General features: G+C 42.8%; 3 protein-coding genes across 4 annotated transcripts; 2 read left to right on the top strand and 1 right to left on the bottom strand.

Moving 5' to 3' along the window:
* Window positions 1-18682: 18682 nt before the first annotated feature.
* Window positions 18683-50517, top strand: HIKESHI (heat shock protein nuclear import factor hikeshi). 2 transcript variants are annotated; one of them, XM_082628858.1, is made up of 5 exons: window positions 18683-18912; window positions 21086-21323; window positions 43015-43166; window positions 49383-49501; window positions 50438-50517. In XM_082628858.1, the coding sequence occupies exons 1-5, from the start codon at window positions 18883-18885 to the stop codon at window positions 50490-50492; spliced, it is 594 nt and encodes a 197-aa protein (XP_082484984.1). In that variant the 5' UTR covers window positions 18683-18882; the 3' UTR covers window positions 50493-50517. The 2 variants fall into 2 exon arrangements, with proteins under 2 accessions (XP_082484984.1, XP_082484985.1); XM_082628859.1 differs by lacking the exon at window positions 21086-21323.
* A 29921-nt stretch (window positions 50518-80438) lies between these two features.
* Window positions 80439-116002, top strand: CCDC81 (coiled-coil domain containing 81). The gene is made up of 15 exons (XM_082627853.1): window positions 80439-80552; window positions 85232-85293; window positions 86693-86849; window positions 90644-90900; window positions 93126-93205; window positions 95493-95608; window positions 97548-97671; window positions 100623-100716; window positions 101137-101283; window positions 102101-102205; window positions 104650-104822; window positions 106024-106102; window positions 106329-106549; window positions 113022-113147; window positions 115488-116002. Exons 1-15 carry the CDS (start codon window positions 80474-80476, stop codon window positions 115627-115629), a joined length of 1962 nt encoding a protein of 653 aa, XP_082483979.1. The 5' UTR covers window positions 80439-80473; the 3' UTR covers window positions 115630-116002.
* A 4218-nt stretch (window positions 116003-120220) lies between these two features.
* On the bottom strand, window positions 120221-224826 carry ME3 (malic enzyme 3). The gene is made up of 13 exons (XM_082626456.1): window positions 224772-224826; window positions 221657-221806; window positions 184574-184649; window positions 174317-174478; window positions 164684-164787; window positions 140312-140421; window positions 129531-129628; window positions 128917-129030; window positions 127177-127282; window positions 126451-126593; window positions 125719-125892; window positions 121960-122058; window positions 120221-120564 (listed from the first exon to the last, which is right to left on the bottom strand). The coding sequence occupies exons 1-13, from the start codon at window positions 224807-224809 to the stop codon at window positions 120403-120405; spliced, it is 1536 nt and encodes a 511-aa protein (XP_082482582.1). The 5' UTR covers window positions 224810-224826; the 3' UTR covers window positions 120221-120402.
* Window positions 224827-262700: the final 37874 nt, after the last annotated feature.

The raw sequence follows: 262700 nt of genomic DNA, 5'->3' as shown, positions 1-262700 counted from the left end.
GTTGAGGATATCATAGGGATGAAAGTAGTTGGTGGGTTTTCCTGGTGGCACAGTGGTTAAGAATCCGCCTGCTGGTGCAGGGGACACGGGTTTGAGCCCCGACTGGGAAGATCCCACGTGCCGTGGATCAATTAAGCCCGTGCGCCACAACTACTGAGCCTGCACTCTAGAGCCTCTGAGCCACAACTACCAAGCCTGCGTGTCATAACTACTGAAGCCCATGCGCCTGGAGCCCGTGCTCCGCAAGAAGAGAAGCCACCACAATGAGAAGCCCACGCACAACAACGAAGAGTAGCCCCTGCTCACCACAACTAGAGGAAGCCCACGTGCAGCAACAAAGACCCAATGCAGCCATCAATCAATCAATCAATAAAAATTTATTTAAAAAAAAGTAGTTGGTGATTTTTGTCCCAAACATAGGGTGCTTTGTGCACAGTGGCAAGAACAGAATTAAAGGGACTTCCCTGGTGGCACAGTGGTTAACCTGTTGTGATTTGTAGAAAACGACTATCATTTTGGAATTGAACTGGTGGATTTCTAAAGAGATTCTTGGTGTTTTGTGGTTATTTTCTGATGCAGAGCAAGACTTCAGATGAATAAAAGCAGACTCATTTCACCTTCCTTGCTTCAGTTACCCCAGGCTGATGTGAAATGTAAAACGTTGGGTGATTTCTGTTATGTTTTGTGTAATGAGTGTGTAGTTGTGTTTAATTCTAAAACCATTTAATCATGGGTTGTCAGAAAATCATTGTGAGTAATGTATAGCACTCTATTGGCCATTATTTGATTTTTTTGATGCAAAATTACTTTTTAAACCACTAAAATTTTGTATAAAAAATGTTTGATTTATCATTCTGAAAGACTGATTGCAAATCAAGGTTTTAATAATCCCAGTTCTGAGTAACTACCTATGTTGCTGTATTTGTTTCCCTCAAATCCCTGAAAATAGCTGGCTGCAACAGGGTTTGTAACTCTTGGAAGTCAAAACCTTTTGTGAGGGGCCTTCTAAAATAATTTATTACCTTTGCCTTAAAAAGTGAGCTCCTAGTAGACAGGAGAGAATCACTTATTTATAAACTTAATTGGCCAGGTGTGCAAAGCACTGCATTAATTAGGTCCCTGTATAAACCTGTGCCATGCAATGGTTCCCAGATGCTGGTCGGTGGAAAGAGTGAGTGCACCAGAATCATTAGCATATGACTGATCTCTGGGCCCCAACCAGAGATTTGAATTCAGTATTTTTTTAAAAACTCACCCAGATGATTCTGCTGCACAGATTATGTTTATCTTAACCCAGCCCCATACAACTTTCCACAGTCATTTGAAACTTCCTCTCTGTGGCTAACTAGTACCTCTCAAACTCATGTTCAACGCTACTAGTGGGAGTGGTGGAAAATTGTTAATAGTTCTTCTGTCTGTTGGGTCACCTCTGTGTCTGGGATTTAGCATTGTTTCTGCCCCAGTTCTCAGATTGGGGCCTGATTCAGCTTCCTGCCAGGCCTCCCCTCTTTCTACGGCCTTTTTCTGTAGTCTTCTGGGCCACAACCAAGATCAGGACATCCAAGAGAGACAGCTGCGAACAGACTGGGACTTGACAGGGACTGTTCAAGACCCCACATAGACTGGAGTCTCTTCTTCCTGGCCAGGGCCCCTCACTTAGCCAATGCCCTTTCTCTTTTCTTCTGGTGGCCTTGCCAGGCTTTGGCAGAGGCTTTCCAGGTAGCTGAGCTGTTTTCTGTATTCACATTGTAGGGGCTCAGTTAAATGTCCTCTGGAAAGAGTTTCTACCTTTCCCAGTTACTGCCTTTCTTCCACTTCCCTTCATAATATCTCTGGTAGAAACTTATTTTAGCATCCCACTGAAATGCGTGCACTGTTGTGTTTTCCTATGTTATGGAATCAGTGCCAGAGTAAGAGCTATTGAAAAACAGAAGTGTTTCCTTATGTTTTTAATCTCAATCTCAACACACTGGCTCACAGTAGGCACTCAATGGGATGTTGAATGAATGAAAAATGAGCTAAGAAATCTTTGCTTAAATGAATTTCTGATGGGTTTTGGGCATATGGACTACAAAAGCACACACACATACACACACTATGAATAGAGATGAACACCACTAAGCCTTATGTAAAGCTGTCCTGGGAAAAGAGAAGAATTGTGCCTTATTGGCCTTGATATTCTTAACCTCTAGCACATACAGTTCCTGGCTTCTTATAATATTTTCTTTAGTAGTGTTTTCCAAATTCTAACATGCATCAGAATCATCTGGAAGGTTTGTTAAATCACGCATTGCTGTGCCCCATCTCAGAGTATCTGATTCAGTAGGTTTGGGGTGGGGCACAGAGAATCTGCATTTTTAACAAGTTCATGGGTCTGTTGATGCCACTGGCCCAAGGACCACACTGAAAACCACTGAATTTTCAATAGTAGTAGCTATACTATAAGTTGAGTACTGACCATTTTATTCCCTACCAAGGAACTATGCTAAGTTCCTTATACGAGTTATTTTATTTACCATTCGACAACCTCATGAAGTATAAATTATTGTCCCAATTTTACAGAGGAGGAATCTGAGGACTAAAGCTGTTAAATACCTTGCCCAGTGTCGTAAGTGGCAGGGCTGAGATTTGAACTAATTTCTAACTGCAGGGTCCCTGTTTATAGCCATGGTGCTAGACGAAATAGTTTGTGTCTTAAGTAAATACCTGACAATGTGCAGGCCAGTAACTTCTCAGATGGATGACCAGTCATATCTACCCCCAGACAGCCACTAAACATCAGCTCTGAGAGCAAGGGTCCTGATCCTTATTTCTTGTTTTATCTCTAGAGCCTAGAAACAAGCTCTCACATAGTAAGTGCATAATAAATGGATAATTGTTAAAAAAATTAGTACATATTTAAAGTATCTAGTTTTGGCAAAAAACCCTTTTGTGAATGAAGGAGGAACATGTTCACATGTACAGACTGAGTGTTCAGATTCTTGAGTTGGGCTGGTGGGTATTCTTTCCAGCTTAAGACCTCTGAACTAGCAGAGCTCCAGTATACAGGTCAGTGTTTCTCAAAGTGTGGTTCCTGGACCAGCAGCATCAGCATCTCTTGGGAACTTGCCTAAGGGCTGTCAGACTTAGAATAAAGTACAGGATACCAAATTAAATTTGAATTTCAGATGATAATGCAATACTTGGGACATACTAATAACAAAAAATTATTCACCATTTAACTGAAATTCACATTTAAGATATACGGGGCATCGTGTATTTTATTTGGCAACCCTAACTTCCTTAGAAATTAAAATTCTCAGCCCTACTCCAGACCTACTGAAAAACTCAGGTGAGGCCCAGCCATAAGTGTTTTAACGTACCCTACAGGTGATTCTGACAAACCTTAAAGTTTGAAAACCACTGCCTTAGGCAGTGCCTGTTTACCTAAAGCAGGGCTCAGCCAAATCTGGCCAGCTGTCTGTTGTTGTGGGTTTTTTTTTTTTTTTTGGCTGCGTTGGGTCTTAGTTGTGGCATGTGGGATCTTCATTACAGGATCTTTCGTTGCAGCACACGGGCTCTTCGTTGCAGTGTGCGGGCTTCTCTCTAGTTGTGGCGCATGGGCTCCAGAGCACGTGGGTTCAGTAGTTGCAGTGCATGGGCTCAGTAGTTGTGGTGCGTGGGCTCTCTAGCTGCAGCACACAGGCTCAGTAGTTGTGACACACAGGCTCTCTAGTTGTGGTGCATGGGCTCTAGAGTGCGTGGGCTCAGTAGTGGACTTAGTTGCCCAGCAGCATGTGGGATCTTAGTTTCCTGACCAGGGATTGAACCCATGTCCCCTGTATTGGAAGGTGGATTCTTAACCACTGGACTACCAGGGAAGTCCCCGTCTGTTCTTGTTAATAAAGTTTTTAGGACAGAGCCACAGCCATTCCTTTTACTTATTTTACTTATTCTTTTATGTATGTACTTATTAAGTTTCCTGCCCTCTTGGAATTTTTATTCTAGTTGTGGGTGGTTAATTATATCTTCAGCTATAATTAACAATGAAGCCAGCTAAAACTGGCTTAAACAATAAAGGAATATATTATCTTGCATAACCAGAAGTACAGAGGTAGGGCAGTCTCCCAGGCTGGTTGGTTCCACAATTCTTGGTGTTATAAAGGCATGTCAGCACAGAGACCTTATGGCTTAGGAAGCCCAAAACAGGTACTATCTGGCCTTTTACAGAAAACATTTGCTTGACCCTGACCTAAAGAGAACTTTCTCTGTTTATAGAACATGTTCTCAGCTTTCTCTGACAGGTGCTGGAAGCTGGGACAGGACAGACACGGAGGTTCTGAATATGGAAAAGTCCCTTCTCCTGGGCTTCCCGGTAGGCATTGCTGTGGTCTTTAGCTCCTTGTGGGGAAGGTGGAGGGCAAGGCGGTAGAGGAGAGGCTGTTGAGCAGATAAAGGAGAGTGCCTAGCGCCCAGAACACCTAGTTGTGTGCACCCCCTGCTGGAAAGTTGGCAGAATTCAGTATCATAGAACATTTATTCAACAAACGTGTAGAGAGGATCTACTGTATGCCAGGTACTGGGGAGCAAACATAGAGTCCCGTTCTTGAAGGGCTCACAATCAAGAAGAGTCAGGCTCCCTAATTAGATGTTTATACTCTCTAGTCAAGTGTCAACCGCAGATGTATTTAATGATCATTGATATACTTTCATTCATTCAGTAAATAACTATGAAATGCTTACTATGGGGTAGATGCTCGGCTTGGCACTGGAGATACAGTGGCAAACAAAACAGACATGGTCCCTGCCCTCTCAGAGCTTATATTCTAGTAAGAGTTGTGTTAATTATAACATCAGCCATAAGTAACAACCAAGTCAATTAAAATTGGCTTAAGCAATAGAAAAAAATATATTATTTTGCATCACCATAAGTACAGAGGTAGGACATTGGTTCCAGGGCTGGTTGGTTTAACAGCATAAGACATTAATAAAGACTCAAGTTATTTTCATCTCTTTGCTCTTCCTGAGTGTGCTTTTTTTCTTAGGTTGTTCTCATGTTGTTTCAAGATGATTGCTACAACTCTAGGTGTCACTTTTAGATATATCAATGTAGAGGGAGAAAGTGACCATATTTTCGTGTGACTTTCTTTTTTTTTTTTTTTTTTTTTTTGCATTACGCCGGCCTCTCACTGTTGTGGCCTCTCCCGCTGTGGAGCACAGGCTCCAGACGCACAGGCTCAGCGGCCATGGCTCACGGGCCCAGCCGCTCTGCGGCATGTGGGATCCTCCCGGACCTGGCCACGAACCCGCGTCCCCTGCATAGGCAGGTGGACTCTCAACCACTGCGCCACCAGGGAAGCCCCATGTGACTTTCTTAAGACCAAAAAACCTTTCTCAGAAGCCCCCAGCAGACTTCCTCCCAAGTGCCACTAACCAGAATTGGGTTATGGGACTGATCCTAAACCAATCACTGCCAAGGGAATGGAAATTTGTTGATTAGATTAAGCAGGGTCTTCTTCTGGGGCTCCTGAGTCTCATGGAGGAGGGGTGCCTTCCTGAACAAAATTGGGGTTAACAAGGAAGAAGGGGGGAAATGGATATTAAATAGATAACTACCGGTATTAGTTACAGGGAAGGAAAATTAATAAATAAAAAGTAATCACAGACAGTGAAAGAACTACACAGAAGTTAGCTTTTGCTGCATAACAAAACATCTCAAATCTATTTATCTCATGATTCTATTTGGGCTGAGCTCAGCTGAGTGGTTCTTCTGGTCTTGACTGGGTTCATTCATGTGTCTGGTCAGCTTGCAGTCAGGTAGCTCCACTCCTGGGGTTTGACTGGTTGTTGGCTGAGGCAATGGGGCCAGGTGTCTCTCATTATCCAGCAAGCTATCCTTGGCTTGTTCCTGTGGTAGACTGGCAAAGTTCCAAGGACTAGAGCAGCCACTTGCAAATATTTTTGAGGCCTGGGCATGGAAATGGCACATCACTTCTGTTGCATTCTTTTGGTCATATCAAGTAAGAAGGCCACAAGGGTAAAGAAACAGGGTCCGTCTGGAAAGTCACACTGCAAGGTCATGGACACAGGGAGAGGAAGAATTTGTGCTATTTCTGCAATCTACCACAGATGATAAGATGAGTAACAGGAGAAAGACATTCAGATCTTCCTTCAGGACAGAACTATCATTTGGAAAGTTTCAAATCACGAATATGTCTTTTTCTGAGCTGAAATTCTTGTACCGTATGATTGTTATTGATGATTTTCTGAGAGCATTCGTTAGAAGAGGATTTTAGCTATCCACACTTCCTCTTCCTTTTTTCCCATCTTCCTCTTTTTAAATTTATTTTATTGAAGTATAGTGATTTACAATGTTGTGTTAATTTCTGCTGTACAGCAAAGTGATTAAGTTATACATACATGCATACATATATATGTATATTCTTTTTCATATTCTTTTCCATTGTTCTTCCATCTTCTTAATGTAGTTAAATAATTTCTAGTTAACCCACATTTGGAGTTTTTATTAAGATAGTGTTGGGAGGCCAAATAATGCCCTCCCCAAATAGTCAGGGCCTGTGAATGTTACTTCATATGGCAAAAGAGATTTTGCCAATATGATTAAGCTAAGGATCTTGAGATATGGAGATTATTTTTAATTGTTTTGTTGGACTTTAAATGCAATCACAAATATCCTTATAAGAGGGAAGGAGAGTAATATCTGACAGAGAAGAAGGCAATGTGAGGACTGAAGCAAGATGCTACACTGCTGACTTTGAAGACGGAATAAGCCAAGAACTCAGCTCTAGAATCTGGAAGAGGCAAGAAAACAGATTCTCCCCTAGAGCATCTGGAAGAAGTGCAGCCCTCATGGCAACTTGTTTGCAGCCAGGTGAAACTGATTTCAGACTTCTGAATGTGTGCTGTTTTAAGCCACCAAATTTGTGGCATTTTGTTACAGCAGCCATACGGAACAAATACATTCATGTAAATATTGTTCTGTGCTAAGTCATTTTATTGGCACTGGCCTAAATAATGGCCTCTTTTTCAGCTTTAGTTTGAATATCTGACTTAGTCTAAGTCTTCATCCATCCACCACCTCCATGAAACACCTCTCTGTATAACTTTGCATGTTGTCAGACATGTCAAATAATCTATTCATTTTTTTGAGGATTCCTGAAATGGGTGCACTTTGCATTATTTCCTGGGACTTCTTTTTGCCATTACCTTTGAAATTCTATCACTCTCCTTAGTGGAATCTTTTGTGTTCTGAATATTGTCTCATGTCTTTCTTTTTATTGGTTTATTCCCTTGTTTGGGAGGAGCACATCCAGTAACTTACTGAGAAAGGACATATGGAAGGTAATTTTTTTTTTAGACTTTGCAGGTCCGAAAATATCTTTAGTTTGCCCTTTACTTGATTATAATTTTGGCTGGATATTGAATTTGATATAGGAAATAATTTACACTCAGAATTTTGAAGGCACCTTTCCTTTGTCTTTCAGTGTTCAGTGTTGCTACACAGAGGTCAATTCACTTTGGCCTGCAATCATTGTACATAATTTTTTCTTTTAGCTTCATGGAATCTCTATTTAGTTCCATATTATGAAATTGCATGAGGATGAGCCTTGGTATGGGTTTTTTATTCATATTGCTGGGCAGTCCATGAGCCTCTTCTTTCTGGAGACTCATGTTCTACAGTTCTGGGATTTTTTCTTTTAAAGAAAATAGTATTTATTTGATAATTTATTGTCCAGTGTTTTTTTTTTTTTTTTTTTTTTTTTTGCGGTATGTGGGCCTCTCATTGTTGTGGCCTCTCCCGTTGCGAAGCACAGGCTCTGGACGCGCAGGCTCAGCAGCCATGGCTCACGGGCCCAGCCGCTCCGCGGCATGTGGGGTCTTCCCAGACCGGGGCACGAACCCGTGTCCCCTGCATCGGCAGGTGGACTCTCAACCACTGCGCCACCAGGGAAGCCCTGTCCAGTGTTTTCTTTATTCTCTCAGGAATTCCCACTAGGTCAAATATTGAACCTCTTGTATTGATCTTCTAATTTTATCATTTTTCTCTTCATTTCCCTTTCTTTCTTTCCCTCACTTCTCTGGGAGAGTTCTTTGGCCTTATCTTACAACACTTCTAAACTCTAAAAACTGTCTTTTCAGCCCTCATATTTTCAAGTTCCATGGGTTCTTCTTTGTTCTCTGATTTTCCTTTTAGAGCATTCAATTTTTGTTTCAATGACACAGTCTATTTCTCTCTCTGGATAATACCTACAGCGTTTTATTTTTTTTGCTCCTTGTATTGTTTTGTTTCTACTGAATATATTCCCCTGCCCCTGCTGCCCCAATTATTTATTTACCTTGGTCTTTCTCTTTCATGATAGCGATTTTCCTCAAATGTGTGTTGATCCTTAGTGGCATGTTCCATTTACAAGCAACAAATGTGGGGAATTCCATGATGGTCCAGTGGTTAGGACTCTGCACCCCCATTGCAGGGGGCACGGGTTCAATCCCTGGGTGGGGAACTAAGATCCCATAAGCTGCACAGCACGGCCAAAAAAAAAGCAAAAAACTGTGAGGAGGCTGTTATTTGTGAATAGCATGTTTCACTATTATTAGGCAGCCTGTCAGTTTTGTGACTGGAGATTTCAAGATATCTGTAGCTCTGGGGTGTTCACTTTTTCCTGAGAAGGATGCTTTAGTCTCCTACCTGGCAAATATGAGCCTTGATGTCAATGTTGTGGAGGAGGGGGAAGACTTTCATGTAATCGCCCTGTCCCCACTCCAGCACTACCCACCTGCTCATAGGTACTTTTGCATGAGGTTTTTTTTTTTTTGATACTATTGTAAATGGTACTGATTTTAATTAATTAATTAATTAATTAATTTCTTTTAAAGTGAAAGAAGGTTTATTCAGGGAGATACATACTCCACAGACAGAGTGTGGGCCATCTCAGAAGGTGAGAGGCCAAATGGCACTGATTTAAAAAATAGTTTTCTTGAAATATAATTCACATACCATACAATTCATTCAAGATGTATAATTCAATGGTTTTTAGTATATTCACAGATATGTGCAAACATCACTAGTGTCAATTTCAGATCATTTTCATCACCTCAAAAAGTCTAGGGGAGGGGGAATAGGGCAATTTTTCAATAGGCATAGAGTTTCAATTTTACAAGATGAGAAAATCCTGGAGATCTGCTGCACAACAAGGTTATATAGTTAATACTACTGTACTGTACACTTAAAAAGTAGTTAAGATGGTTAAAAAAAACAACAACCCATGCTCTTTAGCTATCTATCACCCCCATCTCCACATCCTCACCTACCCCAGCCCTAAGCAATCACTAATCTACTTTCCGTCTCTATAGATTTCTCTATTCTAAATATTTCGTATGGGTGGAATCATATATAATAACATATGAATAATTTTCCATTGTACGATATAGCACATTTTGTTTATCCATTCATCCATTGATGGACATTTGTCTCCACCTTTTGGTTTTATGAATAATGTTGCTATAATCATTCATATACAAGTTTTTGTGTGAACATCTGTTTTCATTTCTCTTCAGTATATACCTAGGAGTAGAATCACAGGGTCATATGGTGGCTCTATGTTTATTTATTTTTTTATAATCTTTATTGGAGTATAATTGCTTCACAATGCTGTGGTAGTTTCTGTTGTACAACAAAGTGAATCAGCCATATGCATACGTATATCCCCATATCCTCTCCCTCTTGCATCTCCCTCCCACCCTCCTTATCCCACTCCTCTAGGTCTTCGCAAAGCACCGAGCTGATCTCCCTGTGCTATGCTACTGCTTCCCGCTAGCTATCTGTTTTACATCTGGTAGTATATCTATGTTTAATCATTTGAGGAACTGTCAGTCTGTCTTCCAAAGCAGCTGCACCATTTTACATTCCCACAAGCAGTGTATGAGTGTTCCAGTATTCTTGCTTCTGACTTTATGATTCTAGCCATTGGAGTGAATGTGAAGTGTACTCATTGTGGTTTTGATTTGCATTTCCCTGAGGCCTAGTGATGTCCAGCATCTTTTCATATGCTTATTGGCCATTTATATATCTTCCTTGGAGAATTGTCTATTCAGATGTTTACAGTGGGTTGAATAGTGTCCCCCCCCCCAAATTCATGTCAGTCTGGTACCAGTGAATGTGATCTTTTTAGAAATAGGGTCTTTGCAGACGTAATCAATTTAAGTTGAGGCATACTGGATTAGGGTGAATCCTAAATATAATGACTGAGGTCTGTAAAAGAAGAGACACATATACACAGAGGGAGGAACACAATATGAAATAGAGGCGGAGTTTGGAATGATGAGTCTTAAATCAAGGAATGCCAAGGACTAATGGCAACCCCTAGAAGTTAGAAGAGAGGCATGGAATAGATTCTTCCTCAGAGTTTCCACAGGGCACATGGCCCTCCCAACACCTATCTTGACTTTTAGCCTCCAGAATTGTAAGAGAATAAATTTCTGTTGTTTTAAGTTACCCAGTTTTTGGTAGTTTGTTATGACAGCTTTAGGAAATTAATACAAGATCCTTTGTCCATTTAAAAATTGGGTTGTGTTTTTTGTTTGTTTGTTTTGTGGTACACGGGCCTCTCACTGTTGTGGCCTCTCCTGTTGTGGAGTACAGGCTCCGGACGCGCAGGCTCAGCAGCCATGGCTCACGGGCCTAGCCGCTCCGTGGCATGTGGGATCTTCCCAGACCAGGGCATGAACCCGTGTCCCCTGCATCAGCAGGCAGACTCTCAACCACTGCGCCACCAGGGAAGCCCTGGGTTGTGTTTTTAAGCTGTAAAAGTTCTTTATCTATCCTGGATACAAGTCCCTTATCAGATCTATGATTTGCAAATATTTTCTCCCATTCTGTGCTTGTCTTTTCGCTTTTTTGATGGTTTCCTTGGAAGCACTAGAGTTTTTAATTTTTATGAAGTTCAGATGATCTATTTTTTTCTTATGTTTTTGGTGTCATATCTAAAAATCCTTTGCCAAATCCAAAGTCATGAAGATTTACCCCTATGTTTTCTTCAAAGAGTTTTATAGTTTTCGTTTTTTACATTTAGACCTTTGATCAATTTTGAGTTAATTTTTATAAATGGCATGAGGCTTTTCTTTTGCATGTGGCTATCCAGTTGTCTCAGAATCTTTGTTGAAAAGACTTTTCTTTCCCCCATTGAATGTTCTTGGCACCCTTGTTGAAAAATCAGTGGACCGTAGGCCATATAATTTATTTCTGGACTCTCAATTCTATTCCATTGATTTACATATTTATTTCTGTCTCAGTACTACACTGTCTTCATTATCATTGCTTTGCAATAACTTTTGAAATTGAGAAGTGTTAATCATCCTAGTTTGTTCTTTTCTTTTCTTTTTTTTTCCCCAAGATTGTTTTGGCTATTCTGGGTCTCCCTTCTTATACATTTTAGAATCAAGTTGTCAATTTCTACAAAAAAGTCAGCTGAGATTCTGATAGTGCACTGAATTGATAGACCAATTTAGGGAATACTGCCATCTTAACAATGTTAAGTCTGCAGACCCATGAACATGGGATGTTTTTCCATTTACTCAGATCTTTAATTTCTTATTTTTTATGCTTTCCTTCTTAAATTTATTCCTAAGTATTTTATTTTTTTGGTGCTATTATTAATGGAATTGTCTTCATATTTTTATTTTTGGATTGTTCATTCTAAGTGTTTAGAAATACAACTGAATTTTGTATGTTGATCTGGTATCTTACAACCTTGCTGAACTTGTTTATTACTTCTAATAGTTTTTAGTGGATTCCTTAGGATTTTCTATATGCAAGCTCATGTCACAAATAGAGATAGTTTTATTTCTTAATTTCCAGTCTGGATGCCTTTTCTTTTTCTTGCCTCGTTGCTTTGGCTGGAATCTCCAGTACAATGTTGAATAGAAGTGCCTGGAGAAGACATCTTTGTTTTGTTACTGATCTTAGGAGGAAAGCATACAACTTTCATCATTAAGTATGATGTTAGCTGTGGGATTTTTATAGATGCTCTTTATCAGGTTGAGGAAGTTCCCTTCTATTCTTGGTTAATTGAATTTTTTTTAATCATGAAAGGGTTTTGTATTATTACATGAGTTTTTAAAAAGTGACCCTCATCCCTTATGGATGACTTAATAAGAGATATCCCTCTCTGCATGGATGATATAGAAAAAGGCACCTCCATCCTCCAAGTGGATGTTTTAGAAAAGCCACCCCGACTTTGGGTGGCACACTACTACGTTAGTGTGTTTGAGTTGGTGAGCCAAGTGCTCCTCTCTCACCCGGGCACTCTTATTCAGGACCTAATCTGTACAAGGTGACCTTGCCCCAAAACCATTTTTTTTTTTCAGTATCTGGTTTCCAGATTTCATACCAATGGCTGAGGAGTAGATGAGAGTCAGACACAAAATCTTACATCAGTTTTAAGCAATCTACATGTTTCAGTCTACTGCCTTACCCCTGCCTTCTGTGGCCCCTGGTATCTCCAATTCCTGAACTTCTCTGGTACTTATTATCTTTCTCTATAGGTACTTGAGTTTGACCTTCCTCTGCTCTGCTAAGTCACTTGTCTTTCTTCTGTCCACTTTCCACTGATATCATTGTGATTTTGAGTTATAGATATCGCTTAGGTCAAAGAAGATAGAGTTTGTGCTCTTATTTCTTTCTTCTTTTTTTAATTGTATTTTTTAAATTTAATCTTATACAGCAGGTTCTTATTAGTTATCAATTTTATACACATCAGTGTATACATGTCAACCCCAATTGCCCAATTCATCACACCCCCCCCCACAACAGCTTTCCCCCTTGGTGTCCATATGTTTGTTCTCTACATCTGTGTTTCAATTTCTGCCCTGCAAACCAGTTCAGCTGTACCATTTTTCTAGGTTCCACATACATTTGTTAATATACGATATTTGTTTTTCTCTTTCTTACTTCACTCTGTATGACAGTCTCTAGATCCATCCACGTCTCAACAAATGACCCAGTTTCGTTCCTTTTATGGCTGAGTAATATTCCATTGTATATATGTACCACATCTTCTTTATCCATTTGTCTGTCAATGGGCATTTAGGTTGCTTTCCTGACCTGGCTATTGTAAATAGTGCTGCAATGAACATTGGGGTGCATGTGTCTTTTTGAATTATGGTTTTCTCCGGGTATATGCCCAGTAGTGGGATTGCTGGGTCACATGGTAATTCTATTTGTAGTTTTTAAAGGAACCTCCATACTGTTCTCCATAGTGGCTGTATCAATTTAAATTCCCACCAACAGTGCAAGAGGGTTCCCTTTTCTTCGCACCCTCTCCAGCATTTGTTGTTTGTAGATTTTCTGATGATGCCCATTCTAACTGGTGTGAAGTGATACCTCATTGTAGTTTTGATTTGCATTTCTCTAATAATTAGTGATGTTGAGCAGTTTTTCATGTACTTCTTGGCCATCTGTATGTCTTCTTTGGAGAAATGTCTATTTAGGTCTTCTGCCCATTTTTGGATTGGGTTGTTCGTTTTATTAATATTGAGCTACATGAGCTGTTTTTATATTTTGGAGATTAATCCTTTGTCTGTTGATTCGTTTGCAAATATCCTCTCCCATTCTGAGGGCTGTCTTTTCGTCTTGTTTATGGTTTCCTTTGCTGTGCAAAAGCTTTTAAGTTTCATTAGGTCCCATTTGTTTATTTTGTTTTTATTTCCATTACTCTAGGAGGTGGATCAAAAAAGATCTTGCTATGATTTATGTCAAAGAATGTTCTTCCTATGTTTTCCTCTAAAAGTTTTATAGTGTCTGGTCTTACATTTAAGTCCCTAATCCATTTTGAGTTTATTTTTGTGTATGATGTTAGGGAGTGTTCTAATTTCATTCTTTTACATGTAGCTGTCCATTTTTCCCAGCACCACTTACTGAAGAGACTGTCTTTTCTCCATTGTATATCCTTGCCTACTTTGTCATAGATTAGTTGATCATAGGTGCATGGGTTTATCTCTGGGCTTTCTATCTTGTTCCATTGATCTATGTTTCTGTTTTTGTGCCAATACCTTATTGTCTTGATTACTGTGGCTTTGTAGTATAGTCTGAAGTCAGGGAGTCTGATTCCTCCTGCTCCGTTTTTTTCCCTCAAGACTGCTTTTGCTATTCGGGGTCTTTTGTGTCTCCATACAAATTGTAAGATTTTTTGTTCTAATTCTGTACAAAATGCCATTGGTAATTTGACAGGGATTGCATTGAATCTGTAGATTGCTTTGGGTAGTATAGTCATTTTCACAATATTGATTCTTTCAATCCGAGAACATGGCATATCTCTCCATCTGTTGGTATCATCTTTTTTTTTTTTTTTTTTTTTTTTTTTTGCGATACATGGGCCTCTCACTGTTGTGGCCTCTCCCACAGGAGCACAGGCTCCGGACACACAGGCTCAGCAGCCATGGCTCATGGGCTGAGCTGCTCCGTGGCATGTGGGATCTTCCTGGACTGGGGCACGAACCCATGTCCCCTGCATCGGCAGGCGGACTCTCAACCACTGAGCCACCAGGGAAGCCCTGTTGGTATCATCTTTAACTTCTTTCATCAGTGTCTTATAGTTTTCTGCATACAGTTCTTTTGTCTCCTTAGGTAGATTTATTCCTAGGTATTTTATTCTTTTTGTTGCAATGGTAAATGGGAGTGTTTCCTTAATTTCTCTTTCAGATTTTTCATCGTTAGTGTATAGGAATGCAAGAGATTTCTGTGCATTAATTTTGTATCCTGCAACTTTACCAAATTCATTGATTAGCTCTAGTAGTTTTCTGGTGGCATCTTTAGGATTCTCTACGTATAGCATCATGTCATCTGCAAACAGTGACAGTTTTTCTTCTTCTTTTCCAATTTGTATTCCTTTTATTTCTTTTTCTTCTCTGATTGCCGTGACTAGGACTTCCAAAACTGTGTTGAATAATAGTGGTGAGAGTGGACATCCTTGTCTTGTTCCTGATCTTAGAGGAAATGGTTTCAGTTTTTCACCATTGAGAATGATGTTCGCTGTGGGTTTGTTGTACATGGCCTTTATTATGTTGAGGTAGGTTCCCTCTATACCCACTTTCTGGAGAGTTTTTATCATAAATGGTGTTGAATTTTGTCAAAAGCTTTTTCTGCATCTATTGAGGTGATCATATGGTTTTTCTCCTTCAATTTGTTAATATGGTGTATCACATTGATTGATTTGCATATATTGAAGAATCCTTGCATCCCTGGGATAAATCCCACTTGATCATAATGTATGATCCTTTTAATGTGTTGTTGGATTCTGTTTGCTAGTATTTTGTTGAGGATTTTTGCATGTGTATTCATGAGTGATATTGGTCTGTAATTTTTTTTGTAGTATTTTTGTCTGGTTTTGATATCTTTTTAATTGTATTTGTCTCATCTTTTTAAAAAAGTATTTATTTATTTATTTATTATTATTGTTTTGGCTGTGTTGGGTCTTCGTTGCTGTACGTGGGCTTTTCGCTAGTTGAGAGTGGGGGCTACTCTTTGTCATGGTGCGCGGGCTTCTCATTGCAGTGGTTTCTCTTGTTGCCGAGCATGGGCTCTGGGCACGCAGGCTTCAGTAGTTGTAGCGCACGGGCTCTAGAGCGCAGGCTCAGTTGTTGTGGCTCACAGGCTTAGTTGCTGTGAGGCGTGTGGGATCTTCCTGGACCAGGGATAGAACCTGTGTCCCCTGCATTGGCAGGTGGATTCTTAACCACTGCGCCACCAGGGAAGTCCCTGTGCTTTTTTTTTTCTTGTTCTCCTTGTTTTGGAGAGGAAACTTTCCTTAGATGAAGAGAAATAATATTTTTGCTCTTGAAATCAGAATTCAATGCCCTCATTCTAGAAGTGTGAAAACCTAATGCCTAAAAGGATAAAATAAATTACTTCATCCCTAGGCTAGTTAATGGAAGAGCTAAAACCAGAATTCAGCTTGTGATTCCCTGGCCAAAACTGAACTATAATTTGTTCTTTCTCCACAGAAGCAAATGTAGTCTGAGAGCTGGTAGGTACCAGTGAGGTCCGAGGTAAATTTTCCCAAGTTTTCCATGAATCTCCTTAACAATATAAGTGGATTTCAGCTTTGGTTAAAATATCAATGTGAATGGGAGAATTCATTATTCTATATCTACCTATTCTTATTTCAGAGAGCTCTGACTATTGGAGACATATTTTCCTCTGAAACGCCTTTCTTCACTTCCATACATTGTATCTATTTCTGCTCTCTTTAGTTACAAAGAACTTTTGTATTTAATAATAATATAGTTTGGTGAATAGAAGGCTGGCTTTCATAGTCTGGAGAAAGGATACTAAACTCACTGCCTCTAATTCTTTGTCCAACCTAAAGAAAATATTTGAGCCAGTTGGGAGGATGTAAGAAATTTCCAAGTGAATATTACAGGCAGATAAAACAAGTTGCATAAGCACAGAAAGGTTGAAAAATACAAGTTGCTCAGAGAATACAAATACATAGTTACAGTATGTAAAGGAAAAAACCCTGTCTTCTTCCCATGTTTCTCCTTTACTCTCACACTACTACCATACTCACAATACTTCTAAAACCAGATATGTGTGGGTTTTCCCTACACTGAGCAATTGTGTGACACCAGCTTGGTGTCCTACAATTTAACTCAATCCTGACACTGTCAACCTGGAGAGAGCACCTGGAGATAGCATCAGATCCCACAGGTTAAGGGCTCAATCCCACAAGACTGCCCCTACTTCAGATGCCAATTGCAAGTAGTTAAGTGCCCAGGTTACCTACAACTTCCAACACGGCTATAATTGGAGGTTCCCATGACCTCCCCACCTTGGATTTGATTATTGGCTAGAACAACTCACAGAACTCAGGGAAACATGTTTACCAATTTATTAAAGGATATGAAAAAGGATACAGATGAACAACCAGATGAACAGATACATAGGCAAGGTCTGGGAGTGCAGGAGCTTCTCTCCTGGTGGAGTTGGGGTGCATCATCCTTCTGGCAGGTGGATGTATTCATCAACCTGGAAGCTCTCCAGACCTCATACTCTTGGGATTTTATGGATGCTTCCTCATGTAGTTGTGATCAATTAACTCCATCTCCAGCCCCTCTCCCCTCTCTATAGAATGTGGGGAGGGGCTGAAAATTCCAAGCTTCTAATCAGGCTTCATCTTTCTGGTGACCAGCTCCCATCTAGGAGCCACCCAGAAGCCCACCAGAGTCCCCTCATTAGAACAAAAGATGCTCTTAGTGCTCTTATCACTTGGGAATTTACAGGGGTTTCAGGAGCCTGTGTCAGGTACATGAGGCAGAGACCAATATATTTATTTACTATTTCATAGTAAGGTGGGTATGAAGACATGAAAGTCAGGAAAAGTAATAATGCTAAATGCTAACAGTTTATTAAGCTATATTCTGGCTACTACTTAGTACTTTACATGTAATAACCTTCATTACAACCTTATTATTATCCTGTTTTACAGAGGGGGAAAGGGAGACATGGTAGTGTTAGGGTAACTGGCCTAATATTATACAGCTAATAAATGACGGAGATGGGCTCTGAATCCAGGCAGTTTGTCTGCCCCTCATGTCTGTCTCATAATGAGTGGCCTTTTTATTTTGAAGATTCTGGGACTTCTTAGGTAGAAAGTTGGAGACATTGGTAGGAAGATCCTCTTCTATCTATTCATCTTTGGCTTTCTCAAAGGAGTATCTGAGACAAGATAGGTGGTCCAAGTTTATGGAGCCAGAGTGGAGACCAGAGGACTGTTCCAACATTCTGATCTTCCACATATAACCTGCGGTTAGGAGGACAGACTTGCTGGTGGCTGGTGGACTAAGCTCAGATATTTCAAGCTGGGCAGAGACCTTCAGGGAGGAGATATCTTACCTTCCTATCCAAGAGGAAAGGGAACTGAAGCTGTGAAAGGGAGAATGAGTACTGTTGGCAGTCAGTACTTGATGCCAGTTCTTCTTTTCTGCAAATGCGTAGAGGAAAAAAAAGACATTTTACAATTAAACAGCCATTAGTTAAGTATTGCCAGGTTCTAAGTGGTTGTTTATAAATTCATCTGACCCTCACAGCAGCCCTAGGGGACAGGCACAATTATTATTCTTATTTTACAAATGGCGTCATTAAAGCACAAAGATATTATAACTTGCTTATTAGTGTTGTTTGTTTTCGGCAAATAAATGGAGGAGTGAGGCTGGAAAGAACTACAATAAAGTTGTCATTAAGTACAAAACAGCTGATTAAAAATCAGTACTTTTCAGCTACTGTGTAGCAGAAAGAACCCTGGATTTGAATCAGGATTTGGATTCAAGCCCCATCCCTGAGTGCTGTGTAAAGATTTGGGGCTGGTCACTCTGGGCAATTTTCTCGACTACAAAATGCAGATAATAATACCTACCTCCTAGGGTTTTTGTAAGGATCTAGCGAAATGACTGTAAAAGCGCACTGTAATCTCTAAAATGTTAGACAAACGTTAGAAACTTTCCCTCCCGGCTCTGGATTCGCAAATTTGGGATACGGACTACCAATCCCAATAGGCAAATCCTCCGCGCTCCCTTCCCGGAAACCGGCGCAGGCCCTTCTGGGACTTGTAGTTTTATACGGGATCTGGCCCACCTTTCCCGTTTAGTAAGGGCGGTGCGGTGTGAGCCCCGGAAGTACTCGTCGCCGGAGAGGCGTTCTGGTTAGGAAGGAGAGGTCACAGGTCGCGGGGGCAGCAGGCGTTCCTGCCGCTGGCCTAGTCGCTATGTAGCGGAGGGGTAGGCACCCCCCGCATCGTTCCGGAAGGTTCTTGGGTTCGACTAGGGCAGTAGCCCCAGGTCTTCTAGTACCTGGCTTCGGGTCCTTGCCGGCTGAGCGGAGCCGCCGCCGTCATGTTTGGCTGCTTGGTGGCGGGGAGGCTGGTGAGGATGGGGCCGGGTGGCCTCAGGGAGGGGGCAGGACGCCGAGGGCGAGGCCCCGGGAAGGGGAGGGTGCGTCGGTGCGCGGGACGCGGGGAAACCCCCTCACGTCTAGTTGACTGCTGAGAGTGTGAGGGTGAGCAGTGGGACGTTGGGATGTTCGCTCTCCTTCCCCCCAGCGCTTTTCAGAGTAGCAGTCACACCATTAGCTGCCATTTATCGAGTGTGCATTATCTTAGGCAATGCACGCCTTTTGTCTATTCTTAGTCATCTCAGCCATCTATGTAGCGTTTATTTGGCACTGCAAACTTAACCGTAACTCGTGAGATGGTGGTTCTCATTCTCATTTTGCAGTTGAGGAACTTAAGCGCAGTTGGCAGTATAAATACTCGCCTGAGCTCATAAAGTGAGTTCGAGGTAAATGTGGTGTTTGAATCTAGTCTGTAGCGTCCTGTTTGTCGAAGATGAAGGTACTCGGGCAAAGTATAACTGCTGGGTCCTTTTGGAAGGGCCTTAATAAAAATATGCTTAACGTAATTGGAAATGGGCTGATAGAAACGCCTGAAACTTAAAGCGTGAGCGATATCTGTGATGACCCCAGAAGGAGATGAGCAGCGAATTTCCTTATTGGTAAAAAGAGATTACCTTCCTTGATGAATTGTTAGGTAGAGTTAAGTACCTGGGATTGTTCCGGAAGAATCTGGAGGGTGAATCTTGCTTGCCTCCGTAGAAGCCACTCAGAAATCCATTTCAGACCTGATTCCTTTCGCCTAGAATTCTTTCTCTTTATTTTTTCTCCCTGCTTTATTAAATGTTGCAGCCCCTTTGTTGAATTTTTTCATCAAGTTTTGATAATGTAGTGTGTACACAGTTCTAAGGAACCACAGAGATAAATTGGAGATGGCTATCCTCAGAAGATTTATTGTCTGTCCCTTGAATGACTGGGAGGCCCCTTTTGGTGATGGTGGTAATTGATAATACTGGTGGGATAACTTTGTATTGCTTCTGCTCCGGATAGGAAGAATGAAAGGACCAGCCTGTGATTGAGTGTGGGACGAATTTCGTTAACGAATAACATTTAAAATGTGTGTGTTTTTCTAAAGAATAGAAAGACCCTGTGGAATCCGTGTTGTCAGCTAATTTGGAAGGAATTTAGTTATAGCGGTGCCTGTGTCTATTTACCTAACACCTAACCTACGTAATGGATATCCAGTAGGGGTTCCTTCATGACAAGATTTTCTTTGACGGTGTTTGACTTTTTAGTTCTGGAGTATTTGAACATGTTAATCAAAATGAAGGGCAAATAGACCTAGCGATGCCTCAACGTTTAACTACATTATTTTTTTACTAGAAAAATTCACCTAATCTAAAGTTATGGACTCAGTAAAAGATGTACCCTTTTTCCTAAGGTTGAGGATTAGAATGTCATAATACAGATTAACAGAATGTCTGGTGCCTTTGACAGAGTTGACAAATATTTAAGAAATATTTATTTTACCTAATGATTATTTCAAGACTTGTAGATACCATGATTTTATGTGCCTTTTAAGATTATGCATGCCAAAAGCTGGTAAAATTGAATTTAATACTAATATAGGCATTTTGGTTTATATTTATGTTCTTTCTTCCTTTGTTTTATTCTTTGTATTTAAACCGGAGGGTTTAATAATTTGGGGGTTACAAATATATTTCAGTGAGTAGGCAAAATGACAAATAATGAATCTGCAAATAATGAGGATTGACTGTAATAACTTCTGAATTGCTTACCCATTTTAATTGCCCGAGATTCTTTACCTTCAAACTAGAAGATAAAGCTTTGGTGGCATGGTGTTTTGAACAACCTTTCATTTTTATAACATTCTGAAGCTGTAGTGATTTATTTATGTAAGTAAAATCCTTTCAGGGCACTTCTGAAATAATTTAGTAATGTTTTTGAAATATTCCATTCATTAAGTCATTTTAAGGCTAAATGTGTATTTTTAGATTTTTCTATTAAAATAAGCACTCTTTTTGGTGTATTTGGTAATTCCATAATTAGAGTATCAGATTGACCCAATGTTATACTTGATATAATGACTATAATTGACTATATTTGGTAACAGAGCTTACAGCAATACTAAAAGGGCTATAGAAACTTATCAAACTATTGAACTAAGGCGAGTTTCTTATATTCTAGGTGCAAACAGCTGCACAGCAAGTGGCAGAGGATAAGTTTGTTTTTGACTTGCCTGATTATGAAAATATCAACCATGTTGTGGTTTTTATGCTGGGAACAGTCCCATTTCCTGAGGGAATGGGAGGATCTGTCTACTTTTCCTATCCTGATTCAAATGGAATGCCAGTATGGCAACTCCTAGGATTTGTCACAAATGGGAAACCAAGTGCCATCTTCAAAATTTCAGGTCTTAAATCTGGTAAGAATAATATATTAAAATAGTTTCATAATTAAACGTTTTTCTTAAATAGCATAACATAGAATGTGGCTTTTTTTTACTTTTCATTATATTTTTCTGATTGCTGAAGTAATATGTAACATTATTAAAAAAAAAAAAAATCAGGGACTTCCCTGGCAGTCCAGTAGTTAAGACTCCATGCTTCCACTGCAGAGGGCACAGGTTCCATCCCTGGTCAGGGAACTAAGATCCTGCATGCTGTGAGCATGGCACGGCCGGGAAAAAAAAAATCAGATGGTACTGACACATTTGAAAAATGGTAAGTGAAGAGACCTTACACTCATACTCCCCATCCATCCTCTGCCTCTGGAGAGAACCACTCACTGTGGTTTTCTTTGTATGCTATATACCTTTGTAAAGGGATTTTTTCTGAATAGTCGGTGTTTTAATAAAATGAGAGGAATCTTCTCATAATTTGTAATATGCACATCAGTGTTTAAATAAACAGATAAACCAAGTAGACTTGTATAGGAAATACAATGAGAGTCCTTTTTTTCTACGAAGATTTTTTGAGCTCTTAGATTTGATTACCCCTTCAGTGTTCTTCTGTTGGTTGTATTGACATTGCAGGTGTTAGATATTACAGGGACAGTCCTTGCTTTGATGCTTGAGGTATTTTGTTTAGAAATTGAGAATGATACTAGGTAGCATTTACTCCCATTGAATATCTGGTTCCTTTGAAAGTCTAGATAAAAACAGACATGAAGAGTTTTAGATTATAAATATTTGTTCTCCTGGAAATAGTCTGTAAAGTCCAAGGCAAAGTTATATTTAGGTAACATGTTTATATATTTAACAAACATTTTGCTATCTACTATAATGATTAAGTTCTTGCCTGAGATCACTCATATTACAAAGGAAGATAGTTCTATGGACCAATATTTAGAAGGGTGAAAAGTAATTGCGGATGTTTGTACAAAGTGCTGAGAGAGAATAGGTAAGGGACAATTAACTCTTAAGTAGGTTGGGGAAAATTTCTGGGAGGAGATGATATTGGACCTTTTGAGAAGATAAGTAGGAGTTTGTCAGGCCTGTGAGAGGCCTATTGGGCATTCTTTTCTAAGTAGAGGTAATATGGATATAATGATGAAAGTTTGAAATCGTGGTATGCTCAGAATGGCACAAGGTATGGTGTATAGGATAGGCAGGCATGGATCATGAAAAGCTGAAAAGCTTATGTATCACACTGACTCATTTGAATTTAATAGGCTAGCAATTATTAACATGCTTAGATCACAGACGTATTTGATAGTGTCATAAAAAGTATGTGTAATATAATATAACATAGTGTAAATACTAAAAAATTTGCATGTACTCTGAAGCCCATCCATGTGTCCCTCCCAATAAAGAACTGTCCCTATAGGTATAGAGGAGCCAGTGAACAATTTCAAGTAAGGGAATGATATCATCAAATTTAATTTTTATCCTGAGGACTGTGAAGAATGAACTGGAGCAGTTCTGGCCAGATGATGAACTGTTAGCTGCTGTTATTTATGTAGTTGGAATTCTACAAGAAGAAATGGGAAAGAGTAATATTTAAAGCTAAAAATTGTTGAGATTGATGATAAATACTAATCTCTAGATTTAAGAACCAGGACAGATTCTTACAGTCCTTCTCAGTGGGGGTTCCCTGAGATAATTATCCCTAATCCCTAAGGCAGTGGTTCTTAAAGCACAAGTCCCTGACCAGCAGCATCAGCATTACCTGGAAACTTGTTAGAAATGCAAATTTGTGGTAGGACCCCAGACCTACTGAATCAGAAAACTTGGATGGAGTCCAAGTATTTAAATAGGTTCCCTAGGTGTTTTTGTTGCCTTCTGAAGTTTGAGAATCATTGTCCTAGGGCATCCACCATATGTAATGAATTAATACTTCTTGTACATATAGCATGGTATTAGTTCTGAATAGTCTTCGGGAGAATTAAGAAAATAGTCATTATCAAATCACTTTTTCTCTCTTCTGTAGCTGCACCTAAAAATAAATAGAAAAAATAAGTAGAAAAAAATGTGGACAACTCAATACACTTTAGTGAAGTTAAATAGAAAGTAATAAAGACACCAGAGAGAAGACAAGTCATTAATAACTGAACAGCAATGAGTCAGTTTAGCAGATTTATCAACAGCATGAATAGAGGTCAAAAGTCAATAGATGAGTATCTTCAAAGTGCCAAGGAAAAATAAAATAACCCTCAAAGCTATCATTGTAAAGTGAAGGAGAAATAAATGTGTTTTCATGTGGAGATGTAGCGTTTACTACTAATAGACCATTACTGAAAGAACTACTGAAGGTAGTTGTACTTTAATAGGAAGGAACTGAATCCCTGAATGTAGAAGGGTATGCAAGACTCAAAGTTAGCAAAGAAATTGGTAAACATACAGACAAATTAGGACAACCTGATTACGTAAAACAATTCAACAAATAAATGCACAAGAATTAAATACTGTACTGGAAAACAGTGCATATGACAGGAGGGGTAGTGATCTGAGTAAGCTTTCTGAGGTCCTGTGGTTTAGAAAGAGTAATAAAATTGATTCTACTTTCAAGTAATCCTGTTAAAATTTTAAGGAAAACTTAAAAAAAAAGAAAGAGGGAAAAATACATGGTATGTGAAAAACAAAATGAGATGGTAGAAATAATTTCACATATATCAGTTATCAAAATAAATCTAAACAGACTAAACTTACCAGAGAAAGCATGGAGACTCCAGGATGGGATTTTTTTTTTTTTTAAAGGCAGCAAACTAATAATTATAGTGATGTTTATCAGTAACATGTCTAACACAAGGACCCCCCCAAAAAGCTATCATAGGTGTGTTTTAGAAAAATGGGACTAAGGCAAAAGCATTATCAAGGATTAAGAGGTTCATTCACTAGGAATGAAATAATTCACTAGGAAGATTTAAATATTTCTAGGAAAAAGTAAATGTCATGAATTTGTGTGTATATAAAACATAACTTCAAATATTAAAAAAAATTGACTTTACAATGATAAGTGGACAACCTTACAATCAATACTTTAATATACCTCTTGATAATTAATACATCAAGTAAATAAAATACTAGTAAAGAAGGAAAATTTGAATAAAGAATTAACAAGCTTGAGCTAATGGACACTACAGAACCCTGAAACTAATAATTAGATCATACACACTTTTTAAGTACACAGAACATTTATGAAATTTGACCACATGCCAAGTCATGAAGCAAGCTGTAGCAAATGGCAGACTATCAGTATGCAACCCACAATGCAGTGTAATTACAAATCAAAAGATAAAACATTGCCATGTTTAGAAATTCAAAAATATTTTAACTAATGGGTCATAGAAGAAATGACTGGAAATTAAACTTCCACAGAAACCAAAGCAAAATAAAACATCACATATCAAACCATTTGAATGCAGGTAAGGTAGTACTAAAGAGATTAACTCTTAGGCTTAAATGTGTGTATATGAAAAGAGATTGAAATGAGTGGGCTGAGTATTGAACATAGCAACGCAAAGAGAGTAGATGAAAAAATGGTAATGCTAAGAATAGAAATTAGTGACAGAAAGCAAAGAAATAATAGAGGGCCTTAATGAAATAAAAATCTGATTCTTTGAAAAGACTGATAAAATGATGAGCTACTGAAAAGATATATTTAGGAAAAAGAGAAGACACAATGTTATTGAAAATGTGAAAATGGAGATATAACTATAACTGTAGTAGAGACTAAGTAAAATTTATAAGAAATTTTATGCCAATACATTTGAGAACAACAAAGGAACTGATGAAATTGGCTATTTTCTAGAAAAATATACTAAAGAAAACTGACTCAAATAAATTTAAATCATGAATAGATACAATGTCAATAAAGAAATTAAAATGAGTAATTAAAAATATACCTCTCCTGATGTGAATGGACCTAGGGTCTGTCATATAGAGTGAGGTAAGCTGGAAAGAGAAAAACAAATATATATTAATGCATATATGTGGAATCTAGAAAAACAGTACAGATGAAACTATTTGTAGGGCAGGAATAGAGAAGTAGACGTAGAGAATAGACATGTGGACACAGTGGGGGAAGGGGAGAGTGGGACGAATTGGGAGATTAGGTTTGACATAAATATACTACCATGTGTAAAATAGCTAGTGGGAACCTGCTATATAGCACAGGGAGCTCAGCGTGGTGCTCTGTGACGACCTAGATGGGTGGGATTGGGGGGGTTGGGAGGGAGGTCCAAGAGGGAAGGGATATACATATACATATAGCTGATTCACTTCATTGTACAGCAGAAACAAACACAACATTGTAAAGCAGTTTTACTCCAATTAAAAAAAAAAAAAACCTCTCCCTTTCACATACATATTAGACCCAGATGGTTTACAAAGTTCCACTATACCTTTATGAAACAGATTGTTCATATCTCATATAAAGTGTCAGAGAATAGGAAAATAGGCAAAGTTACCCTAAGTTTAGATTTTGAAGCTAATATATCCTCATCAAAAAGGACAAGGACAATATGAAAGAGGAAATTTGGCCTAAGCCAGTTTTATTTATTTTGGATTTTTATATCTTTGTACGTGTACAAGTTACAAAGTGAATTTAATAAGATATCTTTATTTTTAAAAACTTCATTATAGAAAATTCAGGATGTACAAAAGCAGACCAAATGGAATATTGAACCCTTCTCTAGTCATCACGCAGCTTCAAAAATGACCAACTCATAACTGAATCACTTTGTTGTACACCTGAACACTTAAAAACAAATAATTTCTTAATATCGGATTGAACATTTAATCAGTGTTCAGATTTCCAATGGTCTCAGAAGTCTTATGTTTATATATTTTAAAGTTTTAAAATATTTTCAGTCAGCATCTGAATAGTAAAGTCCCTACATTGCAATTAATTGGTTGATAGGTCTCTCAAGTATCTTTTATAAAAATCAAAGATTTAATGTATTCTGTCTCTATTTCCAGTAAATTATCTGGATTTAGAGGTTTGATCAGATTTCATTCAAATGCATTTAAAAAATTTTTTGGCAAGTTTATTATAGGCAATGGTGTGTTCTTTGATCAGGAAGTGTATTTTATATATATGTAAACACACACATACATATATAGTTATCTCTTTGGGAAATTAGCAGCCACTTATATGCAATGCTTAGATTCACTAATTCAAAATGATAATATTCTAATTGTCATTTATTAGCTGTAAAGAGACACTTGCTATGGATAGCGTCATTATAAGGCAGGATAAGTGCTTGATTATTAATATATCATTGTTCAAAAAATGAGTTGATACCCTAACGTACTCTGGAAGTAATAAGCTTTTTTTAAAAGAATTATATCATTGATGTGTGTGTGTGTATTTATTTATATTTGATGTGTTCTAACCATTTGTGTATCATCAGGATCCATTGGACCTAATTTTAATTTTTCAGTTTCTCTTTTAGGCAGATATTGATATTTCATGACTTTTATTCTTTCTAAAGAAATCCCCCAAAGAACAGAGAAAATTAAGTTTTTTTGTGACTAACAATTTTAATAGCTTTATTGAGTTATAATTTACATACAGTAATCTGCATATATTTAAAGTACACAATTTGGTAATTTTTGGTATATGTATACATCTGTAAAACCATTACCGCAATCAAGATAATGAACATATCCATCATCCCTAAAAGTTTCCTACTGCTCCTTTGTAATCCCCTCTCCTATCTCCTTCTCCACCCCAGGAAACTACTGATCTGCTTTCTGTCACTATAAAATAGTCGGCATTTTCTAGGGTTTTCTTTCACTCAGCATGTTTACTTTTACAGTTATCCATGTTGTAGTATGGCTCACTACAATAGTAATTCATTCCTATTTATTGCTGGGTAGTTGTGTGGTATACCACCATTTGTGTATCCATTCACCTGTTGATGGACATTTGGACTGTTTCAGTTTTTGACTCATAAAAATAAAGCCGCTATGAACATTTGTGTATAAGTCTGTATGGACATATGGTTTCATTTCTCTTAGATAAATATTTGAGAGTGGAGTGGCTGGATCATAATGGTACTTCTGTGTTAAACTTTTTAAGAAACTGCTAAACTATTTTGCAACATGGTGGCTCCATTTTACATTTCAGTCTGCAGTATATGAAAGTTCCACTTCCTCCCTGTCCTTGTCAACGCATGGTCAGTTTTACGTGTTCTAATAGATGTATAGTGGTATCCCATTAGGTTTTAAATTTGCATTTCCCTAATGACTAACGATACTGAGCATTTTATTTTTTGAAATGCTTATTTGTTCTCTCTGTATCTTCCTTGGTGAAGTGTTTATTCAAATCTTCTGCCGTTTTTTAAAATTGCGTTTTCTTATTGAGTTTATTTTATTTTATTTTATATTTTTGGCTGCGCTGGGTCTTTGTTGCTGCTCGCGGGCTTTGTCTAGTTGCTGCAAGCTGGGGCTACTCTTTGTTGTGGTGCACGAGCTTCTCATTGCGGTGGCTTCTCATTGTGAAGCATGGGCTCTAGGCCTGCGGGCTCAGTAGTTGTGGCATGTGGGCCCTAGAGCATGCGGGCTTCAGTAGTTGCAGTGTGTGGGCCCAGTAGTTATGGCACACAGGCCCTAGAGCACATGGGCTTCAGTAGTTGCAGCACACGGGCTCCAGGGCACACGGGCTTTAGTAGTTGTGGCTCGCGGGTTCTAGAGCACAGGCTCGGTAGTTGTGGCGCATGGGCTCAGTTGCTCCACGGCTTGTGGGATCTTCCTGGACCAGGGATCGAACCCGTGTTTCCTGCATTGGCAGGCAGATTCTTAACCACTGTGCCACCAGGAAAGTCCGCTCTTACTGAGTTTTGAGAGTTCTCTATGTATTCTTGATACAAGTTATTTATAAGATATGTGATTTGACATGTTTTTCTAGTTTTTGGATTGTCTTTTCTCTTTATGGTGTGTTTTATAGAGCATATGTTTTTGTGTGTTTTTTTGTGTTTTTTTTTGCAGACATCTTGTTTATTGATTTGTTCCCTTGCATCTTTTTAAAACTTATTTTATTGAAATATAGTTGATTTACTTAGAGCATGTTTTTAATTTCAGTGAAGTTCAGTTTTTCAGTTTGTTCTTCTCTGGATTGTGCTTTTAGTGTTGCATCTAAGAAATCTTTGCCTAACCCAAGGTTACAAAAGTGTTCTCCTAGATGTTTTTAGTTTTAGATTTTACATTTGTATCTGGGATCCAATTTGAATGAATTTTCGTATTTAGTGCAAGGTATGGATTGAAGTTTGATTTTTTTTTTTTTGCAAGTGGATATCAAACTGTTCCAACACCATTTGTTGAAAAGAGAAAGTAATGACATATTTTTCTGCCTTTATCATCAAATATATTCACTTGATACTCACTTGGGAGCTCTCAAAGTACTCCATTTTAAAGTAAAACATAAAGTACATAAATGAATATTTATATAGATGTTTATATAAATATATATTGATCTAAAAAGGAAAGAGAAATGGAAATAGATACTGTTATACAGTTTTTTAATCAATTACTAGTTGGAAAGCATGCTAGAAAATTAAATGGATACTGATAGATATTAATAGTAATAAGCGATACAGGAGGAGGAGCAACTAACTTGGGACAAGAGAGAGAGATTTTTGGTTTGGGTGTGAGGAACCTTTGGAACATGATAGCAATGCCTTAAACATAAAGTGGTGGGTTTTGTTTGTATAGCAATAGGCTAGTAGCCAGCCAACTATTAACCTTTGCATAGTTGGAAAGTGCAGGACATAGTTGGAAATTGTCAACATTTTGAGTTGGGAAAGGGGTGCAACATCTCTTTTTCATTTATGATCATCTATATTCCGTGAAGGAGACGCCTTGGAAATAGTGAAAAGTGCTTTCTTCTGTCATTTTTGCACTGCCTTTGGCTGTCTTTTCCCTTTTCTCTTGTGACACCCAAAAGGTTGGGAGTAGTGGGCATAACATTCTGAGATCATAAAAACCCAGACATTTCCTTATTGTGTTATCTCATCCAATCTGGAGAAAATTCAGCAATCAAAAATGAGTTAATACAGTTGCTCTAACCAAAACTTTAACATATTTTCTGTGGAGTTAGCTAAAACAGTCCAAAATCCAGTCCCAGAGTAATAATCCATTATGGGAAAATGGATTTATTTCCATTATGATAAAAGTAATTCTTTTATTCTCCTGCCTTTTAAAAAATAAATTATTTCTTATCATTTCCATTGTAACATGGCTTTTGATAGCTTTATCTATGAAAACAAAATGAAATTTCAAGGCAGTATTTTTAATGAGTAAAGCACAATGCTTTATTAAAGGAAAAACAGCTTAAAATATTTAGAGACTTATTGATTATCAACATTAAACAAATGATAAAATGCTGTTAAAATGTTTTGGGTGGTTCTTTCTTAGTGTGTTTGGAAAATGTGCTTTTCGGATGTTTAAAGTATTAGAATTCTTAATTTATACAGAAAAGATTAGACTTTATTCATATTAGGGAATTCTGTATTATTGAAATATAAGAATAGGTGGACTTGTAATGGATTTATATTTTTGAACCTTTGAGATGCCCTTTATAAATTTTATTACATTGAGCAAACCTAGCTAACTACCACATCAGGTTGGAAGAGAGACTTGCTGAAGTAACTTTAGGCAGTTGTGATTGAACTGAGAATTTATTAAGTAAGAAATCTAGAAGAATTTTATGGGAGTAGGGAGGGTAGAAGGTTAGTTGAAGTGAAGCAGATTTCATGTTAAACTTTGGCAGTGTTTGGTTCTCTGCTGGTTGATGAACAGATTTCTTAATTTTGCACAGAAAGGTTTTGGTCAGAGAAGGTCAGGACTGCTCTGTTGAGAGAATTGCAGTTGGTAGGACATCTTAAAACAAGTTACTGTGAGTTTTATCTTGTTTGAGAGAAGATTCTTTGTAGCTCTTGGGTTCTGAAAAAGAGTTATACGATGAATATACTTTTCGGCTGATGATGGAACAATCCGGGGTGATGGTTGAGAATTAGGATAGGACTAAACTTGAAAATATAGATGGGAGAGTTTGATGTTAAGAAACGAAGAAACTTCCCTTCTTCCTTCCTCCCTCCATGGGATCTAGAAATCCTAAAAAAAAAGTAGATAAATAAAAGGCACAAGCTTAGATACAGTTTGGTGGTTAGAGACTTAGGGAAGTTTAAGTGAGTCTCTTGCTAGTTTTATCTTTAGATGCTGTGCTTGGTGTTTAGTGCGGAAGAGACATTTAATCAAAAACTTAGTAAAAATCATGAAATACTGGGAGTATTATATAAAGAGATTCTTTGCTTTACAGAAATTGTATGCAAACTCAAATTAGCACATAAAAGGGAATGTTAACAAAATTAAAATTTGTATGGAACTTATATTTTAAAAAGTGGGTATCTATATGTCTTTTGCTATATCGTGATTTTTAAGTTGTCTGTTTACATTGTGAATGCTTGGGAAATATACTAGAAATTACTGTAGACATTTCCATTAAACAAGTTACAGAAGAAAAGAGTACTTGCTGATATAAAGACTTTGTTGTATATCAACTTCATTCTTAGCACATACATTTCAAATTGATGACTGCTTCAATTTAGGGTCCCCATATCTGTGTGTGAATATTAAGATCACTCCAAGACAGTATTCAAAGGAAGCAGGTTACTGAGCTGAGGTAATTGAAAGTGGCTCTATAGAAGATTAGACTGGAGCATGAACCTGAAGTATGAATAGGTTTGGATGGGATGGAAGTGGGAGGATGGGAATTGCATTTGGAAATCATCAGTCATGAAAGTAGTAGTATACACTGCACCTTCAAGTGACTGTGAGAAGGAGACTTTTAAAGGTAGCTTGATAGACTTCTATTTGGGACGGGTGGGGCGAGGGGCAAGGTTTAAAGGTAAAGTGGAGCTGTTGTGTGCTGGTTATGCTATGGGGGGTTTACATTTTTTTCTGGTAGACAAGTGTTTGAGCAAAAGAATGATATTTTAAAAAATGATGTTTTAGTAAAATCATTGTCTAGGATGGGTTGGAGAATCTTGTTGAGATTAGAGCCAGAGCAGCCAATTAGAAAGATTTTATAATGTTTGAAGGATGAAGGAAAGGGTAACATTGAATATCTGCTCATACAATGCATTGTACTAGGCTTTCATGTGTATTATCTATTTAATCTTTATTATTAGCTTCTGGTTTTCAAGACACTGGATGTCAGAGAAATTAAATATTTTGCTAGCATTTGGTGTTGTCATACAATTGATTTTTGTATATTGACTTTGTATCCTGGAGGATGAAGGAAAGGGTAACACACTGAATATCTTGCTAAACTCCCTTATTAATAGTTCTAGTTGCATCCTAAAATTTTCTATATAGATGATTATAACATCTATGAAAAAGACTTTCATAGATTGGAAAGACTTTCTTTCCAATTTTTTGCCAAATTTTATGCCTTTTATTTCTTCTTATTGCCTTATTGCATTGCCCAGACCTTTGAGCATCATGTTGAATAGAAGTAGTAAGGGTGCAGTGAGGCAAGAAAAAGAAAAGAAACATAACAGTTGTTCTCTCTTCCTCTGTTTTATGAGTGTCTAAGATTGAAAATGAATTGCCCCTTTCATCAATATGAAATACACTTTATTATGGTAATGCTTCTGTCTTAAAGTCTACTTTGTCTAAAATTTATATAGCTTTTCCAGCGTTCTTTCTCTCCAGTGTTCACATGCTATATTTTTCCCATATTTTTCCTTTGAGATAAATCTATGTATCTCTTGTAAACAGTGTATAGTTAGGTGCTGCCCTTTTTTTTGACCGCTGTCTCTGCCTTTTAAATGAGGTGGTTAGACCATTAATATTTAATGTTACTGATATGGTTAGGTTTAAGTTTTTATCTTGGGTTTTTTTTTTCTGCCTTCTTTTGGATCGACTATTTTTTAAATCCATATTTCTTCTATTGGGTTTTTACTTTTACCTTTGCATTTTTTTTAGTGGTTCCTCTATGGATTATTATATGAATCGTTAACCTTGTACACTGTACCATGAATTAATATGAACAAAATAAACATCTGTATTTGACAACTATGAACCTGGATTTGGTCATTTTTATAGCATGTCATCTCCACTTTTCCTTGCTATGTCAGCCCACTTAGTGAACTTCTGAATATGACAAGGAAAACTTTAGGGCAAAAATCACATTTTGGTAATTTATTTTGAATTAAAAATATTTATCTCCATTCTCATCATCTTCATACTGAAGTTAAACATTGCATCTCTTAGTAGCGTGTGAGAGAATCAGATATGTATTATAGGAAGCCAAAAGATCTGTTATAAATACTCTACATTTTTTCCCCAAAGTTCAGAATTTTCACATCCTTCAGAGTTGAATAGCAGAGGCAAAAGGATTATTTGCTCACCTTTGCTTTGACTTAATCTCATCCAGAGAAACATTTCATGGTTTGTACTGGGAATTTTCTCAGTGGACTGCATCTTTAATTTTCTTAATGAAGTCTTTTGGGAGATAGGCTGCTTTTTTGATGTATGTCCATTTTTGATGTATGTCCATCTCATTAACACAAAAGATATCTGTAATTAGAATTAGAAACTCATTTTCCACATAATTTTAGTATTTCTTTCTAGTTCTATGATATTAAGTATTATCAGGTCTCACAGTACTTTCTGAATTTTTTTCACTGTAATTTTGGAAAGTTTTTCTTAAAATGTCTTACCTGAGTTCTGAAGTTGATATCTGAAGATATCTGAAGCTGATAGTTCTGAAGTTGATATCTAGCCTTAGTAGCATTATTAAACTGTAAGATGCACAAAAAAACTCAGCATTCATATAGTAGGTCAGCTGAGTGCTGGTGTTCACTTATAACAACTTAAACATGTGTTAAAACCTGTTATATATGAATAATGAGATGCCAGGTAATGTTAACATGAGCACAGTATCTTTTAAATTAAGGTTTAAATTTTTAATTCTGAACTTGGAAGGTGGAAGCAGTTTCTTTTACCAAAAACATGTAACTGGAAGAATTTATATTATTCATATTTATACATGTTTATGTGCATATGTCCGTCAAAGGTAATTATTTGTAGAGTTCATATCCTATTTGAAGAGTTTGTTTAAGCCACATCCACATATTCTTTCATACACATACTTAAGTTCAACTTAAAACCTTCCTTTTCTCTATAGGTTAACTATTTTAAAGTGTTTCAAGATACAATGAGGAACTGGCTCAATGCCTCAGTCAGGGAGAATTCCAGTATGTCACTACAGTGGAGAATTATGTGGAGAATGGGAAACGGAAGAGGCCAAGATTGGAAGAGCAGGTGGGGGAGTAGGACATTAGGTCAGATATAATAAAAACACTTATGTGGAACTTAAATACTTTTTATTGTGTCTTTAGCACTTTAATATGTCATTGTACTTAATAGAAGAATAAGAAATAGTTGATTAAATTACCTGTGGTATAAAGAGGGATTATATATTTATATGAATAAAATAGAGTAATGAATGCGGTAGAGCTTTGTAGAATACTCTTGTTACAAGAAAAGGATGATCTTTTGTGTTTTATCATACCCCCTTACTCCTGAACTATGCACCTTATGGTGGGGTTTTACCTTATTTATGTGTTTTGTTTTTTGTTTTTTTGGCCAGGGCCCTACTGTGAGGTAGTGTTAGTTTGGAATGATACCCCCTTACTCCTAAATACATCAGCATACATTTCCTAGAACAAGGATATTCTTTTATAATCACAGTATAATGATCAAATTCAACAAATTTAACATTAATACAATACCTTGTCTGATATACATTCTGCATTAAAGTTTTGCCAGTTTTCCCAATAATGCCTTTTATAGCAGTTTCCTGCTCCCTCCATCTAGGGTTCAGTCAGTACTGTACATTGCATTTAATTGTCACACTTCTTTAGTCTTTAATCAGACACATTGCTCAGCCTTTCTTTGTCTTTCATGGCAGTGACATTAAAAATATCTATGAAAAGAAGGCTTAGCACCAAAAAGGAATTTTTAAGAAATGTTAAAATTAGAGTTTGTTATAAATCATCACTTAACTTTCTTCTTTATAGTTCTGCTCTTTTCTTTTTGGGTTTGCTGCCATATTTTAATGTCATTGCTTTGGCTTCTACACATGACATATACAGTCTCTCATTTCATCTAGCTCAGTTGCCAAGAAGAAACTTTTAAACTGATTCTAGTTTTCATTTTAAGATTGGGTTGAGCTTGTCAAGGGGATTAGAAAGGACAAAACAACACCTCAAGATACTATTATTAGTCTGTTTGCATGCGGTGGAACTAGAGCCAGAATGGGAACCTTTTGCTTCCTGACGTTTCTTGATTTCCTTTCTTGAATGGCTTATTGTGAAGTAAGTAATGAGCAGTTAAGAGTTCATACTACAGAATTTGGTGTAAACAGGTAGGATAATGGACGGGAATGAGCATCAACCTTGGAGTTTGCTAGACTCGTTTGAATCCCAGTGATACTCATGACTAGCTAGGTAGTCTTGACCAAGTTCTTTAAGCCTTAGAGGAGAATCCAGGTAAAACGGGGATAATAATACCTACAGTGCATGTGTTTTGCGGAGCATTAGAGATAATGCAAAATGCATGATAGTGCCTGGCACGTAGTTGGTGCTCAAGGAATGGTTATTACGTTTTTATAAAATCATAGAAAGACAGCTCTAGGAGGGATCTTAAAAATCACCCAGATAATGAAACCTATTCAGAAAGGTTAAGTAATTGTTACTGGCTTATTAGAGTGTAAGCTCCTTGAGAGTAGGGACTGTTTGTATCTTTTACCTTGTGTTCTTTAGAGTGTATAGAGCACAGTGATGGACTTTAGATACTTGGTAAATATTGGTAGTTTAAATACATTTCAGACATCCAAATTCTAGACATATTACAATGTCAGGTAAGTTATTTTTGTCTGGTTTAAAATACTTATTATTGATAGACCTTTGAAGTCACATAGCTCTTAGAATATGCATGAGTAAAAAATGTAATTTCAGGCTTGCAGGCTATCAGTAGAAATAAAGCAGAGGTTTTAAGGATATATATATACACACATATATATGATTTCTAAGTATTTATATTCAATACTAAGAGGATTTTCAGCAGGCATAATTAAGTTGTTTTTCTGTAGCTTTTTAGCATATGTCATGTTCAAATGCCACTTCATAGTGAATTGCTTATTTTTGGCATAACAGTTTTTTTTAGTCTTCATCCCTGCTGCTGTGCACACCAAAAGTATCTTAACCAGTGGACTCACTTTTAGTTTTTTGGTTTCCTTTTGGGGGCACTTATAACTCTTAGAAAGATTGATATTTCATGAGTTTTATTCTTCTGTAGAGGTCTTCCAGAGAAAACATTTACTTATATATTTTTTAAACTCATTCTATCTTGCAGTTACCATATGGGTCCAGTGGACCATTTTATAAATTTAATGTGCATTTGAGGATATTAGTGATCTTATTTTGTCTATATCTTGAAACATTTTGCTGTTTCATCCAAGGAATTATTTCATCATTTCTCATTAATTCTCAACTATGGAAGAAAAGAAAGGCTGAAACAATAAGAAAGAGGAAAAATGATGGAATTACTTGAAGCAGAGGTTGGCAAACATTTTTGTAAAGCTTATGATAGTAAATATTCTAGGCTTTGTGTACTACATATGGTCTCTGTGACATATTCTTCTTTAAACAACCTTAAAAATGTAAAAACTATTTTATGACCTATCCTAGGTCATACAAAAATAGGTTATATGGGCTTCCCTGGTGGCGCAGTGGTTGGGAGTCCGCCTGCCGATGCAGGGGACACGGGTTCGTGCCCCAGTCCGGGAAGATCCCACATGCCGCAGAGCGGCTGGGCCTGTAGGCCATGGCCGCTGAGCCTGCACGTCCGGAGCCTGTGCTCCGCAACGGGAGAGGCCACAACAGTGAGAGGCCTGCGTACCGGAAAAAAAAAAAAAAAAAAGGTTATGGGCCAGATTTAAAGCATGTGCAGCTTAGTTTGCTATTGCCTTATCCTACGGTTTTCATATTGCATTGTCCAAAGGATTATGTCATGTTTCAGGAAGTATAAAAGGAGACTGGAGACACCATTTTCATTGTCTGCTTTTTGCTTTTATTGGACAGAATTAGGAATTAATAATTTTTCAGATTTTGTTCATGATGGCAAAGAGAAGAAAATTGACAGGCAAACAAGTTTCACAATTTTGTGTGAATCAGAAAATGAATACAGGGACTTCCCTGGTGGCGCAGTGGTTAAGAATCTGCCTGCCAATGCAGGGGACATGGGTTGGAGCCCTGGTCTGGGAAGATCCCACATGCTGTGGAGCAACTAAGCCCGTGAGCCACAACTACTGTGCCTGTGTTCTAGAGCCTGCGAGCCACAACTACTGAGCCCATGTGCCACAAGTACTGAAGCCTGCATGCCTAGAGCCTATGCTCTGCAAGAAGAGAAGCCACTGCAGTGAGAAACCTGCACACCACAACGAAGAGTAGTACCCACTCACCGCAACTAGAGAAAGCCCGTGCGCAGCAATGAAGACCCAACACAGCCAAAAATAAATAAATTTATTTTTTAAAAAAAGAAAATGAATACAATGAGGCAAATAGCAGCATTCTAGATTCATGATGGTGGTGAAGTTGATCATATAAGCAAAATCTCAAGATTGAATCTTCAGATGATGGTCTCTTAGGTGAATTTTCTCAAATAAAAAAAAGAATGATTGAACAGTATATTTCTAAGGACCAAAAGAAAATATGGTATTCTTATCCATTTAGTCATTCAGCAAGGAGGAATTAATCACGTAGTATTTCATGACAAAATCTTGGACATGTGGTAAAAGGATGTGTGCTGGTATTCTTTCATCTCTTATGTTTGGTCTCCAAATTTGACTGGATACAGTTTGTAAGTGGACATTGCTGAAAGTGGGTGTGTACACAAAGGTGATGAGAAGATAATGTAGAAATGAACGAAACTAATTGGATTGATTATTCTGTTTTGCAAATTACAGATCACAGAAGATGGCCATTCTTTCTTCAATAAATTATGAGCCATTAAAAGTTTCAAAATTTCAAGGTTTCAAGTATTGCACTTTTTGACAATGCAATTGCCAGAAGAAAGACCAGAAGTGATGATAAGCTCGAATCTATTAGAGATGTGTTTAAAATCAGGAGTCAGAGTTATAAAATGGATATGTTCCACATTTATTAGTGACACTTGAGGAACAGCTGTATTCAGAGAACGTGGCCCATTTTGGCTATTTATAACTTAAAAACCAGGCAAATGTGGGAAGTCTGGAATGGATGTTTGAGTTTGCTGTACTTTAGTACTTATTAAAATTTTAATAAAGTTTTTTAACACCTCTTCATTCTTTTGAACATTTTTTGTGAAATGAAGTGTATATAGTTTTAAAAAGAGTCACACCCAGATAGTAAATGATGATGACTGCTTTTCTTTGTATACTGACAGTGAAGCACTAGTTTCCTATAGGATTTTCTCCTCTGAGTTGTGCCTTGTGTTAGGCTAGTGAAGAGGGATACTTTGAGAAACAACCTTAAAACATCTGCTGCTTCTTTTACTATTGGAATGTTACTGAGAACTTTTTGTAATGTATGTTTTTTTTTAAAGACCAGGTCAGATGTTTTACTTTCCCTGCTGTTTTTGTTTTTTTAATTTTTTGGTTATAAGACACTCAGTGTAACTGATCATGTTTTTCTTTTTACTTTGGCTGTCAATAATTCATATCCAAAATTAAACACTCACTGTAAGTTTGTACATTATGTTCCAGTGTTTCTTTCTAATATTTTATGGTTTGCAAACAAGAACCTTTGTACTCGGAGGGTATCAATTACTGTGTTAAGCCCATTTTGAGAGAATAAGATTGACTAAAGGAATGGTTTAACTGCACAGTGGATTTCTTTGAAAATACAGATTAAAGATTACTGAAGACTGAGGGTTTTTTTGTTTTTCCCATCTTAAGTTGTCTTAGTCCCAGAGAGCTCTAAAATGAAAGAATCAGAATATTTCCTTAGCCCCAATTTTTTTTTTTTTTTTTTTTTTTTTTTTTTTTTTTGCTGTACGCGGGCCTCTCACTGTTGTGGCCTCTCCCGTTGTGGAGCACAGGCTCCGGACGTGCAGGCTCAGCGGCCATGGCTCACAGGCCCAGCCGCTCCGTGGCATGTGGGATCTTCCCGGACCGGGGCACGAACCCGTGTCCCCTGCATCGGCAGGCGGACTCCCAACCACTGCGCCACCAGCGAAGCCCTAGCCCCAATTTTTACAACAGATCTTAGAGAGTTTTCCTTAGGGCTTCACTTATTTGCCAAGAGCCTGTGTGTGATAAAGGATGGAGGTTAGAGATGACAGGGCTTTCTGCTTGGGCCAATCACTCTCTGGGTAGTTATAACTAAGGCAGTAGTAGGTTGTATTGAACTACTTTCCTTGATTGAGATCGTTGGAGCCTGTTATACAGGCAAATAGCAGTACATTTTCTGGACTTAGCATGATTCTAGGCTTAAAACAATTAAAATGATGGAGTAAGGAACTCCAAAAGTTCATCCCTCCATAAAAGCAGCAACAACAAAAACTGGCAAAAGCTCTCAGAATCAACATTTTCAGGACTCTGGAAACTAACCAAAGGCTTGTCACAACCAGAGGGACATTTAATCAAGAAAAAACACTGAATCTCTGTAAGAACAGTGAGCTTTGTGGCAGTTAATCTACCCTGATCCCAACCCTTGTTCCTCAGCTCAGTGGTGGCCTTGAAAATAACAGACCCTGTTCTTGGTACTGGTACTGATACCAGAGGGAGCAGAATGGACCTTATTCACAATTAATTGTAATTAACTTGTTTTGTTCTGTGGTTCCCTGGAAGACTGATTTAAAAGGCTCACCTTTATCTCTTTTAACTTGGAACTCTTCCACTGCTAAAATGACTTTCTGCATATGTTTGTCAAAAATGTTTACAGGTAAATGTGTTAATCACTGCTGCCTGAGGCAGTGACAACAGTTGGGGCAAATAACAGACTAACCAAAAAGCTTGGAAGGAAAGGCTGGGAATAAGATACTTTGGGGAACAAGGGTTTTGAAATTCTCCTGGGGATTCCTGGGAATCTAAAAGACCACATGGGTGTCCAGGGCTGTGCACATGCTTGGGAAAGACCTAAGAAGGTCCTAAGCTCTTCCTGCTGGCTGACCTTGAAGGCATGAGTATTTTTTAAAATAAATTTATTTATTTATTTATTTATCTATCTATCTATCTATCTATCTATCTATTTATTTATTTATTTATGGCTGCATTGGGTCTTTGTTGCTGCACAGGGGCTTTCTCTAGTTGTGGCGAGCAGGGGCTACTCCTTGTAGTGGTGCGCGGGCTTCTCATTGCAGTGGCTTCTCTTGTTGCAGAGCACAGGCTCTAGGCACACAGCCTGCAGTAGTTGTGGCATGCGGGCTTCAGTAGTTGTGGCACACAGGCTTAGTTGCTCCGTGGCATGCGGGATCTTCCCCGACCAGGGCTCGAACCCGTGTCCCCTGCACTGGCAGGCGGATTCTTAACCACTGCACCACAAGGGAAGCCCGAAGGCATGAGCATTGAAGGCATGTCTCAACACACAAAGCCCACCTGCAAACACTGGGAGAATTTTTTGGTTCCAGGCTTCTAAGGAAATCTCTTTCCATTCACTAGCTAACCACTAACCTAATAGAAACTTCAGTGGTCACAAATGACAAAAAATACAGACTTTATAGTATTAGTTCAGAAAAATAATTAAACAAGGAAACAGCCACAACAAACAGTAGCAGTAAACCCTAAGGAGAGGTGAAACATCTGATTGCTGTAGTTGCCACATTATTCAATATCCAGTTTTCAACAAAATGCTATGAAGCATGCAAGGAACAAGGCCCTTTCACAGAAGAAATGAATAGAAACTGTTCCTAGGAAGTATAGACATTGGACTTAATAGTCAAAGACTTTAAGGAAGCTGTCTCAAATATTCTTGAAGAGCTAAAGGAAATCAGGAGAATGATGTATCATCAAATAGAAGATACCAATAGAAAAAAATTTTTAAGGAAATAAGTTATGGAGTGGAAAAGTACAGTAACTGCAATGAAAATTTGACTAGAGGGTTTCAGAAGCAGATTTGAGTAGGTGCAAAAAAGAATCAGTGAATGTGAAGATAGGTAAAATATCTAATTTGAAGAGCAGAAAGAAAAAAGAATGAACAGAGCCTTAGAGACCTGTGAGACACCATCAGGCATGCCAACATATGCATAATGGGAGTCCCAGAAGAAGAGGAGAGAAGGGGTAGAAAGAATATTTGAAGAAATAATTGCCCTAAAACTCTAAATTTGATGAAAAACATTAATCTACACACTTAAGTAGCTCAACAAACTCAAGTAGGATAAACTTCACTCCAAGACATGATAAACTGCCAATGACAGAGCATCTTGAAAGTGGCAGGAGAAGCAGCTCATCACATACAAGGGTCCTTACTAGATTATGGCTGATTTCTTATCAGAAACATTTAGACCAGAGGCGGTGGGATGACATATTTAAAGTACTGAAAGAAAAAAGGTCAATCAAGAATTATCTAGCCATCAGAAATGGAGAAATGAAGACGTTCCCAGATAAACAGAAATTGGAATAGTGGCTAGAGGACTTACCCTATAGGAAATGCTAAAGGGAGTCCTTCAGGCTGAAATGAGAGGACCTGGGATAGTAATTCAAATTCATGTTAAGTAAAAAAGAACACAGCTAAAGGTAACTATACAGGTAATTATAAAAGCCTTAATACATACTTTGTAACTTTGCTTTTTTTCCTATCTGATATAAAAGACAATGGCATAAAACAAAAACTTTTAAAAGTCTGCTTATGGGCATACTAGGTATAAAGATGTGACAATAACAATATAAGGGAGAGAAGCAGTTACATAGGAGCAAAGTTTTTGTATACTATTGAAATTAAATTAGTATTAATCCAAACTAGAGTTGTTCTATGTTAAGATATTAGTTGTAATCCCCAGTGCAACCATTTAAAGACTATAATAAAAAAATATATATAGTAAAGGAAATGATAAGGGAATTAAAATGGTACACTGGCAAGTATCTATTTAACTTGAAATTCAGCCCTTCAGTTAAAAGGTAGAGATTTTCAGAATGGATTAAAAAAACATGATACAGCTATTGATTCAAAGATATAAATTGGTTGAAAGTAAAGGATGAAAAAAATTATGCAAACCGAAACCAAAGGGTCACTCTATCAAAAAGATGCAATTACAAACTTTTGTGTACCTATTAGAGCCTCATGAAGCAGAAATAGACAGAGTTGAAAGGAGAAATAATCAGTTCAACAATAATAGTTGGAAACATCAATACCTTACTTTCAATATGGATAGAACAACTAGACAGAGGATCATCAAGGAAACAGAAGACTTGAAAAACACTATAAACCAACTAGACCTAATAGACTTATATAGAACATTCTATGCAACAAAGCAGAATATACATTTTTCTCAAGTGCCTATGGAACATTTCCTTGAATATGTATGTTAGGCCACAAAACAAGTCTTAGTATATATTAAAAGATTGAAATCATGCAAAGTATGCTCTCTGACCACATTGATAGAAATTAGAAGTAACAAGTAAACCTGGAAAATTCACAAATATGTGGAAATTAAGTAAAACAAATAATTTCAAAATACCAAAAATATCTTAAACCAGTTATGTTTAGTGAAGTGTGTGTATTTTTAAAGCACAGAAAAATACAGTTATGTTTGTATTCATATGCTTGAAATTTTAATGAGTTTTGATACTTGCAGTAAGTGTTCTAGTTATTAGGAATGTGTGTTGTCCTAGAGTTTTGTTCTGTAGTATTTGTTTAGACATAGTCATATAAAAAGAGCAGATAAACCAAAAATCTATTCATTGTATGATTTTTTTTTCTTAGACTAACTTTTCTGATTATGTCTTATGTGGATTAATAAAACTGGTCTATTTTTTCATGTATAAGTTAGCTGACACTTAGAGGCTCAGATATATCAAATATACATTTGATATATTTTATATATTTATGATGTATTATATATTACTTGTAAATAAATATACTGTAAAGGCTAAAATTACTATTTCCCGAATAAGCTGCAAATTTCTTTATTGCCTATTTGATAACAGATCATCAGGTGTTGAGTGGGGTGATTTATGACATTTAGTGAAATATGCCATGTCGTTATCAGTATTAATGGCAATGAAATCTCTTTCTTTAGTGGAATAATCAGAAAATATTAAAACTAGTTCTAAAAATCTTTAAAAATATCCTTCCCTCAGAGTTAGCATTGAGAATCTTTTATCTAATTAATGCTCATTTATTTATTTTTCTCTTATTCTCTTAATTTCCATTTCTAGCTACAATAGTTTTGTAAGTTTTAGAAAAGTAACAGCTATTTTTCTGGTGAGGAAAATTTCAGTTTTCTTAATTATTTGTTAATACGGTAAAAGCTAGGCATCCTTTTACATTTATCTGAGAAGAGACAAACTTGCATGTAACAGAACTTTTTAGTGCATATAGATCAGAGGTTCTTCACATGTTTATAAAGGAATTTGTGTGTATACAAGTTAAATTTAAAATATATGGCACATGTTAATTTTTTTCAGGAGAAGGAAGCCAGCACCCTTTCGGAGCCATGAATATTGTCCGAACTCCATCTGTTGCTCAGATTGGAATTTCAGTGGAATTATTGGACAGTCTGGCTCAGCAGACTCCTGTAGGTAATGCTGCTGTGTCTTCAGTTGACTCATTTACTCAGGTAATGGAATGTACATTTCATTATTTTCTAAAATAATTTAAAAATCACATTCTGTACTCTAGAAATTAGCCTGGTGGTAGAATTCATGTAAAAATGAAGGTAAACACATATGACATAAGTTATTGGCTTCCGTGAATATTTTCAGTTTGTCTCCCCCTCTGTAGTTATTTTAAAGTTTATAAATGCTTTGATGAGACTTAAGTTTTTAAAGCGATAAAATAGCTCAAAGTGATTTTTTAAAATGGGTTTAAATATTAACTTTTCCTCTTTTCCTCCCACAATTAGTATGCTAGGCTGTGAGTATACAGTTGTAAACCTGATAAGCAAGATCCTTGTACTTGCGGAGCTTAAAGTGACACAATTCCATAAGGGTTGACTTTTAACCTGTCTGGCAGAGGCCTGAAGGGGAGAATGATCTAGGCAGAGTTATAGCTATTACAAAGGCCCTGTTACGTTTGAAGAATAAAGTGAAACTTTGTGTCTGGAGTAGAGTGAACAAGGGTGAGAGATGGGAGATGAGGTTGGAGATTATGGGGGAGGTGGCTGCAGGATAAATCATATGCGACCTCATTGGCTTTTGTAAAAACTTTGGCTTATATTCTGTTTGGAAGAGAAAACATAAGAGAGTTTTGAGCAGGAGAGTAAGATGATCTAACTTACATTTTTAAAGGATCACTTCTGCATCTTTGGAGAGAAACTGTAGTGAGACAAAGAGGGAAGGAGGAAGATCAGTTAGGAGGCTCTTGTGAAAATCTAGGGGAGAGATTTTTAATGACTTGAACCAGGAAGTATGGGGAAGTAGAAATGGAGGTGATGAAAAGTAGTTGATTTCTGGAGATAATTTGAAGATGGGGCCAATAGTGTTTCATGGTGTGGATCACATGTGAGGTCTGAGATAGAGACATCAACTGTGACTCCAAGGGTGTTGGATCCAGGAACAAGAACACAGGAATATCGTAAAAAGAACAAGTATGGGCTGAGAATGGAATCAGGAGTTGAATTTTGATTGTACTATGTTTGGGATGCCTGTTAGATACCCAGCTGGAGAAGACAAGTTTAGAGTTCAAGAGAAGTAAAAATTTGGGAGTCATCAGTGTAGAGGTGGTATTTAAAGTTGGGAAGGGGGTGTGATCACTGAGAAGCAACTGTAAATAGAAAAATTGGCCAGTGACAGAGCTTGGGGCCATTTCAAAGTTGAGAGGCTTAAGAGATAAGGAGAAATAAAAAGAAAGGAGCAGCCTGAAGTAGGAGGAGACCCCAAAAGTGCTGTTTTGGAAGCCAAGCCAAGACTGGATTTTAAGAAGGAAGAAGTGATCAATAGTATTCACTGCTGATCGGTCAAGTAAGATGAAGGCTAAGAATTAACCATTGGATTCAGCAAGGTTGAAGTCATTAAAGATTTTGACAAGAGTTCATAGAGGTGGAAAGGGAGTTTGCAGCAAGGTTGAGTGAATTGGAGAGGAGGAAATGGAAACAGTGAATATAGATGACTCTTGACGAGTGTTGTCATAAAGGACAGCAGATGAATTGTCTGGTTGCTTGAGGGGGCTATGGGGACAAGGAATTTTCTTCTTCTTTCTGTTTTTAATTGGTGATATTATATCACGTTTGACAGGAATGAAGCATTAGTGAGAGAAAAATTGATGATGCCGGAGAGTGGGGAGGCTTGTGAAAGTAGTGTCCTTGAGTAGGAAATAAGACCGTATTGGGAGGTTTTCGATAGGATAATGGACAGTGTTTATAGTAATGGATATATGGACACAGACAGACACAGGAGGTTGGTAAATGTGCTGATGAGAAGTTGTGCAAGTTCTCTCTCAATTCCTTCTCTTTGCTCAGTGAAATAGGAAGCAAGGTCATCAGCTAAGATTGAGGAGAAAAGAAGTATTGGAAATCTAAACCAAAAGGATTATTAAACAAGTCCTCTAGGAGAGGAGGAGGGTGAATGGACTAGGGAAACCTTCTGGGCTTGCTGGGCAGCACATTTTTGAGGATTGTGGCCATGAATTTAAGCGCCAACTTGTCATATGATCTCTTGAGAATGGGCCAAATTAAAGAATGGCAGAGTCTGAGTCTTAAAAATTTTGTCAGTAATTTAAAAAATAAACTATGCTGAAAAAAGCAAGTTGTAAAACAATACTTATAGATTGTATTTGAAAAATGTCTGGAAAATACATGACAAAGTGATGTTATCCCTGGGGAGGGGCAAGAAGACTTTTTATTCTATAATTATAAGTTATTTGAGCTTTTTAATGAAGCATATGTATTTTTTATTAAATGTTTTATTATGAAATATTTTAATATGTAGAAAAGTGCATTCCACAAATATTTGTTGTATACCTATTGTGTGCGAGGCATTTTTTAAGAACAAACAGATAAAAATAGGTAGACAAAGTAAAATAATACCCATCCTTACAGAGCTCTCTTTATAGTGGGGTATATTTGAAAACTTGCACGTGTCTTCCACCTAGATTTAACTGTTACATTTTGCTATATTTGCTACTAATTAAATAAAGTGTTACAGATACAGCCCACTGCTCTCTGCTTCTCTTCTTCCCTTTCCTCTCCCGGTAGCTACTCTTCTAACTTTATATATCTTTCCTATCTGTATTTCAGTACTTAAAAAACAATTTTTATATTTGTTCACAAAACGTGTATAGTACTATTTGTATGTGTGTTTAAACATGTTTCTAATTTATGCTATTAGTTATTCTTACTTCACTTTAGTTTTTATCGGTAGTACATGGTTTAGAAAGTCAAGTAGTTTTACGTGTAAAACAGCTGTCCTCTATTATACCTTTTATATTCTGCTTTATTCTGCCTCTCAGCAGCAGTCACTTTCAACCTCCCCCTCGTATTTTTCCCTCTTTCTTCTTGTATTTATTTCCATGTGTCAGAAGAAACTTGATTAATCTTTCTTTATTAATTTATTTGTTGTAGCTATTTTCCATTGACTTACCGATACATAACATGATTTAGCTCTCTTAATCCTCTGTTCTCCAAAATACACAGATATCTTTTCTCCCCACCTTTCCAATACAGATTTCCATTAAGTTAGTATTCAAAGTTTTTGGTATTATGACCTGGTAAATGTTTTTCAAAACTGAGCCATGTGTAGTGCTATGATTATATTTCTTGTTCTGTATAACTTTTCATTTATCCTGGTTAATAAATTTCTCATTTTTTTCCTTTGCATGGATTTCTGTATTTCCATTTCTAACAATTTATGCCCAAACTCTGCCAATTGTAAATTCCCATTCAATATATTTAAATATAGCAATTTAAAATTTGTCTTGGGCTCCCCTGGTGGCGCAGTGGTTGAGAGTCCGCCTGCCGATGCAGGGAACACGGGTTCGTGCCCTGGTCTGGGAAGATCCCACATGCTGCGGAGCAGCTGAGCCCGTGAGCCATGGCTGCTGAGCCTGCGTGTGTGGAGTCTGTGCTCCGCAACGGGAGAGGCCACAACAGTGAGAGGCCCGCGTACCGCAAAAAAAATAAAAAAAATAAAAAATAAAATTTGTCTTGGAAACATTCCTCTTGGAACTCTCTTTTTTGTTCCACTGTGGACTGATTATTCTCTGGGTCTGTTGCATTGCTGTTGTTAAGGTATTGTTTTCTTTCACCATTACTCCAGAAATTCCTTTTGTTTCTCTTCTGTGTTGAATCCCTTTTTTTCTGGTTCTTCTGTTTTTCCTTCTTGTTATTTACCCTTTCGTATGTTTTTAAAATGGATATAAATGTTTGTATCATACTGCACAAACTTCTACAACTTACTGTTGTTCACTCAGCATTATTTTTAAATTTATTTATTTATTTTTGGCTGTGTTGGGTCTTCGTTTTTCTGCATGGGCTTTCTCTAGTTGCAGCGAGCGGGGGCCACTCTTCATCGCGGTGCGCGGGCCTCTCACTGTCGCGGCCTCTCTTGTTATGGAGCACAGGCTCCAGACGTGCAGGCTCAGTAGTTGTGGCTCACGGGCCTAGTTGCTCCGCGGCATGTGGGATCTTCCCAGACCAAGGCTCGAACCCGTGTCCCCTGCACTGGCAGGCAGATTCTCAACCACTGCACCACCAGGGAAGCCCCACTCAGCATTATTTTTAAAGATTTATCTGTGTTGATACATGGAATCGATTTAGTTTGTCATATGTCATATGTACGAATGAGCTGCAGTTTGTTTTTCCATTTCCATATTGGTAGATGTTTTTATACATTCTTAGTATTATTTATCAGACCTTAAATTTTTGCCAAACTTGATAGGTGAAATTAGAATATTACTATTGTTTTGTTTTTTGGACTGTTGGTGAAGTTGAGCATCTTTTCAGATTTTTGGCCTGCATTTGTATTTTCTTTTATAGGAATTGACTGTTTATATAATTTTACCCAATTTTCTATTGTGTTATTTTTGGCACTTTTTAATTTTAGCTTTTTGGGAAAAGGCCTTTATGTGTTCTGGATAATAATCCTTTGTTGTATGTGTTGTAAATTTTTTCTCCTACCTTGTCTTTTAGTATTGTTTATGGTGTCTTTTGCATACAGACATAATATATTTTTCTGTAGACAAGTTTTATCAGTTGTTTCCTTTATGATTTGTGGGCTTTTTGTATTTGAGAAATTCTTCCCTATGCTGATATGTAAAGATGTTATGTTCTCTTATAGTTCTTAAGGCTTTTAACGTTGTACTTTTTGAATTGTGTTTGTGTGTGGTATGGGAAGGGATCTAAACTCATTTCCCCCCCCTACGGAAAGCTAGTTGTTCTAGTCCCATTAAATGAATAGTTAGTCCACATTTTTTAAAATTCTGAATAATAGCATCTTTGTTATATATCATGTGTCACATATGCTTAGGTTTGTTTCTGGGCTCTCTCTTTTATTCCAGTTAGTTTATTTGCCCGTCCCTTTGCCAGGAAAAATCTTAGTATCTGGAAGGCCAAGTCCCTCCTCCTAGTCATCAAAATAGGCTTAGGTATTTTTCATAATAATTTTAGTATCAGCTTGTCAAGTGCCATGAAAAATCTTGTTGGAATTTAGTTGAAAATAACATTGGATTTATAGGTTTAATATGCCTTTATCACATTAAGTATTGCCATCCATGAATATATTGTATCTTTCCTCTAGACATGGTATATAAGTCCTTTCACTTGTTATCTTTCTTATCTCTCAAGACAGTCTTAAAATATTTTCCACAAAAGTCTTACTATTAGCTTGTCTTAGCATTTCCCCTAGGTATCTTACAGACTTTGTTTCTGTCATGAATTGGGTCTTCTTAAAGTTACATTTAAAATTTTTTCTTGCTTGTATGGAGGGTTGCTGTTGAATTTTTTTTCTCCTGATACTGATCTTTTAGTTAGTGATCTTATTGGTTCAACTCTGATATTGGTTCAAGTACCTTAACAGTAGAGTCTCTTGGACTAAACTACCTCGATATTATTAAACAAACAAAAACCCTAATAAGATGTTTCTTCCATGTAGAAAAGAGACAGCAAGAACCTTCATGGCTAGTTTTGTGTTTCGGAGAAAGTGATGTTGGGAAGATTATTTTTGAGTGAATAAAAGGTAGTATTATCGTTAGTAGTTCATTAATTTTGGGGTTTAGTGCATAAACCCATTTGATTCTCAAGAAATGTCAATCAGTTTACTTCTTGCTTCTATGAAGGAGTCTTGGAGGATGTTAGTGGATTTGCCCATTTGAGGGTCAGTGAGAACAAACAGACCAGGAAATAGAAATGGAATAGTGTTACCTTTCTCTTCTTTGTAATTGATGGCAAGTAACAAGTTGTTCGTTTTTTATACTTAAGTTTTCATCTTTCTGGTAAGAAAAAGACTTCTTGGATATGGTTACTATTTTATATGAGAAAATAGGTTGATTTGATGAGGGTCGTATTTGAGGAGAGGGTCATCTCCAAAGGTGGAGATAAAAGAAGATATTTTGAATGAAAAAACATTTTTTCTTTTTTTTCCAAAAATGAATATGTTATAAACTTAAAAATATTTGATAATCATAGAAATTCTTTGAGATATAAAGAAAGTACTAAAGGCAAATTGTTATGATTTTGTGGCATAATGTCATTTTATGACTTGCCTTAATGTTCAGCATTAGACTGTCTCAGAACTCACAGTCCTTAAACCAAGTTAATATGACAACATTTTTAATTAAAAATATTAAGGTCTAAATGGAGTATTTAGTATAATCCATTAATCTATTTATTATTAACTTTTAGTTCACACAAAAGATGTTAGACAACTTCTACAATTTTGCTTCATCGTTTGCTGTCTCTCAGGCCCAGATGACACCAAGTCCATCTGAAATGTTCATTCCGGCAAATGTGGTTCTGAAATGGTATGGGGCATTTTGTAGCTCTCATATTAAGGCTTCTAGTAACCTACAAAAAATGGGTATTTTTTGCTTGTGAATGTATTTCTTCTTTGACATTTAAACATAGTCTTTTATTGTGGACATCAGAATACATTAACATTTGCATGCAATTAAAAAGTATGTACTTTAGAGTTCACATTAGGAATAATTTTTACCCCAAATAATATTTTGTTATATACTAGCCATTTTGGCTTTATAAAGACAGGAAAATAAAATTGCGTATGTTTTAGGGACCACAATTAAGGGCTGTACATTTTTTTATATTTTGAACTGTAAGTACTGTATATGAGGCTTGAAATATTAATAAACTTTTTTTTTCATAAGTAGAAAGTCTTGAATAAAATAAACATGTATAAAACATCAGAGTGGTTTATACTGCACCCTGTACATGAATCTATTTCTTCAGCTTTTCTGTGTTTCTGTTTTGTAGATATTTCTTTTCACTTTGAATATCCCAGTGTTGGGGAGATACATCAGGAGAGTTTGTTGAGAAGTGGTAGCATGGTATATAGCATGGACTGTACTAGAATGTATTAGGTTTGAGCTTTGTAATAATGTAGCTGTGTGACCTTGAGCAAATTATTCTCATCTATGAAATGAGGGAGAAGGAGTTAGATTTCATTTTTTCTTAGGTCCCTTCTAGCTCTCAGATTTGCAAAAGATAAAAAAATTAATAAAATTTATTATGATTTGTGCTTTCTGATACAGCCAGTTAAATCACTATGCTTGCTGTCTTTTATAAATTAATAATTAAACTCCCAGATTAACTTTTAACTTTCTAAGTTTTTAATCTTAGCATTTTAGAAATACCATGTAAAGTTATTTGCTTTTTGATGAGTCATTTGTCAGATTATGAAAGATTCTAATTAAATTTCTTATAAATATGTTTTTCTTTTGTAGGTATGAAAACTTTCAAAGACGACTAGCACAGAACCCTCTCTTTTGGAAAACATAATTTGAATAAAATAATTTTTAATGGATTTTGAAATTTGTCATGTTTTGAAGATAATCATTCTATTTGAAAGCATGAAGTCAAAAGGATCATGAAGCCTAAGTTTAAAAACTGCTTAGTGACTATGAAGCTTATTTAAAATCTTTATAAAAAATTAAAAACATTGAAAAATGAAAATATGTTCATCATTAATGACTTTTTTCCCTTAAGCTGAAAATATTCAGAGGCAAAACATTTTGTTTTGGCTATGATTCATTTTTTACTTAAAAATAAAGCATAGTCACAATATTGTGCCAAATGCATTGCATTTATAATCTTTCATTTATATTCACAGTGGTTTGCTAGAATAGTTAACTTAAAATCAACTATATCAAAATTTGGGGACTTTTGGAAAAACATATCAAATATACATTTTTACATATGGAGAAATTATTTTCAGTTAGTATTTCTTTAGATTAAAAGATTTTTCAGAGGAATTCCCTGGCAGGCCAGTGGTAGGACTAGGCGCTTTCACTGCCGTAGCCTGGGCTCTATCCCTGGTTGGGGAACTAAGATCCCACAGGCTGCATGGTGTGGTCAAAAAAAAAAAAAAAAAAAAGTTTTTTCAATTAACAGATTGGTTGTCACTTTTTATATCTGCAAATTCATACGTTTTTGATTAACAAAATGGCCATAATACTGATCAGGTTTTGTTTAATATAGGTAATGTTACACATTTGTGTATAGACTATAGGATTCATTACTTCTTTGTATTAAGGTAAAGCCTTTGTGTCTCATTCAAAGGGAACCCTTTGACTTTTACTGGTGATGCCCATTGACCAGAAACCACCAGGATCTCACCTGTCCAATGATCTTTATAGAGATACAACAGGAAGTATTAACTAAAAACAAAGTGTCCCTTGGCTTGCCAAGAGGCTCTAAAGAGAGTGTGATTGTCCGTGACAAGTCCTGGGTAGTGTTTTTTAAATTATTAATTAATTAATTATGGCTGCATTAGGTCTTTGTTGCCGCACACGGACTTTCTCTAGTTGTGGTGCACGGGCTTCTCATTGTAGTGCCTTCTCTTGTTGCAGAGCACGGGCTCTAGGCATGCAGGCTTCAGTAGTTGTGGCTCGTGGGCTCTAGAGCGCAGGCTCAGTAGTCGTGGCGCACGGGCTTAGTTGCTCTGCGGCATGTGAGATCTTCCCAGACCAGGGCTCGAACCCATGTCCCCTGCATTGGCAGGTGGATTTTTAACCACTGTGCCACCAGGGAAGCCCCCTGGGTAGTGTATTTAAACTGGTTTGTTGGGCTTTCACAGCAGAGGATGAGGCAAAATTTGGACCACTTTTCTAATTGTATTATTTTTGCTGCTGGAGTAGTAGTCTTGCACAGTATGCATAAAGAGGTTCAGTTATCACTTCTGAGAGCTCTCCCGAGCAGCCAATACCTGCTTCATTTTGGAAGTTTCTTGTTACCCTTCTAAAGGATATATGCTACACTGGAGAGAAAGGGGCTTTAAATATTAGAAAGCCTCTTAATTATTCCATACACCCAAGATAGGTTTGGGTGTAGGAGGTGGGCAAAAGCCTGGTATTGATGTTGTAATTCCTGGTGAGTTACAGATAATATCAGAAATATAGATTTTTATCTATATTTTATCACAACAGGAGTAAGCCAATAATTGTTTCCTTGTGGTGGGCACACTCTCACTGGAGCTTAGTTCCTTCATAGACGTCTGGAAAATCTTGGAGAAAATGACCAGTGCAGTGAGAATAACTCCAGCATTTGTTCCTCCCCTGGTGATGTTGGTTCTGCTGACAGTGCTATAATGATTATAGCAGAAGTATTTTGTTACCTGGAGTAAAGTTCCAGTTTTTACAATAATGAAGACTGGGGCTAATGGTATGAGGAAAGCTCAAATATCAGAAGGAGCCTTTGGGAGGAAATTGGTCTCAGAAGTTTAAAGGAACAACTATTAAATCTTCGGCAGTGGAATTTAGCAGTTTCAGAGTCAAATTTCACCGTAAAAGATTTGATAGCTATTCTTTTAAACTCCTGAGGAGACCAATTTCCTCCTAAAGGTCTGTCCCTTTTGCCATGTGAGGATATATGGAGACCTCTGTGACCTGGAAGAGGGCCCTCAGCTGACCATGCTGACACCTTGATCTTGGACTTCCAGCCTCCAGAACTGTAAGAAACAACTTTTGGTTGATTATGTGAGTCTGTGGTATTTCGTTATAGCAGCTTGAAGGGACAAAGACACATTGAAGCATTTTATTAACAAATTTTACTTGCACATAGTTTAACCTAGGAAGGCTGAACTCTGGATTTGTCAATTTCTTTTTCTTTTAAGTTAGATTTTTAAAAAGGGCCTTTAGAATAGTTTTGAATTTATTAAAATTTGGAGAATGCCAAACGAACTTAATTTTTCCTGTTATCATTTTTTCCATAAAGTGAAGGAAACTCAAGAGAGTTTAGGCAAAAGAGACATCTTCACAGTTTTATTATGCCTCAATATGGGAAAGGCAAAATCATAGTGGTCAGAGGAGACAAGATTTGAACATGAGTCAAAAATATCCAAAGGCAAGAAATAGTCTCAGCCGATATCTATATTTAGTATACTGGGAAAAATAGTAACACCATTTACCATCTGTGCCCAATGGGTCCACTTTTAAAAATGCTTCTAAGTCACTTTTTGAATAATTCACTGAACAAAATAAAAGGATTGTAAGGGACTTTATTAGAATTTTAAATAATGAGAAAATAGCAACATGTGTTTCATATTTTCATAGTTTCATGATATTTGTACCTGATAAGGGCATTGTCTTCTGAATTTAACTAACTACACTTGAGTTGTCATGTATGAACCGGGAACATATATATCCATCTTGTAAATGCTGATTATAGATTTCAAATACATGTCTAATAGGTTCTACCTTATCGTTACGTTTTGGTTCTTGTATTGTCAAAATGCAATACATGAAGAATAGATTGAAAACTGACAGCCAATAATTTTGTTGAAGAGAGGATAGCTGTCTTCTTAGGTCAATAGTTGTAAGCCATTTTCATTTTTAGATCTTAGATTTATGGATTTATGGGAATGATCAAATAATTTTTTATTTCCACATCTTCTATTTCCATAACTTTTCTATATATACCTGCTTTCAGCATTTGCCTGCTTAAAAATCTTATTAAGATATAATTCACATAACATCAAATTCACTCAAAGTGTACAATTCAGTGTTTTTTAGTATAGTCACAGGATGGTGCAACCATCATGATCTAATTTTAGAACATTTTTATCCCCTCAAAAGAAACTCCATACCCATTAGTATTTAATCCCCAGCCTCCAGAACCCCCATCTGCTCTAAGCAACTATGAATCTACTCTGTCTCCATGGATTTGTCTTTTCTGAGTATTTTGTATAAATGGAATCATATAGTATAGTGGTATAGTGGGCTACTATAAGACCACTATAGTATAGTGGTCTTTAGTGACTCACTTCCTTTACTTAGCATAATTTTTCAGGATTCATCCATGTTATAGCATGTGTCAGAACTTCATTCCTTCTTATTGCTGATAATATTACATTGTATGATTATACCACATTTTATCCATATATCAATTGGTGGGCATTTGGGTTATTTCTAGTTTTTGGCTATTATGAGTCATGCCCATATGAATATTCATGTATCAGTTCTTATGTGGGTATATGCTTTCATCTCTCTTGGGTATATACCTAAAAGTGGAATTACTGGGTTACATGGTAACTATGTTTAACTTTTTGAAGAATTGCTAAACTATTTTTCAAAGCTTTTACTTTCCCATGAGTGGTGTATGAGGGTTTCAATAGCTCCACGTCCTTGTCAACACTAGTTTTTTTCTTTTGATTGTAGCCATTCCAGTGAGTGTGAAGTGGTAATCTGCTGGTTTTGATTTGCAGTTGTCTAATAACTAATGATATTGAGTATCTTTTTGTGTGCTTATTGGCCATCTGTTTATGTTCTTTGGAAAAATGTCTATTCAAATCCTTTGCCCATTGTTTGGTTATTTGTCTTTTTATTGTTGAGTTCTAACAGTTCATTATATATTCTGGATACAAGTCCCTTATCAGATATATGATTTTGCAAATATTTTTCCCATTCTGTGAATTGTCTTCATTTTCTTGATGAGAGTAATAGTTGCATAAAAGTTTTTAATTTTGGTGTAGTCTAATTTATCTTTTTTCTTTTGTCACTGATGCTTTTGGTGTCATATCTAAGAAAAGATTTTTTCTATCGATCTGTAAAGGTTTATTCCTATGTTTTCTTTTAAGAGTTGTATAGTTTTAGCTCTTACACTTAGGTCTTTGATTTATTTTGAGTTAATTTTTGTGAATGCTGTGAGGTAGGGCTCCACTTCATTCTTTTGCATGTGGATATCCAGCTGTCCCAATACCATTTGTTGAAACATAGTCTACTTTTGTTAATTTTGATGCATAAGCATAAAAGATGAAAGAGTATGTGACTGAGATTATTAGAAACTTTAATATTTTCAAAAGTGGGGAACATTTTTCAAAAATGATTTGAGTATATCAAAATACTCTAATAACTCTTTAATAATGAGAGAAGACAACTCTCAGCTGAGCACAAAGATAGCTTTGCTCTTTTACCAAAAAAAAAAAAATCTAAATTATAGTTTTACTCTTTCTGTTTATCTTCTATGTAACAACATCTAGTAATGGTTTCATGAGCCTGTCATTGTGAATACATTCATCATACTTAACCAACTTTGTCAACAGTTTTAACATATTTATTAATCATTTCCAACCTATTATTTGTAGGTCATTATGAACCCAGACAAAGTTCACCCCTCAAGCCTTCTACATTTTCTGTATACTCTTAAATTTGTCTTTATAAAAAGTACTCTTGTATTCTAGCACAACCAGACACTTTTTGTTTTAAGACAAAAAAAATTTTTTTTAATCTATGTAGAAAAAGTGTTTATTACTCTGCATGGACATCCCCTTACCTACACAACTTCTTTTATATTCTTTCAAAATGTAGATGCATACCAACATAATATAAGGGCATCTGAATATCCTTTTGAACCTGGTAGCTAAGAGCTACTCCAGTTATTAAATAAGAGCACATGTATAGTAAAATCATATTGTCTATTTATCCAAGATTATGTTTCAATTAAATTGATGTTCATTAATATTCTTAAAGATAACTAAGGCTCTGGAAATTACAAATTAGGCTAACACAGGAAGTCCTTATGGCAGTCTTATGGAAGCATAAGAATTCCACAAATTTAAAACCTCTCAAAAGACTTACAACCATTCCATTTTGTTAAGCACAATTTTAGTTTTTTTGTAGTAATAAATGATTTGTGGAAACAGTGTTAACCCATAAAACGTATACAAGAAATTTAGAGACTTTAAATTGTGGGAAAAAAACAAACCTAGTCTTGTACAAACTAGAATATTTTTACATTGTGATAAGGGAGTAAAGCGATATTATTAACTCTAATTTGTGTAGAATCATCTGTATTTCAGGAGTATTTAATGAACTTTTTCTTGAATACAATTTATTAACCTGTGTACATAAATCAAATTTAAAAGACTTTACATTTAAAAGCTCTGAATGCCTTGCTTTTCTTCTTGTACCTATTTTCTTAACTAATAGCAGTTAAAATTTTTTCAAGCTACAGTTGAAGCAGAAGTGTTTTCCTTAGAAGAGCCAAAATGTAAAGCATTAGGAGGTTTTCCCCCCTTCTGGAGTTTCTTGAATTATTTCTTGAAATTTATATGAACATTTCATGTAGGCCAATTAGAACAGGAGCTCCTGTAGAGTTTAAGAGCCCTTATCTTCTGATTCATTCCTCTTTTGATTTTAATATACCGCTCAAATGAGCAAAAGTTTCCCTAAGTGACCACTTGTAATTCTAAATTGCCTTTGGTGAAGTTGTCATGGAGAAAGGTATATGCAAAATAGAGAAAATAGAAGTCAGAGTTCTGTTTGGAGATACCCCAAATCTTTTGAGATGAACCGTAGGACAAACAGGCTGTTTAGGTTAAAAGGGAAATTATTGCTTGTGTGAGTCTCTGGTCATTAATCAGCAGTCTCCTGGCAGAGAGAATATACAGAGAATATCTTGCCCGAAGCCAATTTTTCACACACGGACAAGACTGAAGAACATTGCTGTATTGTCTTAAAAAGTTCAAACTTTTAAAAGTTTGCCCAAATGATGCCGGGTTATTAAGACCTTGTGAACTTATCAGTCCTTGGAAGGCAAGCCTGGAGGACAGGTTTAATGGGTCTATAACTGTCTTCTGTGAACTTCTTTAGACATGTATGTAGCAGTACTGTAGACAATAGGCAGGATGACTAATGGTAAATCAAAGATTTGGCAGACCTTCACCAAGGAAAATGAGTACATATTTAATCAGATAGGCAAAGAGTCCCAGGGGAATTTATTCCCAGGACAAAACCCAAAAACACATCTCTGAAGAACTCATTGAAATTGAATAATGGATTCAATTTCAGCACAAGGGTGACTCTAAGGGGGAAACCAAAGGGATTTCAGATGTTCACATTACCATCCAGTTGAGGGTCCAGGCTAGAGTAGCAAGGAGCTCAGTGGGATCTAAACTTGTTAAGCTCTGCAATACAAAGACCACCAGGAACAAACCCTTATTAAAACAAAGTTATGCAGCAAGGGAGACCGTAAACTAAGGGAACGAGTTAGTCTTGGAGCATCTTGGCAGGGACGCGTTGTTGGAAGTCAGTGATCTCTAGAACACATGAGCCTGAGTACAGTTAATGTTAGATCAGTTTGGGGTCTTATCTTAGAATATATGGGTCTGCATGTATTTAAGATGGTTTGTCTTGCATGTTAAGGTTTGATACAGTTTACCTCTGCAAGTCACATGCAAGTTGGAGTTTCTGTTTCAATTCTTATTACTTTAAGAACATATCTATAGTTTAAAAAGAAAATCTTTATAAACTAATACATTTATTGCCTAAGAGTGGTGGTCTTTAGTTTCTATATTTTGTTTTTTTGTTGACTATTAGTTTAATCTTAGTTTTTTAGTTGGCTCTTAATAATACATCAGGTCATGGAATTAGGAGCAGCTGTTTGTGACATTTGAGGATATCTCCTTTCACTTTATTTATTGTTAAAAAAAATTTTTTTTTTTTAGCTGCGTTGGGTCTTTGTTGCTGTGCACAGGCTTTCTCTAGTTGCGGTGAGCCGGGGCTACTCTTCATTGCAGGGCACGGGCTTCTCATTGCGGTGGCTTCTCTTGTGGAGCTCAGGCTCTAGGCATGGGCTGCAGTAGTTGTGGCCTACGGGCCCTAGAGCATGCAGGCTTCAGTAGTTGCGCACTGGCTCAGTAGTTGTGGCTCACAGGCTTAGTTTCTCCATGGCCTGTGGGATCTTCCCAGACCAGGGATTGAACCCATGTCCCCTGCATTGGCAGGTGGATTCTTAACCACTGGACCCCCCGGGAAGTCCCTATTAAAATTTTTCATAAGCCATATATAATTTACTGGAGATTGCATAGAGCTGACAGAGGGTTTGTTTTTTTTTTAAATTGAGGTTCATTTGGTTTTTATTAAGCACACTTTTCCCTTAACAGGTTCTATTTTTCTTAACTGAGTTTTTGTTTGTTTGTTTGTTTTTTGGCCTCACCACATGGCACATGGGTTTAGTTCCATGACCAGGGATTGAACCCATGGCCCCTGCAGTGGAAGGGGGGGTTCTTAACCACTGGATCTCCAGGGAAGTCCCCTTAACTGAGTTTCTGTTACTGAAGCTAGCTCATACCAATTTCAATATTAGTTTTTCCTTTGATCATTACAATAGTGGTCACATGTTAAATCTAGACTGAAAGCATGTGAAATTGTTTGGGCTCATGCACTTTATTCATCTTGATTTCTGGCCCACATTAATGGAAATTGAGAGAAGGACTACTATTCAACAGTGACTATGTTTAAAATAGGCTTATAAAAGTAAGCTGGCAGAATTGTAGTGTCTGCTTCTTGCCAATTTTTATTTGATTTAAAAGATTTTTAAAATACTTATATATTGAAACCAGTCTAATCTCTTTAATTAGTTTTTGGGAAAACCTCAAAAAGTTATCCTCCACCATTGTACAGTGTATTGCCTCCTTTCTTGCTCAGCATTAGAAGGAATCAGTGTAAAAATAAAAAATACACTAAAAACATTGTTTCTTGAAAGTATATTGTGATATCATTTTGCATTATATTGTAGCCTGTAGAGTTAGATGTTCTCAGGCATTTTTTACTTCCATTGATTATTTAGCATATATTCCAGACTGATATTCAGTCCCCTTGTCCCATTCCTTTTCCATCACCTTGACCAGAAAAACCTGAGTTCTGAATAAGTTCAACCACGTGTACTTTTTTTTTTTTTTTTTTTTTGGTAAAAGGCCACTGAGTATTGCATTAAAAAAATCCTGTAACCACAGTCTCTAACTTCACCTTGGTTGTCAGTGCTGCTCAGCAATCTTATGTTTTTTGATAAACTCTTGCATCTCATTCACCACAACTGTTGTTTTTACCCTCTGGGTGCCTTTAAGATTTTCCCTTTGTCTTTTATTTTCAGCAGTTTGAAAATGATTTGCCTTAAGTGGTTTTTGTTTTTTAATCTTGCTTGGTGTTTTCTGAGCTGCTTGGATCTGTGATTTGATGTCTATCATTAATTTTGGAAAATTCTTGGTGGTTATTTTCTTCTAGTTTTTTTCTGTTTCATTCTTTCTGTCTTATCTTTCTTTAATTCTAATTACATGTATGCTTGACCACTGATATTGTGCCACAGCTCTTTTATTTTTTTTTTCTTCTTCACATTTTTCCCTCTTTGTGTTTCAGTTTGATTATTTTCAACAGACCTATATTCAAGTTCACTAAATTTTTCTTTGGTTGCGTCAAGTCTACTGATAAGTTGGTGAAAGCATTCTTCATCTCTCCTACTGAGTTTTAAATTTTCTAGTATTTTCATTTGATTTTTTTTCTTATAGTTTCCATCTCTCTGCTGAAATTACCTATCTGAGCTTACATGTTGTCCATCTTTTCCATTAGTGCCTTTAACATATTAATCATAGTTATTTAAAATCCTCTATCATGGGCTTCCCTGGTGGCTCAGTGGTTAAGAATCCGCCTGCCAATGCAGGAGACGTGGGTTCGAGCCCTGGTCTGGGAAGATCCCACATGCCGTGGAGCAACTAAGCCCGTGTGCCACAACTACTGAGCCTGCGCTCTAGAGCCCGCGAGCCACAACCGCTGAGCCTGTGTGTCACAACTACTGAAGCCTGCACGCCTAGAGTCTCTGCTCCGCAACAAGAGAAGCCACCGCAATGAGAAGCCCACACACTGCAATGAAGAGTAGCCCCCACTCGCCGCAACTAGAGAAAAGCCTGCGCGCAGCAACGAAGACCCAACACAGTCAAAAAAAAAAAAGTCCTCTATCAGTTCCAACATATATATGTCATATCTGAGTCTAGTTCTGATGATTCCTTTGTCTCTTAGGAATATGTTGCTTTTTTTCTTGCCTTTTCCCATTCTTTGTCATTTTATTATTGAAAGCCAGACATCTTTAGGTCTAGAGTCTGAGGTAAATAGTTTTTGTGCCTGGCAGTAGGCATACCTTCTCTTCTACTAGGCCTTTATTCCAGGGTTAGTAGTTGGCCTGGGTTTGAGGCTTTGAGATTACTGTCGCTGCACCACAGGCTTAAAATTTCCCTAGCTATACCTTATGTTTTAGGTGGGGGTAGTTTGCAGAGGTTTTCTTTTTAATGTTTCTCCACCCTCACCTTTAGATTTTCCTTTTGTGTTGCACCTTAGAGAGAGTCTCTCTTGCAAGTTGCTTATTGCTTGATGCTAGTTAACTGGCAGTAGGGATTGGGGGTTGAGGGGTGGAGATGTTCTCTGTTTTAATGAAGCCTCAATCTTAAGCAGTCATCACGTTCCTGGGTCTTGGGGATGTGGTCTTAGTGCTATTACCTCTGCCAACATAGTTCTGAGCCCAACACATATTTCTACCTCTGCCCTTGGGAACAGATTTTTATTCTCTCAGCCACAGTGAGTTTCCACCAGTGCCCTAACAGTGACAGCTTTTGTCTGCCACAGATTAAGGCTTTTTTTCCCTAGGCAGGTAGGAGTGAAGAGTCCCAGCAAAGTATTTTCTACCTCCAGCAAAGACTGTTGTTTCTGTCCCCAAGTTTTGCACAATGAGGACTTTTCCAGTACTCTCAAAATCTTTTATGTGAGCACTCAGTGGGATTCATGAGGAAAAAGCCTGCACCAGGGTGGAGACCCTCCTTTTTTCAGTAGCGGAGACTTCACCCTTTTTGCCAGTCACCCTAGCTGAACTCTTTTCTTTGTACACCTATGCCTTGTCTATGTAAGCCACTGTCACACCTGTTTTCTTGGTTGGTTGCCCTACAACCTCAACACTTGGATGGATTCAAGAAAGTTGTGAACTTGCTCTTTGTGCATTGTAAGTTTGACAGCATCTGTTTATCCAGCTTTCTTCATCCGTAAAAAGAGACCAAAAGTCCCACAACAGTTTAAAAAATCCCCTTGTTCTCTTTTTATAAAACTCCTTCACACTACATCCCTCTCATCAGCTGGCAGTTGGTCACTTTCTGAGAAAGTAGACACTATCAGATGGGAATGCTTTCCACTTCCTGCAGCCCAACATCTATACCTATCCTCTTCTCCATTCTTCTGTCTGTCACTGTGGATGAGGTATTAGTTCCATGTATCCAAGGCTCATCTCTGTTCTAAAGGCCATACTGAGTTAATTTCTCAGGGATCTCCCTTTATCAGTATTCCCTTTCTCTTGTATATCTTATCCCTCTCTTGGCACCTTTCCAACCACATTTAAACAGATTCAAGTCTCTCCTCTCAAACAAAAAGCCCTCTATGACACATCTGTACCCTTTCTTGGTCCACTCTTCTTCATAGACAGATTTTTCAGTGGAGTTTCTATCTCTACTTCTTCACAGCTCAGTGACTCCTCAACATCTTGCAATCTGACTTTAGTCTGCACACTTAAATTAAATTAATCCACAAAGTCATTATTGGCCTCTTTGGACACTTCCATCTTAATTTTACTTAGCATTACATGTTTAATCATGTCCTTCTTAAAATGGTTGAGCTTTGGTTTGGCTGTCTACTTATGGCATCCCTTGGAAACCCATGGAATTCTATCCTAGTCCCTCTGTGTTTCACACTGTATACTTCTAAAGCAGTGCTTTCCAATATAAATATAATGTGAGCCATGCATATAACTTAAAACTTTCTAGCAGCCACATTAAAAAATAAGTGAAGTTAATTTTAATAATATATTTTTAATCCAATATATGCAAAAAATTACCACTTCAACATGTAATCAATTAAAAAATTAATGAAATATTTCACTTTTTTTGTACTAACTTTTCAAAATCTGGTGTGTATTTTATATTTACAGCTCATCTCAGTTTCGATTCCAAATTTTCAAAGGCTAAAGTGAAATGTAGTATTACCAAAACAATGAAGTTGTATTTATGGGAAAACATTTTACTCTGCTTTAACTTTTAAATTTAAATTCATTAAAACCAAAATTTAAAAATTCAGTTCCTCAGTCACACTAATCCCATTTCATGTGCTCAATGTGCTAGAGGCTACCATATTGGAAAGTACAGTTCTATAGTGATCTAATCTATTCCAACACATTTTGATGATTCCAGATCTCTTTTCTGAACTCCTGAAGAGCCTCATGTCCTATAAGAACTTCAAAATCAATATATACAAAACATAACTCATCTCTTCTGCCTCTTCCCATGTCCCTTATCTCAGGAAATGACATTAAGGAATTCCCTGGTGGTCCAGTGGTTAGGACTACGTGATTTCACCACGGAGGGCCTGGGTTCAATCCCTGGTCAGGGAACTAAGATCCCACAAGCCAGGTGGTGCAGCCAAAAAAAAAAAAAAAAACGGAAATGGCATTAATTTCTATCAAGCTAGATGCCCACAGCTTAAATAGCACTATTGATTTCTCCTTCCTTCCCACCTTATCCCTTCAATGATTATGCTAAGTACAATCACATCTCCCTCCAAATAGTTCTTAAATTCGTTCACTAGTCTACTTCTGCATCTACTAGGCAGTTTAGGCCAGTGTTTCTCAAACTCTACTGTACCAACTAATCATTTGGGGAGCTTGTAAATGTAGATTCTGGTTCAGTAGGTCTGGGGTGGGTCTGTACTTCCAGCAAGGTTCCAGGTGGTACTGCCATTGCTCCTGCTTCTCCATTAACCATATTTTGAATGGGAAATGTTTAGGCTGTCCTTGAAAGACTCTCTTCAAGAATCTCTTTGCTACTTTTTTTTTTTTGCGGTACACGGGCCTCTCACTGTTGTTGCCTCTCCTGTTGCGGAGCACAGGCTCCGGACGCGCAGGCTCAGCGGTCATGGCTCACGGTCCCAGCCGCTCCACGGCATGTGGGATCTTCCCGGACCGGGGCACGAACCCGTGTCCCCTGCATCGGCAGGCGGACTCTCAACCACTGCGCCACCAGGGAAGCCCCTCTTTGCTACTTTTAATCCTTCCTTCCTCTAATCTATTTGCGGCACTGCTGCCATAGTGATCTTTATAATGTATAAATCTCATCATCTCAGTCCCTAGCTTCATATCCTTCGATAATTTCTCATTGATTTCAGAAAGAAGTAGGAAGTAGGGAATTATTACTGATCCTCCTTAACCTATTCAGCTTTATCCCTTAATACTCATCCCCTCTCGCCCCCCCACTTCAACTTGCACATGTTCCACCATGTGTATATAGCTAGAGGCCTTTGTACATGTTTTTCTGCTCTGCTTGGTATGTTCTTCTTCCATTCCCTTTGCTTTGGTAATCCTTCCTTAAGTCTTAACTTAGATTTCACTTCCCCTGAGAAGCTTTCTCTGACTCCCCAAAACTAGATAGTCTTTTTTTTTCCCCTTCCTATAGGATTTTGTGACACCTAATCACACTGCATTATTACTACCTATTTACTTGTCATTTTTATCTTCTTCAGGTCAGGAACTATCCTGTCTTTTTAATTGTTGACAAATAGTCGATGCTCAATAGATTTTTTTGAAAGGCTGGACAAGATACGAGGGCAGTATGCTTTGTGGAGAAGTAAGTGCTCCCCTCATTAAAATGGCCTTATATCCCTAGTGGCTTCCAACTTGAGGATTTCAGAAGGATCTGCAAAGGAAGAAATTGAGGAGTGAGAGGTATTTTGGATTTTGTTTTTCAGTATGGAATGATATTTCTCAAGATATTTCTCAAGAATGATATTTCTCAAGATAAGTTAATTTATCCCATTTCTTGAATATGCTATGTGAATATCATATGTAATATGAACATTAATTTCTTGAATATGGCATAATATATTATTTAAAATGCATTTCATAAAGTACTAATCTGCTAGATACTGTGAAAAAAAAGTTTCTGTGGTCAAATAGTTTAAGAAACAGCATAACCTCCCCCTTCTTAAAATTCATAGCACTACATACTTGCATAATGAAGGCTTTTCAAAATCCTCAGTAAAGAAACCTGTTGAAGTTTGTTTAACTTAGTGTTCTTCTAGCTTATTGGACTATAGAATTCCATTTCAATTTCTCTTTGGCAAGTGCAGTGATGTAAGGGAAATTTAATGGTTACTGTCAGACACTTAATAAGTCTAAATATGGTGAAATCATTTAAACATGTTCTGGCTTAAACATTTACTGAAACAGTTTCATGGCCTGCTGTTCCCTTTTTTTTTCCCATTTAGAACCTGTTGTGGACCAAATATGTATCAGAGATCTGAGCCATCAACAAATTCAACTTTTCTGTATTTAATTGATCAAAAACTAATACTTTCTAACAGTTATCTTAGATCTCAATAGCAATAGCAAATAGCTTTTTCCCCCAAAAAAACAAAGGTTTGTTTTTCTTTTTGCAAAGGTGCTTAGAGAACAATAAAGCTGCATTATATAATTTTATTATATAAAGATCAAGGTACGGCTTCCCTGGTGGCGCAGTGGTTGAGAGTCCGCCTGCCAATGCAGGGGACACGGGTTCGTGCCCCGGTCCGGGAAGATCCCACATGCCGCGGAGCGGCTGGGCCCGTGAACCATGGCCGCTGAGCCTGCGCGTCCGGAGCCTGTGCTCCGCAACGGGAGAGACCACAACATTGAGAGGCCCGCGTACGGAAAAAAAAAAAAAAAAAAAGATCAAGGTAATGGCCTCTAGAGCCAGATAGCTGGGGTTCAAAACCTGGCTTTACCATTAACTTACTGGTGTGAACTTATCAAGTTACTTAGCCTCTCTATCTTAGTTTCCTTAATCTGTAAAACGGAGTGAGAGTAGTATCTGCCTTAGAGGCTCATTATAAGGTACAAATGAGTTGATTTACACAAAACTCATAGACTAGTACCTGGTATATCCTATGTGTTCACTAAGTATTACAAATCACATTATTAAAATCTATCAGGTGGGATATCAGCCAGGGTCGCACGTTGATGAAGTGACCTACCATTACATACCAGCTTCAAAGAACAATCAAATTGTTATATACCTTTGGGACTTCTTATGAATGATGAAATGACCAATAACTATTTGAACAAAAGAGAAAATCTTGATAACTTTGGGTGTGGCAATGACTTTTTATGTATACCAAAGGCATGATCCATGAAAGAAAGACTTGATAAACTGTCAGCAGCCATGGAGCAGGGTTCTATTTCTCTGTTCCAAATAGGTTTTTTGTGTACACACTAGACGTTTATAGAATGTTAAGCTGTTCTTTACTAACTAGTCAAATGAGTCTTCCAAAATTATATGGAGTCCATAGGCAGGGAGCAGGCATCCAGCTTTCGGTCTAGTTAACTCTCCCCTGCCCTGCATGAGACCAGAGAAGGACCTCATTGCGTAAGTCATCAGGTGATAAAATAACTCAGGAGAGATTCACCATATTTCTTCCTCTTTTGGGCAAGCCACTCTTCAGCCCACAGAATAAAGATGTTTTAGCCCCTAGTTTCTTTTGTGTCTCATAAATTCTCTTGCATGATATACTCAATGAATGTATACATGTGTTCTTTCTGCTTTTCCCTCCATTTATCTTTTCAGGGAGAGAGGTTCTGTTAAGTGGTGGATTACAGGGTGTGTCCATTGAGTGCTACCCAGCTGCAACTCGTTTTCTCCTAAAATAACTTGCATTAGTGTGCTATTATGAGGATTAATTTTTATTCCAGGACACTCTGATCCAATCTGCAATAGAAGTGTCTAATCTTCCTATTGATATTTGCCCCTTTCATTTTCTGGTTTTCATTTCAAAGGACCCTCACATTGCCTGCACATGGCTCTGTTTAAGCCCCCTGACTAATTAAAGCTAGGATTTAAGTGTTTCTCTTCAATCCTCAAATTTATTCCCTGATAAAGGGATGAGAGGATGGGTGGTACCATTTTACACCACCACCCTAGTTATATTTAGTTGTTTTACAAACTTGTAAGCAGACAAGACTACAGATATTAACTTGAGCTAACTTAAAGAGAAAGGAGTTATTGGAAGACTATTAAGAAGCTCACAGAGTAATGGGAGCTGGGAGAATCACACTTGGAAATGGGCAGGAATCATACTGAGGAGGGCTGGGCACTAGGAACCCTGGCCATCTTTGTAAAGTAAGATAGTGAGGAGAGCATGCCATCCCTGTAGTGCATATCTTCCAGACTTTTCTATTGTCTCTATGTCATTGGCTCAACAGTCTGAGTCTAAGGAAGAGCATCTGATAACTGAGCTTGGGTCACATGCCTGGGCCCTGGTCCTGCTGAGTGAAGGAGGGCAAGGATCTGTTTCTGTCAGCTCCGGTAACGGAATGTGCTCCCCAGGAATTACTGCCCCATCAAGATTGCCCACAGTCTGGATGTATGAATTCCAAAAGGAAATCTGGGTGTTCTTGAGGCAGCCAAAACAAAACAAATGCCAACCGAAACTGTGTTTCAATGAACCAGTTGTAATGTAGTAGAAAGGGATTGAGAACTAAGGATGGGAGGAAATAGGGAGGAGGTGAAAGAGCAGGAAACATTCACTCAAGAAAAATTAATTTTTGACAATAGGTACGTCTACATACAAGTAATCATGGCTTTTTGTCTAACATGATATTTAAAGCTCTCTGAAAGCTCAGAGTATGTAAAACACATCTTGGTGACTTAGAAGTATGGTCACCTTCTTTCACCACCAGATGGTGCTTTACATATAAATAGTGTAACATGGGTCCTGGGAAGTTTCCAAGCACCTGCTGTTTACAAAGTGCTTTCGTGTAACAATCATTCAAGAAATATTGAGCTCCTATTGAAGATGAGAAATTTAAGTCCAGATGAGGGACACCAAACCTACCTGAACAGATTGGGATGGCAAGGTTTCCCAATAACAGCTGAGGCTTGGGCACAAGGACATGATAGAAGTTTGGAGGGAAATTCTAACTTAAGAGAGAACCACCAAAGAGGTAGGGAGGCTTGAGAAAGCATAAAGCTGTGAAATATGTACACATAAGTTTAGATTCAACTATGGCTATTTGTTTAGTTTGTTATCTGGCTCATCTCAATTCTGTCCTATGACCTGAACTTGGAAAAATTAGCTGTCTGTTTAAAATAAGTATTCTGATTCTATCCCCCCAGAATTTCCACTGCTTTCCTTAGCCAGTTATTTTTCTCCAGCTTCCCCATTTTCTCATCCTCTCTTTTTCTGTGCTAGAGCTGGATTGGAGCAGACTCATTGCAAAACAGGTGTTACATTAAGATACACCAGACCCCAAATGTTTATGGAACATCTACACTGTATATATAGAAGACTAAGAAAAAGCCCATGCTGTGTTAGTGATGCATTCATTCCGTTTGTAATTTATCCCATGATTTAAGCAATTATTATTTATTGTGTTATGATACATCAGATACTGTTAACATTTTATCTGTTATCTCATTAAATCTAATACAGTTTAGAATGATTATGATCCCCATTTTACTGATGATGAAACTAAGACTCACAGAAATAAAGTAGCTTGCCCAAGTTTTCCAGAATAGAAAATTAAGGGCCCCAGGCTTAGTTTTCCACTAAATATTCCCATGGCTGACTTCTTTATATAATTCAGGTCTCTGTTCAAATGTAGCACGTAATAAGAAGCTCAACAAATTTTTGTTTAAAGACTGACACTCATTCCCAAACTTTTTTTTCTTTTAATTTATTTTATTTATTTTTTGGCTGCTTTGGGTCTTTGTTGCTGTGTGCGGGCTTTCTCCAGTTGCAGCGAGCAGAGATTACTCTTTGTTGTGGTGCACGGGCTTCTTATTGTAGTGGCTTCACTTGTTGCAGAGCACAGTCTCTAGGTGCGTGGGCTTCAGTAGTTGCAGTACATGGGCTCAGTAGTCGCAGCACGCAGGCCCTAGATCATGTGGGCTTCAGTAGTTGCAGTGTGTGGGCTCAGTAGTTGTGTCTCATGGGCTCAGTAGTTGTGGCTCACGGGCTCTAGATTGCAGGCTCAGTAGTTGTGGCACATGGGCTTAGTTGCTCTGTGGCATGTGGGATCTTCCCAGACCAGGGATCGAACCTGTGTCCCCTGCATTGGCAGACGGATTCTTTTTTTAAATTTTAGTATTTTTTATGTTTTAACATCTTTACTGGAGTATAATTGCTTTACAATGGTGTGTTAGTTTCTGCTGTATCACAAAGTGAATCAGCTATATGTATACATATATCCCCACATCCCCTCCCTCTTGCATCTCCCTCCCACCCTCCCTATTCCACCCCTCTAGGTGGTCACAAAGCACCAAGCTGATCTCCCTGTGCTATGCGGCTGCTTTCCAAACTATCTATTTTACATTTGGTAGTGTATATATATGTCCGTGCCACTCTCTCACTTCGTCCCAGCTCACCCTGACCCTCCCTGTGTCCTCAAGTCCATTCTCTGCGTCTGCGTCTTTATTCCTGTCCTGCACCTAGGTTCTTCCAAACCTTTTTTTTTTTTTGATTCCATATATATGTGTTAGCATATGGTATTTGTTTTTCTCTTTCTGACTTACTTCACTCTGTATGACAGACTCTAGGTCCACCCACTCACTACAAATAACTCAGTTTCATTTCTTTTTATGGCTAAGTAATATTCCATTTTATATATGTGCCACATCTTTATCCATTCATCTGGCAGGCAGATTCTTAACCACTGCACCACTAGGTCAATCCCAAACTCTAAACCACTATGCTATATTGTGTCCCTAGATGGGATTAAGAAGATTTAACTTTTAAATTCTCTGATACCAAAGAACATGCTGTGCAAAAGCTGTGCGTGCAAGGTGCCAAATAGTATGTGCATTGCTGGTCCATAGTTTTTTTTTAATTAGATTTTAATTTGCCTATAGTAAAATAAATATTAAGCATGTATATGTTTTTACAGGTGTATATACCTGTGTAATCACCACCCAGATCAAGATACAGAACATTTTCAGCCCCCAAGGAAACTCTCCGTGCTACCTTCTGGTTGATATCCCATCTCCCAGAGGTAGGTTTTCTGAATTCAATCACATAAATTAGTTTGCTGGTTCTTCAGCTTCATATAAATGTAATCTATAGTTGGTATTCTTGCAATCTTCTTTTTTTGCTCACCATAATATTTTGAAGATTTATCTATGTTGTTCATGTCAGTGGTTTCTTCTTTATTTATTGTTATCATATTCCTTTGTATGAAGATACCACAATTTGTTTATCCATCCATTAACCCATTAACGGATGTTTAGGTTGCTGCTAGTTTTTGGCTATTAGGAGTAAAGCTGCTATAAACGTTCTTATACAAGTTTTTACAGACATTTGCACTCAATATGTTATTTGGGAAAGGATATACTTAAGAGTGAAACTGCTGCATCATAAGGTAGATGTATGTTTAGCTTCCTTTTTTAAGAAGTGCATTTTCAAGTGTTTTGCCAAATTTAAAAGCTTTCTTATTGATCTGTAGAGTTCTTTATATAAATATTATGGATATAATCCTTTATCAGATATATCAGATATATGTATTACAAATATATTCTCTCAGTTTGTGAGTTGCCTATTCAACTTTCTGCTGATGTGTTCTGATGATAGAAGTTCTCAATTTTAATGAAGTCAAATTTATCAATTTTGTCTTTAAAGGTTTGTACTTTTTCTGTCATGTTTAAGAAATCTTTACCTACCCCAAAATTGTCAAGTTACTCTCCTGCATTTTCTTCTAGAGCTTTATTTTTTTAGCTTTCATGTGTAAATCTATGATCTACCTTGAATTAATTTTGGGGTTTGATGTGAGGTAGGGTTTATTGCTTTTCCTATATGAATATGAAATTGTTGAAACGCCTTTTAATGAAGAAGACTATCATTTCCCTGCTGAATTGCAGTGATACTTTTGTCATAAACCAAGTGACTCTATAGGTATAGGTGTATTTCTGAACTCTGTTTTGTTACATTGGTCTATTTCTCTATCCTTGCACTAATACCCCACTGTCTTAATTACTGCAGCTTTATAATAAGTTTTGAAACTCTGATAGTATAAGTTCTCCAATTTTATTCATCTTTAAGATTATCTTGGCTATTTTAGGTTCTTTGTATTTTCATATAAATTTAAGATTCAGCTTGTCAGTATGCACCAACTATTCATGCTGGGCTTTTGATTGCATTTACATTGAATCCACACATCAAATTGGGGGAAACTGAAATCAATATTCAGCCTTTTGATTCATAAACATGATGTAGCTCTCCATTTATTTAGGTCATCTTTAATTTCTTCCTGTAGTACAAACTTGCAATATTTTGTAGTTTTCAATATTAGCTTTAGGGAACTTTTCTTAAACTTGTTTCTAGATATTTGATGTTTTTCATTCTACTATAAGTGGTATTTTTAAATTTTTCATTTTCTGATAGTTTCTTGATAGTATATAGAAATATATATATTTTTATATGTTAACCTTATACCTAGAGAGCTTGTTGCTAAATTCACTATTGATTTTAACAGTTGATATATTTTCAGTTTTTCTTTTTTTACAATCATGTAATATGTAAATGAAAATTGTACTTTTTGTTTCCAATAGTGTACCTTTTACTTCTTTCTAGTCTTATAGCACTGTCTAGGGCCTCTAGCACAATGGTGAATAAAAGCTGTGGTAGTGGACATCCTCATCTTGTTGGGGAGAAAGCTTTGACTATTGCACCACTGAAAATGATTTAGCTGTAGTGTTTTATTACTAGATAACCTTTAAAAAATAAAAGATTTTTCCTTTCATTTCTACTTTTTGAGGATTTCTCCCCCTGAAATCGTGAATGCATGTTTAGTTTTATCAAATGTGCTTTCTTTATCTATTGAAATGATTGTGCTTTCCCCCTATTTTTAAAATTCTGTTACTGTTGTGAGTTACACTGATGGAATTTTAAAATGTTAAACTGTCCTTTTATTCCTGGAATAAACCCCTCTTGGTTATGATGCATTATGTACTTTTTTTATATCCCTGGAATCCTATTTATTAATATTTTATTAAGATTTTTACATCTACATTCAAAGGAGACACTGGCCTGTAATTTTTCTTTTTTGTAATGTCCTTTTAGGTTTGATATTAATGTTTTACTGGTCTTAAAAAAGTGAGATCAAAAGTATTCCCTCTTTTTCTCTTCTTTGGAAGAGTTTTTGTAAACTTGGTATTATTTTGCCCTTAAATATTTGGAAGAATTCACCATTAAAGCCATATGGGTCTGCAATTTTTTGTGTGTGGAAAAGTTTTTTTTTTAATCTGGAAGTAATTTGTTTTGGGTCAACGCATCAGATTTTAATCATGGGTAATTTCCTTTTTCAAGATAAATGTTATTATATCTTAAGTGATGAATTAAAAGTTTATATAAAAATAATAAGCTATAGATATGTCTTTTTTTTTTTTTTTTTTTTTTTTGCGGTACGCGGGCCTCTCACTGTTGTGGCCTCTCCCGTTGCCGAGCACAGGCTCCGGACGCACAGGCTCAGTGGCCATGGCTCATGGGCCCAGCCGCTCCGCGGCATGTGGGATCGTCCCGGACCAGGGCACGAACCCATGTCCCCTGCATCGGCAGGCGGACTCTCAACCACTGCGCCACCAGGGAAGCCCTAAAGAGTACATTTTGATGAGTTTTGACAGTTGTATACTACTGTGAAAGTATTACCATACTCAAGATACTGAATATCTTCATTACCCCCAAAAGATCTCTCATGCCCATTTGCAATTCATCTCTGCTTCTGATCCTGGCCCCAGCCAGTTACTGAATTGCTTGATTCCTCTAAATTAGTTTGCATTTTCTAGAATTTTATACAAATGGAGTCACACAGTATGTACTCTTTGTATCTGGTTTCTATCAATCAATATAATGATTTTGAGGTTCATCAATGTTGTTGCCTATACCAGTAGTTCATTCCTTTCTATTACTGAATAGTGTTACATTGTATGGATATACTACCTGTTGTTTATTTATTTACCATTTAATGGACATATGGGTCATTTCACAGTTTTGGCTATTGTGAATAAAGCTGCTGTGAATATTTATGTATAACAGTTTGTGTGAACATATGTTTTTATTTTTTCCTGTTGAATGCTTAGAACCAGAGTGGATAAGTCATATGGTAGATGTATATTTAACTTTGTAAGAAAGGGCCAGTTTTTCAAAGTACATTGAACCACATGACATTCTTACCTGCAGAATATAAGTTCTAATTACTCCATATCTTCATCAACACTTGTGTTATCAGCCTTTTTAATTGTACCCATTCTAATGTTGCAGTGGTATCTCATTGTGGTTTTAATATGTGTTTCCCTAATAACCAGTTATGTTTTTTTTTCTTTTTTTTTATTTTTTGCTTTATGACAAATTTAATCAGTTGAGAATCTTTTCATGTGCTTATTGGCCATTTGTATATCTACTTTTGTAAAATATATGTTCAAACATTTTGCCTATTTAAAAAATTGAGCTGTCTTCTTATTGTTGAGTTTTAGGAATATTTAAAAATATATATATTCTGTATACCAGTTGTCAAATATTTGCATTGTGAATATTTTTTTCCTGTTACGTCTTTCCTTTTCATTTCATAATGGTGTCTTTTGAAGAGCAAAAGTTTTTAATTTTAATAAGTGCCATTTATGAAATTTTAAACTTTTATTATTAATGCTTTTTGTGTTCTAAGAAATATTTGCTAAACCCCAAGATTGCAAGATTTTCTCTTACATTTTATTCTAGAAGTTTTATAGTTTTTACTTTTAGATTTAGGTCTATGATCCATTTTCAGTTAATCTTTGTGTATTGTGTGAAGTGAGTTGGCTGACCAATTTATCACACAATGCCAAAATCAACTACATTTCAGTTCTTTTCAGAGTATGTTCATTTATCAGTAGTCTTCATTTAAAAAACAGTCATGAAGTATTCTTTTGTCTATAGAAATTACATTTTGTTTTGGTATGCAGAAGTGTACAATATAGTAAAAGCGGGTGAGTAACTGTGAGTTTAGTATTTTTGGAAGCCAAAATTTTTTTCTTATTTAACTTTTCCCATTGTTTCTTTAAGCATACTGGAATTTCCTCTATTAGCACCTATCATCATTATTCCTATTTTATGAATGAAAAACTGAAGCTCTGAAGTATTAACATTTTTTTCAGTCATACAGTTATTTATGCTAACATCAGGTGTAAACTCAGGTCTTCAATTTCAAAATTTTTTATTTTAGCTTATGTGAAATGGAAAAAAAGGTGCAAAATGTTTATAAGAATGACAGGTCAGATGAGTATAGCATAAATATTAACTTAGTATTTATAAATAGATAATATTATATACATGGGTATCATTATCATATTTATTATTCATTGAGGTCACATCTATTAAACATGGGAAAGTCCTATTGTATGACTTTTATCCTGCAGATAGGCCAGGTAGAATGGTTACAGTGTGCTATCTATTACTTGAAATATTTTCTTTTTAAATAGTCTGACTTGATGAATTTTCCTACATTTCTCCCTTGGGATATCATTCTATAGCTTAGTCTTAAAGTATTCTCATTTGTCATATCATCTAATTTATCTTTGGTGAGTTGTGTTACATCTTTGCCATTTTGTCTGTCAAAAGTTTATAAATAGCAGTCACTCCCAATGACATTAATCATTCTGGGGCCAGTCTTCCCAAGACTAGCACTTATCCTTTTAGTTGTTTGGTGGCTTCCCCTCATCTCTCTCAGAAATTTCTCTGATTGCAGTTGACCCTTGAACAATGGGGAGAGGGTGAGGTTTGGAGTGCCAACGCTCCCTGCAGTGGAAAATCCCCCTATAACTTTACAGTTGGCTCTCAGCCCCCACCCCACCCCCCGCCCCCATATCTGCTGTTCTGCATCTGTGGATTCAACTATCCCAGGATCTGTAGTACTATAAGATATGTTTAGTGAAAAAAATCTTCATGCAAGTGGACCCGGGCAGTTCAAACTCGTGCTATTTGAGGATCAACTGTTTAGTTGCCTTCTGATATATGGATTCTTTATGCCATGTAATGAAATACCAACTCCATTTTAATACAGTACTGAAGAATATAATAGTCTGTGTGAGTGATCAGGTCATCCTCTTATTCCAGAGACTTCAGGAACCAACTACACCTTCCAAGTAAATCCCAAACCTCTTTACTAAGCATTCAGACCGATCATCTCAGAAGTAACCTCCCTCCCCTTGTACTCCTATTACATTGTCTTTATACCTCTAACATGAGAGTTAAACATAGCTTTACAATAGAGTTGCAGTGCATAAGCGCTTAATTTATGTGAATTCAAGTCTATGTAAAGCTGAAAGAGAATAATTCTATTTAAATATTTCAGTTTTAACCACCAGTCCTTTATCAGTTAGGGTTAAATCAAAGAAACAGAACCTCTATAAATGATAGAAAATATGGGATTTATCATGGGCATTAGCTCTTACAATTATGTAAGAGCTGGTTAAGCAGACTGTGTCTGATGTTGGGCCTAAAGTCAGCAGGGCAGCAGTCAGGAAGGAAAGTGGTCATAAAATGGGATAGAGTAAGGAAAGATTGGAACTGGTGAGGACAAGCTGGAACCGCAAGGACAAAGTGGAACCTGCATGTGTCTCTCATTGCATCCAACTTCAGTGATATGAATTACCTGTAGGATAACGTGGTACCTTTGGCCACACTGTTGAACATGCACCTAGTTGAGGATTCAGAAAAGCTGAAGGAGAGACCTGGTGGGAGCTGGAGAGCTGCAGGACAGGCTGCTTGCCCATGCCAACATGGTGAGCTGCCATGATTAGTGCCTGGCCCTAAAGTGATTTTCAGAGCAAAAAAAGTCTTCTGCTTTACTTCTGCCTTCCAAATCTCACATAAATTTCTCTTTTAACTAAGCCTAACCTAGAGTCATACAGGGAAGGGGATTTTGAGAAATGCAGTTCCATCTTAGCTAACTTGACATACTACAAAGTCACCATAAACCCTTGAGTTAGCAAGGGGTTGAAGATATACATCTGGTAATTTTCTTTCTTTCTTTCTTTCTTTTTTTTAATGTATAAGGACATTCATTCTATTTTTTTAAATATAAACTTATTTATTAATTTTTATTTTTGGCTGTGTTGGGTCTTCATTGCTGAATGCGGGCTTTCTCTAGTTGTGGTGAGTGGGGGCTACTCTTCATTGTGGTGCGCAGGCTTCTCATTGCAGTGGCTTCTTTTGTTGCAGAGCATGGTCTCTAGGCATGCGGGCTTCAGTAGCTGTGGCATGTGGACTCAGTAGTTGTGGCTTGCGGGCTCTAGAGCGCAGACTCAGTAGTTATGGTGCACGGGCTTCATTGCTCCGTGGCATGTGGGATCTTCCCAGACCAGGGCTAGAACCTGTGTCCCCTGCATTGGCAGGCAGATTCTTAACCACTGTGCCACCAGTGAAGTCCCACATCTGGTAACTTCCAATCTGTCTCAGTTCCCAAGTACCTCTCATAGTATAAGCATCTCACCATGCTGAGTTCAATTCTACTACTTGGTTGAATTTTTCAAAGAAGACTGCTTTCCTAATCACCAGCCAACTGCTTCATTACATGCTCACCTGAAGATAGTGATCTGATCCAATGCTGGAGAGAAAGACTGGCTGTATTGGGTTTATGAACCAAGAGGTGGTATATGGGTCTCCAACATGGTACTTTCCTAAAAAGGTATTTCTAGACTAATTTTGCCCACATTCAATTTTCAATTTATGCTTTGTCTTTGGAACCAAATCCTGGTTTTAGAACCATCTTCAATAAATATTTATTAAATGTGAATGAATTGTATATAAATTGTGAATGAATTGCAGTAGGGATTTTCTACTGCTGTATTTCTCTTAGAAAATAGCAAAATGCTTGATACAAATTAGATATTCAATAGATATGGATTAAATTATTTATTGCAGATTTTTATTCTGGTGCTGTGTAATATCAAAACAAGAGTATGGTTGTTTTTTTTTTCAGTGAAAATAGTGTATTTACATTTAAAAAAATTGGGGTAAGACTTGCACTCAGTAAAATGCACATGTTTTAAGTGTACAATTCTGTAAGTTTTGGCAAAAATATACACCTGGAACCGACACCGCAGTCAAGATATGGAACATTTCCATCACTCCAGAAAGTTTCCTGTGTCACATTGCAGTGAATCCTTACTATTCATAACCAACTACTGCTCTGATTTCTATTACTGTAGAGTAGTTTGATCTGTCTTGAACTTCAAAAAAATGAAATGATATAGAATGTACTTTTCTGTATCTGGCATCTTTCGTTCAACATGTTTTTGAGATTCATCCATGTTACTGTATGTGTCAGTGGATTAGTATTCCATTGTATTACATTGCATAAACGGTTTATCCATTCTTCTGTTGATGAACATATGGGGTCGTACTTAGCTTTTGGCTATTATGAATAAAGATGCTATGTACATTTGTGGACAAGTTTTGTGTGGACATAAATTTCTTTTCTCTTGGGTAAATGTCTAAAAGTGGAGTTGCTGGGTCATGGGGTAAATGTATGTTTAAATTCCTAAGAAACTGCTAATTTTCAGAGGTGGTTGTACCTTTTTAACCTCCACAAGCAATGTATGTTGTTTTACATCCTTGTCAGCATTTGGTGGTGTCAGTTTTTTAAATTGTATTGTAAATGTTTTCTTTTTCAATAGGTTTCTAAGTTGCCCTGAATTTGAGCCACTGAATATTGTGTATGCTTTGGGACCTGGGTAAAAGCAACTGCTAATTCAATGTGGGTTTTGCAAGGCAAGTTGGATCTTGCAGAAAAGTATATGTACATTGAAGTACTTTGGAAAACTTTGGCCCAGTTTGTTTGTTTCAGTGTTTACATGAATCTCTGCACTCTGCCTGTACCTCTCTCTGTCTCTCTTTCTTTGGTAAATTATCTCTAAAATATTATTAAAGTAATCCATGTTCTTGGTAAACAGTAAATAAAGGAGAAAAGTGGAAGGTTCTCTGAACTCTTGTACTTCTACACACAATTTCACGGTATCCAAAAACAACCATTGTTAATATTTTTTGTGTATCTTTTCTCAAATATTCTATGTGTTTACTAACATATATATCAATATGCATGTATAATTACATATATATGTGTTTTTGGAACAAATAGGATCATATTATAAATACTATTCTGCAACAGGCTTTTACTTAATAATCTTGAAACTTAAAATATCAGCACATAAATGTAATCTTTCTTTTAAGCAAACTCTTAAAAGTGTATTTCAAAGTACAGATTTATAATTTTACTAGTTCCCTATGCTGGTTATCTTAGGTTAATTCTAAGATTTAGCATTACAAACAATGTTGCATACACATTTTTTTAATGTATCATGCAGGTATATCCAAAGAGTGAATTATTAGCAGTGGAATTGCACAGTTTGCTCAGGCTTTATTTTCAGCTGAAGTGTATGTAGTTTCAGGATATGAACAGCTCATTGGAAGTTGCTAGTAAACACAGGGTCGTGTGTGTTTCCACAGCCTCTTTTGTCAAGAGACCTTTGACAAAAGGAAAAGATGATCTTGAAAGAAAGGTCTTTGTCTTTATCTTTTGTACATCCTCCTTTGGCCATCTACAATTCACTAATAATTAGCAGTCATTCATAACCGTCTTCCGAAACTGAAGACAGCTTTTCTAGAGACTAAAATTGTCATCACCATAATTCACTCAAAATCTAATCTATTATTCTAGGAAACTAATATATTTTTACAATTCCATTATTATCTTAAGATAGAACAATAATGCTGATATTGCCACTAAAAATAGCTGGCTGGGCAACTGTTCAGACAAATGTCACAAAAGAGTTTGCCCTTTGCTTGCTGCTGATCCATTTAGCAATCTTCTCTGCTTATTTCCCCAAAAGATTTGAGACATCTATGCTGCGAGGACAAGTGCTTCAAGACACAACACCATCAGTAAACTAAAGGACAAAAGGCAGACGGTAAAAGGGAGGGTGAGGGGAACTTATTTTTCCAAGAAATTAGCTTAAGAAAGGCCCAGAACTTAGTTCTGAGCTTCTTAGCAAACTAGGTAGAGAGAGAAAGAGGCTGAGTTATAGAGCTTGCCATTTTCTAGCACAGATGTTCTCAGTTGTATTAGATAGAACAATTCTTCTTTTTATTAATTAAAAAAATTTTTTAAATGTATTTATTTAATTTATTTATTTTTGGCTGCATTGGGTTTTCGTTGCTGTGTGCAGGCTTTCTCTAGTTGGGGCTACTCTTCGCTGTGTTGTGCTGGCTTCTCATTGTTGTGGCTTCTCTTGTTGTGGACCACGGGCTCTAGGCGCGCGGGCTCAGTACTTGTGGCTCGTGGGCTCTAGAGCACAGGCTCAGTAGTTGTGGCGCACGGGCTTAGTTGCTCCAAGGCATGTGGGATCTTCCCGGACCAGGGCTCGAACCCGTGTCCCTTGCATTGGCAGGCAGATTCTTAACCACTGCGCCACCAGGGAAGCCCTCTTTTTTTATAACAAATATTTTGCAATGCCTTCTTATTATCCTGAAATGAGGTTTATGGATAATACACCATATAATACAGCATACCATTTAAAATGAATATAAAGTCATAACTCTAGTATATCAGAGAAATTAAAGGTAAGTACTGTATAGTAAAATAATACATATTTTAACACGTATATGTCCAGGCATGACTATGCTGGAAGGCAAATAAAGTTACCACATGCTTTATCTATAGGAAGAATCACTTTGAATGCAACAGCTACAAATGCAGCTTAGTTCAGGTGTGTTGGCTACTCAGCTACCACCAGCCTAATTGATGGTGATGATATAACTTTCCTAACTGGTGAAGAATTCTTCTTAAATCCTGAAAAAGAGCACAGTCTCCCCCCAATTTACTTGGGTTTTAAATTCTTAGGAAATTAAGTGATATTGAAATTGAACAAAAATTTCTTTGTATTTACATGTAAAGTGGATTTTTTTCTAGGCTCATAAGCAGCCTTTTTTTTTTTTTCCTTCTTACATGGAAGTCTGATGAGATATGAAAAATGGTGCAGAATGTGGAACAGTTTTCACTGTGCAGGACTGCCCTGTGCATTGCAGGCTGCAGAGCATCTCTGGTCTCTGCCCACACTACGTGCCAGAACTTCTTCCCTCCCACCATTGGGACAACCACTTTAGAAATCCGCTTGGCATTATTTGTTAAAATCTGCATTTCTCATGACCCAGTCATCTACTCCTAGTTATATACATATCAGAAATGAGTACATATGTGCATCAAAAATTGTGTTCAAGAATGTTTGCAGCAACATTATTCCTAATGGCTCCAAATGGAAACAACTCACATCCCCTCAACAGAGGAATGGATAAATAGTGCCATAGTCACACAAAGGAATAACATGCAACATTGAAAATGAACAAATTGCTACTGCAGAAATCACGGAGAAATCTCACAACGTTTAGTGACAGAGCCACACACAGAATACATACTGTATGATTCCAAAAGTTCAAAAACAGGTAAAACTAATTTATAGTATTTGTTGGAATAATGCCTGGTGGGGGAATGAAGTGCGTTTCTGTGGTACTGATGGAGTTCTATTTCTTGATCTGGATGGGGTTTACATGGGTGTATTTGCTTTGTGATAATTCATTATCAGCAGAGGAGAGAGTATGAAAACAATTCTACAGGATGAGATTGGTTAAGTGTAAAAGGAAGGGGGAAAAATGACTGTAATGAAAAAAAAAAAAAAAAAGTCAACTACCTCCCCAAACCTCCTGCCCTCCATTTCCTATGACGGGAGCCTAGAAAAAATCAAACCCGAGAAACAAATTCCGGCTCACACTCAAACCCTCAAACAGACCCAGAGACTCAAAAGTCCATCACTCGGGGCAAAAGGTTATTCCCAGATTTTGTCCAAGGTGATTACAAAAGCGACCAAGTATCTTCGCTGCTCAGGGTAAGAGGGTAAGGAAAAAAGAAAGTTAAAAAAACATTAAGTTACTTACCAATATCTTCCCGGCATCACCCAGGCCACCTGGGACCCGACCCGATCCACCTAAGGGGGCGGGGCCGAGGCCCTACTCTGACTCCCTGGCAACGGAGCAAGCTTTGGTGTGTCCTAGCAACAGGCTCCTCCCTCCCCTTGGCTGGAATTCCCTCCCTCTGTCCCCTACCTTGCTCACCGCTCCGGAATACACTCTCACTGGGCCACTTGGTGGTCCCGAGGGCTTGGATTTGCACTTTCTGATTCAAGCGCCAGACAGAGCTCTGAGTTTCTGTAGTGGGAGCCTTTCCGGGAGAGCCAGAATCGGGGAAGGACGGCGAGAAAAAAACGTTTAAGAAAGAAAAAAAAAATTAAGATTTGGTAATTTTTATTTTTAAGACACACCCAAATTTCCAGGAGAGTGGGAAAATCACGTTTGTGTAAACTCCATATAAAGAAGGATGAAAAGACACCCTTTGAAGACCCAGCCTACTGGGGACTGGAGATGTCGGACACCATCGTCCCTTCCCCGCAGGTCCTAGGCCGGCACAAGCGGCACACGCCGCCCTCGCTGAGCAAGGAGGGTAAGCGACATGGGGCAGGGGGCCCTGGGAATGAAACTTTACCTGCTTGGGGGTCAAGGCGGAGACCTTCTTCCCTATCCCTTGTCTCTGGCGGGCCTTGAGTGGCCGTGTTGCCTTGGCAGCCTCACGCTGGACGTCCAAATACACTTTCTTTATTGACTTCTTTAATGAGAGAAAGGGGCCAGCTGAGGGGTTTTATACATTTATTTATTTCACTTTCGGCTGCCTTGGGTCTTCGTTGCTGACAGCGGGCTTTCTTTAGTTGTGGTGAGTGGGGCTACTCTTCCTTGCCGTGCGTGGGCTTCTCATTGCGGTGGCTTCTCTTCTTGCGGAGCACAGGCTCTAGAGCGCAGGCTCAGTAGTTGTGGCACACGGGCTTAGTTGCTCCGTGGCATGTGGGATCTTCCTGGACCAGGGCTCTAACCGTGCCCCTTGCATTGGCAGGCGGATTCTTAACCACTGCGCCACCAGGGAAGCCCTATGGTTAAACTCTTATTATTCTGTCTTGCTTGACTGTTTTCCTTCGTTTTTGCATTTTCTCACTTCTCTGATTAAATTTGCTCTTTGGAACTCAGGGAAGGCCTAGGAGGATAAAGCTTTCCTACAAGCAATAGGCAGGGGACACAGAGGGTGGGGGGTTTGTCCCTGCAAAGGCCCCACAGCATCCTGCTAGGTTTCAGAATTTAGTAGGTGAAATGGATCAGTTGAATAGGGAGTGGAGGGGAGGTGAGAGTGTTCTTGGCAGAGAGAATAGCAAGATCAAAAGCTCTGGAGGGAGCGAGCCTGGTGTGATTGAGGAGCTGAAAGAAGGTCAACATGCTCTGTAGCGCTATAGCTGCACTAAGGAATGTGTTCATAAAGAGTCTGGAGGGAAATGGAGGGGTCAGGTTAGGCGTGACCTCATAAGTCACATTAAGGATGTTGGCTTTTATGTTCAGCCTGAGGGAAAGCTGCTACGTGTTTTGAGTGGAGCTAAAGGAGGAGCTGAATAACATGGTCAAATTTGCATTTTGAGAAGACTGGTCTGGTGGCAATGTGGAGAATGAATTGGAGGGTCAAGAATGCCTATAACAGTAACCTAAGTGGGAATGAGTCATCTGAATTCACTCTTGGTTTGAGTTGGTAACAGTAAAAATGGAGAGAAGTGGACAGACTGAAAGGCTATTTGGAGAAAAACTCTACAAATTATAGCAATGGACTGGATATAGAGGTGACAGAGAAGGGGAGTTTCAAGGATGCCTTCTGAGTCCCCAGCTTATATAACTGAGTAAATGATGGGACCATTTGTTGAGATTGAAACCCTGGGAAAAGGACAACATTGAAGGGAAGGAAAATCCAAGTTAAAGTGCCTTCGTGAGATATCCAAGAAGGCAGTTGGGTACACAGGTCTGCAACCTCAAAAGACCAGAGGGTGTCTGGGCTTCTAAGTAAACATTTGGGGTCATCTGCATATTGGTGGTCATTAAAGCCCTGGGCATAGATGTGACTGCTTAGGCAGAAAGTATAGAGTGAAAAGGGAAGGCAGCTTGGGGTTGTGTCTTGAGAAACTCCAACATTTAATGGCTGGGTTGAGGAAGGTAAGCTTGCAAAGGAGACTGAGAAGAAATACCTAGAGAGGCAAAAAGAAAACCCAGGAGAGGGTAGTGTCACAAAAGCCAAAAGGACAGGGGCTTAAAGGAGGAGGGAGTGGTCAGAGAGGTGAACAATTAAACAAGTCCATTGAATTTATTGACAAGGTGACCACTGGTGATTTCAGCAAGAGCTTTATTGATTGAATGACAGAAGCAGAAGTCAAATGACTATTTACTTAACTTTCACAAATGACCCACTGTAAAGGAGATGAAGATAAACTCCCAGTATCAGCAAAACACACAAATTAATTTTTCATCATTGTGTGTGTTGAGGCCTGCTGCTTTCATATGTTTCACCAAAGTTTAATATTATGTAGTTATAGTACTTAGAGGGTACCATCATCATTTTACAGATGTGAACTGGTTGAAACTATTGAAGACTACACAGCCAGCAATCCATGAAGGCAGGAAGGCTGTAGGTCTTCAGACACACAGCACACTGGTGTTTCCACTGTACTGTGCTCTGGGAATATGTTTCCTTGTCCAAATCACTCTGTAATAATTTGCTGTGCTTGTATATCAGTATTTTAATTTTAGAAGATGTTTTATAAAGTCAGGGTGCTTGTCTTTTGATATTAATATCTATTTCAAGTATACATTATTCTATAATTTACATAATGGGCACTTGGCCCTTTTTTTAATAATGATTATATATAGAGTATTCCTGCTTGGAATACACTTGGCACTGTGTTTAAAAATATGGTTTTGAATGCACAAAATGTTTAGAATTTGAAGTCAGATGAAGGTTGAATTGAATATAGAAGGTATGTTCAGGGATCATTTCTTGTGATTCTTGGTATTTCAATATTTGATTAAAATAAATAATAATCTTAGATTTCCTAAAAATATAAAAGTAACATATTCTTTAATTTGCTTTTTAGACTGGATTAAAATTATTTTTCTTTTGAGATTTAGTGATACCTTTTCTGACACTTTGGGATATAGAAAACATCAAAGTTAGAAATCACAGTCTGTAAGATTTCCAAATCTATTCCATTTGAATTGCAGGAGTCTAAAACTTTCTAAAGGAAATCTTGTACATGTTTTCCTTTTCCTTCAGTGAAAAATATCAAATTTGAGTTTAGAATAATAACTCTGCTCTTATATGACTTTGCCTATTAGATTTTATAGAGTAAAAGGACACAGGGGACTTGAATGTATCATTCAAATGAGGAAAGACAATCTTCAAATTTCTAATTAAGCTCAGTCAAGTCTTTCCACTAGGGTTTGGTTGCAAGCTATCTAGTTTCTCCTGGCCCTAATTAAATCATTTCCTTTGGTTAGATTGTTTTCCTGAAATTTGAGCTTCATATCATGAGTCTAGGTGAAAGGCTTCACAGTTTTGCTTTGAAAAGTCTCCATGTAAGTCTGGATATTGAGATTCTGTATCATTAGTGAATTAATAATATTTTTAGTCATGATGAAAATTTGAACTCAGAAAACAGTTGGGACTGTTTGAAAGCCCTTCTTAGTTCTTAGCAGCCAGCAGTAGAATCCTTTTGTCTGCGGGGGGAGGAGCAGTGGGAAATGCAGTAGGATGGGATAGAATAGAAGAAATACCTGATTATCGTAAACTGTATATCCGTGGTTTGGAGTGCAGGGCAGAATCTTGGCATTTGGCTCACTGTAGCATGGTGACTGAGTACGTTTCCATCACCCGACTTGTTCCTAGATGCTCATAAGAGTCACTGCTACTTCTTGTTGCCTAACCTGCTCTTTCCCTGGTATATTAAAAATATTTATAACCCTGATATACTGGATTAAAAGATTGCAATTTTCTGCTATAGGTAGTGGTTTAAACCATTAGGAAAAACAGTTATACCAATAAATCAAGCAGTTTCTAAAATGGGGAAAGAATCCGTTTTTGTCCCCAACTGCATCTATGATCTGAGGTGGCAACCTGGTAAATGCCACTGTTCTTGATCCTTTATTTTGAGAATTAAAACATAACACTCTTTTCATTTGTCAAGAGTTCATCAGTGAAACGTATCTGTAATAAACTCCTGACTAGGTTTGGAATGGAAATGTCAACACAGACATAGTTTTCTATATTTATGAATATTAGTTATAACTAGAGTATACCTTCATATCATACATTAACACTTGAGTTATTGGCAACTACTTATTTTTCTACCACAGTTTTTTGGGAACACAGCTCAGAACAAGAAAATAAGCCTAGAAGGCCTCCCTTTGACCATTCAAAAGCAGAAAGTGCAAAGTACTAGTGGCAGAGAGAAGCAACAGCTGGAGGCCACCAGTGACAAATGAGAGTGAAAAGCAGAGTCAAGAATTTAGCCAAAATAGAAGTACAGAAACAGTTAGTGTACAGACAACAGCCTTTCACGCCTTAGTGGCCCCTGGCCATCTTCCTGTGTTATAGAATGGTGCAAGAATGAATGTTCATGTTAATCAGATACTAGAGTAGACCCTTAGAGGTTTGTTGAATGGGTCATTAATAAAAGGCTAGATTATACTTGGTTAACTCTATTTATAGAATAAAGGGAAAGGAGTGACAGATTTCCCTTTATTCTAGGAAGATTTTCTTCAGAAATTTCTTCTTCTTCCCCTCCCCCTCCTCCCTTCCTCCCTTTCCCCCATCCTCTTCCTCCTCCTCCTTCACATTTTGGGAACTTAAAGGGGTAGCTTTACTTACCAGGAAAATTAACTTTGGAGAATGACCTTATTTTCTGTTAATCCTAAATTAATTAGAAATTACTGTTATTGTATTCTGCATTTACATTTTATTTTTTTATTTTTAATTTTTTTTTTTTTCCTGCGGTACGCGGGCCTCTCACTGTTGTGGCCTCTCCCGTTGCGGAGCACAGGCTCCGGACGCGCAGGCTCAGTGGCCATGGCTCACGGGCCCAGCCGCTCCGTGGCATGTGGGATCTTCCCAGACCGGGGCACGAACCCGTGTCCCCTGCATCGGCAGGCGAACTCTTAACCACTGCGCCACCAGGGAAGCCCCGTACATTTTAATTTATTAACACTAAGATACTATCACCGGGGTGCTCTCATAAATTATTTTTTGTTTCCTTTGAATTTCAGAAGTCTCTACTATTTGGGGGTATGTGTCAGAATTCGTGGAACGGCAGCTATCCCTACACAAGGTAGGATTTATACTTTAGTTTTAATGTAGGAGGTCAAAGAATCTTTCCGCCTTTGTCTCATGTAGTTTTGCTGGGAGCAGGATAGCAGACTTTGGAGCCACTCAGTTTAACTTGCGGTTTTGGGATTTTATGATGCTCACACTTAGGACTTGTGGGTAGTAGATTTAACAAACACGGATTTCACCCTTAGGTAATGACTTTGAAAATTCTGCTCCCCTGGTGATAGGAAATGTATCGCTGGTCAGCCTGGGTGCATGTAGACAAAGTAGGTGAATTCTGTTCATCTGTGATCTGATAGTTCCTGGCGTGGCTATAGAAGGATATGACGCTTTTTGTTTTGCCTCTTTGCAGGGGATGGATTTTAATTGAAATATAAGAAGGCAGTCAGGAACTGAACTCAACTTGCCAAAAGTGAGAAACTTTGCCCAGGGCTGGGCTATTTCCTCCCATCAGGTTTTAAGTTTGGATGCCAAAGAACTGATCGGAGATTTGGGGAGTTTGGAGGGAACTGGGATGTTGTGAAAGTTTTATACCCTGCTCAGAGGTCCCAGTATGACAGCTCTTGAGCTGAATTCATCCTTGAAACCTGTTTTATTTGGTCTGATAATTTGAATTAGTCATGGGCACTTAAAATTGGAAGAGTTTATACAAAGTTTTGTATTTATTCTCTCAAAAAAATCAGCAGATTAACGATACCAGTTTTCCTTCCCTACATGTGACACTTGGCTGGAGCTGACAAGGGGCTTTCCCCTTAGATGGGACATGCACTCCTTAGCCATCACATTCTCTGGCTTGATACCTTCACTCTGTTGCATTCTTTCTTTGCTCCTGTAGGCATTTAAGTTTGTAACCCTTGATGTATGATATTTCCAGGAAGACAGAGACCCAGTGTGAGAGCCAGGAGTGTTTGCTTCTACCCTCAGCCAAGATCACCACACTGCAGCATGTGTCTTGGATGTTTTGTGTTGTCTGATTTTAAGTGAGGGACAAAAAACCTAAAAGAATGAGAAAGCAGAGATTCCCATGACCCCTTAAATCCCCCTCTGATGGCAAGGGATTAAAATTTAAAATGTCACACAATTTAGGACAAGAGTAATCTTAGATATAGATTAAAAGCAGCTATGGCATCCATACAAGTTTTCTTAGTCCTCATAGCCTTTGAATGATATGGAGATGAAGGATCAGAAAAGCATTGTGGACTGATATATTTTATACTTATTTGAAAACTTAGAGTCATAAAATACTAAAGCTGTAAGGAATCATAAAGATCATTGAATTTTAAGGCCCAGCCTTAAAATTTTCTTCATGTTTTTTGGGATAACAGTGCTAAGGATTATTTTTCTTTACATTTACAGTGAATTCTCTTTGTTGTTTTTTTTCCCCTTCTTTGTCCGCTCAGGGAGTTCAGATTCCAGGACTTGGAACTTTCACTTTCACGAGACAAAAACTGGAGGTGGGAAACAACAAGTTTATTCTAATTCAGAGGCCCATATTTATCATGGCAGAGAAGTTAGTAAAGACCCATGGACTCATACAAAACAAAGTACATACTCCCGGTAAATATATTTCATTTTTAAGACTTTCCCAGAAGGTGACCAGCCTGGGGATAAAAATGAAAGGGCAAAGCTTGCCCAGCTGCTGCTTTATTGGTTTCTGATTTGAGGAGCTCTCTTTTCACGTGATACATTTGGTAGAGGGAGCGGCCAAGGTAGGAAATTATATACAGTCTTCCTGCGAGCCATTTTAAACCTCAGTAGCTTAAAACCTGATGTGACATCAAGGCAGATTTATATAAAAGCCACATCACCAAGTCATACAGATTTTTATTCATATTTCAGATGCTAAGAAATTAAAAGTGGTTATAAAGAAGAGAAAGTTAGTTAGGGTCACAGGTTGGAAGAATCGCAGTTAATATCAGCTAGGAAAAGATTACTGTGTTTCTATTGTATATAATCTAAATTATTAAAATTTAAAAGTTATTAGAAGCTTAATAATTCCATAAAGACTTAATACTGTATACACCTTTCACACCCTAAAATCTTCCTTCTTTCTTCCCTTCCTTGTTCCCTCCCTCCCTTCCTCCCTCTTTTCCTTCCTTCCTTCTTCCTTCCTTCCTTCCTTCCTTCCTTCCTTCCTTCCTTCCTTCCTTCCTTCCACAAATATTTACTGAGGGCCAACTATGTGCCAGGCCTTGTTCCAGGTGCTAGGGACATAGTGGGAGACGTGATGCCTGCCACAGGACGCTTGAATTCCAGCTTTAATGTGTGTCTTTGTGACACCTGCCCTGGTTACTTAGAGGCCTTTGGGGGCTTCCTTCTTAATTTCTGGTTGTGTTCCTTTTGATCTTCCTTATCATGCCCTCGTGCATCAGACTCATATATGGATGAAGAGAGATCGTCTACCCCCAATACCAACAGGTGAAAAGGCTGAAACTTTCCTTTATGTTAACAACCCTGAAGGTTAATTTTCAGAGTAACTTTCCACCAAAAAATGATATATTGGAAAAACAAACAAACACCAATAAACTCTACTTATAATTCATTATGCATATATTCTGTATGGTGAGTTTGACGGATTTTCCAGCCTATTTTTTAACCTAGAATTTTATGACAGAAGAAATATAATATCCGAATTCATCAAAAACCTACCAAATGAAGTGAAAATAAAGCCAATTTTTTTTGCAAAAACATTTGTGCCTTAAAACAGGGCTTATTTTGCATCTTGGATTTTGTAGTGTGGTCCAAAAAAGTACTTTAGATTTATAATTAATTTTTTTAGGAGGTGGAGGAAATTTCAGAATTAAACATGTATGATTGAACTCATTCATAAGAACAAAGACAGTTTAGCTTTTTTTCTGGCCATGCTGCACGGCTTGTGGGATCTTAGTTCCCCGACCAGGGATCGAACCCGGGCCCTTGGCAGTGAAAGTACGTAGTCCTAACCACTGGACCGCCAGGGAATTCCCGACAGTTTAGCTTTGGGGTGACAATTCTTTTTTTTTTGCGGTACGTGGGCCTCTCACTGTTGTGGCCTCTCCCATTGCGGAGCACAGACTCCGGATGCGTAGGCTCAGCGGCCATGGCTCACGGGCCCAGCCCCTCCGCGGCATGTGGGATCTTCCCGGACCGGGGCACGAACCCGTGTCCCCTGCATCGGCAGGCGGACTCTCAACCACTAGGCCACCAGGGAAGCCCGGGGTGACAATTCTTCATCATTAATTAGGTAACTAATCAAACATTGTACAGTGATTCTTAAAGATTATTAAGACATGGTCCTTGCTTTGAAGAGCTCAGAATGTAGCATGGTAGATAAATATGTAAGAAAATGATGCAACATGATTAAGTCCTGTAAAAGCAACATTGATCAGGACTGGATCATTGAGCAGAACTGGATCAATGCCATGGGAGCCCAGAGGGGAGGATGCCTAACTCTGCTTGGGGAGATTTAGGAGGATGACATGCCAGGAGGTCTTAAAGGATGATAAGATTTTGCTGGCAGTGGAAGGCATTTCAGGAACAGTATGAACAATTCAAGCATCAGGGAAAGAGTGAAGCCTGTTAAGGGAATAACAGGTGCTTCTGTGTGGCCAGGGCATTTGACTGTGGAGGCAAGTAAAGGGAAGTAAGAGGTTTGTAAGTGTGAAATTGTGAGGAGCCTTATATGGTTTGATAAGGACTATGGAATTCATCCTCTAGGCACTTAGGAGCCACTGACATTTTTTGAGCAGGGGATTATCTGTACTGGTCCAGTTTTTAGTTCAGGAAGGTAGCTCTTTTAAGTAAAGTAGTTTGGTAAAATATGTGAAAGCCTGAATGAAGGCAGTGGCAATCAGGAGGAAGATGAGGGAATCTACTCATGAGATATTTCAGATGTAGAACTGGTGGGATTTGGTTACCAGTGGAGAACGGTGGGTACAAGTGGAAGGAAGGTATTTAGGATGACTCAGATTTCTCAGAGAATAGATGGATACTCATGCCATTAACTGCCATAGAGAATGAAGGGGAAAGGCAGGCTGTGGTGGCAGATAAAATAATGAGTCTGCTTTTGGACATGTTGAATTTGAGATTCCTGTCAGGATGTTTAGGTATAGATAATTTCAGAGGTCAGGAGAGGGTTGGAGACTAGAGGTCAGGATTAAGATAAATTTACCCAGGAGACAATATAAAGTAAGAAGAGGAGACCGACAAAGACAAAATCCTAAGATGGTATTAAAACAAACACCATCTTATAAGAAGCAGAAGGGGAAGGAAGCCAGCAAAAGAGACCAAGGAGGAAGAAATTGGAAAGCCAAGAGTGGTGCCATGGATACAAGAGAAAAGCAAGGGTATAGCCCACAGAAGTTACAGAGAAGTCATGAGAATGAGATTTGCAATGTCTCTGCTGGCTTGTCCATCATGACAGCATCCTTATATAAATGGGCTGGAAGACAGATTGCAGATAGGCGTTGGGCAAATGGGAGGGGAGAATCTAGGGGGAGATGGTATAGAATCACCATTAAATTGTGCAGGAGGCTGTGGGCTGATATAGGGAAGCTTGTGTATTGTAGAGCTGGTAATTCTCATCATCGAGCAGTAGTAGACATTGGAAAGGCCCTAAATTAATGTTTTGCTGAGTGAATGTTTAGAATGCCCCTATCTTCTCTCTGTCCTGGTCCTCTATCAGTGGACCTTGTCTGCTATCTCTCTTTCAATTTATCATCTTGATCATCTTTCCTATTTTCCCTCTTTTCTAACTTGTGGACCGTGCATAGCTCCTATATCTGTTCTAGTTGAATAGACCCTGTGCTTACTTTCATGCTAGATATAACCATATTCCCCTGCACTGCCATTTATGGACTCATTAGAAAGGAAAAGCTGTCTGCAAGTCATTCAGACTGATACCCTCTGATAAGACCCACTTTTGTTTGAAAGGTGACTTCTAGTGGAGATAACTATCTTTTCAAAACACTTAATGTTTGTAGATATTTATAATCATTTTAAAATGTTATGATAACTGGAGGAGAGAGGCAAATATTGCTGCAGCGTGTCCTGAAAGGGGACTGAAAACTTCAGAAAACCCCCTGATGAAGAGGAACAGTTAGTTATAAATATGTCTCCAAGAGAAAATAAAAATGTTGTCTGGAGTATTGCTTAGGAAGCTATTTGTTCTTATTTTGAGCAAAAAACATTCTACTTTTAGAGAAAATTGTATTGATTAATATCTATTAATAGGGTACAACTAAAGGCTTCACATGGATAGTTCTATTTTTGAGTATTAAGTGAGAATCAGATAATTATTTGTGAGTGTGTATATGTCCTTGTTGTAATTTCCACTTCTTTCCCCTCACCCCAACTGTCTTTTTCTCCTCTAGGTGATATCCCAGTTGTTCCACTTAATTTTGTCATGATATCCCTAAAGAGTCCATTTAACAGAGATATGGTGGAAAGATGTGTGAAGGAGACGTTGCTTTTTTTATCACGATCCATTTCTACCAAAGAAAACGTGGAGTTTACATTCAAAGGAATTGGGGTCCTCATGATCAGAGGTGGCAAAGTGAAGATGAGATTTCATAAGAACTTCCTTTTTACAATGGATGGAAGTGGGGCTTTGGCGAGAGCCCTAGCAAATGTAAATTAATATTTTCCTTCTCCTAACCCCTTTCCTGATTGTAGCTGTGAATCATCTGTAAATGGGTCATCTTTAAGAAAAACTAAGGTCGACATATATTAAATCGCAGTTACCCCAAGTCAAAGAAGTACTTGTTTATAGATGATTAACTCTCTGACAAAAAAGTTAGAGGGGCTAAGGAACTTTAAGTTTTAAGTCAATGCCACCTGAAAAATATAGTGATAGAAACTCTTATAATTCTGAACATTTTATAATACCTTATGGTTTAAAAAATTCTTCCACATATATTATTTCATTTGAGACTCAAAACATTATAAAACCAGAATTATTATCCTGATTTTACCAATGAGAAAAATGGGGACTCAGAGAGGTTATGTGGCAACCTGAAGTCAGGGTGCCCTGCCGTAGAACTGAAATTCAAGCCCAGACTTCCTAATTACTCTTTTTGTGCTGATTACACTATTTTATTTCAATGAAAAATCGCATTCAAGTCATGTAAATGTATCTTTAGCTTTTAGTTTACATTGTTGTAGAAGAAATTTCATAATTGACCCATCACTGTTAACCGTTATGTAGCTGGTGTGACCTTCATGCTAAGTTGGACATAGCAGACTTTAAGAAGGCAGTTAAACAGTCAATCAACAGGACTAACTGAATCTTAATGTACTAAGTTTGTATGAGCGAATTGGATTATCATGAATGTTATATAATCCTGTGTCCCACAGAGCAAAAGCCAGACTTTTAAATGAAAAAGCTATGAAAGGAAAGGTTATAAATATGGTTTAATTCTACCCTCTAATTTCTCCTTTCGTGGTGCTCTGGGATGGGTATTTAGGAGACGGAGTTGTGCACAATGAAGCTCTTGGTGTTTTCTCCACACCCTGGCTTCATACAGGATTGCTAAGAGGGATGCCAAACCTGTGTGTGAAAAGTGGAAACACACACACAAGTATCACCCTCTCTTTTTCATAAAAACATAGGCAAGATTTGCAAAACCAGAAGCAAGGCCAAAGTGCTGCTTCATCTCTCACCCTCAGGGATTCTACAGAAATTTGTAAGCTTCAATATGTGTTTAAAAGAAAGGATAATGTTTTAACTGGACTGCTGCACTCTAAGACGTACCTTTTAAGGAGCATTTTCCAAAAGAACTAGTCTTGGGAGATATTCTATGAAAAAACGGTCTGGAGGCCAAAGCACATGGGCATGTTAAAGGATCTAAGAGGTCTGGCTGGAAAGAAGCTGCTTTAACTGCCCGAATGTATTTAATCATGGAACTTTAGGCTGAGTCAATATTCATTAACGTCTATAAAACACATTTTGGGAAACTGCTATAAAGTTGTGAGAGTGACTGTTTTTCTCCCAAATGTTCCATAACGTAAACCTGAGTGCTGTCCTGCAGAAGAGCTCTCTTGGGAAGCTGTGTGCTAACTTCACTGATGCTGCTTTTCCTCGAAATATTTTTAAAACTTCTACTTTTGGAATCCCCTTCAAAGCCTTTTATAAACCATATCATTAATCCAAAAAGAATAATTTTATATATCATTCTATACTAGTATAATTTAATAATGTGATTATTATCTGTTATTATATATTTTATAACTTATATAATCATATAATTATAATTTAATCATATATAATATTATATATTAAAATATTATTATATATAATAATTATAATAGCCACTATTTGTGGAATGCTTATATGTGCTAGCCACTTATATACAGTACCTCATAAAAATCCTGTGAATCTGATCCTATTATGATCCCCATGTACCTAGGGTCTAAGGCTATGGGGCTGTTAGCAGTGTGAGGACTTAAACATGAAGATGCCTGACTCCAAAGCCCTTCTCTTAACTACCAGTTTTAGAGTTATTTGGGTCAAGAGTGGAATTAGCCAACTTGCTCATTTTCCTAAGAGTTTTAGTAAGTCGGCTGTCCTCTTAAAGATGTCTGAAAGGAGCTGTCAACTCTGAGGGCAGTTTCCAAGGAGGAAATGTTTTGAGAAAAGGCAGCATCAATGGAATTGGTATGCGACCATGCAGGGTGACTACTTTGACAAGTGAGATCACTCCTCATTGCATTTTAAGCTCTAGGCTTTGAGCACTAAACAAAAATAACAGTAGAGAGTATCATGGTAGTCTGAGGCTTCTGAGCACCCTGTGGCTCTGATTTTTCTGTGTCCTAGACCACAGCCCAAGTATAACCTGTCTCTGTCCCTGTCTTCAGAGGCCTGACACTGTGGACTCAGTGTTGTCTAGCAGAGAATCCTTGGGGAAGCGGCCCAACAGCATGCTTTCACTTCCAAGGTCAGTGCTTTCCTCCACAGGTTCCTCCAGGCACAGCAATTCTTGGGGACCTATTGATGGAACTGGACAATGTGTCACACTTGAGTTTTCTAGCTCATGCTCTCTCTCTCTCCCTCTTTATCTCTCTCTGTTGCTCTCTCAGTGCTCCAACAAATAAGAGTTTATTGCATACACTTTCTGTAGTTAAGTTAAAAAACAACGGCACTTAGGATACTCTTTTTTTAAACTACTCTTGGTTCCCTGGAAATTTTCATACTACCTCCCACCAACCTTAGTCCTTGCAGTATTAGTAAAATTCTTCTCACCTGCTAGGCTTTGCTCTACCTTTCACCCCTTCTCTGACCTAGCTTCTTCCTTGTCCTGCAGTCTAGACTACCTCCTCTCTGAGCTCTGTTTTTTACCACTGAAGCAGCTAGAAAGACAAGGTACAGCTTCACTCCAAGAGCATAGTGGGCATTACCAGCGGCTGCTGCTGACAATGATTACAATAATGATAATGATAACAATAATGGTAATAATAACAGTAATAGTTACCATCTATGGAGCACTTACTAGGTGCTAGGCATTGTTAAGCACTTTCTCAGTAGTCTTGTATTTAATCTTTACTACAAACATTTGAGATACATATTATAATTTTATTCATTTTATAGAGGAGCAAAATTAATTGTAATTCTTTTTTTAATTTTTTTTTATTTTTTTATTTTTTTATTTTTTTGCGGTACGCAGGCCTCTCACTGTTGTGGCCTCTCCCGTTGCGGAGCACAGACTCCGGACGCGCAGGCCCAGCGGCCATGGCTCACGGGCCCAGCCGCTCCGCGGCATGTGGGATCCTCCCAGACCGGGGCACGAACCCGTATCCCCTGCATCGGCAGGCGGACTCTCAACCACTGCGCCACCAGGGAGGCCCTTTAATTTTTAATTAAAAAATTTTATTGGAGTATAGTTGATTTACAGTGTTGTGTTAGTTTTAGTTGTACAGCATGTAATTTTAATTCTTTTTTTTTTTTTTTTTAACAAGTGAAGTGACAGGATGCAGTATTAAAAGCACTGGAATAGGAGTCAGGAGACTTGGGTTTTATTTCCCGTTTGTTCATTACTTACCCATTATTAGCTCTTAATCATGTTTTTAATCTTAATTGCTGTGCCATTAACTACTACGCATTTTGGGTAAAGGAAGTTTAGGAAATAGTAACCAGCTTCCCAAAGTATTATTTTTTCTCTCTCTCTCTTTTTTTCTTTCTCATGTTTTTGAGTCTGTGACATCCTCTTGTGTTTGTTGGTTTGGAACAAGTCCCTCCTGGAAAAACTGTATGCCACAGACCTCAGCAAAATCAGTGTAAGGGGGAGAATAAGGCTTAAAGATTAATGAGTCCAATCCCCTCATCTTACAGATGAAATGGTTACAAAACTGAGGGGCCAATCCAGAAATAAAACCATGGCTCCTGACTGTTTCAGTGTTGTTTCCATTGTAGCATGTTGCCTTACTCATTAAATATAAATCAGTGGTTTCCAAATAGTTTTATTTTGATTATATTTTGGAAGGCAAATTTGGCTGTCCTCTTGGACATAGTTTGGCTTAAGCAACCCAGGAGGGAAATAACTGCAGTTAGTTAAGGAACAGAGATGGAAGTTCCTGTCAAATAGAGAGCCTAGAAATGGACATGAGGACTCAAATATTCAAAACAACTGTAGGTGTTTCATTTATTTGAAGTTTGGCCCTTGAATTTATTGCAAGTACCACCTCTGCCCCACCCTTCCTTCCCAACTCTAACCCAGCACTCTGTTCCTGAGACCAAAGAAAATCTACAACTACACACACCAACTAAGCAAACCCCTTCCTCCCTTGCCTTTGCAAGTCCCTCACTTTTGCCTGGGGAGAGGATGGAGAAGTGGGGAGGAGAAAGAGGGAGGAGAGGAGTGGTTATTTCTGGGCGTACCCTGCCTACCAGGCTATGAATCCTTGCCTTCAAGCTATCCAATGACTACCTTTCACTGTTTCAGGCCTATGGCATCTGGCTACAGAACTAGAAAAGACAAATTCAAGCTGATATAAAAAACAAAACTTAAATCCAGGCCTTCAAAGCAATTTATCTATATAAGAAGGGGGAGGGTCATGGTTGGCTCCCAAAGGTAATGAGTCCATGATTTGTACTTATTAAATAAAAGCACTTGCCTCCTTGAGAGAAGTAGGCTTATTTCATTCAGAATCAGTGAGCAAGCTTGGCTGCTTCTCAGAACTGACAGTTTACACAGTCACCTATGGACAAATATCTTGGTTCATTCCTAGGATTGAGCCCAAGGAGATGGAGAAAAAACTGCCTATGGTGACCACTGTAGAAGAAGGTGGACAGAACGGACAAAGGAAGAAGTTAAAAGACCAGTCAGACAAAGAAGGTGTCCGAGGTAGGTCGATGATTTCTGGGTATAATCTGTCACTCTTTACTACTTATGAGCCAAGCCGTACTGCTTAGCAACTCCTATGGCCAAAGTGAATAAAGTTAGTTTCATGAATAACCACTGTATTCTTCTCTCTAACAAACATCTTCTATTCCTGGAATCTTGTATCTCACCTTAACCACTTTATGACTCTCAGACTCTTAAACTGTGATCTCTTTGCTGGCTCTGCATGGCTCAAAACTCAGCTGCCTATGAGGTCCAGGCAGCTAACATAAATGCATGAACTGGGCTGGATGTCACATGATAGGGAGACATGTTAGCATAAATAATAATTTTTATGAAAAATGAAGAGAGGTAGTTTTATATCTTTGATATCTGGCTTTATAGAAGATAGTGGATTCTTATATCTGCGTCTTCATATAATCTGGTGTGATATGTTGTTTTGGTTGAAGCATGTGAAGAAAATCTTAGGACTTCAAAGACTTTTTGAAAGGGTCCTAGGGATCCCCAGGGGTTGCCAAACTACCCTTTGATAAAGTAGTCTAGCAGATTATTGATTTGTGGAATTGTGGGCCAAGTGGTAGCAAATTTTCTGATTCTTCAAGAGAAGCAGATATCCTGACATATGAAATCTATTGACCATTAAATTTTGGCAACCAATTTACACTGAAACAAAAATATTAACTGGGCCAAACAAAATATATATCAATGGGTAAACATTGGCTTGTGAATGTTGGTTTTGTGACATGTGGCCTACAGGGTTACATACAAACTTTTTTTTTTTTTTTTTGCGGTACGTGGGCCCCTCACTGTCGTGGCCTCTCCCGTTGCGGAGCACAGGCTCCGGACACGCAGGGTCAGCGGCCATGGCTCATGGGCCCGGCCGCTCCACGGCATGTGGGATCTTCCCAGACCGGGGCACGAACCCATGTCCCCTGCATCGGCAGGCAGACTCTCAACCACTGCGCCACCAGGAAAGCCCTACATACAGAGTTTTAGCCTAATACTCACATGCTTTCATTCTTTAGTTTCATTTGTCACTGTTCCTTACAGACTCTTTCTTTGAGCAAAATTGTCTGTTTATGCTCTTCTAACATGCCTTGCCCTTCCTCAACTTCATGCTTCTGTTCACTGTTTTTCTCCTGCCTGGAATTCCCTTCCTTTTTTTACAGTCTATCCCAATCCTACTCTCCTCTTTGTACCCTTTTCACATCTCACTTCCTCCATGAAAACTCCTCTCATCAGTGGATTCTGAAGTGGCTTCTCTCTTCTCTGAACATTAGAGATTGCACCATTTATTTGAGATTTAGACATTCTGCATCATTGTCCTGAGTTGCTATTTATATAATGTGTGTAAATCACTTAGTACTGTTGGCAGGTGGTAAGACCTCCACAAATGACAGCTCTCATGTTTTCTGTTTATATCTTATTTTTCCTCTTCAACTGTATTTATTGAAAGATCTTTAAGGGCACAGACTTGCCTCTTTGTATTTTCTAAAGCGCCCAGCCAGAGCTTTGCATGTAGTAAGTATACAGCAAATATATATATATATATTTTAACCACACTAGGGCAAGGGACAATATTTTATTTTATTTATTTATTTATTTATTTTTGCGTTACGTGGGCCTCTCACTGTTGTGGCCTCTCCCGTTGCGGAGCACAGGCTCTGGACGCACAGGCTCAGCGGCCATGGCTCACGGGCCCAGCCGCTCCGCGGCATGTGGGATCTTCCCGGACCGGGACACGAACCTGTGTCCCCTGCATCGACAGGTGGACTCTCAACCACTGCGCCACCAGGGAAGCCCGGGACAATATTTTAAAGATAAGAAAGTGTATCTTATGTGAACAATTTCCCTAGTAAAATTATGAGTTTTAAAAAATCTGTGTTAAGTACAAACCGCGTATGTAGAGTTGAAAGGAAACTCACTTTCATTCATTCTACAGAGATCTTATCACCCAAGGTAATTCAATATAGACAAGCTATCTCCCCCGCCAAAGCAAGAAATGTCAGTTTCCCACACAAATTGGAGCAGAATGGGAGTGGTGGGAAGAATATGAACGTTGAAAGGTAATGCATTGGGTATTTTCTTTTTCTTTCTTCCTCCCTCCCTCCCTCCCTCCCTCTATCCCTCTCTCCCTCTCTCTTCTTCCTTCCTTCCTTTCTTTCTTCCCTTCTCTCTCTCTTTCTCTTTCCTGCACTGGGTCTTCATTGTGGCACGTGGGTTCTTCTTTCTTGCGGTGTGTGGGCTTCTCTAGTGCTAACTGTGGCACGTGGGCTCCGGAGTGCTCGGGCTCAGTATTTGTGGCGCATGGCCTTAGTTGCCCCATGGCATGTGGGATTTTAGTTCCCCGACCGGGGATCAAACCCATATCCCCTGCATTGGAATGTGGATTCTTAACCACTGGACCACCAGGGAAGTCCCTGGGTATTTTTTGTGTTGCACTTTACTAAGTGTATTTTCAAGTTCTATCCTGATACAGGGAATTTTAAATAAGTGTTCATTGATTCATTCCTTCATCCACTATTCTTGATGCTACATCCTAGGTGCTGGGGATAATCAAGACGACCAGGGCTCACAATCTGTGGGAAAGCCAGAGTGATAAATTATGATTCAGTAGGATAAATGCTATGACAGAGGTGGAAACAAAATAGCACAGAGGAGGAAACATCTAACTTCCTTGTGGTTTTGGGAAAACCTGTGTTGTTTTCTGAGTGTGTGGATATTAAGATGTGACACAGGTTCATATTTAGATCAAACTGGAAAGCATTTTTGCCAAACGTGGCTGGCACTCAATAAATGTTCTTTGAGCAAATGAATGTATTACAATTTATGATGGTCCTGTTTTCTTCTTATATCAGAAGAGTTCTATTTTCTCTCCCTTTGTGTAGGATACTTTTTAAGACCTCAGATCAGAACTTAAGGTTCTGATAAGTATCTATTGAGCATCTACTATATATCTTTCACTGTGCTGTCAACTTTCAAGTTATTAATGTCACAATATATCAGCTATCATATGTGTAATTTAGGTGCTTTATGGATTCCTAAAGTCATGTTCAAAACCCTAGGCATGGGCCTCCCTGGTGGCGCAGTGGTTGAGAGTCCGCCTGCCGATGCAGGGGATACGGGTTCGTGCCCCGGTCTGGGAGGATCCCATATGCCGCGGAGCGGCTGGGCCCGTGAGCCATGGCCGCTGAGCCTGCGCATCCGGAGCCTGTGCTCCGCAACGGGAGAGGCCACAACAGTGAGAGGCCCGCGTACGGGAAAAAAAAAAAACAAAAAAAACCCTAGGCATGCTTCTTTTGAGTAATCCCGTTATGAAAGATAATTGAGAATTAAATGTCTAGTACTTTGGAATTTAGCTCAGTCCAACAAACATTGAGCACCACTGTGTGCCAGGCACTATTTGGACACTGAAGCTATAAAGCTATGTGACATAAAAGACATATAAACCAACTTTCATAAACTTAGACTTGTAGAGAGATTGAGGCTAAAGAAATAATGCACGTGATGAAGATAACAAAAGAAAGTACAGAGGCTGCAAAGAGGAGGGAGTAATTATTAGGGATTCCTAGTAAAGGCTTCCTATAGAAGTTGACCAAACAATGTTTTTTTTTGGTTTTTGGTTTTTTCTGATTACTAAAGTAATACATCTTTATCACAGAAATTTTGGAAGAAATGAGAAAAGCAAGAGATACAAAACAATCACCCATAACCCCACTAAATACAGGAAACCTTCTGTAACGTTATGGGTGTACATCCTTCATTTCAATGCATTTATAATATGTACATATATTTATACTTGAAACATATAGATACATTTTAAACAAAACTGAGATCATATCATATGAACTTTTGCTACACAACAAAAAGTGGTGAAAATTTCCCTATGGCTTTAACTATTCTAAAACATGAACAAATGGTTGCTCATCATCTCATTGATTAAACCTTTTGTTTAGCACATCTCCTGTGGGATACTTAGATGCTTTTTAGTTTTTTATATTATGAATAATGTTGTAACAAATATAATCACAGATAATTCTCTGCACACACTTGCGTATTCTGTAGGGTAAAAACTTTGAAGTGAAATTTCAGAGATAAGGGATGAGCCTATTTTTCACGCTTTTGATACACATTACCAGTTATCCTCAGGAAGATTGTACCAAATTATCTCCCCAGTAGCAGTAATGTGAGGGACTGCTGTGTTCTCTACAGCTTTGCTTATACTGGACACTGTACCCTCCACGCACCCAGAGTAAAAGCTAAAGTCATTACTGTGGCGTCAAGGTCCTGCCTGATCTCTGACCTCTCTCCTACTTTTCGCCCACTAACTCGTTTTCCTCAAGCCATACTGAACACAGGCATGCTCCCACTTCAAGGCCTTAGTGCTCATTTGCTCTGCTAGGTCCTTTTCCATCAGATATCTGATTATTATTATTGCTTTACTGCCTTCAGGTATCTGCTCAAATTTCACCTTTTTGGTGACAACTTCCCTAGACATTCTATTCATGATTTAATACCCCATTCCTCCAGCATTGCATGGCATTTATCATCACTGAACAGACTATAGAATTCACTCATTTACCTTGTTTATTGGCTGTCTACCCCCATCAGCATGTCACTTCCATGAGGATAGAGCTTTTTTTATGTGTATTTTGTTCTTTACTACCTCTCCCATGCTTAGAACAGTACATATAGTAAACACTCAATAAATTTTTGGAGAATGAATAAATTTTACCCCAATTTCACTGAATTGGTAACTGAGACTTTGTAAGATTACCCAGCTTGTCTAATGCCAGTCAGCTTCTAATAAAGAAAGCTGGGTTTTGAACCCACTCAGGTTTATCTGGTATAAAGCCTGGGTTCTTACCCTCTATACATGTAGATGCTCTAAAGAAAACCACTGAGATATTTTTCATTTTCTTATATTTATACTTGTTTCTAAAATTATCATTAATAATTGATGATAATTGATGTTAGACTACATTAACATTAATTAATGTTACATTGTTTTTTATAGGTTACGATCTCTGGGTGGTCTGAAAAATGACAATGAAATGAAGCCTAAAATTTCTCCAGCCACTTCTTGCCAGGATCATAATAGGGCAGGACAGGTACAGTGTCTTCAAAGAAACAAAAATCAGTCAGAATCTTCCTCTGACTTCTGTTTCTCAGAGAGAATTCTGGGAATTGCTCTTTCTTTAATATATAGGTATGGCTCAGGTATTCAGGACCCATAATTGGACTGTGATAAACCTATCTACTAGTCAAAATCTACTAGTTCACAGAAATAGGGTTGGGAAATCTCCACTTTCCAGTTGCTATAAACACATCTGTTCAGGCAAGAGTTTATTAAATCCTCTGGATTATTTGTGGGGTCTTCTCTGAAAATCTCACTTGGCTAATATCTTTAATACTTCCTTTTATGAAGTGTACTTCTTGATACACCTAGCCTTTGGAGAGCTTGGGAAGGGAATGCATAGGCAAAAACGTAAAAGGTAAAAATCCATTTGCCCTAAAACTTGGTGTTACAGGAAATGTGTTATGTATGCTTGCAACGAGCACAGCGGAATTCCCCGTTGTACTATGGTGAGGAGAGGAAGAGGAGAGAGGTGGAAGATGAGCGACTCCTACAGCAGTATCAGATGATGAAAGATCAAGAGGCTGTCTTCAAAGAGCAGGTAGATCAACACCTCGGTTAAGGAGTGTTTAACATGGGACAGGAGAACGTGATTATAAAACACCATTTAAAAAGTTCCATCGTGTGTCTGTACGGTAACATAGTGAACCATTTACTTACTTATTGCTGAACTAAAGCTTAGGTTGTGTCCAAGTTTTCACTAATAGTAAACAGTCCTGGGATGAATATCCATGCAGCTGATGTTTGTACGTGTCACTGATTCCACCCCCCCACCCCATGAAGACTGAGTTTTATTATTTATTTATTGGCCAGACCGTGCAGCTTGTGGGATCTTCGTTCCCCAACTAGGGATTGAACCCAGGCCCCTAGCAGTGAGAAGGCCAAGTCCTAACCGCTGGACCACCAGGGAATTCCCAAGACTGAGTTTTAAAGGTGGAATTCCTGGATTATATAGCTTTATTTTTTATTTCTCATAAAATATAATCCCAGTCAGGGCTTTTCCCTTCAAATTCATGGCCTATCTCAAGTAAAGACAGAATGGCACCTTTGCATTTGCTTTATCTCGATTTCTGATCTCCAATAACTGGCCTTACTGTCCTCTCCTGCATTTGTGATATCAAAGGTAACCACTCATGAAATATTCCATTCCTTCTTACGATACCTGTAGAGGTGGTGCCTGGAGCCCAAGAATGGGAAACAAAAGCCCACTTAAAAAAAAAAAAAATCTATGAACACATCAGAAAGTATTTACCATTGCCTCCAAAAGGCAGGTTTCTACCTTGGTTGGGTTACTTTAATACAGTAGAATTAAATTTTTAAAAGCTCTATTTCAATATGTGATTTTTTTTTTCTCACAGATGCAAAGTCTGGCTAGTAGAGAACAGAATAAAAAAAATGCTGCCTATAATCTTGGAGTTGCTGAAGCCATAAGAATCCACAAGAATGAGAAACCTGAATTTCATGTAAGAGTCTTTTTGAAATTTCTAGGGCTGATACCTGCCCTCCTTGTGAGCATTTGGATCCACTCTCCGTATTGCGCCAATTTTTTCAAGTGGTAGAGGTAAAAAGAGGCTTGTGCAAGGCTGAAGCTTCCTTCCAGGGCAGGAGTGGTCCAGGATCTGCCTCCACACCATTCACATTCCTAATACAGTTCCTACTAGTCATGACAGCACTTGTTAATGATAGTAATTTTCAACCAGGACCTGGGAGAGGTGGGGATAGGGATAGTATATTAAATTCCTGCCCCAGGATCAGATGATCTACGGAGAAAACCAGCATCCCCTGGGAGCTTGCTGGAAATTCAGAATCTAGGGTGCCACCTCAGACCTCCAGAATGAGAATCTACGTTGAACAAGATACTTAGATGATTTGTAGTTTCCTTAAAGTTTGAGAACCCCAGCTTCAGAGGGATGTGAGCCACCTGTTTTGCCATTTAATGTTTCCAATCGTGATGTGCCTACCTTTATTTCTGCCTGAATCTTCCTCCTTTCACCTCACTATCTAGGCAGTGTGACACTCTGGACATACACCTAATAAAATAGATTTTCTTTATTCATCATCAAGCATTCATTGAATTCCTTTGTGCTGGCCACTCTGCTAGTGGCTAGGAATACAAAGATGAATAACACAAGGTCCCTCTCTAAAGTCTCAGGATAGTGGGGGAAAGAGATTTAAAGAGACAAGAGTGTGATATACTAAATGCTATGATAAATCTTTGAACAGAGCAAAGAGGAAAGTCACTTAACCCAGACCAGAGATCTGAGAAGATTTCCTGGCATACAGGAGTTAGGTAAAGAAGTGAATGGAGGCAAAACCTTCCAGGCAGGGGCAATAGGGAAGGAAGAAGAGGGAGCACCATGTTTTTGAGCTTTAGGTACTCTCTCTCTCTCCTCTTAATTAGATATAAGGTCCACATTATATATTTATCACTGCCTACTTTGTATCTCCTCTTTGTTATAACCGTAGATACCTTAAAGTGAAAAAGACCAAAACAGAAGTTTTGATTCCCCTTCTCAAACTGTTCTACTCCAAGCCTTCCCGTTTTAGCAAGTGGTATCACCAGCCAGACAGTTGCATGAACCCCATACCTAAAAGTGATCCTAGACTAGTCCTCCTCAGTCACCCACATCCAACCATCTGCGAGCCCACTTGCCTTCACCTCCAAAAGGTATACAATATCTCTCTATGTCTCTTCATCTTCAATGTCACCACCCTAATCCAAGCCACATTAGAAGGCCCAACTTCTTTTAAAAAAATATTTATTTATTTATTTATTTATTTTGTTGCGTTGGGTCTTAGTTGCGACAGGTGGGTTCCTTAGTTGTGGCACGTGAACTCTTAGTTGCGGCATGCATGTGGGATCTAGTTCCCCAACCAGGGGTCGAACCCAGGCCCCCTGCAATGGGAACGTGGAGTCTTAACCACTTTGCCACCAGGGAAGTCCCAGAAGGCCCAACTTTTGCACTACTTCCCTAGTCAGGCTTGCTGCTTGCCCTCCTACAATCTGTTCTCCACACAGCAGCCAAGGTGATCTTTTAAAACTGTTCACCAGAACAGATCATTCTCTGGTTTAAAGCCTCTAATGGCCTTCCACTGAATTAAAATAAAATCCAGACGCCTTACCTTGACTTATCAAGTCCTCCTGGTTTGGCCTGTCTCCCTCTTTGAGCTCACCTGCTCTACTCTCCCCTTGCTCACTATGCCTCAGCCACATAGACCTTCTTTCTGCTTGTTTCCATCTAGTGTCTTTGCACTTGCTGATCCTTCTGTATAGGACACCAGTCCCCTGATATTTGCAGTGGAGGTGATTCAGTCACCTCCCTAATAAAAGTCTTCCCTAATAACCAGTTTAGCCCCATTCCCACCCGGACACTTGCTATGAGAAGGGCTTCATAGTACCTATCACCACCTTAAATTATCTGTGTGTGGTTTGCTTGTTGGCTGTCTGTCTCTTGCATCAGCACACAGGCTCAATGAGCTTGAGGCTCTCTGTGGATCTCTGTTCTTGATCACTGGGTTCCCAGTGTCTAGCGTGGCTAGGCCCAGAGTAGGAGCTCAATTTTCCCTCTTCCACTTCCTCACAGTCCCTGCTCATGCTTCTGCACTCACTCAGAATTCCTCCTCCTTTCAGTATGCAAGTTGTAAGTACTAACGGAGCGCCTACTCCGTGAAGTCCTTTTTCATCTCCCTCTCAGTTATGGGGCTTTGGTCAGTTCTGCTCAGATTCATCCCTGAGCGTACTCATATGATTCTGGGGGTCACTAGCTGGTCAATGTGTTGAGGTCTGGGCACACATTATAAATTAATCAAGGCTTTCTGAATGATTTTAGTCTTCTGAATGATTACCCTTATTCTTTGTTGCTTTTTAGTATTCTAGAATAAATGAGTTGCTTCTCTTTCATTCTAGAAATCCTTCTTTTTTGATAAACGGCCACTCAGTCCTGAGATTAATGCTTTTAAGCAAGAGAAACATTACCAAAGTCTCCTGAAACAAATAGGTCACAGACGGGAAAAGGACATAAAGCAAAGACAAAACAGCGAGTTGATGGACCGCCTGGAACAAGTGCAGCTGACAGAGGAGTGAGTCTAGCCAGACATGCTCTGAAAAATGGATTCGGAATGTTCACATGATGCTTCTTTCCATGTGGGATTGGATCAGCGTTGGTAGTTTCATTAGCACAACTGTAACCAACTGAGCAAACTAACCCAGCTAGCAGCCAGTACCATAGCCTAATACCTCGTTAGAAACATGGAAAAGCCAGCATTATTATAACTATCATTAGAGTAATGATTGCTGTCTATAATCATTTTAATTACAGAGTATCATTTTGTATTGTTTTGTGATCACTAATCTTGGTAGATGGAGGAAGGGACTTGTCTTGAGCAGGCTTCATTCCCAGCTATTCCCAGGTAACCTCAAGGCAAAGCTGAGTTGTATTATAAGTATGAAGGGTGTCCTATGGAACCTGAGGGCAGGAATGTATGGGGGACCCAGGAAGACTGGAACCAGGAACTAAAACCCATGTAAAAAAAGCTTTCCGTCTGCTCACACCCCAGCTCCTTAGCTGACATTGTCTGTATTCCAGCTCACAGTTGGATGAATTTCAGTCTCAATTCAAAATTTTCAGGAAAGAGAATCTGATTGGTCCTGCTTGGGTTATCTGAGGCCTGGGATAGGGTCAGGGCCACAGAGTTCAAACATGCCTAAGTGGGCCATACTTCTGCTACTGAGGTCAGGAGAGCAATTAAGGAGGCTACTATGGTGTGAGAGAAACTCCTAAAACAAATAAGAATCTAGTTTCTGTGACCAAAAAACTATTTCCATAAAATGCATATGTTCCATTATATTCACTTTACAGATCATGTGGAGTTTGCATATAATAGATTCATTTTATAATAGGAAAGACCACTCTTCTTAAAAAGGAATCTTATGATGAGTCATTGTATTGCATGCATAGACACTTCCTGCTTTCCTATCTAGATTTTTTTAAGCATGGGGGGAGGAGGGGTGCCTGTCTTAATGGTAGTGCATTTGGACTATATGGTTGGTCACTTGCTTATACCTGCCCATCCATCCCTGTCCAACACATTGTCCACTAGCCTATGGATTTGAATTACTCTTTTCTTTCTTAAAATGAAAGTTCCTAGAAGGAAATATCACTTTTCATCAGGCTCTTATTCCTATTAATATTTATTAAACATGTTTTGTTGATGTTAATCTGTATTACTAAAGACTCTATAACAAACTGTGGTCCCACCTTCTCTTATTCATAACTGCCAGACTTGCTGCGCAAAGGGCCAAATATATAAAAGATAAGATGGAAGAAACACAGTGTTACAAGAGAGCTTTGGATGCACAGGTAAGGGGGCAATTATTCCTTTAAACTTTTGCAGGGTTTCAATAGCATTCTAAAAATATGTATAAATCCTGTACTGTTACGAATACTCTTATGTGTTATCCATTTGGTGGTTCTGAGGCCCTTGTTCTTTCCTCTGAGGTGCTGGTTTTTACTATGCTACAGCCTTGTGCATTAAGTCTATTACCTGGTATAATTATCATCTGCATTATGTGTGTCCCTGCTTCAGATAAAGAACAAACACCCCCAGCTGCCCATGTTTGAGCCAGACTCTTCTGGGGCTATCTTTGCTAAGGAGGAGGGTGAGCTGATGGTGGAAAATCGAAAGAGAGAACAGAATTACAGGAAGGACCAGATGGAGGCAGCTGCTAACCACAAGAGGACAGCCATGTTGCACCAGCTGGTGGACCAAAAGTGGGATTTGATGATGCTTCAGAGGACACACAAAGAGTAAGACACCCTGGATCTTTCCTCCTCCTCCTCCTCTCCTCCAGAGAAGCAATCGTGATAGTGAACACATTGAGGACTTACTATGTGAAAAATATTATTCTAAGCTTATTATGTGCTTTATCTAGTTTCATCCCCACAGTTCACCCTATGAAGAAAAGTTATTAAATTAGGGCTTCCCTGGTGGTGCAGTGGTTGAGAGTCCACCTGCCGATGCAGGGGACATGGGTTCGTGCCCCGGTCCGGGAAGATCCCACATGCCGCGGAGCGGCTGGGCCTGTAAGCCATGGCCGCTGAGCCTGTGCGTCCGGAGCCTGTGCTCCGCAACGGGAGAGGCCACAACAGTGAGAGGCCCCCCACAAAAAAGTTATTAAATTAAAAACAAACTCATTTTTAAAAGAATATTATGTATTCATGTGTATATAAACATATTTATACACATATATAATGTAAGATAAACAATAATTAATTCCAAATGCCTTATCTTTTTTCATATTCTTTTCCATTATGGTTTATTATAAGATGTTGAATATAGCTCTCTTGTTGTTTATCTATTTTCTTTATAGCAGTTTGTATCTGCTAATCCCCAACTCCTAGTTTATCCCTCCCCCACCCCCTTTCCCCTTTGGTAACCATAAGTTACAAACAAACTCTCTCGATCCTACTTCTCCCTCCACTTACCTTTCCATAGTTTTCTTTCCCTTTACAGGACAATATCTGAAAAGAGTTGTCCACCCCAGCACTGTCACCTGGAAATACGATGTGAGCCACAAATGTGCTGTCCTGCTCAAGTGGACACAAACATGAAACTGAGGCCCTTTCTCAACCTCCACTAAACCCCTTCTTCAGAGAACCGCACATGTAGTAAGCTGTGCTGATGTTTGCTTGTGCAGGGGTGCTGAAGGTGTCAGGGTAGGCAGAGGAGGACTTTATGCCATAGCAATGCACAATACCGTTAAACTCAAACATCAGACACCCACTGTTTTAAAGTACCCATTGGTTACCCCACAAATGGAGAATTTTTTAAGATCCTGACCAGCCCTCAGCCTTGTAACATCTCCTTGGCTCCTCTTGTCTTCCCATTTCCCATGTTTCCTACTCTCCCGCTTCCACCCTCTGATTGCCACAGAGAACTAGAGTTTCTTCTTTGTAGATGTTCAGCAATTTTCAGATACTTGATCAAAGTTTTCAGGGGTTCCAAGAGGGCTTCTCTTCAAAGGAATCTCCTATTTATTTATTTATTTTATTTTATTTTTTTGCGGTACGCGGGTCTCTCACTGTTGTGGCCTCTCCCGTTGCGGAGCACAGGCTCTGGACGCGCAGGCTCAACGGCCATGGCTCACGGGCCCAGCCGCTCCGCGGCATGTGGGATCTTCCCGGACCGGGGCATGAACCCGTGTCCCCCGCATCGGCAGGCGGACCCTCAACCACTGCGCCACCAGGGAAGCCCAGGAATCTCCTCTTTTAAAAAGGCAGTTGTACTTACGAAAAGAAAAAAAGTTATTATATTAAAATTTTATAAATGGTCAGTGGGATGGTGCAAAGATCTGTTATGTTCTATAGCAAGTAGGTTCAGACAGGAATATATGAGTAGAATAATTGGGTGAAGGTGGGAGGATATTGTGATAAGGGTGGGGTTGGATTGGGGTAGAGAGGTGAGAGTAGTTAAAAGCATGGCTTTTGGAGTCAAATCAGATGGCGGACTGAGTCTTGCATCAGCCCAGGGCAATGTATACTTGTATGTCTGTACTCTGCTAAAATACTGAAATATTTCCATACTTCTTGATTAACAGCTGTTGCCCCAAGCCCCACAAGTGCACCCCTGCTGCCCAGGCTGCTCCTGCCTCTCCCTGGGATCCCCCATCCCACCTCTCCATGATCTTTCACCGAATGGATGAATACCTGGGGTCTCCAAGACCACTTCCGGTCTCCATTCTGATTGATTGATATGCGGTTCTGCCATTTTACTAGTTGTGTGGGATTGGGTAGGTTACAGCCCCCTGAGGGCATTGGTTTCCTTATCAGTTATTAGGGAGAATACTAATATCTACCTCCAAGGTGGTTAAGGGTCAAATGAAGAAGTTCTTTTAAGGAGCTTGTTTCATAGCAAGCAGCTGCCCCTTGCCCCGCAGTGGCTCTGCCTTTCCGTGCATGCTGCCATAGCCAGATCTGGGACCCTTTGCATGTGTTGCGGAGATTATTGCAGTTTCCTCTTCTGCTCCTTAGCTTTGCTGGCTGTTCTCCTGAACATGGAGTTAGGAGGGTTTAAACTCTGTCACTTCCAGACTGTGTGACCTGGACCATATCACACATGGGGTCTTTGAGCTTTCTTTTCCTCATATGAAAAATAAGGATATCACACCCGCCCTGCCTATCCTCACTATGATGATTAAATGAGATTATGTATGTGAGAGCATTTCTGGAAACTTCAGAGCTCTGATCAAATACAAACTATGGTCGTTATCTGGTTATCTCTTTTTTTGGAGCTCTGTTCGTAAACCCCCGTTTTAATATGGATTAGATCCTTGTCTTTTGTTTCTATATCCTTTACTGATTATTCCATATTCTCTTCTCTTTTCTTTTCCAACTTCCCCATCCTCGGTCCATCTCAAGATGTGATCTTAGGTCTTCCTGTGGCAAATAGAAGGTCACTTTCTTTCAGAGGGAATGACTTAGTCTGTGTGATCCAAACAGGCCTGTGGAAGTATTTTTACTTGTTTTACTTTTTTGCTTTAAACTTTTCTGCTTTTGTTTTAAAAAATATAACAATTCATGCTCATTAAGTGAGTTAGTGGAGAGATTAAAAAAAAAAGGCTAATAATCTCCCCTACCAAGCAGTGTTAAGTTCAGCCTTCTACATTTTTTCCTGTTCTTTATAAATATATTCAAACAATATACACACATATATTTTTCCTTCCATTTTTGTAAATGAAAATGAGGCCTGTAAGATCTTACATATTACTCTGCAACCCAACCTTTCTTTAACCTAATAATGTGTCATTAATTTGTATTTAGGTCAGTACCTATATATGAAATTCATTTTCCTTTAATAGCAGCATACTATCTATAATATGGATTATATAGTTTAACTTTTGCACCATTGATGAACAATCACTTTCTTTCCAGGTATTTTGCTATTACAACAATTCTGCATTAAGCATTTTTCTTATTTTTCCTTATACTGGTTGTTTTGTTTCTACTGGATAAATTCCTAAAAGTGGGGTTGCTGGATCAAGTGTATGGCACATTTTAAATACTACCAGATACTGACACTTTGCTTTCTAAAAAGGTACAGCAATTTGCTTCCACCAGCAGTCTTGGGAGGATCCTAGTTACTTCCCCTCTAATCTTACTTCATGTTCTTACTTTCTAGGCATTTAAAGTTAAACTGACTTTTAAACCTATCCTTTAAAGAATTGTATAACAATGGCCAAAAAGCATATGAAAGGATGTTCAACACCAGTAATCACTGGGGAAATACAAATCAAAACCACTAGGAGGTAGCTGCTCATTAACAAATGGTTTCCATGCTCTGTGAGAGTGTGGGGGTGACCCTTATTCAACTGTCAGCTGTCATCGATTGCACTGTTGGAACTAGAGGTCATTTAACATTTAACTCTATGTGTGCCTCTCCAAGATAAGAGGTATTCCATGTTTTATTGAACATTTACTTATGTGAACCTGTGACACAGGGATTCCCTACTCCAGTGAATAAAGGTGGCAAGGTAGGAATGTGAGATTTAAAATATGGCTGTGCTTTATATTACACAATTTAATAATTTAATTCCAATAATATAGAATGCTGGAATGCCAACTCTATGGAAGTCCGAATGGAGTAAGCAGTCAGCAAATTGTTCATGTTTTCCCCCGCAAAACACCTATGTAGATGTAAGAAAATGTCTTTCACTATTTAGGATATATATATATATCAGTGTGACATACATGGATAAGATGGCTATCTTTTTCTTCTGTGTTTTTTTCCGAAAAGAAAACATTTATACATTTGCAGAATAGTGTAATAAGATTTCGTAAATGCAAAGATAAAATGTGTTATCATTTATCTTGGATTATAATATCTGTGGTTTAATTGCCTTGTGAAATGTCCAAAACAAGAACAATTATATATTTTTCTTACACCACATACACCATGAAACATTTAACAAGTACTTCTTTTAGACCATTCAAAAGATTAGGAAGGAAGAAAATTGTCTATTCAGTATTAGATAAAACCATTAAGATGTGAATATATATGATGTAAAGAGGAAAGATAAAGGAAACTAGAACTGGCAAGGAAAGAGAGAGAGAGAGAGAGGGAGACTACCTCACAGGTGTTAGGATGGCTATTATAAAAAAAAAAAAAAAACAGAAAATAGTAAGCATTGGAAAGGATGCGGAGAAATAGGAGCCCTGTATGCTGTTGGTGGGAATGTAAATTGGTATAACCACTATGGAAAACAGTGGTGGTTCCTCAAAACATTAAAAGTGGAATTACCATGTGATTCAATAATTCCACTTCTGGGTATATATCCAAAAGATTTGAAAGCATGATCTTTCAGAGGTATTTGCACACTTACGTTCATAGCAGCGTAATTCATGATAGTTAAGAAATAGCAGCAACTCAAATGTCCAACCACAGATGAAAGGATAACCAAAATGCAGTATACACACACAATGGAATATTACTCAGCCTTAAAAAGAAAGTTCTGACACATGCTACAATGTGGATGAACCTTGAGGACATTATGTTAAGTGAAATAAGCCTGCCACAAAAAGAAGACAAACACTGTATGACGCTGTTTATAGAAGGTAATTAGAGTAGTCTAATTCATGGAAACAAAGTAGAATGGTAGTTGACAGGGGTTGGGGGAGGGAGAAATAGGGAGTTGTTGTTTAATGGGTTTAGAGTTTCAGTTTTGCAAGGTGAAAAGAGTTCTAGATATTGATTGCACAACAGTGGGAATATAGTTAACACTATATATCTGCATGTTTAGAAATGGTTAAGATAGTCAATATTATGTTATGCGTTTTTTTTTTTCTTTTAATTTAATTTATTTATTTTTGGCTGCATTGAGTCTTTTGCTGCGCATGGGCTTTCTCTAGTTGCTGTGAGCGGGAGCTGCTCTTCATGGCGGCGTGTGGGCTTCTCATTGCGGTGGCTTCTCTTGTTGCGGAGCACGGGCTCTAGGTGCCTGGGCTTCAGCAGTTGTGGCATGCGGGCTCAGTAGTTTTGGCTCACAGGCTCTAGAAAGTAGGCTCAGTAGTTGTGGCGCACGGGCTTAATTGCTCCACGGCATTTGGGATCTTCCTGGACCAGGGCTCGACCCTGTGTCCCCTGCATTGGCGGACAATTCTTAACCACTGCACCACCAGGGAAGCCCCTATGCATTTTTTTTAACTACAATTAAACAAAACCGTGAAAAGATAAAAAAGATTATGAAAAAATATATATAATAGGTACCGTTCCGTCATTGAACTCCCATTGTGTGATAGGCATTGGCGCTTTCTGTATATTATCCTACTTAATCCTTATAATGACCGCACAATAGCTATTGAATCAACGCTTGTTAGAGGATAATGGGGCCATGCTATTTTAGAATAAGTGAACCAGCACAGAGCACATTACAGTATTTTATCGGCAGGTCCTGACACCTAGTGGCGGTTGGTAACACAAGACCCTTCAGCGTAGGCAGGCTAAATCAAGGGTCACATTTAGTGAAGTCCCTTCCAGAATTTAATGAGAACTGACTGTAACAGAGTTTCAGTTTGGCAAGAAATAGACACATTTATATTGAACCAGGTCTAAGGTGATTCACACAGAAGTGACTACATGTTTAGAGACCAGTAATAGAAACACTTAACATTGGGAATGCTAGAACACTGTGCTGGAAGAGAGATACTATACTGCAGTCATTTCTTTGATGATGTGACCTTCACCAAACACTTTTTTTTTTTACCCTTCTTCACAATGTTAGATATTTTCTCGATTTCATTTTCTTTTGCTTAGTCATTTCTGTTTCTTTCCCTCTTTCTAACCATTCATTCATACACCTGTCTACTTTGTCTTGTAAAACATCTGGCAGAACTGGTGGGCGGACTACTGACAGCTGAGAGGCTCGACTAAAAGGAAGGAAACAAAGTATAGGAAATCCATTTGAGATGAATCTTCAGATCAGTTAAATTAGCCTCAAAGGAAATTGATGGCTTTAAAGGCTGAATGTGTTAATTGGAAAAAGGTTTTAATCCTGCTAATTTAAACCAGGATTGAAGATGAAAGGTCCTAGACCCACAAATTATTTGTTAGGAGTTTCGCTATGTTTTTACAGTGTTCATGCCCCTTAGTCTATTTCAAAGAGTGGCGAACAAAACCAGAAGGTTTTCTGTTTAACTTAGCATGAAAGGAATGGGGCTCCTAAGGTTTGGTGCACGCCCTTCCCAGTATTATGAATGGAATCTCAGACTCTTCTGTTCTCTCTAGGCACTTGGCAGAAAGAAAGGCTGAGCAAGAGCGAGTGAGCAGAATCTACCAAAACTTACAGGATGACTGGGAAAGGAGTGCTGCCATGAAGAAGCAGCGGGACCTGGAGGAGAAGGCTTTCGAGCGGTAGTAGCTGATTGCACCTGAAGTTTCATTCGCAGAGAAAATCCCCTCTGCATCTTGTTAATTTCCTCTAATCCTGGGATGGCAGATAGGTTTTAAGTGTCAGCTTCAGTTTATTAGGAGTGGCTGCCTAGAGACCTTTATGAGAAAAGAATTCTGGGTTCAGTGGGAAATACTGCTATGGTATGTTAGAAATGTCTGTTGTGGACATGGGATGGAGAATGCTGTGTTGCATGTTATATATTTGCCATCTCTGCCCTAATCTTTGCCTCTGTGTAGTAGCTTTACTTTCGCTTTGTGGAGGCTAGGGAGGCCTGGGGGTGTGGGGGGAGGAGGGTGGGAATTCTCTTTGGAGATAATTAGTTGGAAATAGGAAGAAAGTGTTTCTGTCTGAACATATCTAAGGCTTATGGGATGCTCTCGTAAGAGCAGAGTCAAGGGGTTGTAGGTAAGATTGGCAATTGGAAAAGTGAGATGCCCAACCAAGAACGTCTACCTGAAATGTATTATATCCATGTTCACTTTCCCCAGCTATCTGTTTACAATCTAGAGTTGGGGAATCCAGATGTTTTGGAGAATTAACACTAACTTTGGAGAGGCAGCTAATCTTTTTGCCTTACTTTTCTTATTTCTAAGATGGGGAAAGTAAACATTTGCCTGGCTTGGCTAACACAGGAGTTTGGGGGATCAAATAAAGAGTTGGAAAATTATTACACTTTAAAAAATTAAAATACTTTACAAATGGAAGGTATGATTTCATAGAAGGTTGAAAACTTGAAGAAACAAAGTCTAGGCAATCAAATGTTATTAAAACCTGAATATACCAAAATAATATTTAATATGCCAATTATCAATGAATTTTTACCATAGAAAAAATTGTTATAGTGGATCTTGATCTGAAACTCTCCTTTTCCTTTTAGATTTTAAGGCATTTCTCGCCTGTCTTTCTAATGGGTAGAACCCATATTTTGTGACAGTGAAAGTATGACAGATGATGTGGAAAATAAGTTCCAAAGGAGAAGTGAGGTTGTTTGGCCTAGGGAAGAGGAAGGGAAAGGGGATTTGGGTATTTCAAGCCATTTTCTCAATGTTGTGGGAAAGAAGGTAGAAGGCAATGAGATTAGTGTCAGGGAGGGAGATTTTAGTTGGATTTTGGAAGAAGGCTTGGCTAACATGGTGATAAAGGGTAGAGGAGACATGACATAACCTTGAGTGGCAGGATAGCCCAGCTGTTCCACGGACACGGCAGGCCAGACCTCTCACCTGAAGACCTAGGCCAAGTTGTAGGCAGAGACTCAAGTGGACAGCACGTAGGAAGGAGGAATTGGTCGGCATTAAAAAGAAAACATAGCAGAAGCAAAAACAAGGTTCACATGTATGCAGTTAGCTCATGATACTCGGTCCCATCGCCAAGGCAAGCCAGGTAGGTCTTCCCCTGCCTACTGCCAAGGTTGTCCTTTTTCTTTCTTTCTTTTGATTTTTTGAATTTTATTTTATTTTTATTTTCTTTATACAGCAGGTTCTTATTAGTTATCTATTTTATACATATTAGTGTATATATGTCAATCCCAATCTCCCAAGATCGTCCTTTTCCCTTTGAAGGCTGTCATTGATGCTTCTTTTTACAGAATCCCACTGTGTAGAAATTTTGGTAACACAGGGGAACACATCAGGGATTGTGCACATCCTGCACAATCAAGAAAAACTGTTGAAGTGGAAAACCAGTCACTGTCATCCCTTCATCTCTGCTTCTAGCTGCTTTCATCCTCTTTTTCTACGTCTTCACTTCCTCTCCTGCCCTTAACTCTCCAGAGGCCTCTGGCCCCCTGGGACTTTCCATTGAAGCCTACGCTTCATTGTCTGCTGGGGTGTTAACTTAACCAGCAGCTTAATGGCTTGATCTCCCTCTCAAATGCTGTCTCCCGGGGAAGCCTGACAGGTAAAGGCGCATCCATGGGACAAAGCTGCAAATACTGAGGCTTTGGAGTCACCATCCCATTCACGCTGGCTGAGTGACCTCGGGCAAGTCCTGTGTTCTCTGAGGGTTTATGTGGGTGTTGAGGGGAGGGCTAGGGTCAGACTGTTGTGAAGGCACCACGCAGAGCCTTTTATTCACTAGGGAAGGAGGAGAAGCAGGAGATGCCCGGCCTGGGGCGAGCAGCAGGTAGCAGCGTAGAGGGGAGAGACTGCAGGTGGGAAATCACAGGTGGGCCGTAAGCTCCTGGAGGGCAGGGACCAGGTGTGACTTTTCTTTTGTATCCCTTCCATTGCACCGGCTTCCAGGCGAGGCGCCCAGTAAGGACTCGGACGCCAGCGAATGACCCCTTTTGTGCCTCTCCACAGGGCCTCCAACAAGCTCTTCCTCCTGGACCAGTGTGAGAAGTATCAGCGGTGCAAGCAGTGCCAGAGGCGACCCTCCAACGTGGGCAAGAGCAACCTGTTTCCCCTGAACAAGCACGTGCATGGCTCCCTGCTGTTTGTATAAAACCCAACATCTGGGCCTGCTTTTTTAAACGTGCAGGGGTGATGGTGAAACTACATATTTGTACTTTAGAGAAGAAAAAATTACTGTGCCATTTTGGTGCTTTCAGGGGTAGAGGGAATTCCTATAGACAGGTTCTCCCCACCTGGCCTCCTCCTGTCCTGCCCCAGACAACTCTGCCTCAGTCAGGCCTGGGAGGCGCACCCAGCTTCATTCTGGCTGAGGGGGTGTTGCTGACCCAGCCCTGCCACTCCCTCTGTGACTTTGTCTAAGAAAATTCATCTTTTCCTCACCTATAATGAAGTGTCGAAATAAATACTTTCTATGTGTTTGGGCATAACGATTCATAGTGGTGAATTTTTTTTTTTTTTTTTTTTTTTGTGGTATGCAGGCCTCTCACTGTTGTGGCCTCTCCCATTGTGGAGCGCAGGCTCTGGACGCGCAGGCTCAGCGGCCATGGCTCACGGGCCCAGCCACTCCGCGGCATGTGGGATCTTCCCAGACCGGGGCATGAACCCGTGTCCCCTGCATCGGCAGGCAGACTCTCAACCACTACGCCACCAGGGAAGCCCCATAGTGGTGAATTTTACCACCCCTCCCCCAGCCCTCGGGGATGTGTGACCCTCCCAAAGGTAGGTTAGGCCACTTGCCTTCAGTGGCCAGTGCAATGCTTGAATTTTCTAGCTGATAACGCACCCGGGGCTTGTTGGGACCTCAGGGGGTATTTTTCCCTTGGTGATCTTCTGGCCAACCATTCCACCATCCAGGCATTTCTGCACCACGATCGATTGTAGGTTTGTTGTGTCCTGTGAGGGGAGCCTGGCTGCCTTGCCAGGGTCCATCTTCTTCTCTCATTGCTTCCCTTGCATCCATTCTTAAGCTGTATGTGCGGTGGAAGAGAAATAGCTTCCTGTTGAGGGACTGGTTTTCAGTTCAGGTATATGTGTTCTCAACCACAACTTGCTCCATTTGCCTTCACCCTTTGTCTTTCCTCTCCCTGCCCTGTCCTACCATGGAACATTTCTCCATGTGTTTAAATCTTTAGTTTCTATCATCAATGATTTGCAGTTTTCATTGTACAAGACTTGCAACTCTTGAATTGCTTGAGTATTTTTTCTTTTTGATGCTATTGTGAATGGAATGTTTTCTTAATTTTATTTCTAGATTGTTTGCTGCTAGTCTATAGAAATACAATTGATTTTTGTATATTGACCTTGCTTTCTATGACCTTTCTAAACTCATTTGTTAGGAGAGAGAGAAAGAGAGATAGGGAGGGAGGGTGAGAGTGAGAGCAATGCAAGTGCTATTCTATTCTTTGGCATTTTCTGCTTACAGGATTATGTCATCTGTGAATAAAGGCAGTTTTACTTTTTTTTCCCCCCCAGTCTGGATGCCTTTACTTTTCTTTCTTTATTGAACTGGCTAGACCCTCTATGTTGACCAGGAGTGGTGAAAACAACTTCCAGATCTTAGGGAGAAAGTATTCATTCTTTCACCATTAAGTATGTTAGCTGTTGGTTCTTCATCAGGTTAAGGACATTCTCTTCTATTCTTAGTTTGTTGAAAGTTTTATTTCAAATGGGTGTTGGGTATTTTAAAATGCTTTTCCCACATCCATTGACATGTTTCTGTGGTTTGTGTCCTTCATTCTAGTAATATCATGTACTATGTTGGTCAATTTTTAAATGTTGAAACAACCTTGCATTCCTGGGATAAATTCCACTTGTTCATTGTGTTTAATTCTTTTATATTGATGGATTTGGCTCGCTAGTATTTTGTTTTGAATTTTGCATCTATATTCATGAAGGATATTAGTCTATAGTTTTCTTGTGTTGTTTTTTTAATCTGGTTTTGATATCAGGGTAATACCAGTATCATGGAATGATTTTGGAAGTGTTCCCTCCTCTATTTTCTGAAAGAGTTTGTGAAGGATTGGTATTATTTATACTTTAACTATTTGATAAAATTCACCCATGAAGAATTCTGGGCCTGGGCTTTTCTTGGTGGGAAGATTTTTAATTACTAATTCAATTTCTTTATTTGTTATAGGTCTATTGAATTCTACTCTAATCTTTGCTTACTTTGAATTTTGTTTGCTTTTCCTTTTCTAGTTTCTTGTTTTTTGAATTTTATTATTTTTTTATACAGCAGGCTCTTATTAGTTATCTATTTTATACATATTAGTGTATATATGTCAATCCCAAGCTCCCAATTCAGCCCACCACCCTCCACCCCCTGCTTTCCCCCCTTGGTGTCCATACGTTCATTCTCTACATCTGTGTCTCTATTTCTGCCTTGCAAACCAGTTTATCTGTACCATTTTTCTAGATTCCACATATATGCATTAATATACAATATTTGTTTTGCTCTTTCTGACTTACTTCACTCTGTATGACAGTCTCTGCATCCATCCACATCTCTACAAATGACCCAGTTTCGTTCCTTTTTTATGGCTAATATTCCATTGTATATATGTACCACATCTTCTTTATCCATTCATCAGTCAATGGGCATTTAGGTTGCTTCCATGACCTGGCTGTTGTAAATAGTGCTGCAGTGAACATTGGAGTGCATGTGTCTTTTTGAATTATGGTTTTTCTCTGGGTGTATGCCCAGTAGTGGGATTGCTGGATCATACGGTAATTCTATTTTTAGTTTTCTTTACTAGTTTCTTAAAGAGAAAGTTTATGTTATTGCTTTGAGACCTTTTATTCTTTTCTCCCCCCAGATATTGGCATTTAAAGCTATAAAATTTCCCTCTAAGCACTATTTAGCTACAACTCATTAATTTTGATTTTCCTTTATTCAGCTCAACATATATAATTTATCTTGTGATTTCTTCTTTGAACCGTGACTTACTTAGAAATATATTGTTTAATTTCCAAAGAATTGGAAATTTCCCATTTTCTTTTTTACTGTTGTTGATTTCTAATTTAATTATTAACTCTGTCCAAGAAGACTTCCTGGAGCCAAGTGCATCTGAACTCCAATGATGAATGATGTCTCCAGGCAGAAAGCTGGGGTGAACTGAAATTTAATTGGGAAAGAGCAGAGAAGCAGAGGGAAGGGCTTTCCAGGTAGAGACCAAGCACGTGTAAGGGCCTGTGTAAGTGCCAGCAAGATGTTCATTGAGCTTCAAACAAAGGAAATGTAATTTTTATCTTCTTTCTTTTTGTCTTTGTCAGTATAGATAGCTAAAGCTTGTTAATTCAGTTGATCTCATCAACCTGTTATGGTTTCATTAATTTTCTCTACTATTTTTCTTTTCTGTTACATTGAGTATACAGGAGGTATCGTTGGGGTACAGAGGAAGTTGTGGGACAGGACGTAGAAAAGATCATGTAAAAGGCACCCTGGTGTTCAGATTCCAGCTTCACTCTTCAAGCCCTCTTCTGAAGAGTTTCTCATTATCCATGAGTCCACGGATTTACAGAACAGGGATGCTTCCTCAGGATATTCTTGGCTGAGCACCAGCACCAAGGAAGCAGATGTTGGAAGAATAAGACCTAGGCAAGGGGTGACTGATGTCTCTGCTAATTACTCTTCTAGGATCCCATTCATCCACCTAGCCTGTCACGGAGGTGGTCGTATAGGACCTATTCACTGTGGGCAGTGCGGAACCTGAGGCAGAGCTGGCAGCAGGGGTGGGCAGTGGTAGGTCTCTGGGCATGCATTGTTGCTTCCTGTGTTATACAATGAAATTAGAGGCTGGATGCTGCCATGCCAACAGATGTTAGCAATTTAACAGGGTCTTTGGTTGTGAGGGCTGCAGGCTCGTCTCCCCGCTCCCCAGCCCCATGGTGTGGGCTCGCTGGACATGAGGGAGGTGAAGGCTACGACTGAACTTGGTCTAAGAAACACTCAGGACAGACTGACATCATTCTGTAAGAAAACTGCTCCAGTTTGCTAAATTACTTCAGAGTGAAGGGTGTAAGAGAGAGAATGTTCTAGAGCCAGGAACATCAAATCAAGTCTTCCCTACAACTCCCCAGGGTGCTCTTCCCCTCACAGCCTCTCTTTCTCTTTCCTCTGGGTTTGCTGACACTCTCCACCCACACTTCTCTGGTTTTCCTTTTAGTAATGACCACAAAGGAATGCCTAACACTCAACAGCCCACAGGGCAGCGACCCTTTCTGGCTTGTGAGTTGCCTCCAGCCACTCAGCCCCCATGCCCATCTGAGTCTTAAAGGGTGTGTATTCCTCCAACAGGGACTGAACTCCTTGATGGGTGGGCCATGCTTTCTGGCCAGTGGCTGCCCTTACATTCCTCATTTCTCCATTAACCTTACCCATCCTTCACTCTTGGACTCACTGCAAACACTGCCCCCCAAGAAGCCTTCTTTTATGTCCTCATAGGAAGTATCCTCTCCCTTCTCTGAGTACCCTTGACCTTTTTCTGCAGTTCTTCCATGGACTTACTACTTTCTCCCTTGTGGCAAAATGAATTGCGTGCATATCTCATCTCCTCTACTAGACCCCGGACCCTGTAAAGGCAGAGTTCCAGGCAGGACCCTAGATTTCCACAAAGTCTAGCCAATAGTTGGCAATTCACAGATGAAGAAATTCTTGGGAAGGAAGCCTGAGGAGGGTTACAGAAAAGTGAACTCAAGGCCTTCAGGGACAAGGCTCTCATTCACCATATGCCTGGGCATCTCCCCTCACACCAGAAAGTTCAAAGGAAAAACACAATGACAAGGATGGCCATTTTGGAACCCGTTTATATTGTCAGTGTTACTCTCGGCTTCGTTCAGCCCCACACCAGCCTCTGAGATTGCGTCAGACATTCTGAACATTCATGGCTTCCTTGGGCCAAGTGTAGCTGTCCAGCGTAAAGGAGTCATAGTCTGGAGTATAGACCAGGGATCTTACAAAAGCCTCCTTGTCCTTGGGCTCTGGGTAGTAGGAGGCCAGGTTGTGTTTGTAGGCGAAGTCGAGGACCTAGGGAAAAACACGTTTGACTGAGGAACTGGATCTAAGGAGGAACCTGTCTAAAGGCCCTTGCTTGGGAGCTTGTGGAAGGGGAATATACCCTGAAGCAGCAGATGTGTTCCTCTCATGAGTTGAGGCCCAGGAAGCCACTGGAGAGGAAGGATCTTGAGCTTTCTGCCTAGTAAGGAAGCTGTGACACCATGGAATAGACCCTGGGCCAGGGTCAAGAGGCCTCAAAGTCTGCCTCTGCTTCCAACTGCCTGTGGGTCCTCAGCAGTGACATCATCCTTGCTGAGCCTCAGTTTCCTTATCTGTAAAGTGGGGGTCATGAGAGCTTTCTCTGGCATGGTGTGAGGATAAAATTAGGTAGCTGGTATAAGTGTTCAGTATCTGATATTTTTTTCTGTCTTAAACGTGGCTTGAATTGGACATTGTTCTCTGGGTATTAGATTCGGCTTCAGAAGAGGATGAATCTAAATATCCCCAAAAGGAAGGAACTGGACAGGGTGGACGTGGACTATAAGCTGCACTATTGGTCTTGAGGGCTGATTCTGGATCCTGCACTGGACAGCTCATGGGGAGTGCATGCTGTTGTGCAATGCGTTTTCTGAAATTATTCTTCAAACTTATAGAAAATGTAAAATGTATATTAATAGAAATAGCAGTATAATAAACCCTCATGAATTCATCATCCAGATTAACAATTATCAGTGTCAGGCCAGTCTTTACTGCCCCATGTTCTGGTTGTTTGAAAACCCATCATCTCTGCATCGTCTATTGGGTGACATTTTTATGTAGAATATCCCCTGAACTTGATTCACCCATGGCCCAGCCATTCTGAGCGAAAGGGGAGGCATGAGCATCTCCTCTGGCCAGAAAGGTGCCGAGTGTAGAGCTTTTCCACTGTTCTCTTTTAATGTCCTCCAAAACTCTGGGAGAGAGGAATTACTGGCTTCTTTGTAGAAGAAGGAAACTGCTGAGGCCCAGGGAAGTGAAGTGATTGGGCTCAGGAGACTCTGCCGCTGATTGGTAGAGCTAAGACCCTGCAGCCTGAGCTCTTTCCATGATGCTATACGAGTTGACCTTTCTGTGTAAATGGGCACTTATGATTCATTTTTAAATTCCACCCGCATTCTGGTCCACAAAACTAGGGCCTTTGGTGACCTTTCTGCCTGGTGTTTGAGGGGAAATCCAGGAGCTTTCCCAGAACTGCCCTGAGTGGGGTTGAGGTGGGGCTGGAGCTACAGGCAAGAGCGTGTCACCCAGCCTCTGGGGTGCATGCAGTGCAGCCCAGGGAGCTCAGCCTGTCTCCGTAGCTGCCACCCCCTTCGTCCTCCTAAAGTCACACAGAGAGGAAGCTGATGAGCCGCACTCCCCATAGTAAGGGGGTAAGACGTCCCTTACTTTGATGGCGATTCTCAGAGACACATCTCGGATGGTGCTGAGTGGGGGGTACAGTCTCCCCTGTGACAGATGCTGCTCAGAGACCTCTTGGGCGATTTGCTGGGGAGAGAGAACAGAGAGGAACAAGCTGAGTTTCCATCTTCCCAGAACAAACCCAACCCAGTACACCAGAAACTCACCTCACCCCTCATACGTGGCCTATAAGTGCAGTTTCTACTCCTGTCTCTGCCACCTTGTGGCCCCAGGGGCGCTTAATGCTTGGGCTTAAGCAAGGACACATCCTTTCTGTCCCGTGAGACTGGCCGAGGCTTAAAACAACATGAAGCTGTCTGAATTCTAAAGGAAAATCACTAAGGCCAAGATGAATAAACCTGAGACTTGCAAAGCAGACTCTGGGGTCTCCCCCGCCCTGGCTGACCTAGCCTGTTGTACAGGGATCCCTGAGTCCCTCGCTTCCCGGGTTCCAGCCTCTCCCACGCATCCGGGCTGTCCCCCTAGGCCATCTTGTGTCTCTGTATTCAGGCCTCCTTGGGCTCTCCTCTCCTTTCTGGCCCTGGCCCCAGTGAGGAAAGAAAGGCTGCTTCTCCAGTGACACCACGAATGGGCCTAATGCGGTACCTGAATAAATGCCCTAAAAGCACTTTCAGCCTGGGAACAGCCTCTCCTACAGCTTCCCTTCCTGCTTCAGAGCTCGTCTCTAAGGGCCAGCTCTCCGCAGCCAGCCTTGTCCTCCAGCCTCAGGCACTGGTGCTCAGCCAGCCTTGCAGAACTGCCTCTTTAACGGGGCTTGGAATGCACTCCCACCCAATCTTCTCGTGTCAAATTGAAATCTGGGAAAAGCCACAGGGCTCTCTCAGAACTCTGTGTCCCGGGACGGACAGGGAAAGGAGCTGGTCTTGCCTCAGAGTTTGGCAGACATCAGGAACCTGGGCTCCCCCCTCTGCTACCTCGTTCTTAAATTACTCTCTGTCCTTTCTGTTCATTCAGTCAAACATCCACTGAGCTCCACGATATGCCGGGCTCTGTGCTAGGTGCTGAAGAGCCATGGTGGAGAAGCCACAGTCTTTTGCTTCCTGGAGACTGGTATCAGTGGACAATGAACAAACAATAGTAACGATTATAGTGATTTCGAGGAGAGGGGACATATGGGCACAGAGGAAGGCAGGGCCCAGTCTGCCATGTACAGGAAAGCCTTCCCAGAAGAAAAGACAGAAGCTAAGACCTGAAGGACAAAGTGTGAGTTACTTGAAGAGAGGAGAAGGAATAGCACATGCAAATTCTTAGAGGGAAGAGAGAGAACGACTGTAAAAGAAGCATGAGGGAAGGGATGTGGGAACAGATGTATATGTATGACTGATTCACTTTGTTATAAAGCAGAAACTAATAAAATAAATAAATAAATAAATAAAAAAGAAGGCGGGGTAGGTTGACGGCAGGGGGAGGCTAAAAGGCTGGAGAGGAAGGAGGGCCCTGGATGAAGTGCCTTATATGGAAACCATGTGAAGGAGTTTGGCCTTTCCTGGAGCACCAATGAGCCATAAAAGGTCTGAAATTAGGAGAGAGATGGCCTGTTCTGGGCTTTAAGGGATTCTCTTTGCGGAGGTATAGAAGGTGAATTGACTAGAGGGAAGCAGAATTTCCATGGCTAGATCTGCAGCTAGAAAGGCTCTCCTGCAGAGTGACAAGTCATGTTACGGTATGTGTGGCCACCTCTGAGATGCTGGGTACTGCTAATGCTCTGCCGTGTCTCTGAGTGAAAATGCCCGGGGCCATCCTGGCGCATCCCTCACAAGCCGGGTGACCTTGGGCAAGTAACTTAAACGCTCTGTGCCTCAGTTTCCTTGTCCGTAACATAGGGGTGATCGCTATAATTTACAGGGTTGTCAAGGTGAAATGAGATACTGCGTGTACATCTCCTAAAACGTGTATTACTTTTTCCATAGGAAAATCAGTTTCAACTTAAATTATCTTAATTTAAAAACACCCTTTTCAGGGACTTCCCTGGTGGTCCAGTGGTAAAGAATCCGCCTCCAATGTAGGGGATACAGGTTCAATTCCTGGTCAGGGACCTAAGATCCCACATGCCCCGGGGCAACTAAGCCCGCGTGCCACAACTGTTGAGCTCGCGTGCCTCGACTAGAGCCCGTGTGCCACAACTAGAGAGAGAAAACCTGCACGCCACAACTAGAGAGAAGCCCGTACACCACGATGCAGAGCCCGCGCGCCGCAGCTAAGACCCGACGCAGCCAAAAATAAATAAAAAAACAAAAAACAGCCAAACCAAACCAAACCAAACACCTGTTCAGAAATATAACCTGCCAGGCCTTTGAAGACCAGACTGTCAGCTCCCGGAGGGGAGGGGCCTTATGCTGCTCAGAGCAAGTGACTGAGAAGTAGATTGAGGAGAGGCTCCTGTTTGTTGAATTCATGGACACGGTTCATGAAAAGATGGAGCTGAAATGTCCCATAGCAGAGGCTGTGGGTTGTGCAGATGTTTCTGGGGGTTGCATAGGAAGGCTTTAGCAACCTTGTTTCTGCACAACAGGGGAATTTGCTTTCGGGTCAACTCCAAGCAGGAAGTGACTCTTCCCATCCAATGGGGGTTTCAGACAGCTCCGTCCATGGCCACAGGACAACACCACCACCAATCAAACGCAAAATACTCAAGCAAGAGGGACAGAGAACTACAGCATGAAGCCAGAGCTGGTGTGCACAAGGCTTGGGGGAGGCTGATAAAAATTCAGCAGACATAGGAGGAAGGAACTTGGTGCATGAGGCAGTTAGTTTCTTGTGGGACTCACAGAAGCAGGGTTGGGTAGGGCTGCGTGGAAGCCCTTCTTGTGGCTTGCTGGTTTGGGGCTCTCACCAGTGCCGTGGTGAGGGGGAAATGCAGACACATGTCAGAAATCACAGTAGAGCCTTTGGAGCCCACTGGGGATAAATATGTTTAATATTTGTTTATAGTTTTGATTAGCTTAACTTCTCAAACAGAAACATTTCTACGCCTTGGTTCCTCAGAGTGAAGATAAATGTGAAGTGCCTGGCACTTGGTAAGCGCTTGTTAAATGGCAGCCACTGTAACTGTTATGATTAACAACCATTATTATGAATGTGGGCTGTCATCCTTAACAAATCCTTTCCTTGTTTTCAATTCACCATGCCCAGTAAAGAACGCTTGTGGGAGCTTTTCTGATAAGATGCCTGGAGCAGGTGCACACCCACATCCCCCATCTGTGCTCAAGACATGGGTACTCAGAGCAGGCAAACCTGAAGTGCAACCCATCCCCTTCCTTACAGAAATCTGCCCTAGTGTGGCTTATTTTGCTACCAGTTACCCAGTAACATGGCCAAGACCCATGGCTGGAAAAATCTATTGCTTGTCACAGTCGGTGAGCCCACGGTTTCAGGTGGTTTTGATGGCATCTCCGTTCTTGACATGCATACGGGTTCTGCTGGGAGGCAGCGTGCAGTACGAGGTATGTGCCCTCACTGCCAGCGCCTCCTGCCAGCACCCCTCCCACTGACTATTCCTTGCCCCACCGCCCCTGCCTTAAAAAGCCTGTGTGTGTTTTCAGAGAAGCTCAAGCCTCCAGGCGACTTTGAGAGAAGCTTGACGTTCAAGCACTCTGGGGAACCACTGAAGGATTGGGGCAGGTAGGTAGACGAAACAAGAGAAGGAACCTTTGGGGACCCAGTGTAGGAGCTCGTGGAGCTCACAGGCCCTCTGGGGTGCATTCAGGGCAGTGGGGACTGCAATACCTCTGCTGTCAGGAGGAAGAGCCCATCCGGGATGTGCCGGACCCCGCCTGCGATGACTCCCAGAGCCACTCCAGGGAACACGTAGGCGTTGTTTCCCTGCCCGGGAATGAAGGTTCTGCCATCTTCCAGAGTCACGCCTTTAAAGGGACTTCCACTGGCAAAGATCCCTCGGCCCTGGGGGCAGGAAGAAAACCAGAGACGGAGCTTGGAGCTAGGTTTCAGGGGTCATGGTGGCCTAGTTTCATCTCCCAAAAGTTGACCCCATCCTCATCATCTGCTAAATGCTCAGCATTGTGCTGAGGACATTGCAGGTGCTGAAAGCACACCTGTTCATCTGACCAGAAAGCTGAGCTCCCACTGAGTTACCTGGCAGCCACAAAACCACAGAATGGGGAAGGTGTAGCTTTTAACCTGTCACCTCCCCGGAGGGGCAAGCCAGGTATGCAAATGGCCTAGAGTCCACAAGCGCCTTGAGTTCTGGTCAGAGCTCTATGTTAGGGGAACCCTGAGCAGTAAAGTCTACTGGTAAGAGCCTGGGCTTTGGAGCCGGACCTGGGTTTGAGGGCCAGCTCCACTCCCTTTTAGCTCTGTGACCTTGGGCAAGTTACTTCATCTTTCTGAAACTCAGTTTGCTTATCAGCGATGTGGGGATTTTTTCCACCCTCGTAGGGTTGCTCGTGGTTACTGTTACTATGTCCTCTCAGCCCGGGGAAGGAAGGACTCCCCGCTGACCTCGGTGACCTGGTAGCATTTCTCAGCCGTGCACTCGGCCTTGCTGGTGGGGTTGCTCAGGGCAAAGATGATGGGGCGCTCGTGGAAGGAGGCCATGTCCCTCAGAATCTGCTCCGTGAAGGCTCCTGCGATGGCGGCAACGCCTACGGGGAAAAGGGGGAGGTAGTGGGGTGCCTACTCTTTATATACACCCCATTCCTCTCCTGGTGGTGGTGGTGGAACTAGGTACAACACAGAAGACTCAGGAGTCTTGAGGATGGCATCTGCCATAGGGATGAGGGAGGACAGGAGAAAAGGGTCTCCCTGCTTGAGTTGGCTGAGACCCCCTGTTAATTCCACTGGTCCACTTCAGGCCCCAGCCCAGTTAAGATGCACCTGTGAAGCATGCCTGGCCACTGTCCTTTAGAGTGGACTGCTCCCGCAGGACAGAGAGTGATGCCAGGGTCCCCTCCTTGGGGGAGGAGTGCTCATGTCATCCTGGTTAGAGGACCAGCCTGTGCTTTTCCACTTTACTGTATAATTCTGCATCACGCGGCCCAGCTTGGTGCCTTAGTTCTACGGTTCTTATACAGTAATACCTCAATAAAAGTTTGTAGCATTGAATTGGAAATGAGGGGAAAGAGCTGTGTTTCCAAGGGTTGCTTATGCCTCCTCGCTGAGCCTCAGTCTTCACCTGCAAGTCAAGAGGATTAGCTGGGCTGGGCAGTGGGTCGCTCCTCCTCCTACCTATGATGGCCGTGGGCTTCACCAGCCTCACCACCTCCTCCAGGGAGTTCACTTCAGGGTGGTCCTGGGCAAACATCTCTTTCTCATGGTTCAGGTGGCTCCTCCCCTGCAGGGAAAGGAAGAACATGATACAGCTGTGGTGGTGAGAACCGCTGGGCAGTGCCTGGATGCATCTGTGTACTCTAAGAGCATTCCCTGCAGAGCCCTGTGCTTTGGTCTGAGCTGTCAGAACCTTGGGCCCTGTCCTTTTGATCAAAATCTACGATGCAACCTAAGAATTTTAAATGTGTGTGTGTGTGTGTGTGTGTGTGTGTGTGTGTGTGTGTGTATTTCTTTCTTTAATCCAAATCACATATGGAGAACCCGTAAGGCCTTTCTTTGAGCTGCTGGGGTCACGGCTTCCTGGGCCAGGACAGAAAGGCTCTGAGGAAATGCCTGAGTCTGGACCAAGACTCTTGGCCCCAAGACATATAGCACAGAGGCCCAGCTGAGGGATGGGGACCTGAGTCACCCAGGGTCAGGGCGCTAATTTGAATGTTTTTGACAAGAGCCATTAACCTCCCGATAAATAATAATAAGCTGAGATCCAGGACAGGCTTGTAATGGCTGGCAGCTCCCAATGGGGTCCAGATTCCTTCCATTTCTTCAAATAGGAGTCAGTGGGTGACAGGCTGGTCAACGTTTCTGATGACTCCTTTGGGTCAGCTGGCCTCATGAGAACCAGAGTGAAAACACCAGCTCTGAGAGATCTTTGAGGAGGGGTGAGCTCAATGGGGTGAGCAAAGGTGATGTTGAAATGTGGGAAAGAGGCAAGTGGGGCAGCCTCCACCTGTGCCTGGACCATGTTCTGGAATGATCCCAGTTCTTTCTGGTGGGAACCTGCCCTTATAGGGAACAATAGGAAGGTCTGTTGCTTCTGAGGGGGGTCTCCACTATTCTTGGTTGAGAGCCTCGCGTTCCTATCTCTGTTTTTTTTTAGGCTCTCACTGTCACAGTCTATGTTAGTGAAATCTCAGGATTAAAACATGGAGCTCTGAGGGAAGTCCTGAGGGAGGAGGTCATCCAACTGTGCCCCTCACCACACTGCAGTCAGAAGCTGGACTGTCTCTCTCATTCATTCCTTCCTTCATACCTCAAACATCAATTATGTACTTATCACATGCAGGACCTTGACATCAAGACTATACAGCCTCACGGGGAGGGAGGCAAGGAAAGGGGCAACAGCCCTATCACGGGATAAGTGTAATATATGAAGGGCGGAAGGCTACATGAGCATAAACACAGGGAACTAATTGAGACCCAGATACTCAGGGAAGCTGCTTGAAGGAGGTACAGAAGACAGGGAGGAAACAGATGGAGTTGAGGGCTGTGAGTGGGTGTGTGGAAAAAGAGAAGGGCATTCCAGGCAGAGGAACAAAATATGCAAAGATGTAGAAGAAAGAGAGCATGTTACTTTTGGACAACTATGATTCAACATGGCTAGAGGTGAGTACAAGGCAGGACGTGGGGGGACATGAGACTGGAAAGAGCACACGTATACACATTTGCATGCACATTCAAAGCTTTTGGACAAGAGCAATTAAGGCTACTTTGGGATGAATCTTTTGCTTTGGGGATTAGGACACTGCCCTCCTTCTGCTCTCTCTTCTGTCTGAGCAGTTTACCCCTTGAGATCTCTTCCAGTCCAGTTCCAATAGCTGTAGCTATCAGGCAACCTCCAGGTCTCCAGACCGACAGTACCTTGACAATGAGCCCCTTGGAGTCCACCATCCAGATCTTCCTTGTGGCCTCTGCCTTGGGTACGCCTTCTTTCTCTAGGGCCATGACAAGGAGGTGGGCGATGCCCATGGCTGCCTGCGAGGTGGGTGTTTAGACAAAAGGCAAAAGCTGCTCAGGATTTTATCAGATGCTTCACCAAGATCCTCGCATCTTCCCTCACTACTCCCAGGAGGCCCAGTTAAGTCTCTGCCTTGAGACACCCAAATGCTGGGGCCCAGGCAGCTGCAATGATCACAACTCATCTGTGCTGTTTCCTCTCCTCAGAAGCCCAGAACACCGCTCCTCGCGGCTACTCCACCCATTCTTTTTTTTTTTTTTTTTTTTGCGGTACGCGGGCCTCCCACTGTTGTGGCCTCTCCTGTTGCGGAGCACAGGCTCCAGACGCGCAGGCTCAGCGGCCATGGCTCGTGGGCCCAGCCGCTCCGCGGCATGTGGGATCTTCCCAGACCGGGGCACGAACCCGTGTCCCCTGCATTGGCAGGAGGACTCTCAACTACTGCGCCACCAGGGAAGCCCCTCCACCCATTCTTATTCTCCTACTGGAACAACAGCAGAGAGCCCCCGATGGCACTTACTTCACCAGCACCTTGGAAAACAAACACGTGATTGGAGAGCTTGTTCTTGGTGATTCGCAGAGCAGCCAGGATCCCTGCCACGGCGACGGAGGCTGTGCCTGCAACAGAGTGGACGGAGATCACCCTCTGGCCACCGGGTCCCACCCCCAAGACCCTTGGCAGAGTTCCCCACACCTAGAACCTGTGATGGAACAAGCGACTTTCCCTCGCCCTTACAGAGGTCAGCCCTGTAGGCACGCAGGTTGTCGAGCAACTCTCTTTTGCATGATACTCTCCATGCACTCTTTTGCAGATAACTGTTAGTTTGAGAAATAGCTCCTGGATTGTTACCCTGGGAGAGAGGATCAGAGGGTCAGGTGCTGCTACCACCATCATTCATAAATGAAACAACAAGGACAAATACAAGGGGAGCCAAATACAAGAGTAGTTAGTCCTGCCCAGAGATGGGTGGTGTGACTATATTCCAGAGATAAATATGTCAAAAAAATGCACAGTGTGACAGTTGTGAGTTAAGTTTTATTTGGGGCACAATGAGAACTATAGCCCAGGAGACAGCCCCTCAGATAGCTCTGAAGAGGGGTGTGGGTGTCAGTGTATGTGATTTTGGTGAAGGGGGCGTACGTGCAATCAAGCACACATTTTGGCAGAAGGTTGCTGCTGGTTACAAGAAGCTTGTTGCTCGTCACGAGGAGTGGATGTCTCCGTTAATGATTTTAGTGTTTTCCTAGATATGAGAAGATGCAAGAAACTGGGCTCATAAAATCTTCTGAAAATATCTAAGTATCTGAAGGCCTGTTCTGCCAGTTTTTCCCAGAGCACAGAGTGCCTCATGCCTGATTTCTGCCTTGAACTCCTTTCAGGGTGTGTTGAAGGTCGGTGACTGCAGTGGCTAGTGACTTCATTCTTGTAGAACCAGATGATGAGCGACATTCTTTAGCTGGCAAATAACTGTAGACACTTTGCCTCTCCCCATTTCAGGGAGAAGGTGAGAATGTCTTCAGTTGTTGGAAAGATAGTTGCATCTTATTAGGCATTTTGTTAGAGTTTGTTGTTGTTGTCTGGAAGTACCAATGTGCAGGACGGTACGTATGGATGCTGAACAGCCAGAAGGGTGGACTGTGCCGATTACTGGGTAATCGTTTCTCCTTTGTCTGCAAACCACTTTTCAGCTTTACCAATTGGCTCTATGTGGGCTCTGCCAATAGGGGGTGCCAGAGGGCGACTGAAAGACTAGATGGGCAGGGAAAGAACAGCTTTTCCAGCATCATTCCTACTTTGTAAGATTGCTGGGTAAAATGTAGGACATTCAGTTAAATTTGAATTTTAGATAAACACGAAATAATTTTCTAGTGTGTGTTCCATGCAATATTAGCATAAATATTCTAAAAACTGTTATTTGTCTGAAATTCAAATTTAGCTGATCATCTGCATTTTGTTTTTGCTAAATCTGGCAACTCCATAGCCTTGGTTTTTTAATCTTACAGCAGCCGTTTGTTCCACAAGCAGCAGTTGAATCCAGTTTGCTGTTTGTCCGTCACTTACAGAACTAGCCTCGTAGCTCGTGCCCCTCAGAGGCATGAACGCTAGCCAGCTGTCACCGCGTCTTCCCTGTGTTCCCCCAGCCTCAGGGGTGGTAGCAGATCCTTAGTGTTTCTTTCTGGCTTTTCAGTTCTTTAATTCAGAATTCACAATTCTTTATGTCGAGTTTTCTCTGTTAAAACGACTGGTGTGGACCCTGACAGAGTCACAATAAAGTAATCGCAACTGGCAATGCTAAGCCTCTATGATGGTTAAAGAAAAGGAAATTAAAGTGTGACTGTTTATGGTCATTAAAATTGTGCAAATCAAAGAAACTGATGTTATCTATGGCTGGTGAGGGAGCAATGAAAAGGGCAAAGTTCAGCACACATTCCATTTTAAAGAGCTACAACCCTTTTTGGAAAACTATTTCCCAATATAGACCAAAGGCATAAAATGTTTTTGCCCTTTGACCTCATGCTTCTATTTCTGGGGATCTATGTATGAAGAAATCCAAAAGGTATGTGGTAGGATATTTATGACAGTGTTATTTATAATGTAGAATGACTGGAAATAACAAACACCTAACAAAAGAGCAATTAAGTAAATTAGCTAGTGCAGGCACTAGTAGGATATTGAAGCTATTAAAAATATTCATTATGAAGATGGTGTAGCAACACAGAAAATGCTATGAAGTTAGTAACTAACATCACATATTGTTCTAAGTGCTTTATATGTCTTAATGTAAAGACATTTATTTAATCCTATCATCATCCCCATTTTACAGATTGGGAAAAGACATTTATTTAATCCTATCATCATCCCCATTTTACAGATTGGGAAAAGACATTTATTTAATCCTATCATCATCCCCATTTTACAGATTGGGAAAATGAGGTACGGAGCAGTTTGCTGAGTCGTCCAAGATCACACAACAGAGTGAGGCTTTGAACTCAGGGAATCGGGCTCTAGGGCATGTGCTCTTAACCCCTAAATCATGCTTCACTGAGTTAATTGGAAGGAAGAGAACATTCAACAGTCTACATACTATGATTCTAATTGTAACAAAATATACACACAAAATCCAAAAGGAGCTACAAAATACTAATCGTTGCAGGGTGGGAGCAGGAGTGAACTTTCCGTTTTCTGTTTCCAGTTTTCCATTGGACAGAGAGCACCTTTTCCCCTCATCTGATTCTGTTATCTTTCACCACAGCCTTCTGCCTCCTGAAAGGAGCTGTACAAAGCATACGACACCAGGTGGCGCCAAAGATATTTCATCAGAGAACCTCCCAAAGACACTGCATTCTTGATGGGTCTGTTCCTTCTTGGAGGTCAAGTATCTTTTGTGGTTAGAACCCACAGGCTGAATAACAGCTTACCTGCAGAAATTCAGTGCTGGATGGAGAGCGTGACATCCAACAACTGTACAGATGAGGAAACTGAGGCCAGAGAGAGGCAGTGGCTTCCGCCTGTCAGTCACCAAGTTAGAAGTAAAGCAGGTAAACCTGGGTTGCTGCTTCCACCCCTTCCTGGTCTATGCAGCTCACACAGCCTTTCCTGACTCTGGAGTTGAAGGCAGCAGGAGTGGCCTTATGGGGTTTCCCTGGGGGAGACCTGAGGAGCAGGTGGTAGTGGAAGTGGAGGGAAGTGAACTTAGGTGGTGGATGTAATTGTTCAGTTGTGACTCTGGACGGGGTGGAAAACACAAAGCATTGGGAAATCTGGTAGAAAAGAGTTGAAAATTTCAAAAGGATACAATAACTGCCACTTATTGATTGCTCTCCCCGTGACCTTGGCTCTGTGCTATGTATGCGCTTGCCTGCATTTATTTGCTCATTTAATCTTTACAGCAACTCTAGGAAATAGGTACTACTGAGCTCCCATTTTTTCCCCTTTCAGAAGTGGAAAGTGAAGTTCAAAGAAAGTAGAAACAACCAGGAGAGAAGTGAATCCTCTCACCACCAACTCTATAAAACCTCTGCCTCCTGTCCATATACTTTGTCGTTTCTCCTGTTATGTGGATGAATGGTCCCTGCTCTTAGCTAAAGCCACCTCTAGCTGTGTGCTGGATCCCACCATGTTTACCTACTCAAGAAAGTTGTTTTGTAATTCTCTCCCTTTTTTTCCCCTGCATCCTCAACTGCTCCCTCTCTAGTGAATCACTGCCATCAGCATACAAATATGTCATCGAGTTCCCATCCTTAAAAAGCCTCCTCTTGACCCTATGTCATTCCCACCCTTTTTTTTTTTTTTCCCCTCGGTACGCGGGCCTCTCACTGTTGTGGCCTCTCCCGTTGCGGAGCACAGGCTCCGGACGCGCAGGCTCAGTGGCCATGGCTCACGGGCCCAGCCACTCCGCGGCATGTGGGATCTTCCTGGACCGGGGCACGAACCCGTGTCCCCTGCATCGGCAGGCGGACTCTCAACCACTGCACCACCAGAGAAGCCCCCCTCCCTATTTCTTACTTCCCTTTATAGCCAAATTCTTCTAAAGAGCTGAATATACTCATTACCTCTGTTTCCTTTCTTCTTGGTCTCCCTGAAACCCAGTCCCATCAGGCAACTGCCCCACCTCTTGTCAACCTCACCAGCACCTCCATCTTGCCAAGTTTGGTTGTCAGTCCTCAGCCCTCCTCTTCCTTGACCTTTCATCAGCATTTGATACTGGTGTTCATTCCTTCCTTTGGGAAACTCTGCATGTGGCTTCTGGAACCCCATGCTCACTGGCTACCTTGCTGGCTACTTCTCATTCTTCTTTCGGGGATCTTTCTCTGAGGCCATCCTCTGAAGTGGCAAGTTGCCCTATTCACAGTCCAGAACTCAAGAGGGAAAACAGCAGTTCTTAAATCCCATATTATAAAGTTTGGCAAAGAAAGTTATCTCCATCATTAACTTTCATTTTGAGGAGGAGGGTCTTGGGTAATGTATTAGGGAGTGTGTGTGTGGGGGGGGGGGGTACGCGGGCCTCTCACTGTTGTGGCCTCTCCCGTTGCGGAGCACAGGCTCCGGACGCGCAGGTTCCGCGGCCATGGCTCACGGGCCCAGCCGCTCCGTGGCATGTGGGATCTTCCCAGACTGGGGCACGAACCCGCGTCCCCTGCATCGGCAGGCAGACTCTCAACCACTGCACCACCAGGGAAGCCCTAATGTATTAGGGATTTAAAAATAGAGAGGAAGGAAGCTGCAGAGGTTTCTGGAGGCAGCCACTTGGAGAAGCCCGGGGGTCTAGGGATGTGTTAGAACATGTGCCCGTAAATGCTGAGGGCAGCTGAAAGCATGACTATTTGTTCCTCATTCATGATGAAAGAAAAACAAATTTTCCTTTTCAGAGGGAGCTTTCCATAATTGCATTTCCTGCAAACTGAGTACTGGAGGTTGTAGGTTCAGGAAATAGCACAAAAGGACTGAAAATGCAGTTTCTATTCTGCTTTTAATAGTCACATTTGACAAAGTTAAAGAAGTTTCCATTCTAAACCACACATTATCAGAGAAAAGGGAAAGAACTAGCTGCTTCTCAGGTGAGACAAGGCTGCTGTCTTAGGCAGCGGGAAGGACAGGGAGTTAGGCTCGGCAGGGCCCGGCCAAGGTGGCTTTGGAGGCCTGGGGCCATGGGGGATTGGGCATCCTCTAGGATTAGGTTGGCCCACTTTCATGATCCGCAGAATTACCTTCCCACAGCAGCCAGCGGCCGCCTTTCATTTGTTCATGAGCGTGTAGTGAGAGCCTGTTCTGGGGCTCCACTGGGTATATGGGTATATGAAGCCTTAGATTTATGAAGATGAATACAACAGTCTTGAGCACAGGGGTTAGCAGAATAACTGTTCAGAAAATTCAAGTTCCCCGTATTGGAAACCAAGCAAAGGCCTTCTAGATGACTTCGACCCTGTTTCTGTGTCATGAAGGGAATTTTCTGGAGCCCTTGGACTCTCAAGAAGGCAGTTCCCGGTCCATGAAGGAGGCAGGGTTAGACTATTCTGCCACCGGAGGGAATAATTACCATCTTCTTGGCTTCTTTGGGGATTTAACTGATGCAACAGGCTAAGGGGGAGGTCTCAGAGCAGCCAGGATTAGACGTGCGAAGAGACCCACGAGAATCTCAGGGCTGGGAAAGCCCTGTACGGGAAGAACAGCCTCAGAACACAGGACTTAGTGAAAAGGAAGGTTCTGGGGACTGGGGAGAGATGAGGTTGAAGCGGCCGGGGGAGGTTTCACTGTGGGAGAGACACGGGAAAGGCCAGGAACTGCTGCTTAGTGTGTGTGGTAGGAAAGGAGCAGCAGACCGCTGACAGCTGGAAGTAACCCCTGGTGTCTTGAAAACAGGACAAACCAGCTGGACAGACTTCAGAGCTGGGCCATTCCTCCCCATCTGCCCCTTTCCTACTGTGGTACCTGAGCCCCGGGGTATTTTGAAATATTCTGCAAAGCGGGTGACCACTGCCCAGTGTCACTCCCAGGCCCTGGGGAAGGGTGGGATCATCCTGGGGCCTGTGAAACAGGTCTGGCCCTGGGTGGGGTATCCTGGGGGAGGTGAGGTTTGAGCCGTTGAGGACAAAGAGAAATTAGCCAAGAGCAGAAGAGAGTTCTAGGCAGAGGGACCAGCACATTCAGAATCAGAATCGGCAGGAAACTCACAGAACTGACTAATTCAATGGGCTGGAAGAATAGGCTGGATGTGGAAAGAGGAAACAGGTGAGGTGGGCCCCTGTCTCCCTTCTCAGGCTTTCCCAGGCCTGCGCTCACACTGGTCCCTCTCCTCACCTCCACCAAAGCCTCTCTGTTTGGGGTCTCAACACTTCCTCCTTCCCTCTGGTACTTGTGTTGGGAGCCTCCTGTGCACCAGAGGTATCAGTACCCAGTACCAGAACTGAGTACGGTTACATGCCTGTTCCTGCGCTTACATCACTGCAGCCCTTACAACTACCTGGGGCCATAAGCAAGGGTGATGATGAAAACACTTTACGATGAGTTAGCATAGTGCCCATCCAGCCAGGATCAACGCTGGCCTTAGAAAGGCATCCTGATCTTTCTGGCAGTACTGGCTGAGGATCCCTCATGGCTGTGAATACTACCATGTCTATTTTACAGATCAGGAAAAGAAGACTGGGAGGATTTAAGCCACTTGGTCAAAGCCCCAAAGCAGAAAAGTGGGGATTCAGACCTAGGCTTGTCTCAGTCCAACATCTGACTGTTAAGCACTCTGGCTCACAGATGAAAACTTGAAAGTATGAGGGGTGACCATGGCCTGACATACCACACAGGCAAACTGACTGGCCGTCTGCTCTTGGGAATGTGGTGGGACTTGAGGGCAGTGCAGGTCCAGGGAGGCCTGGTGGGGTGGGAAGATGCTCTGGAGCTGACAGGCCAGCTGGGCTTTGCTGTCCCCAGCCACACTGTGGGCAGCTAGCCGTGGAGGCCGGGGGCCTGTGCTCACCAGGACAGCAGTATCCTGGACCTGGCTTCTTGGGAAGGACACAGCTGGCCAGTCCTCCAGCATGACCATTCCTGGCGCTGTTCCCCTTCCAGGTCTCTCTCTCTCTTCCGCTAAGAGCTGGGATGCTTCTGTGATCCCAGCTGAAACAACAAAAGTCACCTGAGCCTCTGCCTTTTCCAAAACTCCTGAAGAGGCTTCCAGCGATGAGTCAGTGCACGGGCAGCCCTGCTCACCCAGAACCAGCCTGGGTAGGCTGAGGCTTTCCACCCATCTGAGCTGGGAGTAGGGCCAGGGCCGGGGCGGGGGGCGTGCGGAGGAGACCATGGCAGCCCTGGGGAGCTCTTTACCCTGCCAGTGCTGGGGCTTCAGAGGCCCAACCCTGTGGTCGGCCATGTGGGGTTGGTGATTCCCAGGAGTGTGAAACAGCAGGACTGGCTGGGAGAGAGTTCAAATCTTGTGCCCCAGCTTCTGCTCAGCACCAGGCACGGCCCTGCCCTCATGGAGCTCAGTCTGGTGGGGACCCTGAGGCCTTTAGTTGTATCTTTCCTTATTCCACTGAGGACGTGAGGCTGCGCTGGTGTTCATTTCATGTGGGCAGCCTGGTCCCATCCCCCGCCATTCTGGGGTGTTCCAGAAGATTCTGACCACGAGTCCTGCTGGGGGGGACCGGGCCTGTGCCCAGCAACCACGTGCGGTTTGGTTTTGGTGTCTGTTTACCACTGTGATTCCTCCCACCCTCCCCCTTCTCCCAGCTCTCTCCAATTCTGTGCATGCAGGCGTTCCTTTCTATTTTTGAGCATGGCTATGTAGTTTCATGTTTCTTTTCCCTTTGCTCTTTACCTTGTACTTGGAGGTCAGGGGGTCAATTCTAGCATGAGCTTAATCTTCCACGTTGCCCCATTAATCCCGTAATTCCTCACCAGTCTGCTAATTGCCCACCCAGCACAGAGAGTACACATCATAGGCTTCTGGTTCTGGACCCATCACTAACCAGCTGGTGACTGTGGGCCAGCCCCTCCCCGTCCCCAGGCCTCATCGGGGGGTCTGTGAACTGTGGAAGTTAGAGGAGAGGATGGGAGGGGTGAGGAGAGCGGTGACACCCACACTTCCGTGGGGTCCGGAATTTAATCCTCACCAAGGAGACTCACGGCATTGCCTCACCTACGAGGGAGCACAGGCAGCCCGACGTCACGGACAGACAGTGAATTCCGAGTTAGAAATGACTAGGTTCTAGCCCCAGCTTTATGCCTGTTAGGCTGTGCGACGTGGAGCAAAAACTTAAGCCTTGAACTTCAGTTGTCTCATCAGTGACACGAACAGCAACGTCCGTCCTCCCCACAGGCAGAGGGGGTGAGGCAAGGAAGCTGTGAAATAGTGTGGATGGAAAACACTTTTCTAGCCTAAAGCTCTGTGTTCATGCCAACTGGATTCCTTGGCACAGTTTGGGTTCCCTGGGAAGCAGATTCAGAGAGATGTGAAGTGTTCAGGATGTTATCAAGAAGTGCCTTTGGGACCAGCACACCTGTGTTAGGGAGGGAGTGGAAGCAGGATGGGGTCGAGGATGGGGAAGCAGGAGAAGCTGAGCTGTGACGCGGTCCCCAGGGCCTCAGCCAACCCCGTGGGGAGCTCTGGAGTTAAATGTCCCCTCAGAGTTGTCCCGCACTGGGCCAAAATGGTTGAGCTTCTATATTCCCTGATCACCTGGTGATGCCGTCCTGGCAGGGCAGGACCGTGGTCTGCTTGATGCTCCAGCCAGCCCTGCCGCCAGCTGGGGCAACAAGTCCTTTCTTGAAGGAAGATCTGGGCGGTGCTGTTAATCACATGGCCACGCCTAATGGTCAGGTTGTCCCGATCAAAGACTCGATATTATAGGGCTCCTGCCATTCTAGTACGATTTGCCAGCTCTCCTCATGCATTTTAGTTTAATGACTTTAGTCTCTCGTTTCTGAGAAAAGAATGGGAAATTCCTCTTCTGTTTGCCATGGGATCCAGAAAACCACTCCATCTGGCTTTGCCTGGGAGTGAAATAGACTCTACTGGAACTGGGTATCAGCAGGACCTAAAAACTAATGAACTGATTTAATTTAAGAAGTTTTGTGTGTGTATACATGAGGGTGTACACACATGAAGATGTATGTCTGCGTGTGAGCACATGTGGGGTGCACTTCTGGGTGAGTATATGTATGACGACCTGAACAAGAGAGAGGCTTCGGGGGCAGGTGTCCAGTGTAGACACACCCACATGAACAGGTGGGTGCTTATGAGAATCTCAATTTGTGCAGGTGGACCTCGTTCATTCATTCTTCAAACATTAATGAAGCATCTACAGTGTGCCAGGCACTTGTGCTGGGGCTGGGAAGTGAGAAGAGAAAAGATGTGGTTCCTGCCTCTGGGAGCCTATTGTCTCCTGGGGAGACAGACAACTCAGTGCAGGCATGTGGGGTACAGTGTGGTAAGAAAGTTGACAGAGGGGGGCACAGGAGGCTGTGGAGGCACCCACATTTGTGCATCCAAATCAGGCTGTCCCTGCCCTGGGACAGGAGACCCTGGAGCTGAGCCTTGAAGGGTGAGTAGGAGTTACTGAGCCAAAGATGATGGGGAAGATTGTCCCAAGCTGAGAAGCAGAGCTTTCACGTGCAGAGGGAACCGACCCAGAGGGAGGTCACAGGAGTACAAGTAAGACAGGGTTGGTAATATCTGGTAGGATTAAGCTGTGAAGTGCTTAGAACCGTGCCTGATGAATAACAAGTATTCAGCTCTAAACCTTAGCTATTTTTAACCTGGGCTTGAATCCTCCTAGGTCTATCTTACTCACTTGATGAAAACTGTGACCTCTTTGGGCCTCATCTGCAAAATGTTGGCCCATCTTTAACTCCCAGGGACCCATACCTGTCCCCTACCAACCTGTTCTTTTTTACATGACATGGTTCCTTGATTTGAAAAGATCTTGCTTGCCAAACTTCATTTGTTAAATAATAACCTACATGTCATCAAGGTTTCCCTCGGGCTTTATAAAATACTAGGAATAACTGGCAATGCTCCTTCCTGAGGACTCCTGGATCAGGTGAGATAATCGCTGAGAAGCCACCCTTCCTACTCCAGTGTCACATGCTGGCATCTCCACAGCAAGAAGCAAGTGCCTTTAGATATTTCTGGTCCACAGAACAGGGAGCCAAGCTGACCCTGAACTAGAAGATGCTTCCCATTGACTTCTGGAATGTTCTGGGGCCTTGGTTATCATTGTGAGAAGCACTCATTCCAGCCACGTTAAGAGAAGGCCTTATCCTGATTCCCTGACAGTGACATGCCTTGTGTTTGGAAAATCCAAGAGCGAGCTATTGTGGCTGGCGAAGGCCACTTTTATGGTGATTGATGCTTTGGTCTGATGAGTCCTATGCGCTGGTACTTTCCATATATTAGCTCTTTAAATTTTCACAATAATCTTCCAAGGTAGTTACTATCATTCCCAATGAATAGATGATGAAACTGTGGCTCAGAGATGTGATCTGCCCATGTTCAACCAGCTAGTAAATCACAGCATTGTTTAAAATTTCTTTCCTATATCTAATTACCAAATTCTTACTTTTCTCTGAAGCAGTAATCATCTCCATTTTATAGGTGAAGAAACTGAGACTTACCAAAGTTATGGGACATGTCCAAGGTCACAGAGCTGAGAATTAGCAACGTGAATCTGGATTTACTGCTCTTTCCTCAACAGCTGCTGGCAGCAAACCGGCTATGAGGTGGCCCCTCCCCACCTGGGCACCCAGGTGAGCCTTTGTGAAAAGGCATTAGTCCTCAGGTGTTTTGTCAGGGGGTGGAAACTTACCTTGAATGTCATCGTTGAACATGCAGTACTTGTTGCGGTATTTGTTGAGAAGGCGGAAGGCATTGGCATTGGCAAAGTCTTCAAACTGGATGAGGCAATTTATTCCAAACCTGTGGAGAGGGAGAGGAAAGAGCATGTGATTGCCTCCCCGAGCTGATGCCTGGCAGGTCCCAGCCTGCACTGGGGAGCAGAGAGGTGCAGGCCAGGGGTGGGTGTGGGTGTGGCATGGCTCATTCACTGGGGTTTATGCCACCTGGCTGGCTCCTGGACTCCTGGCTCTGCCTGCCCCATTATGATTTAGTTATTTATTTTTAATTGAAGTAGAGTTGATTTACAATGTTGTGTCAATTTCTGCTGTACAGCAGAGTGACTCAGTGACACATACATATATTCTTTTTTTGAAGATTTATTACTCATTTGACAATACTTCCTATGTAATTTAAAAAACAATATATATATATATATATATATATATATATATATTTTTTTTTTTTTGGCTGTGTTGGGTCTTCATTGCTGCGCGGGGGCTTTCTCTAGTGGCGGCGAGCAGGGGCTATTCTTTGTTGTGGTGCACGGGCTTCTCATTGCGCTGGCTTCTCTCGTTGCAGAGCACGGGCTCTAGGCATGCCGGCTTCAGTAGTTGTGGCACGTGGGCTCAGTAGTTGTGGTTCACGGGCTCTAGAGCACAGGCTCAGTAGTTGTGGTGCACAGGCTTAGTTGCTCTGTGGCGTGTGGGATCTTCCAGGACCAGGGCTCGAACCGGTGTCCCCTGCATTGGCAGGTGGATTCTTAACCTCTGCACCACCAGGGAAGTCCCATACATTCTTTTTTATATTCTTTTCCATTAAGGTTTATCCTAGGAGATTGGATATAGCTCCCTGTGCTATACAGTAAGACCCTGTTGTTTACCCATTCTAACTGTAATAGTTTGCATTTACTAACCCCAAACTCCCAGTCCATCCCTCTCCCAACCCTCTCCCCCTTGGCAACCACAAGTCTGTTCTCTATGTCTGTGAGTCTGTTTCTGTTTCATACATAGGTTCATTTGTGCCATATTTTAGATTCCACATAAAAGTGGAATAGTATGGTATTTGTCTTTCTCTTCCTGACTTATCTCACTTAGTATGATAATCTCTAGTTACATCCACATTGCTGCAAATTGCCTGCCCCATTATGGACGAGGATGGGGCAGAGAGTAGGGGTACGGAGCCTGGTGGTCAGCCAAGCCCATATCATTGTCTCTAATGTGGGCTGGTGACTCCCATGGGCTCTGGATGGCAGACCCCAGGGGTGCTGGAAGGGCTGAGATGGGGCCCTGCCTCTCTGTGGCCTGTGGCCATCTGAAATCCCAGCAGAAAGCTCACTCCAAACCCAAGTGCATGCAGAGAGCCCGGCTCCTCTGCCACTCAGGCTTGGGGAGCCTCTGCAGCCTCCAAACATCTCCCTTGGTGGATCCTGAAGTCTTGAGTCCCTCCACCAGAGACTTTTCTGGGTTCAGGCATTATTCCCTGATAAGATACAGGGAAGGTTGGGAAAGGCCACTGCATGAAGGCACTGTCATCCACTAACACCTTGGTGAGGGTGTTCTCCGTGTACAGGTAGAGCAGGATCAGTTGGTAAGCTGGTTCAAAATGCAGAGCACCAGACCCGTCTCCCAAAGACTCACTCAGTGAGTTTAGGGCTGGGGCTCAGGAATCTGTATTTTTTCCTCCATCTTTACTGGGGTATAATTGACAAATAAAAATTGTATGTATTTTTTTTCAGTTATTCCTCTTTTTTTTATTGTGGTAAAATATACATAAATCATATTTATTTTAACCATTTGTAAATATGCAGTTCAGTGGCCTTAAATACAGCCACAGTGTTGTGTAACCATCACCACTGTCTATAACCAAAACTTTTGCATCATCCTCAACAAAAACTCTGTAACCATCAAACAGTAACAACCCCATTTTCCCTCCCACCAGCCCTTAGTAACCTCTATTCTTTTTCTGTCTCTATGAATTTGTCTATTCTAGGTACCTCGTGTAAGTGGAAGGTACAATATTTGTCCTTCTATGTCTGGCTTATAAAAATTGTATGTATTTAAGGAGCACAACAGGATGTTTTGATACACGTATACATTTGAAATGATTACCACAAATATCAAGCTAATTAACACATACGTCGCCTCACATTGTTATCATTTTTTTTTTTTTTGAGTGGTGAGGACATTTAAGATCTACTGTCTTAGCAAACTTCAAGTACATGATACAGTAGTAATTATGAACTTTGGTCACCATGCTGTACAATGCATTTTCAGTGAGCACCTCAGATCGTTCTGATCCTGTCTGGAGAACTCAGAAACACTGCCTTGGTGGGTAAAGACAAGACCCATTAAGCAGCTTGAGTTGTCTTATTTAAAATCTACACTAGAATTGCCTTCTAGATTTCAAAGTCAGGAAAAAGTTTGTGTTTCCTAAAAAATGACTGGATTGGTAACCTGTGTTTCCTGTTAACACTGGGCGTCAGGAAGCCAAGAGCTGTCTTCTGCCCTTTAACGGTAGGTTCCCTCAGCCGAGGCTCTCTGCACACACCCTCCCCTGGCTCGATTCTGGCTCTTTGATCCTGCTTTTTTGGGTTGTACTGTGTCTCTTTTTTTTTTTTTTTTTTTTGCGGTATGCAGACCTCTCACTGCTGTGGCCTCTCCCGTGGTGGAGCACAAGCTCCGGAAGCACAGGCTCAGCGGCCATGGCTCACGGGCCCAGCCGCTCCGCGGCATGTGGGATCTTCCCGGACCAGGGCACAAACCCGTATCCCCTGCATCAGCAGGTGGACTCTCAACCACTGCGTCACCAGGGAAGCCCTGTACTGTGTCTCTTATTGGAGTCTTTCTGGAAGCAAGTGTGATGTGAATTATTAAAAATTACTTAATCCATGGGCAGAAAAAGGATTTCATCTCATGGACCAATTTGTGACCCACAGTATCTGCGGTCACGTTCATTGAGAAAAAAATGCCCTGACTGATCTGCACAGAGCGTCTGGGTATGTGGTAGGGAGAAGTGCCTGCCATTCCCAACTGTGTGAACTGGAGGCCTGGGACCAGCTTGGGACCAGCTGTGGAAAGAAAGATGTACGACCTTGTTGGAAAAAGTGGCTGGGGCCCACATGTAGTGGGCTTCCTGTGCTGTTGGGGCATCTGTCTGATGAGATTGGTGGCTGTGAGGGGTTGAGTAGCACTGAAGTGGCCCAGAACACATTTTTTCCAACCTCTGAATTTTGTGCATGGCATATCCATTTTTTCTTTTCAGAAAATTTACCCATTTTTTGGATGCATTGCAACTGCTCTGCATTTGACTATATTATGTGGAAAATACTGAAAGTACAAACTACTTTGTGAAACCAAAGACAAACAGTGAATCCAAAGATAAACTATGTTTTACACAATGGACACTTTTCCCGTAGTTAGTATTAAATTTTAAATATCTATTCCTTTTGTTAAAATGATTACTTTACATACTCCCTGAGTACATCTGCATTACAAACATAGCTCAGTAATTCTCAGAAACTGTTTATAGAGGTTTGTTGTAAAAGGAAGCGCACCACCAGAAAAGGGAGGAAGCCAAAAAAGTACAGTAGAAATGCCAGTGGGCAGGCAAATATTTGCTCCTACCATGATCCTTCCAGTTGGAGCTGTTGGTGGGGGGATTTGGAGACAGGTTCATGTCACAGGGGCCAAAATGGAGAGGCAGCAACTTGCCTCAGTCCAGTGTTGAGCTCTGGGCTTGGGTCAGGAGGCTCGTGGGCCTGACCTGGCTCTGCCACTGCAACCGAGTGTCACTTCACTTCTCTATTCTGCCTCAGTTTTCCATCTGTCAATGGGTATAATATTTGCCTGGCCAACTTGGCGGCTGTGGTGAGGATTAAAAGCTGGGGGTGATTTTTAAATTGTAAAGTGCTAAACATGTGTCATCCTGGCCACAATTCTTATTCCCAGTCACAGAGCAAGTGCTGGTGGGGGTAGCGGTAGGGAGCTTGCAGTGTCTCCTGACCCACCATCCAGCTCTCTTCTCCTTGTACAATGAATAGAAATGGTTAAAAAAAAAAAAAAAAACCTTCAGTGCACAATTATAATGCTATGTTCACCAAACCAACATTTACTGTGAATTTTTGTTCAGGGTGTGAATTTCAAGTATTTGGATGGGGAGGCAGGAACAGAATGTCTTTGGTTGTTGGTGACCTTTTGATACACAGAATCCTCACAAGACTCCCAGTGTTGCTCCCGCACTGGCCTGGAGCTAAAATGCTGGAAAGGTCAGACGACAAAACAATGTGATGCACATTGTTTCTCCTTTCTCTCACTCTCTATCTCTTACACACACACACACACACACACACACACACACTTGACCTTTAAGTAACACCACTCTTAGATGAAAAAATAAGGCAGGGATTATAAATAAATACCTTTGTTCAGTGCACTATTATTCTTCCATGGCAAATTCAGTTTCACTTAAGAGAACCTTCCCAGGGAGGAATTTGATGAGATACAGAGTAAAATCTCATTCATTCAAGTCATTTTAATCCTAACTTGGAATTGGATAAATGGCTATGTGAATCTCCCATCCAATAACCTAGACTCAGAGTTTCTTGACCTTCTTGTATTTAATGACCTGCAGGACCCCTACCCACCTTGGATGCCCTCCCCATGGCTGCTCCCTGGACCTTTCGTCACCAGGAGCCGCTCCTAATAAAATTCCACACTGTGCATTTCAGTCTCTGACCACAGCCTCTCCTTCCACCTCCCTTACTTCCACTATATCTCTTCTTCATCTCCAGTGAGACCTTTGGGCCCTTTACCATTTTTTCCTGGTCCCTTGGCTCCTGACTTATGGCTTTTCACGAAACCACACCACTAACTATCCAGTCTGAACCAAGGGTGGTTACTTCAATTGCTCTATTTGCATCATCCATCCATTCCCTCTGCCCATCCATCTGCCTGTCCATCCATCCATCCAAAAGCATCTACTGAGCACCTATGATAAACCAATACTGTCTGTAGTTGTTGTTCAGTAAATGTTTTAGGAAGAGCTGGGTACATGAAAGAGTTGGTGGAAATTTAGTGTGAGTTTTCCTGCCAACTTGTTAAACTAATTAAAAGCCAATTAAGAACAAAAAAAATTTCAGAATGAAAATTTTAAAAGCTTAGGTTACAAAAAACCTTTTCTCAATTCATCCATGTATATCCAAATACAGGATGTTGGACTTTCATCATAACACCAATTTAAATGTTAATTTTAACTGCCTTACATATTCATGAAAATACTTCTACTAATGATAACAGTAACAAAAACAGCTAATGGTTATCGATGGTGCTGGACATCAGGCTGAGTTCTTTGCATGAATTATCTCAACTAATCTTCCCATGACCTTATGAAGTAGGTAGGTGCCATTTCAGAGAAGGAATCCTGAGCTACAGGACGTTCAGTTATTTGCCCCCGGGGTTATTTATTCTCCTGCAGTTGGAAAGTGGTGGAGCTGGAATCTGAATCCAGCTCTATCTGACACCAGAACTTAGTTTAGTTTTTAACAGCAATATGATTTTGTAAAACATAAAGTGAAGTAGATGTTAAAGTTAGGTTTCTTTCTCCAACGAGAAAAACAGTGCCATGTGGTGAAGAAAATGCTGAACTGGGGGACAGGAAAATCATATTCTCCTTCTGTCTCTGATATAAGCTCTGAGCCTTGGGTGAGTCCCCTTTCTCTCTGGGTCTTAGTTCCTGATCTGAGAGCCTTGCGGGGGAAGCAGGAGCTCCTTAATGTAGGGTTGGAATAGATACACTAGGAGCTTCACTGAGATGTAAGTCCAAAGTAGGGAGGTCTGACCATTCCTGGTAAGAGCAACATAGGACAGGAACATCAGTATTTTCGAGTCCTCTTTGAGCTGACCCAGAGCAGACAGGCTGAGCGAGCAGGGCGGAGGCGGCCCCTGTCCAGGTCGTACAGCTGGAGCAGCAGCCCCTCCAGAGGAGCCCCGCTCAGGCCCCCTACTCAGGGCTCTGGGCAGTTTCCTGATTTCAGTGCCGCCAGTTCATCGCTGACCTTCCATCCTGCCAGAAGCTGCCCCTCACCGGGGCGGGTCCTGTTTGCTTGTCCCCTTCTGCACTTTTGAACTCTTCATCCTGAACTCCTGGCAGGGGCTGAGGAATATCTGCTGCTTCTCAGGGGAGAATTCCTGCAATGGAGAAAGAGGCGCCTTCCCAGGCCGCACACGGAGCTGCCCAGACTCCTCCACCCTGGGGACTCCGCTGGGAAATGGCCTTGGCGCTGCCATAGAAGGCATTCTAAGGCAGGGCTCACTTAAAGACACAAGGCCGATGGGTGGATGTTAAAAGGTTTTTTTCCTCCAGCCCTCAGGCAAGAGGAAGACTGAAAATGGAGACTTGTGCCTGGGAGCCCTAGGGAGCTGTGTGTGACAATGTGAGGAGACTAAGCCAGGACCCAGGTACCTGTCACCTGGGATGCAGCCTACCCAGGGTAAAGAGATTCTGAGATGGTTGCTCTGCCCTTCCCCCCAGCAAGCTGACCAAAGGCTGCGTGAGAGATGTGGTGAGACCAGAACATTCCATGGGCTGCAGACCTGGTTTCTTTGTTCTGAAGGTCAGGACCTGCCATTTTTTCAAACACTTGGGTCTGACCTCTTTCAGGCCTGAACAAACACAGGGCACCTGGGAAGAGCAGGTGAATTTGCTCAGCCTGCTTCCAAACAGAATGACTAAAACCTACCACTCATATTTCCATGGCAGCCCACTGCATGCCCCCAACAAAACACACACACACACAAGACTCCCCAGCAGAGTGCATTGTGAGGACATCAGTTACATCCAGTGGAAAGCTATTTCTTTTGTTTATTTTGTCCTTCCAGAAATTAGAGCTGACAGAATCCCGAAAGCTCTAGGTCTTTGTTTTTATTTTACACATTCCATTAAACTCTAGTCCCTTGAGATGCTCTCAGAAAGAGGTTCCATGGCTCAAACCATTTGGGAAACTCTGAATGTTCATATAACATACACAATGTATATGAAAGATTCTGAAAAGTCCTGCATTAAGAAGCCTGTTTAACTCAGCATTTTCTAAACTTATTTGACTAGAGACCTCACCCTTCTGTGTCCCACCCTCTGTTTATATGATAGAGCACAGTATGACAGACACAGCTCTCTGCAGAAAGAACTTTGCAGGGGCTGGGTGGACTCAGGGCAAGGCCATCTCTCCCTGGGATTCCTGCAATTGTTACTTCTGGCCAGGATCCTATAATAACAGATCTCACCTCCTCCAGCTTTATTTCCCTTCCCCCAATCCATCCACTGTATCTTTCTAAACACAAATCTGGGCAATGTCTTTTCTTAAAATCCTTACAGCACTCCTACTGCCTTTGGGGTTGTGTTCAGACTCCTTAGATGGTGTTCACTTTGGCCCCAACCTTAATGCTCACCCCCTTCTCATGTCTTCCATCGCCCTGGGCATATCTTGCTGCTTCCCAACCACTGTGGCCCTTGCACTGCTCCATGTCTTTGCTCAGGTGCCCAGAGGGCCTCATTTTACCCTGGCCAACTCCTACTTAAACGGTAAGGCCCTGCTGAAATGTCATGTCTTCTAGGAAGGCTTCCCTGACCCATCGATTTCCTTACCCAGGGTAACAGTAATTCTTCTCTTCCCTGGGCTGCCTTGCTACTATGGGCATATCTCTGTTAGGATACATCACATTGCATCACAATTATTTATTGACATTTCTGTTTTAATTATTAAAGAAATGTATCGGGCAGGGTATCCCCTTTGTGCCAGGAACTCTCCTAGGTATGATATAAATGTTCAATTCAGCAAACATTTCTAAGTGTCCACTGTGAACAGGGGACTGTCTTCCCTGCTAGATTACAAAGGCAAGTTCAAGAATTTCAAGTCTGATGGGGACACAGGAAAATAAAAAAAGCAGTTGCAACATACTGTGACAAGGGTAATAATGAAGGTATGTCCTAGGCATGTGGGAGGCCTCCACGGGGGCAATCAGCTCTTCTGGGAGAGGCACTGAAGGCTCCACAGAGCAGGAGACCGGGGCTCGGCCTGAGGGAGAGCAGAGGTTCAGGGGCAGACTGTGCAGGCGGGGGTGGGGTGGCAGGGGAGGGAGAAGGGTGCCTCAGGCAGAGGGAACAGCACATGCGTCTGGAATGAGAATGGCGGGGGGGCCTTCCTGGAGCTGCAGGAAAATAACCAGAGCTGGGAGAGGCGTGAAGAAGGGGAGATGTGGGGAGAGCTGAGGCTAGGCGGATTCCAGGGGCCCCCCCTTTACATGCCTGTGTAAAAGAGCCTACACAGTCGGGGGATGATGGGGACCCACCGAGGGGCTTCGGGCAGGAAAGTGGCCTGTGTTTTAGGACGTCCATTCTGCAGCAGGGTGGGTGATGGGATGGACTAGCTGGGAGGACATCCTGGAGGCACGGAGCCCCGGTGAGAGACCGTGAAGTGCTGGGGCGAGGCAACAGGGACCTCGAGTGAGAGGAGGGCGGGGTGACAGACGTGAAGGCAGAGGGTGGGCAGCGGAGGGAGCTTTGGGGCTGCGCAGGTCTGGAGCCATCACCTACTAAACGTGTGACCCCAGGCGAGTTATTTAATCCAAATTTCAGTCTTTGCCGATAAGAGAGCGGGATGATAATACCTCTCTTGCAGTCCTGCTCTGAGAATTAAATGAGATAATGTAAATAAAAAGCCTGGCATGTCGTAGGCACTGAGTCCATGGAGGCGATTGTTCTTAAGGGCAGGATTTAATCAAGGGCAGGATGTGGAAGCTGAAAGAGGAGGAGCCCGGGATGTGGGTGGAGGCATCTGTTGGTCGCCAAGGCTGGGGACAGGGAAGGACAGATACACTCACTCCGCAAGACAGGCTTGGCCCGTGCTGAGTCTGAGGTGCTGGCATGTCCAAGTGGACGTGTTCACGAAAAGCAGACGCTATATGAGGCTCAGCAGAGAGGAACAGGGAGTTCAGGGTATTGTGAGGGTCTCAGGCAGAGCGTGCGCACCGAGCAGGGAGCAAGGCCGAGGACAGACCTCGCACACACCTGTGTCCGGGGAGCAGCAAGGGGCGGAGCAAGAGAGTCTAGAGAAGGAGAGTCAGCAGGGGGACCGGCGAGGTGGACGGTGGCAGCTGCCACGGGAGCCGCATGACAGGCTGCGGGCAGTGTCAGATGCTGCGGAGAGGTCAACGGACACAGGGATCTGGAAGTGTTGGCGGGGGGCGGGGAAGTGACAGTCAGAAGACCATTTGTGAACTTTGCCAGAGCACTTTCGGTGGAGTCGTGGGGAGGGAACCGTTCTGCGGGGGGTTAAAGAAGAGGCTTGGCTATGAAACAAGGGTAGGGAGACAGCTGGTGGTGGATGTGGGACTGAAGGATGGATGCGTTTTGGATGGGAGGTGTGTGTATGAGATAGAGAAGTCAGTGAGGAGGGGAGATGCGAGGAGTGATGATGGCGGATCGAGGTCCTAGGGAGATGGGAGCAGACAGGAGCCAAAGTCCAGCTGGAACGTGAAGGAGACATGGTTCCTCCTTCTGGGACGTCACAGCCTAGTGGAGGGACAGATGTGCAGCCTTCACACCACACATATGTAGAGGGAGTGACTCACTCTGCAGGGGGCGGGAGGGGTGCTTGGGAAGGGACTCACAAGGATGACAGGGAAACTCTTCTGTAGGTGAGCAAACTGGACACCATGGATTGGGGAAAGCGGGAATGTTGTGTCTGAAAAAGAAATCTCAGTGGAACGAGGCATAATGATTATCTTCAGAGACACAAAGGACCGTTCTGCGGACAGGGAATTAGGGTAGACTGATCTTATGTGGCCTTAAGAGAAAAGCAGAGCCAACAGGTGGAAGTCAGAAGGACAGGGATTTCTGTGCCACATAAAGCAGAGATCTCGAATGCTAGATGGAAGAGGCTGTCACTGGAAGTGATGCCAGGGCCCCCAGAACTTCACTTGGCATTGAAGTTGTGGAAAGGATTCCAGCCACGGTGGACGTGGTGTAAGGACCTCTGAGGCCCTTCCCTTCCCAGGTCCCACACTGGGAGATTCCCCTGGTGTGCTGGGGCGGGCAGCCAGACTGGCGGGCTCCTGTGGCTGCCATTCCGGCCTAAAGGGGGAAAACTCCCATCGTGTAAAAAGACAGTCAAAGGAAGTAGGAACTTCTAAGCAAAAGTACCAGAATAATGTGGCCATTCCTCAGTCACTGCTCTGACGGCAATCCCAGGTCAGACAGAAAACACTCCGGGAACAGTTTGTATTTCCTCCTCAATTTCCCCGTTTGTCTGACTTCCTGGGCAAACACGCAAATGGCGCCAGAAATCCCAGTGCTGGGAAGAGGATGGTGGCTGATCTGCTGACCTCTCGACGTCTCAAAGGTCAGAGGCCAGTACTGAGTTTTTCCTCTAGGTCACAGCAGCTCACACCCCAACCTTCTGCTCTTAAAGGCTCGGCACTTTTCCTAGCCTCCAACCCACTGGCTGACTTGGGGCACTGGCATTTACACCAGCTCTGATTTGCCCACAGATGGCACATTTTAGTTGTCATGAGGTGACTGATGTTCTCTGATTAGTTTGGCTTATTCTGATCTCTCTATTCAGGTGTACTACTGTAGTATTTGTACCATACAGTCTGTCATACAATTGTACCTTGGACTTCCTAAACATCTAAACTGTCCCTCTCTCGTGCAACTGGCTAAATTCCACCTTGAATGTTGACATTCAGGTGAAAGTCAATAAGGCTGGAAACCGCAGTCTGTGTTTGTGGCCTTTCAGGACCAAAGTGAGTCAAAGTCAGGGAGGGGAAGAAAGGAAAGACTAAGCCAGGTTATGGGACAGACTAGGTCAAAGCAGGCACTAGGCAGGGTCCTTGAGGGCAGGGGAGGTGTCTCACTCACCATGTGGGGCACGACAGCTGAAGAAGGAGTTTTAACTGACCCCCTCTCCTGCCCCCTGCTCTGGACAAATCAGCTTCAGACACCCAAGTTAGAAGACCAAACAAACCTGCTGCCGTATGCCCAAGGCCCTGTGCTTGCCCAGCTCAACCGGCATTGGTGAACAAATGGAAGCATGAATGAATGCCTGCCAGAGCACAGTCCTTCTACAGGGGTGACCAGTCACACACAGCCCACGTGACTCCCAGTCCCCTGGAAGCCCCACTGTCCTCTTCTAGAGGCCACTGCTGCAAAGTACCTTTGTATCACAATAGCTCAGTCCCTTTCCTTTACCCCGAGGAATCAACACAAATGAGGCCGCAAGCAGGGAAGGGTTTCCAGCTAGGCTGGGAGAGCAGGCAGCAGAGGCTGTAGGAAAGCACCTCTGATTTTGAAGTCAGATGGATTTGGGGTGAGCCCAGACTCTTCCATTTCTAACTGGGTGATCTTGGACAAGTTACTTAACCTTCCTGAACCTCAGTTTATTTATCCCTAAGGGTTGCTGTGATAATTAAAAGTAAAGCACCCAGCACAGAGTAGGTTCTTTGTAAAAGTGAATTGCTAGCTCTTTCCTGGGAAGAAGGCCATGACTTTGAACTCCAACTAAATGCCCCAGGGCTGTGACCACTGTATTCCCCCATCAGCCTTGACTGACACTGCAGGCAGGGCCATTAACTAAGTAGACATTAAATCTACACAAACTCAGCAGTAATTATTTAAGCATATTTTAATTTTTCCCAGTCAATTATAAGCTTCTTGAGAGCAAAGTCTATTTCTGACTTATTGCTATGTTCAATAAATATCTGTCCATTGAATGAATTAAAGTATGGGTGAATACAAGAATAAATAGATAAAAGAATAATTGAATGCTGCCTTGAACTATTTTCTGATTATTTCATGTGTCCATATTACAAGCTCAAGGGAAAACTGAACTCTAGGACAGTTGAACTCTAGGTCAGAACTCAACTGAACTCTAGGTCTTTTTGTACTGGCCACACTCTGGGGCCCTGAGAAAGCATATGATAAATACAGGCTAAATGGAAACTTGGAAGAGATTTCATGAATTATGTGAATGGGAGCAAACAACTAGATAAGTTCCCCTTAATTTCCCACTGCTTTTTATCATTATCTGACTCTGGGGAAATAACTTTCTTTCTGGGTCTCAGTTTCCCCACCTATAAAGTGATGGAGTTGGATCAATGAGCAGGTTGTTTCTTGTTCAGGTATTCTAAGATTGTGTGGTTACAGTCCTAAGGAGGGCCAGGTGGGAAAATAAAGTAAGACACAGGTTGAACTGCAAAAGGCATTCCTAAAATTCAGTGTATATGAAAATACTGAGCAGTGACTGTCTCTGCTGAGAGGGACTCAGCGTGTGAACGCTCCTGTGAAACATTACAATCAAGATTTAGAGCTAATGGTTACACTCTTTACAATCTTTCAAAATTAATATAAAATCTTGAAACTTGCCTTGTAGTCTGGATGCCATAAGCTTAGGGCTTTTCCTTTGTTTGTATTGTTTAAAACCACCAGGAGAAGCTTGGAGCCAATGAGCCTCAGCTTTTCCCCTGGGGCTCGGTGACACTGGCTGGGTTTGCAGTTTATGGAGAGGCCTGCAGGGGGCGCCCAGCTCTGGTGAATGATGGGGCGCCTGGACCACTGTTAGGTAGTTAAGAAGGAAGAACCAAGTGCCAACTGACTCAGGGGCTGGGGAATTTTCCCACCACAAAAAAAGGAAATGATAACTATGTGATGTGATAGAAGGCTTAGCTAACGCGGTGGTGGTAATCATATTGCACTATATTAATGTGTACCATATGCTAACGCATGTATATGGAATCTAAAAAAAAATGGTACTGATGAACCTATTTGCAGGGCAGGAATAAAGAGGTAGACATAGAGAAGGGACTTGATGACATGGGGTGGGAGGGCGAAGCTGGGGCGAAGTGAGAGTAGCATCAACATATATACACTACTGAATGTAAAATAGCTGGCTGGTGGGAAGTAGCAGCATAGCACAGGGGGATCGGCTCGGTGCTTTGCGATGACCTAGAGGGGTGGGATAGGGAGGGTGGGAGGGAGGCTCAAGAAAGAGGGCATATGGGGACATGTGTATGAATATGGCTGATTCGCTTTGTTGTGCAACAGAAACTAACACGGTATTGTGAAGCAATTATACACCAATAAAGATCTATTAAAAAATTAATGTGTCAAATCGATATGTTGTACACCTTAAACTTACACAATGATACATGTCAATTACACTTCAATAAAAATAACAAAATAAAAAAGAGGATGCATCCCTCGCTGAGAAAGGCTAGAGAGTTTTGAAAATGGGAGTTGATGTCTGGTCCCTCCATAGCCGCCCTAATGATGAGGACTGGTGGGTCACTAACCCTGCCCTAGAACAAGCTAGAGAGAGGAGACATGAGTATGTGAAGTAGAATAGTCTCCATAAGAACTTCCTCCCATTTGTTCTCCTTGCCTGCTGCATCAGAAAGGTGTCTGGAGTATGTTGGACTGTCTTTTCTTTCATGTAGAAGAAAACAAATAGAGAGTATTCAAGTTAGAAGGTGGGTTCTGGAGTTAGACCACCTGAGTTCAAAGCCTGGCTCCACCATTGCTAATGGTGTGACCTGGGACAAGATCCCTAAGCTCTCTGTGCCTCAGTTTCATCTGTAAAGTGTGCATACATTCAATAAATGTTTATTGAGAATCCATGCTGTCATTAGGCATTGTTCTGAGCACTTGAGATACAGCAGTGAACAGAAGAGACAAAGATCTCTCCCTGGAACTTATATTTTAGTGGGATGGGACAATAACTGCATCTCCTTAATAGGATTATTGTGAGTATTACATGAGTTGATGGATGTGAATTACTTTATTGTCTGTAGGAGCCTAGGTTAGACCAGTACTCAATTCACCAGAGGGTGAAGCCTGGGATGCTTGCTTGCTTCTTTGTATCTTTAGTGGGTTTAAAAAAAAATGCAAGGAACTGTCTCTGGGAAAGAACCCGCTGCCTAACTCATTATTTTTAAAAATCCATTGTTTTTTTCTAATTACAAAAGAAATGCCTGCACACAAACAATATAGGAATGACTGGCTTGGAAAGCAAAAACCCCAGCAATCTCATGCCTTAACTCTAATCACTGTTAACAGCGTGGTATATATACATCCAGACATTTTTTCTTTACATAACTTATCTTGACAGAATCATTTGCTTTTAGGATTCCATTTTATTAGGCTCAAGCACATTAAAAAACAATGTGCTTGAGCCTAATAAAATGAATGCAGTAGAATAAGAAGAGACTGCCTAATATGTGTGTATGAATGAGTGAGACAGAGAAAGAGAGGCAAAGAGAAAATGAGAGTAAATGTACCATGGGGTTGCCTGGAATTGCTACATCCTCTCTGGCATGGAATGATGAGGCTTGGATTTGGGGGCTGCGGTCTTATCCATCCTTTCTTCCCCTTGAGAGAAATGCTCTTTTTCACAAGCAGCTCAGAGAAATCTTTCCTGATTAAAACACCTGGTGTCCCAGTTCTTTCTGGATCATCAGCAGTAGGACTGGAGGGTCTCTGAAATGCCTGCAGGCAGTGATTTTTAAGGATTTGGGTTTTCTGACGGTGTCTTGAGCTAACATTAGTATACTCTGCTGAATGTCCATGACTCTGTTTTTCATTTTCAGAAGTTTTATCTGTTTCTTTTTCAAATCTGCCTGCTACTTTTTTTTTAAGTGTTAGGTACTTTCCTTATTACTTCATTCTTATAAAAAATAGCTCTTTAATACCTCTAAGTATAACTGCTTTATAGTCTCTCTCAGAATATTCCTTTTCCTTGGGGTTCTAATTCTTCTATTAGTTTCTGATTTTCCCACATTGTGGACTGTTTCTGTGTGGGTTACTGTGAATCATGACTTTATTTTCACTGGGGAATTGCTTTTCCCTTCAAGGAATTCCACACGGCATGGGTTGTGGGAGTGACCCTATAGAGGAGTTTTAGTTTTCCCTCTGCCAGGTTCTCCAGCCATGTCACTGGTAGGGGACACTTTTATACTCATTTCTTCACTTGGGAAATTAGCTTCTTAGCTCTCAGAACGGCGGGTCTGTAAGGCCCAAATAACGCTCATCTGAAACAACTACAGAAAATATGAGTTCTCACCCCCACATGTATGCATGGATACACACAATGCCTCTCCACTTGGGGGAGGGAGGTGGTGGGCAGAATTTAACTGAATAGGTGTAGAGGGCAAGGACCAAACATTTACTAATTGTACAAACCCAGGATCTGAACATGGAGATGGATCACACCCAGTGCTTCCAGAACTGTTCTTTTTATTTCTTCAGATTAGCACCAGGGAAGAAGAATTGAGTAAGAGAAGGAAGCTATTATTGGAATGGCAGGGATGGATGAGTGGGGGACTATGGAAGGAAAAGATGAATATATTAATGACTAATTTAACTGATCGCATGAATGGAGGCAGTACTAAAGCACTGCTTAAAGGACAGTGGCTTTGGAAACTGCCTAAGTTATTATTATTTTTAATAATAGCAAACATTCATGTTTACTATTACCCAGGTATAATGGTAAGCATTTTATATGGATTGTCTCATTTATTCAGCAGAAGCGTTCTACAAGTTAAATATTAAAAACGCATCTTGGAAATGAGGACACCGAGGCACAGAAAATTAAATAGCTTGTTAATAAGTGGCAGGTGAGAGGTTCAAACTCAGGCAGTGTAGCTCTAGAGTTTGTGCTTTTAACAACTGTTGGTAGTGGGTGGGGTCTTAACAGGGTTCTTGTTCTTAGGGAGGTTACTTACACCTTATAAGCTTCAGTTTCCTCATCCCTTAAAATGAAGCTAATAATAGTACCCACCCCCGGGCTTCCCTGGTGGCGCAGTGGTTGAGAATCTGCCTGCCGATGCAGGGGACGCGGGTTGGAGCCCTGGTCTGGGAAGATCCCACATGCCACGGAGCAACTAGGCCCGTGAGCCACAGCTACTGAGCCTGCGCATCTGGAGCCTGTGCTCCACCACAAGAGAGGCCGCGACAGTGAGAGGCCCGCGCACTGCGATGAAGAGTGGCCCCCACTCACCGCAACTAGAGAAAGCCCTTGCACAGAAACGAAGACCCAACACAGCCAAGGATAAATAAATTAATTAATTAAAAAAATAAATAAACAGGAAATGCTAAGTAAATTGTTAAAAAAAAAATAGTACCCACCCCAGAGGGCTGCTGTGAGAACTCAGTGAATTAATACTGTATGAAGCGCTTATATTAGAGTCTGTGCATAGCAGGCAATTAAGTAAAAAAGAGTTCTTGTTATTATTATTATTATTAATCCATTGAGAAAAATCAGGGTGAAAAAACCCTTTTATTCCTCCCTCTCCTCTGCTGTAATATGAAACTTTCAGGTCTGGGCATGATTTTGTTCCTACTCGGATACCAGGTGATACAATCTGCCTCTTGGGGAAAAATGAAATGGAAATAGCCAGCTGGCATCACTGAATCCATCTTCCCAGTTAGTGAACTTCCTCCATCACATTTTGGCCTCTCAATTATTCAGTCTGCTTGGCCACGATGGAAACAAATAGATCCTAGAGAGTTGGGTGCTGGTTTGTGTTTTTCTACAGCCTTCCAGCCCTTTCTGTGACCCAAGATAGAGTCTTCACAGGCATGAGAGACTGTCATTTTGCAGCATCTGGCTCCTATTCTGATGGGAACATGTCGGAGCTGGACTGTCAACAATTAGCCACATCAGGCTGAGACTGGGAAACTGATCTGTTTTTTCAGAGGCCAGACAAGCTAGAATGGGTCCCAACATTCCTTCCTCTGAGCTTCCTCAGATACCATCAAATTCATAACCTTCAGTCCATTCTAACTGATAGCTAGCCCGGTGAAGGCTTTCAATCCCTCAGCCAACCAACCCAACCAACCAACCAACCGTCCAACTCCCACCCTTACTATTTACAGTGGGTCCACCATGAGTAAAATCATGCTCCCTGCCCCCCAGGAACTACCAGTCTGGTAGAGATGTTACAGAGTTACAGGACCTGAGGAAGGAATGTTCTTCAAAGTCCATCTAGTCTGGGCCAGGCTGATACTTGAACCTCTCTACAATAGTCCAGACACATCTTTGCCCAGTCTCTGCTCTGATGATGAAAAGTTAAAAGACCAAAAAAGCTTTAAAGAAAAGCTCTAGACTATTATAGAAAAGACCATGATGCAGTGCATGATTAATTAGCAAATGAATTATACAGCCAATAAGTTATGCTACGACTACAAACAGCAAAAGAGTTTCAGGCCAGGCTTGTCAGGGCAGACCTCTGTGGGGAGGGCAGAATTTGAGTTGGGGCATTGCTATGGTTGCTGTTCTAATCTTCTCCCACGTCCTGTCAATTTCAATACTTTGTTGTTCAAGAACCTACCATGGCTCCCTATTGTTCTCTGAATCAAGTCCCAAGTAAGGTTTTGTGTGGATTGATAGTTTTCAAACATTTTTAGTAGAAGAATTTTTTAATTAATGAAATCTTGAGCAGAACCCTGACACAGAAAGCGATGAAAAACAATGATGTTTTTCTTCAAGTGGTTTCAATCTTGTATGGTTGGTGGAAAATGTTCATTTCTAGCACTCCTGATGCACCTCTGTAAATGCCTGGGGTTTGGGGAAACTTGGTTTAAAACCACTGGATTAGATAACTGAAGCCCTTTCCACTTTTGAGCTCTAATAATTGCAACCTTCTGCCTGGGTTTTGAGGCCTATCACATAGCCTGCTCTACTGCTACTTAACCTTTTTTGGAACCAATAAACATTCACCTCTAGTGGGGCCAGTCTTCCAGAGTCTTCTGAGTACTCCTTGCCTTGTCCTTGCCTTTGTTGTGTCCTTGCTTTTCTCATGATGTATCATCCATATGGAATGTGCTCTTTCTCCTGTTGCTTAATCACATTTGGCCCTGAATCTGTTTACTTTCCATCTCTTCCCAGTGATCCCTGATTGCTTCTTTCTCTGAATTTCCACTGAACTGAAAGTCAACACCAAACAGTTGAGTACTTAACACTTCTCTAATTAGTTCCTGTTCAAAATGTTGTCTTTTTGGAAGGTCTGTAAGATTCATGAGGACACAGTGCATGTCTTTTATTTCTTTTGAATCTCATTACAGGGCTTAGTAGAGTGCTGGGCATGTAGTCCTTACTCAAAAGCCCTGGAAAAGCATGACTAGATACATTGTTTGTTTGTGCTACTCTTAGCTTTCTTGGAGCTTCTAGAATGAGTTTTCTCACCTCAGTGGTGAAATAAAGCTCAGTTCCCAGGAGCACTCCATGCAGTACCTGCTGCTCCTATCTCTTTGCCAGAAAAATATATTCCCTCATGGAACGAGTTTGAAAAGTCAAATTCCAAAAAAAAAAAAGACATAATTGTTGGGAGGGTGATGTGACTTTCTGTATTTCCATGGGAAGCATTTTGTAAGAAATCCCCTGAATGAGGCAGTCATGACTGCCTTTACCTTACCAATGCATTTGCCATCTCCCTCTTCCACGCTCATCAGCCCTCACAGAGTCAAGGCTTGAGGCCGGGGGATCAGGCTTGAGCTTGCACCTAGTTGGTGGGGGAAGGCGGGCCTGATTCCTCCCCATGACGAGTCTTCTGGGAAGGGGTGCCCAGATGTGTGTGTGTGTGTGCTTTCCCCATATGTGGAAATGCAATCATGTCAGGCCTGAAAGCAGCTCAAGTTCCTCCAGGGCGAAGGGGATACCAGCAGAAGCAGCAGGCACAGCCCGGCTTGGGGGGTTTTCAGAGCAGAAGGAAACTGTTAGAGTTGCAGGTGTGTTGTCAAGATAGACTGCCTGGGAGGGTGAGCCCAGAGAAGGTGCTGGGCCTTTCTTCATGCAGGTCCCTGGTGGGAAGATGTGTGGAAAGCCTCTCAATACTGACTATCAATTGTATGTGATGTGTATTGGTCCTTAACCCTTGCCTCAGGCTCCAGTCTGACTCTGAAAGTAGGGGGAGCTGGGGCTGCTCAAAACATGCCTCTACAGGGAATGTAGTCCATCTGAGCTTTTTAGATCTCAACCTTTGTGTGGCTCTAAGAGAAGCATCAAGAAAGCTTCAAAAACAGAGATGCCCAGGCCTTAGCCCGGGCCTACTATGGCATAGGAGGCTGGAGTCTATATTCTTGATAACTCCCGGGATGAGTCCAATACCAAGCCATGTTTGGGAACCACAGGTCAGTATTCATATGCTTATGTTTATTTGATCCACTGCTTTGTTCCAGAGTGGACTGGGGTGGGCGTGAGGGTGGAGTGTACCCATGGGAGCATATTCCTGCATGTTTCTGTAACTCAGAAGAAGGAGATGCAGTTTCATGTGGACCGAACAGACAGGCTTGGTGTAGCTCTTGAAATATCCTGAACACCTAGCTATGAGAAATCTTCAGCCTTCAGGTTCCTTTGGCCTCTGAGTTTCTGCTGACTGTAGGAGTTGCAGAAGGACCGGTGAGTGTGAGGGCTCATGAAGTTGCAGATGCTTAGGCCATAGGCTCTTCATAGATCCAGGATGGCTAAAGCATGGCACATATGCTGCCACAATTCACTCCCCTGCAGGGCAGACATTGCTAATCAATCATCATTTCCTGTTGCACCTAGAGAGGCCTTAGGATCCTAGCAATCAGAGCTGGTACGAGGAACGAAACCTTTTACCCTCCTTGTCATTTCTACCAACAACGTCCTAGTCTAATCTAAAATTTTGTTGAGCACTTTAAGTTGCAATTATTCACAGGGCATGGTTCCAAAAACGGTGGGAAGCCATTCTCTCTTCTTTCTCTACTCTCTTTCCCTAGGTGGACCCCACCATGCCCTTGACCTTACCTACCATCTATGAACTGGTAACTCCCAACTTTATGTTTTCTCCCTAGAATTCTTCTTAAAGAGACTCTGAGGCCAAGAAAGCTTAGAGGTCGGGTCTGAACTCCAGTAGGTAGATAAAAAATGTCTCTGAATGAACAGCTCCTTGAGAGCTGTACTGTTAATTTCTCTGTGGATTGCCACCTACATTTGACACAGCGTCATATATACCAGCAGATACTCAATAACTCACTATCAGTTGTATTTGATGCATCTTCCTGTTTCCATGCGTAATGGTGCTATTGTTTTCTCCGCCCTTCTTGCATTTTCAGAGCACATCCTCCTCCTGTAATGCTGGCTGCCCCATTCCTTACCCCTCCCAGGCTGGATGGTGTGTGGTAGTCTGTTACCTTGGTGGCTCCCCAATGAACCATGCCTCCTGGTGTTTCGACCCTTGTGTTATCTTCTCTCTTGGAATCTGGTATGCACCTCTGATTTGCCTTAACCACCAGAATGTGATGAAATTGTACTATGCCAGTTCCACTATGGCATAAACCTCAGGTATCTGGTGTAGGATGGTGCGTGTGTGTGCGTGCGTGTGTGTGTGTGTGTGTGTGTGTGTGTGTGAGAGAGAGAGAGAGAGAGAGAGAGAGAGAGAGAGAGAGAGAGAGAAAGAAAATCAGAGAGAAAGATGGAGAGACTCAAAAAGAAATTTTCCTGGAGCTAAAATGCAGATGCTTTTTTTAAAAGTCAGGTTTTAAAAAAAACCTATTATCTCCCTTCTTGTTTATCACTCTTATCTCAGGAGCTTAGCAATCTCTAGATTTAGGGTTTGGTGAACTAGAGAAAGGGGGTGGCTTCCTCTCATGGCCTGCCTAAAGTTTGCTGACGTCAAACTCCTGTCCAGCCCAGGCCAAGCATCAGACAGAGCTGGGGCTCCAGGTGCAAACTTAAAATGAACCATTCCCTAGGGCTTCCCTGGTGGCGCAGCGGTCGAGAGTCCGCCTGCCGATGCAGGGGACATGGGATCGTGCTCTGGCCCGGGAAGATCCCACATGCCGTGGAGTGGCTGGGCCCGTGAGCCATGGCCGCTGAGCCTGTGCGTCCGGAGCCTGTGCTCCGCAACAGGAGAGGCCACAGCAGTGAGAGGCCCGCGTACCGCAAAAAAAAAAAAAAAGAACCATTCCCATCCATTCTGCTGTAAGTAATAGAAATGAAAAATATAAGTGGAAACCATCAGGGAAAACTTGTCCCTCAGGTGCAACGCTCCAGGTCCCACTGCATGGCAGGGAAAGAGCAGGAAGCACAGAATGACTGGTCTTTGCCACGGGAACATCAGGCTGTGTCTTAGCTTTGAGCTGGACACACACACTTACTGCTGTGGTTCACAGGTGCACGTGGAGATTCCTTTTGCCTCGGTGGGTTCTCCCCAGTGGCCAAACTCCAGGGTAGTAACTGAGCTACAGTGACTCTTTTTTTCAGGCCCCAAAAATCTTAAGATAACACCCGATTAGCAGGCAGGGGCAAGACGGCAGAGCTTTTATTTGCAGGACATTTGGAAAGAGACAGGATGTTGAAGGCAGGAGTCAACGTTTCCCAAGGTTCTTTCTTAAAGCATATCGTGTTTGGCCTCAGGGTTGCTGACTCACCCAGCGCTGCCCAGGCTGGGCATTCCATCATGGGGCTCCTATATTCCCAAGAGAGCCTGGGAGACTGGCTCACTCCCTAACTACAGTATCCACAGAAACATCTGCTTTAGCTTATTAGAAAGTTAAAACAACCAAGTGTCAATCCCTGTCTTTTCCACCTAAGGACACATTCCTCCTGGCTGACGCACACTTCTGACCAAGGGTTCACCCCTGGACTCTATGAGCGTGTCTGTGAGACTGTGAACTGATTTTAATGATGATTTGAAGAGCCTCTTACATCCTAGTTTATTTAACCTTCTCACACGAATAGCAAGACTTCTCTGTGGGGAATCACGGAATGACTACTGACTCACTAGATACGCAACGAGCCCTGGAAACAGGAAGGAAAAACCAGCTCTCAAAGCCAAATTCATTCCCCTCTCTTGTCATCCACAGGTAATTGTAGAAAGCAGTCTGGCCTTGGAGTCAGCAGACTCAGGGTCAATTTGCAGTACTGTCGGAAGCTGCGGGACCTGGGACAGGTTCCTTGGCTTCTCAGAGCCTCAGATTCCTCTTCTACAAAATGGGAATAATAAAACCTATCCTGCCAGCCACGCAGGGATCTTAAGAGGTCTGAAGAGAGCACTGGGGCAGGGAGGCATCTTAAAGGAAAACGGATGTTTTCTCCTGTGACAGTGCCCCCCAGAAGCCACTCGACCTGAACTTGAACTTGTTCTCACAGAGTCCCCTGCACTGTGGGATAGCTCGGATTTACTTTGACCGGAAAGCCTCCTCCTTTAGCATTCTATCAATGGGTTCTTCTCCGGCTGGGTATACAGAAACAAGTCCAGTCCCTCCTCTGGAAGAACAGCTTTCAGACTTCTGGAGGGAGGACTGCATCCCCGGTACCCATAGAGCAGTCCCTATGTCTTCTCCTCACTAGGCTGAGCCTTTGGCTCCTGTCACTGCCGTGGCTATTGTTCTCCAAAGGCACTTTAGGTAATTTACCAGCCTCAAAGTATCTTGTCTGGAACTGAATGTCATATTCAGGATGATCTAAAAGGGGGAGAATTAAGCAGGACAGTCACCTCTCGTGTTCTAGATGGTACGCTTCTGTGTACGTAGCCGACCCTTGAATTGGCTGTTTTGGTGGTCATGTCTCAATAGCAGCCCTTCCTTCACAGTCTCAGCTTCCAACCCCTGACTTTCTGATTACCTCTTTTCTTTCCAGCTTATTCCCTCTGGTACCCAACTCAATAATTCTCAGGCCTCATCAGGACCTACTGTCCATTGCTCATACCACTGTTCCTCACCCCTCCTCTGCAGGAGGGCCTTAGCTGTCCCTTCTTACCCGGCCTAGGCCTCATGATGCATCTTTATAATCATCCCCTTGAAAACATTCTCAATTCCTTTCTCTCTCTTTTTCTCTCTTGCCTGGCAAAATCCCAGCCCTGATTAAATCCCACTCTCTGTCTCTTCCTGCCCTGCATCCAGACAGTGGAAACTGGCTAGAGAAAATCACAGAAAAGGTTTAACTGACCTAAGTTAAATTCATGATCAGTAACCTCCAGGAGGCCAGCAACCAGCCTCTAGTTCCCTAGTTTGGATGTGCCAGTTCTTACCTCCTGCACCTGAAACCTCCACAACCTCTGTCCCCATCCTCGCCCTCAGCAGATGACCTTGTCCTCCAAGGGGGTTCTCACACACACCCCCTCAACATCTACCCACCTGCTGGCATCTGTGCCCAGGGTGCGGCCTTCCCTCTGTGTGGATGGGCTCTGTGCTCCCACCTAAGACGAAGCTCCCAGGTGTGCACTGGACTCTTGGCCACTTGCTTATCAGCATGCCTACCTCCACACCCCACACTCCATTACCAATTTCATCCTTCCTCTAGGATCATCCCCATCCCATATAACTTCAGTATTGCTTTCCCTCATCCTGACAAATGAAAGCAAAAAACACGACAACAATCGGATGCTTTCTTCTTATCCCCAGATAAGGAATCCAGGTAAGGAGACTTTAAAGTTTAGTAACCTGCCCAAGGTCAATGACCTGGAAGTGTGGGGTTGGTTTGCCCACCCCCAAAGCCCACCCAGATGAGGCTTCCTGGGCTGCAGAGGCCACAGCAGCTCTCTCTCCGGCCCACCGCTCTGGTTCAAGGGGCTGAACTCAGACAAGGAAGTACTTTGCCAAGGACGTCCAGACCAGCTCTGCTTACCTGGGCACTCTTGGGACAGCAAGAAAGGCTGGAGGTTTTCAAGCGAGAAGGGGACCTGCTGGTTCTGCAGGGGGCCTGCCGAGCTGCTGAGACAGTCTTGACTGACTTGCCTGTCAGACTCAGCGTGGGAGAGCGGGGGGCTGTTTTGAGAACAGCCAGCATGTCACCCCAGCCTCAGCGGGGGAAGCGGGGGGCAATGATGGCAAACAGATGGGGCAGGCCAGGGGGGCAGGAGCTGCCAGTGTGGCGCACCCCCGTGCAGAGACGACACCTCATAAATCTCGCAGGCCCAGCCCGTGTGGCCTGCGGTGGTGGCCCATTGATACTGCCTGGTCCTTGGAGCTGGAAAATGACAACTAAGGTGGCCAGCTGCCTTCCAAGCCCTTCCGTCAGAAGGGCACACTTCTCTCCCCCACTGCTAACAGCATCCCTATTCCTGCCAGGAACCCAGAAGAGCTTGGCCCAGGGGGTTTTCCTCCCAGGACAGCAGATACTTAACTAGCCGTCATCCCCTCCCCTCCCTTCTCTGCTCCCAAAGACTCTCCCAGAGAATGAGCCCATCTGGCTTTGAGATTTGCGAGTACACGGTGTCAAGTTGGAATTTTCGGACCATCCGGAAAAGCATGCATCTCTGCCAAAACCCGTGTTGACTTAGTCATGCTATCTCTTAACAGTCCTCTTTCACAAGGGACAGGCTGACCCACTTACTTGTCTGTCACGGCCTGCATGAACTCGTCCAGAAGGTCGTCGTACTCCTGCCCACGCACGCGCCGGTGCTTCAGGCCAATGTACAGAGGGTCCCTGAGCAGCTCCTGCAACAGACAGCATCCGTCCCATCACGTGTCCTGGGTTAGCGGGAAGGAGGGGGGGAGGGTGGGAAGGAGGAGGCTGCTCCCCACTCCCCAGGTGCTGTCTCTGGAAGGTTCTGGAAGCCAAGCCACTGATGGAGGGTAGACCCCCAGGGGTCCACACTTTAGGAATGAATCAAGGATGCTTTGAACAAGCAAAACTCTCTGATACAGTCTTCCAACCTCTGGCTGCAGCTCTGGGTTCGTTTCAGGGTTTCTCAACAGTGATACTATGGACATTTTGGCCTGGACAGTTCTTTGATGTGAAGGCTGACCCGCATATTGTATTGACAGAATACTTAGCAGTGTCTCTGGGTTCTTCCCACTTGAAGTCAGTAGCACCCCCAGTTGTGACAGTCAAAACGATCTGTAGACTCTGCCAAATGTCTCCCTGGGGGATAAAATGGCCCATGCTGAGAATCGCCCCAGGCAACATCTGGATTGAGGTATTGGGTCTTGTCCAAAGTCAATGACCTGGACTCAAATTAGAAAACATTCCCTCCCTCCCTCCCTTCCTTCCGTGAAAGCTTACTGAATACCTACCATGTGCCTGGCACTGTGTTGGTCCCTGGGGATACAAGGATAGCCTGATACAACCAGAACTTTCCATTCAAGAGAGAGGCCCACCTTAATGCCGGCCTGTGTTAGGTGCCCCCTCCACTCCACCTCCTGAAGCTCTTCTGTCACAGCTTTCACACGCTGTTTGGTCATCCTCTCTGTCTGCCCCGGTCTGATGACCACTCCTGCCTCTTCTGTACCCCTCACACACACCCCTATGCAGAAATCAGTGGGCTCATTCGTGCACGACACATTTACTGACCCTCTATGCCTGCTGCCATCAGGCCTGTCAGGGAATTTGTAGGTAAGGGACGGTCACTGCCTCTAAGGTGCTCACGGCCTAATGCAGGTGGCTGATGAGTAAGCAAACTCTATTACAGAGTAGAGACATTTCTTCGGCACAAAGCATAGCACCTGGCAGCACAGAGAAGGAGTGGAGTAATTCCCTCCGGGGAACGGGTGGGGATGGTGACACGGAAGAAATGGTCAGGCTTTAAAAGATGGGCAGATGTTGCCAGGTGGGCTGGGCTCTCCAGGCTTAGAAATCAGCAGAAAGAAAGGTTGGGGGCTGGAGGTAGAAAGGAGGAAGAGGTACCTGGTGACCTGGTGTGTTTAAGAAATAGGAAGTAATTTTATGTTTTCGGGTATTTGGAAATGATCTATTTTTGTGTCCCTGCCACCACAAATATGAGCTCCTTGGGGTCAAGGTTTTGTGTTATCGTCATCTCCATCTGGACTGCTCCTGCAGGATTCAGAGGCAAGGATGTCATGGGTCCTGCCCTCAAGGGGCTCAGAGTCAAGTCTCACCTCCACCACTGACAAGCTGTGTGACCTCAGGCAAATTACGTGACCTCTCAGAGCCTTCTTCTCATCTGTCAAATGGAGATAAAATACCACCTGCACAGAGTGATCGTGATGAGGAAATGAAATAATACACGTGAAAGAGCTTTGTGAATCATAACATATGCTGTAAAGTAATGGCAGCAGCTTTGACTTTCACAGTGTTTGCTAATGTGTCAGATACTGCTGAGGGAGGGGAAGCCACAGCGAGGTTAAATAGCCGCCTCTTTCTTGGGCTAGTAAGTGGAAGAATCTGGATTCAAGCTCACGGCTGCCAGCTCCAGAGCCCATGGTCTTAACCACCGAGCCAGGCTGCTTAGGTGGCTTATTCTTGCTTAGGACACCATTCTAGCTCCATATTGTCTTATAGGAGGTGACAGGGCAAAGGTACAGTGGACAGAAAAGACCAGGAAATACCTGCCTTCTCAACCCCTCACCCCCAGTTATGGGTCCACAGCATCTGAGGTGGGTTTAGCGCTTTCTCCAAGGAACCACACGGCTACATCAGAAAGACGGTAAGGTCTAAACTTCTTTTCTCAATCTCTTTGCCTCCTGGGTTATGCATCCTTGAGATTGTTTAGGACCCTGCCCTGGCAGTTGTGTGTGTGTGTGTGTGAGCGTGTGTGTGTGACCAAAGGACGAGAGTGGGACATATATGGTGCCTACCCTTCCACAGGCCACTTTCAAAGTGATCATCTAAAAGTCACTTAGAGGCAGCAAACATCCAGCCAAGGGGGATCAAGGAAGTAAATGATGATGTAACAACTAGATGGACAACTAGGCAGTCATTGAAATTGGTGGCTTTTAAGACTATGCAGCCACCTGGACAAATGTGTATGAGATTATTCAAAATGAAAAAAGCAGGATACAAAATTGCACAGATATCACAATTTCAACTGTCTGAAACATACGAACAGCCTGCAAAGGGCATACACACAAATGATAAAAATAGTCTAACTCTTGGCATTTGCAGAAAATATTCATTTTTTGGTTCTTATAGAGGTGAAAGGGTCCACGGTAAATTATAATCTGTAATGTTTCCAAGTCACAGATTGGTTCAGTAGTGCATTAGGCTGCCAAAAGTGGATTTCTCAGTGCTGCATACACGGTTTCTGGGGCAGGTCCAATTCTCCAGTGGTACTGAAGAATTTTAGGATTTTCCAAAAATTTCTCAGTATATCTGCACTTAAGATGAAAGGTCAACACTAATGAGGTACTACTGAGATATAAAGGTGACCATAAGAAGCTTTAAAAAAAGTCCTGATATTTTATAATATTTATTTTATTTATAATAAAATGTTTTATATCTGAAATACTTCAAAACTAAGCACTCCAAAAAATTGGGAAGAAAGTTTCTATATGGAGATGACACGAAAATATAGCTTCTTATACTTGTACAGAACTTTCAGGTAATTCACTCCTTCTGAATCAAAAGTAGTTTGATCCTTCTGTCTTACATACTTTCATGCCCATTTTACAGGTGAGGAAGGTAGAGTTCAAGGGTTTAAATAAATTGCCCAAACTCACACAGCCAGAAAATATCTAAGCTGAAACTGAGTCTTGCTTTGACTGGGTCTCATGACAGCGCCCTTTCTACCCCATCATTTGACATTGTGGGGACCAGGGAATGTGGGTTTGGCTCTTGACCCCCTCCCTGGTCCTCCTGGAGGAGTCCAATCGTGGCTGGAAGGTCCAGCTGGTCCTGTAGACCAGGCTGGGGAGCAGTGACAGCCTGAATGGGGTCTGGGGAAAGACCGTGTCCACATCTCCAGCCAGCTGGCTTTCCTTTGTCAGGAGGGAAAATGACTTCTCAAAAACAGCAGAGGGTGGAGCTTCCACACTGTCTTGGTACCACATGGAACAAGAAATCCACGTTCTACACTGTGTCCCACTGAGTGATTGGTTATAAGAATGACTGCCACCAAGGCGTGGGACTATGAACTGGCCTGGACCCTCCCCTGGCATTCTCCTCTATCCTGGACTTCCTCACATAAATGTTAAAAAGAGTTTTCAGAAGGCAGTGTTGCCAGATAAAATACAGGACACCCAGGTAAATGTGAATTTCAGATAGGATATATATATATATATTTAGTATAAATATGTCCCAAGTTTTGCATGGAACATACTTACGTTAAAAAATGATTAGCTATTTATCCGAAATTTAAATGTAACTTGCATCCTGTATTTTTCTTTGCTAAATCTGGTAACCCCATCAAGAGAGGCAGAAGGAATCTTGAGGCTGGGAGGCAGTGTGCCGCAGAGGAAAGGGCACTGCCAGGCCCAGTGGCCCTGGTCAGATGCTCTCCTGGAGCACCCTCAGGACAGTGTGGTTTTCGAATCAGAAGGGGCTCTGGGCTTTGGAATCGGACACACCTGGGTTTGAATTCAGGCTCTGCCACTTAACTAGCTCTGCGACTTTGGGTACTTGTCCCTGCTTCATTTCACTTCTCTGTCCGATAGGGATAGTAATGATCTCTACCGCATAATGCAAGCTCTTTGAGGAAAGGGTCCTTATTCGTGTGCATCTCCCTAGTGATGTTTACAGTGCTGGCGCATGGCAGGCCATCAAACAGTGTTTACTGATGTGAGTTGCATTTATTCTAGGACTGGGCTAAGGAGATGCTGAATGAAGAACTAGGAAAGTCTTAGAAATCACTTGGTTCGGCTTCCTCCAAATGAGTTTTCGAGACCCAGAAAGGTTAAATGAACTGCCTAAGGTCACAAAACGAATTTGGTGGAAGCCACAGGGTGGAAATGACAGCTTCTAGAGCAGGGGGTCTTCCCAGGTGGGATCAGCTTCCTCACCTCTGAGCCTGCTGCTTCCCCTCTGCTAGGTAGTTGCCAAGTTCCCGTTGGCACTAAGTAAGCCTTCAGGTTAAGGCTCTATCCAAAGCAGATGAACCAGAGCTTCCTCCTCTGCTGTGGGAGTTGAATAGACCCTCCATGGCTGTGTGCCTGGCTCTTTCTAAGGTGAAAAATCTTGCAGACTAAACGTCATGGAAGGCAAAATGGCTGGCTCGTCTTCACTTGCCATATCATTGAGCACTGGGTTTAAGCTGGAAGATAGACGAACCTCTTGGTCTGGAAAAATATTTATCTTGCAGAGCAACAGGCACATGAAGATGTTACTCAGAGAGCATGTGGGGGTCTGGGGAGGTCATGGGATTGGGTTCACGGTGTGGACACGGTGCACTTTCCCCCTCTGGGTGACAGTTATGCCCACCATGTATTTGTCTGGAAGCTCAGTTAAACCCAAGGGTAAGCTACAAAGATCCTAGGAAGGGTCCCTTCACTGGTCACATGTGCACAGAGAGCCTGTGCCCGATGGTAACACGGGTGAATGCTGACTATTTATGAGCTGCAATAAAGACAATCTGGCCAGGTGTAAGGAACCCTTCCATACCCAGCTCTGTGGGCAATCCCACGCTGCCTCAGCAACCAGTAACACCCAAGGTACAGTCTACCAGGCTCTGCTGATAATCTGTCCCCTCCATCCCCCTCTTTAGTCATGTCCACAGAGACTTTCACAGCATCTCCTTGAGAGGAAAATCCACTGAGGCTCAAGACTTCCGCAGGAGAAGCCAAGCCCTGGGTTGTCCCACAGAACCTTTAGCACAGAATGGGACAAACACTGGGTTTGGACTCAAACCTGGCGGAAGCCATTTCTGCCCTGGGGCCCCTTTTCCCATGTGAAACAAGGGGGTTGAGTGAGAAGTATTTGTATGTAATATCTAGTAAGTATGATATCTAATGTGAACAGTCTGTGACTCTGCTGTGTGTATATGAAACAAGATGTACAAACCAATCCACACACAGACACAAGGGAGGGAGGGCCGGAGCAGGTGCCCTAACTGGGCGGGGCTCCCTCCCCTGGCCCTTTGGAACTTCATCACGGGATGTCCCTCCTTCCTGGGATCACGTCTCACATATTTATTTTTCCAAACCTCTTTGGTGTCGGCAGGTAAAAGTGACTCAGAGTTTCAGGGCTGTAGATAGCAGATGTTTTCCTTCAACAGGAAACCTGGAAGGGTGTTTTCTTTGACTCTGATTAAAGCTCCTTTTGCCTCAGGAGTTTTTTATAGAGACATACACACAGATGGTCTAGTTGTTCTGAAACTAAAGCCTTCACAGCAGCACCCTCCCTGCACTGCCATGTAAGACGGAAGTTGCAAGGCAGAGCCTCCCTCTCCTGTTGCTGTGGCTTGCTCTGGGTGAGAGATGTGCCCCCAGACTTCTAGGGGAAAAATCTTGCAAACTGATTATTTTTAAAAAAGAACTCTAGTGTGGAGGATCACATAGTCAATGCATTTGAAAAGAGAGAAATCATTGTCTTCCGTCTTCCCAATGTTGGCCTGTTTGTAACTTTCTTGAAGAAGGTCTGGCGGGAGTTCACCTTTCTTTGTGGGGGAGGGCTGTGAAAATGGCATTGGTGTGCCCTAGTTTGATCCTGAGTGTCCATGGAACACAGACTGTGTGAAACACCTACTTTCTCAGTCTTCATTACCCAGTCTGTGACACAAATACTTGACATCTTGGAGCAGTGTGCCACAGTAGACAAGGCCACTCTGGTGCCAGAGAGACCTGGGTTCAAATCCCAGCTCCAACACTTAGAGCCGTGTGACCTGAAGTAAGTAGTTAACGTGTGTCAATCTCGAGCTGTGTGACCTGAAGTAAGTAGTTAATGTGTGTCAATCTCAGTTCCCTCATCTGTAAAAAGGGGAGAACAATATCTCATACAGCTGGTGTGAGAACGAAATGAGATTGAGGGACTTCCCCGGTGGTCCAGTGGTAAAGAATCCATCTTCCAATGCAGGGGAGGCAGGTACGATCCCTGGTTGGGGAACTAAGATCCCACATGCCACGGGGCAACTAAGCCCACGTGCCACAACTAGAGAAAGAAAACACGCATGCCACAACTGGAGAGAAGCCTGAGCACCACAACAAAGAGCCCATGCACCTCAACAATAAAGATCCCGCATGCCTTAACGAAGATCCTGTGTGCCCCAACTAAGATCTGACGCAGCCAAAAAAATAAATTAAATAAATAAATTAAATAAATAAATATTTTTAAAAAAAAGAGAGAATGAAATGAGATTGAAATGTACAAGGGCCCAGAACTATGCCTGGCCACTGCAGGTGCTGGCATAGGTCTTACTGGGCGTGCGGAACACTGCTTTCTCTCGGGCCTGTGGTGTTGCATGGCGGGTCAGGCTGTGCCCTGTCCCCTCAGCTGGGGAATCCTCTGGTCCTTCCAAAACTCTCTCCCTTCCACACCCAGGAGGGAGAGCTGAGGCAGAGGCCAAAAGCCCCAGGGGGGAGAGGCAGACACTTTGAGGAGATGTAACACATGAGCCATTAAAATGATCAATTAGGTGACAATGTTGAAACACTGACAACTGAAAGATTCCACCCACGCCTGGCTCTCATTTATCTCCCTCAGCCTAGCAGAATGCCTGCCACCTACTAAACACTTCATAAACTTAAAAAAAATAAGTAAAGAGAAAAGTGCCCACAAAATAATCCTCATTGAAGAAATCAGAACAAAATTAGGGGCACAGTAGGATTAATTAGGTAATATTGTAACTACATCTATGTATACGCACAGAGAAACATCGGACAGGAGCACAAACGTAGCATAGTGGGAGAAATACCATTTCCTTCTCCTTTTAAAATTTTGAATAATGTTTTAAAGTTACTTTAGTAATAAGAATTCTAAAAGTCAAGACATAATCTTTACTCATAAAGCAACAAAAACCCGGGCAGGCAGTGTGGTATGGTGTGGGGAGAGGAGCGCTCATGTGGATTAGGACCCACTCCTGCCACTTCAGCAGATCTTCTTGGGCCAATTAATCTCTCTGGGCCTCAGTTTCCTCAGCTGTAAAAAGAGGGTAATAACTGAGCTCCACTCACAGGGTTATTGTCAGGATGAAACAGGGTGGTCTGTGAAAAGGGCCCAGCCCTGATTACTCATAGTTTCTCACCATCTTCTCTGGTGGGTTTGCTACAAGTTGGCACTAACTCTAAACTTTAGCACATCATTGCTGAGTGCTGGACCTTCAGTGATAAAGGATCTAAGGCATCTGCTAGAGGCAACCAACACCCTTCCAAGGGATGCAGTGGCCTAAGAATCAGTCTCAAGCCGTTCCACTTCTTGCCTAGAGCCAGCTTTCTGGAGAGAGAGAGAGAGAGAGAGAGAGAGAGAGAGAGAGAGAGAGAGAGATGGTCTCAAACAAATCCAGCTGGAACATGGCAGGAGGTGATGGATGGGAATAATAACTTAACATAAAGTTTGCTATACTCATCCACGTTTGTGCGGTTCCACACATGTCCTTTGTGGCTGAGGGACAATTTCAGCAAAACCCAGGCGTGTGGCTGAGGAGGGGAACCACAGTGCAGAGCAGACCTTGAAGATGGGTCTTAATGAGCAGCTATAAGGCTGTGCCACCATGCAGCCTCCCTTCTCCTAGGCTGGTGGGGAGGCATATGGAGAAGAGATTTAGCACTGGGAGAATACCTAGTAACTTTCTGGTCCAGGCCCTAATTGTACCAGAGGGGATGGTATCTAGACAGGTACAGGGACTCACCCGGCTGTCAGGGGTACCGGGACCAGGGTCCCTGCTTCCCGGGCCAGCACTTCTCGTGCTCTTCTTGTCCTCCCTCATCCCCCTCCCACCCCCGTGAGTTCTCAGCTCTGAAGCCAGGTCTGTCTGCTGCTCCTTCATTTGACCGTATCTGTGGATGAAGCCTGAATAAGCATCACTTCTCATTAGAGGCTACAGTGCTTGTTCTTGTTTAGAAATGAGGATGTTGTGTGGCATCCAGGGAGGAAGGAGGCCATACAGAGTCACAACAAGTTTTCTAGAGAAGGATCAACTCAGAATGCAAATAAGTGTAAGCTTTTTGACAATATGAATCGAGAATCTAAAAAACGACCATTCCCTTTGCTTCAATATTTCCTTTTCTAGGAATTTATCCTTGGGAAATCATCAGAGATGGAAAGACTGATCTGCAAAAACGGGTATCAGAGCACAATTATATTTGCAAGAAGACTAGAAACAACCTAAATGTCCAAGAGTGGAGGGTTTCTTACGTGAATTGTGATACGCCAGGCAGCTATGAAAATGACATTGTGGAATAATGCCTAGTGACCTGGGAGAAAACTCATGACATACATTACACTTAAAAAAGCAGGATATAAAACTGGATATGCAATATAAACTCAATTTTGTTTCTGTAAACGTTTCAGAGGGATAAGGCTGGAAAGAAAAATCCCAAATTGTAAACAATGATTATTACTGGCTGTGTGACTAATATTTTATTTTTAATGCTTCTCTGGAGTTTTCTCAATGAACATGAGAAAACGTTTTTCTCAGATGCACGTGCGCTGATTTTAAACCCAGAGATAAATATCACCAAGAAGAAATTCTTTTATGTTCATGATACAGAGACACAGAGCTGAGAACTGCAGACATGCACAAACACCGTGACCCAGCGTGGTGGTACCCAGAGCAGACAAACTCTTGGCTGGGGTTTGAGCTACTTAAATCCTAAACCTCCTGGAAGCCTGCAGGTGGCTCTCAGCCACAGCTCGGGTCAGTTTCTCTCCCTGGGTTTGCAGGATGCTCATCTGCCTGATCCAGACATTTCAGCCCTTGGTCCTGGTGCTTTGAGTTTTAATCCTTTTACAGGGGTAGCTGGCCTCTAAAATGCTGAAAAACACAGCCCAGCAGCCACTCTCGCCTCAGCGGCTTCCTTCACTCACGGATCAGAGAGAGGCCATGAGGGCAATGGAAGCTGCCTAGGGACACGGGACAAGGAAGCACAGAAAGCCCACGCAGGGGGGTACCTTGGCAGGAGGTAGGGGAGCAAGAAGACCCAGCAGGGGCTGGGGGGAGAGGATGGGACTGGGAGAGTGCGATGGGCAACCAGGGAGGAGAGAGGTCCTGGCATCACAGCCATGTAGGGGAAGTGTCTTGGCAGCGGGGACCCCAGAATGAAATGGCCCGATGCTTTGTAAACAGAACCACCACACAGAGGTGCTCCCCACGCCATCCCAGCTGCCACCCTCTGGCTCCCGGCCCAGGCAGCGCGTTACCTCGTTGTTGGTGCCCACATCCAGCAGGACAGGGAGGCACTGCTGCGGGTTGACGCCTCCACACGCCGTGTACAGGGCCAGCTTGCCCACGGGGATACCCATGCCGTAGCAGCCCAGGTCTCCCAGGCCCAGGATGCGCTCCCCATCAGTCACCACCACAGCCTGAAAGACAAAGCAGGACGCCATCAATCAGGGACAGCACCTCCTGTGACAAAGTGCTCATTTGTACAGCATGTCAGGCCTGCCGACTGGACGCCCACCGCCTCTGCTGCGGGATGAAACAGCTTGTCTGGGATAAGGCCAAAGGATTCTTTCAACTGCAGGCGGTGAGCCCTTCCCCCATCCCCTCCCCTTTCTGGCAGGGCTGGAGAGAAACCCCGCCGAGGTGAGAGGATGGAAAGACACCGGCCTGCATTCCGAGGTTCTGTTCCTGCAGGAACAGCCGGAGGGAACCCACACCGAGTCATTCTCCCTCAAAGAAATTAAGCGGACTCTCTCAGCTTGAGATCTGGGGCCGGGGACAGGGTGGGAAGGCAGAATGAAAGGAGATAATAAAACAAGTGTTTCTGCTGCTACTACAGCCCCAGGGTTTAGAGACCCATATATGTGCTCTCCGCCCTGTTCCGGAGGAGCAGGAACAGGGTAATAAATCCAATTTATGTGTAATAAATCCAATCTGCAAAAAACAGAGCTCCTTGTGACATCTGCTAGGGTCACTATTCCACGTGAAACCAGGAGGGTTCTCAAGCTGTCCTGGGATTATCTTTGTGTTTTGGCAAAAACTCACCGAAGGCATAGTAGGTACTAGACAATAGTACTAGTTCCAGGCTTACCTACTGTGAATTAACAGATGCTGATGGAGCTGATAGTGATGACAGGAATAATCATATGATAATGACAGCTATTCATTCCCTCATTCGTTCATTTAATACATCTTTATGAAACACCTACTTTGCAAAAGACAGTGTGCCAAATCCTGGGGGAAGGAGGATCAGTTTGCTCATCTATAAAAACAAGAATGTGTGGACCCAGCCCTCTAAAGGACTAGTGGGCAAAAGAGAGATGGAACATGTATAGTTATACTGACTCTGGGGGGAAAGTGTGAGGGCAGCGGAACAGCTCAAGGGCAGCAGAGATTGAGAGAAGGGAGAGGTACCTCCTGTAGGACAACCTTTCTTAGATGAGGGGACACACGTGCCACATCTTGGACAGGTGGAGATTATCCATTAGGGGTACAGCTGGGGAGAAAGGTACTTGATGCAAAAGGAAAAAGGTTCAGGGTAGAAGTGGGGAGAAGGTAGGCTGTGTGTGTGGGTTCAGGCCCCACGAAAGGAGAGAATGGAAAGTCAGATTGCAAGGGGCCCTGAATGTCAGTCTAAGAAGAACCCACCAGGGTGATGGTGAAGTTGTTTATAGGTCACCTCAACTGGCTCTCCAGCACTGGTTCCCTCCATCTCTAAATGAGTGGAGTTTATGGGGTCACCCAGCCCTCCACTGGAACCAGCTTTGGGTCAGGACTTAGGATCAGCTCTGAGCTGTGGCTGTCCTGGTTGGCCCCAAGCGTGGTGCCATGGGCACCGTAGAGGTCAGTTTACTCCACGCAGGTACAGTGGTGGGCACCGGCGATAAAGAGACGAAGACCCACTCCTACTGGGGAGGGTTTATGATCCAGCACCCACAGGCTCCATGGAATCTTCTCTCTCCCAGGGTGAGAGCACACAGGGCTGTGCTGCCTTTTGGTAGAAACAGGTGTAGAGGCTCGTAAAACCACACCTCCACTGCTGGAAAGGGGGCTCTGGAGAGTGCAGCGGACCCAGGAAGGTCGTGCTGTCCCCCTTAGATTGGTCTCCTGCCTCTAGGGCGAGTGTCCCCGTCCTGCATCTCACTTGCTCCTCCCCCGCCCTGGCAGGGAAGCCCATCTGGGATAGTTATCTGTGTTTCACAGGTGAGCAAACTGAAGCTCCTGGACCTTCACGCTCTGTACATATTTGTTAAGTATCAGCCAACCGCCAGGTACTGCGCTGGATGTTTCCACATCGGTTATCTTAGAAATATTAGATGACTTACCAAGGGCACCTTGCTTGTGTATGTGGCAAATCGAGATTCTAATCAGGCTTCGGGTACCTGGTTCAGGGCTCTTTCTACAACCCCACTGGGCTGGGAAAAAGCACCTGTGCTCTTGGCAAAGTCCTGTCCCACCTTGGTGCCACCCTCTCCGCAGCCTCTGACCCCCTGCTGGCAGCTCTCCCTAGTGAAGCCTGTGCCTTCATGCTACCCCTCAGTGCCCAAACTCTGGGCATTTCTCTACCATCTCTCCTAATCAAAGCCTCCTTATTCTGGTTCCCATTCTCTTAGATTTCTCTCTGCTGAGGGGCAGTGCGTGACACAGAGTTCAACAGAGGAAATCAGCTACGACTCCAGGGTGTTCTCCTTATAACTCTGAGGCCTTTCAAGATGGTAGCAGGGGGACTTCCCTGGCAGTTTGGTGGTTAAGACTCCACGCTCCCAACGCAGGGGGCATGGGTTCGACCCCTGGCTGGGGAACTAAGATCCCGCATGCCGCGCAGTGTGGCCAAAAAAAAAAAAAAAAAAAAAGATGGTAGCGGGGCTCTGCAGGGCCACCCTCCCAGCCTGGGGATGTCCAAAGGTGCCTGACTACATGCCTGATTGCTCTGAGGGCATGTCTCACCTCCATCTGTCATCCACTCTCCATCCTGTAGTGCTAATGGCTGGATTATTGCAACAGCTTCACAACCAGGCTCAAAGGCCTTTAGTTACTTCTAACTCCATAAAATAGAGTCCAAAAGGCTTATCTCTTTAATGACAGGAACCCAACATACCTTCTGAAACTCTACACACAATTGCCCCCTCTAGCAGAACTCGCCTCACTCCCATCAGACACACTCTGAATTCACCAGTAGTCTCTAGCCTCTCAGCCTCTATATTCCTGTCTCTTTCTGCTCTTTCTCCAGCAGTGCAAATCCTGCCCGTTACAACCCAATGTGATTTCTCCTGGCACTTGCTGTATCTACCACACACCTGGCCTGCTCAACCTTCCTGTCTGCCTGCCTGCCTTCTGCAAACATTTATTAAGTACCTACTGCTTGCCAAGCCCTGCATAGGTGCAATTTAAAAATCTGATGGTGATAGCATTTGGGTTCTTATTTAACTTTTTTTTTTTTGTGGTACGTGGGCCTCTCACTGTTGTGGCCTCTCCCGTTGTGGAGCACAGGCTCTGGATGCGCAGGCTCAGCGGCCATGGCTCACGAGCCCAGCCATTCCGCAGCATGTGGGATCTTCCCGGACCGGGGCACGAACCCGTGTCCCCTGCATCGGCAGGCAGACTCTCAACCACTGCGCCACTAGGGAAGCCCTTTATTTAACATTTTTAAAAATGTCCATTTAATCTCACCAAATAGCCTAAAGGTTAATGGCAGGGGTTTTGGCGTCTGATAACCAGTATTTGGATCTAGGTTCCTTGATAACCCACCAATATGTTATCTTGGGTCATCAGATAACTTTTCTGAGTTTTAATTTTCCATAAAATGGGAACAATAATAATGTTCAACTCCTCAGCTTGTTGTAAAGATGAAATGAAATAATAAGTGTCTCATTTTAACCAGGTGCCTTGTGCCTTGTAAGTGATTGGCAAATGGTCACTGCTTGTATGATTATATTGATGGTTATTATTTGGGGCAAAGATTACATAGTAGAATTTTTCATTGTTTCATCTCTCTTTAGTTCAGCCTCACCATAGAAAGGCCATGCAACAATTATATCTGTTAAATGAGTGAATGAAAAGGAAACCAAGGGGAGACCTTGGCAGCTTTTAAGAAAGTCTGGCCATGAGAAACTCAACAGCATTCTAACCTTGACATTGTCATTCATTCCAATGGCAAATACTGTCATCTCTAAGCAAACACTTACAGCTCACCATCTGCCAGAGATCGCCACTTGAATGTCCAATAGTCCTCTCCAATCCTCCAAGTCCTTTACCAAATGAGTCTGCTTTTCCCTTTTTCTCCTTTTCAACTTTCCACTTCTGCTGTCCTCCCTCGCTCTGTTACCTCCTATCTCCCAGGCTCAAAACTGTCCAATCTACTTTGACTTCTTCTGTCATCAGTCAACCACAGTCAATTGGTCACCAAGTTCTGCTGATTTGACCTGCTTCAATTTTTCTCACCTGTTTCATGATCTTCATCTCTATTGCTAACCTTAGACCAGCCCATCTGCGTCTCACTTGACCACTTTAGTGGTCCCCTGCTTGGTCTTTCTATTCTTGGAGTCTCCCTACTCCACTTCATTTTTCCAAAGCACACCCAGATTTGTCACGTTCTTGCTTCCAAACCTCCAATGGCTCCTGATGCCTATAAAATAAAGCTCAAACATCCCCGACTGACATTTGAGGCCTTCTGTGGTCTATGCCCAATCTGCTCTTTGAATTTCCCCTTTATCCACTCCACGCTGCATCCAAACTGAAATGCTGTGAATCTTTATAAAGTGTGTGTTTTCTTGACTACACGCCATTTTACACCTCAGTCCCTATACCTCCTTGATCCAAACGCTACCATCCTTGCATGTTTCAAGGAACAATTCAAAAGGCACTTCCGTCCATGAAGCTTCCCTTCTGGAAGTTATCACTCCCAACTCTGCATTCCTATAGCGTTTTCCTCTCCCACAGCACCTATCCCTTTCTTCCTTGTATTATAGTTATATACATTTCCTTGTCTTTCGTAGCAACTCTTTAAGGGCAAGTAAAGGGTCTCGTCCTCTTTGATTCGTTAGCACTTAGCTTGGGGCCTGCAATGTGATATGAACTCAGGAACCGATGGACAATGTCGTAGATCCAACACAGAGAGCAAAGGCTCTTCTCCATGGGACTGAATTCAGAACTGGAGCAGATGGGCAAGTTCAGAGAGAAGACGCTGCCTCCTGTTTTGTGACGTCAGTGGAGCTAGAGCTGTGGGTCACTGGAGAAGTCAGGGTCAAGAGGCTGAGGGCAAACTTGAGCAGCATCCTGGGGTTTTAGAGCCCAGCAATAGCTACCAGTGGACTGGATCACAGTTGCCTTGTTAGGATGGCTTTTACAACTCATAACCCCTCTGTAGTACTTCAGATGGCGAGGAGGAGATTCAGACGACTGAGGGATGGTGCGGCCCATCCTTCTCTGTCTGCCTAGCTTCTGACTTACTGCCACCTCCCTCAGCCTAGGTGGACCCAATGGGGCTGACCCAGGACTGATCGGAGGATCACGCTTCCTTGCTTGCTCTGGCTCTGGTTTCCTTGGATTGAGGCCCTCTCCTTCCTCCTGCTGTTCCTTCCTTCCCGCTTATCCATCCCTTGCCTCCTCCTTTTGTCTCTCTCTCCACAACATAAGTAATGCACAGTCCGTGGTCTCACATCTTGGTTCCATCCCTCATGAGCAAAGCTGAGCTAACCTCTCAGCCTCCTTGTCTATAAAATGAGGATGATAACAACCCCTGCCTCTTGGAGGGTCACTGGGAGAAGTCAGTGAGTTAGTCTGTGTTGAGCACTTAGCAGAATGCTGGTGAGGTGGACAGGGTGCTGTGCCGCCCAGATTCCCCTTTTAGGAACGAAGGGGTTATTCCCCCAGTGGTACCCTCAGCTATGAGCCTATTCTGGGACTTTCCTCAACTGAAGAGAGCCACCTTGACCAAAGTCATACCCCGTTCCCAGGGCAGCAGCCCACAACCAATGAATGATGGACGCAGGGGTACCAAGGCCCAGATCCCTTGGCGCAACTCAGGATGGCTCTGAAGGACCATCCCTGCTCATGAGCCTCCTAGTGCACTCAGCTGGGTCTTCCGATGGCTCCCACTTAGCCCACCCTCTCTCCCTTTTCCCTGTCCTGCTTCCTTTCCTTCTAGAGGTGTTGATCCCAAGAGCACTGCCTAATATGCAAATCTCCATCTCAGAGAATGTTTCCCAGGAAATCCAACTGCTAACACCGAGTGGGGTTTAACCCATGGTGGGTGTGTGCATGACAGGCAGGCAATTAGCACTAACATCTGGTCCAAGTTTAAAGGCCTAAGTGGCTGGTGCCCAGAGGCAGGGGATGCTCCTTTGGCTCCAGTACTCGGCCACCTCCCAGCACCTCCTCCCCAAAGCTGCTGGGACTGGGATGAAGAAGAGATTTAGGACCTTGGGAAAGCTTGGGAGGGCTTTTCTGAGCTGATCATTCCTCCTGGCTCCGGGAAATGGTCTCTGTGGGAAAGAGTCAGAAAAGCAGTTCTCACTCCCCTTTGTGATTTACGCTGGAAAGCTCTGGGTGGGTCAGGCTGGCCCGTCCTCCCGGAGCAAGAGGGGCCCACAAAACTTCATGGTCCCCAAGACCTGAGCTTTGGCCTCACTTCCCTCACAGCCTACTCCTATTACATCTCAGTTTGCAGTTCCGCTTTCTGGCTGGGAAGCCACAGAAACTCAGCTTTTATCTTGTGAGTTGTTTCAGAAGCTTCTCTGAACTACCCCTCCCCTCCAGCCAACAACATCAGGGTCCAGAGATACCTGTGCCTTGAAAAACTCTGCCTGCCTGCCCTATTCAGAAGCTGGGGAAGCGATGGCTCAGCAGCAGGGCTCTGGGTGGCATCATCAGTTACTTGTGGATGACTGTGGGTACCACTTAACACCAGCTTGCTCATCTGAGAAAAGTCACGCCCCTACCCTACCGCTTCTCCAAGACCCACCTGGGGGGTTTCAGAAGCACTCTTTTTTTTTTTTTTAAATATCTTTATTGGAGTATAATTGCTTTACAATGGTGTGTTAGTTTCTGCTTTATAACAAAGTGAATCAGTTATACATATACACATGTCCCCATGTCTATTCCCTCTTGCAACTGCTTCCCTCCCACCCTCCCCATCCCACCCCTCTAGGTGGTCACAAAGCACCGAGCTGATCTCCCTGTGCTATGCGGCTGCTTCCCACTAGCTATCTATTTTACGTTTCGTAGTGTATCTTTACTCCACTCTGATCACAGTGTGAAAATCAAATGAAATACTGAAAGGGAGCCTCCATTAGCACCAAAGTACCATGAAAGGGATAACGAGCAGAGATTCCCTACTTAGGGAAGGAGTTCTTCATCTCCTCTTTTACAGGTAACTGGAGAAAACACACCAATAAACAAGAAAACCTGTGGCTTAGAACATTCTGAACCTTTGAAAGGGCAGTCCTGGAGTGAGAGAGAAGGTCCGTCCAGAAAAAGGCTGGTGATGGGGCAGGGTAGGGACTAGGGGCGACCTGATCAGTCCTCTTTGACTTGTACACGTGCCAAACTATGCGCCAATATTCAGAGCTCCTGGTTTTTCTAAAGAAGTCAGAAATCCAGGGTTTAAAAAAAAGTTTTTTTTTCAAATGAAGTCTCTTAATTTTAAAATGTTGTCCACGAATTCAAAATTTGCAAAAGTCACTTTAAATCAAACATCTCTAGGGACCAAATCGGCTGGCTGCCCTTTTGTGGCCTGTGGTTCCCTGGTAAGGGGACCCCCTCCTCGGCCACCGGCCACCTGCAGTCTCTTCCCTGCACTGCTGTGTGTGCTACAGCCGCCTTGTCCACCTCCAGCAATGACAGTGGCCATTCAAGTGACCTTCAGTGTTGTACAGACTTTAATAGTTAATCCTCACAATCTCCTGTTGTGAGATCAGAGAGGTTATCCGCACACACAGCAGGTAAATGGAAGATTCAAGACTAGAACTCAGGCCTGCCTGGTTGCAAAGCCAGAGCTGACTCTTCTACGTAGTTTCTGAGACTGACCTCTGGCCTCCTCCAAAGTGAAACCCGAGTATAGGGTGGAGGGGGAGAGGTGGCCCCAGGCATTCACCTGTCTACTCCGGGGTACTGCAGGGTGAGCGGCCAACAAGTCACCCTGTTTGCTCCTCATCCTCGGGCTCCTGTCTTCGGCAGCACGGACAGTCTACTGTAATTGTTTCCAGGTCAGTCTCTCTAACTAGCCTGCAAGCTCCTTGAGGTGGGGCCTGTGCACCTTCTTTATCCCTGAACCCCCAGGGAACTCTTACACACAGATGTTACTAAATGGCTGTTGAATGCAACTGAATTAGATGCACTGGCCCAGATATCTACTCATGTAACCTATGCTTTTCCTAGAGGCTCTGGATGCTTCTCCTTGTTTGAGGCCTGCCGAGTTCCACCTCTCCCAGGGTGACCCGAAAGCCCTCATTTCTCTTTCTCTAAAATCACAACAGGTGCATCTCCATCTCTCTGGAGACACTCAGAAGGTTCTCAGAATATGTTGGTTGAAGTCCATGGATACTTAGCAGCCGAGGTTCTATTTTGAATTCCTATCTTGATTTCAGTCAGAGTGAAGCAGTGTGGGGTCGGGGTCTGTGTTCTTCTCATTCTACACTCCTCAAAGCAGAGCCCCGGGTGCAGTTTTGTAAAGTTACGCCCTGACAAGAGGAGTGATTGGGACCTGAAATCCAGCCCATGAGCCCCTCACCAAGGCCCTGTGCCAGCCTAGAGGAAGCAGTGCTTTTCTCTTACTGGTGAAAATGGGGTGTCTTTTCATCTTATTTTTTAACTCCTCATAGCTTGCACAGAGGCACGATAGATGTTAGTGCAGACCCCATCTCCCTGCTCCTGGCACAGGGCCTGGCACCTGGAAGATGTTCATCGTCTCCATCTACTGAGTTCATTCAACTCAGCAAGCATCTACTGAGTGCCTACTGTGGACAAGTTTCACCACGGCTGAACCGTCCAGGAAGGAGGAAAGATTAGTCTGTAGGACCTCAGAGCATGTCCCCGCAGGGAAGGCTGGAGTTAACTTCCCATCAAGTGAGCTGGTTTCCCTTAATGTGCTCAAGGTTTTATTATAGATTCATCCTAGACACACCTTGGAAACTTGCTTCTTCTGGGACTGGGACCAAAACGTGCAGGGCCAAGGCCTGCATGTAACCAGAGTCTAAGCAGATAGGCAGGAAAGAAGAGCACAGGGCACATCACACCCAGACAGAGATGTACGAATTGAGTTCTTCACCGAGGCCAGGACTGGAGTCCAAGGGCCTCAGCTGTGGCTCAGGCCTGGCTGCTGAGAGCCAAGGTCTTGCCCTACTAGCTCTGGTTATGTCGCCACACCCCCGAGAGCGCCAGAGTGGGTGGGACACAAGGAGAGGTAGGTAGAGAGAAGCTGTACTCAGTGCCTGGTGGACAGAGGTGGCCCAGGGAACTGGCAGGGATGGAGGGAGGGAGGGCCTGAGAGCGAACAACTCTCAGCCTTCCAGCATTGCTCTGAGAGGTACATATACTGGGCTTGATCAGGTCCAACCCCTCCCCTGCTCGAGTGCCAGAAATGCCCTCACCAAGCAGCCAGCAGATGTTCTGTAATTTTGCTTCACCCGTTTGTTTGCAGAAGTGACAATGATCTTAGAATCCAGAGTCCCTGAAACTCTTCCATAGAAGTCCCCATGACAGGAGGAGATCTGGGGACACAGCCAGAGGCTAACATGTTTCTACAAAGCTTCACCAATTTTGCATTCTATATTATATCCTGTTTGTTACATATAAAAAAAGTTTCCTTAAATGTTTCAAGTAAAATTGATGCTCCAGGAAACAGTGCCAGGTTCATTTTGTCACTCTGCATATGCGTCCCTTCCCCCCCGCCCAACACATACACTGCAGTGTACAGCCAGGTGTGAAGACATCTCTCATCATAAACCTTTTCTCTTGGTGCAGAATGTCCCTGCCCTCCATCTTAGTCCTTCCAACACCAGACCATCCAAACTCTACCCCTCAACTCAAGGCCTTGCTCCAATGTCACCTCTTCCAGGAAGTCTTCCCAGATCCCCTTCAGGCTAAAAGTAATCTCGGCCTCCTTGAACACCCCCAGCTCTTCAGGTGCCTTGTTTATCTCTGATCAGCTTCCACCTGTTAATCTTTTGTGTCTCTGTCTTATTTTCCCCATGGAACGTCAGCCACTTGAGAAGAGGGTCTATGTTGGATTTCCCCCTGAATCCACCATGGAAACTGGCAGTGTATACTCAGCAGGTACTCAAGACATGTACTACTACTACTAGACATTTTCACACGGATGCCTGGTTAATGCAAGCCTTTACTCCGTGGTGCATTTGTGCTTGGCTGTAACTGCTCTATGGTCTGGGCCTGGGGAAGGGATGCAGTGTCTTGCCTTCAGTGTTGTAACGGCCCATTTCATAGCTGAGAATGACTCTAGTCCAGGCTGAAAGGATTCATCCAACAATAGAGCAATATCAAAGAAAACAGGGCCATACCTTAATATTATCTTCTGGCCAAGAGTTCAGCATTGTTGCAAGATGGCCCTTGTCATGAATGGTGATAAACAGCCCACTGGGAAAAGAAAAACACATACACACAGAGAAACCAGTCGGACTAGGAACAGAGCAAAGACTACAAGTACTGTGTATCATTGCATCAGTTAATTTTCACCACAGACCTGGGCAAAAGGGGTCCCTGCCCAAAGCCCCAGCAATGTACAGAGCCCTGCTCTGGTTTTCCTCCAACTCTTCCCCTCCAGAGGGCAAAGAGGTCCATGGGGCCGAGGGATGTACCTACCTGGAGCCTGTGTTCACAGAGCCTGTACCTTCCTTCTTCTCTCTAGATCAGGCACACAGGACCCCAGAATTCTCTGACTGAGTGGTCTCAAGGCTGCTTTTAGGGACTCTGTGAGTCTTTTCTCTGGGTCCCTCCTTCCAAGTACAGACTACACTGCAGTGGGTGGATCCCTAAGCCTGGGGCTATGACTGGTACTTGGGAGTGTGGGTTGTGATGTCCAGACACTCATACACATGGCCTCTCGCAGTGGGGGATGGAGCTGGGGAAAGGAAGAGGGGTGGGCTGCCAGCCTTGAGCCAGTTTTAGAGTCTGAGAATTCTAAATCCAACTTGGCCTTCCAGACCATCATGAAGGTATATTTGTAAGGGTAGGAGGATGAGACATATTTTACTCAACAGTTTATTAGCAGTTAACAGTTATTAACAGTTACTGAATTTTGTGACCCATTATTTAAGTCATGCCCTCGTCAATACTGTAAACACCCATGGCCCTGCTCTTTGGTCTCACCAGTCTTATAAAACTCTCACCCCTTGAGGAAACCCACTTTCTGTTCCCTGGGCATCTCCACCCAGGCAGCCGAAGGCAGATGGAAACAATCCTACTACAGGGCAGACTGATCGGTGCCACCATCCACTCACTCATCCTTGTCAACCCACACAGACTCTCAGTACTGACCAGCCTCTGTGCCTACAGAGTTTCTCTGGTCAAAATTCACTCTTTCCACTCTTTGCAAAGACTGTTTCAAAATCCTCTGTCCTCAAACCTCCAACTGCCTCATCTTCCCCACCCCCCCACCCCACTGCCCTAGTGACCTTGTCTCTGATGTCACAGGAAGCATCTCTGTCAGTTTCCTACCAGTGAATCTACAAACTTCTGCATCCACAGCCAACCTCTTCATTCCTCTTGTTCCAGTGAAAATGACAGAGCCTCACACTGTTGATTATCCCTCCTCCCTCTCTCTGTCTCTCTCAATCTCTCACTCTACTAGATTTTCCATTAGCTCTAAAATATGCCCAAGTCCATCATCTTAAAAACTTCTGGCTCCTGGTAGTGACAGAGTCACTTGGACAGAATAACATTTCTGCAGATAACAATGATGAGATGGTTAATTGTTAAACAATTTATGTTATTGCTATGTTACAAAATTATTTTAAATTAAGGCAATGGAAGTTGGCCAAAAACAGGCAGACACTGGACGGGAATCTACCTTCGAAAGCAGGAATTATATCCTTTGAGATCTGCAAATTTGCAGCTTTGGCCTGAGAGCGGTCTAATCTGCAAGCAACTTGGGGCAGCAGAAAGCCAGAGTCTTACTAGCATGAGGTGTCAGAGAAGTGAGTTGGAGCTGGAAGAGCAGTCAGGAAGTGAAGGGGAAAGTTCTGCAAGGGAAGGAGATGCAGAGAGGATGAACTTCCAAGTCTGTGTGTAAAACCTGCCCAAATCACTGGCTGACCACTCAGGTATGCATACCCAAGGGCCTGGCAAAAAAAAAAAACAAAACAGAAAAAAAGAGCTGCAGCTGAATGCTGAAAGAACCCAGCAGAGATTTCCATGTCTGCAGACCAGTAGGGACAGAGTTTGGAATTTGAGTCTGGCCAAGTTAAGTCCTTCCTAGAACAAAACTTACTCTCCTGAGGAACAGAATAATCCAGAGTTCACAGAATGTAGGATACAGAGAGGTCCATTATAACAGTCTGCTTACTTTATACATGTTAGACATTTTCCATAATAAAAAGTTTAAACAAAACAAGAAAAATACCACCAAAGCCCAAACTACTCTTGACTTTCACGCTCCTTGTTGAGACTGTTCTTTCTCTCTCCTTCCTTCCATAGCCAAACTTCTTGAAAGTATTGTCTACACTAGCCGCCTCCATTTTTTCATCTTCCCCTGAAACATGTCTTTTGTTAATATTGTGCTGCCAGCACTGCTCTTGCCAAGGCCACCGATGACGTCCACATCCCTAAATGGCAGCAGCTTTCTAGTCCCCATGTCCTTTGGCTTCTCAGCAGCATCTGACACTTTGTAAACCACTCCCCACCCAACCTCTGGCTTCTGCGACTCCCCTCTCTGAGTTTTCTTCTGCCTCTCAGGCCGTTTCTTCTTAGTCCCTTATGCTGGGTCATCCTCCTATCAGGTGTTACAGTTCCTCAAAAACTTGCACTATCCCATTCTCCTCCTCACTCTTATTCTTTCTCTATATAATCTCATCGGTGCCCAAGGCTTTTGGCCAGTGACTCTCAAATATCTGTAGACCAGAGATTCTCACCTTGGGCACTGTTGATATTTTGGGTTGGATAACCCTTTGCTGCAAGGGGTGGGGATGTCCTGTGTGCTGCAGAATGTTTGGCAGCATCCTGGTCTCTACCCACTCGATGCCAGTTGCACCCCACGCCCTGTTGTGACAACTAAAAATGTCTCCAGACATTGGTAAATGTCTCCTGGGGAGCAAATGTGACCCTGGCTTTAGAGCCATTGTTCTAGATCCTTATCTTTAACTGCTTGCTTGACATCTCCATTTGTATGTCTCAAAGGCACCTCAAACTTAACCTGTCCAAAACCAAATTTATGATCTAAACTTGCATCACTATGACTCAAAGACAAGACAGAATGAAAATCCAAGACAAACCTGATTCTTTTCTCTTGCTCCCTTTCTCAGTGACTATTATCCCCATACATCTAGTTTAACAACCCCAGACCCCTGGAAGCATCCTTGACACTGTCCTCTCCCCTTTTATACAACCCCTTGCCAAGTCCTTCCTTTCTACTCTGTAATTAGCTCCTGGTTCATACACTTTATTTCATCCATGACACCACCTACCTGGTCCAGGCTCCCAATAGCTCTTCCTTAAAGCACCAAAATAACTTTGTAACATCCTCTCTTGTCTCTATCTAACCTATTTTCTACACAGTAGAAAGAGTGATGTTCTTGAAATCAAAGCCTTACCGTGTGATTTTTTTGGCCGTGGCTTGTGGGATCTTAGTTCCCTGACCAGGGATTGAACCCACGCTACAGCAGTGAAAGCGCTGAGTCGCAACCACTGGACCACCAGGGAACTCCAAAACCTTACTGTGTTATCCCTTGTGATAAATATCCTTCATGTCTTTCCATGGTTCTTGGAATGAAGACCCAGGTCCTTAGCATGGTCTACCGGCAAAGCCCAGTGTGGCCTGGCATTTGTCAACCTCTTCATCCTTATTTCACTCTCCAGTCATCGGCTGCACTGGCCTTCTTTCCATTCCTCCATGTGCCACGATTTTCTTACTCTAGGGCAAGTTCACATACTGTTCCCTCTGCCTGGTACCCCCTGCCTCTCTTCACTCTATGTTTAGTTAATTTCTACTTATTCTTCTGATGACTTCCAAGTCAAAGCTGGGGCTCCTCGTTATATATTCTCAAAGTACCCCATACCTACATACACAAACCTATTACAGTTATTTGTGTGGCTATTTGGTTAATATCTTTCCCCCGTTAGTCTGTAAGCTTCATCAGGGTAAGATGAACATTTATTCTGTTGTTGTTGACCACCGTATGCCCAGACTTAGTCCATAATGGATGCTCATACATAGTTTCTGAATAAGTGGAGGAGTAAGTGAACTATGAGGATGGTTGAAGGTTGAGGGTTGAAGATGAAAGGTGCTGAATAAAGTTGGAGTGAAGGAAACTTTAATGTGTGTTATGTTGTATCATGCTCAAGGGATCAGTGTGCTGGGCTGGGTGGTGCTGGGCTGTGCCTGTGGCTTAGAGTGGGGAAATGCATGTAGGAAGGCAGTGGACAGGCCAGTGGGGAGGAAAACCCCAGAGCCTAAGACTTGGGAGTTGCAGGGCTCTTTCCAGCATGTTGACTGGGGGCGATGTGGGTCTTTGAATTAACTTATTCATTAGGTTTGAGAAAAAGTTCCAGGAGTTTGTTGTGCCATTCTGAAATGATCATGGGGCACTCAGTTGTATCAATCAAGACAAAACCAAGTATCGGATTGGCTTTTTGGAACTTGTCGCTAAGGATCATCTCCAGGCAGTTTGAGTTTGGAAAAATCACACTGTGTTGATAATAATGAACTCCAAGGACTGAAGTTCAGGATGCTTCAAGCCATCCTGAAGTTTAAATAGTGGTACCTGTCTTGGTGTCGGTAGAAGGGTAAGTGGGCCAAGGTGAGCCTATACATCTGGACGCTTTCAAAGAACCACCCCCTGTACCTCCAAACCAGCTGCTGCTCTAAGGTGTGGCCTGAGGAGGTCTTGTTAGGGCTGTTACTCTTCACCAGCTTCTGTTTTTCCACAGCTGCTGCTCTCATATTCATAAGCAGCTTCTCCTCAGGTCATCCAGAGCTAGTCACATGGAACAACAATGCTAACAAAGAGGCCAATTCTTTCCCGCTGGAAAAACCAGGTCTCAGCCCAAGGCTCAATGATGACTCATCGAGTGACCTTGGGGAAGTCATTTACCCACATTAATTAATCCCAATGACGCATTCCTGGCCTTTAGCAGCTCTTGACCCTGATCTGTTTTGGAAAAGTAACTCAGCCGAACAACTCCTGTTCTCAACTTTGCCTTTACCAGATAGAGGCTTAGTAATTACATTCAGCAAAAAGCTCACATGTTAAGGGGTAAGACACAGGCACCATTTTAGACCTTAGCAAAGCTCTGATGCAGTTAATTCTAAACACAGGAAAAGTGTGATTGTGGAAATAATCTGGTACATTAAAATAGGCTCTCTTTGTTGAAGATAAGAAGAGGGCAGAGGGACACTTCAAATGAATACTTTTACAGTTAAATTTGAGCTATTAAAATTTCAAAAGACTCCTTTCTTTTTGCATATATAATTTTATTCTCAGAAGAGATCATACTGCAAAAATAAAACCTTTTGAAATGTATTAACAGATTTTAATCACTTCTCAAAGTGCACTTCCGTCTATCACGTAACTTGCAGCTACAAATCATCCCAAAGGGATCACCCTGGATGAGGATTCTGAGATATCTAGTCCAAAGACCTCACTTTATAAACGAGGACATTGAAGTCCAGAGAGGTGAAGTGACTTGTTTGAGGTCACACAGCTCATAAGCAGCAGAACCTGCTTGAACCAAGGTCCTGAGTCCAGGGCTCTCTCTACTGACCCAGATTGCCTGTTCTCTCCATGGATCTAGTTCCCAACAGACAGCTATGGATATGGACTGAAATGTACCAGAGATGCACACTGGGGCCACTAATGAAATATTTTTCTCTGATGCATGTTGGTGAGGAAGTAAAATGTGCAGAGTGAGGGATTATGATGATAAACAAATGGACTGCAGGTTCCAGTAGGATCCTAGGGGGTTGCTTGCCAAAGTTCCTGGTGGAACTGTATCTAGACCAGCTCAAGAAGAAGATACTTCCGGGGAAGAAAACTTCTTAGATGTCCTCAGCAATCTACTCTCAGGTTTAACCACTTCCACTCAAAGAGTGGGGCACTATTTTCTCCAGCAACACATGGTGATGGGGTTGGTTCTGCTGCTATGGTTGGTTCTTATCTCACTTTCTCATTTCTCAAGTGAGAAATGCAGACACTCACTCCTCGGCATTCCTTCTTAGCGGCTTCAGGAAGCATATCTAGGTGCCATGGGAGGCACAGCTACCCACACCTGCTTAGTCTCACCAGAGACCTCAGGCCCACAGGAGTCCCTGAGGCTGGCGTGGGGATTTTCAGGGACTACTTCCAATAAAACAGATCACTGAAAGTGATAAAGCTGCAAGTGACTCAAGTGAAGTTTTAGAGAAGTGGCAGAGGGAAGGTAGCATAGACGGGGGGTTAAATGTACGTGCTTTGCAGCCACAGCACTGGGTTCAAATCCTGCCTTAGCTCCTTGCTGGCTGTGTGGCTGTGGATAGGTTGCCCCTTCTTCAAGCTTCAGTTCCTCATCTGTAAAATGGAGAACTTGACACCAGTTGCTTCATGCCTTCGCTCTGAGGACCAACTAAGACAATGCATATTTAAAGAGTTCACTGTGGCGCCTGCTGGCATGTAGTTAGTTCCCCAAAAATGGCAGCTCGTAGCGTTGCTGAGTTAGTGTAGTTCTTGGTTAGGAGTGCAGGCCCGGCAGTCAGACTGCCTGGGTCCAAATGCTAGCAAAATGTCCAGGGAGGAACCTGGCTTATAGTAAGTGCTCAGTAAACACTAGTAGCTAATTATTAATTTGTATTTTATATCAAGACTTATACCAGGGCTTCCCTGGTGGCGCAGTGGTTGAGAGTCCGCCTGCCGATGCAGGGGACACGGGTTCGTGCCCCGATCCCGGAAGATCCCACATGCCGCGGAGCGGCTGGGCCCGCGAGCCATGGCCGCGGAGCCTGTGTGTCCGGAGCCTGTGCTCCGCAACGGGAGAGGCCACAGCAGTGAGAGGCCCGCGTACAGCAAAAAAAAAAAAAAAAAAAAAAAAAAAAAAAAGACTTATACCAAGTTAATATGCATGTTTGCCAGGAACTAGGATTTACAGTTATATGTGCTTTTGGTGAAACGGGAAGGCAGTCAAAGTTTGGTAGAAAATCTCGCAGTATGAGGGTCACTGAGTGAGGGCAAAATAGAGTTCTTTGGTGATGCACAGTTGGAGCTAGCAGTTTCCCACGTTCCCTGCAAGAGCTAGTATTCAATAGGGTGAGATCAAGGGCAGCCTAAAAGGGAATACAAGTCGCAAAAGGGCAATATTCACTCGCTCACTCACTCATCCATCCATCCATCCATCCATCCATCCATCCATCCATCCATTGGGCTTTTGAATATCTCAGGAACCCTGTCTGTCCCTTTATGCACATTATCTTAATTCTCATGCAACACTCTCAGACAGGCATCATCCCCATTCTATAGATGAGATTAAGATGGAAGAGGTGTGAAGGTAGAGGTGAGATTTAAACACACATCTCTTGGAGCATGGAAATGTGGCTCCTTTAGGTGTGGGATTTGGGACAAGTCTCTTCAATTCTCGGTGTCTTAGTCTTCTCTTCAGTAAAATGGGCACAATGGCTTCTCCATTACGGAGTGGCTGTGAGGATGAAGCAAGGCAAGTTCACACACACTCTGCACACTGTAAAGCCCTGTAGACATGTGACTCTTCATATCTATCTGACCTTGACCAATATGGTAGGTCTGAGAGGGGCTGTTAAGTGTGCCAATCTCTCTGGTTTCCTGACGGCCCTTTCTGGGTGAATGGGGTAGTAATTTGGGTGCTGAGGAGCTCTCTGTATTCCACAGTTGGATCTGTTTTAATCTTTTCTCCATGAGAAGGAGTCAGACCCTTCCCCCCACCCCCAAAATGAAGGCTGCTCTGTGAGACACTGGCTCTGACAGCTGGTGTCATGTTCTACCACCCCGTCCTGAGGCACAAAAGAAGGCAGGAAGGTGGGAAGCTCCAGGAAGTGCTGGGCCTGGCTTTGCACTGACGTGGAAGCATTTCCAGCTTCCCACTGAATTATAGGCTGCCCCGGGGATCCCGAGGCACTGAGCATCCTGCGGTGAGCTAACATAACCTGAGCACTCATCCAGGCTAATGGATCCTCTGAGTAATTAGAACGGAACGCCCTTGGCGCTCCTGCTGCTGTGAAGATGGGCCTCTGGGTGAGAGGCTGTCGTGGGAATCTCTCATTGTTAATAGCCGTTAACTGGAACAGGAAAAAACAAAAAACAAAAAACCAGAAATAACTGTAGCTACTGATACCTTCCCGCAAGCTTTTCCAGTTTACTTCAGGGAAGCAATTTTGGAACTTGAGGGAAGAAAAAATATATACAGTAAATATGACAAGCTGCCAACCTATGGAATCAGGGCTTAAATGAATGTATTCCCTGCTTTACAGAACATTCCTGAAAAGTTGTGAGTTAATAAAATATACCTAAAATAATACCGTATGTGTACTCGGGAGGTTGCTGTTTAAAGGGAAGCTGCAGAAAATTGTTCAGGAACATAAATTACTGTCCCCTGATTTATGGCTTTCACAAATTTGGACTTTCCTATTTTGGTTTCTAGAAACAGAACCCAGGTTCCTTCTCAGCTGATGCTTGGACACCAGGGCCTGAGAAGGAGGGACCAGAGAAGGGGGCAGCCCCCTCTCACATGGAGTTTTGGGGTAAATGTGTGACCAGGGAAGGGAATGGATTCATGCTTAACAAAAAGTAAACACCTACTTATTCTTTCACATACGTAACTCATTTGGCCTAAAAGACATATTTGTTACAGGCTGTTCATCCTGCAACAGGGCTGACCTGACACATTGGGCTGGAAGCGTTTAAAGGCCAGTATATGATTCACCATCTTCTCTTTTTCCTTTGTTGCCGCCATCTGTACTGTTCCAGACGAGGCTACCTCAGGACCTGGCTCTGAAGTGAGGAAGACGCTGAACACAGCCCCCAGCTGACCCACGGGACATGATGCAGAAGCACAGAATAAGCTTTAAGGGATGTTTGTTCCATAGCATCATGTAGCCATGGTAAACTCTGTTCCACAAAACCTTTCAGAGATGCCCATTTTGTTAAACGAGATATTGGCATTCTGGTTAAAGCAGAGGTGAGAGCCTTCCTTCTTGGAAGGTCTTCTCACTACTCTTCATCTCAGTAGTCACTGTTCCTACAACGGACCTCAGGCAATGACAGCAGAGGAAAAGAATTCCTGATTGGAGACGGTGCTACGGCACTGCAGGTTAGTGACTGTTACTTAGAAAAGTATATCTTTAATGCATAGGTCCTCCTACTAGACTATATGTCCCATGAGGGCAGGACGACATCTGTCTTGTTCACTGCTGTAACCTTGGGGCCCAGCATAGCACCAAGCACACAACAGATGCTCTAGAAGCAACATACATGTTGGGTATGCTGAGTGGTGCAGAAGTGGGTGCTGAAATGAGACACAGCTGAGCCTTTATGTTTTCAGTTATAAACTGGGCACATAATAACACCTACCTCGACGTGCTTCTGTGAGGATTCAATGAAATAATAGATCAGGTACCTGGCATAGTGTTTGGCGTGTGGTAAATGCTCCATAAGTGGTAGCTGATATTGGTTACTTATGCTAGAGAGCAATAACATATCCAAATATTTTCTGGGTGACAGAAAATTCCAAGCCAAGAAAATGAAACAACTGTGAATTGAATTGTGTCCCCCTCAAAAGATACACCGAAATCTTAACCCCTGCTACCTGTGACCTTCTTTGGAAATGGGTCTTTGCAGATGTCATTAAGGTGAGGTCATCAGGGAGGCCTTTCATCCAAAATGACTGGTGTCTTTATGAGAAGAGGTGAAGACAGAGGGAGACACAGGGAGAAGATGGCCACGAGGTGATGGAGGCAGAGACTGGAGTGAGGCATCTACACGGCAAGGAATGTCAAGGACCACTGCCAAACAACAGGAGCTACAAGAGGCGAGGAAGCGTTCTCCCCTACAGATCTCGGAGAGACCTCAACTCTGTCGACACCTGGATCTCAGACTTACAGCCTCCAGAACTGTAAGACAATAAACTGCTGCTGTTCTAAGCCACCCTGTTTGCGGTATTTTGTTACAGCAACACTAGGAAGCTAGTACACCAACATCCAATTTGTGTGCAGTGGCCATGAGCAGTGGTGATCACGATTCCTTCCCTGAACCTGTCTTAAAACTCAGTCTGTTGGAATTTCAGAAGGGCAAGCCCTGGTGAAGTGTCCTCCCTCCCACAGAGGCCTGTAAATTACATACTATCTCCAGTTTCCATCAGGAGCCAGAAAACCCCCTTGAATTTTAGAATTCAGTTACACGAGAGAGAAAGAAAAACAAAGATAACGTTCACTTAGGAGAATGTTATTTCTTGAGAAAAAGACTCTTAACCCTTATCTCCGCCTGCTGAGGAGGGACCCTTAGAAGTTTCCAGAATAGAAGTGAGAAAAAAACCCCAACAAAACCCACTCAACAACACAAGATTCATTCAAGCTTCTTGGCACCAAGTCGAACAAAAAAGGAGGACTTAATTAAAACAGGGTCAGCGACATCAGGCAAACCACCGAGGCCGGGCTCAGGAGGAGGGACGTGAACTTTCAACTTTGGAACAAAGGCTCGCTGTTGCCACGGAACCACCATTCTGCACATTTTTGGCAGCCAGGGAACCTGTCCTCTGAAAACAGGCAAGAGGCTATTTTTAAAACCCAGCAACAGCCTCCCGGACTCAAGAGCACAGCAGGAGAAAGTAGGTCTGAGAAGTCCCAGTGCCTGGCTGCCCAGCACCTGGTAAGGCAGAGCCTGAGGATACAGCGAGGTAGCCATCGTGCCTGGGAGAAATTAGGAATCACGTTCTCCCCTGGTTCTGTGAAATGTCCCTGGGGGCATGTGAATAAAGCGGGGCGGGCACCTGTTAGTGGTAGGTCACTCACCATCCTTCTTTGGTTTTAGTTTCTATCTTGAGGGACATTTTGATTATTTTTAACCCACTGAACCATAGCTAATTTCCTGGACCTCGGACGGCCCCTCCTGTTTCCCATTCTGTCTCCTCTTAGGTGGGCACGTGGCCCCTCCCACCCAGAGGAGGCCCCCTTTCCTTCCGACCCTCCCAGATGACACTGAGGTGGAGCGTGCCTGTCTTTGGAGTGAGATGTAAAGGTGAGGACGGTGGTTCCGCCCACGTGACTCCCGCAGCGGGGCCTCGGAGTGGGCGGGACTTCCTTGAGAGTACTGACTGCCTTGTCCCCTGCTCAGGCTTCTTGCATCCTGCTTTAGGCATCCAGCACTGTGCCGGGCACATGGGAAACAAGGAAGCGTAGGGCTTTACCTTTGATCCAATGGAGTTTTTTGTTCTAGGCAGACTAGGAAAAAAAAAAAAAAACGGTATAATGGAGACATGATTGGAGGATGGGGAGAACCATGGAACAAGGAGTTAACAAGGATGGCTAAATCACAGTGAAAGAGCAGCAGAGCTGGGCCTGGAGCCTCCACGCTAGGGCACTTTGGCCCTTCCCTCTCACCCTCCCTCCTCTTGCTGCTGTTGGGACAGTTTTCCCCAAGAAGACCTGAAGCATCTTAAGAGCAGCTCCACCTCCAATGAGTTCCATGGGTCCCTAGTACAGCCCTATAAACATTGTGTCCACTTCAGACGGGAATCTTTGAATAGATTCCTTTCTCTCCTTCCCTGTGTGGGAATGGAGTGGTTGGGAAAAGGGCACTAGAAAATTTCTGCTACTATAGCCAGCTATGTGAGTTTGAAAAAGCTATCAGACCTCTCTGAGCTTGTTTCCCCATCCGAAAAATGTAGAAGGTAGATCGGATAACCTCTAAAAATCTATGATCCTATGACATAACCTAGCAAGACCTGCAGACTAGACCTAGAACAGTTGCAAGAGCATGAATTTACAGCTAGACAGACCTGGGCTCAAATCCCAAATCTTACCCTTATTTGCTGTGCAACCTTAACAAATTACTAACCTCACTGAGTGTCAGTTGCTCATTACTAAAATGGGGCGCTAATTAATAGGTGATTTAATAATTAAATCCATCTCACTAAGCTGGTGCGAGCGTTAAGTAAAACAACACGATGTTGGTCACAAGTAGCCTTTTGAAAAATCTTAAGTTGGAACATACGATGTATTTCTCAAAGGAATGAATGGCGGTTTCCCTCCAAGAGACACAGAAATTCATGCTGTGGTTCCCAGGTAGGGCGACTACATATTCTGGTTTGCCTGTGTCTTGAGACAACTATTATTTGGTTTTCTTTTTCACTGTCAAAAACTTACTGATCTGCAGGTCCAGCCTATTAAATTTAATACTGCAAACGTCTATTGGGAGCCTAGTATGGAAAGTCAGGGTCATCTTTTTGGTGGCGTCATTTTGAACCCTTCCCCTGTGCAGTCATTAATTTTAATCCTACTCGCCACATAAAGTATCTGTGAAGTGGCTTGTAGCACCCAGTCTTTTGCTCTCTATGACTTTATGGAACAGTCTACAACGTACCCTGTGCCAAATTCTGTAGAGCTGGTGTTGAACCCAGACAGAGGATGGAGACTTGAAGTTTCTAGACCTGTAAATTTCAGGCTTGTCTTGGCTCCTTGAGGGCCTGCCTGATCTTTGGCCTCAAGTAAGTCATGTCATTTTTACCTCAGTTGCAACAAGTAAAATGTAGGAAAGAGAGAAAGAGAAGACAGCGTTTGTTTAGCTCCTGCTATGGTCTGAATGTGCCCCTCCAAAATTCTTATGTTGAAATCCTAATGTCCAATGTGATGGTATTAGGAGGTGGGGTCTCTGGGAGGGGCATTTGGGTGGAGCCCTCATGAATGGGATTACTGCCCTTATAAAAGAGGCCTTGGAGAGTTCCCTAACCCCTTCTGCCATGTGAGGGTATAAGGACAAGTCTGCCACCAAAACTGAGCCCTCATCCCACCATGCCACTGCCCTGATCTCGGACTTCCAGCTTCCAGAACTGGAGAAATAAATTTCTGTTGTTCATAAGCCACCCAGTCTGTGGTATTTTGTTATAGCAGCCAGAATGGACTAAGACAGCTCCCTCTGGGAGCATGTTACAAATGCTACACCATTTACTCATCACCACGAGTCTAGGAAGCTAGGAAATTCTCATTTACACCCGGGAGAACTGAGGCTCCATGAGGTCGCAGCGCTGAGACAGGAAGTAGTGTAAGTAGTAAGTACAGGCAAGCAGGTAAGAAGCCACCGAACCTTCATGTCTCTCTTGTTGAAGTTTCGGGAGATACTTGTAAAACACTAAAGTCCTTCAGAAGACAGGCTCCTACTAACATAGAGAAAACCTGGAAGAGGTTTCTAATGGTTTCAACTATTTTTTTTCTTCCTGGAATTTGCAACTATCACTTGTTGCTCTAGTGTTTTTGATTATGAGATGCCTTTTGGCAGGAGAAAATTGTTCGAGTCGAATTCCAAGGGTTGGGGCAATTTTTCCCTCTGTTCTCCTCGAATAAGAAGGAGCCTGAGAAGGTGTACAAACAGCTGTAGAAGAAAGTGTGGTTTTCATTTCTAAGAAAGCGTCCATACATGGAAAGCTGATGAAGAGTGCCCTGGTTACCATCACATCATTAGCTGACTGAACAATTTATAATTGGGAGGGAAAAAAAAAGGCTGCATAGATGAAAATTTCCGCTGAAACTGACACCCCTGTCCAAATAACAAATCACTTAAGAATCTGAAAATTCTAATTTTGCAACTCACAGATGCTTCCAATTAGAACAAGGAAGGTTAGTGTGGTTTCAGCTGCTACTTGAAAATATTAAAACAGGCCAAGAAAACTCAGGCAGAGATGGTACAAAGGAGTTTCTTTTTCTACTGAAATATTTACTCTTCCAACAATAATAATCACAGAGGTTTCAGGCCCCGTTTCCTCTGAGAAGCCACACTTAACACTCTTCACTTTCTTTTATGGCTGTGAACATGGCACAGACCCACACATGCCTCCACTTTATAAAACAAACACACACCTTCCTGCCATCTAGAAGGTCTCTAGTTAATCTGGGTCTCTGGGCAATAAGTTTTTGGAACGCGGCTCTGTTCTAACATGAACTTCTGATTTATCCAAGCAAATAATCGTTAAACCTGAGAGACTGAAAATTCTCTACCTCTGACTCAGAGGCCCTGCCAATGAGTCATTTGTTTACAGGTATGTGCAAGATCGGGAGAGAGAAACATCTTGTTTTTCTGAAGCAGGTTTGAGAAGTAGTCCCACATACTTTTTCCAACTGAGTCATAAATCTCTGTAGCCTCAGCTTGAGAAACAGGCTACGAGCACAGGACCCTGTCGAGACCCACTGAAACAATAGGCCCCTAAGCCAAGGGCAAGCTGAAGTTGTAAAAGCTCGGATCAATTTTATGCTAGCATTTATGAGACAATTCTATTGGTAGACATCTGAGCCCTATCTTGAAGCAACTTGTAAGCGGAAGATTCTGCCCACTTTAATTTATCGTATAAACATTTCTGGAGCTATCACTGTATATTAGTCATGAAAGCTGGAATTTAATAAAAGAGAACAGAATGCAGTTTTCAGAGAGGACAAAAGTTCACTGGGAAAACATATGTGCAAACCTCAGGGACCCTGATCACTGGAAGCGAATGCAAGAGACAGCTAAGTGCCTGGAACCAAATGTATGAAAGGGCTACTCATCAGGTATAATTAAGCTGGGGTGAGGTGGGTGCGGGGCATTTGATGTAATTTGTCATTTTGACTGAGTTTAGCCTCCAAACTATAAATCTTTTTAAAGGAAGAAGTCTCAGAAAACTCAAGATCCGGAAGGTGAAGGCCAAGAAAGTATTTACTCTGAAATGACTGGGAAACGACGTGTGTTCCAATTGGACCCACTGAATTCAAAACACTAGAGTTATTGTGAAGCTCAAGAGCAGAAGCTCAGACTTAGGCTCAAATCTCATGTATTCTGGTTAGTAGCTGAGTGACCTTGGCAAATGATTACATCTGAGCCTCAGTTTCTTCATCTGTTAAATAAGGATAATAAAACATTTCTAATCAAGTTGCCTGAAAACGATGAAAAGAGATAATATATGGAAAGCAGTTAGTACAATGCCTGGTACATTTAGTAAGTGCTCAATAAATAGAAGCTATTTTTACTATTACTCCATGTAAACTCTCCTAGAGAATCATTGGTATCCGAGGCTTACCATTAGTAGCAGAATGTGATGAGGAAGGCTGAAAAAAGTTGACTTGATCCGATTAGGTAGGTATGAACTATATGCTTGCAATATTACTTCTGTTTCTCTATTAGAATACCTTGGGTCTATATAGCTAAACCCCAAACTATTAGATGCCAGAAATATAAAATGGGAAGCTCAATCATGACCTGTTCATGAGACTGTGCCACTATGAAAAATTTTTACTGTTATGCTGAGAAACACAGCAGGTCCAGTCTTTCTTTTCTATTGGCTGTGTAAGCTAAGCACTCATTCATGAATTATTTCAACAATTACTTATTAGACCCCTCTTTGTGACCTGTTCTAGGCATTTGGAATATTCACGTCAGTTAACAAAACAGACAAAGGTCTCTGCCCTTATGGAACATATATTCATTCATTCATTCATTCTAGTATATGGGAACTGCCATACTAGGAGTTAAAGAAAGGGAAGGGCAAAGTTACAAAGATGAATGAGACACACTGTCTGTTAAGCTCCGTCAGATAGAGGAGAGAGTGATGGAGCAGGTCTGTAAATAACTACTGGATAACAATGTAGTAAGTTCACTAGTAGAGTATTAGCAGAGGCCACTGTGGACAGACATAGAAGAAGGATCAAAATATTCTGCAAGCAAGAGTGTGGGTACAGAGACTAAGGAGGTGGCAAGAGATGAAGACATTTGGGATGATTTTAAAGGGTACGTGGGAATTTGTCATTGGGTAAGATGGGGAAAGGCCATCAGGCAAAGTGAACATCTGCTGGTTTCTGTCAGTGAGGGAAGCATTTGGTAGAATGTAAGTTTAAAAGAAAGTATAATGTATAAACTAAAGTAGCTTATTTCAGAAACTCAACTGTTATCAATCATGGAATAATTAAACTCTGGTTTTTGTTTTGTTTTAAAACTAGGACTAAGTAGAAAACAGCTTTTATTTTCCCCTAAGTTTTCCCATCAGATGACAACAGCTGTCAGCTCCAGCTTGAGTTTGATTTCTGATGCTCTGCTTACCCAGAGGAGAGTTCATGAAATTATGGTCCACGTGCTACCAATATAGTCCATAAATTTCCTGTAGGATAATGAGTTTGGGTAGTTTATTTTATTTTATTTTTTGTGGTACGCGGGCCTCTCACTGTTGTGGCCTCTCCCGTTGCGGAGCACAGGCTCCGGACGCGCAGGCTCAGCGGCCACGGCTCACGGGCCCAGCTGCTCCGCGGCATGTGGGATCTTCCCAGACCGGGGCACGAACCCATGTCCCCTGCATCGGCAGGCGGATTCTCAACCACTGCGCCACGAGGGAAGCCCCAAGTTTGTAGTAGTAGTTTTAAAATGGAGATTCTTGTGCCCCACTCCTGACACAATGAAACAGAATCTTGGGAAAGGGAGCTAGAGTCTGTAATTTTTTAAAGTGGACTCTTACAAAAGTTTAAAACCACTGGCCTGGGTAGAGGTTTACTCTCAAACACCACCCCCCCATTTCTGGTTTGATCATCAAAATCATTTAATTACCTATCTACCCTAATTCTAGCCAGCACTTTACCTGATTTTGCTCTATTACTTGAATTCAAATTTCCTGCACCGTCTTTGTCTAGAGAGAGAGAGAGAAAAGTTTCTCTGCCCCTTACTACTCGTTACCCCACTCCCACCCCCATATGAGCCAAGGAGGTTCACTCCAGCTTCATCTATTCTTCCAATCAGTGAAAAAGTTACCATGACAACCTCACATCCACGTCCCTCCACTTGGTTGCACACAAGAAGCACAGCTGGCTCACGCAGGGTCCATACTGCACCTGCAGGCAAGGGCAATCTATTGCACCTATTTGTGGTGAGGATTGGACATTGTTATTAATCTTTTGGAACCAAAGATTCTGGAAATGCAGGTCATGATCTCATTCCATTCTCGCTGTTGATTTCTTCCCAATTGATAGGCCTGGATTTGGAGATAAAGTTATTTTGCAAGTAACAGATAGTCTGTTCTTTAATTATACCAGTAACATAGAGACTTTTTGCAATTACTTTTACCTCTCCAGCCTCGCTTTTAAATTCAGTTAAATTCCAGAAACAGTTATCGAATGGCTACTATGTCCCAAGTCCTGGGCAAGTCTTCCTGCTGAAGATTCTTAAAGGAACCAAATGTAATTTACATTAACATTTTAAAAAATTAGGACATAATGAATTTTAAACCAAATTACAGAGGTAAAGCTCTTTGTTTTTAAGGAGCCATTAATAATAGAAGCTCACTCCCCAAAGATCTATTAGAAGTCATCAGGAAAATAAGACTCTAAGTTTCTTCTGTCCATTGATCCTATGCTTCTATCCATTGGTCCTTCCATCCATCCTTCCTTCCATCTAACAAGGAGTGTACTCAGGCTCTGTGCTGGGTGATGGGTGCTGGGTATCCAACGATGAGCTAAACAAATATGGTTCCTGCCAGTCGGAAGCTTATAGTCAGTCCAGTCGTGGAAAGAGTCCTGAATGACAAATAGAAAGCTGCCAACTCCAGGTGCAGTTCTCTCTCTTACTATTTGTAGAGAGCCTGGGGGAGTCAACCTCTGGATCCCCCATTTCGTCACGTGAAAGGGGCTGCCCTGTGTTTCACAGAGCAGTTGGCAGGATTGTATTTAAATTCACCTTCAAACTTCAAAGTGTTATATAAATGTAAATAATAATTACGAATTAAGTTTGATTCAAATGGCGGGGGAACACCTACCTATCTCTCTGCACGGCAGTAAGGGAATAAAGAGTCAGGAGACCTGAGTTCTAGTCCTACTGTTTCCACTGATTTGTACCCCCGGTGGGGAGGGTGTCATGTCCCCTCTTGGCCTCGGTTTGAGCTCTGTGATCCTGTCACTGTAGGATGCAAAGAGAGGCAAACTGACAGAAATGCTGAGTTCAAGGGTCTCTTAAGAGGGAATCTATTCCATCTCTTTACAGACAAGGCCTCACCTAAGACTTCCTGGAGAGATGTGACTCTTCTCAAAGTCCTCTTAGGAGGCGAACGTCTCAGCCTGTCTTGGAACATGGAGCGGGGAGTTGTCTGGGAGCTGTCGGGGGCACACAGGTAGCATCTGCGTTGGCTGTGCAGGGGGTGCGCTTAAATGCGGAGCCATTGAATAACCTGATACCAACTCAAGGACGTATCATGGGAGCAGGATCCGTGAAGTGCTTGGTGTGTCCTTGCTATGTGCCTGAAGGGCTCTGCCTGTGCGGGTGTGAAGATCCTGCCAAGGTGCAAACCCTGGCTCTCTTCCCGTGGCTCTCTAACCGGGCACCCTGACACGGCCCCCGTCTCCCCGCAGGGGACTCCAGCCGAGACTGATGCACGCGGGCTCCTGCAGATCCCTGTGGCTAATTTCATTCAGTCTAAGGAATGTGTTTGCTTAGCTGTCATTCTTTTCTTTTATAAATTTACTTATTTATTTTTGGCTGCGTTGGGTCTTCGTTGCTGAGCGCGGGCTTTCTCTAGTTGCGGCGAGCCGGGGCTACTCTTCATTGTGGTGTGTGGGCTTCTCACTGCAGTGGCTTCTCTTGTTGCGGAGAGTGGGCTCTAGGCCCATGGGCTTCAGTAGTTGTGGCACGTGGGCTCAGTAGTTGTGGCTCACAGGCTCAGTAGTTGTGGCTCACGGGCTCAGTAGTTGTGGCGCATGGGCTTAGCTGCTCCGCTGCATGTGGGATCTTCCTGGACCAGGGCTTGAACCCGTGTCCCCTGCATTGGCAGGTAGATTCTTAACCACTGCGCCACCAGGGAAGCCCTGTAGCTGTCAGTTTGAGGAGGACATATGTGTGGGACACATGACTAAGAAATGCTGAGCAATGCAGGACTAGAGGGAGTTCCAGTGTGGAAGGAGGGAAAGGCCCTGGAACAGAACAGACTCGGGTTTGAATCCTGCCACTTACTAGCCCTTTGGCTCCAGGCAAGTGTCCCATCACCTCTGAACCTCTCCTCTGTGACATGGGGACAGTAACATATTCTGATTTCTCAGGGCTGTTGTGAGACTCAAAGAATAAAGGTCACACGACTATCGTGGTCCTGACCCCTCAACAGAAGGCAGTGGCAGCTGTTGTTCTGATCCAGCTCACTGTTCCAGTTCTGGAGCCCAAGCTCAACTTTCCATGCCTGTCACTGCACTGCGATGCAGTTCACATCTGACGTTTCTTCTTCTCTCTTTCACCTTCACATCCAACCAGTCTTCACGTCCTGCAGGCTTCTCTTTCTCAATGTCCTGCATTTTCACCCTTCATTTCTGCATCTCAGGCTCTGTCAGGCTCTTGTCTCATTGTCCTTCAGCTGACACAGCAGTGCTCTGTGGACGCTCCTCTTTAGTCCTCCGAGAACTATCCTCCTTGGAAAATGCTTTCGGTGTAGCCCCCCTCTCAGAAGTGTACTGTGATCCCTGATGAGCGAATCCAAAGTCCTCACTTGGCCTCACATTGGCCTTACCTTCCCCACCCACTTGATGGAGTGATCTCCTCACACATGCTGTGCACACGGTGGTGGTGAGTCCTCTGTCCTGGAGAAGCTCCATCCCCAGGGAGAAGAGGCTCAGAAGGACATGATGAGCAGTAGCCAAGGGTGTGTGCTTTGGAGCCTGGGTTCGAATCGCAGCTTGACTGTGTACTAGATATGTAACTGTTTTCAGGTTATTTAAATCTCAGGGCCTCAGTTTCCTCTTCATGAAAATGGGCCTAACATCACAAAACTGAAAGAGATGTTGTGGGCCTGAGTCAAGCACCTAGGAGAGTGCCTCGTGCATTGCAAGCTCTGAATAAATAAATATGAGCCACCGTTATATGACAGAAGTGATTCAAACATCCCATCAGGAAGGGGCACTGCTGGCAGCTGTAGGTAATAGAAAAGTCTGACTCAACTGGCTGGAAAGAGGAAATTTATTTCACATAACAAGAAATCCAGGGGAAGGCAACTTGGGATTTGTTTATTTACTGGCTCAAAACGTCACCAAGGACGCAGGCTCCCTCCATGACCATCCTTGGTGTTACAGCTGTGTCCCTGCACTGTTTTCCTCACGACTGTAGGATGATCGTCACAGTTCCCAGGCAGACATGAGAACATCCGGGAAACAAGGAGCTCTCCTGTGATGAGAAAACCTTTCCTGGAATCCTTGGGCAGAGCCCTCACAGCTCTTCAACCAGAATTGTCACTGGTAAGGGAACTTCTCTGTGACTGGCTGGGATTAATTAGGACCCACTGCTTGGTGTTGGGAAGGGCCAAGGCTTGTCACAGCACATGGCCTTCTGGGGGAAGAAAGAACTGGAAAGAAACCTGGGGTTTTTGTTAAGAAGCAAGAAGTGTCTCCTACATTCCCAGTCCTGAGAGTCTGTGATTCTTGCTTGTTCTAGCCACACTTCTTGCTTATGCAATTCCTCCTGCTTGGAACTCACGCAATAAATCTTTGTATGTCAGCGACTGTGCTGGGCCACCTTCCCACCATGAATCAAAATCCTGTTCTCAAGGTTTAGATCAAGAGCCAACAACTCAGCGGAGCGATTTCTTACCATAATGAACTACCTCCATACTTTCAAAATAAACTAGACAATCCAGACCACACTTTAGTAACTGGCTTGTATCACCTTAGGGCTGCACCTCACCTCACGTGGGCTGTAAACTCCTCAAGGTTAGGGACCATGAGTAAACTGTCTTATTCCATTTGGATCTCCCAGGTACTTATGGTGGCCAACCATAAAGATGGCACTTAATCAATGCTTATTGAATGGAACCAAATCAAAAGATGGTCTTTAAGTCCTCTCTCTGGTAGGTGCCCAAAGGTACCATGCTTGGCACCCTGGGAGACACAGGGCAGAACAAAACACAGTTAATCTCCCCCCTGAAGCTTGTGGTACAGGAGAGGAACTCATATGAGAAATTGTGTGAAGTTGGAGAGGTCCATCTTCTACCATTCACTTTACTTTTTGTCCTTTTAGCTTTCTCACTTGCGCCCCTCCAGTAACCTTCTGGACACTGCTGATGCCACACCGGGGCACCCTGCCTGAGCCTTGTTCCCACCTCCAGCACCCCAGACACACTCTTCCTGATCTGTTCCTTCTCGTCCCATTCACACAAAACCTCTCCTTCCTAAGTCCCAGTCCCTATGATCTAGGGGAATGTTGGTTTGATATGTCTCTAAGAAACTAGTTTATAGATCAAGTTTTCAAATTCTCAATGTTACCCATCCAGGGCACGTGAGGAATTTGGGGGATTACTGTGGGTGCAGGGGCGTATAATACTGGATTTTGGGGGTTGGCCAGCTGGTGGTGGGTTCTTTTCCGGCAAGACAGCCTTCACTTTTCTTCAAGAAATTCTACAGCAATGATCTTTTACTCTTCCTCTAGTCTAGAACCTTTCAAAATATTTGCACTATTTGCAGCATCTCTTAAGAAACTGCTCTTTGGGGACTAAACATAGCTTGAGCAGGCACAGGCTTTTATTTTTATTGAAGTATAGTTGATTTACAATATTACATTAGTTTCAGGTGTACAGCATAGTGATACAATATTTTTATAGATTATATTCCATTTAAAGTTATTAAAAATAATGGCTACATTTACCTGTGCTGTACAAGATATCCCTGTTGCTTATCTATTTTATACATAGTAGTTCATATCTCTTAATCCTACACCCCTATCTCATCCCTTCCCCCTTCCTTTTCCCTACTGGTAACCACTAGTTTGTTCTCTGTATCTGTGAGTCTGTTTCTGTGAGCAAACACAAGCTTTAGTGCATTTTACAGGTTAATGAGAGATCAAGGTTATTTACGGAAAGGTCTATTCAACTCCTGACTGTATGTACCGATTTCCTTCTCAGTAAGGAAATTCTCCCACACCTATTCTTTTGATCACCATGGTTGGGATTGCCAGAGACAAAGGAGGAAAAGTACAGAGTCAGATAAAAAAGAAACAAAAATCAGTTTGTTTAAATTGCCAGGGAAATCTGCCTTCGGCTAAAGGAAGTCAAACTCAGAACATCCTGTTCTAGTTAATAAAGCTCATCTGCTTCCAGCTTGAACAGAAAAATAAAATCTTTGCATCTGTGTGAGGCCACTCAACCTTTTCTACCTTCACTCTGAGCCCCCTACACCCAGACTCACGGGTGCCGGTTGCGGGTGAGGGTTCTGTATCCTCCACACACAGCAAGCTGCTCCTGAATGAAGGCAGGTCACATGCAATGAAGTACAAACTCACTTTTTCGTCTGTAAATCTTTAAACTTCCTCTAAAAAAGAAGCCACTTCCCTCAGTGATTGAAACCCATGTAATTCAGACACAAAAATAAACGACCCTCAGTGGTTTCCAGGAGTGGAGTAGGGGAGGGAGAGATGAACAGGCAGAGCACAGGGTTTTTAGGGCAGTGAATATACTCTGTATGATACTATATTATACATTTGTCCAAACCCATAGAATGTACAGCACCAAGAATGAAGCCTCATGTAAACTATGGACTCTGGGTGATAATGATGTGTCGCTGTAGGTTCATCAGTTGCGACAGATGTAGCACTCTGATGAGGGATGTTGTTTATGGGGAGGCTGTGCATGTGTGGGAGCAGGGGGTCTATGAGAAGTCTCTGTACCTTCCCTTCAATTTTGCTGTGAACCTAAAACTGCTCCTAAAAAAACAAAGTTGGGCTTCCTTGGTGGCGCAGTGGTTGAGAGTCCACCTGCCGATGCAGGGGACATGGGTTAGTGCCCCGGTCCGGGAAGATCCCACATGCCGCGGAGCGGCTGGGCCCGTGAGCCATGGCCGCTGAGCCTGCGCGTCCGGAGCTGGTGCTCCGCAACGGGAGAGGCCACAACAGTGAGAGGCCCGCGTACCGCAAAAAAAAAAAACAAAAAAAAAACAAAAAAACCCCCACAAAGTCTTTACTAAAAATATATATATATATATATATTAAAAAAAAAAAGGTCCTTCTCTCCTCCATCTCTCTGTCTCTGCAATGTTTCTGCAATGTGGGATCCAGATACAATTTAACTTACACCACATGACATTCATGTCAAATGACAGCTGAACAACCTCACGCTCTGGAAGGACTCCCGTGCCACCTTCCTCAGATCCATTCCAGCATCAATTCCCAATCACTGGCGCCAAACGATCCATGACAGACCCTGGACTGCCCAGCTGGTCTGTCTGGGAAGATGCCCACATGTGAGTCAGAACTCTCAGCAAAATGACACTTCTGCAGATAAGCCCGCAAGCTCTTTCTTGCCCGAAAATGAAAGCCATGTGTTTTCATCTCCTTTTGCATTTATCTGCCTTAAACGCCAGGAACTTTAGAGGCACATTTACAGCCACAGTGCGTGCGTGCCTTTTCACCGGCCTTTAATTAAGTGGTTTTCAACGTGTGGTCCCTGCACCGGCGGCACCAGGAGCCCCTGGAACTTGGTGGCTCCGTCAACTCTCTGAGTCTGCTTCCACAAGCCCTCCGGGTTAGTTCAGTGCACCCCACAGTCTGAGACACCCCACTTTAATCTGTTAGCTCCATCCACCCAATTAACAAGGGGGTTGGGGCACTAACCAGAACCATCTAATTTCACAGCTCTTCTTCTGTCTGGCTCTTCCCGGGACCTAAAGCAGAGGCTCACCTAAGTTCCCTCTGGAGGAACAGAGTTCACTGTAAATCTGTGAACAGGAACTGGAATGGAAAATGATCATGAACTGAGGCAGTTCTGGGGACCGTCACTCGCTCTGCTTGTTTTTCCCTCTTTCTTTCCCATCTGCCCTGTTCTCTCTCCACAGATCCGATCCTTTACTCCCTATTCTTTTTTTTTCTGCCCCATCATAGCTGGCATTTGCCTTTGGCCTACCATGACCCAACTCTAAAATCTAAACCATAGCAACCTTTTTGCCCTAATTCCCCTTCCTAACTGGAAAATTCTCTCCATATAATTTTTCCCTTTTGTCAGTTCAAATTCCTGGAAAGGACTCCAATTGGCCCATTTCCTCTTTTGAGCCAGGGTACCCTGAATCACGCCCTCTTCCAAATGATCAGTCACCTTTGGTCTGATGCTTTTTCCCGTCTAATGAACTATTGACACAGGATGAATTGCAGCTTGGGAGACAGGTGACTTCTGTGCAGTGACAGAGGCTTCAGGAGGAAATTGAGGGGCGGGGGAAACACATATGAGACTACCCGCCCCTCCACTAACTGCGTGAATGAGACATGAGGGAACTTGGCAGTGAGGTTCAACAGTTGGGTTGCTGACGGTTGAGCTGGAGATAAAGTTTCTGTTACATTATCATGACCCTAACCGTCAGTACACTGCCAGCCTGGGGTGGCCTGGAAGATATGGGCTGCAGGTTACCGACTCCTGACAAGTCAGAGAAGATCCAAGCTGGAGGTTACCCTACTCAGCAACTGCCCAAGAGAATCCCTGGGGTGCTCCTGAAAACTAAAGCTGCCGGGGCCCCACCTCTGGGATTCAGATTTAAACCACTGCAGATGCTTTTTGTCACAGCTGCCACTGAGAACTCCTGCTCTAACTTGACCTTTTTTTTTTTTTTTTTTTTTGCAGTACGCAGGCCTCTCACTGTTGTGGCTTCTCCCGTTGCGGAGCACAGGCTCTGGATGCACAGACTCAGCGGCCATGGCTCACGGGCCCAGCCGCTCCGCGGCATGTGGGATCCTCCCGGACCGGGGCACGAACCCGTGTCCCCTGCCTCGGCAGGCGGACTCTCAACCACTGCGCCACCAGGGAAGCCCTAACTTGACCTTTTAATTTTACAGGTGGAGAAACTTCAGCTCAGCTCCATAAGGCGACCATGGCTCACTTGAAGATCCTACTTGTAACTTGGTTACAGAGCTTGAGTTACTAGATCCTACATGGTTAGAGTCGGAAGAGATCACAGAAGCCATACCACCCAACGCCACCACCTTTGCTTGAGCCTAAGGAGCTACGTGGCTTGCCTAAGGAGTCATGGCCAGAAAGAGAGTAGCAAGGGCTAGAACCCAGGTGTCCTGACTCTTAACCCCGTGCTCTGCTCAGAACACCAAGGCTGGGGGACTAAAAGGGCCAGATGTGGAAGTGAAGACAGGAAGTGAAGCAGACCCAGCTGCAGCCCTGTGCTCGCTCTGCTCCAGGGAGCCTTTCCAGCATCACAGCTGGAAGAGTCTGGCAGAGGAACCTGGGCATAACTGGACGTGGAGCGGGCTCTGGCAAAGGAATCAGCACTGGGGGCCCTAAGGACGGGGAGGAGACAGCTGGTCTGATGAGGCTAATCCTTGCTTTCTGCCTGCCTCCCAATTACGCTGGGAGTGTGTGTGTGTGTGTGTGCTCCTGATGAACTGACAGATGGGCTGCAGTCCAGATTGCAGTGTGATCAAAGACGGTGTCCTGGGTGTCAGCGGTCTTCTGACTTTTGCTGAGATAAAGTTGTCTTTGTTTTCCAGAGTAGCTTTGGTCAAGGTGTTGGCAACATCAGTCTTGTACGTGGCTAGAAAATGGCTTTAGTAGGCATTTAAGAAGCAGAGAGGGGTGTGTGTGTGTGTGTGTGTGTGTGGAGATGGTAGAGGTGGTTGAAGATAAAAGGGTCCCAGTGTAAAAAATGAGGAAAGGGCTCGCCAGACATTGACAGTGGCAGGCAGGAAACCCCAAGGGGGTGAGTGTGAGCTTTAATCACATCCTTTTATGGGGATTGGGGAGGGAGAGGAAGAGATGAAAAAGTAAACCCCCTTCAAGCTTTTGAGGACCTTTACAATTGATAAAGCACATTCATACACATTTAGCTCATTGGACCTGCACAACGTCCCTACGAGGTGCACAGTGCCTGTGATCCAGGCTCAAGGGCCGGGAGCAGCCAGGCTTCAAGGCCACATGGTTGTGGAGCTGACCCCCTCTTTCTAGACTCCAGCTCCGGTGCTCTGACCACCATGGTATCCTGCCCTCTGGGTGTGTGTGTCTGTACCTCACGTGTGTCCCTCAAGAATGCAAGTGTTGGGCTTCCCTGGTGGCGCAGTGGTTGAGAATCTGCCTGCCAATGCAGGGGACACGGGTTCGAGCCCTGGTCTGGGAAGATCCCACATGCCGCGGAGCAACTAGGCCCGTGAGCCACAACTACTGAGCCTGCGCGTCTGGAGCCTGTGCTCCGCAACAAGAATGGCCGCGATAGTGAGAGGCCCGTGCACCGCGATGAAGAGTGTCCCCCGCTTGCCACAACTAGAGAAAGCCCTCGCACAGAAACAAAGACCCAACACAGCCATAAATAAATAAACAAACAAATAAATAAAAAGCCAAGCATTTGAAGCCCTTTAAAAAAAAAAGAAAAGAATGCAAGTGTTTGTCTGTGAGGCGTCACGTTTACCAGGGCCACAAGAAGCTGGACTACGAACACAGGATAAATACAGGGAATTGGCTCTGGGTCCACTGTGATGTCTTAGACAACTTAGTTTTCATCTGGGTAAAGTAACAAGCACCTTGCAGGGTTGTGGTAGGGCTCAGAGATCAAGTACACAAAGAACCTAACTTGGGCTCTCAAGGAGCCTGGTAAAATTCAATCAACAGTAGCTGTTAATATCCTGTGTACCTGGTACTGGCCTGTGTACAGAAGCCCATCTACCTGCAGATAAGAGAGACAAGAGCCTGGCGTAGGGCCAGGGGCTGCTGGCTTTGTCCAAATGCGAATTTGTCCTCAGGTATCTGCCACAGAACCTCGACTGGGGAAACCAAGTCCCACTTCCTACCCTCACCTTTCTAACTCATCATGGCCCCGTAATTCTGCACAAGTACTTGCTGGTGGATGTGCCAGTTAAGCACAAGTACAGATCACGCAGGTCTGAATCAAACAGCAGAGTGGCTGGCATTTCGAGGCCTGCAGTTGAGACTCTTGGGTGGGGTGACTGTGTCAGATGACAGATCCTAGCGGAGATGGGTCAGGCGGATCACAGCTGCCGAGCACTGACAAGCGCCCTTTACGTGTGGCAGTTCAAAAAGAAATCATCTTTTTGAACTGGGATTCAAGGTCAAGTCTGCCTGGCTTCAAAGGCCATGCTCCTTCCACTACCTGCAACCCAGCTCTCATCACCCACACAGCTGGGACCCCATATGGGGGCCGGGAAGTGTTAGGCGTACAGGTATGTGTGTGCAGAGCGCTTGGAGCTCGAGAGGACGCAGAGGGTGAGGACAGGGCTGGTCCACGGGAGGTGGCCTCCTGAAGGGAGAACATTCGCTCACACTGGACAGCAAACTACACCATACTGGCTTCCTCTCCACACCTGCTCCATGGTTGAACTGTATTCCTCTCGCCTGGCCTCTCCTCTGGCTTCCACCACTTCTGAGTCATACACTAATGACCTTGGGTGCATTCCTTTAAGCTAGGCTAGCCAGGACCCATGGCCCATGGAGGCACACGCAGGGGGTGTGTCAGGGGAGGCGCAGGAAGGGGCAGAGGAGGGCTCCACAGAGCCCAGAACCTTCTGCTGTGTCTGCCCAGGGGTATTCAGGTGTCCTTGAGACACTCTGGCATCTCCCTCAGGGTTGTGAGGCGATGCAGAGCCCCAGGGGTGTTGAAGGGTCAATTTTAGCCTCAGCTAGATCTAATTAGCTTAGGTTGGGGGCCAAGCCCTTTCACAGAGGACTCCATTGTTCCCAAGAACCTGGCAGGAATGTTTATCATTTCAGAAACTGAGAAGTACCTGGCTCTCTCCCTCTTGGCCCTGGGGCTGCCCTCCCTTCGGATCTTAATCCACAAATCCATTCCCAGCCAGGCCTCAGATGAAGCTCAGGGCTGGGGTGGAGCCCAAACTCTCCTTTCCCTAAGGAGCAATGCAGGTATGCAGTCAATACCAGGAAAGCAGCCAAGTGGACACCTGGAGCAACAGCTCAGAATGTCACGTGTCAGATAATTTAATTGGGTAATCATCTGAAGAACTGAAGTCTGTACCAAGAGCATGAGGGATGAATCCAAGAGGACGGTTCAGTCTGCCAGTGCCTGCCTCAGCCCCACCCAGTGGTCCTGATAGTGGGGTTCATTCCCTCCCAGGAGAGGCTCTGGAAACAGTATATAGATAGCAACCCTCACCTCAGACCCCTGGGCAATCAAATTCCAGGAGCTGCAAGGGCACCCCATCCTGAATACCCACCAAATGTGCACAGCCCCAAACTCTAGCAAGCAGCATGGTGTGGAGGTTATCTGTCCACACTCTGGTTCAGACTGCGTGGGTTTAGGTCCTGGCTTTGCTGGTTATGAGCTGTGTGACTCTGGGCAAGTTTTCTTTGTGCCTCAGTTTTCCCATCTACAAATACGATGATCATAGTACCTATCTCTTAGGGGGTCTGTGATAATTAAACGGGTTATCTATATAAAGATTTTAGGATAGCACCTGGCCTTTAGCGAGCAGTTATTATGATGATGCTTTTCTCCTGGTTCTAGTACAACTGCAGGTCTCCTGCCGGGACCATCACACATCTGTTTTCCATGCTACGTGTCCAGCTTCTGCAGCACCCTCTCTACACCCACTCAGGGTCGACCTGGCTCTCTGGGATCAGGTGGTTGGCAGGGCCCTGTTTCCACCCACATGGACCTCCACTCTGCTGTCAAGACCCTCTCCATTGCTGACCCACTGGAGAACCACCAGTGAGTCCAGGATGGGAGTGTGAAACAGCTCCCCATTAATCCAGCCCCCTTGGGCAGTGGGGAGGAGACCAAGTATTGGGCAGAACCACTGGTCAGTTCTCCTACCCAGCCCCTCTAGTCTGCTGTTCCACCCTCCATAAGGTCCCAGAGGCCTTGCATTCTAGCAAGGGGGAGGTGGGTGTGCTTGGGTCACTGTAGACAAAGACTTTTTTTTTGAATTTTATTTATTTCTTTATACAGCAGGTTCTTATTAGTTATCTATTTTATGCATTTTAGTGTATATATGTCAATCCCAATCTCACAATTCATCCCCCTTCCCCCCACCGCCACTGTCCCCCCTTGATGTCCATATGTTTGTTCTCTACACCTGTGTCTCTATTTCTACCCTGCAAACCAGTTCATCTGTACCATATTTCCAGGTTCCACATACATGCGTTAATATACGATATTTATTTTTCTTTTTCTGACTTACTTCACTCTGCATGACAGTCTAGCTCCATCCATGTCTCTACAAATGGCCCAATTTCGTTCCCTTTTATGGCTGAGTAATATTCCATTGTATATATGTACCACATCTTCTTTATCCATTTGTCTGTCGATGGATATTTAGGTTGCTTCCCTGACCTGGCTATTGTAAATAGTGCTGCAATGAACATTGGGGTGCATGTGTCTTTTTGAATTATGGTTTTCTCTGGGTATATACGCAGTAGTGGGATTGCTGGGTCATATGGTAATTCTATTTTTAGTTTTTTAAGGAACCTCCATACTGTTCTCCATAGTGGCTGTATCAATTTACATTCCCACCAACAGTGCAAGAGGGTTCCCTTTTCTCCACACCCTCTCCAGCATTTGTTGTTTGTAGATTTTCTGACGACGCCCATTCTAACTGGTGTGAGGTGATACCTCATTGTGGTTTTGATTTGCATTTCTCTAATAATTAGTGATGTTGAGCAGCTTTTCATGTACTTCTTGGCCATCTTTATGTCTTTTTTGGAGAAATGTCTATTTAGGTCTTCGGCCCATTTTTTGATTGGGTTGTTTTTTTAATATTGAGCTGTATGAGCTGTTTATATATTTTGGAGATTAATCCTTTGTCCGTTGATTTGTTGGCAAATATTTTCTCCCATTCTGAGGGTTCTCTTTTTGTCTCGTTTGTAGTTTCCTTTGCTGTGCAAAAGCTTTTAAGTTTCATTAGGTCCCACTTGATGATTTTTGTTTTTATTTCCATTACTCTAGGAGGTGGATCTAAAAAGATCTTGCTGTGATTTATGTCAAAAAGTGTTCTTCTTATGTTTTCCTCTAAGAGTTTTATAGTGTCTGGTCTTACATTTAGGTCTCTAATCCATTTTGAGTTTATCTTTTCTGTATGGTGTTAGGGAGTGTTCTAATTTCATTCTTTTACATGTAGCTGTCCAGTTTTCCCAGCACCACTTACCGAAGAGACTGTCTTTTCTCCATTGTATATCCTTGACTCCTTTGTCATAGATTAGTTGACCATAGGTGTGTGGGTTTATCTCTGGGTTTTCCATCCTATTCCATTGATCTATATTTCTGTTTTTGTGCCAGTACCATATTGTCTTGATTACTGTAGCTTTGTAGTATAGTCTGAAGTCAGGGAGTCTGATTCCTCCAGCTCCATTTTTTCCCTCAAGACTCCTTTGGCTATTCGGGGTCTTTTGTGTCTCCATACAAATTTTAAGGTTTTTTTGTTCTAGTTCTGTAAAAAATGCCACTGGTAATTTGATAGGGATTGCATTGAATCTGTAGATTGCTTTGGGTAGTATAGTCATTTTCACAATATTGATTCTTCCAATCCAAGAACATGGTGTATCTCTCCATCTCTTTGTGTCATCTTTGATTTATTTCATCAGTGTCTTACAGTTTTCTGAGTACAGGTGTTTTACCTCCTTAGGTAGGTTTATTCCTAGGTATTTTATTCTTGTTGTTGCAATGGTGAATGGGACTGTTTCCTTAATTTCTATTTATGATCTTTCATTGTTAGTGTATAGGAATGCAAGAGATTTCTGTGCATTAATTTTGTATCCTGCAACTTTATCAGATTCAGTGATTAGCTCTAGTTGTTCTCTGGTGGCATCTTGAGGATTCTCTATGTACAGTCATCATGGCATCTGCAAACAGTGACAGTTTTACTTCTTCTTTTCAAAATTGTATTTCTTTTTCTTCTCTGATTGCCATGGCAAGGACTTCCAAAACTATGTTGAATAATAGTGGTGAGAGTGGACATCCTTGTCTTGTTCCTGATCTTAGAGGAAATGTTTTCAGTTTTTCACCATTGAGAATGATGTTTGCTGTGGGTTTGTTGTATATGGCCTTTATTATGTTGAGGTAGGTTCCCTCTATGCCCACTTTCTGGAGAGGTTTTTATCATAAGTGGGTGTTGAATTTTGTCAAAAGCTTTTTCTGCATCTATTGAGATAATCATATGGTTTTTCTTCTCCAATTTGTTAATATGGTGTATCACACTGATTGATGTGTGTATATTGAAGAATCCTTGCATCCCTGGGATAAATCCCACTTGATCATGGTGTATGATCCTTTTTTTTTTTTTTTTTTTGGTGGTATGCGGGCCTCTCACTGTTGTGGCCTCTCCCATTGCGGAGCACAGGCTCCGGATGCGCAGGCTCAGCGGCCATGGCTCATGGGCCCAGCCGCTCCGCGGCATGTGGGATCCTCCCAGACCGGGGCATGGACCCGCGTCCCCTGCCTCGGCAGGCAGACTCTCAACCACTGCGCCACCAGGGAAGCCCCATGGTGTATGATCCTTTTAATGTGCTGTTGGATTCTGTTTGCTAGTATTTTGTTGAGGATTTTTGCATCTATATTCATCAGTGATACTGGTCTGTAATTTTCTTTTTTTGTAGTATCTTTGTCTGGTTTTGGTATCAGGGTGATGGTGGCCTCATAGAATGAGTTTGGCAGTGTTCCTTCCTCTCAAATTTTTTGGAAGAGTTTGAGAAGCATGGGTGTTAGCTCTTCTCTAAATGTTTGATAGAATTCACCTGTGAAGCCATCTGGTCCTGGACTTTTGTTTGTTGGAAGATTTTTAATCACAGTTTCAATTTCAGTGCTTGTGATTGGTCTGTTCATATTTTCTATTTCTTCCTGGTTCAGTCTTGGAAGGTTATACCTTTCTAATTTGTCTGTTTCTTCCAGGTTGTCCATTTTATTGGCATAGAGTTGCTTATAGTAGTCTCTTATGATGCTCTGTATTTCTGTGGTGTCCGTTGTAACTTCTCTTTTTTCATTTCTAATTTTATTGATTGAGTCCTCTCCCTCTTTTTCTTGATGAGTCTGGCTAAAGATTTATCAATTTTGTTTATCTTCTCAAAGAACCAGATTTTAGTTTTACTGATCTTTGCTATTGTTTTCTTTGTTTCTATTTCGTTTATTTCTGCTCTGATCTTTACGATTTCTTTCCTTCTACTAACTTTGGGTTTGTTTGTTCTTCTTTCTCTAGTTCCTTTAGGTGTAAGGTTAGATTGTTTATTTGAGATGTTTGTTGTTTCTTGAGGTAGGATTTATTGCTATAAACTTCCCTCTTAGAACTGCTTTTGCTGCATCGCATAGGTTTTGAATTGTCATGTTTTCATTGTAATTTATCTCAAGGTATTTTTTGATTTCCTCTTTGATTTCTTCAGTGGCCTCTTGGTTATTTAGTAATGTATTGTTTAGCCTCCATGTGTTTGTGTTTTTTATGGGTTTTTTCCCTGTAATTAGTTTCTAATCTCGTAGCATTGTGGTCGGAAAAGATGCTTGATATGATTTCAATTTTCTTAAATTTACCAAGGCTTGATTTGTGACTCAAGAAGTGATCAGTCCTGGAGAATGTTCTGTGTGCACTTGACAAGAAAGTGTAGTCTGCTGTTTTTGGATGGAATGTCCTATAAATATCAATTAAATCTATCTGGTCTATTGTGTCATTTAAAGCTTGTGTTTCCTTATTAATTTTCTGTCTGGATGATCTGTCCATTGGTGTAAGTGAGGTGTTAAAGTCCCCCACTATTTTTGTGTTACTGTCGATTTCCTCTTTTATAGCTGTTAGCATTTGCCTTATGTATTGAGGTGCTCCTATGTTGGGTGCATATATATTTATAATTGTTATGTCTTCTTCTTGGATTGATCCCTTGATCATTACATAGTGTCCTTCCTTGTCTCTTGTAACATTCTTTATTTTAAAGTGTATTTTATCTGATATGAGTATTGCTACTCCAGCTTTCTTTTGATTTCCATTTGCATGGAATATCTTTTTCCATCACCTCACTTTCAGTCTGTATGTGTCCCTAGGTCTGCAGTGGGTCTCTTGTAGACAGCATATATATGGATCTTGTTTTTGTATCCATTCAGGCAGCCTGTGTCTTTTGGTTGGAGCAGTTAATCCAATCAGGTTTAAGGTAATTATCAATATGTATGTTCCTATAATCATTTTCTTAATTGTTTTGGGTTTGTTTTTGTAAGTCCTTTTCTTCTGTCATGTTTCCCACTTAGAGAAGTTCCTTTAGCATTTGTCGTAGAGCTGGTTTGGTGGTGCTGAATTCTCTTTAGCTTTTGCTTGTCTGTAAAGCTTTTGATTTCTCGTTGAATCTGAATGAGAATCTTTCTGGGTAGAGTAATCTTGGTTGTAGGTTCTTCCCTTTCATCACTTTAAATATATTGTGCCACTCCCTTCTGGCTTGTAAAGTTTCTGCTGAGAAATCAGCTGTTAACCTTATGGGAGTTCCCTTGTATGTTATTTGTCATTTTTTCCTTGTTGATTTCAATAATTTTCTTTGTCTTTAACTTTTGTCAATTTGATTACTATGTGTCTTGGCGTGTTTCTCCTTGGGTTTATCCTGCCTGGGACTCTCTGTGCTTCCTGGACTTGGGTGGCTATTTCCTCTCCCATGTTAGGGAAGTTTTCGACTATAATGTCTTCACATATTTTCTCGGGTCCTTTCTCTCTCTCTTCTCCTTCTGGGACCCCTATAATGCGAATGTTGTTTCGTTTAAGGTTGTTTCAGGGGTCTCTTAGGCTGTCTTCATTTCTTTTCATTCTTTTTGCTTTACTCTCTTCCACAGCAGTGAATTCCACCATTCTGTCTTCCAGGTCACTTATCCGTTCTTCTGCCTCAGTTATTCTGCTATTGATTCCTTCTAGTGTATTTTACATTTCAGTTATTGTACTGTTTATCTCCTTGTTTGTTCTTTAATTCTTCTAGGTCTTTGTTAAACATTTCTTGTATCTTCTTGATCTTTGCCTCTATTCTTTTTCCGAGGCCCTGGATCATCTTCACTATCATTATTCTGAATTCTTTTTCTGGAAGGTTGCCTATCTCCACTTCACTTAGTTGTTTTTCTGGGGTTTTATCTTGTTCCTTCATCTGGTACAAAGTCCTCTGCCTTTTCATTTTGTCTGTCTTTCTGTGAATGTGGTCTTCCTCCACAGGCTGCAGAATTGTAGTTCTTGCTTCTGCTGTCTGCCCTCTAGTGAATGAGGCTATCTAAGAGCAACAAAGACTTTTTGTCTCAATTCTTTGCACTCATCTTTCATGGCCCAGATCAAATGTCATTTTCTTGGTGTGGCTTTCCCCTGATTCCCACTGTCAGAATTTTCACTTTATAAATTGCTTGCCAAATGTGATCTCAGACCAGCTCCTTTCCTTTGGCCACCCCAGTTTCCTCATTTGTGAAATGAATGACACTGTTTACAAACTAACCTTCCAGGACTTTGGGAAGATCCATTATAAGCCAATGGATGTAAAGGCTTAGGTCCCCTCCCATTGTCCTCCTTGCCAGGCAGAGGAGGTGGGGAGATACCCAAGGTAGCTGACTGCCAGGCTGTCTACAAAACCGATAAAACCAAGCCCTTTCCTGGAATGGCCATTCCCTCCTTCTCCACCCATGGAATTCCTATTCAGCCTTCCAGGTGAAGCATTCCTGCTGCCCTCAGGGAAAAGAAATATTCCTCTCCCTTGTGCTGCTGTAATCCTTTGTCCCTATTAAATCTCTTATTTCCTTTTAACTTTTATTGTATTCAACTTACATTATTATTGCTTGAGGTCAAGAACTGTATTTTGTTCTTTGGGGGTAACTTCACAGTGTGTAACATGATGCTCAGCACCTAGTAACAGCTCCAGAATTGCTCATTAACTCAAATTCAGTCTTGCATGTTTCCTGGATTCTGGAGTGGGCCCTGGAGGCAAACTCTACCATCACCAGCCTGATACTAGTTTATCTGAAGCCAACAGCTGAATTCACAATCTAGTCCATAGCGCCTGTGGAGAAGGGCTCCCACACAGCCTGGGAGGGGGAGAGGGGAGTGGGATGGCCGTGTATTTCCATGCGATCTCAGCTGCAAGCCAGTGACAGCAGTGAGCCATGCCTTTAGGATTAAAGGACCTCTTCAGGAAACAATGAGTCTGGAAGAGGCAAATCGCATCTGTAGTTACACATGTTTGTTCATTACATGTTCAATGACTCAATTTTCTTTGCAAAAATTTTTAAATGCAGATATATAGTAGAACTCTATATTTATCAGTCCTTCCTTCCTCCCAGTAGTTACTGAAGGAAACAGACCCTAACATTTATGCCAGGTACCTGGCCACACTATCACACTGTACCCTCACAATGATTATTTGAGGTAAGTAGCGCTATTACCTCCATTTGATAAATGTGTATATTAAGGCTGAGAGAGGTTAAGAAGCTTGCCCAAGGTCAAGGAGACTAAACCATGGGGCTGACTGCGAACACCTAGCTCTTTCTTCTCACTCAGTTCACAATGCTACCTTCCCATCTGAGGGTCGATTACTCGAGACATGGATCTGATGCATTTCCTGCCCCCTCCAGAAATTTGTGTTCGAGTAGAGGAGGCTGATACACAAATAATTAAAAACATAAAGCACCAACAATAAAACTATGGAATAGAAATATGTGTAATGGATTGTGTGGGAGGCTGAGAGCAGAGTGATCAGTTCAGGCCGGCGTGGATCAGGGAGGGCTCCACAGAGACTCTTGGAAGGGGTGTGTGTGCAGGATAACTTGAATCTTGACGGGCGGAGAATGAGGAAAGGAGAGAATGCAGGAGTCTGAGGCAGAGGGGACTACATGTGCAAAGGCATGCAGAGAATGCCAGGCATACTTGGACAAGAAGACTAGATCAGGGGAGCCAGAACATGGGATTTTTGAGGACGATCTGGGCTGTGCCAGGCTTAGTTTTGTCAAAGTGTTCGACTTGTTTCTTTAAGCCCCAGGTGGCTGCTGACAGCCTCAGAGGAGGGAAATGACATGAGCTGAGCTGCACTGTGCAAGAGGAAGGACCTGCAAGGACCATCTCTGAGTAGGAACTGGGAGGTAAATAGGGTCCTGCATCCTTCAGATATGTACCATCAGCTTCCAAGGTCTCTGCCAGTGTTGGTTTTAGGGATGAGAATAAGGGAACAGGAGTCTCTTTCCTGTTGAAAGACGCAGGTCAAAGACCAGAACTGCTATGGGGCCTTGGTGCACTGCCTCGCTCCCCACACACCACCCCTACCCCATGCCCCAGAACGGCAGAAGCGTGGCTGCTCTGAGTGATGAGGACGAGTCTGCTACAACAGCCGGACACCCTCCCCCAGACGAGGTGTGACACGCTGCCCTCTGCCAAGGGTAACACTGGGGACTCCCTGGGCTCAGCCTGCAATGCTCATCCCAAATGCTGCCTTCAGAACCGGAAGACTGTTTTTCCAAATTAACAAAAGATGATCTGGATCCATGATTACATGTTCCCCACATAGCGCATGATTTATAAACACAGATTTATAAATTCTATGTAAACATAAATTACACATCTGTGCACAGTATGTTGTAAATTTACGTATTTTAACACAGACCGAAACAACGTTCCATGTCATATAATAAACCCAGGAGCTCTTTAATCATCAGTGATAGAACTATGTGTTGACAATTACCTTGCACTGAAGACTTGAAAATCCTCCCATGTTTTCCTTTTTAATTTTTAAAAAATGTATATGCTGAACTCACTGTGAAAAAACCAGGTGATCTCTTTAGAAAACTGCTCCCAAACTCTTTGGCTCTGAAAGAAAATGCAGTGCCAAATTTTTGCCTAATAAAATGATGATTTGAGTGGAATCTGAGTCAAACTCAAATGAAGGAATACTGGTTCTTTGAATCAGCAAAAGAATTCAGTCTCTGGCATCCAACACTCCATTATTCATGGGCCTGAATTGGCAGGAGAGCTGTTGGCACATTGGAGATGACCAGGAAAGCAGGGTTTGGAGGGAGAGAGGGAGGGAGGAAGTTGGAGGAAGATAAGGAGAGAAAAACAAATCTTCCTCCCAGGCCAACTCTGAACAACATGTCGGGCATTTATTATTCCGAGGTGAAGAAGTTCCACTATCCCCTTGCTAGATACTCTCTCAGCTCATTTCTCTGCACATGGGGTCATTTCACTGAGCAACTGCTTTAAAACAAATGTCTCGTTGGGCCGCTGCCCCAATCAGAAAGCGCCTCCGGAGTCCCAACAAGCAGGGCCAGCAGGAAGATTGATTCCCCTCCATGAGACAGCCCCTCCCTGAGCCCTTGTCCCAGGACCACTCACCGGGGCCTGCGGAAGGTCAGGCCGTACTGCTGACAGGCCAGCCCCACGGTGGGCGTGTACACGATGGGCATGAATTTCTCCACGTCTGACGTCAGCACTCGGTAGAAGAGCTTCTCGTTCCGGTCTTGGAGTGTCATGAGGATGATGTACCTGGGGAGGTGAGGCAAGAACCAAGCTGATCACATGAGCACCATCTGTGGCAGCACGGAAGGCCCCTGATGCAAAGACCCAGGGCTCCCACTCAGCTACTTTCAATGGCACCTTCATGGGCAAGTCACCATCTCCTCTAAGCATGTGTCTCACCACCTATGAAATGTGGAGAATAGCACCTGCCTTATGGTGCTATTACTACACGTGGTGTAGGTGCTATGCTAAATGTTCTCCATTAACTCATTTAACACGGGGAACACGCCTCCCAGTGACTTGGAAGGGGGGTACTATAATTCTGACTATTTTAGAGACAAGGAGATCAAGACACAGAGAAATGAAATAATTCACCCAAGGGATCTGAACCTAAGCAATCTGACTCCAGAATCTGCACTCTCAACCATGATGCAAGGTGGTTAGTTATACTATTATTATGTGGACATTAATGAATGACAACAGAATAACGGCATTCTGCGGATGGGGGAGGGTCAAGGAAAATACTGGACGGACCAGTGATATATGAACTGGCCTTTTCTACCACACAGGGCTGGTTCCTGTCACAAGCAGTGTTCACCAGTGGTTGAGTACCAAGTGATCTCAGGAAGCATGTTCCCCCAAAAAATCTCTCTCTTACTTAGTTCCTGAAGCCTGAAATCACTAAGCCAGGAAAAGAGCCTTTCATTCACACTCCTAAAAATGCAAAAAAAGTCTGGGAGAAAAAAGCAAGGGATTGAAATTCCCAATGAGGTGTAAGTGACTGCTGATATTGCAACCTTTCGGGACAACAGTTTGGGAGAGATAACGAAGGCACGTGAGGTCCTGGCATGGAGTGGGGTGACAGAGATGCTCTGACAGGGGAATGATCCCTGGGTGTTGTGTCAGGGTCCTGGGTGTGAATCGCAGCTCTGCTCTTCACTAGCTGTGTCACTGTGAGGAAGTCTTGTGACTTCTTGGGGCGTCAGCCTCTTCTTCTTCACCAAAGACACTGGTTCAGAACTAAAAAACGTGTTTTAGGAGGCACTTTTCGGAAGGGAGGATTTATGCTTAGAATAGCCAGGATCTCAGCTCAGCACTACTGTAAGGATTCCCTTACTCAGTAGCTATTTGTACACATCACTTCTCAATTCTGCATTCAGTGATGTCAAGTTGGTAAGTTCAAACTGGCCATGGTGGGAGTATTTACACCACGGCAACTGGCAAGTGCTCTAAATCCCCACCCAACAGCCCCAAAGCCAGTTCTTAAACATTTACCAGCACTCCACTGTCCTTATCCGTAAGAAGCTGGGGAGCGTCCTTAGCATTTCCCCCTAAGCACCTGCTGAAATGAGGGAGTCCAGGAATGAGTGGGTCAGAGTAGTCAACAGGGCGAGTGTCAGTAGCAAACTCCCTAGCGCTCCCAGCATCAGGCATCTGCCCCCTGAGCCTGGCACATCTTTCCAGGCATATGAGTGAGGCCCATCTAGCTGGAAAGAACTGGAAAGGGAAGGATTTTGGATTTTGATTTTTAGGGCTTAATATCTTTAAGAAGGAGGATTTCACCTTGGACTTTAATTCTTCTTTGCAAATTTAACAGATGAGAGAAGTTCAGATTGTTCAAAGTTAGGGCACGTCTAATATTGTTAGCTGGAATCAACGTGTACTTTCTGGTTTGCTCTTCAGGGTGACGAGGCTAGACACAATCTGAGTGGAATAAACAAGAGGGAGAGAACGTTTGGCTTGGGCTGCAGTATGGCCTTGGAGTTAATGTGAGTAATGACCATAGAGGTTAGTGCTGCAGGGGAGGGGGGGGAGGGGGCAGAGGCTTCCTTACCCACTACCGCTCAGAAGTGAAGGATGGTATTGGGGGGACATGGGAAGATCCTGACAAGCTGCTGCACTCAGCCCCTAGGGGGATAGCCACAACCTCAAGGACCCAAAGTCTTGGCCATTAAGCTCTATGGATATGTAAGAGGAACACTTATCTTCTCCCTACATTTCTGCTGGAGCCCATGGCAAGATGACACATTTATTTAACAAGCTCTCACATACTGCCGACTATGGGCCAGGCACTGTTCTAAGCACTTCACAAATACTAATGTATTTAATCCTCATCGTAACCCTATGAGTTAGACACCACTGATATACTCAATGTACAGATGGGAAATGACCCAGAGAGGCTAAAGAACTTTCACTGTTAAGTGGTAAAATGAGGATTTGAACTCAGTCCAGTACTAGTCTAGTCTTGTAGCCACTAAGCTTCAATGCCTCTTAGCTACGCTGTAGCAGAGAGGTTGAAAGCACGGACTCTGGAGCTAAGTATCTGTGTTCAAATCCTGGCTGTGCCAATTCATAGCCATGTGACCTGTGAGGTCACTACCTTCTTTAGTAAGACTGATAAAGCTGACCCTGTGATCCCCCATTGGCTCTTCATGTCTATATCCCCACTGGGGAGGGACCAGAGGGGCAGTAGGGTTGTTAACTACTCCCCCAAACCTCCAACCTACGACATCGCAGGTCCTTCCCAAGGTGCCCCTGTCCATTTCCCCTCTTCTCCACCACATTCCCTCTATTCCAGGAACCTGGGCCACGTACCACTTCCTTAACATACCTGTCCCTACATTTTTGCCCCACTTCTTCCCGCTGAGTAAAATGCCTTCCATGAACCCCACTGCTGAATGCTGAAGTCCTATTGGTGCTTCCTGGGCTGACTCTGATTCCACCACTTCCCGGGGGCCCAACCAGATTCCATTGGTTGGAATTCAGGCTCCCTTTCCAGTCTTCCCAGGACACATTGACTGTGCCTTGATCATAACAAGCCCTGGTCCTCAAGGAGACCATCACCCTATGGAAGGCAGGGCTGGATCTGGGATCTCTCAGGGCTCTCAGCCTTTCCTGGCTAGAGAGTATCCAGAAAACCCTCTGTGGACCACAGCAAACAGACAGCTAAGCCTGGGGCTCTGGGGAGAGAGAAGAGACTTTAGGTACTAACTTGTCCAGGTCACTCTGCTGCCGCTCGTAGTATCTCATAATCCGGAGGAGCTGGACGTCCTGACTCAGGAAGCAGGGGGGTATTAGGCCATGGATCCCAAGCTGCAGCCTTTCCTCAAGGGTAAAGGCCATGCCCTGGGGAGAACAAGAAAGAAACACACACACATAAATGGATAAGCAGGAAACCAAGGAACAGAAGAGTTCCACCCACAGACAGGCCAAAGTCACTGTGACTCAACAGCAAGGACCCTGGACTCAAATCCCACCTCTGCCGTTTAAGTAGCTGGGCAATCTGTGCCAGTTATCTTGACTCTTCTGGGTTCCAGCTTCCTCTTAGAAAAACATGGAAAATATCTATATCATCAGGGGTTCTTTTGGTTTATTTTTGTTTATTTTTTTTAAATGTATTTTATTTTTAGAGCAGTTTTAGATTTACAGAAGTATTGAGAAGATAGTACAGAGAGTTCCCACATATCTCCTCACCCAGTTTCCCCTATTATTAATATCGTCCATCAGTATGGTACATTCGTTAGAGTTAATGAATCAACAGTGATACATTATTATTAAATAAAGTCCACAGTTTATTCAGATTTCCTTAGTTTTCACCTAATGCCCTTTCTTTGTTATTCCAGGATCCCATCCAGGATCCCACATTACATGGAGTCATCATGTCTCCTTAGGCTCCTCTTGGCTCTGACTTTCCTTGGTTTTGATGACCAGGGAGCATTTTGAAGAGGACCGGTCAGGTATTTTGTACACTATGCCTCTACTGGAATTTGTCTAATGTTTCTCTCATGACTGCAGTGGGGTAGTGGGTTTTGAGGAGGAAGACCACAGAGGTGAAGTGCCATTTTCACCACATCAGATCAAGGCACATACTAGCAACATGATTCACCACTGTCGATGTTGACCATGATCACTTGGCTGAAGTAGTGCTTGTCAGGTCTCTCCACTGTAAAGTTACTTGGAATTCTGCATGGGATATTTGTCTCATTTGTTTGTTCAATCATTAATTTATATTAGAATGAACTCATGGGTATTTGATTTATACTCTGGGTTATAATCCAATACTGTCTTATGTATTTTTTTTGCTCAAATTGTTCTAGCTTTGGCCATTGGAAACTCTTTCAGTTGGCTCTGTGTCCCTTTAACTCCTATAATTTTGCTTTTTCCTTTCCTTCCCTTCCCTCCCCTCCCCTCCCCTTCCCTTCCCTTTCCTTTCCTTTCTCTTTTTCATTAGTACTTCTTATTTTCTGGCACTACAAGATGCTCCAGGCTCATCTTGCACGGTGCCTGCCCAAGTCCTAGAACCAGCCATTTTTTTCAAAGAGGCTGGATTCCTTTTTGGAGCATGGTATTAGAAACCACAATCTGGGTTCTACTTATTCCTTGTGCTCCTTGCTACTGGAGTTTCTTTGTTTTCAGTCCCTCTCAGCTGACAGAGTAAGGAAATGAATCTATACTAAGCTAAATATCAGTTCATACTAATGTCTCTAACTCTAACCCATTACCACATGGATCTTTCTAGCCTCATCACCTTGCTGGTCTGTGAACTCTGATTCCAACAGTGAGAGACTTAGCTCCCATCATCTGCCATCTATATGCTTAATTACTCAGTACTGTAATATATATGTAGTGGTATGTTATTATTATTATTATTATTATTATTATTTTTTTTTTTGCGGTACGCGGGCCTCTCACTGTTGTGGCCTCTCCCGTTGCGGAGCACAGGCTCCGGACGCGCAGGCTCAGCGGCCATGGCTCACGGGCCCAGCCGCTCCGCAGCATATGGGATCCTCCCGGACCGGGGCATGAACCCGTATCCCCTGCATCGGCAGGCGGACTCTCAACCACTGCGCCACCAGGGAGGCCCCGGTATGTTATTATTGTTTTAATTTGCAACTCCCTATTGACATATAGTAGTATCAACACTGTTAACCTGTACTACAGTGGGAAACAACTTTATGAGCTAGAGTATAGTGCTTATGTGTCATTGTTTTTGCCTTTACTCTCATAAACTCCGCTCATTTCCAAAGTCACTTAAATCAGCACTTTTCCTTGAACCCCCTTCACTGAGGTATCACATATTTGTAATACAGTTAGATCTCTTATCACAATCTGCATTCCTTCCTGGGATCCTCCAACCTATTAAATATTTTTTTAAAAATCTGAATACATTAAGGTCCATTGTTTGTACTGTAAAGTTCCATGAGTTTTGACAAAGGCATATCATGTATCCATCACGATAGTACTGTACTATAGTACAATACTATACAGTTTCAGTGCTCTAAAATCCCATGTGTTTTACCTATTCATCTCTCCTTCCACTCCCTGAATTTTGGCAAGTACTGATTTTTTCTTTTACTGTCTCTACAGTTTTGCCTTTTCCAGAACATCATACAATTGGAATCATACATTATGTAGCCTTTTCAGACTGGCTTCCTTTCACTTGGCAATAAGCACATAAGGTTCATCCATGTATTTTTGCGGCTTGATCACTCATTTTTTTAAATCATTGAATGGCGTTCCATTGTTTGGTTGTACCACAGCTTGTTTCTCCATTTACCTAAAGGACACCTTGGTTGCTTTCAGTTTTTGGTGAATATACATAAAGTTACTATAAACATTCATGTGCAGGTTTTCATGTGAACATAAATTTTCAAAACAGTTGAGTAAATACACAGAAGTGCAACTGCTGGATCATATGGTAAGATTACATTTAGCTTTTTAAGAAACTACCAAACTGTTTTCCAAAGTGGCTGTATCACTTTGCATTCCCACCAGCAGTGAATGAGTTTCTCTTGCTCCACATTCTCTCTAGTAATTGGTATTATCAGTTTAAAAAATTTCAGTCATTGTAACAGATATGTAGTGGCATGTTATTATTGTTTTAATTTGTAACTCCCTATTGACATATTATGTTGAGCATTTTTTTATATGCTTATTTTTCACCTGTATATCTTCTTGGTAAGGTACTGTTCAGATCTTTCACCTATTTTTTAATTGTTTTTTCCTTATTGTTGAGTTTTAATAGTCCTTTGATCTACAGTTTTAATGCAATCCCTAACAAAATTTGAATGCCCTCTTTTGCAGAAATAGGAAAGCCTATCCTCAAATTCATACGGAATAGCAAGGGGCTTTGAAAAACCTAAACCATTTTTTAAAAAAAAAGATTTCAAAACTTAACATTAAACTGTGGCAATCAAAATAGTGTGGTGCTTTAAAAAAAGGAAAAAAAAAGTGTGGTACTGGCATAAGTACTTACAGATCAACTGAATAGAATCAGAAATAAGAGTGCAGAAATAAACCCATACATCTGTGGCAAGTTGATTCTTGACAAGGATGCCAATTCCATTCAGTGGGGAAAGGATAGTTTCTTCAAGAGATGCAGCTGGGCCAACTGGATTTCCACACGCAAAAGAATGAAGCTGGACTCCTAATTAACTCAAAACAGATCAATAGCCTAAATATAAGAGCTAAAATCATATAACTCTTAGAAGAAAACATAGGGGTAAGTCTTCATGACCCTGGGTCTGACTATGGATTCTTAGATATGACACCATCTGCACCAGCAGCAAAGAAACAATTAGATAAATCGACTTCATCTAAAAACTTCTGTGCACAAAGGGACACTGTCAAGAAAGTGAAAAGACAATGTACAGGGGCTTCCCTGGGGGCTCAGTGGTTAAGAATCCTCCTGTCAATGCAGGGGACACGGGTTCGAGCCCCGGTTCGGGAAAATCCCACATGCCACAGAGCGAGTCACAGCTACTGAAGCCTGTGCACCTAGAGCCCGTGCTCCACAACAAGAGAAGCCACCACAATGAGATGGCTTCGTCCTCTGCAACGAAGAGTAGCCCCCGCTCGCCGCAACTAGAGAAAGCCCACACGCAGCAACGAAGACCCAATGCAGGCAAAAATAAAATTAATTAATTAATTAATTAATTAATTAAATTTATATATAAAAAAAGCCAACATACAAAATGAGAGAAAATATTTGGTAATCGTAGGTCTGATAACAGTTTAATATCCAGTCTCTAAGTAACTGCTACAACACAATGAAAACAACCCAAGTAAAAAATGGGCAAATAACCTGAACAGACATTTCTCCAAAGAAGATATACAAATGGCCAATAGCATATGAAAAAATATTCAGCATCATTAGTCATTAGGGAAAGTCAAATCAAAACTACAGTGAGATACCATTCCACACCCACTAGGATGGCTGTAAGTATAAACCCAAAAACCAAAAAACCCAAAAAAAAACACAACAAAAAAACCCCCCAAAACCCCCCAAAAAAAACCCCAGTAAATAACAAGTGCTGGTGAAGATGTGGAGAAACTGAAACCTTTGTACATTGCTGGTAGGAATGTAAAGTGTGGCAGCCCCTATGGAAAAATGGTTTAGCATTTCCTCAAAAAGCTAAACACAGAATTACCATATGACCCCAGCAATTCTACTCCTAGTATATGCCCAAAGGAACTGAAAGCAAGGACTTGAACAGTTACTTGTACCCCAACGTTCATTGCTATTATTCACTATAGCCAAAAGGTGGAATCAACCCAGGTGACCACCATGTGAATGGATAAACAAAATGTATATACGTACAATAAAATTTATTCAAACATAAAAGAGAATGAATTCTGATACATGCTACTTCATGGATGAACGCTGAAAACATTATGATACAGAAGGACAGATACAAAAGGCAAAATATTGTATGATTCCACTTACATGAAATATCTAGAATAGGCAAATTCATGGAGGCAGAAAGTAGATTAGGATTACTAAAGGCTGGGCGGTGGGGAAGTGGTGGGTGAGTTATTACTTATTGGTTACAGAGTTTCTATTTAGGGCAATGAAAAAGTTTCAGAAATGGACAGTAGTGATGGTTGCACAACATTATGAATGTACTTAATGACACTTAATTGTACAAATGGTTTAACCAAATTTTGCTGTAAATATATACATATACTTTACCACAACTTAAAAAGCTAATAATGGATTATCTCCAAAACCACTGAATTGTATACTTTAAATAAGTGAATTGTGTGGTATGTGAATTATAACTCTATAAAGCTGTTTTAAAAGAATTCTTTGCATATTTTGGATACAAGTCCTGTATCAGACATGTGTTTTGTAAATATTTCTTCCAGTACGTGGCTTGTCTTTTCATTCTCTTGACTGGTGTCTTTCACTGAACAGCATTTTCTGGTTTGGGCACTGGCAGGGAGAGATGGGGGACAAGTAGGACGTCATGGAATCTGCTCCCTGGCCCAGTTAAGCCCTCTGGAGACAGTGTCTGTTGCCAGAAGTTGCAGGACCTGTTCTCATAAGGGATACTGAGGGACATGGGGACCCCAGCTGCCCTGCCTTCATCCTGAAATGACAATGTGCAACACACCGTGAAAAAGAGACACCTTTTCCGCGTAGAACTCTGGGTGGCTCTGCTGAATGAGGGCTGCCCTAGCCCTGCCTAGAAGCTCCTGGTCGAGGCTTCCTCAGCTTCCCCAACCTTCTCACTGTGGCAATGGCCACAGTGGCAAGCCCCAGAGTGGCTCCATGGGTGGCACACATCAACAAGGAAGGGACCAGAATCCCCATGGAGGGATTGTGTAGGGGGCTGAGAACAGTTTTTATTTTTTTATTTTTTATTTTTAAAGAAGATGTTGGGGGTAGGAGTTTATTAATTAATTTATTTATTTTTGCTGTGTTGGGTCTTCGTTTCTGTGCGAGGGCTTTCTCTAGTTGTGGCAAGCGGGGGCCACTCTTCATCGCAGTGCACGGGCCTCTCACTATGGCGGCCTCTCTTGTTGCGGAGCACAGGCTCCAGACGCGCAGGCTCAGTAGTTGTGGCTCATGGGCCTAGTTGCTCCGCGGCATGTGGGATCCTCCCAGACCAGGGCTCGAACCCGTGTCCCCTGCATTAGCAGGCAGATTCTCAACCACTGCGCCACCAGGGAAGCCCGAGAACAGTTTTTAATTAACTAATTCATTCATTAATACTGTTATTATGACCCTCATTGTAGTCAAGGCTGATGATACCTGGGGCAACCCTGTTTAAGCTCCCCATTCATAATAAGCCCCAAGTAACGCAAGGTTCCTCCTAGACGTGAAGGCTGTGTGGGAGATAAGTGAGAACTAAATGACGCTGATGGCTGTCTAGCTTCCCCAGACTCCTACGGGGAGGGGAAGCTTGAAAAGGTAGGGAGCATCAGCTCCCCTCATTCCTCCACCAGCTGAAAAATACTTCATCTACAATTATTACAAGTGCTTTTACAGGGAGTTTAATAATGACAGGGCGATTCAAGCCCATATATTGATCATCCCCACCTAGCTGTTGCTATCATCAGCTCTAAGAAAAGGACTAATACCCAATCTCACCCCATCCCTAACAATCACCTTGTAAGGAAGTTTTGCAGCCTCTACTGTACAGATAAGATGGCTGAGCATGAGAGGTTATACGATGCTCCTGAAGTTGCATAGTTATTACCCCATATTTTATTGCCTGCTAAACCAGGATGCATCTTATAATCAGTAAGTCCGTTCGGTGTGATAATCTTTTTCCTGATGATTTCTTTGACTAGAGGTAAGTGACAGTCAACATTTGATCACAGGTTCTATTTTTGCCACTTATATAGTGTTCACCCTGCGAGGACCTTGGTGAGATGGACCTCAGAAAATGTGAGTTGGGATGGTGATGGGTGAAAGAGGAGTGGAAAAAAAGAGAAATAGAGTGAAAAAAGCAAATATTGGCTATTCCCTATTTCCTCTTCGTTTTTGTTTTGTAACCTCGGAATATCCAAAACTATGAATTCTGGCTCCTATTATGCTTTTATAAAGTAATAACGATTACTCAGCTTATGAAAATCCTGAGGAATTGTTCCTCCTCTCAGAAGAACTGCTGGAACTGCTAGAAAGACCTATCAGGTTACGCTCCACTCTGTTTGAAAGTATGACTCATGGAGCCTCTGCAAAGTATCTCCGCACATAAAATTCCCAACGTTTTCTTCACCAAAGCCCAAAGTCACCAGTTCATAAATTCCCTGTGCTGGCTACCAGCTTTGCAAGCATGGTATGACACCTAGGTCCTTGATCCTTTTGCAGGAAACAGCTTGCCCTGGAGACTGGGCACTCTCACTAAACACCATCAAGCAGGTGAGTCTTCACTGGCTTACTAAAGACTGGGTTTGTCTCTCCTTGGCTGTAGGATCCCAGGCAGGCCCAGTCATGTAATTATGACATCACCTTTGTTAACGACCATTGTGGCTTTTAATAAGAGTCAGCTTCTGGGGCTTCCCTGGTGGCGCAGTGGTTGAGAGTCCGCCTGCCGATGCAGGGGACACGGGTTCGTGCCCCGGTCCGGGAGGATCCCACATGCCGCAGAGTGGCTGGGCCCGTGATCCATGGCTGCTGACCCTGCGCGTCCAGAGCCTGTGTGTGCTCCACGGCGGGAGAGGCCACAGCAGTGAGAGGCCCACGTAACGCAAAAAAAATAAATAAATAAATAAAAAATAAGAGTCAGCTTCTTTCTACAAGGCTAAGTGTTTCTATTGTCTGACTGCCACCAACTTCTTTTGTATTTCAGGAAAAAGTATGACTGTTTAGCAACTGGTAATCTCAGGGATTAAAAAAAATACTTCTAGAAGCTTTTCATCCTGAAGCTAATGTTAAGGCAACTTCAGATTTACAAGTTTGCAAAGCAGAAATGCAGGCACTTTAGCTTTACCATGGCTTCCAAAATAGGATAGGCACAAGACGATTCACTAGGGTGTAAGGGAAAAGTATTAGAACTTACATTTCTCTACGAAAGAAATAAACTTTACTAATTGGCACTCAGGCTCTTGGTCTCTATGTCAAAAAGTCACAATTCCCATAAGGTATACCAGAAGTCCTAAGGTAAGAGTAGGGTTTGTACAACTTGGAGGAGTTGATAGTGGGGGTCCTTATTCATTCTTACTACATTGAGAATCTACAGTTTCTGTATGCCTAGTTAAATAGAGTTTGGGGTCATATTATCTAGTTTTAACAAAGTCCTCAAAATAGGACAAATGGCTTTTAAAAAATGGCTGACTTTCTTAGCAGAGAGCAACCTTGTGGTGTTCAGCCAGGACACACCAGTAAGGACCTACTATTTATGACTCTTTTGAAATATTTGAATCGCTACAGAGCCACTGCTCTGACTACTCCCCCCAGTCAGGTGCCCCTCCCAACCTGCTCTGGCTTCTGCCAGGGAACCTTTGGAACCTCCCCAAGATCCAGCAACCAGTGGGTTAATGTTTGGCAAAGCAGGTGGCTTCAAGATCCTGCTGTTTTGATTGGTCAGTGCCTACGCTGTACCAGTGTTAATCTTTTAACCATCAACCTATTTTATCATCTTCCCTGAATGAGCATCTCTGGCTCAGCCAGTAAATTCCACCCGTGGGCTCAACCCAGGACAAACTTACTGGCATCAGAGAGAAGATATTTGAATAGATCCCACCATCAAAGGCAGTGAGCCCATCAGCCTCCTGCTGTCCAGAGACCCAGGCTTCCCAGTGCTCCTCAAAAACTGACCTTTCCCAACCTGAGGTCTCCCAAGCCCCTCTTGGTGATCTGCCTATTGCCTCTGGATCCAGAGCCTTGCTGGATGCTTGACAATCTCTTCTCATTCATTCTTCAAACATTTATGAGTTCCTACTTTGTGCTAGGTGTACCCTGTTAGGCACTAGGGAGTCCTGAAAGGAATAAGAGCCGGTGACTATGCTCCTGAGTCTACTGGCAAAGACAGTAGATTAACTGTCTACTGGATTAATCTACCGGATTAACATGTACTGGTGATCCTGGGCCTCCGCCTCGGGCAGGCCACTTTTCCAACCTATGAAATGGAATGCTGCCTGTTTCGTGTCTGTGGGATCAAATGAAATGACGTAAGTGAAATGTTCAGCACGGGTACTGGCACACAGGAGGTGCTCAGTGAACGCCAACTGTTCTCCTTATTACCATTACTATTTGTTCATGGGGCGGGGTGACACGAGAGAGCTCATTAGCAATGCATGAGATAAGCCCTGAAGGGTGGTCAGGGGCTCATCCTGCAGAAGGCAGATGGAGGAACAGGGGCTGAAGTGCCGTCATCACATCCAGCGTAACCACTTGTCCGATGGCCCAGGCAAGGCTCCATGCACTCGCCCCATCCTCCACCCCACCCAACAGGCACACTCACTCTGGCTGCCATGCTCTGACTCACGTCAGGACCCCTGTCCACCTTGCTCTGACCGCTTCCCCCCTCCATCCATCTTCCAATCCCCAGTAGAGGCTGTCCCTCCAGGAGGCCTTCCCTGATGCCCCATCTCATGCAGCTCTCCATCTTCTCTCAGAGTCAGTGTCATACAATTTAGCACATGAAGGGCATTTCCTGTTTGATTTCCTGACCGTTAATGACCAGATAATAAACTTGAGGTAATGGGAAGCAGACACTCTGAAGCAGCTAACAACAGGCTGTAGCACAAAAATATCATCACCAATAACAAGAGCAACCGTTAGCTTTCACTGAACATCCACTGGGTTGGGTCAGGCACTGAGACAGGCACTTGATACTGGCCATCTCATTTAACCCTCATGGCAACCCTGAGTTAACAATCCGAGGATTATTGTCCCCATTTTATGGACTAGGAAACTGAGGCCTGAGGGGTAACTTGCCCAAGGCCACACAGTAGGTCGATGGAAAAACCAGGAGTAGAACCCAGATCCATATGCTTCCAAAGTTCACACTCATTCCTCTGTGCTAATCAGCTGCTCCTGAGACTGGACAGATTAAACAGGTTGTTGACTGAGTTGGCTTTGATTTGACTGGAGATAGAATAATTCTGCTTCTGCAAATGGAGCCAGTTACCTTAACGGTTCTGCCACTGCTAAGTGCTCCTCTGTATTAGCGCCAGGCTGGTCAGCCTATCTGCAAACAAGAGTGTTTGTACACCTGCGATTATGTACTTGGCTCATGACATACACGTAGCCACGTTTCCTCAGAGCAGCGTCATTACTGGAAGGAAGGATTAGCAGGCACACGTGTACCAGTAAGGGTTTCTGTTCCAGCAGCATTACGTCATGCTCTGAGCTGACTGCTTATGCTACAGCTGGCCAGCTTCTTCCATCAGTCAATGGCAGAGAGGAGCCGCTGCCGGGACAGAGCTGGGGGCAGTCAGCTCCGAAACTGTACAGTGGAAGCTGACCAGCTGTTAGGGGACCGGAAGGCATCTCCTCCTCCTTCTGCCCTAGTAATTCAGCACTCAATGTTTGGGACTTTTATGAGTTAGGGGGACGTGGACTCCAGTTGGAGACAGGAAGTGGGATTACTGAGGCTGCTGTTCTCTGACTGAACCCCAGGTTTATGAGGGCCCCTGAGCACACGTCTGGGATGGATATGGGGGGGTCTTAGAAACACAGGCATCGGGAAGTCTTAGCAGACACAGCCCGGAGAATGGCCTTCCTCCCAGACATACTTCTGTGATCAGGTGCAAAATTACAGATCCAGAAACACAGTGTAAATTCCCGAAAGGAGAGTGGACGATACGCTACTCCTTACTGCCCAGAACCAACCCGAAACAAGTTTTGGGCTCAGAGACTGGGCTTTGGTGCTGCAAATGTATGGAGGCTGCCTGTAACCGTTCCACCTATGATGTGCACAGTTCTTGTTCTAGTGGGATTACACTTCCATTTTCCTTCCATGGGATAACGAGCAGGATGCAGAGGTGCTGCCCTCACACAGCCCGTATGGGGGAAGGGAACCATAAGAAAAAAGCTCTACATTCAGTCCCTCTACTTTCTGGCTGTGTGATTCTGGAGAAAGTGGCTGCACCTCTCTGAGTTTGCTGCATTCACTGGGTAGTTGTGTCAGTCGAATAAGAACACTGAGATGCTGGCATCTCTTTGTAAATTCAAAGATGTGGCAAAAAGATTTTAAAAAGGCTGCGACTAAGCAATTTAGCAATTGCACTTTATGGTATTTATTTCCTTTCTTGTCTGTTTTCCCTGCAAGACAATAAGATTTTTGCGGGCAGTGACGATGTCTAATGAATTGTGTGCCCCTCTGCCGAGCACGTCTTGCATATTTTTACTGCTTTATTGTTTCTAAAATGGTCTCATGTGGTTTATGTCACTTGACCCCAAACAGGGCAGGTGTTATTATCCCCATTTATAGAAGAGGCAATTGAGGCCCAGGTGGGTCAATGTCATGCTGAGGGCGTGTGGCTAGTACAAGCCAGTCAAAAGCATGTGACAATAATGGCTCTTTCAATTGTTTTGCCATTGGAAGACTAGTTTACACGAAGTTGTTGGATAAGGACCAACGTGGAAGAGAAATGGAGGAGTCTGCTTCTGAAATCCTTGGCGATTCTAGGATTTTGTCCTAACTGAACAAGGGAACAGAGGTGGCTAGTTGGAAGGCTTATGAATCATTCTGTTGGCAAAATTCCCTGCGGCGGTTTGAATGCTTCATGACCCTCTCTTCCCAAGAGGCTATGATTTAAAACTTAAATAATATTATTCTTGGCACCCTGATGGCCCTCTAACTCAGCTGAACCTCCACAGGGTAATGGCACAGGAAGGCGATGGGCAGGGGAGCCGCTGAGGACAGGGGAGTACCGCTTCCTTCCTCCAACAGCTCCACGGCTCCTTGACGGGCCCAGCCTGGGAGGACTGGGTCAAAAAGTGAACTATGACCAGGAGGAATAAAGCAAACAGACACTGAACAGGCATTGTGCGCGCATGCCTGGTGCGTGCCGTCAAGTGGGTAGGGGTGCCAGCGCTGGACGTGAGGCCGACCAAGGACAAGTTCATCTTACAGGGCAACTGTCCAGCAGATTGTTGTTAACCTGTTCCAGCCCTGATGTTAACCAAATCCTCCTCCTCCTGGGCCTTGACCTCAACTCCGCCCCCCCATCAGGTGAACCAGGGAGGAGGTCATTCTGCCCAGGAGACAGATGACCGATGTGCATACAGGGGATCAGGGTAACCAGTCTCCTTCTCTGTGGTGACAGCAGGAGGCGGGGCTGAAAGTTAAAAGCTGAAGTACTGGGAATGCTTTTGGAACTGTATTTCCACTTTTAAATTAGATTTATATTAAAAGAAAGGGAAAGGAGAAATGTAGAACCTCAAACCACATGAGTTTTTCTTACCAGTGCTTAGTTTACATCATCAACATTAAATGGTTTCATTATTTCCTCCTGAGATAGAGTCTAATCCTTGCACTTAATGAATTTGAGAATCTCTTAAAAAATTTCTCAGCTCAGAAACATGATCAGCTCTGGGACCTCTGTGCTTAGGGCCCACAGGTACTTAGTTAATCAAATCGTTCTTTTCTATTGGTGATTTCCTAAAAGGTCACTAGAATTCCTACAATTGTGGCTCGGCTATTCTAGAGTGACATTATGTCCTCTGAAGGAAGTGATGTTGACATTCACAGAGAACTGCAGGGTGATCTCTCCTCCAAATGTCTCAAAATAAACAGCTCTATGCCCAAGACTATATATAGTGCCATTAGCTACTAAGCTCTTGTAAAACCTCTATCCTGTGATAAGTACAGTCAATATTTAAAGTCTCCTTTAAAGGACAAATGAACAGCTTATTCTAAATTTATTCTGATTGACTAAATACACCACTGAATGACTGACTGGGTCATTGTTGAATGGTCTGGAAATTGAATTTGCTTTTATAGATGAATATTCAGTTTGTGGGTTGGTTTATATTTTATAACTTCTATTAAATTAATCAAGATTTTAGTACCATTTTTTGGTGCCTACTAAAGGACAGGCTGTGTAGATACTGAATGAACCAAGGCACTCTTTGAATTTTATCCTTCTACAATATCCATATGAAGTAAAATATCTGCCCAAGGTTGTATAGTTAATAAGCTGTGGAGCTGGAATACAGACTCAGGTCTGTGTGCCACTAAAGTCCATATTTGTAATCACTATTTTGCACACATCATTTTGCATCCTTTGTTGTGATTTGAACATTTTGCAATAACGTTTGTCAGCCACATTAAAGACAGTTTGATCAGTCTACTAAAGTGAGACTTTCTTGGCTCGCCTTATGCCACTAGACCCCAGCCTATTACATTTAACACCTTCTCTAGAGGGAAAGGGGAAAAGCATTCAGCAACATTTAGTGTTCGTTCCCCAAAGGTGGGAGAATGACAAGGGCTGGGAATAGAAGGAAAATATTCACCCCAGGAGAAATAAATATGGCTAAGTTTATCAAACCAGCTCTGACTGTGAAATCAATTTAATAGGGAGCAACCAATATTTAAAAAATGATGTAGACTTGAGCAGAAAATACCAGGTTGTATCACACTTAGCATGGACAAGCGTCGTTTTGCTAAACTTTTGCTTAATTTCAAGTGTATGTGTGTGCACGTATGTGTGCGTGTATATTGTGTATCTGTGTACTGGCTTGTGATGTAAAGTGTATATTTTTTTTTTGCCTCTCCCGTTGCGGAGCACAGGCTCCGGATGCGCAGGCTCAGCAGCCATGGCTCACGGGCCCAACCGCTCGGCATATGGGATCTTCCCGGACCAGGGCACGAACCCGTGTCCCCTGCATTGGCAGGCGGACTCTCAACCACTGCGCCACTAGGGAAGCCCGTAAAGTGTATTTTTAACTGAAGGTTGTGGTTTAAACGGTTTGAGAAACACCGTAGCACAGGATAATGATTACGAGTGATGGAGTCTGACTGCAAAAGACTGAATGCCAGCTCTGACCCCTACTAGATGCACCTGGGTACATTACCGAACTTTTCAGGTTTCAGGTTCCTCCTCTGTAAAACCGAGCTGATAACAGTATGCACTTCATAATGTGTGTCACATGTAGCAGTGCATCTGATGCTTAGTAAGGACTCACTAAGTAAATGTCAGCTATCGTTATTTCAAACAAAGCAGGTTGGGTGATAATTTGTTGGCAAAAGCAATGCTTTGTATTATGTCTCCAGAATCATTTCAATTCCAGACACAGACATCCATCTGCTTCCTGGGCATCCCGACCTACATGTCTCATAGGCCTGTCAAACACCACATGTTGCAAATCAAACTCATCTTCCAGGCCAAACCTCCCTCCCACACTCTCTACTCACCAATGGTATCACCCGGTAGCTCATTAGAAATTTGAATCATCCTGGATTCCTCACAACTCAGCCCAAATTTGCAGTCATTACCAAATCTAGGTGATGTTCTATCTTCTGAATAGTTTGAGACAGAGTTTGAGATTCCTCTTTTGTCCACCTTCCTCATTCTCATCCTCCTTTATTTAAGATCGACATCATCCCCGGTCTGCTCATAAACGAATGGTTCTGCAAGTCCTGGCCTCCAGTCTCAACCCCTCCCATTCCTCGCTCTCATTGTCCCACCCCTGGAATACACCTTTCAGAACTTGCCAGACTGACATTTTCCAAAAACCAAATTTGATAATTTCACTCTCTAACTTAAAACATCTTTATCTGACCTAGAGATTATCATATTCAATACTAAGTGACATAAGTAAAACAAAGACAAATATATGATATGATTTATATGTGGAATCTATAAAAATGATGTGAACTTATTTAAAAAACAGAAATAGACTCACAGACATAGAAAACAAACTTATGGTTACCAAAACGGAAAGGGGGGTGGGATAAATTAGGAATCTGGGATTAAGAGGTAACACAATACTATATATAAAATAGATAAACAACAAGAACCTACTGCATAGCATAGGGAACTATATTCAATATATCATAATAACCTATAAGGGAGGGACTTCCCTGGTGATGCAGTGGTTAAGAATCCGCCTGCCAATGCGGATTCGAGCCCTGGTCCGGGAAGATCCCACATGCTGTGGAGCAACTAAGCCCGTGTGCCACAACTACTGAGCCTGTGCTCTAGAACCCGTGAGCCACAACTACTGACCCCGCGTGCCACAACTACTGAAGCCCGCGTGCCTAGAGCCAGTGCTCTACAATAAGGGAAGCCACCGCAATGAGAAGCCCACACACTGCAACAAACAGTAGCTCCCACTCACCACAACTAGAGAAAGCCTGCTTGCAGCAACAAAGACCCAACACAGCCAAAAATAAATAAATAAATAAAATTTATATAAAAGAAAATAACCTATAAGGGAAAAGAATCTGAGAAAGAATATATGTGTCTGTTATGTGTGTGTGTGTGTAACTGAATCACTTTGCTGCACACCTGAAATATTGTAAATCAACTATAATTCAATAAAAAATCTTTATCAAAGCCTGCAGCGCTTTTCATAAGCTGTGCATCATTCTTGGCTTCATCTCCTGCCAACCTCCATGAGAAGCCCTCAACATAGCAAACTCCTTTACCATTCCCAGAGGAAGTGGGCATTTTCATGCGTGTGTGTGTGTGTGTACGCGTGCTGGTGCCTCTGCTGAGCATGCTCTTCTATGCCTGTCCACTAATCACTCTAGTGCATAGAAGGGTGAAAGGTTATTGATCTAAACTTAAAATTTGCAAAATTCAGTGTACCTGGGGAGCACCTGGGTTGCTGGTTTAAAATTCAAGTCCTAGGCCTGTACCTGTGAATGCTGATTCCTGCAGAGTCGGGGCTTTTCACCTGCACCCCCAGTGATAATGAGGAACTGCCCCAGAAGAGGAGACAAAAGTTTTGCCCAAATTCTCATCCACTGCACACAAATTCAGGAGTATAGGTGAGTATATTGTCCTGGGGAAATATCTCAATAGAAATGCAATCAGGAGAATTTCTGAAGGAGGTGGGGGTGAGGTGGGTGGAAGCTGACTTATTAGTAAAGATTTCTCTTTCGGGATGAGCAGGAATGACAAGAAGGAAAATGCTGCTCTTTAATATAATTATCTGTTAATGCTATTGCCTGAAAATACGAAGATTGCATATGGCCAAAGCACAACGATGGCACTAATCCTCACACACTGTTGTCTAGCAAGGTCTCTCTTTGTCCCTAGTGGAAAACCCCGACGAGAGTCCTGGCACTGGGTAAGTTTATAACAGAGAGAAAATCGGCTGCCACCCCTATGCAGAAGACAGGAGCTGAGTTCTTTCCACTGGGTCTGAATCAAAGGGATTTCTCTGTTATTTTGCCAGAAAAAAAAAAAAGAGAAAGAAAGAAAGGGAGAGAGAGAGAACAGAAGCTTCAAGTTAAGTATCTGGGCATTCTGGGTAGTTAAACATTGGTGAGAAATCAAGATCATTAAACATTGGTGAGAAATCAAAACCAGTGACTGGCTTTTATAGGGAACAAATCTCTGAAGCATTTTTATGGATGAAAGTTAATGCAAACCAGATAACCTGAGGCTTGCAGATAAGGACCTTAGGAAGCTTTTCTCACTGCTGCCTCTGCTGAGCTGTCCGCCACCTGGTCCACCCTTCTTACTCAACCGAACCATCATCCACTCATTCACGCATTCAACTAGCAGGTACTGTGTGACGTACATAATTCTAGGCACAGGTGAGAGATGGCAAAGCCCAGCTCACCTTCCAGTAAGGAAAATTAACACAGATGACACAAGACAAAGTGATTCATCATTCATTCAAAGTAACAAAACAAGGGGGTGCCATTCATTTGACAAAAATTTGTTAAGTAGCTACTTTGTGCAAGGTAATGTGCTAGGCGTGGGGATGCAGCTGTGTGAAAGAGAAGTTCCCATCCCCATAGGGAAGACAAGTAGTCAATAAATAATTACCACGTAATTATTTCATGATAAGAAACACTACAGAGCAGATGCAGAGGATGCTATGAAAGCATGGAAGGAACTGGGAGCCCTGATGTAGTTTCCTTTGGGGGAAGGGTGACTAGGAGAGCCTTCCCTAAGGAAGCAACCTTTGAGATGTGATATGAAAGACAAACAAAGAGTTAATTAGGCCAAGTGCCAGGACAGAGTTGAGCAGAGAAACATCCTAAATGGAGAAGAAAGAGCATGTTCAAAGCTCAGAAAGGGGAGGCAGGACCAAGATGGTACAGTGTGTGGGCAACTTTGCTAAGGACTTAGGTTTTCAGCCTCAAGAACAGAAAGGTTTTAAACAGAAGAGACATAATTTGCTCTGTGTGTGTGTGTGTGTGTGTGTGTGTGTGTGTCGGGGGAAGATCACTATGGCTACAGCGAAGAGAATTGGGGCGATATCACTGCCATGGTAACCGGGTGGATGACTGTGGTGGCTGGGAGATGGGACGCTAAGCAATGAGGATTTTGCGGTGGAGGAGGGGCTGGAAGGAAAGGAACGCATCTCAAATTGAACTTGGTACACAGTGAGTTTGACAACCTTTGAAACATCCAGCTGGAAATGTCAGGCAGTCAGCTGGGTGTCTGGAAATCTGGATAGGGCTAGATAATGAATTTGAAAACTGTTAGCAAATCAGTGGTATCTGAAACCACAGCGGGGATATAGTCCTCTACGGAGAGAGTTCAGAGTGAGAAAGAATCCTAGGTCTAAGCTTTAAGAAACTCCAGCATTTGAAGGCTGGATAAAAGAGTATAAGCCAGGGGAGCAGACTGAGAAGAAGGAGCTGAAAGGTAGAAGGGGAACCAGAAGATGGGTTGTCACAAGATGGCCCAAGAGAACAGTGTTTCAGGAAGGCAGGAGTGGTCAACTCTGCTGAATTTCTCTGAGAGGTCAAGTAATACGAGGACTGAAAACTGTCTGCTGGATTTAGCCAAGTGGAGGTTCCCTGTAAGCCAGTGAAGGTCGGCTGCAGTTGGACTTCTGTGGTTGGAAGAGAGAGCAGGACGGTAGGAAAGGGAATCAGCAAATGTACACAATTCTTACAAGAAGGTCAGCTACTAATGAAGAGTGGTTTACGGTGGAGAGACGTGAGCATGTTTAGATGCTGAGGGGGTGGATTCCTCAAGAAGGGAGAGAATGGGAGCCACAGCCTGGCCGGCGGGGACTGGCCATAGAGGAGGCCACCTCAGCAGCTGTAGCAGAAGGGAAGGAGGGATGCACAAGTGAAGGTGCTGTGTGCTTACAGGCTCAATGGGGAAATTATCTGCCGGGAATGAGGGTTGGAGATTTCGGAGTACGGAAGTTTTGAAAGAAAAGTTGTGAGAGGGTGAGAGCAAGGTGGTCAGAGAAACAGGAGACTTCTGAGCACTGAAAAGGACTCAGTTGAGGTTGGTGACAATAAATATACAGTTGTATACTATTTCCTGCTGTGTGTTTTCCTCTAGCATGGCATGGAGAAAGCAAAACTGAATTGTTTGCTTTCTCCACATCATGCTATGTTATCGAGGGTTGTGATTTTTCTCAAAAGAGTTCAATGAAAAGACATAGAGGCACAACGCTGAGGGTACTGTCAGGAAGAGCAGGAATGATGGACCATGGACCTGAAGCAGGACTGGACTAGGTCCGTGGGCAGGAGCGATGACTGGCATAGGCAGAGGGCTGAGTGGCCTGGAGACTGTGGTGAGTTCAGAGGGCATGGCTGACCAGGCAGCATCTCTGGTCAGAGAGTGTTGTTAGAATCACTGATACCTATGATTCTATGATTTCAGTGATTCACAGAGAGGAATTTCACATGATGCCAAGGTCCAGGGTGTGACTGTGGGAATGGCTGAGGGGAAATGCAGAGGGAAGGTATTCCAGTTGGGAGAGGCCTGGGTTTTGGAGGAACCAGCCCTTTGATGCTGAAGTCATCCAAGATGATGGCAGGATTGGGGTGGAAGAAGTCTATAAGCTGGTGCCAAGGTCCTCGATGAATGGAAGGTGGTAAACGACAGTGATGAAAAGAAGAAAAGGTCAGTCTCTCTAAATAGCGCAACTCTTAGAAAAGGCACAGAGAAGCGGTTTTTGTTGCTGTGGAAGTTATTTGTTTAAGTAAGAGGATGGGAAAGGGCAGTTCTACAAGTTTTTATTCTTGAGGAATAAAAGGCTATCTATCTACCTTTGTCCTGACTTGGAAGGTTGAGGACTGTGAAAGCAGCATGAGAAGGGTTTGGGAGAAACAGTCAACTCAGGTTGGGGGTAGGTTTAAGTTAATAGATGGAGGTGGAGATAACGTCCTGGAAGGGACTGAAGATGTAAGAGAAGGTCATTATTCCTGAAATCCAAGTGGAAGGGTATGGGGTGGAGAATGGAAAGCTGGGTCAGGGGCAAGGATGTACAGACATGATAGTTTGACAGAGAAAGAGACGCAAATAAAGGAGCAGCTGGGAATGTGAGGAGAAGGGGGCTAATCGCTTGGGGTTACAAAGGAGGTAGACAGGAGGGCTTTGCAAAGGAGGTCATGTCTAGTTGAGATCACGTAGAAGTTCTGCCGATGGGCAAGGGGAGGGGAGGTACTCCAGGTAAGAGAATCAGCATGCGCAAAGACGCAGAGGCCTGGGAGGTGTGCTGCACAGGGCCAGTGCAGCTTGCTTCAGTGGGGCTGCTGGGCAGAGCAGTGGTGGAGATCAGGCCAGAGACCTGGGCAGGCACAGGGCAGGCAGGCCCAGGTCATGGAGGGCTTTGGGGTCCAGCTGAGGGCCCTGTGACTTAGGGAGCTCCTGCAGGCTTTTAAGTGGGGACAAGGCATGATCCCTGGTTACGTCTGTTCCAGACAAGTGCGTCTCTTTGCTCTCCTCATTGCCCCCTCCATGCTTTGGCTCATACTATTCATGGAGAGTCCAGTCTCAACCCTCTGGGTATATCCTACTCATCCCTGAGAACTAACCCAAGTCTTAGCCCTGGAATAAAGCCTTTCATGACTACTCCAGTCCATACCTTCCTCCTTTTCCACAAATGTTTTCATTGTTACAGTCAGAATCATACCCCAAAAGAAAGGCAGTGGAAAAGGCCACCATTCACCATTTGTGTTACCAAGTGTCCTCCTCACCCATTTAGAGAAAGACCTGGTAAGACATAAAATTATAATTATGAGAGAGTAACCTGTCTCTCTCTTCTAGAAAGAAGACAGAACAAGAGTCGTTCCTAGAGCACTGGAAAAAAGGATTCCTTCTCTTTTCTGTTTTTCTATGCAAAAAAAAAAAAAAAAAAAGAGTGAGTACTTTCAGGTTCAAGTATAGACAAGGGCTCAGTTTGAAAGCCCTGGGTTAATACCCTCAGAGTTAGTGACTGTGTGACCTTAATCAAGTTACTCAACTTCTTAGACTCTCAATTTATTAATCTGTAAAAGGGGTTAATAATACCAATTCCACAAGATGATCAGAAGATCATACAAGATCATTCGTATATTCATTCAACCTAGGTATTGCGTGCCTTACTGTGTTCCAGGCACTGTGCTAGGAGCTGGACTGTAGCAGTACACAAGAGGGGCACAGTCCTTGCCCTCCTGGAGCTTGCAGATCACAGGGTGAGAGAGAAACATTGCATAAATAATATCTCAATAATTGCTAGTATAATAATCTAGGGAGCCTGGCACGCCGCTCAGTGCCTGGCTCAGAATGCACCCTTCATACACATTACGTAACTCCCTCCCTTTCTTAACTTCTCTCAAAATAATATAACAAGTGCTGTTTGCTAGTGTATACTAATTATTTCCGAAATTTTCAGGGGCTCCCACTGTAAGTAGTTACTATCTCAGTCCCCCATAAACACAGCTGGGTTGCCGAGGAAACCCAAGGTGACTAAGTTCGTGTCCTCTCCAGGCTCCTAAATCAAAGGAGACCAGTAGAAAATGACTGCATGAAGTCACATATCTCATCCTCAAAACCTGTGGCTCAGCAGAACAGAAAGTGCAAACACATCAAGCTCCAGGGTGAGCATCGTCCTGGGACTCGGGCTGTGTGCAGGCAAAAATGGCAGCTCTGAGTGTGAAGGCCTGGCCCTCTCCACAGCCCGTGCAGGCACTAAAATACGAAGGGGAGGGCAGGGCCCTTTCCTCTACTAATGGGCTCAATTCATTTCTGGTGAAAGAAAGGCTGGGCTTCCCTAAGGTTTACTCGTGAGTGACAATGTTATTTAAAGATCTCTGGGCACAATGGCTTTCCTAACTCCCCAGTGGCCTGGGACAAAAGAACCAGGGCCCAAGCACTGGCCCTGCTCATTGTGAAGCAGCAGCTGTGGGTCCTGAGGCTGGAGAGGGATTTCCTCCTCCTGCCCTCCCTCCCCTCCCAGCGCCTGCCCTGTGCTCTCCGCACCGCTGGTGCTGAGCTGGGCGGCCCCGGGCAGTGCACAGGCTCCTAACAGAAAAGCTTCCTCTTTTATTCCGTTAGCGGCAGCTGGGGTAGGGAATAAATCTCACTGGCTTGGTAATTCAGGCAACCTTATTTTGGGCACTGACTGGAGATCAATTGCTCTCTCCTTTCTTGGTAACCTCGCTGTCCCCTGCACCGTCCTGGAGCTCTAAAAATACGTGTCAATTTGCTGCAAGTGTTTGTTTACAAGTCTGTCTCCCCATTTAGATGCCGAGGTTTCCTTATGGCAGGTACTGTGTCCTACTTATTTTTACCTTAGTGCTTGGCTTGTAGTAGGAGCTGAATAAATGTTTGGAGAAAGAGAGAAAGGGGAGAGAGAGAGAGAGAGCACGCAAATGGATGAAAGAATAAATATTAGTCTCCGAGGTTGGACAACTAGATTAGGAGATGCCAGTCTGGACTTTGAAGACCCTAGTGGGTCCTCAGAGGTTCCACAGAGGTGTTGAGTGGGGAGTGTCGTGAGAATAGGTGTCTGTCTTGCTTCTCCCATGCAGCTTAGCTCAGCTTTTATGATATTCATTGAGCTTCCTTATTTGAGATTTTGTGTGAATAAAAGGTTCTGTGGCTAAGAAAATTGTTTGAAAAGAATACTGGGCTAAATTTTTCTCCCTTACATCTCTTCCTGCTTTGCTCTTTTCCGTGACAAGGCAAGTACTTGCATCTCTTCTGCTTCTGACCACTGGTAGAACATCCTCCTGCATCTTATTCTTGGAAGGCAGGAGGAACGACACGGATGAGGGCATTCACTTGCCAAGTACTCACCTGTGTTCTACTTGGGCCAGAGCTCCAACAGCTAAGCTGCTGCCGCCTGGTCCCCACACGTCCTGGTTCTCCTTACACATCACATCGCAGTGATGGGGCTCTTGAGGTGAGTGGTGTTTGCGTCTCTATCTCCAGCTCCATTTTCTCATGTCTAATTTTAACATAACTTACACTGCACTTCATAGCACTCCTGCTGACTGTCCCAAATGGGGAGGGAACCCAGCCCCCAGAGGACAGAAGTGCTGCTGCAGACGGGATGGTCATGGACACTGTCTTGGAAGAGCTCATCACTCCAGTTTGAAAAGGAAATCATCAGAGAACCTGACAAGCCCGGCCCATCATAAGGTCATAGAGAGACACCCCACACACACACCCTACAACTTCGTCTATTTACTCACTAGCAAGGGTCTACAGAGCACCTACTATGTGCGGGGCTGTGGGGATATAGGGATAGATAGGAGAAAGTCCTTTTGTTAAGGAGCTCCCATCCTAATAATGGAGATAAAGTAAAGAAAATGAATCAATTCAAGATGTCAAGCACAGACACAGAAATGTATCAAGTGCTAAGGGAGTACAGAGCGGGGAGAGAACAATGCTCCTTGAGGGCTGTGGGAGCGGTGGGGAAGGCGTCACTGAAAAGCAACATTTGAATTAGACCTTGACTTTGGACAGTTCTTCAAGCCTGGAGGCAGGAGACGGAAGCAGGGCAGGCACGGAGCACCTGAGGGAAGAGGAGCAGATGTGGGGTGCTGGACCACATGGGGGGTGGGACTGAGGGGCAGTCAGGCTGGAGGGATAGAGTTGACCAGATTGAAATGGGGTTTGCAAGCTTTGCTAATTGTATTACTCTGCGGGCAGTGAGAAGCCACTGAGGGCTTTCAGGCATGGTCTCATGTGCCCTGTTAAGGAATGCTAATGATCCTGTAGGCGATGGGGAAGGCAAGCCCGCCCGTACCGACCCAACCTTCACAGTGAAGAGCCCTCTGGCAGGTGAGTGGACGGATGGGGAGGGGCAGAGGCTGGAGGCTCGAGGCAGTGATAGGCTGTGGCCGTGGTCCATGTGAAGAAGGAAGACGCTCTATACCAAGCAAAGCGGAGGAAACGAAGTGGAAGAGAAGGGATGGCTTCAAGGTACATTTCAGAAGGAGAGGACGCAAGACGGGAGCCTCCCAGTGTACGGAGCCATGTGGGGAAAGGTAGAAGACCTTCCCCAGGCCTGGGAGACTGGGGCCAGCGCCCATGGCTGTTGCTCAGCACCACATGGGCATCCATGAGGCCGGGGTCCTCACAGTCTTTATGATGCTGCTCTGTTCCTGGGGTGTGATGAGCCACTCCAGCATCAGAGTTGTTGACATCAGCCCTTGTGGTTTGGAATGTGCTAAGTGATTGCTCAGTTCTGGTTGTTCTATTCCAATTTTCTGCAGGCTCCCTGTTATGTTGTGTCCTCCAAAATTCATATGTTGAAGTCCTAACCCCTGTACTTCAGAATATGGCTGTATTTGGAGGTAGGGTTTTTAAAGAGGTAATTAAGTTAAAATGGGGTAGTTTGGGTGCACCTTAAGCCACTCTGACTGGTGTCCTTAAAGAAGAGGCAATTAGGACACAGACTCAGAAGAGAGAGTCCATATGCAGACACAGGGAGAAGACGGCCCCATGCAAGCCAAAAAGAGAGACCTCAGAAGAAATCAAATCTGCCGACACCTCGACCTTGGACTTCTACTCTTCAGAACTGTGAGAAAATAAATTTCTGTTGTTTAAGGCATCCAGTCTGTGCTACTTTGTTATGGCAGCTCCAGCAAACTAATACACCTCCTGTGAACAAAATCTCACCCAGGGTCCAAGCCTGCCTGAACCCACCTGGGCAGGACCTACGACCATGTTCCCTCTTTTTATTTCTCCAGCCAGTCCAGCTTCTTCACTGGCCCATTCCTTTATTACAGTCACCATGACAATGGGTGGGCAGGTGAGTCCAGGGAATTCGGTCACTCGAGCAAGAATGGCACTGGGTTATTACCCGCAGGGGACTGCTGCTTTTCTCTAAAGAGCCAGTCCATTGGATCACAAAGCTCACAATAACCCAGCTCTCAGCATACTCTCAGACCTGGCTCCTCAGGCGTTAGGAGGGAGAATATTTCACTTATACCAGGATGACTATTGAGCTTTGTCGAACAAATACCACTTGGAAGAACAACGTAAACGGACTCCATCTTCAAGAGGTAAAGGCTATGGTAAAGGTCAAGGAGCACTTCCCCAACTGTGGTGACTTCCTCACTACATCCAAGGAGAGAGAAGTGGGAGGCCTGTGGCCTTCAGCAGGCAAACACAGGGCGTTTTATTGTGACTGATGGGGCGACATGGTTTTGCTAGACAATTGCTGGATGTGGCTAGCTCAGCCCCGACATCTGATGTAAGCCATGTATCTAAGGGTTGCTCCTGAAACTGGTAACAAAGGAGCATTTTATGCAGTTCCTCTCCAGATTTGGAGATATCGGGTTCTCTCTGTTTCTGGCTAGCAACAAAACAGAGAAGGTTAGAGCAGTGCTGTCTGGAATGTCCAAGGAAGTCTCCCCAATTCAGTACGACCTGGAGAATACACTTTCTAGTCACTCCTCTGGAAGGAAATCCAGGAAGGGGAAGACTACAGAACTTATGACCCAAAGAGACCTGCATTTGAATCCTGGTTCCATGGGTGGCTAAGTCTGTGACCTTGGGCAGCCTGTTTGCCCTTCCATTGGCCTCAGCTTTCTCATCTATAAACCTGGCATAATACAGACCCCTCTGCACATGGTTATTACGAGGATTCAGCGCGACTGTGTGTGAAAAGAGAACAAAGAAGCTGCATGGAGATGATGATGGTGGGCTAGGCTCACATCCAGGAAAATGACTCACTTGTGTACACAAGAGTACAGTTCACTGTTACCCTGACAAGTTAACGTGGCAGGTCAGCAATTCCTCAACCTTTCTTTCTTTTTTTTTTTTTTGTGGTACACGGGCCTCTCACTGTTGTGGCCTCTCCCGTTGTGGAGCACAGGCTCCGGACGCGCAGGCTCAGCGGCCATGGCTCATGGGCCCAGCCGCTCTGCGGCATGTGGGATCTTCCCGGACCGGGACACGAATCCGTGTCCCCTGCATCGGCAGGTGGACTCTCAACCACTGTGTCGCCAGGGAAGCCCCCTCAACCTTTCTTTACTCACGCGGTAGAAGTCAGCCGGCACCTGAATTGCCAGGCACCGTAATATACAAAACAGATGGTGTCTCCCCCACTGTAGGAACTGACGATGCCTTTCCCAACCTGCTGGGAATTTTAACACCGGTCACAAAAGGATATTACAACGCTCTGGACACCCTTCTCAAAAGATGCTACTTTGCTACAACAGTCGTAAGAACAACAGCTATCATTTCATACATTAATTTTATGCTTAGCATTTTGTAAAACAACACTTTTACATATATCACATGAACCACATAAAGTCTTTGGAACATCAGCACACAACCAGCAGGTTGAAGAGCTGGGTCACAAGCCTGGTCTCCATCTAACTCTAACCTCAATAGGGATTTTGTAACATATCTTTTTTTTTTAAGTTTAAAAGTAATATATGCTTACTGTACACTGAGAAGTTAAGAAAAATTAAATAAAAGTCACACCTAGGGCTTCCTTGGTGGCGCAGTGGTTGAGAGTCCGCCTGCCGATGCAGGGGACACGAGTTCGTGCCCTGGTCCGGGAAGATCCCACATGCCGCGGAGCGGCTGGGCCCATGAGCCATGGCCGCTGAGCCTGCGCGTCCGGACCCTGCGCTCCGCAATGGGAGAGGCCACAACAGTGAGAGGCCTGCGTACCGCTAAATAAATAAATAAATAAATAAATAAATAAATAAAAATAAAAAAAAAAAGAATCTTATGTTCTAGAGAAATCTAAACATTTTTAAGTCTCCTTAGGCATATTGCCAAATCACCTTCTGAAAGGCTGGAGCAACTTACAATCCCAGTAGCAGTACATCAGTGTCTGTCTTACTGCATGATCACCAGCACTGAGTATTCTGGTTCAAAAATGTTTGACAATTTCATAACAGTTCATGGCTATGTTGCATTCCTTAAGGACATTTCCCCTTCACTCTCTCCCCCATTTATTCACCACCTCACAAAACACAAGTAAACTGAAGAGACATTTAAATTCCCATCCAAATGGTAAGTTTCAAAGTTGTTTTTTTTCCTCCAGTGAGAAAACAATCCCAGCCCCAAGTCAGGGATGACAACAGTGGAATCACCTCCTATACTCTGCAAGGTAGCCAGAAATAATGATGACAAATCCATGTTCTGTTAAGGCTTGATGTGTCTGGGAGAAAAGTCAGCAGTGAGTTTCTCCAGCCAAAGGCCAGACTTCTTTGGGGGATCAGCCAGAACAAGCCAGGTGGGATCCCTACAGGTAGGGGTTAGGGTCAGGATCAAATGGGAGTCTGTCACCAAAGCACTTGGTAAGCTACAAAGCACTGAGCAGTAGAAAGGAGTTTTATTCTTTTTCATGGAGGCCTTTGGAGGATGTTGAAGACTTTGGCAGGGTCTTATAAAATGTATGGAAATATATAAAAATAAGTCAATAAAATATCAAGAAAGAAAGTGAAAATATTATATACATAATATTTTCAGAGTGTTTATGTGTTAGAAATTTTCAGAATTCTCTTTTTACAATACATCCATACATAGTGCTTACTCTGTATCAGACACTGTTTTAAGAACTTTTGACTCCTGTGGTCATCATAATCAGCTTATGATGTAGATACTATCATCTCCATTTGACAGATGAAGAAACTGAGGCATAGAGAGATTAAGTACTTGTAAAGCAAGAATCAGATCCCAGTTGTTCTGCCTTTAAAGCTTGTGCTCTTAAACAGTATCTTATAAGAAGGAAACTGATGATCAAATCAAGTAAGTAATCAGCATGGTTCAACAGTTCAGGTCAAGAGGGATTTACTGAATGCCTTCTATGAACCACGCACTGTGCTGGCCCAAGGTCACAAAGCTCACGAGCATTGAGGGCTGGGAGCTTGCATCTGGCTCAAGGTCTGTCTGACTCCAGGCCCTCATTGTTTCTACTACACCTTGCTTAAGGGAAAATGTTTTCTTGTTTGGGTTGATGTCTAAGAGGTGAGGCTGGCACAGGGCACAGTGCTCTTGGAACAAAATGCCACAGCTACAGGAACAGAAGCTCAGCTGTGCTGGGCTTTGGGAGGGCAGTCATGTTCGAAGGCAGATCTGGGTGAGCCCCTCTCTATACCTTTGAGGCCCCAGATATTCTAATATGGTCCAGATGGTTTAGAATTTATCTTTTTGGTTCAGATCCCTCCATGCAATGAAAACGACAGTCTTTAGAATTCCAAGAAGTGTTCATAAAATCCTGGGCCTTGGCATTAGAAATGGTTGGACCTTCAGTTATTGAAAACTCTCTTATATGTTTCCCCTGACAACTCACTCTGTGCCCCAGACTGCTTTGATAGCTCCCTTAACGGTTGCCTTCACATTTTAAAACCTATGAAATTACATATTTGAAGGGATTATTCATTTTTTTCCTATGAAAAGCATACACACCCTATAATACTTTAATAATGATAACCAGATGGATTGAGGGCTCACTGACAAGGGGTTTCTTTAGCTAATTTGAGAACATACTGAATTTCAGTCTCTTCTGACTAGTACAAAAATGAGCAGAATGTAAAGTGCCCTATAAATTTCCTACTTGTGCAATTTTAACATTTTCATCATAGTCAAATGAAATATATTTGAAGCCAAGTCTCCCCTTTCTCCATTTTGAAAGTACAGGTTTCGGACTTTACTCAGTAAAGCCCAGGAAAACGTTTAACCAGAAGGACTGGCTACTCCTACTAGTTCCCACTCAAAATTCATCCCATAATACCTCCAAGTCATGCTTATGCTCTGACCCCCTTCTTTCTTACTCTCAGAAGAGCCTGAGAGACTTTAAGAAAGTTTCTTACCTACATGTAGAATCGTAAGATGCCAGGGATGGAAGGGACCTCAACGTTCATCTGGTCTACCTCTTTCACATTACAGCTGAGGAAACTGAAGTTTCAGAAAGGTTCCATGATGTGGCCAAGATCATGTGTGTAGGAAGTGGCAGAGTTTAGACTTGAACTTCATTCTGAGTGCAATGTTCATTTATTATATCATTTTGCCTCTCTCTTCTGCTTTCATTTTCTGTACTTTCTCTCCTTTTTCTTTATGTCTTCTATTTCCCCCATCAGAACTAGGTCTTGGATGATGATGGGATGGGTCAAACCATCCTTAATGGGTGTGAAGTGGTATCTCATTGTGATTTTGGTATTCATTTCCTTAATGATTAATGATGTTGAGCATCTTTTCCTGCATTATTGGCCATCTGTATACCTTCTTTGGAGAAAGGTCTATTCAAGTACTTTGCTCATTTTTTTAGTTAGCTTTTTGGTTTATGTTTTTTGTTGTTTTGTTTTATTTTTGTCTTTTTGTTGTTGACTTGTAAGAGTTCTTTATATATTCTGGACACTAAATCATTATCAGGTATATGAATTGTAAACATTTTCTCCCATTCTGTAGCTTATCTTCTTATCTTAAAGCTCAGTGTCTGTTGCTTATTCAGAGACTTCTTATGATACTAAAAAGTTTGTTTTCGGGGCTTCCCTGGTGGCGCAGCGGTTGAGAATCTGCCTGCTAATGCAGGGGACACGGGTTCGAGCCCTGGTCTGGGAAGATCCCACATGCCGCGGAGCAATTAGGCCCGTGAGCCACAACTACTGAGCCTGCGCATCTGGAGCCTGTGCTCCGCAACAAGAGAGGCCGCGACAGTGAGGGGCCTGCGCACCGCGATGAAGAGTGGCCTCCGCTTACCACAAATAGAGAAAGCCCTCGCACAGAAACGAAGACCCAACACAGCAAAAATAAATTAAAAAAAAAAAAAAGAAAGAAAGAAAGACAAGTCAGAGGATCATCACTCCTTAAAAAAAAAAAAAAAGTTTGTTTTCATATTTCTAAGTACAGCTGTCTTATACCCTTGAAACTATAAATATTTGTTATGGGAAACTACATTTGTTAAAATTGGTTATAGAAATTCATTATTAAACTTTGTGGTTTGTAGTAGAAAAAAATAACAAGTATTTAAGCATCTACTGTGTCTCTTGTCCTCAATGTATTTTGATTTAATTTGGAGTGGAAGACTTTTACTACTGACACGGTTACACCATACATAATCCAGTGCAATGTACAAAGAAAGTACTGGAATTAGCACCCAGTTTCATGCCCAGTCAAGTTCAGACAAGCTGCTTTACCTCTGCCCCTCTGTTTTCCTTATCTGTAGGATGGGGGTGATAATATCCTCTTTGCCTCCCTCTGAGGGCCGTTGTGAGAATCAAATGAGAAGAATGAGAACCTGAACCAAGGAATCAGACTCCAGTGGAACAGCCTTGCCTACCCACAACACATACACACAAAAGTACTTCATAAACTGTTATCCATGCATGGGTGTTGTCCTGGGCAGGCCAGGCCAGGTGGTGTCCTCACAGTACTGTTGGAGTGAGTTTTCTAAAACACAATTCTAACCGAGTTGCTTGTTCTGTCTTCTAAAACCCTACGGTCTCCCCCTCTTCTAAGAAAGACTTGGTGATCTGACCCTTTGGCCTCTTCTCTGGCTCTGAGACACAGGCCCCTAAGTCTGGCAGTGCCAACCTGGCTTCCAGTCTGTACCACCCTCTGCCACCGTTGGAGCATCTGCACATACTGTTCCACAAACACACAGTTTGAAGGCTGGATATGCCACTGGGTCATGGAATCTGAGACCTGTAACCAGGTGTCGGTCCTGGGAAGTGTCTTAGAAGTGTGACGGAGAAGACATGACTCTACCCTTTGAAGACTTTTGTTGGGAGCTCAATTCTGCCACCAATAGCTGTTTGACTCTGGGCCAGCCTCTGGGGGCCTCAGCTTCCATATCCATTAATTTAGGTGAGCTCAGAGTCCCTTTCAGTCTATGACCTGGCATTTCCTCTACGACCACTAATTTTTTTAGCTTTATTGAGGTATAATTGACAAATAAAACTATAATATATTTAAAGTGTACAATATGATGATTTGATATACATACACATCATGAAAGGATTCTCTGCATTGAATTAATTAATATATCTATCACCTCACATATTTACCCTTTTGTATGTGTGAGAACACTTAGTACTATTCTCTTAGTAAATTTCAATTATACAATACAGTATTATCAACTACAGTCACCATGTTATACATTAGATCAGATCCTTATAACTGAAAGTTTATACCCTTTACCAACCTCTCCATATTTGCTCCATCCCCAGCCCCTGGCAACCACCATTCTACTCTTTGTCTCTATGTATTCAACTTTTTTAAAGATTCCACGTGTAAGCGATCCCATGCAGTACTTGTATGAACAAGTATTTTCTGTTGCATTATACTGAAGTCAGTGAGCCTTAATAATAGTCATTATTCACTGATATTTACTATTTAGGCTCTATTTAACTACATTATTTAATATCTTTGTAACAACCTTTTAAAAATAGATATATAAAAATCATGCCTGGGCTTCCCTGGTGGTGCAGTGGTTGAGAGTCCGCCTGCTGATGCAGGCGACGTGGGTTCGTGCCCTGGTCCGGGAAGATCCCACATGCCGCGGAGCGGCTGGGCCCGTGAGCCATGGCCGCTGAGCCTGCGCGTCCGGAGCCTGTGCTCCGCAACGGGAGAGGCCACAACAGTGAGAGGCCCGTGTACCGCAAAAACAAAAAACAACAACAACAAAAAAATCATGCCTGTTTTACAGATGGAATGGACAAGTAACTTGCCTGAATCATACAGCCAGAAAGGGAGGAGCTAGCTAGGGTTCAAACCCAGACAGTATGACTCCAAAGCCCATAGTCTTTTCAGGTCAAGTCCCTTCCTCCAGGACTCTTTCAATGATTTTCTCTTCTCTGAGTTTGCCTCCCTGCCCCACCTCATGGGCCTCCCACAACTGCCCAGTAACATTTGACTATTTCTCCACTCTACCAATTTTCTAAGGGCTTCCAAAGCCCACAGGCATCCCTCCCAGAGAAGGATCTGGGAGTCCACTCCATGCATCAGAGATCTGCCCCTCAAAGCTATCTGAGCTCATTTGAGAAGAACAATAATGGCAATATCATGTGACCCTTACATAACAAAGATCAATTTATCCCTTGCTATCTATTATCTTATGAGACTGCCACAGCAATTCCATAAGTTAAGTGAGGACTGATTTGACAGATGAGGAGACTGAGGGTCACAGAGTTCATCTGCCCATGGTAACATACCTAGCTCCAAGTACATCATTTCCCTCCTGGGCTAAGCTGGAGTTTGGGGAAATATCTCAGGGACATGCCTTCCTAAGGTTCTCTTTGTGGACAGAAAAGGGGAGAGGGTGTCTCTGCCCACTTATAGCTACACACCCAAGTGCCATTCAGATGGAACCCTGGCTTTGATCCTAAAGAATCAGTCAGTGGCAGTCTTTGGTAAAGCTATTTTCAGGGCCCTTTCAGTGCTCTCACATTCCACCTCACAGGCTTCCCTTGTGTTCCATGAGCTTGACAGTCCCCCAAAATATCCCTGACAACCCCAGTGACTGATGTTCACCAGAAGCTGCTCAGGCCTCACATTCTCACATGGGGATGATGGAAAAATCCACCATTACCCAATGGGAACTGACAGTCCTTGATGTTGATGACTATTCCCTCAAGGAAAAATGGAGCGATTTTGGTAGGGTGGTGTAGTGACTTTTGTTGGCTGACTGGTTTTGAGTTGGAGGTCATTTGTCTGGCTTTAGACTATCTGGTGTTTACCCCTCCTGTTTTAATCATCCCTATTTCTTTTTCTAATCCAAGTGTCACCAGGAGGAAGAAGTGTAAACATGCGAGGTTGCTGTTTTCAGCAAATTCACTCAGTAATCAATGCCAAACCAGGGTTTGCCTGAAAACCAGTCTGGCACTGACAACAAGAGAAGGAGATAGGGTTACATTTCTTGTAAACCAGCAGCTTGATTTTCATTTTTGCACATTGTGGATTTTGTTGTTGTTATTCTGGACCAAGGGACAGGCTTATTTTTCATAGCTGGGTTTACAGTTTAGTATAGCATTGCTTCTTGAAACTTGCTGAATAAATTCTATTCAATGTACATTCCCAGCCCTTAAGAATTTTAGCAATCCACCCCCCTCTCAGAGTGATCTTTCTAAGTTAGAAATATGACAGTGCTACTCCTTTTTGGGCATATTCTGGTCAGAAATTACTTTTCAGATTTATTGATCAGGCTGATATTTACCTGGTATACCAGCAGCACTGTGAAATGGTTGGCCTCTGTTTTGACTCTTTTAGATCCATGCCATACAGGTCATTAAATATTTTGAATATTACTTCTATTTATTAACCTCTACTTCTACCTTTACAGCACTAAGTCAAGCCATTATAGAAAACACATCATGCATACACTATCAAATGTAAAATAGCTAGTGGGAAGCAGCTGCATAGCACAGGGAGATCAGCTCAGTGCTTTATGACCACCTAGAGGGTGGGATAGGGAGGGTGGGAGGGAGACACAAGAAGGAGGGGATATGGGGATATATGTATGTGTATAGCTGATTCACTTTGTTATAAAGCAGAAACTAACACACCATCGTAAAGCAATTATACTCCAATAAAGATGTTAAAAAAAAGAAAAAGAAAACATATCATGCTTTAAATAAACCAAGATCTCTTATTTTCACATAGCTTTGCCTTGACTCCTCCAACCTTCCCTTATTCTTCTTATCCTTCAATGTTCTCAGGTTGTGAAACCTTCCCCAACCCCTTCCCCTCTCCCTTTTCCCACCATGCACATTGTTAGTCATTCCTTCCTCTCTGATTCCATAGCACTGTCTAACACCAAAGAGTTATATAAGACATAGTTTTCTCACTACAGGGAAAAATATTCCCCCAAAGTGAAGTCAATATCATCAGAAAAAAACAAAGTAGGAAAGTCCGTTGTTCCCATAGAGATTTACAGAATCTTAGATTTGGAAGGGATCTAAGAGGGTCTTTCCTAAACCCTTCTGAAGTATCCTTGATAGATGTTTTTTTAGCTTCCAATCAAGTGCTTCCAGAAATGGAGAAGTCAGTGTGTTTTGGCAAGTTTTTCTTTACACTGAGCAAAAGTTGATCTCGCAGTAAACCCTGCTCATATGCCCTTCTGCTTTCTGGAGATGCAGAGCAAGTCTACTTCTCACTGTACTTGATGGCCCTTCAGATATTTGAGGAGGGCTCTCATCTGCCTTCTGTCCTTCAGAAAGAGACTGGGGTCCCCAAATCATTTTTCCCTGCATGTTAGAATGAGGATCGTGCCCTGACTGTCCCTGTACCTGTCAACTGTACCTGTCAGGTTATTTCCCAAATGCTTGGCACCAGCTTGTTTTCTGGGGCGGATGTAAATATTGCACACATTGTATTCAGAATTGATTAAGCATGAGCAATACACCCCTTAAATATAAGGTTACAAATGAAGAAAATGTTTAAAATAACAGAAGGTATTTCTTAGAGAGAGAGAAAAAGTTCCAAACATTCTGCAATGGAGCTAGCAGATTGAAGTTCAGCTGCAGCTCATTATTTGTGAAAAGTTATGCCTGTTTCTTGCAGAGGAACAAGGAGGCAGCCAAAAGATAAGGCTATGTGTCTCTCAGAGTCCACGCACGCTGGCTTCACTTTGGAAAAAATTCCTAGGCAGGGCCGCTGCGGGGAGCTGGAGACCACTCTGAAATGAAAGCTAATTCTAGTAAAATTAAATATGCATGGGATGGAAACAATCTGGGCAGTGTCTGAATCTATTTTGGGAAGTGATCCTGGAACTTTTCTCTGAGAAGCCACTCACAAGAGTGATGTTTTCAGGCATGGTTTAAACGCAGTTTTGCCCAGAGGCAAAGCAATGGACTCAAATACCCTCTAAGCTCCCTCTAGAGGTTCACGTGTGCAGCTGCCAGCAGAGCTCCTGGGTTTGGAAGCCTGTCCCAGTGCCCAGAGCAGCATCAAGAGAGACACAAGGGGCTTCCCTGGTGGCGCAGTGGTTGAGAGTCTGCCTGTCGATGCAGGGGACACGGGTTCGTGCCCCGGTCCGGGAGGATCCCACATGCCGCGGAGCAGCTGGGCCCGTGAGCCATGGCCCGTGAGCCATGGCCGCTGAGCCTGCACGTCCGGAGCCTGCACGTCCGGAGCTTGTGCTCCGCAACAGGAGAGGCCACAACAGTGAGAGGCCCGCGTACCGCCAAAAAAAAAAAAAAAAGGGAGACACAAGGAGTTACTGATCCTTTCTCTTAATTAGAGCCAAATCTATTGATTGAAACAAATTAGAAAACAAAATTCCATTCTCCAAAAAAAGTAAGGCTGAGATCAAATACATTGTGAATATACATTCATACAGAAGAGGTAGTAACTGGTAATATTCTAAAAGTTCAAATTAGGTAATAGGCTGTTGGTTCACAGAACAATGAAAAACGTAAAAGTTTTTAATGATTTCCTAGATGCGCTGATGTCTAAAATGGCATGTATCTTTTGGTTCACAGGTGATGTAATCAAGATGATCATCATTACAGCCACCAACTTATGTGTCACTGCACTGTGCTAAATACTTTCCCTGAATTTTCTCATGTAATTTTCACAAGCCCCCCTTTGGACAGATACTATTATTGGCACCATTTACAGATCAGGAAGCAGGGACTTATGGGAATTAAATCTTTTGTACAAGTTCATGCAGTTCATATGTGGTGATGCTGGGATTGGAACTCTGGTCTGTGCTCTTAGACACAATAAAATAATGCTTTCTCATTGGAGGAAACTGAACTCATCAAGATTAATGACTAGCCTCAGGCACCCAACAAGCAGTGGTGCCATTAATGAGGGGCTTGATTGAGAGACTGTACATAAATGTGTGGTCCATTGTGAATATTCAGGAAAACCTTCCCTTCTGAAATGATCACCAATCTGATTTCATGTGTCCGGTGTCTCCCAGAGCACAGAGACCCCTGGGAGATAGTCCATGACAGTTAATCTTTGCATCCTGTCACCTAGACCTGTATGCTGCCTATAATGGGTGCTGAGTACACATTTGTTAAATGAATCAATGAATGATGGAATGCCACTGCCTGTCTTCTAAGAGCTTACGATCTGCTAGAAATAAAACTTGTGCATACACACACACACACACACACACACACACACCAGTATAATTACAATACTAGCCAGAGGTGAGTTAAGATATATAAAAGATATAAACCAGCAATTCCACACTCTTCATTTATAAGAAGCCAGAAAAAAAACTTGCCCATGTATAAGGAGACATATAAGAACGTTGATTGCAAAATTATTTCTGATAGTAAAAATGAGGAACTAAATTTTCATCAACAGAGGCATGGAGAAGTAACTTTCACTTTACAGATATAATGAAATATTATATATAGTAATTAAAATGAATGGGCTAAAGCTAAATGTATTATATAGATAACTCATGAAATACAATAAGTGAAAAAATAATGATAATAATAGCTAACATTTATTTAACATTTTGCGTGTATTAACTCAATTTAGTCCTCACAAAAACTCTTTTTAACGTTAGATACTATCACCAAACCCATCTTAGAAATGAGGAAGTTGAAGGATACCTACATTTGATATAACACTAAGATGTTTAAACATATGCAAAAGACTCTAAGAATATATCCATATGTAATAAAGGTATTAAAACATGCATAGGAATCCCAAGATTATGATAGTGATTACATTAGGGGTAGCAAAAGGGAGGGGACCACGATCAGGGAGGGGAATAGAGCAAGCATCAAATGTATTTATGTTTTTATTTCTCAAGCTGGATGATTGTTACACAGATACTCTTTATATTTATACTTTTTTTAAATGTCTGAACTATTTCATAATAAAGAAAGAGATCAACAAAAAGAAACTAAATACCTTGAGGGCTCAAAGGAAAGAAACATGATTCCTGATACTGCCTGGAGAAGGGGGCATTTAAATGAGACCTAAACATTATGGGTACCACTAGCAAATGCGGAAATCAGAACGCGTGCGGAGTGCAGGACTCTGAGCACAAAGGTGGGAGGTGCAGGAGAATTCAGTTTGTTAGAAAGACATTCCACTTTCCATCCCGAGGCCCCAAGGAGGCCCAGCCTGAGGGACTCAGACTCCAGACTTGGTGGTTCCAAAATTTACTTGGCCTTTTTCTGTGGCTGTAGAACTGGGGAACTGGGAGGCCCCAGCCTCTCTGCCAGGGGTGACCCGGCTGGCTGGAAATGCTTGAATCCGCTGGCATCCTGTGGCTCTCTCTTGGATGGCGTGGGAGGGGGCATGCTTGCCTGCTTCTCAAAGGCAGATTGGCTGGATGCGGAAGTCTGTTCACAAGCATGAATAATGACCGACAGAGTGTCTGCTTTGGAGTTTGGGGAGGAATGATGGGAACTTGTTGCAACTCAAAATCCAGACAGTGACTGGCTGACAATAAGGGAAAAGTGTTTTGCTGAACAAAACTGAACCAACTGTTGGCCAGAAAGACCAGAGCACTTTGGAATACCCCAGACAGTCCAGTTTTCAGGCAGCTGTGGCACTGGGTCTGGACAGCCCCAACCTCCAAGCGGACTTGCTAGACACTATCCTGAACCTAGGCCTCGGCCTCTTGCTCACCCTACCACCTGTGCCTATGGGGACTGGCCACACTGCTGACTGGTTCTCACCTGCTCTTTAACTGCTTGTGGTCTGGATCAGAAAATCTGGGACGGCATAACTCAGAGCCTTAGACCATTTTGCCAGAGCCTCTGGGGGCAATAGCTGGTTTCCCAAGTACACACTCAAAAACAAGTAGCTGCTCAAGGGCTTCCCTGGTGGCCCAGTGTTTAAGAATCCGCCTGCCAATGCAGGGGACACCAGTTTGAGCCCTGGTCCAGGAAGTTCCCACATGCCGCAGAGCAACTAAGCCTGTGCGCCACAGCTACTGAGTCTGTGCTCTAGAGCCTGCGAGCCACAACTACTGAGCCCATGTGCCACAACTACAGAAGACCACACGCCTAGAGCCTGTGCTCCACATCAAGAGAAGCCACCGCAATGAGAAGCCTGCGCACCGCAGCGAAGAGTAGCCCCCGCTCGCCGCAACTAGAGAGAGCCCGCACACAGCAACAAAGATCCAACACAGCCATAAATAAATGAATAAATAATAAATAAATAAATAAATAAATAAATAAATTTATTTTTTAAAAAAAGAAGTAGCTGCTCAAAAGACACTTGTTGTTTGACTGACAGAAATGAGTATCTGGTTGATGTTGCATTCAAAGGAAGGAAGCACCTTGTCCTGCAATGGGAAGACCTAGAAGTTAAGTCTGAAGATGGGCCTTGGATGTTGGCACTTCCTCTGCTTCTGTATGTCTGATCTTGGACAAGTACTCAGCTTCTCTAAGCTGCACTTTTCTCATCTGTAAAACAGGGGCCACAGCAACAATTCCCTAAAGAGGAACAAAGACAATACACCACTGGCCACCATTTATTGATGTTCACCATGTGCCCGGCTCTGTGCTTAGAGCTTTGAAACAGAATCTCACATTAGCTTCCCAGCATCTCTAAGAAGAAAGCTTATGTAATCTGCACCAGTGTTAAATTCATAAATTGTGGATCTGGGATTCAAACCCAGGTCTGCCTGGCTCCAAAGACTATTACAGCACTAGAAGCTGCAAAATGCTTTGCAAATGTGTTTCCACTGCTCATGTAGAAGTTATAAACTCATCTCAACTGGGTTCAAACATTCTCTCTTGAAATGACTTGATTTGGGATTAAGTTAAATCCAAAACACATAGGCTGGATTACATTCTTGCTGTGAGTCCAAGACCCGCTTTGTTCCATATGAGCAGACTGGGGAACTTTTTCCTTTCTGTCTCGGCCCTCAGTGGGCCAGGTCAGACACTAAGGGCTCCCCAAAGCAAGAACAACCATCCCTGGGGGACCC

Source organism: Mesoplodon mirus (genome assembly GCF_964341445.2).
Source record: "Mesoplodon mirus genome assembly, chromosome: 7".
NCBI classification, from domain to species: Eukaryota; Metazoa; Chordata; class Mammalia; order Artiodactyla; family Ziphiidae; genus Mesoplodon; species Mesoplodon mirus.
This window is presented reverse-complemented; position numbering and strand designations above follow the sequence as displayed.

Coding starts and splice junctions, on each gene's coding strand:
- ME3 (XM_082626456.1), bottom strand. CDS start 224,809: ATGAGATACTACGAGCGGCAGCAGAGTGACCTGGACAA. Junction 221,807..224,771: donor CAGCAGAGTGACCTGGACAA/GTTAGTACCTAA, acceptor TCACCTCCCCAG/GTACATCATCCTCATGACAC. Junction 140,422..164,683: donor ATGCAGGCCGTGACAGACAA/GTAAGTGGGTCA, acceptor CCCTCTCCACAG/GTTTGGAATAAATTGCCTCA.
- CCDC81 (XM_082627853.1), top strand. CDS start 80,474: ATGTCGGACACCATCGTCCCTTCCCCGCAGGTCCTAGGCCGGCACAAG. Junction 102,206..104,649: donor ATGAGAAACCTGAATTTCAT/GTAAGAGTCTTT, acceptor CTTTCATTCTAG/AAATCCTTCTTTTTTGATAA. Junction 113,148..115,487: donor GAGGAGAAGGCTTTCGAGCG/GTAGTAGCTGAT, acceptor GCCTCTCCACAG/GGCCTCCAACAAGCTCTTCC.
- HIKESHI (XM_082628858.1), top strand. CDS start 18,883: ATGTTTGGCTGCTTGGTGGCGGGGAGGCTG. Junction 18,913..21,085: donor GCTTGGTGGCGGGGAGGCTG/GTGAGGATGGGG, acceptor CTTATATTCTAG/GTGCAAACAGCTGCACAGCA. Junction 49,502..50,437: donor GCAAATGTGGTTCTGAAATG/GTATGGGGCATT, acceptor TTTCTTTTGTAG/GTATGAAAACTTTCAAAGAC.